The sequence below is a fragment of the Doryrhamphus excisus genome, linkage group LG8 (assembly GCF_037039965.1).
Source record: "Doryrhamphus excisus strain RoL-2023G ecotype Guam linkage group LG8, RoL_Dexc_Guam_v1.1, whole genome shotgun sequence".
NCBI lineage: Eukaryota > Metazoa > Chordata > Actinopteri > Syngnathiformes > Syngnathidae > Doryrhamphus > Doryrhamphus excisus.
Genome location: NC_136364.1, coordinates 19276318 through 19518148, shown reverse-complemented (window position 1 = coordinate 19518148; position 241831 = coordinate 19276318). Strand labels below are relative to the sequence as shown.

Sequence of the window (241831 nt, the reverse complement as noted above, 5' to 3'; positions counted from 1 at the left end):
TGATGTACAGTAGTGTGAAAAAGGGTTTTTCAATATTTCAAGCCTGAAATTGACATGGATTGATGAGAAGTTGCTATCTCTATTGTTTATTATTCAGCTATATTTGTACTGTGCATGAGTAAGTGATCCTTCAGACTTTATTATGACTTTATTTTTGATGAGTTGTGTGAATTTGGTGGTTCATGCAAACATGGCAAAAAGAGAAATATTCATTCATTCATTCATTCATTCATTCATTTTCTACCACTTATCCGAGTGTCGCAGGGGGTGCTGGAGCCTATCCCAGCTGTCTACAGGCAAGAGGCGGGGTACACCCTGAACTGGTGGCCAGCCAATCACAGGGCACATATAGACAAACAACCATTCACACTCACATTCATACCTATGGACAATTTGGAGTCGCCAATTAACCTAGCATGTTTTTGGAATGTTGGAAAAAACCCACTCATGCACAGGGAGAACATGCAAACTCCCCACAGAGATGGCCGAGGGTGGAATTGAACTCGGATCTCCTAACTGTGAGGCCTGCGTGCTAACCACTCGTATGAGAAGTTGCTATCTGTATTGTTTATTATTCAGCTATATTTGTACTGTGTATGTGTGTGTAAGTGATCCTTTAGACTTTTATTATGACATTATTTTTGATGAGCTGTGTGAATTTGTTGATTCATGTAAACATGGCAAAAAGGGAAATACGAAAAAAAACGAAAAAAACACCGTCAGTGATTGATGACTGATGCACAATCGTGTGTTTTAGTAGCACAATTAAAATGTTTAGCCTGAGAGTTCATCTTCATTTCGCTTTCATCAAAATAATGAGATTGCCAATTTTGTCTATTTTATTTGTGCATTTATTTTGCATTTTGTTAGCGTGTGTATCAGTTGTGATTAAAATACGTTTCAAAGGGGACAGCACATATCAGTCATAATAAAAGATAGGAAAACAGTGTTGTTGTCACTCGGGAAGGTAGGAAACTTACACCTTCGTGATTTTTTACCATCACACCTTTGATGGCAAAGCAATGTCCAGTGTCCACCAGAGGCATGGTGTGTATTGACATATTGGGACTTATACAGTAAAGTCTCGTTATATCGATATCGGTTAAAACGAATTACTACTTATTACGATACTATTTTCATTTCCCGGCAAATTTCTAGTCTTTTATGATATAATTAGCTCCGTTAGTACGATACCCGGTTATTATGATAATCCGGTTACTAGGATGCCCTTTTCATCTCCCGCCAGCCAATTTGGTCTGCTTATATCGATACAAAAGCAGCTTAAATCAATCTTTGCTTAAGGATTTCAATACCAAAAAAGAACACAGCGAACGGCTGCTTCCAGTCAACTTTATTTTTCACACTTCCACCACCAGAGTGCAGCACACACAGCGGAAAACACCCGTCCCTCGCGCCTACCCCTCCGGGTGGCAACACCTTCCCTATCGATAGTTCCAGGGTGAATTACGTTCCGGGGTGAATTATGTCCCGGTAACCGGTAATCACTACAGCGTAAGTTTATTTTTACTTACTGTAGTACAAAATGTATTGTAGTACAAAAGCATGCTAGATACGCAATCCATGAACTCAAGGAGAAAATTACATGCCATATCAAAGATCCGCCCACTTTTAATGCAGTTCGGCGCAGGATCGGATATATGGATAGTCCGGTTATATCGGTATTTTTTCCGACTCCAGAGAATATCAATATAACGAGACTTTACTGTATATCTATTACAAAGTAGTAATGTTGATGCTTTAATTTTATTTGAACATGCATCAAGTCACAATGGAATACATCATGTACTACTAATTGTAATGCTAAGTAATATTATGGACCAAGTGTGGACTGGACTGGCCAAAAGTTGTCCAGTCAAAGCTTTTTTTTAGCTAGAATACTTTTGTGTTTTTGCCACGTTTGCTTGTTTTATCTTCTTTTTTGTTGTGCCCCAGATGCCTGATCCCCTGCTTACCTCTTCATCCTTCCATCCTCAGGTTTGATGTCAGATGAAGAGGGATTAGCTCTGAATGATGCTGCAATGTGTACAGATGGGCAACAGTTTTAAAGGAAAGACATCAATGCACTCACCAACGACAACGATACTCACAAAAAGTCCAGAAAGAAGACTGGTGTGAAATATTATCTTCACAAAAACAGCAAAGGTTGTTTCATTGACTTTGTCATTGCATCCTATTAGTATTGCATTGCCATTGGGGCTCCCTTATATTTCTAATACCTATTCTTAGGGGGTGATTATTTTCTGCTAAACAAAGAAACATTAAAAAGATGTAAAAAAGAGTCATTGTGTGCTTTTTTAAAACTCATTAAGATTCATGACGGGCAACAGCTGCTACAGCATAATCCAAGCAGATGCAGGGTTCATATATCACTTGAAAAAAGGCTTCCAGGTAGAATACCACAGTGCTCTTCCAGAACACTCCTCGACATTTTTGAACTGCATCTACGGGATTAAAAGATACGCCAACCAGCTCCTGAGGGAATAACATTTTGAGTACCGAGCAGCATATGACGACTATGATAAGAACGAGTGGCATCTAAGCATCTACATATTGCTTAAAAATATTGTATACATATACAATGCTGCTCCATAAGCTGTTGTCCATGATTGGTGTTCGGGGAGGATGAGGGGGGGGTTGCAGGAAAATGTTCATGGTGCCGCTTGAGTAGCCACGCAGAGGAAGAAGAAGATGATCTCCTATTGTTAAGCCTTGGTGGGCTGCTGGAGGGTTGGCTCCATCTGCACTAGAAGACAAGGCGATGTTCCCCTGTAGGACACACGTATCTGTGTCTCACAGCGTGTGTAATGATGCTTGAAATTCATCCAAGGTGGGCTTCATGCGCTACATGTGAATGTGTGGTAGAAGACAGGGTAAGGTCTTAATGTCTTAATCATGTGGAATGCAGTGGACAATGGAAATCAAATAATAATAATTCCTAAGCACACACTTATATACACATTTCAATCCAAATGAAGTGTGCATGCATGTACTGTATGTTTGGGCACCAATATCCGCTATTTAATTCCTATCTGGGCGTTTTCCCCCCCAAGAACAGTAACAGTACAGAGCTTGAACGATCCCTGTGTGCGTGCACAAACCCCTGCAGTGATGCATGTCAAAACAATGTACGGTCCTGCCACAACACAATTCTCAAATTTTGTGCTGGAGAAAGACCGAATATGTCATGCTGTGTTATATTGCACAACAAAAGCATGATCATTTCCTACAGTGACTGTTATATATCAGATTAAGAACGTATTATTTTGGCAAATTCACCCAAAAAAAACCTTTGTAAAGTAATTTAGATCAGAGAAGTTGCCATGAAGACATTGACAAATATAAAGAAAAGCATTTCTCGACACACACCTCAGCATAAGTCATACGAATCCCACACAAATACAACATGCGAACACACTAATCGCTTCACGCACAAAGAAGATCCTGACAGAGCTGATAAGACTTAACTGGCTTAGCTCCTTATTGTCAAGCATACAGCAAAGTCACAGAATGTGAAATGAAATCCTTTATCGCCACTTCAACAACACAAACACACACTTGGTTCATGCCAAGGCCTTTTATGCTATCATTAACAGGCAACGTATTTTATTAAGATGAATTGTTCCAAAAATGGTAGGGATGTCTGATTCTATCGATCACCGATAATTATCAGCCTAAAAAAAAAATCAGTATTGAGATTTTCCCTTTATGAGAAGCAATATAGAGCACTTAGCATTAGCATTGCATTTGCAGAGATTGCAACAAAATGCAGTTAACATGATGTTGCTGTGTTGTTTTCATTACGCGGATTTCTACAAAGAAATTTAAGGTGGAGTTTCATCCCGCTGACACCACGTAAAGCCTTACGAAGAAAACTGGGACGCAAATTATTTTTTGTGTGCGTGCAGAAAAAAAACCTTGCAAGCGACCAGCTCATAGAGGTAAGGCAGGTTTTACATTGGCAAAAATAGTGCCTCTAACTAAAAATACATTTAATCTTTCAATAAATCATCACACAAGAAACAGAAATGTATTCTTATATAAAATATATAATACATGAATTATCTACTCAGATAAGGATGGAGGAGCCAAAACAACTGTACTCATTTAAGATTATTGTTACTTTACAATAGTGCTTCCCAAATAGTTGGACGGGACCTACCAACATGTACACATTATAGTACTCAATATTCTATTTGACTCCTGAATACGTTTGTATGAGCTCCGTTTTGTTGCTTTTCCCTGCTTTCAGTTTCAAATTCAGTCTGTAAAGTACGGATAGATTAATAAATATTATCACTTTCGCTAGTACAGGGGTCTCAAACTCACGCCCCGCGGGCCAAATGCGGCCCTTGGGACGCTAGTTTGAGGCCCCCACCTTGATATGAAAGTTTCATTTGTTTAATTTGTTTTTTGATTTGCTTATTTATTTTTCCATCTTATTTTGTGTCAAAAAATTAACATTAAACATTTATTTAATAATTTAATAATAAATAAAAATTTATTTGTTAATTTGTTTCACTTGTTTAGTTTGTTTTTTGATTTGCTTATTTATTTTTCCATCTTATTTTGTGTCGAAAAATAAAAATTAACATTAAACATTTATTTAATAATTTAATAATAAATAAAAATGTATTTATCAGAGCTTTTGCAAAGAACCAAAGCACTGAAAAAGTGGAGGGTATAGCAGAAGCATTGAAGACTATTATATTACATATATATTTATTAATAGTTAATATAATTAATATTTATTAATATTTTCATTATATATATTTTTGCTATTATATATATATATTTTTTTTTTTTACCTCATGCGGCCCAGCCTCACCCAGACCCTAGCTCCAGTGGCCCCCAGGTAAATTGAGTTTGAGACCCCTGCTCTAGTATTTAAAATCGGGGTGACGTTAAAAAATGAATGAGAAACACTGCTCAATAAAAATATATGTGATGTTATTCATATCGGTATCGGTTAATGTCGGAATTGGAAATTGTGAGTTTGACATTATTGGACATCCCTAAAAAAATGGTAGTTGCCTATTCTGTAAAAAATATGCTGCAACAAAAGTATTGTTATTGCTTTCTCCCTTATTCAAAGAATATTCATGTTTGGTTAAATACGATTGCATCAAAGTTGGTCTATACAGTATGCGTCCAGTGATTGATTGGTGACTAGACCAGGGTATCCCCCAGCAGTCAGTTTGAACTCCAGCTCAAGTAAATGAATAAATGGATGACTGATTTTGCTGTTGTAAAAAGTAGCCATCAATTGCTGAAGATTGAATTGTGATAAAATGGCCTCTTTTAATCACCACGGGACACGTCATTTAAACTCTAATGTCTGCCATTCTGCATGGAAGACAGACATGAGCATGACGGATGAAGAGATTGCACGTGTGACCTTTCAGGTTGGGTTCTAGCATTAGCTCATGCTATTATCATGATCCAAAATATGCTTAATATGCATGTTTCAAAAGGTGTAAATAACCGTCCCAGTGTCCTTCATTTAAATACATTCATTTTGTCTGCATGTCAGACAGATATTAAAGTTAATGTGGATGGATTTATGTGCTCGTTTAATATATATATGTGTGTGTGTGTGTTGTGTGCTCGTCCCTACAGAGGAAATAGGCCTCAAAAATGTCATGTGGCCTCTATTGGCCTATTAATCCTCACACTTAACTGGTTTTATTCTGCAGACATTTTTAGCATGTCACATGACATGCAAACCTGGCACATTTTCTTTTTGTATGAAAAAAAGTAATAATAAATTAATTTTGTATTTGTATGGCAGTGAGGGATGTCTGTATAGATTTTGATGACGGTTCGAATTTCACTCTGTCACAGTTTTGTGGTTTGATACCATCTACTATTAGTCAAAATTATGCGTATGGAAGCAAATTTAACTTTTTTTTTGCCTAAATTCAGTATTTTCAAGCATAAAAATTGCTCATTTATTGTTGTTAATTGCTTCCAGACTCAACTGAAGTAGGATTTCTTATTTAGAAATTGAATATTTTCGTAATTATGGCATTGAAAACATGTTTACGATCTTCTAATTATGGTTTTAACATGATTGGAGCTCTTTAGACATGACATGATACTCATATAGTCACCTTTTGGGGAAAAGTAGTTCATAAGTGATATGTTTGAATGATTCAACAAAAGGAGTGGAAATTGGTTTGGTTTTGTGATGACTCTTGATAAAAAGAGGATACAGAGGAAATCCAGGTCATTGTCCATGATGTAGAACTTACATCGAACTTAAATTCCTACTCAAAACAAAAATAACTTATTGTTTTTATTGAGACTAAAGACCTGAAAATTAATTACAGACGAAGTGGAAGACTAGGACTTTTTGAATATTAAATTGTGATGACCAGAAGTGAAGAACAATTTTAATTATTCAAAAAGAAAACACTCATTATCCATTTTTTTTTCTTTACATGGAAACAGGCCAGCGACCTAATTTGTATTCAGTTTAAAAGAAATGCAACACTGTTTTTTTGCTCCCATTTTTCACAAGCTGAACTCAAAGATCTAAAACACAAGGCCCATTTCTCTCAAATATTGTTAGTATTGCTAATATTTTATTCCGGTTATTATAGGCTTATTTTGGCAGTCCTAACAACAGACCCAAGATGGCCTAAGACTATTACCTGGACAGCTTCTGCGGCAATTGCTTTACATAACCAAAGCAATTCTGCAAAGACTGTCGGAAACTATCTCAGGGAATCTCATCTGCATGCCCATCTTCCTTATCGGGGTCGCGGCCTGACTCCAATTTTTCATCTTAACTAACCTGAATGGAGAGGCGTTCTCTTCACGGCTGAATCAGGGCAAAAGGTAGACAATGTGTAGGACAGAGGTCTCAAACATGCGGCCCGCGGGCCAAATGTGGCCCGCAGGACACTAGTTTGAGGCCCCCGCCTTGATATGAAAGTTTAATGTCAGTGCGGCCCGCGCAAGTTTGATATGGATGCTGTATGGTATCATGTACCCAGAAAAAATTATTACGTTTGATTAATGTTCATGTTAAAGGTTAAATAACTGTTAATAGTTATCCTCCCTATCCGTGTGGAAGTGGTAAGTTTTTGGCTATTTAATTTTAAAGGAAATAACTTGAAGGCTACCGTTTAGGTCGCTAGCTCTCTAGTTTGCGAGTTAGCATGTGTCTCAAGACCCCGCAGCTGCGCAATATGTTGTAAATAAAAAGAGTATAAATGTGACTATAGTCGTGTTTTGTCATGTCTACAGGGCTCTAATAATGCTTTGTTCATTTTAATCTGAAAAAATAATTTGTCTACCCACCAACTATATGTGGTTTCTTAAGTTTGTATTATTTGCCGTTTTATTATTATTATTATATTTATTTGTTACTGATTGATTTTCTTTATTCTTGATTTGTTTATTTATTTTTCATCTTATTTTGTGTAGAAAAATAAAAAGTAAGATATTTGACAACAGTGGAATGTTTTATCAGAGCTTTTATTGTAGAAAATTGAAACCAAAGCGAAGTTTTAAAAAAAAAAATCGTTTTTAATATTTTTTTTTTTTGGAAAACCTGATGCGGCCCAGTCTCACCCAGACCCTAGCTCCAGTGGCCCCCAGGTAAATTGAGTTTGAGACCCCTGGTGTGTCATGTTGATGAGTGGTTTGCTGATGTCAGCATTGTGTATCCAGTGACCCATGATGGTTTTATGATATGGGCAGGAATATGTTACAGACAACAAATACAGGGGCCTTTTATTGATGGTGTTTGAAGACAAGAGCTTGAGGCCCATTGTTGTGTCATTCACCCACGACCATCACCCCCCCTTGCCAGATCGGGGGTCCTTAGTCTTTTGTGATTCAGTTCTGTATAAATAAACTTGATTTGATTTGACTTGAGTCATGTTGCAAAGATCTGTAGACAATTCTTAGTAAGAGTACTCATTTTGGAGTGGCCTTTTATTGTGTCCACCTTTGCAATAATCATGCTGTTTAATCCGTATCTTGAGAAGTGTTCACTAACACAACAGATTTGTGACCAATATTTGAGAGAAATATGGCTTTTCTGACATAGAAAAAGTTCAAGACAAAAATTATGCATTTATATTTACATAGTTTTTACATTTATATTTATATAGTTCACTTGAAACAATTGGAGTTGCCTCTCTCGTTTTGTTTTGTCTGTGTTGCTTTTGCCAAAATAAGGGATCAAACTGGTGATACGCTTCCCAAAACCTTGCCGTTCCCACAATTGGGTCACTGCTTAAACCAACAAGGAACTACAAACTCCACTAATATAAAGTAGACGATATTCCCACGTTCTTTAATTTTGAAAGTGTAAGCGAATTCTGACTTCATCTCCAAGAGGAGATGAGCCGTGTCTGAAGCAGCAGGGTACCTCAGGAGGAATACCCTTTGGGAAAAATAGTTGGAAAATCACAAGAACAGACCTGTGACAGCTCCTTGATCTCAACAGTTTCATGCAATGTTTACACAAACAACAACGTGTTCTCTGAGGTGCTAATATAACTATACCTGCAGAAATGCAGTGTACCGCTTTATCACAATGGATTCCGTCCTTCCTTTAGGATGTTTACTATATTATACTTGCACATACAACAGAACCTATGAAGTTAAATAATTAGACATTTCATTTTATAGGGTAAAATATGGCTAATATGTCGGAAAAACTTCACAGCTCAAACGGTGAACATTTGTGATGTCACAAGTGATGTCATTTGTTTTGCTATTTTGTGACACATATCCCAAATTGAAGAGGAGAAAAGGAGGATGACAACCAAGCTGTCCTCCATGATGGACATAAACACCCCCCCCCCCCCCAGCCGCAGGAGCTCCATTAGTGACAGGATGATACATCCAAAGTGTGTGAAGGAGCGCTATTGCAGGTTTTTTTTTTCTTCCTGCAGCTGTCTCACTTCATAACTAACACTGCTTCAAATATCCTGTACAATAACCATGCAGTTTACCGTGCAATAACCGTGCAATAAACTTGATCAACACATACACAGTTGTAAATTATGTATATAATTGATATATATGAGCTGTATCCCCTTGATTTTGTGTGATTTTGCACTGTAACCCCCCCCCCCCGTGTGTGTGTGTGTGTGGGTGGGGGGGTTCTTCAGTGAATTCAGCTTCCTCCCAAATTCATTCATTCAAAGACATGCATGTTAGGTTAATTGGTCATTAAATTATCTATAGATGTGGTGACAACCTGACTATGGAATTGAGATTTTCTATTTTATTTCTATTTATTTTATATATGAATTGTTTCTAAAATCCAAATAAATTGGACTCTGACGAAAGTATTGCTGTGAACTGATGGACCAAATGTGTCATGGCATAGCCAATTAACCCATGTAATTTATATGTATACTGCATATACTGCATAGCCCCTTTGAGAATTATTAACATAGTACACTAGCATCCTAAAATTACATTAAAGCCATAAAGATTCTATTTGAAGGATAATTTACATTTATTCAGATTATTGAAATGATAATAAGATGAGCTACAGTCAAAGTGTATCTAATATCTCTGCAGAGTGGAATAAGGGTGATAACTTCTAATTACCCTCATCTTTCATAAGACAATACGTCTTATTTGTCTTTAATGGTTTTAATAAATGCTTCCATGGTACAATGTGAATTTATATTACATTGTATTTACTTTAAAGACATGCTGTGTACACCAAATGTAGATACATACAGGTATTTGTGATTAGAATGCATTTGTTCCCTAACAATGAGTCAAATGCTAATGCTTGTTTTTATTGGCTCCAGCATCCTGTTACTGCTTAATGGCTGAAAGAATGACTTTGTTCAATTTTGTCCTGAATGAAGTTCTACCATTTTTCATCAGCTAATTAAGCCGCTAAATAAAAGTGTTGACAACGAGCTTTCAAACAGTCAATACTAGTGTATTTGTTGCCGTTTGACTCACTGAACAGGACCCACACCCACTGACATTCAGGTCATGTGTGTTACATTTCACGTTATCAAAGTTCTTTTTCTTCACTGTCGAGGTCTTGAAGTATAGAATTATGGGATACCTCTCAGGAGAATTCATATCTGGATGCACTTCTATGGATTCATTGACAAAAGGCTGAAGACTGGCATGTTCCATTGAGATACAAATGTGTCTGTGAGGAATGGGGATCTAATACAAATCATGATACAAACTCCCATCATACGCATAGACATGTTTACATTTAACCAAAAGCCACTACTAAATCAGTAGGGGTGATTAAACATGAATTTGCACACATTTATGTCCTCTTCTATTGATATCCTCTTTTCATCAGTCAGAATATTCCAGGCTCATTTCTGTACAGTACGAATGGAACAGTATGAACAAACCGACCCTCTGCAAGTTGTTGCCCTAAAATACAGTATTTGTGTTCGTTAGTTACAACAAAGGCTCGTTTACAATACTTTGCTTGATGAGGGTATTTAAATTCCTATAATATTATATACGTAGTTACGGATTTTGCCAATTAAATACAGTGGAAAAGCTGCACGGTGATTGAGTGGTTAGCGTGCAGACCCGAGTTCAATTCCACCCTCGGCCATTTCTGTGTGGAGTTTGCATGTTCTCCCCGTGCATGCATAGGTTTTCTCCGGGTACTCCGGTTTCCTCCCACATTCCAAAAACATGCTAGGTTAATTAGCGACTCCAAATTGTCCATAGGTATCAATGTGAGTGTGAATGGTTGTTTGTCTATATGTGCCCTGTGATTGGCTGGCGACCAGTCCAGGGTGTACCCTGCGTCTCGTCAGAAGACAGCTGGGATAGGCTCCAGCACCCCCCACGACCCTCATGAGGTATTAGCGGTAGAAAATGAATGAACGAATGAAATGAGTTGAATTCTTATAACAGTTCCTAGAAAGTCATGCATTGTGTGTAAGTGGGACAAATGAGTCCTTATAAGAACCAAATTCCATCCATCTAACCTTCCATCCATTTTCCTCCGCTTATCCGGGTCTGGGTAGCGGGGGCACAGTCTTAGTAGGGAAGCCCAGACTTCCCGGCCCCCGGCCACCTCCTCCAGCTCCACCGGGAGGACCCCAAGGCGTTCCCAGGCCAGCTGTGAGACATAATCCCTCCAGCGTGTCCTTTTCCCGACTGGGCATGCCCGAAATACTTCACCAGGGACGCGTCCAGGAGGCATCCGGACGAGATGCCCGAGCCACCTCAACTGGCTCCTCTCGATGTATAGAACCAAATTCCTTGTCCAGAAATCCACATATTTAAGACCACCTTCATTGCTGCGAGGTCTGATATATTGCATCTACAGGAAGTAGACATGGAACAAAATGGGTTTGGTTTGGTTCCCTTTTGCAGTTCGGTGATGCAAGAGGTCTGAAGTCACTGATGTTGTACCGAGTTCATTCCAAGTGTGTTTGATCGGCTTGAAGTCAGGGTTCTGTATTTGTTTTTTTCCCCCAGTAAACTCATGCAAGTATTCCTTTATGGGCCTTTCTTGTGCACAGTTGGACATATACAATTGTATGATAATTATGGCTAATACTTTTCCATCCCTGTAGTGAATTTTTAACACGTCTACACCCCTATCAGTTCTTTTTGTCACATCCCTTTCCTTCTTCCTCCCGTACGGTTCCCATCTGTCTCCTTAGCGTCCATTGCTCATCCTCCTTGACCTCCTCCCAGTGAATCACCGTTCCACTTCATCCTCAGTGTCTTCCATCCACCGCCCCTTGACTGATCTGCCATCTCCCACTAGTACTCTCTTCTCTCATCATCTCTGGCTTTTTTAATTTCCCTGACAGAAAGCCCCAGTGTCGGCCCATTTAGTCACAGACTTTTAATTAGGAGATTAGGCAGATTAGCAAGTTCACTCTCTTTCCTGCAAATGCGTACGCAATTGTGAATGATGTCTTTGCAAATGCCATTTTCTGGTTTCAAATATGTTTGGTTTCATGTGAGCAAACATGATCATGAATATGTATAGCCGGGCATTAATTATAGCGAGACATTAAGTACTATGTGGCCGCTTGAGAAAGTTGAACAATTATGAAGGGTTCGTTTTTGAAATAGCTGTTATTGTTTTGTGAATTCAAATTTTTTTTTTTTTTTGAGATTCTGGTTCTATGACAGATTCTGCCGTAGCTCTCCATCGAATATACCCTGCGAAGAGCTACATGAAAAGTGGGATGACCATCACCCCAAAGTTAAAGGCATCCAGTCACAACCGAATAAGGAAATCAGCAGCATAGTCAATACCCGGAATGTCAGTGGGCTCCACACCCGACAAGGCCGACACCCAGTCTTCAATCACTCCCACATTTGTGTTGTGGGGGTAAACGAAAAAGGCCAAAAAGTTAAGAAATTTCTCCATTGAGCCACGAAGCGTAACTAATATTTTCCACTTTCAGGTTATTTAGCACATCCGTTACCCAGTGAGAAATTGTGGGCGGGCCAAAGTGTTGAAAAGGCGATTATTCTATGCCCTCCAACAGTGCCGCCAAAGGGTATGGGGTGATCCGAGTTCCCAAAACAGTCAAAAGGCGTCAAAAATACCCCTCCGAAAGCCTTCCAAGCTAGGGCACAGCCAACATATCAGAACATCAGCATTGCATCCGCCAGCCTACACCTATCACATTTCGGTAATGGTTTTATTTCATTTAATTTAATAATTTAGTTCTTCTTTGAGATCATATTCCCTAGTGAGGATATGAAAAAGGATGAATGTTTGGATGGATGGGAAAATGAGTACTACTTTTACAAAAATGTTGTCATACAAAAAAGAAAAAAAAACCTTGGTTATCACTAATATAGCCAGTAGTACATTTGGCAATGGCTGCTCTATAATAACTAAATGAATAAATGAATAAATACTACCAAAAATGACTTGACAATTGTATTCCTTTCAACACATCCAAAGACACTTCATATATTATTTAGTCAAGTGTTCAAATAAATCCAGTTTTATAATTTGGTCTCCACTTCTGGGCCACCCAGTGATGTTTATAAAAGCAGAACTGCAGCTCCAGCTCTTGTATTTGATCTCATTGGGTATATTAAATTGTCAATTGAACACTTGCAGTCTGTTGGGAAGTTTGTTGTCAAGCTGTGGATGTTATACACTTTACCGAGATGATGGCGGCGGAGGCACAACACTTCATATACAATCCGAATCTGATTTGATCACATATTCACAGTTGCTGCATTATCTTTTGAATCAGACTGCATGGGGCAAAGTGGGCTGTCTTTTCAGCTTTGATAACCTCCCAGGGTACAGGTTGAAATAAAAGCCCCCCTGGAAACCATTTTGCAATCACTCGTATCGGCTTTATTGAAACCTTCTTTTCATATATTCGCTGTTCTGCTTGATGCCGGCGTGACTCAACGTCTCACAGTCACATCTTCTTTTCAGTTGGAGAAATTCAATTGAATATCCGCAGCTCCGCATTCGAGACACATGGGGCTCTGACTTGGGTTTGCATTAGCACTCATTTACATTTAAATGTAGAGGTTATAACAGCTTTTACTGTCCGAAGAGTCCTCCCACACACCGGTTATACACTACATTCCATGAATCATTTCTCTCCTCACTGCACTTTTTACATAATTAAAGGATTTTGCATGAAGTCTCCACTTGAAGAAGTTACAATAACAGGAAGAAGTGGTTTCTTCTTGTGCTCGTCAATCTGTTACAGTGAAGAAAATAAGTATTTGAACACCCTGCTATTTTGCTATTTCTCCCACTTAGAAATCATGGAGGGGTCTGAAATTTTCATCGTAGGTGCATGTCCACTGTGAGAGAGATAAACTAAAAAGAAAAATCCAGAAATCACAATGCATGATTTTTTAACAATTTATTTGTGTGATACAGCTGCTAATAAGTATTTGAACACCTGAGAAAATGAATGTTAATATTTGGTACAGTAGCCTTTGTTTGCTATTACAGAGGTCAAACGTTTCCTGTAGTTTTTCACCAGGTTTGCACACACTGCAGGAGGGATCTTGGCCCACTCCTCCACACAGATCTTCTCTAGATCAGTCAGGTTTCTGGGCTGTCGCTGAGAAACACGGAGTTTGAGCTCCCTCCAAAGATTTTCGATTGGGTTCAGGTCTGGAGACTGGCTGGGCCATGCTAGAACCTTGATATGCTTCTTACGGAGCCACTCCTTGGTTTTCCTGGCTGTGTGCTTCGGGTCGTTGTCGTGTTGGAAGACCCAGCCACGACCCATCTTCAATGCTCTGACAGAGGGAAGGAGGTTGTTCCCCAAAATCTCACAATACACGGCCCCAGTCATCCTCTCTTTAATGCAGTGCACTCGTCCTGTCCCATGTGCAGAAAAACACCCCCAAAGCATGATGCTACCACCCCCATGCTTCACAGTAGGGATGGTGTTCTTCGGATTGTACTCTTCATTCTTCTTCCTCCAAACACGCTTATTGGAATTATGACCAAAAAGTTCTATTTTGGTCTCATCTGACCATAAAACTTTCTCCCATGACTCCTCTGTATCATCCAAATGGTCATATGCAAACTTAAGACGGGCCTTGACATGTGCTGGTTTAAGCAGGGGAACCTTTCGTGCCATGCATGATTTCACATCATGACGTCTTAGTGTATTACCTACAGTAACCTTGGAAACGGTGGTCCCAGCTCTTTTCAGGTCATTGACCAAGTCCTGTCGTGTAGTTCTGGGCTGATTCCTCACCTTTCTTAGAATCATTGAGACCCCACGAGGTGATATCTTGCATGGGGCTCCACTCCGATTGAGATTGACCGTCATGTTTAGCTTCTTCCATTTTGTAATGATAGCTCCAACAGTGGACCTTTTTTCACCAAGCTGCTTGGTAATTGCTCCGTAGCCCTTTCCAGCCTTGTGGAGGTGTACAATTTTGTCTCTGGTGTCTTTGGACAGCTCTTTGGTCTTCGCCATGTTACAAGTTAAAGTCTTACTGATTGTATGGGGTGGACAGGTGTCTTTATGCAGCTAACGACCTCAAACAGGTGCATCTGATTCAGGATGATACATGGAGTGCAGGTGGACTTCTAATGGGCAGACTAACAGGTCTTTCAGGGTCAGAATTCTAGATGATACACAGGTGTTCAAATACTTATTTGCAGCTGTATCACACAAATAAATTGTTAAAAAATCATCCATTGTGATTTCTGGATTTTTCTTTTTAGTTTATCTCTCTCACAGTGGACATGCACCTACGATGAAAATTTCAGACCCTTCCATGATTTCTAAGTGGGAGAAATAGCAAAATAGCAGGGTGTTCAAATACTTATTTTCTTCACTGTATATTGATGCTCAATCATTCGTATCAGCGGTTGCTCCCGATGCTGCATCATCAGCAGTTAGAAGTGCTAATAGTATCCAAGTGCTTTGTGTCGTCTTATCTCGTGAATCTCGTGAAATCATGTCAGTGTTCCATGATTAAATACAATCATTAGTCAGACTGGCAAAGATATACCCAGATTTAAAAAAATATATACTATATGCTAGGACTACGTTAAAAAGCCATAGCATTTCAGTATGTGGAATCAAACTATGGAATGGATTGAGTAAGACCCTCGAACAATGCACAACGATGAGCCAATTCAAGAAACAATACAAGCAGTTGATGTTTGCTAAATACAAGGATGAAGAGTCTTGAACCAGTCATGATGTGCTATATATATCACTATATTGACACTTACTATGGTACCCATTATGTCATTGGATGCTCATATCACCTCCTACTTTGGTACGGGACAAAAAATAAAAAAAACAAAAAAAAATGTAAACTATATTAAGAAAGCAGGAAGTGAACAAATGTAACAGTTACTGATTGTAAAAGTACCAGATGGAGGGGTAGGATTTAATAAGCTTTGCTTCTTCCTACTCCTTTTGGACATGTGGAACTGTGAATTATGGGATGCACTCAATTGTAATCTGATGCATGTTCAAATGAAATAAAACCATTACCATTACCATAGGGTCACGGATATGCTGGAGCCTATCCCAGCTGTCTTCGGGCGAGAGGCGGGGTACACCTTGGACTGGTGGCCAGCCAATCACAGGGCACATATAGACAAACAACCATTCACACTCACATTCATACCTATGGACAATTTGAAGTTGCCAGGTCTTCCCGATCTGTTGACTATGTGGCCTACATGCTAACCACTCGACCACTGTGCAACAACTGTCCTTCACTGACTGAAGAGTTGTGAAGGAGTGCTCTGCTGCAGAGACCCTACCGAAAGGGAAACAAAAAAGGAACTGTGTGACATCTACCCATCCATTTTCTGTACCGCTTATCCTCACAATGGTCGCGGACATGCTGGAGCCTATGCCAGCTGTCTTTGGGCAAGAGGCGGGGTACGCCAGCCAATCACAGGGAACTGTTTGACAAAATCAAGAAAATCCAAATGTCAGCTACAACAACAACAACCAAAACAATGAGAACCAGAACGTTTTCATCACTTTCTAAAAAAAAAAACATGTCCTGGTAAAACAGCATGGGTGGTAAGACAATGTTATTACAAATGCAGTAAATATACATACGTATATACGTTTCTGCAGGATGTGTAGAGCGAAACTCTACTATACAGTAGTATTACAGTTCCGTTTAGTAACTTGATAGCACAAATATGTCTTTTTGCCCACTATTATTGTATCTGACCCACTTCCGCGTGAAGATGAAGTTTGTCTGCTTGCTAATATGCCCCAAGAAACCAATAAAAGAGCTATTAGCAAAAGTGGATAGACCTTCTTTACACAAGCACGCAAATTAAGTCAAATTCCTCAGGGTCGTTTTTTTTTTTTTTCCTTGCATCATCTTCCAGGCTTTACTTTGACATAGTCTCTCATTTAGAGGCAGAAAGTGTGACTCAGACTAACACGTATTTAATACAGTGACAGTGATTTAGTGAAGGCTTTTCAGAGAGACCTTTCAGAGAGGAAGGCGGTGTAATTAATCTTTGGTCTAAACTTTGGTCAAAAAGTCTCCCTGTGTCTTTGCCGTCAAAATATCGTGCTTTGGGTTCGCTGTATCTTTTGTCAGTCGATGTCTTTCATCGTCTGTGGAACACGGACACTACAATGACGGACGATAGGACGCTGTGATATGACGGGAGATAAGGCAAACTCTTTAACTCTTTACTTAAGTGGCCCCACTAACGAACTGTTTTCCTCATTGCCAAAATCGAACAAATTCTAACAATCCCTTTAATGGTAATGGTAATGGTTTTATTTCATTTGAACATGCATCAGATTACAATTGAGTGCATCCCATAATCAGTTCACAGTTCCACATGTCCAAAAGGAGTAGGAAGAAGCAAAGCTTATTAAATCCTACCCCTCCATCTGGTACTTTTACAATCAGTAACTGTTACATTTGTTCACTTCCTGCTTTCCATAATACAGTTTAAGGTTTTTTTTTTGTTTTTTTTGTTTTTTTAAAATAATGTACCTCGTACTGAAGTAGGAGGTGATATGAGCATCCAATGACATAATTGGTACCATAGTAAGTGTCAATATAGTGATATATATAGCACATCATGACTGGTTCAAGACTCTTCATCCTTGTATTTAATGTTGTGTTATTTTACATGATATATCACATCTATCACATCCCAACATCATTTTGAAATGTTCAAAATTTGTGGCACAATTAATTTCCCTTAACTAGTCATGAATACAACAAACTCAACGCAACTTATGTGCAAAAACTGTAGGCAGTGAATGGATTAAACACCTATTAAAGCAATTCGGTCAAGGTAAACCTCATTATTATTTATTATTTATTGGATAAAAATCGAATAAAGGTGACAATAGGGATGCTATTTCATCTCTGGGGGGCTCTAATACTATGAGAAAACATATTTAGAATGTCATAAATAGGTTTTCAATGCGCTAAATTATTCCGTAAAGTTAAAATTATTAAAGCTAATTATAATAGTCCAAAGACCATTTACCAATGAAAGTCTATAGGTGAAGGTGTCTATAGTGAAGTAGTGTCAGGACGGTAAGAGGTTTGTCAAATGACATACTGTCATAAGAATGTGAAGACTTTCATTTCTCAAGAAGGTCAGTGTTTTGTTTTGTTTTGATTATTTTATATAGCCTTCATTTTTATCAAAGAATATGTCAGACATTTAGAACTGCATTTTTCTGCACTTGCTGAAATGCAAAGACTAACATAAACAGTTGTGTATTGGTAAGGATGATTGTATTTTGGGTGAAAAATCAAAAAAAAAATCAAATCTGGAGTTGAAGAAAAGCCATGGATAATAAAACTAAAACTAATATTGACCCTCATATTTTGACTTTTGGATCATGTTATTATCATATTTCATTTATATTGAATTATATAAATTGTGATGATTACAATTAATAACCTGCAACAATCATTATATGACTAGGCTACATTGTGGGTGTGAATGTAATCGTCTCAGGCCCTGGTCTACTTCTTCTTCTTCCAATCCTGGTTGTGTGGATCAGTGCACTGACACTCAGCAAGCGTGCTATGTTTGAAATGTGATGTAGACCCAAACGCGGTACGATTGACCGAGTATGAGTCGTTTTGGAAAAAAAAAAAAAGACTGCTGCAGTGCAGACCAAAGTGAGTGGAGCAGAGTGGAAAAGTCACAAAAATAAGAAAAGAAGAATGAAATCTGCTGGCATCTTATCACTATGTTTGAACTCTGAGCCAATAACCCAACCAACACTAATTAGCTTTCTTATTGGGAGAAAAAGATAAAAAATCTAATTTACAGGTGTATTGTTTTGATTACTTTGTTCCATATGCTTTCCAATTGCTCATATTTTTCAGTCAAATAATATAATATAACATAATGTCGGGTGTTTATGCCGCACTCACTTAATTTAGAGAAAAAAAAAGATTTGCATATGTTATTAAATGGAATGACACGGCATATTGTGGCATGCACCAGTCCATGAGGACCAGACAGATCTTACAGGAGACAATTATGAGCTATAAACAAACTCACGACAAGATTGTCAACCCATTGGAAAATGCAAGATGTCATTAATCAATATAAAAGTCTGAGTATACGTATGTTTTTTGTATGAGGCCAAGTTGAGAACAATAGCTGTTTCAGTATGTAAAAAATGACATTTACAATGCGTGAAACCTCTAACAAAGACTTGCATGACTTCAATGTAGCAGGCCAACACACAGAGTGGTGTTTATTGAAATGTAATAAAAAAAGATGAAGTGAAATAATGGATGCGACAGGTATGAGAGTCAGCTCAGAAATCTCGCGGGACCAAATCTAATCAACAATGTCACCTCTGCTGTGAGGAGCTGCTTGCACAAACTCAAGTCAGTTGAACTCAACATTGTAATGATGAGATGTGCGGAAACAATACCCAGAAGCCTAATTCTGGTGATAGTGGAATAAAATGTTTAAAAATCTCCAAATCAGTGAGGAATTATTAATGAAAGTGATTTGTTCCAGGTGGTTGATGGAGGTGTAATGATTGCAGGCTCTTAGCCTGGACAAAACCGAGTCATTACATTGGTTGAAATGAAATGAAAAACCTAATTGAAGTAGAATTTAATGGCAAGTATGGTATTCATACATGGTATTCAGAAATACCTCAAGGTTACCATGAGCCTTCATAGTAGCCTTGAGGTATGAATGTGAGTGTGAATGGTTGTTTGTCTATAAGTGCCCTGTGATTGGCTGGCGACCAGTCCAGGGTGTACCCCGCCTCTCCTCCTGGATTTTCTGGTTGTTGTAGTTGACATTTGGATTTTCTTGATTTTGTCACACAGTTCCCTGTGATTGGCTGGCATACCCCGCCTCTCGCCCAAAGACAGCTGGGATAGGCTCCAGCACCTCCCTCGACCCTTGTGAGGATAAGCGGTAGAAAATGAATGAATGTTGTTGTTGATCTGTTGTGATTGCGGATTGATAGATTGTGCTACAAAATATAAATAAAGTTTTCAGAATGCAAATCTGACTCTAATCACTGACAAGACAATCCCGATTTTATATTAAATACATAATGAGAAATAATTACGTCCGTTAGGATTTTGAACATAATGCTGTATAAGGCGGTGGTCAAGTGGTTAGCGCGCAGACCTCACAGCTAGGAGACCTGAGTTCAATTCCACCCTCGGCCATCTCTGTGTGGAGTTTGCATGTTCTCCCCGTGCATGCGTGGGTTTTCTCCGGGTACTCCGGTTTCCTCCCACATTCCAAAAACATGCTAGGTTAATTGGCGACTCCAAATTGTCCATCGGTATGAATGTGAGTGTGAATGGTTGTTTGTCTATATGTGCCCTGTGATTGGCTGGCGACCATTCCAGGGTGTACTCCGCCTCTTGCAGCTGGGAAAAGTGACAGCTGGGATAGGCTCCAGCACCCCTCGTGAGGAAAAAGCGATACAAAATGAATAAATGAATGAATGCTGTATAAGAACGGGGGTCGGGGAAGAACACATTTTCCACAGTAAAACCTTGAAATTACAGAAAATTGTTAAACTTTTCATGCTATTTTTGTGTTCCAAAACAATTCTACATTGCTGGAAAAGAAACACATTATCATCAGTAACTCTCAGTCAATCACACTTTTGGGGTATCAAACCGTCCAGTTAGGAAGCAATCACCACCGTAAATCAAATTCCCCTGCTGTTGTGCAAATGAGAGACAACAGGTGGAAGGCAGAAACAATTAGCAAAACAACCGCTATTAAATAAGGAGGTGGCAGCTACAGACCATTTCCCTCTCCTCATCCTTTTCTGGTTGACTTCTGGCTAATTTAGCATTTTCTAAGGCAATATCTGGCAGAAGTTACTCATGTTAGTGCAGCTCCTCCAGGATAGCACATGACGTTGTGACATGGGCAGAAGGTTCGTTATGTCTTCCAGAAGATACCAGGAAACAGAACACTACACTCTGACCTATAGACTATCAACCATTCACACATGGACTTTGGGTCAAAATGCATTGACCTTAATTACTGTGAGTATATGTCACTATATAGATGCATGGTAGCTTTGTGTAAGTACACTCTGGTTGAATATGCATTAGATGGGGTTAACAGTCAATAGTTGTGTAATTGTCTTTGTGTGCACTCATTGTTTTATGTTGCTTGTTAGCTTGTAAATAAACAGTAAGTAGTAAGCAGCGGTACAACACAGTAATTGCTACAGTTGCTGGACAGAAGGCAACAATGTGCAGAGTAAAATATAAGAGCGATGATAAGAATGAAAGAATGTAGTTCTTTTTTCAGTTTAAGTTCCGCACCTTCACTTATCATGGTTTTTCAAAGATACAGTGAGTTTATTAATAAATCATGTAGTTTTGTGGTTGAATGTGGTGTATTATTTGTAAAAAAAAAAATATGCCTATTTCAGCAAATTGTACATATTGCCTAAATTAACAATTTTCAAACATAAAAATTGCTAAATAAATTAAAATAAAAACAATGCATTCTACATTGGTCACTAGGTGTCAGTAATTATTTGGTCAGACAAGGACCAGACTTGATTGCTGGAAAAACAGGCACCACAAGCACAATAAAAATAATATCATAATAATAGTCATCATCATAATAACAGGGACTACTATTGCGGCCTTAACGCACGGCAAGCTAACTCAACTCGGAAACTCTTGCATAACTTCCAGCCCCCATTTGCTGCAACACACATGAGCACTTTGTATTCACGGTATGTCTTAAATGGCTTATTATAGTTACTATATTAAGTAATATAAATATAACAGTGACTAGTGTGTGTTGTTTCATATTGAGAGGACTCTTGTACGGTTAAAAACTGTGTTTGCACGTATGTAAACAGGTATTCTAAAATATTAATATCATAATAATAATAAACAACAATAATAATAATAATAATAATAATAATAATAATAATAATAATAATAATAATAATAATAATAATAATAATAATAATAATAATAATGTATTCAGAAATATTCAATTCATAAAAAGGAATCCTACTACTATTATAATTATGAATGTGAGTGTGAATGGTTGTTTGTCTATATGTGCCCTGTGATTGGCTGGCGACCAGTCCAGGGTGTACCCCGCCTCTCCACCAAAGTCTGCTGGGATAGGCTCCAGCACCCCCGCGACACTTGTGAGGAAAAGCGGTAGAAAATGAATAATAATAATAATAATAATAATAATAATAATAATAATAATAATAATAATAATAATAATAATAATAATAATAATAATAATAATAATGTATTCAAAAATATTCAATTCATAAAAAGGAATCCGACTACTATCATAATTATGAATGTGAGTGTGAATGGTTGTTTGTCTATATGTGCCCTGTGATTGGCTGGCCACCAGTCCAGGGTGTACCCCGCCTCTCCACCAAAGTCAGCTGGGATGGGCTCCAGCATAATTATAGTCAAATTCATTCATTCATTCTGCAGAGCATAAAAATATCTTTTTTGACTTCCTGCAGTGCAGCTGACTTTTCCGCTCTATGGAAGGACAGCAATGACAAGCACCTTGCAGGAGGGTATTATATTATATACATTGTATAATATAATATATTGTATTATATTGTCCGATTAGTCACACTAACATTAAAGACACAGGCTGTGGAAAGTGATCGTGTATAATAAATGTCTACTATACGGTAGGTTGAGAAGACAACAGAAGAAAAAGATAAGTAAGAAAGTCTTCCCGGACAATAAGTGACAATCTCTTTTCTTTTCCATTCTGCGAAACAAAAAGTCCCTATCACTCTCAGAAAGTTTTGACTATATCTAACACTATTTCCTGCTTCTCATCATTACTATTTTTTCCCAAGTCTCCTAAACCTTGCCTGCCCCCCCACCCCCCTCTCTACCTCTAATCTCACTCTCACAGTGTTTCTGGCAAACTCTCCATCCCATCTCTACTCTTAACCTTGCTCCTCCATGATGTTTTTAGATTTTTAATGAGCCTATATTTAGCGGGATAGGAGAAATGTTTCGAAAGCATTTTTACCTTGAGCAGCATTTCACCTGTCACCTTGGACATTTTCCCCCATCTGCTCTATGCAAGTGTTTGATGCATTAGCAGAACTACAATGAGCCGGATTTGCTAGTTTTAAAAAAAACACAATTTTTCCATTAGACACCTCCACATTTAGATGTGATTTTGTACATGCGGAGAGAATATGCTAGTATCCATAACAACAATTTTACTTATCATATTTCAAAAGGCAGACAAATACTGCATTGGGCACTGTGGTATAGCTCGCCAGTGTATGATATTTCTTTGACTTTGGACATGTAAAAGTACGATAATCACAAAAGTAAGTACATCCCTCACATTATAGCTTCCCTAGGGACTATACTGTCGAAATAAAACATTAGCATGACTTAGAGGAGGTATAGATTTACTGTTGTCACAACATACGTCAGCTAGCCCCGCATTCCAGCCTAGCCTCGAACAAGGGTCTGCAGAATGCGAGTCAAGAGCACTCTACCACTGACATGCTTGACTGTAGTAGGCAAAACACGTATTGGTACTATCTTGTGTTGCCATATACGTATTTAGACAACAATGCCTCTCTGAGTTTATCTCCAGGGCCTCTAACATGTGATGTCCCTCCTTCCTGATCCTATCTATCCTGGTCACTCCCAATGAGAACCACAGGATCTGCTAACTCCAGTTCTGCTTCCTGTCTTATCCTCAGTGGCACTGTCTCTAGAACAGGGGTGGGTAAATATTTTGACTTGTGGGCCGCTTTGAGTTAACAAAATTGTCCGGGGGGGCCAGAACATATATTTAACATGCACACACACACACACACAAACACACACACTTTTTTATGCTTATAATTTTTCTTGAATTATTTGTCTAATTTTATCTGTAAAAGTGTTATACTATCAGCTGTATGTTCTCCTGTCCCTTTTTTTCAGGAGCACTTTAAACATCAAACCACATCAAACGATTAATTTAATTTTTCAGTTTTGTTGTTTTTTTTGTTTTTTTTTTTACTAAATAAGACATCCAACTTGCAAGTTTGTATGTTAAAAGTTGAAATTCTTAGAAAGCAACTGGCGGACCGGATTCAAACGCTTGGTGGGCTGCATGTGGCCCCCGGGGCCGTACTTTGCCCACCGCTGCTCTAGCCCAAACAACATCATGACCGATTCAGGACACACTCAATTAAAATACAGTTTCCAACCACTTGGTGGCAGCAAAGTGCCAGTCAGTTGTTTAACAAGCTCTAATAAACAGAAGAAGCCAGATGAAGTTATGAAAAACACTTAAAAATCTTTCGTGTCGAATCTGCAGCTGGCAACAGAATTTTAATGCTATTTTTAAACGACTTAACCAGCTGCATCACAAACAAACGCCGCCATTTTACTCAAGGACACATGCTGCATTATCGTTGTCATGACGGCCAGGGCGAGTTGGCTGCATTCCACTCATTCTCCGATGCCACCAGTGACATTTATCATTCCTCAGCTCATGGCGGGGTGGGGGGAGTTGCGCGATCACATTAATTAAATGACTTGTTTTTCTTCATTATGTGCATGAATTTACTGTTGAGTGAGTTTTATTCATATAAAAAAATCAGCTTTCCTTCTGGGACCTCCTATGAAGAAGAATAAAAGTCTGTTGGATCATTTTCTTAAATCAAAACAATGTCAATAATAACAATATTAAAACGTAATCACATGGATCTTCCTACACATATGAAATTTTGGTGACCACTTCCTAAACATATTGTACCGCATTCCTCATTATGTGTTTTATTCACTGTGTCTGCAACGTTTGAAGCCTCTTGCTGAGAAATGTTCTCTGAAAAGTCTCTGCAGAATTGTTTTCTGCAAAATTATTCACCACTGTCTTTATACATTATATAAACGCCCTTGTTAATTGCAAGCTCCTGCCAGCTGCTTTTAATTAGCAGAGGTAAAAACACCCTGGCTTGTCATAATAGGATGAGACTGTAGGAAAAAAGTGTACATTGGTATTGAACCCTATAGCGGATGCAAAGAGAAAGAAGAAAGATAAATAGGAGAGAAGCTGGTGGAAATGAAATGTGTGTGTAATATTTATTTTTGATATAAATTAAATGTTCACTGCGAGTTGATGTTTGCTAAATACAAGTTTGAAGAGTCTTGAACCAGTCATGATGTGCTATATATATCACTATATTGACACTTACTATGGTACCCATTATGTCATTGTATGGTCATATCACCTCGTACTTCGGTACGGGAGAAAAAATTTAAAAATTTAAAAATTTAAAAATTTAAAAATTTAAAAATTTAAAAATTTAAAAATTTAAAAATTTAAAAATTTAAAAATTTAAAAATTTAAAAATTCAAAAATTTTAAAAATTACAAAATTACAAAAATTTAAATGTTAAAATTTTAAAATTTTAAAAACTATATTAGGAAAGCAGGAAGTGAACAAATATAACAGTTACTGATTGTAAAAGTACCAGATGGAGGGGTAGGATTTAATAAGCTTTGCTTCTTCCTACTCCTTTTGGACATGTGGAACTGTGAACTGATTATGGGATGCACTCAATTGTAATCTGATGCATGTTCAAATGAAATAAAACCATTACCATTACCATTACAAAGGGATTAAAATAATTAACTGATCATCATTCTGAAATGTTGTCATCTTGTCAAACTTGTCATCACAACCATCATTGTTCATATTACTGTGCTGGCTAAAGTCAGTGTTTGAGACCCGTTCCCATTTGCTGATAGGGGATGCGGTTTCAGAGGCACCAAAGAGCTTGTGCCTTCATGCAGGATGATGCCGCGCCTCATGCAATCTGTGTTTGGTGATACTGTTGATGCATTCAGCGGAGCAGGAAGAGATGGAGCAGCTTTGCCTGCCATTCCTTTGGATGCAATTGACCTTTCTTGGAATAGATAATCACTTTTGGATCAGATCTCGGTAAGTTTTGTTGCATGAAACACCCTATCTTTACAAATCGGAGGTCAAGCAAGGGAGAGTTGATCCATTTTTATATGGAATCAAACTATGGAACGGATTGAGTAAGGACATCAAACAATGCACAACGATGAGCCAATTCAAGAAACAATACAAGCAGTTGATGTTTGCTAAATACAAGGATGAAGAGTCTTGAACCAGTCATGATGTGCTATATATATCACTATATTGACACTTACTATGGTACCCGTTATGGCATTGGATGCTCATATCACCTCATAGTTCGGGATGAGGTACATTATTTAAACAAAATAAATAAAAAAAAAAATAAAAATTTAAAATTAAAAAATTAAAAAATTAAAAAATTAAAAAATTAAAAAATTAAAAAATTAAAAAATTAAAAAATTAAAAATGAAAAAAAAATACAAAACCTTAAACTGTATTATGGAAAGCAGGAAGTGAACAAATGTAACAGTTACTGATTGTAAAAGTACCAGATGGAGGGGTAGGATTTAATAAGCTTTGCTTCTTCCTACTCCTTTTGGACATGTGGAACTGTGAACTGATTATGGGATGCACTCAATTGTAATCTGATGCATGTTCAAATGAAATAAAACCATTATCATTACCATTTTTTTCTGCTCATCTTGTTCAACGTTGCAGCAAGTTGGAGCTTATTCCAGCTAACTTAAAGTAAATAGTTAACTATACTCTAGACTGGTGTCAGGGCACATATCAGGCCCCCCATCATCATATGTGTTTACAGAAAAAGGGTTGGATCTGACTGTGAAAATCATTCTAAGGTCTTCTAGTGGACACACTAATGAGACTGACTCTTTGCTAAGATGGTCAGTTTATTGGCTAATGAATCCAAAAGAGGGTAGTTCAAGTCCAGGTGGGAAGTATTAGTCTCTCTCACTGCTAGAGTCATCAAAAATGTTTCCATCCCATGAGTAAATAACTAATTGGGGTTGGGGTTAATGTTTGTTATAATAAGGTAGGACTGCTTGAGACAACTCAGACTGCTTCACCATTTAACCAAACGTATGCGTCTTTTAATACTGTTGTTATTATTGTTGTTAGTAATATTAATATTTGCTTTATATTATATGTGTACCTCGTGCTAGCAAACACTCAATTTATGTGTGATTTTTGCCTTCTATTTTCTATTTTCTTTGGGAGGCAAATTATGAGGCTGCAGCAACCTGATTGTTTTGCCTACAAGGCTTTTGGAATCAATATTTTGTTTTGCTGACACAATAACTGTTTTTATACTTTCATATTGATTTTGGAAATAAGACAGACAGACTATTATTTGAGATAATGTCCTAAAAACAAAGAAAAACATGTCCTATAATAATTTTAAACTGTTTTAAACTGAAATGAACTGTCATGAGGGCGGCACGGCGGTCGAGTGGTTAGCGCTCAGAGGACCAAGGTTCGATTCCACCCTCGGCCATCTCTGTGTGGAGTTTGCATGTTCTCACCGTGCATGCGTGGGTTTTTTCCGGGTACTCCGGTTTCCTCCCACATTCCAAAAACATGCTAGGTTAATTGGCGACTCCAAATTGTCCATAGGTATGAATGTGAGTGTGAATGGTTGTTTGTCTATATGTGCCCTGTGATTGGCTGGCCACCAGTCCAGGGTGTGACAGTCATCTGGGATAGGCTCCAGCATATCCACGACCCGAGTGAGGATAAGCGGTAGAAAATGAAAAAAGAAAGAAAGAAAGTGTCAAAATATTAAGAATCTTCATCATCTTTTTGAGACCCGAGTTCGATTCCACCCACGGCCATATCTGTGTGGAGTTTGCATGTTCTCCCCGTGCATGCGTGGGTTTTCTCCGGGTACTCCGGTTTCCTCCCACATTCCAAAAACATGCTAGGTTAATTAGCGACTCCAAATTGTCCATAGGTATGAATGTGAGTGTGAATGGTTGTTTGTCTATATGTACCCTGTGATTGGCTGGCCATCAGTCCAGGGTGGACCCCGCCTCTCACCTGGAGAAAGCTGGGATAGGTTCCAGCACCTCCGCGACCCTCGTGAGGAAAAAGCGGTACAAAATGTTGACTGGGATAGGCTCCAGCTCACCTCTGACCCCGAGCAGGATAAATGGTAGAAAATAAATGAATGAGTGTACTAGTGTAGTATTGTGTTCTATGCAGAGCTGCTATGTGTTATATTAATTTAACATGACAATGTGTTTTTATGCTAACATAAACACTGAATTCAGTTCTCGCTTTACTCGAACAACAAGATCCCGCTGAACATTTGTCAAAAACCTGCATTGACCCAGAAGAAAAAGTCTTGACCCAGTAATGGAAAGTATTTGCACCAAAGATAGGGACTGACATGCACACACAAGTGAGGTACAATGGCAGGAAACACACAGGCTGTGGAATGGAATGGTTGATGCATAACAAGCGTGAAGGGACCAAACTGCTGAGGTGGGGAACACAACAAACACGCACACAGACACACACACACTGTGTTTTTTTCCAGCTGGTAAAACAGTTACAAAGCGTTGCAAGGGGATTGGTAGATTAAATTTTTAAAGAGAGCATGCTGACAGGATACCATTCTTTTATCACCTTCACATATGAAAGTATCATCACATCCGTTGCATCTCCCAGCGTGACAGTTTTTCAATACAAATTGACTTTCTTCACACGTTTGATGACTCAGTCATTGTTTATGGGTCACGGATCCGACATGTTCATTCTTTCATTTTCTACCGCTTTTCCTTACAAGGGTCGCGGGGGGTGCTGGAGCCTATCCCAGCTGTCTTAAGGCGAGAGGCGAGGTACACCCTGGAATGGTTGCCAGCCAATCACAGAGCACATATAGACAAACAACCATTCACACTCACATTCATACCTATGGACAATTTGTAGTCGCCAATTAACCTAGCATGTTTTTGGAATGCTAACCACTAGACTACCGTGCAGCCTGTCGGATATGTTTATTATGTAAAAAAAATAAATAAACGTTTTAAAACGCTACATTATATTACCCAACTCACCCCTTTTTGCTTACTTATAGGATTGATTCCATTGTAAGAAATGAACACTGCAGGAGCAATGATCCTTGAACGTACCAAAAATGAACCATGTCAGGAAATCCGCCCCTCTGTGACATCACAAAGGGCCAGTTTTTTTTAAACCCAGCTTTTTGAGCCATCCCAAATTTCTTTCAGGGCTCACTTCCAAATGCGCAAACGTCATTATCTGAAACTTTGGTATCGTTTGAAACCAGAATACAACATTTTAACTACATTTATGTGTCAGAAAAGTGGAAAAATATCTATTTTCTATAGTAATTTAATCCCTGCCTTTTTTTATTAGCTATCTCAGTAGTATCGTCTGCAAATAGTCCTAGTTTTGGGTCTTTTGTGACTTTAATGAATTAATGATCACCATTTTGTGGTTGTTTATGGTCTATTATTAGTTTTCATGTTGTTGGTCTAAATTAAGTATTTTCAAGCATGAAAATGGAACAGAAATACAAAAAAAGACATTCATAAAATGTGATACAAAGTATAATGCAGTACCTGTGACCTGTGTGAGGCTATAAAACACAGCACTTTACAGGATTTAGGGAGCATGTTTGTAACCATGAAACAGCATGTTTTATATAATGCACACTTTCCTGATTAATTATTCACTCCTCATTGTCATCTGGGGTAAAAAAAAAAAAAAGGTTGTTGTTGCTGGTATTTAAAGCATTTAGTATAAAAAGAAATTTAGCATTATGCATTTTGTCTTATTTTATTTTGGAATTTAGGGCCAAAAAAAACTTGTTTAAATAAACAATATAAGTAAAACAAACTTATTTGAAGGCAAAGATTTCCTTAAGGGTGGTCCAAGGCCACCCAAGCCAAATATGATGAGTAAATTATTTCCCATTGAATACAAAATGTTCAATTGAATTGAAAGTTTGAGGTGATGAATACAGATAGCATTCGCCCAAATGATAAGAAAACACAAACAGATAATAAACTAATGATAAATTATTACTAATGCAAACTACACAAGCAGCCTTTTTGCACATGCTGATTTTTTTTTTTTAAGTTTTTAGCTCACTGTGCTGATATAAATCTAATCTTTCATATAATTAAATTATACTCAATAGCACTCATTACGATGCAGGCATGACCTACTTTTCTCTCCTCTGCTTAATTCTCCTAAGTCACATGTCTCATTTGCATGTTTTTCATAACCTCCTTTCCTGTTGGCTTAAAGGTGATCAAGGGTCATAAAGGACACAGCTGTGCACGTACGCACACACACACACACATGCACACACACAACCAGGAAAGGGATGGTTTCCTTTAATAATATATCACTGCACAGCTGGTTGTGTATGTGTGTGTGTGTGTGTGTGTGTGTGAGGATGTTAACAAGTGTTGAGGATACTGGAACACCCTGTAGGTTCCTCAGGTCATGGGATACAGTAGAATTGTACAAAGAGTAAGGTAATAACCCAGTGGATCATATTCCTAAACATTTTTTCCTCCTGAAATTTGCATTAATTTGAATTGTATTTTGTATTTTGTATTTTGTATTTTGTATTTTGTATTTTGTATTTTGTATTTTGTATTTTGTATTTTGTATTTTGTATTTTGTATTTTGTATTTTGCATTTTAACTTTTATGTTTCACTCTGTATTCATCACTATTGAACAAGAAGTTTCATTGTTTGAATGATGCTGAGAGAATTCTGACTGTATTATTACTGATTACTATTATTATTATTACTGATTATTATTATTATTATTATTATTAGTTGTAGTAGTAGTAGTAGTAGTAGTAGTATTATAATTTGGAATGTGATTATTATATTTTATGATTTAGATTTTTTATTTTAAAAAATATATATCCTTGGGCGGCACGGTGTCTAGTGGTTAGCACGCAGACATCACAGCTAGGAGACCGGGGTTCAATTCCACCCTCGGCTATCTCTGTGTGGAGTTTGCATGTTCTCCCCGTGCATGCGTGGGTTTTCTCCGGGTACTCCGGTTTCCTCCCACATTCCAAAAACATGCTAGGTTAATTGGCCACTCCAAATTGTCCATAGGTATGAATGTGAGTGTGAATGGTTGTTTGTCTATATGTGTCCTGTGATTGGCTGGCGACCAGTCCAGGGTGTACCCCGCCTCTCGCCCGAAGACAGCTGGGATAGGCTCCAGCACCCCCGCGACCCTTGTGAGGAAAAGCATAAAATTCATTCATTCATAAAAAAATGAATGAATGAATATCCTTATGTGCTACTTTTCTATCTATTATTACAATATAGACTATGTCCAATATGACATATCTCCTGTGGTGTAAAACACATATGTGTTGTATATAGCATTTTTTTATTTAGGTTTTTATGATCAGGAAAAATCAGATACTGATATCAACTGATATCGCATTTTTATTTTTCGGTACCGATATTTATCGGACATCCCTATTAAAAACTTTAAAAAAGTTATGCATTGCCACAAAATAAACAAAATAAATTGTAGGAATACTGATGCATGATATCATGGTCAGGACTGACCAGAAGACGGAAAGATGGGCAACTCGGAGCAGATGATACTAAGCAGGTGACGTAATGGTGCTAGTGAAAGGCTGCTAAATGCTATAAGAAAGTTAATAACAAGCATTGTGGAGAAAGCAGAGGACAGGAGAATGTTAGTGTAATACTGTAAAGATAAGAGATAAGATAAGATATGCCTTTATTAGTCCCACCACAAGAAAAGTACAGTAGCACAAATGTACTGCAATACTGTACTTGTGTGATAGACATGAGGAAATTGCTTGTGTGTTTTTTAGGTTGGCAGAAAGACAGGAAATATTTACCGGAAAGAAAAAAAATGACAATATTCCCAAAAGTCTTTTGGCTGTCACAACAGCTGATGAGAGTGAAGCCGTAAGAAGAACACAGATAGATAAGCTGAGATGCATGAGAAAATAAGTCCAAAAGGAATGCAATGTGATTTGTACAACGAGCCAAGGCACACAAAGTGTGTGTTTGTTAACTCCTTGTCAGCCTTCGCTAAGCAAGTGAGAGCGGCCAACGCTGAGGGAGGCAATTACTGGGAAGGAGTGAAAGATCGAAAGTGACACTAGGGAAGAGCAGAGGGTTTGAAAGTATAGAGCAGGGGTCCTCAATTACATTTGTCCAAGGGGCAGAATTTTACTCTGCAGACATTGTGTGGGCCAGAGAGTATCGTTAAAAATAATATTAATATGGTAATGGTAATGGTTTTATTTCATTTGAACATGCATCAGATTACAATTGAGTGCATCCCATAATCAGTTCACAGTTCCACATGTCCAAAAGGAGTAGGAAGAAGCAAAGCTTATTAAATCCTACCCCTCTATCTGGTACTTTTACAATCAGTAACTTACATTTGTTCACTTCCTGCTTTCCATAATACGGTTTAAGGTTTTTTTTTGTTTTTTTTTAAATAATGTACCTCGGAGTAGGAAGAAGCAAAGCTTATTAAATCCTACCTCTCCATCTGATACTTTTACATTTGTTCACTTCCTGCTTTCCATAATACAGTTTAAGGTTTTATTTTTTTAATCTGGGTATAGCAAAGCAAGGCAAAGCTTATTAAATCCTACCCCTCCATCTGGTACTTTTACAATCAGTAACTGTCACATTTGTTCACTTCCTGCTTTCCTAATAAATTTTTAAATTTTTAAATTTTTAAATTTTTAAATTTTTAAATTTTTAAATTTTTATTTTTAAATTTTTAAATTTTTAAATTTTTAAATTTTTAAATTTTTAAATTTTTAAATTTTTACATTTTTACATTTTTACATTTTTACATTTTTACATTTTTACATTTTTACATTTTTACAATCAGTAACTGTTACATTTGTTCACTTCCTGCTTTCCATAATACAGTTTAAGATTTTTTTTTTTTTTTTAATAATGCACCTCGTACCGAAGTACGTGGTGATATGACCATCCAATGACATAATGTGTACCATAGTAAGTATCAATATAGTGATATATATAGCACATCATGACTGGTTCAAGACTCTTCATCCTTGTATTTAGCAAACATCAACTGCTTGTATTGTTTCTTGAATTGGCTCATCGTTGTGCATTGTTTGAGGGTCTTACTCAATCCATTCCATAGTTTGATTCCACATACTGAAATGCTATGGCTTTTTAACGTAGTCCTAGCATAGAAGTGTTTCAAATGTACTTCTTCCCTGAGATCATATTTCTCCTCTCTTGTAGAGAAGTATTGGATGACATTTTTAGCTAATTGGGTGTTTTTAGCCTTATGTTTTATTTTAGCTGTTTGAAAATTAACTATATCAGCAAGTTGAAGTTTTTGTGATTTTAGAAATAATAAATTAATGTTTTTTTAAATTTTGTATTATATATATATATTTAATATTATTTGGTGTTCTGTTGAATTGCACTACTTATCTCTTCTAGGCTGCAATGAACTGGTAACAGCTTTTGAAGTGCACTGCATACGCCCATTCCATATACTCCATCCTTTCCCCTTTTGTATGTGTTTATTTTTAAGACAACCCCTTTTCCCTCTTTTTCATGGCAAGTATGTGCCTTTGTCTCATTTTGCATGTGTGCCAAGAAGCTGCTCAATGGCTGCTCCACTGCAATACTTGAGCCCTTCAGGGTTAATGTCTTAGAGAGAGGGAGCGACTGCAGGAGTTGCATAAAAGGAGATTTAAAAAGAGTAGCTGCAATAGAAAGAGCTAAAGAGGGGGACAGGACATCATGCTCTGGAGATGAATAAAGTGGTGAGTAGCTTTTCAGGAGGCTGAGGCAAGACATTTAGCAAGGTTATACGCGATGAAAAATACTTAAAACATTTGAAAAACAGTATTTCTGTTTTAGGTTGAATTAAAATTCAATGAGCGGATGTAAAATGCATATTTTATAGTTAAATAAAATCAAATACTGTCATGCAAAGTAAAAAAAAACAGTGATGACAAAACAGGAAATGGAAGGGAAAGATGAAAACGCAGCAGTAACGTGGCCAATAACTAAGACATTAAAAGAGCTGTTTATTAGTTCAGCTTCAAACTGACATGAAGCAGTGTGATGGGGTCAAAAGGGCAGCGGCAGACCTGAGAGGGAACCAAAGAAAACAGCTGGCATGGTCATGTGGATGCATGCCACAGTCGTACGATGTTATTGGACCCCTCCACTCTAACTCAAATCTCCCGTGGCTGTAGCATAATGTTCAACACAGCAGTGCTTTATCACTTGCCAGTAGAGTACAAGAACAGCATTAAGTGTTTTCCAAAGCATTGCATACTGCTATACAGCTACCTGGGTTGCTAACTGATGCTAAATGTGCACTTGCTCATCACTATGGTCATGTTTCAGAAGCCCAAACCGCACAGAGTTAATTGGTTGCATACCGACCGTAATGAGTGAATTTCTATGCATTACTTAAAAAACTAATATTTTCATAATTCAAGCATAGAAACTTGTTTATGCCAATCTAAATGCAGTTTTTAACATTATTAGAGCCCTCAAGACATCCATCCATTTTCTACCGCTTATCCTCACGAGGGTTGCGGGTGTCTTCGGGCGAGAGGCAGGGTACACCATGGACTGGTGGCCAGCCAATCACAGGGCACATATAGACAAACAACCATTCACACTCACATTCATACCTATGGACAATTTGGAATCGGCAATTAACCTAGCATGTTTTTGGAATGTGGGAGGAAACCGGAGTACCCGGAGAAAACCCACGCATGCACGGGGAGAACATGCAAACTCCACACAGACATGCCCGAACCCAGGTCTCTTAGCTGTGTGGCCCGTACGCAAACCACTCGTGCACCGTCCAATAATAAAAATAACACTCCATAGTCATCTTTACACTCATATTACTCAATATTGCAGATATAATAACAGTGTTGGACATGTGTAGAGTACACATGTTGCTATTATGATGATTATTTTGGTTGTATTATTACTGTACCTGTTGTGAGATAATTCAAATATGCAATAAAAGCTTAGAGCGAAGTTTATCTTGCGTCTCACCGCTTCTGTCAATCGAGCATCAATACTGACACCTATTGAGCAGTGCACAATACTACATAGCATCAGAATATAAATGAGTCTTAATAATGTTTTACATATTTTTTTTTATGCTTATGCTTGAAAATTATACATTTAAGAAAAATATATGTACAGTATAGAAACAGTATATAGAAAAAAAGGCAACCATTTACTTTTGCAGTATAGCATTGTCGCCTGCTATGGCTTCCAAGTTACGTACCAAAAGTAATTTTTTAATGTACGGTATTTATGGAAGCACATTTATAACCAGAAAAAGTCATAATATGAAACATCCGAAAAGCAAAAGAGCACCTGTCGTTATGATTACGACCATCGTTCAAAACACAGTTATCATCAGGAAAGAATCATTCTGTTTCAATCTGCATGCTGCAGTAGTAGCCCATCAACATGTCTGGCAGGTACGTACCTGCCCTCAGGCTCAAAACACATTAAACTGCGGCGCCAGTGAAACAGTCTTTGTATTGCAGAGTAAACTATTTGCCTCTGACAATGACAAGGTAGAGATGGAAGATATTTTATATGTCATCCATGGGACAGCAAAATTACAATGTCAGTTTCAATTTCACCAGCATGACAGGCATAATTAATCTTATCCTTGCAGACAATTTCCCCCACCAAAAAGCAGATATCTGGGCTGAGGCTAAAAAGTCAGAATCCTTCTGGCTGCTTGTATTGGACTTTGCTCTTGTGTTCCTCTGTAGAGTTTAAATGTATGCACTATATTCAATTTGGGGTGGATTATAGCAAGACTGCTTAGTAGGGGGGTAACGTTTTTTTTTTTTTTGGTATGGTACATTTGGCTAAAAACTACTTAGAGACAGGAAGTGTGCATTTGGTGTTCGGATTTTTGTGGCAGAATTGAAAATTTTGCTTCCAAGTGGGAGAAGTTGGATATCGGTCATGGCAGCATAAGAACAAAACAAATCATATCACTTCCAAATTTGGATAAACATCAAGGTACGGTGTATACAAACCAGATATCTGGCAAACTGACTGTACCGTATATGGACTGAAGCGGCCAACAAGGAAAACAATTGCCAGAGTTGCCAGCAATTATGTTAATGTAAAATACCACACCCATAGTCACCTTGACATTTGTATTACCCAATATCATAGACAAAATGATAGTAACTAAGCTATTTAAGACATAAATAAGATGTGTGTCTTGCTATAAATGTGTTCTTTAGGGGGCCTGAGTGGCAGCTGGACAGGAAGTGATGTCAGGGGTTCTGATATTAGTTATAATTTGGCATGGATGACTGCAACAAGAGTAACCAATGTTTTTGGGTGGTATTTTTATTTGTATTGTCTGTTGTGAGCCCGAAGACAGCTGGGATAGGCTCCAGCATGCCCACGACCCTCATGAGAATAAGCGGTATAGAAAATGGATGGATGGATGGACGGACAGACAGATGGATGGATGGATGGATGGACAGATGGATGGATGGATGGATGGATGAATGGATGGATGGATGGATGGATGGATGGATGGATGGGTGGATGGACAGACGGACGGACGGATGGATGGACGGATGGGTGGATGGACGGACAGGTGGATTGATGGATGGACGGATGGATGGAGGGATGGACGGACGGATGGCTGGATGGATGGACAGATGGATGCATGGATGGATGGATGGACGGATGGGTGGCTGGCTGGCTGGATGGACGGACGGACAGACGGATGGATGGATGGATGGAGGGACGGATGGACAGACAGACAGACGGGTGGATGGACAGACAGACAGACGGACGGATAGATGGATGGATGGAGGGACGGACAGACAGACGGATCGATGGGTGGATGGACAGATGGATGCATGGATGGATGTATGGATGGACGGATGGACGGACGGATGGACGGACGGACAGACGGGTGGCAGGACGGACGGACAGACAGACAGACAGACGGACAGACGGATGGATGGATGGAGGGATGAACAGACAGATGGATGAATGGATGGATGAACGGAGGTTGCACACACTTGAACATTAATAACAGACAATGCAACAATGTAATAGCACTAGTATAACATTGTCAAATGCTGTCCAATAGAGTGTGTTGCATAGTGTTTAAATGGGGTTCTTGGCCACCAACTAGACATTAAATCCCTTGGGAAATTTGACTTTCCATTCAGCTGAGATACCAAACAAGCCAAACTCCCTCAGCCACCAGTGTACTCAAATTCACTTTTTTACCCCAGGCCTAAAGCTAAAATGACAGCTTAGCTGAAAGCTTCTTCTCACGGCTCAGTGACTTGTTCACTACAAAAGACAGAAACAATGTCTGCATTGCTGCTAATACCTTACCAAAACAGATGTTGACCTTTCGCATCTGACCCTCACTTGGGAATAAAACTTCCCATGCACCATCCGCTGAAAATGGTTCCTCTTATATCCAGGGTGGGCCGCGTCTTGCCAGGAGACATCTGATCGATGTCAATAAATCAGCACTAGCAAGAGGTGTGAAGTGAAGGTGTTGAAACAGTCACTGATGGCGTCGTGGTTGACGCACCTTACTTCAGTACAGACAGTGTGGGCTTAGTTCCTTATCAGTGATGGTCGACTGTCTATACCAGGGATCTCAAACTCAATTTACCTGGGGGCCACTGGAGCTAGGGTCTGGGCAAGGCTGGGCCGCATCATGTTTTCCAAAAAAAAACCAAAAAACGCATTTATAAAAATAGAAAAATATACAAACTTTTTCAGTGCTTTGGTTCCGATTTTCTACAATAAAAGCTCTGATAAAACATTCCACTGTTCTCAAATATCTTAATTTTTATTTTTCTGCACAAAATATTTCCCCTAAACTTAAATAGCCAAAAACCTACCACTTCCACACGGATAGGGAGGATAACTATTAACAGTTATTTAACCTTTTACATGAACATTAATCAAACGTAATAATTTTTTCTGGGTACATGATACCATACAGCATCCATATCAAACTTTGCGCGGGCCGCACTAACATTAAACTTTCATATCAAGGCGGGGGTCTCAAACTAGTGTCCTGCGGGCCACATTTGGCCCGCGGGCCGCGTGTTTGAGACCCCTGGTCTATACTGTACCAGGAGTGTCCATTGTGAAAATACAATAATAACAGCAACATGGGAAAATCTGTAAGAATAAAGTTAATAATAGTTAATAATAGTTAATAAGAAATAGAATGTTTAGTTAATGTGTGACATGGATGAACAAACAGTCATTGATGCCTGAAGAAGCTTGTCTATTCTATTCTATCTATTGATTGGAGCATCAAAAATGAGGGATTTTAGGATTAATAACTCCCCACACAGCTCGCCTCTGTAAATAACATACATACCATTTACTCAGTCACTTCTGTCACATTGATAATAACTGTAATCAAGCTCCCTGCAGTTGGGTGTGTGTGTGTGCGGTCATGTAGTACTGTGTGGTATTTGCCCGCTGCTGTAGTTTGAGACATTTTTTTTCCACAGATGATGCCTAAGCAAGGGATACATACGTTATAGAAAATAAGGGTCATGGCCAGCTGGAGCCTATCCCAGTTATTTTGGGGCAAAAGGCAAACGACACTCTGGATTGGTGGATTGGATAAATATGTTCCCCATGTGTCCTTAAATTAAATCATTCAAAACTATTGCTGTTACAAAAGTGAAATATTCAATAATTCTTACATGATTAAATTGACTAAAGTAAGACAAAAAGGGCACCATTCAACTGTGTGGAAGTGGTCGGATGCTATAATGAAATATTTATAAATATTATATCACATATATTGCAATGCTCCATTCTAACTCCCACACAGTGAGTTTTAATAAAAAACAGAAGATTATTAATAATTTTTTTGTATACATGGCCACTCTCACACACTTCTATGTGCCCAGTGCGGCTTCTGAAAATGGGATTTCTGTGTTCGGGGTATTAGATGATCGAGCCTGCTTTACTGCTGACTGGATTAAATATGCAGGAATCACCTTGAAATACAAAGAACATGGTTAATGCATTAGTGTGCGTGTGTGCCAAACATATGACAAAGTCTATGTTTAGCAGGCGAGAACGCGTATAGAACACAAACTCTCAAGACTAATGTTATTATTTTCGGATCTCACTTAGCTCCGTTTTTAGTTTTCTATATAAATATTTGTCAGATCGTAATCGTGATCATCCATCATCATGGGGTGACGCTTTGAAAAGTTTTGGATTGGTCTGGCATTTGTGGGCGAGCACTTCTGTCCGGCAGCGGATATAAAGCCCCCGTCCCAACCAAGTGTGGGCAACATTTTGCGATAAGTACCGCCTCAGTACGGATTTGGGATCATGCAGACACTATGTAGCACTTTTAGTGTTCGATTAATTTTCATTGTGTGCTAGGCTACGTCGGGCTATGAATGGCGTGCCAACTCCTTGGTGAGTGCACGTCAGTCTTGGTACTTCCCCAGTTTGGTGGACCATGATGACTGATTTCAGCTGTGGTGCCAAGCTGACAGACGAGTGCCAGCATTTTGTCTCCTCTCCGGGCCCAGATGGGTTAGTTGGCTGCATTTGAGGTTCAGAAGGCAGCGGATGAGGCTGGAGGGGCCCAGCAGTTTCAGTAAATAATGTGAGAGGACTAGAAATAAATACATTAATTAATTCATTCATTTTCTTCCGCTTTTTCCTCACGAGGATCACGGGGGTGCTGGCACCTATCCCAGCTGACTTTGAGCGAGAGGCGGGGTACACCCTGGACTGGTGGCCAGCCAATCACAGGGCACATATAGCCAAACAACCATTCACACTCACATTCATATCTATGGACAATTGGAGTTGCCAATTAACCTAGCATGTTTTTGGAATGTGGGAGGAAACCGGAGTTCCCGGAGAAAACCCACGCATGCATTAGAAGAACATGCTAACCACTTGACCACCGTGCAGCCAAAATAAATGCATTGTGAAATACAAAAGAAACATAAAAGTAGCGCACACAAGAAAAAACCTTTGTGATCCCTAATATATCCAGTAGTACATTTAAACATTAGAACTGCCAACGCTTTAGTTTCTGGATGGCCTTCTATACCTTCCAGCACTACATATCACATTTGATAAGGAAAGGAACCGAAGCAGATCAAGCCTACCACACACAGCAAACAGAAAGCATCCAGTTGCGAGTACAACGACGAGATTGGCAATTTAGCAAGCCATTGCAAAGCTCTTCACCAAACTAAATTCAAGGAGAACACCCCAGCGTATGAGCAAGTCTGCAACAGGCTGACGAATGTTCTTGGCATGTGGATAGTGATGAATTGCAGGCCCATAAACGTAGTGGGGAGGTGTCCAATCACCCATCATACAAGTCGGCGTGCAGGACTAAAGTGTCTGCTTTTTCCTGATTACGGAGTCGCCACAGCAGATCTTTTAAATCACCAAAATCAGTATGACGATGAAAATAAAAATCAATTAAAGATTTTGGTGGAGGATTTTCGCAACAGGGTTGCTATAACCAAAGATCACTGGACCTCACCTGGCAAACATAGCCATCTGGGTAACAGACACTTTATTGATTGTGATAAACAATGCTATTTTTGGTGTGCTAACTCACAGAACTGTGATTGATGAGTCTGTTTTATTCATTTTACATTGTCTGAAGCAGAGGAAAAGCAAAAAGTTTACTGTTTTATTTTGCTCAGAAAAGTGTTTTTACCGTTTTTCGATGTGTTAATTTCAAAATTTTTTCATTTTTTTAATACGGTACATCAATCTTTTGCCACAATAATTGTCATCATTTTTAATAGAAGTACCTCAAAGTGAGGGGTTCTCTTAGGAATACTTAGATGAGATTCAAATAGATTAATTTGATCAAGAAATTACAGATTATAATTAATTCTTCTCTCATTTTTTTAATCTCTTGACAACACTATTCATTATGTGTGTTGGCGTTAAATTTGTTGTGGCCATAATCGTGCTGTCTAGTCAGCATCTGAAGTAGATGGAGACAACTGGGATAGGCTCTAGCATTCCCGCGACTATCGAGTATAAGCGGTATAGAAAATGGATGGATGATTTAGTATATCAGATGAAAATGAGAAACGGGGGCGTAGGGGTGGGTGTATGGTTAAGATATGACAGTCTAGATATAAACAGGTGCAGATGCAAGTTAAGGGCAATCATTTATTATTTAAGACCTATGGGGATGTTGGCAACACGGTAAAGGGCAAAGTGACAGTGGTACAGATACAGTATACCTGCCTCAAATGGCTCAAATATAAAATATATTTGAAAGATATGGATGCAGGTATGGGACAGAAAATTAAAGGCCGATTTTTTAGCTGTATAAATAAAATACCTCTCAATCACACTTTAAAAATTACAATTTTTTTGCATAGTATATTGTATTTTATCATAGTATAGCAGGCTACTTGCATAAAAACAAATTACAGTGGAACCTTCATTTGTCATTTATATGCATTAATATATTATTTTTTGGACGTCCTTATATGGGCATGCCCAGATACGAGTAGGCAATACCACACACCTATACCTTGCATGTGTACCTATCTGGTTGGCAGTGCCTGTTTGTCTTTGCTGAAATGAGTAAGTAACAATGTATCAGTGGAAGTAATCAGACAAAATGAGCTCAGTAGCTTGTCCGAAGTCCTCTGGAGCGCTTTATAAATTAAACAGACCGTTTGGGCAAGAACCTAGTGCGGACAGAGGTGTAGAATGTGGAAGATCTACAAAGCTTTCTGTGCTGGTTATTGTGGGTAGCTGCTCTATAGCAGTCCACAACTCACACAACAACACAAAGGGCCGAAAATTAGCATAAGGCCTCTTTAAGAACACAGTTGGACTCAGATGCACGCCATATTGTAAACTCACTGGAAAATGTTTGCAAACCAAGGCAGAACTATGGCAGAAAACACACTAACCAAGGTTCCGCTGTATCTCTTCTAATACAGTACACAGCCGATTAGACCTGACTTGGACTCTATAACGGTGTGTGTATTGGCAAAGTAAATAAATACTTCAGGTTGTGTAAACACGATCGGTATTGACAACCCATCGTTGTGAAGGAGCAATCCATATTGTTTTGTTCATTTCTTCTGCACAAAGTAATATAGTTGTTAATATAACAACTTGTAATTGGTTATGGATAACAAGATGGCATCGGATTACAGTTGCTACAGTAAATATTATGAGCTTTCTGCAGCTTACTTTTTTGATGTGCACAATACAGCTATTTGCTTTCATTGCAATAAACAACTATTATTATCACTAGTTGTGATACCAAGATTTACTGTTTTGTTTCTAGTTTGTGTGTCAATTTGTTAAACAGCTGGATTACCAAAAAAGTGTTGATTTTGAATAAACGTTCACTTCACTTTTTGCGATTTGAGTCGCTATGGCAGTTTGCTCACACATCATGAAAAACACGTCAACGGTCGGATGTTGTTTGGAGTAAAGTCTTTGTACTGTTGAGTCGTGGCTCTTTAAGCGTGCTTTCGGATGTTGGTATGTCCGACATGACTTCTTCTCCACCCTGTTTGAAAACCTTTCTTAAGTTTCCGATAAATACATTTGAAGCAAAATAGTTAGTGCGGGAGCATTCTATGTTTCAAGTGACAGCCGTTTCTTATGTCCCTGTAGTGATATTCACTTTACTTTTGAGGAAAATATTGTAAATAAAGAATAATACGTGTGTAAAGATGAGTATAGGGGTGTTATTTCATTTATACAGTGCTCTAATAATGGTAAAAATCATATTCTGAAAGTAATAAACAGATTTGTATGCTCTAACTATGAAACTATTTAATTCTGGGAACAATTAACCGAGATAAACAAGTGACCACTGTATTGTGGATTCTAAATATCTTATAATTACGTATTAAATAAACAATGGCAGAATTCCTCATAATTAATGAAATGTGTGTATCAGCACAGTCATTTCTGCCACTGTTCGGTCACGGTACTTATTCATTTATTCAGAAAAAGGAAATGAACTCATGATCCTTTAAAAAAAACAACTTCTGTGTTTGTGTTCTGATTTTCCTCATTAATATTTCGCAGTATCTTTTTTTTCATACTTGTTTTCAAAATCACATTTGGTTGTTTTCAACAAAGCATTAATAGATTATGCTTTAAAACCTTGAAGTGAACTTTGAATGCTATTGTATTTCCAGCTGCAGTCATCTTTGACTCGGAGGAGAACACACTCTTGTACCAGTTTAGGATGAACAACAATAGATTCTCAACTGACTCACTCAGATCTTCAGTATTAAACAAAAATGAATGACCCCAATATTACATCTGTGAGTCAGGGCCTTTATTCCATAAATGGAACAACATGTCAACATGTTTTGCCATGATTTATGGTCATTATTTGATTTGAAAAATGCAAGCTCACTAAATATATTACATGTTTGACTTCAATTCATGAATAATAGGAGCTGTGTAGTTTGTATACATGATTATTATTAGGCAATTATTCCAGTTTAATTTTGCATTGTACCAAATAATGTGCTCTCAGTCAAGAAGAAAATGCTTGATTTGAAACTTTGTGTTGGAAACACAATGAACCGACCACCAGCAAAGAGACCAGCTGAACTAAATAATAACAAATAATGAATGATAACAAGGGCGGCTTGATGGACTAGTGGTTAGTGTGCAGACCTCACAGCTAGGAGCATAATTCCACCCTCGGCAATCTCTGTGTGGAGTTTGCATGTTACCATGGAGTTACCAGTTGCCATGGTACTCCGGTTTCCTCCCACATTCCAAAAACATGCTAGGTTAATTGGCGACTCCAAATTGTCCATAGGTATGAATGTGAGTGTGAATGGTTGTTTGTCTATATGTGCCCTGTGATTGGCTGCCGACCAGGCTTCTCGCCCGAAGACAGCTGGGATAGGCTCCAGCACCCCCGCGACCCTCGTGAGGAAAAAGCGGTAGAAAATGAATGAATGAATGATAACAAAAGTATAACCTGTCATGCTTAATTTAGGCAAAAGGTCAAATCAATATGCTTATTTTTTTACCAATAAAAGCTTATACTGTCTCCCAAATCTGTGTTAGTGAGCATTCATAATTCATCCAAGTTCAGTCATTCATTCATTTTCTACCGCTTATCCTCGCGAGGGTCGCGGGGGTGCAGGAACCTATCCCAGCTGTCTTCTGGCATTCACACTCACATTCATACCTATGGACAATTTTGCAGTCGCCACTTAACCTAGCATGTTTTTGGAATGTGGGAGGAAAACCCACGCATGCATGAGGAGAACATGCAAACGCCACACAGAGATGGCCGAGGATGGAGTTGAACTCGGGTCTCCTAGCTGTGAGGTCAGCGCTCGAACCACTCGGCCGTCATGCAGCCTTATCCAAGTCACAACTGTGGCATATCATGATGCTGATTAAACAACATGTACATATATTACTCAAATGGCTTAGGTTAGCCACAAAAAGGCCACACTTGCAGTTATATCACACAGTTAGTATATAAACTGCACATTTTTACTAAATATTTTTTATGAGCCATTATTAATTAATTATTATTAAGACAAACATACTTCAATAATACTACATTTGACATTACAGAGGAGGCTTTAGAAATATATAATCTTGGACACACGCATAGTAATGTTCACAGGAAACGAGAGAAAACCATCTCAGTCTTAATTGAAAGATGTAATCTTGCAAATGGAAGCTATGAAACATTCAGTGTGTGTGTGTGTGTGTGTGTGTTGCTCTCTGTTTAATCCTCAAGAGACTCACTCACTCATACTTGTGTCTGCATGGATACAAAAAAAAAATACTCTGATGACCTCCGCTTCCATCCTTTCATCCCTCTTCCTCAAATTCCCATAAGACACTCCCCTCTTTACCGCCCATCCATGCGTCCACTTCATCAGTTTGAGTCCTGACTTTTCTGATCACAGCCCCTCATAAACATCTTCATTCTTCTCTCCAGTGGGTCAAACCTTACCCTCTTTTATCCATCTCTCCATTGACGTACTCCACACTCGTCTACTCAATCACTCGAAATTCCGCTCCTCCCACACGTGCTCCTTAATAGTTATCATGTCTCACAGACCTTCCTTGTGTTGTTTTATCATTTATCCTACCATCTTTAATTCCAGTGGGTCACACACATGCCATCTTTCATACCTAAAGCATTTTAGCAGATAGTAATATCTTATTTTTAGGTGACTATGACATCATTGTAGTGCAAGTAACTAGGATCAATCAACAATTAATGAATAGAAAAAGCATTGAGGTAAACATTTCACCAAATATTACTGGAAGTTTTTGTATGTATTTCAGTGCAAGTGAAAATTAGAGAATATTCATTCATTTTCTACCGCTTTTCCTCATGAGGGTCGTGGGGGTGCTGGAGCCTATCCCAGCTGTCTTCGGGCGATAGACAAACAACCATTCACACTCACATTCATACCGATGGATAATTTGGAGTCGCCAATTAACCTAGCATGTTGTTGGAATGTGGGAGGAAACCGGAGTACCCGGAGAAAACACGGGGAGAACATGCAAACTCCACACAGACATGGCCGAGGCTGGAATTGAACCCTGTTCTCCTAGCTGTGAGGTCTGCGCGCTAACCACTCGATTGCCGTGCCGCCCAATTAGAGAATATACAAAATAAATTAAATCCTGATCATGAAATCATGATCTTTTGAGTGGCACTGATACTAACTGTAATTGCACCCTGTAAAATAATTAGCTGTGGAAGTCATTACTGATGGGAACACCGTTTCTCCCACACAGATAATTGATGAAGAACAGGGACTCCGATAATGATGGTTACCTTTCGTGTCCTCCTCCATCACATATGTTTAGCATGGGAAGCATCTTGAACGCCTTCGGTTTTTGCTTATATAAACACTCCAGCTGCAACGCAAGAAACTAGGCTATACTACTCCTATGGGAGTAAATTACTCCACATGACTCAAACAGTGAGTCAATTATGTATTGATTTTTAAAAAATGAATGTGGTGTCCAACCATCACCATTGTTATTACTGATATGAATAAAAAATGAATGTGGCGTCCAACCATCACCATTGTTATTACTGATATGAATAAAAAATGAATGTGGCGTCCAACCATCACCATTGTTATTACTGATATGAATAAAAAATGAATGTGGCGTCCAACCATCACCATTGTTATTACTGATATGAATAAAAAATGAATGTGGCGTCCAACCATCACCATTGTTATTACTGATATGAATAAAAAAAATGAATGAGGTGTCCAACCATCACCATTGTTATTACTGATATGAATAAAAAAAATGAATGAGGTGTCCAACCATCACCATTGTTATTACTGATATGAATAAAAAATGAATGTGGCGTCCAACCATCACCATTGTTATTACTGATATGAATAAAAAATGAATGTGGCGTCCAACCATCACCATAGTTATTACTGATATGAATAAAAAAATGAATGTGGCGTCCAACCATCACCATTGTTATTACTGATATGAATAAAAAAATGAATGTGGTGTCCAACCATCACCATTGTTATTACTGATATGAATAAAAAATGAATGTGGTGTCCAACCATCACCATTGTTATTACTGATATGAATAAAAAAATGAATGTGGTGTCCAACCATCACCATCGTTATTACTGATATGAATAAAAAAATGAATGTGGTGTCCAACCATCACCATTGTTATTACTGATATGACTCTTTTCTGAGTTAAAGGTTTTCTTCGGCACTATTTTTCCTGAAATTGCACAGTTTTTATTAGGACTGTCAAATGATAAAAACATGAATTACATGAATCCTGGTTAATCACATTATCAACTATGTCTGAAATATGCAGATTTTTATGGGTTTGTATTATAATGCAATGTTATAATGCAAAATGTGATTTAGCACGAATGTACTTTACCATATGAATTATTATTATGCAATACAAACGTATCTCTGTCATGTTTCAATTTAATAGCAAAGGCCAAAAGGAGCTAGCGTGTGTGTTAAACGATTTGTATGCTATCTGCCCTTACTCATATCGCTCTTTGTGGTCAAATTGCATTATGGTTTGTTGAGGCTTATGTTGGAGATTGGTGTCATAACCTCTTCAGCAGCGTGTGTTTCACATTGACAACATTCAAGGGGATGATTGAGGCAGACTGTTCAGACATCCAATTGTTTCTTAATACACTTTCAGGTGTTATTTGAAGTAGCAACCTGAATATTCTTATATTTGAAATGACACAAGGGACTCCATCTATGAGCCCGTGCATCAAGATGGTATGGTATCTATTTTTATATATCAGCAAGGTGCCGAAATGTACACACTAGAAAATGCTAATGAAAAGTACATTATATAATGTAACGTTATAATGAGATGCCTATCCACATTCATGAGGGTTAAATTGTCAGTGAATCTTTATGGGGGATTCAGAATTACAATTGGCACTCTGACTGATATGGTTCACAATGAAAATTAATTTGACACCCCTGCCCTTGTGAGTTCTCCAATGCAGCACACAAGTGCCAAGAGACAAGTCGGCTAGAGTGAAAGAAGAATTGTGATGGTCGTGCAGGTCTGCCCAGGGCATTCACAACACAATCAGGAGTGGTGGTCTATGTCACATACACACTATTAGCAATGGGGCTGTTATTTTTTTTTGGTTTTTTGTTTTTTTTAGGTGACACCAACATTTTTCAGTCTTCTGACAGTTTGTTAGAGCTGTGGTTCCCAAAGTGGGGTACGTCAAGTGATTCAGATACTATTAAGAAGGGGGTAGTGGTTCTTTTGGAGTAAAGGCATCATGGAAAGACTCCAGTCCGATAATGGACACGTGATACTCAACAAGCAGGATGAAAATTGGACATATAAGACAATACGAGGACTTGAATTATTATTGACATAGTACTTTGGCAATCTCATAGCTGTGCCTAATGTGTTGGAGTTCCCCTGTTTTCATATACCTGTGTGGTGTCTTAACAGTTGCTCTCCATGGCCAACTGCGGTTCGAAACCCTGCTATAGCAAGTATTTGTATCATGATTTTTTTTTTGTACTGGCAAAAAAAAATTCAAGATCAAGTGAAGGTCCAGGTACCTAATGCACAACCCACCAGTGTTAAAATGTAATAAAAAAATAATAAAATAATAAAAATAATAATAAAATAATAATAAAATAATAATAAAATAATAATAAAAAATAATATATAACAATATAATATATATAATAAAATAAATAAATAATAAAAATAATAATTTAATCATGAGGCTTATGGTGATGGTTGTATTGAAAAAAATCCAGTTTTCATATAGATACAATATAAAGCATATGTAGGGAAAGTGCAGAAATATAATCTTCAAAGGCAATAACGGAGGGGGAAGATTTTCAGCAGCTAAAAAGAATATGGACTAAATATGAATGGTCCACAAAAGAAGAGGGAAAATCTTGATATTAATATTCCTTTGTGAGAAAAAGCAGAGATGGTGAACACTGTGTGACTGAAGGATGAAGAGAGCTTAAAGCTCAAAGTCGGGCGAGGAAACAATGAAGAAGAGCACTGATAGAGCAAATGGCGTGGAAGGAGCGGGGGCTGCGACAGGCTAAGACGATCTCAGAATGGGGGCTCATCTTCCGCTCAGCTGTGTGTCTTGGCCGGCTGTGAAAAGCCACTCTCTTCCTGTCAACACAGGAAGCTCACTGGGCGCAATTGTACTTGAGTAAGAGGGAGCGACATGGGCACAGAGAGCCAAGGACAGCGCTTTGAATAATTTAGTCAAATTATCGATGAATTTAAGATTCCGGTTTGTTGTTGACAGTCACATGGCTTTCTGCTGTGGTATGTCCACATCGTCAAGTCCAATAAGAGGCGCAGTCTTGTACAGCGGTGATATTTACTCAAGCTTGCTGTTTCACACTCCAGTCCATTGTCCTGTTATTGGTCACACGTGGTTCTCAGGCCAAGAAGAGATGGTCTTCGAATCGTCTACAGTGTTCTTGCTTTCAGGGAGTAGTGTCTTTCAAGCTTTGTGAGCAAAACCTTCATTTTTATGTCACTTGGCATTAACACATGAACACGCTAACTCCCTATTTCTCCCTATAACTCCCTATTTCTAAAATATTTCTACAAGAGAGGAGAAATATGATCTCAGGGAAGAACTAAATTTGAAACACTTATATGCTAGGACTAAGTTAAAATTTTTAAATTTTTAAATTTTTAAATTTTTAAATTTTTAAATTTTTAAATTTTTAAATTTTTAAATTTTTAAATTTTTAAATTTTTAAATTTTTAAATTTTTAAATTTTTGAATTTTTAAATTTTTAAATTTTTAAATTTTTAAATTTAAAATTTATAATTTTTTTAATTTTTTAATTTTTTAATTTTTTAATTTTTTAATTTTTTAATTTTTTAATTTTTTAATTTTTTGTCATTTTTCTTATTTATTATTTTTTTAAATTTTTAAAACGTAAACTATGTTAGGAAAGCAGGAAGTGAACAAATGTAACAGTTACTGATTGTAAAAGTACCAGATGGAGGGGTAGGATTTAATAAGCTTTGCTTCTTCCTACTCCTTTTGGACATGTGGAACTGTGAACTGATTATGGGATGCACTCAATTGTAATCTGATGCATGTTCAAATGAAATAAAACCATTACCATTACCATTACCATTACTTGATATTATCTAGTGTGTGTCAAGTATCTGTGAACAGCTGTGGGTGCACTGGTTCATGCGGAATCATCATCATCACCACTCCTGATTCATTTAAAAATAGATTTTATCAGTGCACATTACACATTATCATACAATAGGCTACATTTGACATTTGACGTCTGACATTTTAAAATGGTTTAAAAAGGTAAAAAATTATAAGAAAAGTAAACTTTCCATACAAAATTCAATGATGTAATTTAGCAAATTTCCAAGTCTCTCTACTTTCTTAAAGTCATTTTAAACTTCACAAAAGATCTTAAGGGTTATGTAACAAAAAAGAAACTTATAGACCCCCGAAATGTCAAAGGCACTGAGCATGAAGAGCACTGTCTGTCAAGACACGGGACGATCCTTGGCCCAAATGAAGGTTGTTACCGCTGCCGAGTGCATTCCACTAACCATCAGATGGCATTTGAGAGAGAAGGTGGAAGAAAGTTTTATTCTCTGTTGAGGAAAAAAAATGTCACCTTGACATTCCTGGTGGCTTTCAGCATTACTGGCATGACAAAGAGATTCATCGTCTATGGAGCTTCGGGTCGTGCAGGAGCGTCAAACGGCAGATGGCCAAGTCGAGATGTTGCATGGGGCATCATTGGAGACTGACCCAGCACCTCTTGTGTTTTAATGATTGGCTTTTCAACAGGACAACACTGCGGTCATCATGTCCGCCTTCACTTCTTGAGACCATCCTGACCTAAATCCAACAACATTTAGGGATGAGTGGAAAGGGGAGTTTCCAAAAGCGGATGCTGTATTTGAAGCCATCTTCCCGACATTCCCACTAGCCGCTTGGAAACACTGGCATCAAACATGCGGAGAACCAATTTTTAAGGTTAATTCATTTTCTACCACTTTTCCTCACAAGGGTCGTGGGGGGTGCTGGAGCCTATCCCAGCTGTCTTTGGGCGAGAGGCGGGGTACACCTATCAGCCAATCACAGGGCACATATAGACAATACAAATGTGGTGCCAAGGTGACGGACGAGTGCCAGCATTTTGTTTCCTCTCCGGGCCCAGATGAGGTAGTTGGCTGCATCTGAGGTTCAGAAGGCAGCGGATGAGGCTGGAGGGGCCCAGCAGTTTCAGTAAATAATGTGAGAGGACTAGAAATAAATGCATTAATTCATTCATTCATTTTCTTCCTCTTTTTCCTCACGAGGATCACGGGGGTGCTGGCGCCTATCCCAGCTGTCTTCGAGCAAGAGGCGGGGTACACCCTGGACTGGTGGCCAGCCAATCACAGGGCACATGTAGACAAACAACCATTCACACTCATATTCATACTTATGGACAATTTGGAGTCACTAATTAACCTAGCATGTTTTTGGAATGTGGGAGGAAACCGGAGTACTTGAAGACACAGGGAGAACATGCAAACTCTACACAGAGATGGCCGAGGGTGGAATTGAACCCTGGTCTCCTAGCTGTGAGGTCTGCATGCTAACCACTCATCCACCGTGCAGCCCAAATTTTTTAGGTGATTAATTAAATATTGCTTTTTGAAGTGATATTTAGAACCTCTTTAAGATTTAACAAGGCAAGATATAAGTTGTTGGAATTTTTCAAAATGCTGTTCAGTAGCGTAATAAGAACATTATTGGGGGGAAAAAGGATGAAAAGAAACAGCCTTTAAGCCCGAGAGCAACCTTGCAACCCGAATGAGATGTAAAGCAGGAAGGAGGAGGTGATGGAGTGGATTCATTAAATATAGGTGTGCAGTGAACACTCCTCACTAGTGAGGCTCAGAGATTGGAGGGGAATCTCAGTCATTTCTTTTCAGTCTTCCATTCCATCACCTTTGGCTCACTATCATTTCCTTTATGCTGTGACTAATCATATAGTCTTCGCCGTATGGAAAGTGTCCTCTCATCTGTCATACAATCATTTCTCAACATGATGTTCTCATATATGACGAAAATACATGTGAAATAGATTTTATCTGATGACTAAGCGGCTACATTTAAATAGTAACACTTGAATTGTTGCACGGACGCTATAAACATATACAGTACTGAAGCCCTTTCAAGCAATTGCTATATTTGTTTTGTCACATTAATTGCATTGCATAGGCTGCACGGCGGATGAGTGGTTAGCGTACAGGCTTCACAGCTAGGAGACCCGAGTTCAATTCCACTCTCAGCCATATCTGTGTGGAGATGCTAGGTTAATTGGCGACTCTACTCCATCACCTCCTCCTTCCTGCTTTACATCTCATTTGGGTTGCAAGGTTGCTCTCTTCCTTTTCATCCATGTTTCCCCAATAATGTTCTTATTATGCTACTGAACAACATTTTGAAAAATTCCAACAACTTATATCTTGCCTTGTTAAATCTTAAGGAGGTTCTAAATATCACTTCAAAAAGCAATATTTAATGAATCACCTAAAAAATTGGGGCTGCACGGCGGATAAGTGGTTAGCGCGCTGGGACCAGGGTTCAATTCCACCCTCGGCCATCTCTGTGTAGAGTTTGCATGCTCTCCCTGTGCATGCGTGGGTTTTCTCCGGTTACTCCGGTTTCCTCCCACATTCCAAAAACATGCTAGGTTAATTGGCTACTCCAAATTGTCCATAGGTATGAATGTGAGTGTGAATGGTTGTTTGTCTATATGTGCCCTGTGATTGGCTGGCGACCAGTCCAGGGTGTACCCTTGTGAGGATAAGCGGTAGAAAATGAATGAATGAATTGCATTGGATGTAAAAAAAAAAAACTTCAGTCGAAGAGCTAAACCCGACCAATTGCCGTTTAGAAGTTGTCCCTGCAAGGACAATGAATGAGTTTATGGATAAAATTGGTCCCATCCTTGTTCCTTTAATAAACAGCTGCTTCAGCCTGGGTATTTTGCCCACCGCCCTTAAACAAGCTGTAGTCACACCACTCCTCAAAAAGCTGAACCCATTCATTTCACATGTGTGAAAAACTGTGTTGTGGAGGTGCTTTTAGTCCTTACAGATGATTTTGATACTGTGAATCACTATGTCCTCCTCCCCAGCCCTGAACACTGCGTTGGCCTATGCAACTTGGTCCTTAAATGGTTCATGTCACATCTCATTCGTAGGACTTTTCCAGTCATGATCAATGATTTTTTTTTTCTCCTCTACAGTCACTCCCCTCTCCTCTGGCGTGCCCCAGGGTTCAATCCTTGGGCCCAACTTATTTTCACTCGACATGCTGCCATTAGGACCAATCGTCACCAGACACAATGTCATTTTTTTTATGTTGATGATGTACAAGAACCCCCCCCCATTGCTGTCTGCATGACATCAAGCAATTGTAATACGACTACCCCTCTTTTTACTCCTGTTGTGAAGAACCTTTATGTATTTTTTTTTTTCTTCATCATTGCAGTCATCAGCTCGAGACTCGAATGCCCTTTATACTGGAGTAAATCAGTCCCTCCTCTGTAGGCTCCAGTTGGTGCAGAATGCAGCTGCTCGACTCCTCACTAATGCTCCTAAAACACGCCCAGATCCCTGCAGTTCTCTTTTTTTCTCCACTGGCTCAAGATATATTCTAGATTCCATTTTAAAGTCCTCCTGTTTGTGTTCAAGACCATTAATGGTCTTGCTCTAGCATACTTGGCTGAACTTGTAACTGTCCGTCACGACTCCAGGGCCCTGGATTCTTCTGAACACACATTAGTCTCTCGTCTGGTGCCTTTGCCCCCAAGCTGACTCCCCACCCGAGTTTTTAAATCTCATTCATGTTATAACATAATAATAACATTGTGAAGTATGATATGACACTGAGCAAAAAAGGGTACAAATTTGACTTCTGACTACTGTTTCTTATGGACACAACCACCCCCATTCATTTCCATTGGTTGTATTCCCAAAAGGGAATCACCCAACTGACCTCCATTAAGCGTGACAATCTCCTCCCTTGAATGGATGGTGTGCTCATCATGTACTTTGACAGCGAGCTCGGAAAGAAAACATTTGGTGAGTGCTTCTCGTGTCCCTCGGTGTGAAACATCTTGGCCTTATAATGAACTTCAATGTTCTAATCAAATAAAGTGAAGCAGCCGGACATATAGTGATGAGTCGAACCCGGGTGTAACATCAACGGAGACCGACATCACATGCTACTTCATTACTGTAGTACACTTAAAGTGGATGGTACATTGATACTTTTGGAGGTTTTACAGTGCAAATATTTATGGCGTTGCAATGATTTGAATGTTGCAGTACTTCCCCCCTGAGTGTTCTCTGTCAGCGTATTCATTGATTGTGTTCGTGTGAAATTCTAATTGTGTGTTACAGTAACAAGGCTGCGAATGTGTTGGCGGCCATGTACCGTGCACGCATACACTCACAAGCGTGTACGTAAATGCACGCAGCATTCATCCACACGCTACTCCCTGTCACCCTCCATTATCGGCATGATCATTTATTAAATGTGGCTTCCGCCAGAACGAGTGAGACTAAGAAAGAGTGAGCTCAGGGGAAGGAGGGAATGCTTTCTTAATTAAACGGGGAAAGAAAAAAGAGAAGCAACGTCGCCACAGGCTCAGCTCCTTTGAAGAAAAAAAACATTTATCTCATTCACCGCATTCCCATGCTCCTCCTCATCTCTCTCGCTCGGAGTTTGCACAGCTCCTGATGTCTCATTTACTTGTTTCAGGAAACAGGAGAATGAACACAAGCGCATTCAGTCGTTCAGCAAGCAATGCAGGTTAGACTTTTTTTTTTGCAATGCAATGCAGCAGCAAGACTTGGCTGCATCGCTTCAATTTCCCAGCACACAAGCGATTACTTTCTCACTGAGTGCTTCCGTTTATAAAAAATATCTCAAACTAAAACAACACTTGGCAGTACAAGTCTCAAACTCAATTTACCTGGAGGCCACTGGAGCTAGGGTCTGGGTTGCATCAGGTTTTTCAAAAAAAAAAAAAATGCATTTATTAAAAACAGAAAAATGAATAAACTTTGCTTTGGTTCCGATTTTCTACAATAAAAGCTCTGATAAAACATTCCACTGTTCTCAAATATCTTACTTTTTATTTTTCTACACAAAATAAGATCAAGAATAAAGAAAATCAATCAATCAGTAATAAATAAATATAAAAAATAATAAAATCTTAAGAAACCACATATAGTTGGTGTGTAGACAAATTATTTTTTTCCGATTAAAATGAACAAAGCAATAGAATAGAACCCCGTAGGAGTGAGTAAAAGGACAAAAGCAGGGGCTCTAAAACTGAGCCTTGTGGGACCCCGCATGGCAGTGGAGCAGTGGAGGATTCAACTGCAGGGTCTTGAGACACATGCTAACTCGCAAACTAGAGAGCTAGCGACCTAAACGGTAGCCTTCAAGTTATTTCCTTTAAACTTAAATAGCCAAAAACTTACCACTTCCACACGGATAGGGAGGATAACTATTAACAGTTTAACTAATTTTTATTTTTTTGCACAAAATAAGATGAAAAATAAATAAACAAATCAAGAATAAAGAAAATCAATCAATCAGTAATAAATAAATAAATATAATAATAACAATAAAACGGCAAATAATAAAAACTTAAGAAACCACATATAGTTGGTGGGTAGACAAATTATTTTTTTCAGATTAAAATTATCAGAGCTTTATTAGAGCCCTGTAGACATGACAAAACACGACTATAGTCACATTTATATTCTTTTTATTTACAACATATTGCGCAACTGCAGGGTCTTGAGACACATGCTAACTCGCAAACTAGAGAGCTAGCGACCTAAACGGTAGCCTCCAAGTTATTTCCTTTAAACTTAAAAAGCCAAAAACTTACCACTTCCACACGGATAAGGAGGATAACTATTAACAGTTATTTAACATTTAACATGAACATTAATCAAACGTAATAATTTTTTCTGGGTACATGATACCATACAGCATCCATATCAAACTTGCACGGGCCGCACTAACATTAAACTTTCATATCAAGGCGGGGGCGTCGAACTAGTGTCCTGCGGGCCACATTTGGTGTTTGAGACCACTGCTATAAAGGATGGATTAGAGTCAAAACCCCACATGGAACAATTGGCATTGAATCGCCTCTCAAAGCACTGCAGTATTATCTTTTTCTACAAATTATTTTCAAGTTTCCGCTGTCCGCTGTCTGAGGGTGACGGTAACCTGGCCAAAGGGCACTTCACTTAAAGTTAATTAATGGCCTTTAACGAGACCACACCATGTAAAAAAAAACACAAATGCCGTCACATGATTTAATTTACACAATCACGGCCACATAAGTTTACAAGGCCTACTTTCCATTGAACTTTTGAACTTTTCCACTGAATCAAGAATGAATCATTATGAACTTGATTTTTTTTTTTTGTGGCCGCAGATTAAAATACAATTTAAAAGTGAATTGCAAAAATGTCACTTTGACTCCTCCTGATGTGCCGTAGCCTATTTCCAGAATATGCCTTCAGGCCAAATAATCTTTCTTTTCTGTTAAACATTTTCTGCTTTTATTCAAGGCCTTACCTTCTATTCAATCACTCAGTGCACAAAGTAATCATTGGTGTTGCATGCATTGATTGATATGTAGACTGACCAATGCAGAGTTCATTGGTGGAGCCACATATTTTTCATTCAGGTGGCCAAGGTGAGACTATTACTCCCATGGGGGGGGCAGTAAGTTGATAACTGAAATGTCGAGATGCCCAGTGGGGGGGCTGGAGAGAGGCCAAGGGTGGCCGACCACCACTGGCAGAGTGTGACATTGCCTACAAATAGTGATGTGTTATGATTGTTGTGTTATGGGGGAAATAATGATTATGGTTTTTTTTTTATTATATTTATTTGGGTAAATACACGATCAAAATGCAACTCTCCATTATTTACATTTGTATTCAACTATCTGATCACAAGCCCAAAAGGAGTAGGCTGAAGCAAAAGCTTATAAATGCCTACCCCTTTTTGCCACTGTCTTTTTTCCCCTGTTATTATTATCATTGTAATATTATTATTGTTATTATCATTATCATTATTATCATTATTGTTATAATCTTTATCATTACTACCATCATGATAATCATCATTAATATTATTTTAACAATTTTTGGATTTTTTTTTATTATTTAATTTTACAGACTTCTTTGCTTCTTGAAGAGTGCTGTATCATTCCATCTGTTATTTTCTGAAATACGCAGTATTTGTGCTTTTATTGTCAATTTATGAGCCCACTTTTTGAAACATTTACATATCATTTTCTGGATTGCATGTGTCTAATCTTGTGCATTAAAAAACAAGAACTTGAGACTGTGTCTGAACAGGTGACCAACCCAAACATCAGTTTCTTCTTGTTAAACCCTACCTGAGGTTTTTAGACGTCCCAGCCCCAGTCTTCACTTGCTGTGCCTAATCTGGGTTGTTTGTTTGCATTGTATTTTATTTTATTGTATTGTAATGGTTGTTGTATTTTGAGTTATGTAGATAATGTTTTTAAATGAGTATTTTAAATCACCACCTGATAAGTCAGGGAATTTAATCAGGGTTATTGATCCTATGCTGATTTTTCCAAGTAAAAATGTTATTAATTCAAAAGAAAACATTCTTTGTATTTTACATTTCCACTGGATTTCACTGGTTACACCAAGCTGATGGTTCTTAGTCAGGGAAAGACTACTAGTCAAATACTGTTAAATACAAAATCTGCTGAAATTTGCATCATCGGAAGTAACGTACGGGCATGAGCTGACAGAATCAGATCCACGCAAATAGTGTCAGACTCACAAACAATTTTTTTTCAGTGATAACTGATATTAACACAGCAGGGACCGAATTTGACGGAACTGGGCAAAGATTACTGCTTCAGAATTAAAATAATAATTAAATTAATTAAATAATATTAAAATAGTCACTACGGTTACTTTTTCAAACTGTGCAGGTCTACGAGTGTGGTAGTAGTCGTGAAAAAAGAGGATGTTTTTTGCTTCATTGACGATTAAATTAAAAAACAACTAAGGAGAAGATGTTAAAGTCATCTGGGATAACCCCAAGATGCCTCAAGAAGTCCACTGACTTCTCCAAACCCACTTAGAACCCTTAAAAAAATGTAATCTTCCAGCAAGACATCTGGCCCATTTGTCTTTTCAGAAAATGCTCCCCAGAGCCGGGCCTGGAATTTTTGCCAGGGCAAAAGTGTCATTAGAGAAGCGGCTCTTGTCACATGGTTGCCCCTCACCAACTGCTCATCACCGATCCTTGCCAACAGGGGAGACATCAGATGTGGAAGGGCCAAAGGCGCCAAGATGGATTGTCCCATTAATTCCGAGGCAAACTTCAGAGGAAGACCGAGTCCTCAGCCGTGATGCAAATGGGGGGCTGCTACCATCCAACTCTCGGGAAGCCAGGGTTTGAACAGAAAAGCATTTGTCTCGTGACAGCCCCAGCTGTGGTGTGCTGGGGTGGCAACATCAGTGCCAGCAGGATCAATAAACCAATCCACCGAGCCGGAACCACCCTCAGTCTTAATCTGGAGAATCAGTAAGAAATGGGAGCTCGCTCAACAATATTTAACATTACAAACAGTACTTATTTAAGTCCATTTAATATCTGCGCCATTTGTAGCTCATGTATGGATATTATGGTCAACACTTTGGAAAGTTCCTTCCATAAACATAATGTCAGCTTTATCCATTCTAAAATACGCGTGTTTGGGATCGTCCTGTTCCTTTATAATTCCATCCATTCTGTGGATTTGATCATTTATTTATGAGGATAAATCGCTGCATCATTCACACATATACGCCCACACACAGTGTTGTGGAAAAAGGTCAGTAAAGATTAGCGAATTCTCCCGCTGCTCGGTGTCAGCTCTAAATTTGAGGGATTGAGAAGCCGAGAGGACTCGGATGTGAGAAACGATGAAGAATGGACAACTGTGGAGATATGCAGACATTTGTAAGAAAAGAAAAAAGGTGAAAAAGTGAAAGAGTGGAGTAAAGGAATGAAATATAGAAATAAAAATAATGAGAAGAGGGTGGGGGATGGGCGGATCTGAAGATGTGAGGGAGTGGACCACTGACTGATGGTTGGCATTTAGCTCGCTGATACCTCTAATTAAGTACAGTCGAGTATGATTGCATTTGTACTTATTCGGCAGCAAGGGGAAATGCTTTACTGTATATAGAGACGGACTATAATCTTCCCCCTTTTTCAAACTTGAGCTTTGATGATAATGTGACATCAGCTTTTCTGTTTCACTCATTGAAAATTTAATTAAAAATTAAAAATTAAAAATTAAAAATTAAAAATTAAAAATTAAAAATTAAAAATTAAAAATTAAAAATTTAAATTTTAAATTTTAAATTTTAAATTTTAAATTTTAAATTTTAAATTTTAAATTTTAAATTTTATAAATTTTAAATTTTAAATTTTAAATTTTAAATTTTAAATTTTAAATTTTAAATTTTAAATTTTAAATTTTAAATTTTAAATTTTATTAATTTAAATTTTAAATTTTAAATTTTAAATTTTAAATTTTAAATTTTAAATTTTAAATTTTAAATTTTAAATTTTAAATTTTAAATTTTAAATTTTAAATTTTAAATTTTATTAATTTAAATTTTAAATTTTAAATTTTAAATTTTAAATTTTAAATTTTAAATTTTAAATTTTAAATTTTAAATTTTAAAATCATGCTAATACGAATGCAAAGCGTCTGAAAAAGTGACAGGCATGAGCAAAAACACACCATCACTTGCATTTCCAAGTGTTTACGTAAGGAGTTTCTGCTCAGTGTGTGAGCTAGGGATGTGCGATACCATTGATTTCATTTCCCAGCCGATACTGGGTAAAAATTGAGGCTGGTATCGGCGATAGATTCAAAAGCATTCAATTTTATATGTTCATTTTTCAATTTAATTAGTCATTTATAATGATTTCAAACAGGTTTCTGCATGTTAAAGTATAATTATTCTCTTTAAAATGGATTTCATGGTAATATTTTTGGGTTTCTGGATGAATTAATTTGATTTACATTATTTCCTATAGGAAAAATGTATTTGGTGTTTGTATGTTCTGTTTTTTCTGCATACCTTTGGGAAAAAAATAACAATTAATACCACTGGAAAGCAATGTGATGACATCCTGTTTTAGAACAAATAGTTGTTTGGGCTGAGAACAATCAAGATAAGATAGGATAAGATATGCATTTATTCGTCCCTCAGTGGGGAAATTTGCATTGCACAGCAGCAAGAGTACAGAATCAGTTAAGCAGTACTAAAGTACACAATATAGAAAAATAAACAATATAAACAAGCCAAGTATTAACAAAATCAACAGTTTTTCCCAGAGTTATATACAATACAGTATGTAGATAATATGAAACCAGATGAGATATCTGACTTATGGGTAAGCCCCCTTTAAAGTTTCAGTAAGCATATTATTAAGTCGGATATACGTATATGACCCGACTGTTCATACTGCAGTCACATCACATACATATCAACGCTTGTGAGGATATGAATGGATGGTAGCATGGATCACAACTTTGGTCGTCAAAAGCATTCAATTTTACACTGCAATATAAATTTCTCCAGGGTAATAAACTGCTTTATTATTCATGATGATTAAAGACACATTGCCGCTAACAAAGGAGGACAGCTACACACACTAACACTTTTCCCAATCAATAACATTTTCCAAATACTGCTCGCACAGCTAATTTAAAGCAGCTTATCTTGCAACTGGAGATGTCCTTTCTGGAAGAAATACTACAAAAATGCTAAAAGTGAGTTAGTCAACCATTGCATATCATAGTCATTTCCTGATACTATGGCAACGTGCCTATAGGGGCTGGAAGTAGTGTTGGGATAACATCAGAGAGTTATTCAGAGACTTTGACTCAATGTTTTGTAAGTATGGTCAAAACAGCCCAGTTTGTTGGTGTTCTTTCTCCCTCTTCTTTCCTTGCAGTTTTTGCCAACAAGAGTCTTCATGAATGGTAAATGTTTATTTTTCAATTTAATTAGTCATTTAGAATGATTTCAATCAGGTTTCTGTATGTTAAGGTATATTCTATTTATTCTCTTTAAAATGCATTTCATGGTAATATTTTTGGGTGTCTGGATGAATTCATTTGATTTATATTATTTCCTATAGGAAAAATGTATTTGGTGTTTGAAAGTTTTGTTTTTCCACATACCTTTGGGAAGAAAATAACACGAAAACCACTTGGAAGCAATGTGATGGCATCTTGTTTTAGAACAAATAGTTGTTTGGGCTAAGAACAATCAACCTGAGGCCTAGACTGTTTTAAAAAAGGCTTTAAAACATATCTTTTTAGATAAGCTTTTATATAATTTGCATTGTGCATAATGCATATTTAACGTCTTTGGTCCATTGTGTTGTGTTAGTTTGGCTTTGGTCATTTCCACCTCCACTGCTCTACTTATTTTGGTTGTTCTTATTGTGCTATTGTGACATTTTCTGTTAACTTTTATTCTACTATTGTAACTGCTGCACATTGAGATCATTTATTTGATGTAAAGTGCACTATAAATTATTTATTTATTATTATTTTATATTTTATTTTATTTTATTTTATTTTATTTTATTTTATTTTATTTTATTTTATTTTATTTTATTTTATTTTTTATTATGACTCCATTTTAAATGTAAGTTTCTTCTTTAATTGATTTAAAGTAAAGTAAAGTAAAGTGCATTATAAATTACAATTATTTTATTTTATTTTATTTTTTTATTATGACTCCATTTTAAATGTAAGTTTCTTCTTTAATTGATTTAAAGTAAAGTAAAGTAAAGTGCGTTATAAATTACAATTATTTAATTCAATTCAATTCAATTCAATTCAATTCAATTCAATTCTATTCTATTCTATTCTATTCTATTTTATTTTATTTTATTTTATTTTATTTTATTTTATTTTATTTTATTTTATTTTATTTTATTTTATTTTATTTTATTTTATTTTATTTTATTTTATTTTATTTTATTTTATTTTATTTTATTTTATTATGACTCAATTTTAAATGTAAGTTTCTTCTTTCATTGATTTGGCTCTATTGACCTGCGGTGCTGTAGTATAGAATGATACAACTGAGTGGAAAAATTATAACAGTGGTAAACTGAAACTGAAAATAACGTTATTTTTGCATGTGCAGAGAAAGGATGATTGTGTATTGTTAAAAAAAAACATACAAACTCCACACATTCTGTAAACCACATTTTCCTTTCTGGAGCAACAGAAACTAATTTGACTATAAATAAGTTTATGAAAGGACAATAACTCGACAGATTTAGCACCAGTATATGTTTTACACATAATATGTAAGACTTGTCAAGGTCCATGCTTGAGCAAGCACACCTTTATGTCCTTCCTTATGACAAGCGGATGCTTGCAGCTATTCATTTTCCTTTCAGCGAGTAACAATAGGTAGCACGGCAAAACGTGTACCTTTTTTTATTGTCAATCATCTGCTCAAAACATTATGCTCGTTACTCGAGGTTGTCAGCGCTTGGCTCATTAAAACAAAGTAACTATGATTAGATTTTGTCTTGACAGTCTTTCCTCTCTTCTACAACAAAGTGAATGAGAAAGGTGTGCTCCCAAGTGGAAATGTTGAAAAGAAAGCAGGGAATGGAAGTACTCATTAAAAAGGGGGTACTATTAGGTTTTCATTGACTGTTTAGCCACATACTTAACAGTACATGCAGGAGGAATATCAGTGTGTACCTACTGAACCCTGAATGCATCTCAAGTTGTCTTTAAGAAACTTCTTGTAAGTGAGTCAGTGTGGTGAACGGAATGACCCCGCAGGCGAATAATGACTGAAGTTGGCTTGTTGCCAAAATGATTCAATGCCAGTCTGGGTCCCTGTTGGATAATGATTACACGCCTATCCGACAACACCTTGACTACTCAGGCCGGGTTCTAGCCATGCACATGCGGTTCAGACTGACTTGATGAATTGTAGACAGCAGCATCTCCACAGAGAAGCAGATGGCTGTCCAACAGCGCTGATAAACTGACGCTAATGGGCGCACACCCCTTACATAAAAGACGTCACAATACAAGGTATGTTTATTCTCACTCCAAGAAATAAGAATAGGAATAGGAATAGGAATAGGAATAGGAATAGGAATAGGAATAGGAATAGGAATAGGAATAAGAATAGAATAGAAAGAATAGAATAGAATAGAAAGAATAGGAGGCGGCACGGCGGTCGTGTGGTTAGCACGCAGACCTCACAGCTAGGAGACCAGGGTTCAATTCCACCCTCGGGCATCTCTGTGTGGAGTTTGCATGTTCTCCCCCGTGCATGCGTGGGTTTTCTCCGGGTACTCCGGTTTCCTCCCACATTCCAAAAACATGCTAGGTTAATTGGCGACTCCAAATTGTCCATACGTATGAATGTGAGTGTGAATGGTTGTTTGTCTATATGTGCCCTGTGATTGGCTGGCCACCAGTCCAGTGTTCATTTCTTACAATGGAATGAATCCTATAAGTAAGCAAAAAGGGGTGAGTTGGGTAATATAATGTAGCGTTTTAAAATGTTTATTTATTTTTTTACATAATAAACATATCCGACGGGCTGCACGGTAGTCTAGTGGTTAGCATTCCAAAAACATGCTAGGTTAATTGGCGACTCCAAATTGTCCATAGGTATGAATGTGAGTGTGAATGGTTGTTTGTCTATATGTGCCCTGTGATTGGCTGGCGACCAGTCCAGAGTGTACCCCGCCTCTCGCCCAAAGACAGCTGGGATAGGCTCCAGCACCACCCGCGACCCTCATGAGGAAAAGCGGTAGAAAATGAATGAATGAATAGGAAATAGCACCGCCTGAAAATACTCCCTGTTCTGTTGTTGGTATCGTCGGTTTCTCAGTAAGCCTACCAAGTCCAACATCTGTGAGTTCAAATGTGTGTTAATGATACGCTAATGGTTCTGGAGGGAGACGAGCACGGAGGCTAATGTAGATGTCACAAACCTATGCCTGAATCCATCTTTCTGTCTATGTCAGCCCTCTTGATCAACAATCATAGACGTTGCAACAATCTGGCAACGTGTGGCTTAAGAAGGGCCTGATCGGAATTGCTCCCAGGTGCATTCATGCAGGTGGCGATGCCGGTAGGACCAGCAGTGGACTGCAACACAAAGCAGACAAGCAGCAGCAGAGCAGCTCCAGCAGAAGATGACAATTACCTCGCATTACTTTACCTTAACACTGCATGAAGTCATGAAGTCAGCCATGGCATGTACGACAAGATGAAAAGTGAAAGTGAAAAAATGTTCTCCTGCAGGCTACTGGGAAGCGACTTAACAGAGTGAAATTAATGTTTATATGCTCCACCCCTGTGGAAAGACAGCACTGAGAAACGATGGAGGATACATACAAGAATGTATTCATGTGGACTGATTTTGCGTAAGACCGCATATATATTTTCTGCTACATTTATGATATCTGATGTGGAAGAGAAGCTTTCACTGCAGTTTGATTGCCTTGTTTCCAACTCTTTCATATCTTTATATTATACAGGCACATATAGACAAACAACCATTCACACTCACATGACAAAGAGATTCATCGTCTATGGAGCTTCGGGTCGTACAGGAGCGTCAAACGGCAGGTGGCTAAGTAGAGATGTTGCATGGGGGATCATTCAAGACTGACCCTCCACTTCTTGTGTTTTAATGACTGGCGGTTCATCATGCCCGCCTTCACTTCTTGAGACCATCCTGACCTAAATCCAACTGACAACATTTAGGGATGAGTGGCAGGAGGAGTTTCCAAAATCGGATGCTCTCCTTGAAGCCATCTTTCCAACATTCCCACTAGCCGTTTGGAAACACTGGCATCAAACATGCAGAGAACCAATTTTTAAGGTTCATTCATTCATTCATTTTTACCGCTTATCCTCACAAGGGTCGCGGGCGCGCTGGAACCTATCCCAGCTGTCTTCGAGCAAGAGGCGGAGTTACACCCTGGACTGGTCGCCAGCCAATCACAGGGCACATATAGACAAACAACCATTCACACTCACATTCATACCTATGGACAGTTTGGAATCGCTAATTAACCTAGCATGTTTTTGGAATGTGGGAGGAAACCGGAGTACCCGGAGAAAACCCACGCATGCACGGGGAGAACATGCAAACTACAGACAGAGATGGCCGAGCGTGGAATTAAACTCGGGTCTCCTAGCTGTGTGGCCTGCGAGCTAACCACTTGGGCACACTCAAAACAATTGGAGCAAATATTTCAACAGCTCTCCCCGTGCATGCGTGGGTTTTCTCCGGGTACTCCGGTTTCCTCCCACATTCCAAAAACATGCTAGGTTAATTGGCGACTCCAAATTGTCCATAGGTATGAATGTGAGTGTGAATGGTTGTTTGTTTATGTGTTTATGTTCCCTGTGATTGGCTGGCGACCATTCCAGGGTGTACCCCGCTTCTCGCCCGAAGACAGCTGGGATAGGCTCCAGCACCCCTGCGACCCTCGTGAGGAAAAGCGGTAGAAAATGAATGAATGAATGAATATTTCAACAGCATGCAGCATTATTCATATTAAGTGTTTATGTAGTAGCCATCTTGAATGTTTGCAACCCAGCAATCTCTGTTGGCCACCATGTCTATCCGACAATTATCTCTGCATGGGACCACAGTGACCTTTTGATTTAATTCATAGCAGAGCGACGGCCTTTTGGATCATGAACAACGTATTTTTATACTTGTATAATGTAATTATTTTTTCAATAGCATCACTACAACTACAGCATCTCACAAATGTACACCCCTCGCATGTTATTATCTTCTGGAGGCACTAAACTATATAAATGATACATTTTGGGTAAAATTAGGTTTTACATATGTTCAAATATGACTGCAAGTCATCTCACATATGGCAGAGCGTGTGAAGATGAAGCTGGATAAGATCATGCAGTAGTTTGCCTGGTCCACATTGATACACAATGTAAAAAAGGCTGTCAAATAAATAAAATAAACAAATAAATAAATATTATGCAAATGTTGTGTTGATGTCACTGAGAATCTGTTCTCTGGGCATTATTTCCATGACATAAACCGTGACTATATTTGAATATGTGAGCCATTTTAATTATCTAGCCTTTTGTTACAGATAGCTGTGCATATTATGTTGCATCACCATGAAATTATATATTATCATTTGTTGCTAATGTGACTATTCACCTTTCACAGAAGCAAGGTTAATCATCCTTGCAGTTAGAGAAAACAAAGCGTTTTTTTCGCTGCCGCACTGTGGGACAGCATCACTTTATGTCAACATTGAAGTGCTTACCTTAGGGTATTTACATTTCATACCGCACATATGCTCTTGAAATAATGATGCAGGGGCTAACGCTTCACTCACTAATTACAGTTTCAAGGGACCATTTGTACATGTCTGTACACAACATCTGAAAATACCCTTCATTGCAGCCTCCTTATTTAAAAAAAAACAAACATCAATACTATTGTTAATATAAACTTATTTTATATATAAAATTTAATATAAATTCATATTTTCAACCAAAAATGCTCATATGATGAGTGGGTGTGCTGGAAGTTCTAGAAAGCAGAATTCTATTTTGCTACTTATACATTTTCAGAAATGTACAAAGCTATTCATACTCTTCCTCAGTGCAGTTTGTTTTGTTAATTAGAACGGTCTGTATTATGACTGTATTTACACTAATTCTTAAAGGGGACCTACAATCCCTTTATACTGAGTTGTGGACTCCTATAGAGCAGTTACGCACACTAACCAGCACAGAAAGCGTTCTAGTACTTCCAGAATCTGCACCTATTCAGCTGTATTTCTTAGTTCCTGTGAAAACGGTCTGTTATAATGTATTCCACCCATGCCCCGCCTCCAGGCACACCCACTCCGCTGTGGTTGGTCACACTGCCGAGTGTATAGAAACACTTCCGGTTTGTCCCGCTAACTGTTGCTGATAATAAATGGTGATTTCGCCCACTGCCAAGTGTATATAAAGACTTCTGATAAACGGTGGTTTATCTTTATCTTTTCCAACAGCCATATGTGTTCGATCCCAAATCCGATCCGGAGGTGGAGACTCTACAGTCTGGAGTTTCTCGAGAAAAGAGGTTAATAGCATTTTAGCGTTAAATTTTCGACAGCATCTGTAACATGTGTCCTGGGTACTAACAGTGTATGAAAAACTCTGGTAGAGCTACTAATCGTGGTGGGAAAAGGCTATTAGCAACCCTGCTTCCTCTATGCTATAATGCTACACAGACATAAGTAAGTCCAACCCTCTGTGACATCACAAAGGAACGGTTTTACCACGCCTTTTCAAACCGAGCGTTTTGAGCTATCTCAAACTTCTTTCAAGGCTTACTTAAAAATGCTCAAAATTTATTATCTGAAACTTTGGCATCGTTTAACACGAGAATAAAACATTCTAACTACATTTATTGGTCAGAAAAGTGGATAAAGCATGATAGGTCCCCTTTAAGATTTTAACTCTAAATTTGGCTAGTGAATGAATAATTCTGCACTTAATTGTATAGATTCCTGCTGTAGCGCTATGTTAGGAAGAAAGCAGGTGCTCATGAATATTCAGCTTTAGGGAGATGATCCAAGCGCCAGCTTTGCTACCCCATAAAAATTTGCACATGCGTGGATGGGAAGCAATGATAGGCAGTAAGGTTCATGGTCGGTGAGGGACTGACTCCGTTTTTTTTTTTTTATCTTAATACAGGTTAATGCAAAAAAAAAAAAACTGAATAATTCATGTTAATTAAAAAACAATTCTAATACTTACATTTGTATATTTATTTTTTTTATTAACTGAAAAATAGTTGTAATTTTAATTATTATTCTCCTTTTATTTCCTTATTTTTTACATGTTAACAAAAGGTGATATGTCCAAAACAGTTCATCCTGTTTCTCAATGCCATTTATCCTGCTAAGGGCTGCGGGTTGTTGGCGCTAATCCCAGCTGACTTTGGTCAAAAGGCGGTGTAGGCCCTGAACTGATCGCCAGTCAATCACAAACAACCATCACCCAGTGAAGGCTGAACCCAGACTGCTTATACTTCAGGTTAGTCAACCACAAAACTCCAGTGGTTCTTCAACATTCTTCAGTGATGTATCCCCTGTGGAATGATTTTCTTAGCCAGTTCTAGAAGCATCCGTGCAGTCCAGCCAGCCAATGAAGAAACCAACCCAAAATCACCAGAGCTGAGCAACCGCTGCCACGTGTAATAAATGCACTTTTCACCATCTGCCATTGACTCACATTGATTCTTACCTTACTTAGAGTAATGCAAGGAGTCCCGAGGTGCAACCTCACACGTTACACCATCAATTGATTTGTATCCACTAATGTGCTTTTTGTCTATTCCAGGTACCTGATAGCCTTTGGGTTTGCAAGGGGGTTGAGGGTGTGAAAAACAGATTTTAAAAAATACACATTAACAAAAGAAAAAAGAAAGGGGCCATACGAGGGTAAAAATAGACGTAGTGTACCAGGAATAAGAGAACTGATGTCATTTCACTTGGCGCAGTACATCAAGTCGGAGGCTTTAGGGTGACAAAAGAGATGACAAGAAGAGAGAGGGTCGCTGGACACACTCATATTACCTAAATGATGGATTAGAAGAAACACGGGAAAAGGCTATGGGGAGGGATGGGGATACAGTTAAGCGAACAAGTCACAGGGCAGATGGCTCAAGTGGAGGATGAGGCATAGATGCAACGGAGAGGGGTGTAGAAAGAGGGCGGGGAAGATGGAGGACATTTAGATTGATGAGTCATCACGCAGACGGGAAAGAGATGCTAGAATGCAAAGATGGATGAGCAACTTCAGATGAAAGTAGAGGGTATGAGGGTTATTTTTGTCACCTTTCAAGCGGGAGAGGTAACCGGGTTGGACAGTAGCGAATCTATATTCTTAGGATGTGAGTAGATTTACGCTCTTTTAGGCAGAGATGCTCAACAGAGACGCTGTAACATGTGATTTTTTTTGCTTTTTTTTGCTTAATTGTACTACAGTAAAGTCTCGTTATATCGATATCGGTTAAAACAAATTACTACTTATTACGATACTATTTTCATTTCCCGGCAAATTACTAGTCTTTTATGATATAATTAGCTCCGTTAGTACGATACCCGGTTATTATGATAATCCGGTTACTAGGATGCCCTTTTCATCTCCCGCCAGCCAATTTGGTCTGCTTATATCGATACAAAAGCAGCTTAAATCAATCTTTGCTTAAGGATTTCAATACCAAAAAAGAACACGGCGAACGGCTGCTTCCAGTCAACTTTATTTTTCACACTTCCACCACCAGAGTGCAGCACACACAGCGGAAAACACCCGTCCCTCGCGCCTACCCCTCCGGGTGGCAACACCTTCCCTATCGATAATTCCGGGGTGAATTATGTCCCGGTAACCGGTAATCACTACAGCGTAAATGTATTTTTATTTACTGTAGTACAAAATTTATTGTAGTACAAAAGCATGCTAGATACGCAATCCATGAAAATTACATGCCATATCAAAGATCCGCCCACTTTTAATGCAGTTCGGCGCAGGATCGGATATATGGATAGTCCGGTTATATCGGTATTTTTTCCGACTCCCGAGAATATCGATATAACGAGACTTTACTGTACTTTATTATTTACTGTCGGCTGCGATTGGGCCCTGAGTAACCAATTTAGTTCAAAGTGTGTACCTGTTTTTATTGCAATAACAAATACACACCTTTCAGAATTTGACATAGACTACAATATCCTTAAAAGAATGCACACTGACATGGGAGTAGCAAATAGCTACGCCAAGAAGAATCTAAATGAAAGGTAACGCTTTTGACTTGACTCTCACAATCAATTTTCACTCAATATGGTTTGAGCCGCAGCACAAAGCAAACATCGGCATGTCAATTATCGCATGCCTGTAGACTGTGCTGACGGGTCTTTAATACTGCGGTGCTATATTGACTGTGAACTAAGGAATCATCTTGGGTCAATGCGGTTCTGCGGCAAGACAGAATTCAGGGAGAAACTTGGGCAACGTGGAAACAGATATACATACCAGTGGAGTGCAGTCAGAGCCAGGGAGCCCTTCTCTTCTGGTAATGGGTCAGGCCCCATTACCAGAAGCACTGACCCACCTTTCAAACAGACATTGTTGTATTTGGTCCATGAAATTAGATTAATTTATCCCCAAAAGTCAATCAGACATCAGGCTTATATGACATCATCCATACTGATTCAATATGACAAAAAGATATACTACAATAATTTTTCATGTTTTTCCTACAATGAGATTAAATTTTTTTTCACGGGTTTAATTTTGGAAATGGTAATGGTTTTATTTCATTTGAACATGCATCAGATTACAATTGAGTGCATCCCAAAATCAGTTCACAGTTCCACATGTCCAAAAGGAGTAGGAAGAAGCAAAGCTTATTAAATCCAACCCCTCCGTCTGGTACTTTTACAATCAGTAACTGTTACATTTGTTCACTTCCTGCTTTCCGTAATACAATTTAAGGGTTTGTAATTTGTAATTTGTAATTTTTAATTTTTAATTTTTAATTTTTAATTTTTAATTTTTAATTTTTAATTTTTAATTTTTAATTTTTAATTTTTTTGTCCCGTACCGAAGTACGAGGTGATATGACCATACAATGACATAATGGGTACCATAGTAAGTGTCAATATAGTGATATATATAGCACATCATGACTGGTTCAAGACTCTTCATCCTTGTATTTAGCAAACATCAACTGCTTGTATTGTTTCTTGAATTGGCTCATCGTTGTGCATTGTTTGAGGGTCTTACTCAATCCATTCCATAGTTTGACTCCACATACTGAAATGCTATGGCTTTTTAACGTAATCCTAACATATAAGTGTTTCAAATTTGGCACCGTACTTAAAAACTTTGAAGTGATATCCCCCAATGGAAACTCCAAAAACACTTGTTCCTTAATAATGGCTGCTGGCATAAATAAAACTATTTTGCCCAAACATTTTAGAATTCAATGCATTAATAATGTGCCTCTGGGTCGTGATCCATTTGCAGCATTTGAGAAGCTATGAAAAATTGTCACCGTCCCATGAATAGAGATGCAGCTCTTGTATCCAAACAAACAGAATGAATGATAAATGCATGCTAAAAACCTGTGCTTGCTGGTTGATGGGTTCTATGTAGCTAAAGTGCTGTACGCCCATTCACCGTAACACTAACAAAACAACCATGGAGGCCGACTAAGCAGCTTATTCAGCTTCAGGAGACGTTTTTCAGTATATTTCAGTACTTGTGGACAAATGCTCTCGAAGGCGAGACATGGATCTCTATTAAATTAACTTCCTGTTTATAGCATCTGATATACACAGATCCATACACAAATAACATAAGTTGTCAGGTTGAGTTGGTATGGATTCCACATTGCAGAGCTTGAGTGCAGTCTTTTATTGAAATGATGCTCAAGCACCGGCAAAAATGAGGAACCAACGCTATAGAGGTAGGGTTATGGCAAAGGGGTAAGGTTGAGCTTGGGAAGCGGCACGGAATGAACAAGGAGATATATAACAAACTACCTCTCGGGGGCTGAGGTCAGGAGCTGTAGGAGACGGGAAACCAATACTGGAGTCAGGGGTTGACCAAGAACAATGAACCTGTCTTTCCCAGCATGCACTAGATGCGCCAAATAAAAGGGGACGCTGATGATGAGAAACGGGGGTGTCCCATGGTACCGCCCCAAATCGGAACAAACAGGATGCACAGTGACAGTCCAGTGATTTGCTGTAAATACAGCGTACTAATTTCAGTGGAACCTCGGTTAGTGTTTTCTTCAGTTAATGTCGATTTTGTGTACATTCTCCAGTGCTGCATGGCGGTCGAGTGGTTAGCGCGCAGACCTCACAGCTCGGAGACCAGGGTTCAATTCCACCCTCGGCCATCTCTGTGTGGAGTTTGCATGTTCTCCCCATGCATGCGTGGGTTTCCCACCGGGTACTCCGGTTTCCTCCCACATTCCAAAAACATGCTAGGTTAATCGGCGACTCCAAATTGTCCATAGGTATGAATGTGAGTGTGAATGGTTGTTTGTCTATATGTGTGCTGTGATTGGCTGGCGACCAGTCCAGGGTGTACCTTGCCTCTCGCCTGAAGACAGCTGGGATAGGCTCCAGCAACCCCCGCGACCCTCGTGAGGAAAAGCGGTAGCTCATCACTACATGGAAACAGGAACCATAAGTCATTTTAACACTAAACACATTATTATAGCTTTACAATTATACATAGTTTTACATGCATAAAACACTTTTAAATGACATGATAGGGATGAATTAACTTTTAAGGTTACCGTTACCTTCACTGAAGATGTGACTGCTCTTAAACTGAATCGTGTTTCTCAACTTCTTTATCAAATGTTGGCTCCATTTTGGGTTATTGAGGTGAGAAACACTATTGAATTCAAGAAATACATCATGTCAAAACAAGAAGGTGGCATCCATGTTGATCTCATTGCCACATTGTGTCTTTGGGAACAGAGAGTAAGCTATGTGTAAATTAGCGTGTGTTCAACATTCCATGCAAGTCCGTACAACACGGTGCCATCTTTGGAATCTTTATAATGAGACTCCACTAATTAGCACACAGACGTCCACTGGCTGGGAAATACCCACAGACTCTGATTCCAGTGACACAGCGAGAGCAGTGGGGTGCCAGAACTCTTCTACATCCTGTGTTCTGCCTGCAGCACAGCTGGATTTCAGCACCATGGACAGTTTCTGTAAGTCTGGAAGTTGAAGAGGGCAGGGTTGCATCAGTGCTTCCCACTGACAAGTCAATCAAATATTCCTGTGTCGGAAAGCATCAGCCTTTACTAAGATGACAATGCTCACTTTTGACTGAGAAATCTACAGATGTATTAATGTAATAATATTTTTGTATTATTATTTTTGCTGTGTTTTGCGGTGGTTCACCTTGCTGAGAACTGATTCTCACATTGGGTTGGCTACATCAAAGGGCCGACAGTTTTGACTATGGTGCACTGCAGTTCCACACCACTGAAACATATGAAATGAATACTATTATTATTTTCAAATATGTTCCTTATTATTCAGCCTGATCTGATTAGATTGTGCAGTAAATAGGTGGATTATATTGCACTGCATATTTCAGTTGTGCTATGAGTAAAAATGTCCGGAACCAGCACCAGAACCAGACACTGCAGATACACTCATATTTCTTATTTCCACGACATTTACATCACATTGCATGCTTGCACTCCCTTCCACGTATTGCCATTTCCTGTAGCCAGATGTTTGAGCTGGTCCCGTTGGAATAGCGATGCAGCTGCAGTCGGACGTGCAGCGAAACCTGCCGCGGTTCTATTGGGACACACTGAGCTTGGTTTGGATCGGGGGTGCACCAATGCGTCAGGATGAAATGAGTTTGACGCAAGAGGAATCCCCTGTTATTAAGACTCAAATGACTGATTTCAGAGCGTGGTGCTTTTTTTTTCTCGTGTTCCTTTTCACGCAATGACAATAAAGAACGAATGAAAAAAAATGAAAAGAGTGATTCGCTAAGTATGAGGTGCGTAAAGGTGACGAACGCAATCCACGCCTTTCTATATGAACACTGAATTCACAGTGAAAGTGCGTGTGTGGTGTGGATGGATGGATGGGAGGGTGTGTGGGAGACAGGAAGGGAGAGAGCGAGGAAGAGGGAGGGGGGGGGGGGGGGAGGAGGAGGAGGAGGTGGGCGCGCATGTCCAGTTCCTCCATGCAGTCTGCTCTCAAAGCTCGCCAATCTTGCAACGACTTTCCCCACTCCTTCTTCCCGCCTCTGCCCTTCCATGCGCACCGGACACGCATCTCTCTCTCCACAGCGGACGGTGCATGCAGGGGGGCAAGAACTACAAGAAGTCCACCATGGAATAGGAATACCACCTTGGACTATATACACTGTACACGGGAGGGAAACATTTATCCTCTCTTTTTTTTTCTGACGTCTTTTTCCCCTCTTCGTCCCTCTCAATGTCTCTCAACACTTTCTGAAGGGACCCAAGTAAAGAAAAATGAGGATTAATATTTTCTCTTGGCACTTTCTGGGCTTGTGTTCCGTCCTCTGGGGGTTGGCGACAGGAGCGTTCCCCAGCTCAGTACAGATCGGTGAGTTGGGGAGCTTTTTACGCACAAATGTCAATATTATACAAGCGCGCATGAACGGTTCTTTTAATTAACTCACTCCCTCCGTGTCATGTTCACATGCGTGCTAAGTGTTTAATTGTGTGGGTGTTTGTTTAATAAGGTTTCCCTTCTTCAGCCTTGATGTGTTTAGACACTGCAGCATCCTTCCTCGCTCTCCCTCCCTTTCTCTGCACCCTTCCTCCCTTACTGTGTGCCTCCCCCTTGAAAGAAAGACAAACCCTCGATTCCTTACAAAGTACAAACAAGTGATAAAGTTTGCCAAATGTGGCTGGTCCTTGCAAATAACATCCTTCCTCCTCAGTGGCGCGCACACGCACGCAGTGAAGTGTGCGATAATGAATGCACTGCATCACTCCTTGTGGGGGGCAGTTGGGAGGTCCTATAATGAGATTCAGCTCCTTGACTCTGTCTGCCTACAGATGCCATAAACTTAATGTGCTAAATATATTTTTTTTCCTGTCTGGCATCCGCGAGCACATAGACATATTTGTACTGCTTTGTGAGCAGCAGGCACATACACGGATATGGAATATGCATTATGGTATTGGATGTGCTCACACAGCCAGTAGGTTTGGGAACTGATCCTTTACAATCACTTACATTAGATGGCTTATGTTGCTTCTTATGATGTGTTTTTATGCATGTGGAATAGTCGCCCACACGAGTTCACATGTGGCGCTGCTGCTGGGAGTTAAGTGTCATGTTCACATGACCTTTTTGTTTGCTTCTCTGCTATAGTTCACGTAAGGAGACGTTTACATACATCAAACATGACTTTTATTTGAGGTCTGTAGCGGTGCCGCTAAGGTCAACATCCAATTTTGTTCATTCATTCATTTATTCATTCAGGGAGCTGGAGTCTATCCCAGCTGACTGAGAGGCAATGTACACCCAAGAGTAGTCGCCAGTCAATCACAGGGCAATTGTAGACAAACAACCATTCACACTAACATCTGTTTATACTTTTGGACTATGAAAAATAAGCGTTTTAACTATGGTAAAATATATATATAAAAAAAAAACAACATTAAACATTATCCCGGGCTACATGGTGGATGAGTGGTTAGTGCGCAGGCCTCACAGCTAGGAGACCTGAGTTCAATTCTACTCTCGGGCATCTCTGTGTGGAGTTTGCATGTTCTCCCCGTGCATGTGTGGGTTTTCTCCGGTTTCCTCCCACATTCCAAAAACATGCTAGGTTAATTAGCGACTCCAAATTGTCCTTAGTTATGAATGTGAGTGTGAATGGTTGTTTGTCTATATGTGCCCTGTGATTGGCTGGCCACCAGTCCAGGGTGTACCCTGTCTCTCGCCTGAAGACAGCTGGGATAGGCTCCAGCATGCCTTGCAACCCTCGTGAGGATAAGCAGTAAAAAATGAATAAATGAATAAACACTATTTGTTAACTTAGTGGACAAGAGGAGAAACATCCACTCTAAAGATCTCTCATCTTCTTTCCTCACATTCTTCATCTTATGATTGAAGTGAGTGTGACCCATCTTTTTTTAATAGAATTCATAAAAAACCTGCAGAAACCAAATAAAAAGGACAATATAAGTGCACCCTCACGTGTGTGTCTATTGTGTCTGTGATATTCCGAGGATTTGTGTGATATCATACATGTCCAATGTGTCACAAAAAAATCAAAAAATGATATGCCTGTGAATATTGTCATTCATCCAGGTTATTATATTCTATGTGCATTCACTCCATCACAACAGGATTGTTCAGGTTGTGTTTTGCCTCTCATCTGAGCAGGCTTCATCAGTTGGTTCACACACCAGTCAGACTAGATAGGACAGCTGTAGTCTGAGTGCCTGCTGCAAGATCCGATCTATTTATCCGCTAAAAGAGGAGGCAGGTCCAGACAGGAGTCGTTTGGGTGGTATCACAGATTGGACTTTTTTGGTTTGGTTTATTTCTGTTTCTGCCTTATGTCCTGTTCTGTGGTTTTATTTTACAACACATGTTTCCTGTCTGGTGCTGAATCCATTATCTTATTCTTGTTAGAGGGAGCTGCGGAGCGCACTTGGTTATGATTATGATTAGTAACTATTGTTGTTTTTTTCCTGTGACCAAGCCTTTATTAGCCTTTGTTTTCAAAATATATGTTGTTTTTTATTCTGCGACTTTCCTCCATTTTTGAGGGCCATGCATAAACACTTTTTTTTGCACAAATTTCACAAATTTTGCAAGATCAGATAAGTGATGGATATTAAATTTCAAAGCATTTCAGTTTGGTCCATAAGATGTGGGCGGGGCATGGCAACAAACTTTGATGTTTTGCTTCTGGAGTTGCTGTTCGAATAAAATAAATGTGAATAATTCAGCTCCACAAGGTCAGATCTTCATTATAATTGGTACGTATGATTAAGACAACATGCAATGCTTCTAACAATAATTGGTGAGTGTGATGTATATGACGCCCTGAAGAAATCCATATGTCACTTCCTCCATCAGTAGCAGTGCCTTCTTGTGGTGACAGGAAGTGACAACTAAACTACGTATTATACAAAAGCACACTCTTAAGTTAATTTAGTGAATCCCTTTCATAATTATACATCGCACATTAAACAGATTAAACAGATGATTGATGTGTCATTACACGTAGTGGGTGGAGCCTGGTGGAAAACCATTAACTATCACAGAGTCATCACTTCTCATTAAATCTTCAAAAACTTGAAGATTAACGGTTGGGATTTTTTCATGACTACATTTTGTGATTGACATTGTCCGATCCTGACATTTTGTATAACGGGTTAGGTCACTAACCCTCTAATCCATGACCTTGTGTAGCAGATTTGCCACCATGTCCTTGCATCCTGGGGTCACACTACAACCAAGCGATTAGAGAATGTGGCACCCACAGTGAAAAACATCCATGTTAGGTTACAGACTCTAAATTGTCCATAGGTGTCAATGAATTATGACTGACTAGTAACAAGTCCAAGGTGTACCTCATTTCTTTCCTGGTTCTACCTTCTGCTAACATTACACTTGTGTAAAATATGTACAATCTCAACATTATTTATCTGAGACACATCGAAAGTGAAGAAAATGAACTATTCTAGCATGACTAAGACACACACTTTACCGTATAATATGTCCTCGCTCTCAAATTCTCTCTCTCCGCTCCCATCTTTTGACCTTTACCGTTAAATCACTTTGTATCATAACAGTTAAAACCAAGAAACACAAGTGAAGTGATCTCGGGGTAAGTAATATATATACAGGGTCAGGCAAAATGACCTAACACATTTGTAGGTTAAATAAAAGGCAAATAAAGTAAAGAAACAAAATGTTTTTATTTTTTAAAAGTACATATAATGCCATTCTGCTTATGTTTTAAGCCTCTTCGGTAGGAGGTGCACTATTAAAAAACAAAACAAAAAAACAAACAAAAAAAAACTTAAACTATATTATGGAAAGCAGGAAGTGAACAAATGTAACAGTTACTGATTGTAAAAGTACCAGATGGAGGGTACCACTTACTATGGTGCCCATTATGTCATTGGATGGTCATATCACCTCGTACTTGGGTAGGTGACAAAAATTTAAAAAAATGTAAATAATGTAAAAAAAAATTAATTATATTAGGAAAGCAGGAAGTGAACAAATGTAAGTTACTAAAAAATAAAAAATAAAAACTTTAAATTATATTAGGAAAGCAGGAAGTGAACAAATGTAACAGTTACTGATTGTAAAAGTACCAGATGGAGGGGTAGGATTTAATAAGCTTTGCTTCTTCCTACTCCTTTTGGACATGTGGAACTGTGAACTGATTATGGGATGCATTCAATTGTAATCTGATGCATGTTCAAATGAAATAAAACCATTACCATAACCAAAAATTACATCAGTTCTAGCGGTGCGAGGTCGGCCGGTTGATTTTTGTTTCAATGCAAATCCAGTAGCTCTGAAGTAGGAACCCATAAAAAAATGGCGTTTGCGTTTCGAGCTGGTACGGGATCACGTCTGCCAAGATTGAAGTGCAAACGGAACGCTTGTTGTGCGATGAAAGCGCGATGCTCACCAATCCAATTCATGGCAGCAAATGAAAAACAAACAAAAACAATGGCATTATATGAAAAAAAATGCTTTTAATTTTACTTTATTTGCCTTTTATTTAACCTACAGATGTTTCAGATAAGTCTGCCTGACATAGTGTATGATAGTAATATAGTAATATGGAAGGTATTAGGACGCATATCTTTGAACAAAAAACCCTGTTTTCTCCCCAAATCTTACTTCTTCGCCCACTAAGGTCTTTCGGAACAGTTTAGTTTAAAAAAAAAAAAAAAAAAAAATTCCAGCATAACTGCGCACCAGTACACAAATAACTTGCATAGAACCACCCTGATCTCAAGCCAATCAAGCAGTTTTTGGATGGATTCTTGGTGGGAAAAAACAAAAATCCTCCACCAAGCTGTTATTGGCGAAATGATGGGGATCAATTTACAAATATTATTAATTTTCTCCTCTTTGGCTGTTATTTGAACCCTCAAAATTGAACACCCTCAAATTGAATCCTTACAACTATGAAGTCTGTTCTATAACAAGACCGGTTTAAACATGTTTTTGTGCACATGTGTTTACTTATTCTGCCACTTAATGTCATATTCTATTCATTTTCACTTCATTAGCATAGTTGTTAGCGTTATATTACAATGTCTGCGGCTTAGTTAATAAAAGAAGCCTCTCTGGGACTCCTTGTGAATTTGTAAAAGCTTTTCTTTGCATGGATCTGAGGTGATGCTCTGCTCTTCACAGTCATTGATACTTCAATTGCCTGTCTCCCAGATCAATTGTTGCTCTCTTTTTTTCTTTTTTTTTTTTAACTTTGCCGTCTTCTCGGTTTTGCCTTATCTCTTATCCTGTTTTCATTTTTCAGACGGGATATGAGAGTCTCATTTTAAAAGGCCAACTGACACTTTGTATCCACATTGTCATCTTTTCTTTGTGCGTAGCCTATGCTCTTCTCGTATGCGCTTGACATTTTTGTGATCTAGCCTTCCTCTGTTTTCTCAATCTCATTATCTTTTTGACTGCTGACCTCCGTCCGACTGGGTCTTCCCGCCCCCTTACATGGCGCTCTGTTCGTCTGATTTCATCGTGAAACAGTGCGGCGCTGGCATTCCATGGATTTTCTTTCATGATTATGTGTGTGTGTGCAGAAAGATGAATAATACGTTCCTGACAAATGGTAATAAAGATTTTAGTTTTATTCTCTGTCTTTCCCTCCCTTTTTTGTATTTCACCCCAACCTCCTCATCAATCTTTCTTTGCTCACATTCCGCTTCATGCCCCCGTGCCACCCAACCTCTTTTCCCTTCTCTCCCTCACCTTTCCCTTTGTCTCTCTTCCTATAGGCGGGCTGTTCATTAGGAATACTGATCAGGAGTACACAGCGTTTCGACTAGCTATCTTCCTTCACAACACCAGCCCTAATGCCACGGAGGCTCCCTTTAACCTGGTCCCGCATGTGGACAACATAGAGACGGCCAACAGCTTCGCAGTCACTAATGCATGTAAGTATTTCGGCGTCTTCACTTTTGGAACAACAAAAGTGGGTTATTTTAATATGCATTTTATAATTAATACAGATTAGATATTCAGTTGAGAAACATAATGTTTATACTTAACTTTTTCATGCTGTTTTTGGAGCATTTTTGTCCATGTGCAAGGCTGGATATGTGAATATTAATGTCTCATATGTGCTCTAAAATTGCTAATAATTTGATTTGAATGTACATTGGATTAAACGGCGCCAATCTTAACAGCACACAAAGGGTTTAAAGTGTAAAAGAAAGGCTCGATGCAGCAATTTTAGTATCTTAATTGCAGCAATTTAAGCAGTTTTGAAATCAGGCTCCGCAGACAATGCTGCTGCGTGTGAGTATATCACTTCCTGTGATATTCACTTCCTTCCTGTTGGCTCTGTGTGTGAAGGGCAAGACGCTATCAGACTCCGGTTTGCTATTCAATAGCGGCTACGATTGGCATGCAGAGGCTTTTTTTTCATTGATTGTGTTTGACAAATTCTGCCCGTTTAAGTACAAGTGACCAGTGTCAAGCGTGACAACAAAAAAAGATTCACCTGCTGTTTTATTTCAGTGTGGTTAGCCTTAGCCAGGTGGTTTTAAGTCTTAACTTGGCCCCCTCATTATATAGTCTGCATGTTCTCCCTATGCTTGCTTTGGTTTTTTCTGGGTATTGATATTTCCTAGCAAAGCCAGATTAATTGTACGCTATTAATTGTCCGTTGCTGTGAATGTGAGTGTGAGTGATGGTTTCTTTCCCCTGTGAAAACTAAGCACCCCAGCACTTTTATCCAACAGCAGCCGAGAGCAACAACAACATCTGCTACTGTATTAACAAAGTAATGTCAGCATTGTGGCGATATTTGTCATCAAAATATGAAAAAGATGTTGCAGCCGAGTGCAAAACGTGTCATGCACAGGTTTGCCATGATGGCACAGAACTGGGGAAGTTTCATACGAACAACCTCATCAAGTATAGTTGAAGCAACATCACATGAGAAACTCCAATGGGATTTAAAGATATACCAGTTAGTTATACCATTAGATATACCAGTAAAGAACCAGCCCTGCCGCTGGTGAGTAATATTGGGTCTAAACGTGTAAATTGAACACCTCAAAGCTCTATACCAGGGGTCCCAAACTCAATTTACTTGGGGGCCACTGGAGCTAGGGTCTGGGTGAGACTGGGTCGCATCAGGTTCCCCCCACCCAAAAAAACACATTTATTAAAAATGAAAAAAATTTAAAAACTTCGCTTTGGTTCCGATTTTCTACAAGAAAAGCTCTGATAAAACATTCCACTGTTCTCAAATATCTTACTTTTTATTTTTCTACACAAAATAAGATGAAAAATAAATAAACAAATCAAGAATAAAGAAAATCAATCAATCAGTAATAAATAAATAAATATAATAATAATAATAAAACGGCAAATAATAAAAACTAAAGAAACCACATATAGTTGGTGGGTAGACAAATTATTTTTTTCAGATTAAAATGAACAAAGCATTATTAGAGCCCTGTAGACATGACAAAACACGACTATAGTCACATTTATACTCTTTTTATTTACAACATATTGCGCAACTGCAGGGTCTTGAGACACATGCTAACTCGCAAATTTGAGAGCTAGCGACCTAAACGGTAGCCTTCAAGTTATTTCCTTTAAACTTAAATAGCCAAAAACTTACCACTTCCACACAGATAGGGAGGATAACTATTAACAGTTATTTAACCTTTAACATGAACATTAATCAAACGTAATAATTTTTTCTGGGTACATGATACCATACAGCATCCATATCAAACTTGCGCGGGCCGCACTAACATTAAACTTTCATATGAAGGCAGGGGCCTCAAACTAGTGTCCTGCGGGCCACATTTGGCCCGCGGGCCGCGTGTTTGAGACCCCTGGTCTAAACGACTGAGGTGCTGAGGTGTTTCTCATTATGTGCTTGTCTGAGAAAGTTGACTGTTCTTGTTTGCTCTTTGCTGTGGGAAGGTTGCAGTTGAAAATAATTGAAAGGAGAATGCGATATTTTGCCGAATTATAGAAAATATCATTGAATTTACATTCAGATCCAGGTACTAAGTCTCAGCGGGAGGCAGCCAATTGCATACCAGTGTGTGCTTGTAAATATCGCATATGTTGTCTTATCTGCTCAACTCTGCTGATGACACCATTTTGTCTAAGAAACCAAGATGGATTTTTTTTTTTAACTATTTGTGTAATTTTGGGGTATTAAAATAGCCCAAAGGAGAAAAAGCGGAGTTGATGAAGTACTCTTGCTAGTATAGGGTCTCACAGAAAGTCAGACTTGATTCAAAACTCATTACAAAGATGCGTATTTTCCCCATTCAGGTGTGAAAAAAAAATACCTATTATATAGCATTACAAAGGGAGCCACAACAAAGAAGCTGAAGTGCCACATGCAGCTCTGGAGCCGTGGGTTGCTGACCACTGCTCTAGGATGAAGATGTCCTTTATTATTCTTTATGATTTGTAATTATTTAATTAATTATCCTTGCCCAAAAATGTTTGCTCATTGTATAAATCGGTGAATTGGAATTGGAATTTTCTTTTTTTTTTACCAAGCCTTGTGCACCACCATTGAACTAGCCAGTACCAGTTCCTGCCCAAGCTTGCTTTCTAATTCTTCTCTTGTTCAAATCCTCTAGTGGCCATCCATTCATGTTGCACAATCAAATGTTGATCAAACCTGCAGAAATGTTCTATTCTGTTCAAAGATAGACACCAAAGCAGGAAAGCAAGCATTACTAGGTGAATTTCAGGGGAATCGCATATAATAAAATAATATGCACAAAGCTGCAGCCGTGTAAATGTGTCTTCCTGGGTTGTCTTAGACAGTGTTTTGCATCATTCAGCTCCATTGAATATGTGTGAAAGATGACAATGAATAAAAACATGTGAGGTCAGATCATTTAAATATAGTCACAGAAGAGGATGACAGTTGCAGAATATTAATAATGTGGTCTAATTTCTTTCTGGATCTATGATTCATGTGTCACATTTTAAAGAACAAGGACTTTTATACTTTTATGACAACAATGCTGCAATCAATCTTGTAATCATAGTGGGTGGGAACTGTCCCTGAAGTGGAATGACTGTCAACTGACGTGAAATACCACTTATCTTATGAATTAGTGCTTACGTCCAGGATTACAAATTAGAGGCATTCTTGTGTAGATATGTTGTGGGTAAAACCATAAAATGGTGAATGAGCTTTCACTTGTATGGCGCTTTTCTACCTTCAAGGTACTCAAGCGCCTTGACACAGTTATCACGTTTACCTACTGATGACGCAGCCTCAGGAGAAACTGGGCATTCAGTGTCTTGCTCAAGCATGCTTTGACTCGTTTAGGATGGAGGATCAAACCCGAAAAACCCTCAGGTTGGGAGACGCCCACCATGCAGCCCCATCCTGATGCTTACAACTTTACAATGCAATCAGACATAGACAACAAGATGGATCATGTAATGGTAATGGGTTAGGGTTAGGGTTAGGGTAGGGGTAGGGGTAGGGGTAGGGGTAGGGGTAGGGGTAGGGGTAGGGGTAGGGGTAGGTGGTTAGGGTTAGGGTTAGGGTTAGGGTTAAGGGTTAGGGGTTAGGGTTAGGGGGGTAGGGTTAGGGTTAGGGTTAGGGTTAGGGTTAGGGTTAGGGCTAGGGTTACGGGGTTAGGGTAGGGTTAGGGTTAGGGTAGGGTAGGGTAGGGTAGGGTAGGGTAGGGTTAGAGTTAGAGTTAGGGTTAGGGTTAGGGGGTTAGGGGGTTAGGGTTAGGGTAGGGTTAGAGTTAGGGCTAGGGCTAGGGCTAGGGCTAGGGCTAGGGCGAGGGCTAGGGCTAGGGCTAGGGCTAGGGTTAGGGTTAGGGGGTTAGGGTTAGGGTTAGGGGGTTAGGGTTAGAGTAGGGTTAGGGGGTTAGGGTTAGGGGGTTAGAGTTAGGGTTAGGGTTAGGGCTAGGGTTAGGAGGTTAGGGTTAGGGGGTTAGGGTTAGGGTTAGGGTTAGGGGGTTAGGGTTAGAGTAGGGTTAGGGGGTTAGGGTTAGGGGGTTAGAGTTAGGGTTAGGGTTAGGGCTAGGGTTAGGAGGTTAGGGTTAGGGGGTTAGGGTTAGGAGGTTAGGGTTAGGGGGTTAGGGGGTTAGGGTTAGGGTTAGGGTTAGGGTTAGTAATGGTAATGGTTTTATTTCATTAGAACATGCATCAGATTACAATTGAGTGCATCCCATAATCAGTTCACAGTTCCACATGTCCAAAAGGAGTAGGAAGAAGCAAAAATCCTACCCCTCCATCTGGTACTTTTACAATCAGTAACTGTTACATTTGTTCACTTCCTGCTTTCCTAATATAATTTAATTATTTTTTTGTCACGTATCGAAGTATGAGGTGATATGAGCATCCAATGCCATAATGGGTACCATAGTAAGTGTCAATATAGTGATACATATAGCACATCATGACTGGTTAGCAAACATCAACTGCTTGTATCGTTTCTTGAATTCTCTCATCGTTGTGCATTGTTGATGTAATTGTTTTCATTGTTTAATAAGTTTGTATCCCAAGACTTAAATGTCCTCAAAATTGGGTGTGTTCTTCCATTCTATGCTCTCTTTCTAACACACACACACATACACACACACTGTTGCTCCTGGTGGCCCATAAGGGGAGGAGCGTCTGAAAAATGAAACTCTTCTATATGAACCGCCTCGCACTGAAGCAAGCAAAATCCCTTCTCCCTCTTTCACCTACAGTATTTGTTGTCTCCTTGCTACCAACTCTCTCTCTCCATTGTCCTCCTCTTTTTCCATCTCATTGCTTTCCCTCTTTTTCTACTCTTTTAGTTTCATCACGTGGTGCCGCTCCCTCAGCACGGGTGTGGTGAATGGATCTCTAAATTAATCCATGGCTCTTGCTCCGGGTGGCGAGCAATGCTACTGAATTAGAATAGGGAATTCTTTCACTGACCTTGACCAGGCCTTCTCTTTTCTGGTATGCAGGGAGCGTGAAGGGATCATAAAAAAATATGTTCTGCTTCTATTGTCACACATTAATTCTGCATATTCCCTGCTGTTATCTTATCTCCATCTTTACTGCGCACATATTCATATACTGTATATACAGTGTAGGTTTTTGACGTGTTTTAGTTGACTGACATATTGTGTCTTAATTCTCAAAGGTGCACAAGAATCTCTTTAGCTTTTTGCTCCTTGTTAATTCCGGAAATAGTGTTGTGTGTGCATCCCATATTGAAATGTATAGGGTGTGTTCAAACCGCTCAGTAATCAAGTGAGAGCGTGACTGTGCATGAGCAGTGGAGGAAAGAATCAGTCTGGACAGAAAGCGATGAGGTGAATTAGGGATAGAGAAGCAACAGACGAAGAGGAGAGGATTTGTAACAAAGAGGTGCTTACGCATGATTTGTGCTACCAATGATGCAGTAAAGGCTGGTAAGAAGCAGTCCTTGTTATGTTTGGGTATTCCTCCATTTGAAATGATTTGTGGTCTAATACTAAAGATCATGGTTCTCTGAAGCCACAGCAGTCGTATGTTGTGGTTTGGGTGGTTAACCATTGCAGTGATCCATAGTCTCATTTGTCTTCTTTTCAGCTGCGCCATTGAGAATCATTGAAATCAATACTGTTTATGTATTATCGACCGACAGATTACATTACAAGCTTGATTGACACTCAACTGATTATGTTTACAACGTAACAGCAGTGGAAGTTTCAGGGAGGTGTCCGTCTGCTTAAAAGACACAATTAGCATTTAGATATGATTACGCTTTCAAATTGTGTAGCAATACATACAGTATAATCAGTATCACAGTCACAATAAATGTTTCCAACTTGTCAATCATTATTACTTTATTATGTTGTCTCAAGGTGAGCACCCTGCGGTGAATTTGACACATGGGGGGGGAAACTTCACACCTTGGGTGACTTCATTGTCTCTCACAAGAGCCCAGTTTAGTAAAAATATGATCACTGAATGTGTTTATGTATTTAATTAATACTATTCCAAATGACCATCTTATATTTTCCAAAAGAAAAGAAAATATTATACACTGGAAATTTCATTGGCATTGAAAGCATAGTCACTTTACATTGTGTGACTTTTCGCTTTCTCGGTCTTCTGTATTTCTTGGGATTTTGTGCTTTTCGTGAAAACGCTCTGTTTTAATGTAGTCCTGCTATGGTTGGGCGACACCCCCGAGTGCTTATAAGAACTTGCGATTTGTTTCACTAGCTGCCGAACACAACTCGATAGAAGTTGATAAACGGTATCCCGAATCCGATCCGGAAGTAGAGACTTGACAGGTGAGGTTTCTCAAGAAAAGAGGTTACTTCAAGACATCTCTCAATGGTAAGTAGCAATAGCATTTTAGCGTTTCTACAACATCAGTAATGTCCAATGTGTTTTGCAGGACTACGAGTGTTTAAAAAACCTGGGTAGAAACAGCTATTAGCAAACCCACTTCCTGTATGCACACTATATAATGCTACACAGACAAGCGCTTTTGTCACAGTCGGGTCGCTGATAAACTGTGACTTACTGCTTGCTCTTCTGACTCTTCCACATGACTAAGTAATGTTGGAAAGGCATCGGGCTTCAGCAAGTTTGTTGGCTAGTCCAGCTGCATAATGGCACAAAAACGCATTTCTTTTGCTGGTAGGGAATCAGGAACTCCACCCACTTGTAATTGTAAATAAATATGGCTTTTCCATACGAGCCATTGCTAGCAACGTAAACAAAGAAGGAAAGCTTGGGCAAGTGCAGGGGGAAGCAGAGCTTGGAGGAGGGTAGACATCTTATCTGGATTACAGCCATGCCCATATAAGGAAGTCTGCTCTTCTGTGACATCACAAAGGGGCAGTTTTACCACGCCTTCTGAAACTGACCATTTTGATCCATCCCAAACTTTTTTCAGGGCTTACTTCCAAATGCGCAAACCTCATTATCTGAAATTTTGGCATCATTTAAAACAAGAATACAACATTATAACTACATTTATAGGTCAGAAAAGTGGAAAAAGGATAATAGGTCCCTTTGACTTTATTTGACTTTTTTCTGTGACATTACACTTCTGTCATTAAAGACTGGATTTTAATGTTAGTTTATTTAATGTTAATGGACAGCTAGCATCCTAGAGTGTGTGCGACTTTAGAGGTTCCAATCAAATAGGCCTCTCCAAGCCTCACCAAAGAATAGTGGTGGCTGTTGTGTTATCATAATTAGCAAGCACACACAAACACACACACACGCATACACAAACAGATGAAGGTAATAGCTTCAACCGAACATTGTAAATTGACTTTAATTGCATCTTTATAATTTGGTGTGAGTCAGTCTGCCTGATTTAGATGCAATCTGTAAGTTCTTGGGTGGGAGCAATCACAGAGAGATAACCAACATAATGTTCCCGCACATTTATCCTCCAAACGAGTCCACACAATCTATATTTCATAACTATTGTTGGTGGTGTACACTATAATGTACAGTGCAGGTCAGGATTTTTTTAACCTCTGGGAGGGAAGTTAACATTATGTGTACAGTGTATGTGTAATGTGAAAGACAGTTGCGTGGAGCAACAAATATGAGTAATTTGCCCATGATGTACAGCATATATTCATTCTCCTCTTTTGAAAATGTGGAAAAGGACGGGGATCTTTGCTTCACGCATTTGTATCGAGCAACAAAAAGGGGGTTTTGTGAAAACAGTCAGGAGACACTACCAATAAAACAGCTGATGTAGTATTGATGTAGTGAAACACTAACAATGAGACATTGAACAATCCGCAGTTGCTCTAATAAAAGGATGCAGTGCATTGTTATTTTTACCAAAATATACACCATATACCCTTTGAAAAAATTACTTCATGGGTCATAAGTGTGTCGGCCTTAAAGATTCAAAAAGGTGGAAACTGTAATATTTGAGGAATAACACTGGTCTACAACAAAACTTCCAAAACAAAATGCATGCATGTAAAGAAATTTCATGAGCTTTTGCAAAAACTAAGTATTCTAGTATTCTTTTTGGAAGCTACAGTACAAGGCAGATAATTATAAGCAGCTGGTGACAAATCTCGTGAAGTCCTACAAAGCCCTTGGTTGCAATACTATGTCACTGAAGACACATTCCCATCTAGATTTGTTGCCATTGAACTGTGGAGAAGTAAGTGATGGGTAAACTAAATGAGTAAATGGGATTTAGTCACTTTTATCTGAGGAGCAGATCGAGTCCAAAAATTTGTAGACCAGTGTAACAGATTTGTGTTGTTACATCATTACAGGACAATCCTTATGTGAAACATGAATGCATATCTCTTTCCCTTTTCTGTGCATTATAACCCCAGAAAACAAATTAATATGAGCTAGCTAACAATGCATATCATTGGGACACACGTATTTTGACTGTGAAGCCCTATAAAAAAAACTTGTTTAATATACATGCTGTGATCATGCAAGAACACGTACATAACATCGCGTACTTACAGTATCTTCCTGTATTTTGATGATTCAAAACATTACTGAAACTGTCGGGCAAGGCATCCCAGTCGTCATTTTGAATTTCTGAATTAAAAAAAAAATATTTGCAATAAGCTGAGCCTGCAGAAAACTATTCATAGCATCCATGTCTATAAGTCAAGCCTAAACCGTTCCCATATATTGGCAATACAACATCCCGCCACGGTTCTTTTCAACTCAGCCCTCCCATTTAATGGGTCAGTCATCGTGCAGATGATTTGAGTCGCTCTGCAAAGCCTGCTGTACGATCATCTTTATTGCTGACGTTTTGTATGGTTATATGTCTTCTTAATGGCTACACAGGGGAAATAGAGTGAAATAATATCTGAAAACCTGGCAAGGCGAGGAGATTTATTTGCGGCAAGACCGCTTTTATTCATGTTACTTAAACACAGAAGTGGCAAATATCAAACTGGTCAGGTTGTGAGGTTGGCCACTACTTATTTGTTTAATTCCTCATATTTACAGTTTTTTAAAGGCTCCACTAGTTTCATTCAAACCTGCAGTTTAAGGGTTGAGTACCGGTAGTATGGTTAAAATATGATGTGCTATACATGGATTGTGTAGAAATTCTTGGCTTCGTTTCATGCAGCCAGCTCAGGATTGGTTTTTGTTTAATATCTACGTATATGTCAGTGAGAGTCGTTTTTTCTCTATATGTGCCTTTTGTGAAACAATACAGGGTCGGGTCTCACCCCTAAATCACGTGTTTCCCACAACCATTAACGATGTGTCAATATTATATACAAATGATTGATCGTAATGGTAATGGTAATGGTAATGGTAATGGTTTTATTTCATTTGAACATGCATCAGATTACAATTGAGTGCATCCCATAATCAGTTCACAGTTCCACATGTCCAAAAGGAGTAGGAAGAAGCAAAGCTTATTAAATGCTACCCCTCCATCGGGTAATTTTACAATCAGTAACTGTTACATTTGTTCACTTCCTGCTTTCAAAATATAATTTAATAAAAAAAAAAATATTTTTTTTATTTTTGTCACGTACCCAAAGTAGGAGGTGATATGAGCATCCAATGCCATAATGGGTACCATAGTAAATGTCAATATAGTGATATATATAGCACATCATGACTGGTTCAAGACTCTTCATCCTTGTATTTAGCAAACATCAACTGCTTGTATTGTTTCTTGAATTGGCTCATCGTTGTGCATTGTTTGAGGGTCTTACTCAATCCATTCCATAGTTTGATTCCACATACTGAAATGCTATGGCTTTTTAACGTAGTCCTAGCATAGAAGTGTTTCAAATGTAGTTCTTCCCTGAGATCATATTTCTCCTCTCTTGTAGAGAAGTATTGGATGACATTTTTAGATAATTGGTTATTTTTAGCCTTATGCATTATTTTAGCTGTTTGAAGATGAACTATATCAGCAAGTTGAAGTATTTGTGATTTTAGAAATAAGGAGTTATTTTAATATAAATCATAATAACAGGGCAGCACCTTGGCGAGTGGTTATTGTTTATTGTTTCTTTTAAATTAAATAATCCCTCTGCTATTTTACAACTTACATTCATGCAGACAAATTCCTCAATTTATGCCTTTTTTAAATGAAATAATTATTTCAAATGTTGCCATGATTCACTGTTTAATAACACTACTGCGGACATTACTTACATGCATCAACATTCATGAGCTGCTGTGCATGGCAATTTGGTGGATGTATTTTGTGTGTGTGTGTGTATCTAGAATGTGGGTTTTTGATCCACAAGCAAACCTTTGCGAGAATCAATGAAATGGGCATAAAATTTGTCAATTTCATATGATTTAAAAATTGACATTCTTTTGTAGTGTGTGTCTATTTTTAAAACTATAATAGAACCTATGACATGAGAAACTATGCTATAGAACATTTTCGGATTGCATGTCAGTACCTCTACCAAGCATCCGTTTCAAATGTTTCCCATCCTTTTCATTTGCGGTAACAACTACATGCTTAATGGTGTTCTTGTGTGAGTGTTCGCATACGCGAGGTGGCTCACTGGCCGAGTGTTAAGTGTTCCCCGAAGAATCACTTTGTCAAATCATGTTATTGTAGCCTCAGCACAAATGAGCACCCAGAAAGTAATATTATTAGACAGAGGCTTCTTGAAGCTGCGCGTTTGCTGTTGTTTATCTGATTTCATTTAGTGCTCCAATAAAAAAAAAAAAAAGAGACCGCTTCTTAGTTTGACTCGACGCTTTCATTAGAAGATCTGCCGGCAGACAACACAGCAATCAGTTCGCTGTCAAAAGGGTTTTAAAACCACAAAATCACCCAGGAATAAAAAAAAAAAAGACTTTTGTAGTCCAAAATGTAAGACTAGAAGTAGATTTTATTTCATTTATTTTGTTGTCAGTTATGATTTATAATGGTCTCTCGGAATTGAAATGCAGAAAAGTCTTGAAATTTGGACTCGAGCTCAAATTTGTGTGAGAAATAAGACTCAAAAATCTCAAAATCTCATTATTATCCATAGGAATGTGTAAATAAAACGATCAACAAATGGCAGCTGAAAAGACGCAGTGAGGTCAACTGATATTGTTAGCCACTAATGTTAGTTGCTAAGTGATCACCTGTCAATCACAACTCAACTCACATACAGAGACTGCCAACAGCAGGCAAGCGACTTCCTACTTTCAGCATTATCACTGTGTTTTATTGACAGTTTTATAGCAGCTACCTTATTTATACACTTAAATAATACATGTTAATATTAAATGGAGACTCTGCTGGGATAGGCTCCAGCACATATTATGCTTCTTTGACAGACTATACACTAAGTTGCTGCTAAACCGGACTGTTTTGAAATGATATCATATTATACGTATACTTTGCAGCCATCAGGACACCTCTGTCTCAGTTGATCATGTGAGTCATCTGATGACAGGTGTTTGTTTTTCCACAGGTAGGCGTTTGTTCAGGATAAGACGCTTTACTTAGACGCTCGCTCTTGACGCTGTTCTCAGTGTGAATTCGCCCACTGGTGAACTACAAGGAATAATTTCTCTGGTGGCTGGGAAATGCAAAATACTTGAACATTTCAGAAAACAAATTAACCAAAGTTGAAATAAATGAGGGCAGCACGGAGGTCTAGTGGTTAGCACGCAGACCTCACAGCTAGGAGACCAGGGTTCAATTCCACCCTCGACCATCTCTGTGTGGAGTTTGCATGTAACTGGAAACTGGAATATTGACCTTAACCGGAATATTGACAAGGAGTGTGCTGGAGCCTATCCCAGCTTATTTTGGCGGGGTACACCCTGCACTGGTCGCCAGCCAATCACAGGGCACATATAGACAAACAACCATTCACACTCACATTCATACCTATGGACAATTTGGGGTCGCCAATTAACCTAGCATGTTTTTGGAATGTGGGAGGAAACCGGAGTACCCGAGAAAACCCACGCATGCACGGGGAGAACATGCAAACTTCACACAGAGATGCACGGAATTCAAACCCAGATCTTCCCGATCTAGTGACCAACATTCTAACCACTCGGACTCGAACATACTGTATGTACATTGCTTCTGTCTGAGTTACATTCTCCAGTTAGGGTTTCATTAAAGGCATGAATAATTTATGCTGATGAAATGAATAATTTGCTTGCATAATTATCTTATTCTGGTGAAAATCGTTTGCCTCTCATCACGTCTCATGCCTACACTCAAAATGACAGATCTGTTTGTCAACATGCATGTTGTGATGCTAATGAAAGCAGCAACGGTGTTATGAGAAGACTCAGCGAGGACTCAGCCCAGAGACAGAAAGTCATGATTGATGGCGTGATGATTGATTTAACATCGATATCACATATTGTTCGGAATATTGTAAGATGAAGTTATAATGACCCAAAAGCTTTGTCGCAGATTTGAGGAAATGGTTCTGGTGCTTACAGCTGCTCTGAAACTCATATTAATAATGAAATTCTTGTTTGTCAGTCTGCATTTCCTTGAGGCAAGAAGAGAAGCAGAATGACAATGAGTCTTAATGCAGCTTTTTACAGACTCCCAAGCCTGAAGCTGCTTTAGGAAATCCTCCCACAACACTCAGTAAAGATCTGTCTGGTTCAACCCAGTCTTTCCACATGAAGAATAAGTATTACATTAGCTTGTTGCAGTCAGCTAGGGGACATCCAGCAACAACATTGGGGTCTGATAGCGGAAGTGATGACAACCAGGTCAGTAATGCTGCTGTCCTGTCACTATATGTTAGTATTTTTCTGGGCTCTAACTACAAAAATATTTCATTTATTAATATTGAATCCTGGTTAGCGCACAGGCCTCACAACTAGGGTTCAATTCCACATTCGGCCATCTCTGTGTTGAGTTTGCATGTTCTCCCCGTGCATGCGTGGGTTTTCTCCGGGTACTCCGGTTTCCTCCCACATTCCAAAAACATGCTAGGTTAATTGGCGACTCCAAATTGTCCATAGGTATGAATGTGAGTGTGAATGGTTGTTTGTCTATATGTGCCCTGTGATTGGCTGGCAACCAGTCCAGGGTGTACCCCGCCTCTTGCCCGAAGACAGCTGGGATAGGCTCCAGCACCCCCGCGACCCTCGTGAGGATACGCGGTAAAAAAGGGATGGATGGATGTCTTGAGGGCTCTAATAATGTTTAAAACTGCATTTAGATTGGCATAAACAAGTTTCTATGCTTGAATTATGAAAACCAGTCATGATGTGCTATATATATATACATATATATATATATCACTATATGGACAGTTACTATGGTACACATAATGTCATTGTATGGTCACATCACCTCGTACTTCAGCATGGGACAAAAAATTTAAAAACTAAAAATAATAAAAAACTGTATTATTAACTTAAACTGTATTATGGAAAGCAGGAAGTGAACAAATGTAACAGTTACTGTACAAGCAGTTGATGTTTGCTAACCAGTCATGATGTGCTATATATATATCACTATATTGACACTTACTATGGTACCCATTATGTCATTGGATGCTCATATCACCTCGGACTTCGATACGTGACAAAAAAAATATATATATATATTAGGAAAGCAGGAAGTGAACAAATGTAACAGTTACTGATTGTAAAAGTACCAGATGAAGGGGTAGGATTTAATAAGCTTTGCTTCTTCCTACTCCTTTTGGAAATGTGGAACTGTGAACTGATTATGTGATGCACTCAATTGTAATCTGATGCATGTTCAAATGAAATAAAACCATTACCCTGATTTCTTTCTTCGGTATTTCATACATAAAGACAAAAGGATCTCTCGGAAGGAACGGCAATTACCATAGTTTCCCAAGTAATGATGAATTCAGGTCGGCACCATACTATATCTTGGCTGTTTGTCTAAGCTCTGGTTGTAATGAACAGTGAATAATATCATTACAGCATGCACCCACTGAGTAGTTGCTCCCTCCAGGTAATCTGACTTCATTTGTATAAAAAGCAGACTGGGTAACTCTGAGTCACACACTCTGACCCACCCCCCTTTACACACACACACATACACACCGAGATGCTTTCCCTGTGTCTTTCTAGTAAGTTTCATTAAGAACTCCATTTTCCCATGAGGCGAGATGGCTGCAACATAAACAGAATAATGTCTTTTGCAAGATGCAGAAGCTTGAGACAAGATGACAGTGAATTTTTGGTGTTACACGATGCCTCAGTCTAAACACAGGTTTAGCGGAATGGAGTCATGTTCGCTGTAATTGCCTGCAACATCTTTTTGTTGTCCTTCACACTCTTGGAGCTTAGCAGTTCTTGTTTTTGTGTTCTGATCAAAGCATTTGCATTTACTGACTTTCTTCTTGTCGCTTTTATTCTTCTCACTTCGTCTTGATGCTCCGAGGCATAAAAGTTGCACGCGCATGTAATCGCAAATACACATGTTGCATATTTCAACATTTTACTGCTTCTTTAAAACTTCAATATTCTATTGTTACGACTGCAGTCTCGCTGTTTTATAAAAACATATTTCCGGTCTATAGAGAACTCTTGATGCAGTTACATTGAAAAACGCTATGGCTGCCTTTGCTGTAAAATGCCTGCTCAGAAGCATCGGTTCAGCGCTTTGTGTATTTCTCAAGGACAATGCAGCATGAGCTTTGGCCTTGAAACAAACACTGTATTTCCTCACTCGCACTTGATGTATTTATTCATTGCATTAAAATAGAGCTTTAAAAAAATCACAACGCAACAAGATTTCAGTTCATAATATACACCAGGGGTCTCAAACTCAATTTACCTGGGGGCCACTGGAGCTAGGGTCTGGGCAAAGCTGGGCCGCATCAGGTTTTCAAAAAAAAAAAAAAAAAAAAACGCATTTATTAAAAACAGAAAAATATACAAACTTTTTCAATGCTTTGGTTCCGATTTTCTACAATAAAAGCTCTGATAAAACATTCCACTGTTCTCAAATATCTTAATTTTCATTTTTCTGCACAAAATAAGATGAAAATAAATAAACAAATCAAGAATAAAGAAAATCAATCAATCGGTAATAAATAAATATAATAATAATAATAAAACGGCAAATAATAAAAACTTAAGAAACCACATATAGTTGGTGGGTAGACAAATTATTTTTTCAGATTAAAATGAACAAAGCATTATTAGAGCCCTGTAGACATGACAAAACACGACTATAGTCACATTTATACTCTTTTTATTTACAAAATATTGCGCAACTGCAGGGTCTTGAGACACATGCTAACTCGCAAACTAGAGAGCTTGCGACCTAAACGGTAGCCTTCAAGTTATTTCCTTTAAACTTAAATAGCCAAAAACGTACCACTTCCACACGGATAGGGAGGATAACTATTAACAGTTATTTAACCTTTAACATGAACATTAATCAAACGTAATAATTTTTTCTGGGTACATGATACCATACAGCATCCATATCAAACTTGTGCGGGCCGCACTAACATTAAACTTTCATATCAAGGCGCGGCCCGCGGGCCAAATGTGGCCCGCAGGACACTAGTTTGAGACCCCTGATATACACTTTGTGGCAACTGCATTAGGTACACCTGCAACAATCAAGTCAAGATGCAGATTATGTGTTAATCTCATTATGTTTCTCTGAGCGTTTCTTCATTATACTATAGCTGTGTGCTCGTGGAAGTGAATGTAGATTAGATAAAACACATTGAAATAAAAGTTATATGTAGCATTCTGGCCACTAGGCATCAGTAATGACACTAAACACATGATTTGACATGATGTTATATGACATTACCGTAACACTGCATGGAGTCAAACATGGTATGTCTGACATCATGAAGTTCTCCTCTCATTCAGTGTGAAAGTGGTATTGGTTTTGGCTGCTTTGTACTTTGTATTCCTCCCCTACTACATTTGAAACACATTGGAGAGGCTAACTAATTAGCTCGGTAGGTGGTCATCCCTGGACTGATCTTTTAGCCTGCGTAATGTGGTACAAACAAACAATAATAGGAGTGTATTTGTATTGAATTAGCGTGTTTGCAATGACATGTTGGTGACTCTCAGGAGCATTATTCTACAACAATGACAATTATTTTGACCGCAAAATGATCATAGGAAAAAAACATCATGGACTCTTCCAATAACACACACATGTATAATCTCAAAAGCAACCCCCAAAACCCCAGTGTGTGTTTGCGTCCATGGATTTATGATGTGGATGAAAGTAAGGGCATTAGTTAATATTGATGAGTGGCACACTGAGGCTCACTTAGAGATGAGAAGCGTGACCTTTACCACACACACACACACACACACACACACACTCACAACCTACATGTAGTAAATATAGCATAGATGATAAGGAAAAGACTTGACTTTAGGGTCTTGAACCAGTCATGATGTGCTATATATATCACTATATGGACACTTACTATGGTACCCATTATGTCATTGGATGCTCATATCACCTTGTACTTCGGTACTTGACAAAAAATTCAAAAAAAATTTAAAAAATATATAGAAAACTATATTAGGAAAGCAGGAAGTGAACAAATGTAACAGTTACTGATTGTAAAAGTACCAGATGGAGGGGTAGGATTTAATAAGCTTTGCTTCTTCCTACTCCTTTTGGACATGTGGAACTGAGAACTGATTATGGGATGCCCTCAATTGTAGTCTGATGCATGTTCAAATGAAATAAAACCATTACCATTACTTTATATTTTGTCGTGTCATAATTGTTTTCCATCACAATCTTAATAAAGTTTCCATTGCATTGTTAGCAGATGCACATGCACACGCAAAACTGCAACGTGTGCTCATTGACAACATGACAACACAACCCCTCACAAGCCAGAGTCAGCCTTTAAGCAATGCATCCCTAATGGCCCATTGCTATTCTGCAGCGGTAATAGATTCTTTGGTAACCACCAGGTAATTCATCATACTTACAAACAGAGAGAGACGGAGCAGGAAGCAAAAAGCTATTAAATCTATCAGAGAAGGGCCGGTGCTCTTATGAAGAGAGGAATGCTTTCATGGAAAAAGAAAGACAACTATTAATTATGCACCCTTTAGTGATTATCACACGGGGCAGACATGCCCAGAGAGGCGATGTGAGTGTGTGTTCACCTAAGCACAAATACACACAGTCTTCTGTTGTGTATGCAAGGCAGAGAGGCAGCTGCTTAGTAGATGTATAGACGTGTTTGTGTGTTTGCTCATAGGTCAGTGTCCATTAGACAGCGTTGGTATTTATCTCTTTAAACTTGCTGGTTCACCTGTCTCTGTTTATGTAATGTACGTGTTTGTATAGGTGTGTGTGTGTATGTCACTCATGCTCTAACCTCGTCTCTGTGTGGAAGTGAAGTATGGCAAAGAGCAACACACACACACACACATGCAATAATCAATTGGGCCCTTCAGACAGTGATTGATGGACAATCCTTTGCTTCTATTTTTGCCTCCTTATCATTAAGAATATCCTTGTATCATTAAACAAACCACATTGCAACCTTGCCTGGCCTTCCTGCCTGCCTGCCTGCCTGCCTGCCTGCCTTGAGGATATTTATGATTGTATGCATTCTGATACATTTTAATAATTGATGACGAGTGTGTTTTTGCCTTGGTGGAAGCCCAGTGGACTTCCCTCAGCTTCCTTGAAGCAGCGAGTCAGGAAAAGGAGCACATGTTACCAATGGCTCCAGAGCACTTTTCGCTCTCTAATCATTCTGAAACATGTCAAGTCAAAACAAGATCAAAGATGCACATTTAAGTAGTGGCACCTCCCTTGAATATGTCTCCATGGGCTTCTACTTGAGCTTGATTTGTTTTTCCAGCAGGGCCAAAAAAAAAATGTGACAAACATGAATAGAGACAAGCAGCTGGTGAGTAGAAAACTCTCCTAATTGTAGACAGTAATATTGTAGCAGTATTGCTCATTGCATCTGACCACAATCCGAGCCACGTTGCCTGCCAGAAAATCCATACTACTGCGGTAACACACACTAATTGGACGGATTATGTGAATTATTTTATTTATTTATATATTTATAGAGATAAACAAAAAAAACATGTCTGTTCAATATTATAACTTCCCATTTATACAGGGTGCTAAGTTTTATATGGCCTTGGGATTTCATTCATTCATTCATTTTTTACCGTTTATCCTCACGAGGGTCGCAAGGGGTGCTGTCTTCAGGCGAGAGGCGGGGTACACCCTGGACTGGTGGCCAGCCAATCACAGGGCACATATAGACAAACAACCATTCACACTCACATTCATAACTATGGACAATATGGAGTCGGCAATTAACCTAGCATGTTTTTGGAATGTAGGAGGAAACCGGAGTACCCGGAGAAAACCCACGCATGCACGGGGAGAACATGCAAAATCCATACAAAAATGGCAGAGGGTGGAATTGAACCTTGGTCTCCTACCTGTGAGGTCTGTGCGCTAACCACTCGTCCACCGTGCAGCACTTGTTTGAAAAGCAATGATAATGATATATGCTATCAAGGGCTATTGAATATTTTAGTATGCGGGTATTCTACTGAAAATCCCTAATTGGATTAAATGGATAAAACAGTTTTGCTTTGTTAAAGAGCAATTATAAATAAATGACCAATTGGTTCCATTTTTGTATAATCATCAGTTAAACGTCTTAAATTCACATGCATAGGAACAAAGTGCATTTATCCACCATGCTTAGTGGGTGTCCAGGGTGTACCTGGACTGGTGGCCAGCCAATCACAGGGCACATATAGACAAACAACCATTCACACTCACATTCATACCTATGGACAATTTAGAGTCGCTAATTAACCTAGCATGGTTTTGGAATGTGGGAGGAAACCGGAGTACCCGGAGAAAACCTACGCATGCACGGGGAGAACATGCAAAAAGGTCTGCGCGCTAACCACTCGAACGCCGTGCAGAGGCCTTAGGATTTCTTATCTGCTATTTGCGGATGATGTGGTCTTGATGTCCTCGTCAAGGTGTAACCTTCAAGTTTTTACTTGGATGGTTTGCAGCACCTCCAAATAGTGAGGCCATGGTTCTCAGCTGAAAAAACGTGGATTTCAACCTTCAATCTGGTAGATGAGTGCAAGTGTCTCGAGCGCAGGGTCTCCACTAATGTGGTAGCTGTACCGGGCCATCTTGGTGTATAAAGAGCTGAACCAGAAGGAAAAACTCTTGAGACCTATATATGTTGGCACCAAAAGCATTGAGTAGTGCTGCAAGATTATGGCTATAAACAGCTGAAATTAGTTTCCAAGAGTAGAGCAGCATAATTCAGTCTTTACTGTTCATAGCTGCGGCTTTTACAGTCTATTTACATCTGCTTTGAAGTTACCTATATCTGACTTTTACATTTATTGGATAGCAGTTTATTGAATATCACAGTTGTCATGTGCACAGGCCTGAAATGAAGAGTCTTGAACCAGTCATGATGTGCTATATATATCACTATATTGACACTTACTATGGTACCCATTATGTCATTGGATGGTCATATCACCTGGTATGTCGGTACGAGGTACATTATTAAAAAAAAAAAAAAAAAACTTAAACTGTATTATGGAAAGCAGGAAGTGAACAAATGTCACAGTTACTGATTGTAAAAGTACCAGATGGATGGGTAGGATTTAATAAGCTTTGCTTCTTCCTACTCCTTTTGGACATGTGGAACTGTGAACTGATTATGGGATGCACTCAATTGTAATCTGATGTATGTTCAAATGAAATAAAATCATAACCATTACCATCACCATAAGTCCAAAAAGTGAAGCGTAAATCCATTAATTTAACATAGCATACAGATATTTAGCATTTGACTTGCTGCTATCCAGTTGTCAAAAAATGCTGGCTTTGTATTTCTCGTCTGCCACCTTGTGGCAGTTTTTTCCGGTTTAAAACGGCACCAAACATGCTCTCTTCTATTGTGGAGTTGTATCATCACCTCTTTGTGTCTCAAAAATACAAAAAAAAACATATAAAAGGGTCTTTGAGAAACGCTGACTTGTGACTTGTGCTATGTATATTTTTTTGTCTCATTATATTATTGGCAACATCCTAACAAACAGAAACTGTTTGTGGAACTGTGAACTGATTATGTGATGCACTCAATTGTAATCTGATGCATGTTCAAATGAAATAAAACCATTACCATTACCATAAAATGCATGGAAACAATACGATTCAACAACAAACATAAAGCAATGTAAAAATAAAATTGTGTTCAGTTTATGTTTGTGTTGGAAAGGAGTGGTCATCTCTGAGCCGTATCTCCAACATCGCCTGTATCAGTCTCCGTTTAGAGAGGATTTAAGTTGGTAAATGAAAACTAGCTGAGCATCCACATCACCTCTTGGCAGTGTGGAAAGAGTTCAAAACAAGGTCAAATTTCATCCCATCTGGGGCCCTTTTAGTTAGAAGAGTCACCAGAGGCTGCTCACTAAATGGGATCACCAACTGCCTAGGGCAGCCCACTGCTGTTGTTTTTCATGCAGCGTCTAATTTCCTCCAACTGACACAGAGGTCACTGATTGGGGTACTGTTTGTAAAAATGTATTTTTTTTTTTTTTAATCATATTTTTATTTTTAGCTTGTCTGTTTCCGTACGTCTGGCAGCACATGCTCCTCATAATGATATTGTATTTCAAGTATCCCTCCATTAGCATTAATTATGGAATGTTGATTGGGCACCTGGGGGGGCACTCAACCCCGCCGAAACCCTTCTCTGCAAGTAGTTATAAATAAGATTGCTGTGCTTCATTAGATGCACCTGCTAATGAGATCCAGTGCGTGTTCTATATCAACTATTCTGCCTTTACAACGGTCCAATGTTTTGATCGACACTTCTGGATGTGGAGTAAATTAACACAATTTAATTATTTCAAGGCTGCATGGAGGTCAAGTGGTTAGCGCGCAGGCCTCACAGCTAGGAGACCCGGGTTCAATTCCACCCTCGGTAATCTTTGTGTGGAGTTTGCATGTTCTCCCCGTGCATGCGTGGGTTTTCTCCGGGTACTCCGGTTTCCTCCCACATTCCAAAAACATGCTAGGTTAATTGGCAACTCCAAATTGTCCATAGGTATGAATGTGAGTGTGAATGGTTGTTTGTCTATATGTGCCCTGTGATTGGCACGTAACAACAATGCTCTGTTATGTAGTTCCAAGTAAGCAGCTGAGCAAACATCATAGTCCAAGACACGCGACCACTAAGCATGGTGGATAAATGCAGTTTGTTCCTATGCATGTGAATGTAAGACGTTTAACTGATGATTATACAAAAATGGAACCAATTGGTCATTTATTTATAATTGCTCTTTAACAAAGCAAAACTGTTTCATCCAATTAATCCAATTAGGGATTTTCAGTAGAATACTTGCATACTAAAATATTCAATAGCCCTTGATGGCATATATCATTATCATTGCTTTTCAAACAAGGGCTACATGGCGGTCGAGTGGTTAGCGCACAGACCTCATAGCTAGGAAACCAGGGTTCAATTCCACCCTCGGCCATCTATGTGTGGAGTTTGCATGGTTTCTCCGGGTACTCCGGTTTCCTCCCACATTCCAAAAACATGCTAGGTTAATTGCCGACTCCATATTGTCCATAGGTATGAATGTGAGTGTGAATGGTTGTTTGTCTATATGTGCCCTGTGATTGGCTGACCACCAGTCCAGTGTGTACCCCGCCTCTCGCCCGAAGACAGCTGGGATAGGCTCCAGCAACCCCCTGCGACCCTCGTGAGTAAAAGCGGTAGAAAATGATTGAATGAATGCTTTTCAAACAATATGGGCCCTCATCTGCAAACCGGTCCCTAATGAAGGCTCAGGTACCAAATGCATCGCCGTCCACCATGAAAGGCAGTGATTAAACAATGTATGTTGTTAAAGTTGTATAGTACACAGTTAAATGAGGACAGCTGCAACAAAAAAAAATGAATGCAGTACTCTACAGACTGCAATTTGCATAAAAGTGCCACTTTTATTGAATCACATCTATCTATGCAGCTACTCGGTGAAAAGCTTCTTATTGCCGTGTGATATTGTGTTGTGTTGTCTAACAGGGCTGATTGTGTTGCTGAGAAAGTGATAACAGAGTCTCTTTGGAAGATCATTAGGCTGACTGATGAGAGGTTGGAGATTATTACAGTGCCCTGCCATAGCCGTATTACAGAGATTCGGAATTACACACACAGTTAAATTCTCCCTCGCTCAAACACTCAATCACACACCTATTGACACACACAGTCTTGTTCCCTCGCCCATTCTCCCACAGGCTCGCTCTCTCGCACACATACTCCCGCACACATGGTCAAACATGCTTGAGGGGATGATGGAATGATAGTACAGATGGCTTACTAGAGTAATATTCTCCATATGGGAAGGTAATATCATCAGAACATTCATCTGGGGGAAGAGAGAGTGGCTGATTTGATCTGGAACGATGCTACACGATTTCACCAGACTATGTTTGATCATATATGGACTGGATTGTATTGTAGTTGGGACTTGAACAAAGACAGAAAAAAATACACATGGAAACACAGTATTTGCACAACATTATGAATAATTTATAATATTACAACACATATTGTAATATTATAACAAAAACATGCTAGGTTAATTGGCGACTCCAAATTGTCCATAGGTATGAATGGGAGTGTGAATGGTTGTTTGTCTATATGTGCCCTGTGATTGGCTGGCGACCAGTCCAGAGTTTACCCCGCCATATAAGCTGGAATAGGCTCCAGCACATTTCCGCTTCCGTACCCCGACTCTCGCCTGAAGACAGCTGGGATAGGCTCCAGCACACACTGCCAACCCTTGTGAGGATAAGTGAGGATAAGTATAAATTCCAAAAACATGCTAGGTTAATTGGCGACTCCAAATTGTCCATACGTATGAATGTGAGTGTGAATGGTTGTTTGTCTATATGTGCCCTGTGATTGGCTGGCCACCAGTCCAGGGTGTACCCCGCCTCTCGCCTGAAGACAGCTGGGATAGGCTCCAGCACCCCCGCGACCCTCGTGAGGAAAAGCGGTAGAAAATGAATGAATAAATGAATAACATTGTGGCACAGTGTGATTTGAGGTGGTCCTGGGTTCAAATCTGTCTCTGACCTTTGTGTAGGTTGCATGTTCACCCCATGCTTGTGTGGATTGACTAGATTTAATGTGAGTTGTTGTTTGTTTATACGTGCCCTGTTATTAAGCTGGGATAGGCTCCAGCTCAGCCATGACCCTGAAATGACAAACGTTGGAAAATTGATGATTTTGAATGACCGAATTTGAGTACCCCACTGGTAGATTTTATGATCTGCATTTTCATGAAACAGTTCCATAATGTACTGTAACTGAGATGGCTTAAACATTGACAAAAAAAACGTTAAAACATTGGTCAGCCAATATTATATTATAATCAGATTGAACAGAAACAACATATTTGAGCACAAAGCAGGAAACAATGTGGAAACTAAGGAAAAACAAATACAGTAAAGTCTCCTTATATCGATATCGGTTAAAACGAATTACTACTTATTACGATACTATTTTCATTTCCCGGCAAATTTCTAGTCTCTTATGATATAATTAGCTCCGTTAGTACGATACACGGTTATTATGATAATCCGGTTACTAGGATGCCCTTTTCATCTCCCGCCAGCCAATTTGGTCTGCTTATATCGATACAAAAGCAGCTTAAATCAATCTTTGCTTAAGGATTTCAATACCAAAAAAGAACACGGCGAACGGCTGCTTCCAGTCAACTTTATTTTTCACACTTCCACCACCAGAGTGCAGCACACACAGCGGAAAACACCCGTCCCTCGCGCCTACCCCTCCGGGTGGCAACACCTTCCCTATCGATAGTTCCGGGGTGAATTATGTCCCGGTAACCGGTAATCACTACAACGTAAGTTTATTTTTATTTACTGTAGTACAAAATGTATTGTAGTACAAAAGCATGCTAGATACGCAATCCATGAACTGAAGGAGAAAATTACATGCCATATCAAAGATCCGCCCACTTTTAATGCAGTTCGGCGCAGGATTGGATATATGGATAGTCCGGTTATATCGGTATTTTTTCCGACTCCCGAGAATATCGATATAACGAGACTTTACTGTATATCACATTGGCTGAAAGTCAAATTAATAATGAAGTGCTGAACAATATTGGTAAGAAAGCCAATATGGAGCATATTTATTACTATACTATGTTTGTATGTATTAGATTGCATGTGCAGAATAAGATATTCAATTCAATGTATTTATATAGTGACAAATCACAACAGCAGTTATCACATGAAGGTCACAGAGGAAAACAGAGAACCAACTGAAACCGCACATGAGCAAGCGCTCACTCGGCGACGGAGGCAAAGAAAAACTCCCTATGGGGAAGAAACCCAGGCTCTGTGGGGGGCTAATACGGGTGAGATGTGATCTCTTCTTCTGGTTCCGGTTAAGACTCGTGCAGCGGTATTTTGGACAAAGTGAAGGGTTTGTAAAAATGTCCTTGGGCAACCTATTAGCAGAAAGAAATAATCCAACCTAGAGGTCACAAAAGCATGACCAACTTTTTCTGTGTCTGGTAGTGGCAGGAATTTTCAGATTTTCTTTACGTTTCAATAAAATGTGAAAAATGTTGTTCTTGTCACTTATCACATTTGGGAACTAAAGGAAAGATTTCTGACACTATTGTCCAAAATCATCTAGGGGAGTAATATCACTTGTAATAAATTGTGATTTCAGTTGTATCTGAGTTTGGTAATGGTAATGGTTTTATTTCATTTGAACATGCATCAGATTACAATTGAATGCATCCCAAAATCAGTTCACAGTTCCACATGTCCAAAAGGAGTAGGAAGAAGCAGAGCTTATTAAATCCTACCCCTCTATCTGGTACTTTTACAATCAATAACTGTTACATTTGTTCACTTCCTGCTTTCCATAATACAGTTTGTTTGTTTTTTTTAAATAATGTACCTCGTACCGAAGTACAAGGTGATATGACCTATATCAGCAAGTTTAAGTATTTGTGATTTTAGAAATAAGGAGTTAGTATGTTCTCTGAATTATCCTTACTGGCCTTTTTTGCAGTACATTTAGCGAGTTTAAAAATAAAAATAGCACGCCTGGAGTTTAGACGGCTGATTAGCTTGGTTAGGTTTCACTGACAGTACAGTTGTGTGTCATCTGCATAGCAGGTTACGTTATTGGAGTGTTTTCTAATGATATCAGCTGAGGGGGACATATAAAGGCTGAACAACACATGCCCTAGCACAGAACCCTGTGGAATGCCATGACTAATCTTCATGTGTCTGGACTCTTTACTGGACTTAATTCCAGGTGCGTGTTCTAATGTCTTTATTACAATTCGGTGATCAATTGTGTCGAATGCGACTAAGTCTAATGAAACTAATACTGAAAAGGCGGCCATGAGGAGCTTCTTTACCATTTTTAAAGTGCTCTTTGTGTACTGTGGTGCATCCAAAATCCTGACTGAAACATCTCAAATAGGTGGTCGTTTTGGAGGAAATTGTGTAACTGATTGGCAATTACTTTCTCTTGGACCTTGGAGAAAAATAGAAGGTTAAAGATTGTGGTCTGTTAGTAGTAGTTAGCTAAGACATGTGGATCAAGGTCAGGTTTTTCTATGAAGCGGTTTAATTCCTGCCACTTTGAATGATTGGGGCACAGAGCCTGTCACAAGTGACATTGATTATTTTGAGACGAGCGGTGTTGACTGGTGGAATAGTATCTTTGAAGTTGATGGAGTAAAATACTTTCCAACATCCATTTCCAATGAATGTCCAAAGGTATTTAAGCAATAGGATTTAACCTCTTAATTTTTAATTACTATTTATTGCACGTATCATTATTTCACATAACTGTGTATTTGTGGATGCTGTCCATCTGTGAGGAAATAAAAGATTAATTAACCACATATTAAGCTTGTTTTTGTTTATGTTTTTTTTTATAATTGCACTGTGATTGGCTGGCGACCAGCCCAGGGTGTACCCTGCCACTCCCCCGAAGACAGCTGGGATAGGCTCCAGCATGCCCGCAACCCTCGTGAGGATAAGCGGCATAGAAAATGAATGAATGAATATGTTTTTACGAGTATTTTCTCCTTATCCTATCCTCTTCACATATTTATTACATGCAGCAATTTGTGTGCATGATTATCTGCCCTGTTTTTGGTTGTGGCTGTATACACGCAGAAAGCTTAGCCTCAAGAACCAAATGCAATGCGTCACAATCGAGCCAAGCCTTACCAATGTGGCCTCTACCGCTCTGAATCTGCATGTGATCTGTTTATTTATAAACTATTTGATAAACGCACCGACGTTTGCATGTACCATGTATGTTATTACAGAGCTCATATAACAGAATCCGCCTTCATCATCATGTACTGTATATTTTCTGCATCAGAAAAATGATGAGCGTTTTTACATTCAAGTAGATGTAAATGTTGTTGAATGTTCTCATGTAGGTATGACTAAATGTGTTTTTTCACTATTTTACTCAAATGGTGTTAATTTCATAAGCATTTTACACCATTAGAGGGCATGTTTTCCACTGTATCTCAAATAGAAGGAAGAAAATAGAATGTGGTGCCACTCAATGGCTGTAATTATCTTTAATATAACTGATAGCCCCATGCTTGTATCTGTAAAGCTGCATCTGTAAAGCCCATGTTGATTGCCATGTTTAAAGAGAAGGTGGTGTTGTATGCAGTATGAAGCATCGGATGGATAGTTTAGCACTGAATTGAATAGTAAAAAATAAAATAATACTTAAAAAAAAATGATAACAAATATGTACCGGTGACATTTCTCCATTCAGTCGTTTTTTTCTGCACAGCCGTCTCTTTCTATATCTCTCATTTTTCCACTGGCCTGAGCACAGCAATAAAAGACTGAGTGCCTTGTTCAAGGGAATCTCAAAAGTGATTGTTGTAAAGAGAAGTTGGAGCACTACTCATCACCATCCCCAACCCACGCTCGCACTAGCTGTCCTCTGTAGTCACTGTCTGGGCTATTCTTGCTCTTATTATGCATTGTTACCCTTTCTAATCTTGCTTTGACATTTAAATGTGCTGTGCAAGTTAGTGCGCTAGTAAAATAACTAGACATGACAACTATGTAGCAGCTGGTTACGTATATGATGAGTCCTACTGGAATGTTTGGACTGAAATTCATAGTTTTAGTACATTTAAAGTATCCTTTAAAAATAGTGTAAATTCTGTGTGGATGAGGAATAATAAATGTTTTTGTTGGGATGAGGTTGGAATCTGGGTGGTTAGTGGCGTGGGACTAGATAAGTTTTGATTCTTCCCACTCCCTTTCGAACATGTGTACATTTATATATACATATGTATTTTTATTTGTATTGATTTTGGTTAGTTTGTTGTGCTTTGGATGTTTTTTATGTCCGAACTAAAGTAAACTAAAGTAAACTAAACTCCGTCTCTTGCCCGAAGACAGCTGGGATAGGCTCCAGCACCCCCCACAACCCTCGTGAGGATAAGCGGTAGAAAATGAATGAATGAATTAATGATTTTGGTTAGTTGTGCTTTGGATGTTTTTTATGTCCGAACTAAACTAAAGTAAACTAAACTCTGTCTCTTGCCCGAAGACAGCTGGGATAGGCTCCAGCACCCCCACAACCCTCATAAGTATAAGCGGTAGAAAATGAATGCATGAATAAATTAAACTAAACTAAAGTAAAGTAAAGTAAAGTAAACTAAACTAAACTAAACTAAACTAAACTAAACTAAACTAAACTAAACTCCGTCTCTTGCCCGAAGACAGCTGGGATAGGCTCCAGCACCCCCACAACCCTCATAAGTATAAGCGGTATAAAATGAATGCATGAATAAATTAAACTAAACTAAACTAAAGTAAACTAAACTAAACTAAACTAAACTAAACTAAACTAAACTAAACTAAACTAAACTAAACTCCGTCTCTTGCCCGAAGACAGCTGGGATAGGCTCCAGCACCCCCACAACCCTCGTGAGAATAAGCAGTAGAAAATGAATGCATGAATAAATTAAACTAAACTAAAGTAAAGTAAAGTAAACTAAACTCTGTCTCTTGCCCGAAGACAGCTGGGATAGGCTCCAGCACCCCCACAACCCTCGTGAGAATAAGCGGTAGAAAATGAATGCATGAATAAATTAAACTAAAGTAAAGTAAACTAAACTCCGTCTCTTGCCCGAAGACAGCTGGGATAGGCTCCAGCACCCCCGACAACCCTGGTGAGGATAATGCATGACTAAACTAAACTAAACTAAACGAAACTAAACTAAACTAAACTAAACTAAACTAAACGAAACTAAACTAAACTAAACTAAACTAAACTAAACTAAATTCTGATGAATTAAATATGACCTTGAGAGTCTGAATGACAGACATATCACTCCAATTGGATATTTAATAGAATTATTGTTAGAATTCCACATGTGATCCTGCAGTCCAGCAATTTATAAACTTGCATTCATCCATCCATCCATCTTCTAGGCCACTTTTCCTCAATCGGGTCACGGGTATGCTGGAGCCTATCCCAGATCTCTTTGCCAATTAACCTAGCATGTTTTTGGAATGTGGGAGGAAACCGGAGTACCCGGAGAAAACCCATGCATGCACGGGGAGAACCCACTAAAATGCTTAGGTCCAATGTGTCAACATGAGGTGCGTCATTTGTTCCACATTGAGATGCCAGATGAGGTAAAATTAGCTTTCTTCTCATCGGGAGCAAATCAGGGCTTATGACGAAATTGCTTTTTGCAGCAACGAGAGCTGTTTTCAGTCAGTATTTGTGCAATCAAGATCAGAAAAAGTTGTATTTTTTTCTTAATCACAGCTTACCCAGACTTATAGGTTTCTACTTTGTATGGAACTGTGCCTATAACTGCATTAGTGGGGGAAAATTAATTGGAATGTGATTAATATTCATCAGCAGTGGTTGACTCTTCGCTTGGGGACAAGTACTGACTGTTCAATGTGCTACTGCCCTGCAGTGTGTGTGTGTGTGTGTGTGTGTGTGCATGCATGTGTATGTGTGTGTCTCTTCCCATGAGAGCAGAAAATGTAACTATCCTCCCAGGAGTGGAGAAGTGTGGACAAACTTTGATGAATAAGGATGTGGGAGAGCTCTGATCCATCCCAGTAGTTTGACTGTAAAAGTCCAATATTCGTGACCGGCGTGTATATTGGCTGTGTGACTATGAAGAGATAGCCATTAACTTTTCTCCAGTCCAAAATGTACAAAATATTGGAGGTGATGATATCATAACATAACCTCAAAATGTCAGTGATGTCAGGAAAGTCAACAGAAAAAGCCTCCCTTGTTATGATGAAAAATAAAGAAAAAATAATAACATTTCCTGATCAAATGTAGGACAGAAACCTAAGATGAGGATGCCGCGAATATCTCTTCTCGGCTTAGTGTGCAACCCCTCTATGACTTGGAACATGGAACGTTCCAGTTTCTGTTTGTTAGGATGTTGCCAATAATATAATGAGACAAAAAATATATAAATAGCACAAGTCACAAGCCAGCGTTTCTCAAATACTTTTTTATACGCTTTGTTTTTTTTGCACAAGAGACACAAAGAGGTGATGATACAACTCCACGATGGAAGAGAGCATGTTTGGTGCAGTTTTAAACCGAAAAAAGTGAAATAAAAAGCCAGCATTTTTTGACAGCAGCAGCACCAGCTGGATGGCAGCAAGTCAAATGCTAAATATATATATGCTATGTTAAATGAATTAATTTACGCTTCACTTTTTGGACTTATGGTAATGGTAATGGTTTTATTTCATTTGAACATGCATCAGATTACAATTGAATGCATCACATAATCAGTTCACAGTTCCACATGTCCAAAAGAAGTAGGAAGAAGCAGAGCTTATTAAATCCTACCCCTCCATCTGGTACTTTTGCAATCAGTAACTGTTGCATTTGTTCACTTCCTGCTTTCCTAATATGGTTTAAGTTTTTTTAATTGAAATTTTTTTTTTATTTTTGTCACATACCGAAATACGAGGTGATATGAGCATCCAATGACATAATGGGTACCATAGTAAGTGTCAATATAGTGATATATATAGCACATCATGACTGGTTCAAGACTCTTCATCCTTGTATTTAGCAAACATCAACTGCTTGTATTGTTTCTTGAATTGGCTCATTGTTGTGCTTGCGTTATGGCAAGAAGATGGAATTTTGGAATATTTGGGGATAATTGAACACACGGATGTGAGTATTAGTGGTCAAACTCCTGAGTCACAGTAGCATGTCTTTATTGTCTTCTGTTGAGCTGAATAGAATTTGAGTTAAATCAAAACAAGTCAAATTGAATTGACGTGAATAGAGGGACAAGTACCGGGTCGAAAGGCCAAGGGAGAGTACACATGCTGTGCCGTGTGACAACGACATGAAGAGACTGGTGGAAGAATTAGGAATGAATGGGCGTGGGGTTGCCATCTCTTCTTTAAATTAATTAGCTGTTTAGTGTATTCAATCACTGCGGATCAAGTCAGCTGAAAAGGGTTTGCACACAAACGCCAGCGTTTGTAGAAGTCTAACACTCATGTATGTACAGTGAATATTGTTGGACGTAGTCATGATACGATTAGGAAAATCCGCTATAAAATATTCTTCCATTTCAGGGTAGTACACAGGCGGAGATTTCGGTTGCGATGTATCAGTGCATCCTCTCTTATAACTGACCATTTTTTGACAAAACATGACCGATTTCCAGAGGAATCGGAAGAACTGACCTTGAGTCTCTGATTTACGTCTTTGATTTGCAGTGAGCCACTTTGTTTTTCCCATGAAAGGGGGACCAGCTGCACCACTACCTTTGGCAACGGACACTAATCCAAGCCCTCAGTGCTGCATTCACATTTGAAATTAGCTGAAAAGCAGCCAAATTTGCAGAGCCTCTTTTTTTTGCTTGTTTGTAATATATATACACAAGAATATCACAAGAATCCACATACTGTGTAGTCTCTATGTGACACCGATACAGTGTCCACACACTGTGATGATGTAAGACTCGTAAAAACCATACTTTTCTTTTGCATTATGTTTATGTCATGCATAATTACAAAGCAGCCACTTTAAAAAAAAAAAAGGCCTGCAGACAAATGAAGATGTTAAAAAGGCTTAATAGCCCTGAGGCTATCGACTGTGTGGAGTTGACAAGATGAGAATACTTCAAAGTTTATGCAGGATGACAAAACTGCAAGCTAAATGAAAAGCATGTCACAGGAGAAGCCTGCTTTCCGAGTCTACCAAGTGAACGTGAAGGTGTGATAGTTCCCTTGGAGGAAGATCAAATCAGACTACCTGCATACTGTATGAGACCGGTGGGCGACTCGCTCTCCTCCGTCCCCATCTACCTGTCGGTGGTGATGAATGGTTTTGATATCAGCAAAGCGTGTGTATGTGTGCGCGTGTGATGAATGGCTCTTCTTATACAGGAGAGAGGCCCGTTGGACTTGAGCTACTGTTAGTGGTGCTTCAAGTTGACTAGGGTACCGGGGTAATAGCTTCTGTGTCATATAACCGTCCCTACTGAGTTGAGAGCAGAAATAATCCTTTCCGAGCTCAAACTGTCACGTAACGTAAAAACCTTTATTAGTTTACGGTCAATTATCCAATTCATTTTCTATGCCGCTTATCCTATCCGAGTTGTCTTTGAGCGAGAGGCGGGGTACACCCTGGACTGGTCGCCAGCCAATCACAGGGCACATATAGACTTGAGTAATCACACAAAAATATACAGTAATTAACTAGCGGTGTGTATTGGCAAGAATCTGGCGATACAATACGTATCACGATACAAGGCTCATGATACGATATATAACGATATATCACGATACTGTTAACAAGGTGATATTTTTTTTGTTTTTCTAAAAAACTGAATTACACCAGCAATATGCACTTAATAAACACATTTTTATTTGATTAGAACAATATGTTATGCTGTATCAAAAACTTTCCTCTGTACAAAAAACTTAAAGTGTACATTTGGATGAATAAAGCTTTAACATCCAGCTTTAAATTTACAAAAAAAAACATAAAAAACAAATAAATTAAAATATGCCTCAAGATCCTGCTCAAATGTTCACATTCTATTAGCTTGAAAAAATGCAAAGTACATTTGTTCACTTCCTGCTTTCCATCATACAGTTGTTTTTTTTTTTTTAAATAATGCACCTCGTACCAAAGTATGAGGTGATATGAGCATCCAATGCCATAATGGGTACCATAGTAAGTGTCAATATAGTGTTTTTAATATCGATACACTATTGTGGAACAAAGTGGAAGAAACTATATTTTCTTACACCCCTATAATTAACCATGTTTAATTGTAAAAACTGTCAATTTAAAATGGTTTGACTTCAGGGGCGTTTTAGTTTAGGAGTTCCACCGTGCACAGAGAGTCTCTCTCTCAAACATACACCATGTTTAAGTAAAAGTGGCTTGAGGGTACAGCAATATAGACCTAGTTCCCCCCCACGTCTGTCTTTTGTACACAGACATCCAGTAATAATAGCTGTTACGGAAGATCAGGCATTCAGCCAACTTTGATTTTTACACAGAACCCAGTGAAGGAATGATCGGAAACTTGTTTTTTTTACCGATTTGAGTTCTTATGAGTCACTCATTGAAGTAAACTGGGTAGTCTATTCAATAAAAGGCATGCATACAAAGTGCATGCATACTGTACCTTATACACAGTTGCCTTAGATTTCCTGTTTATATCTCAGAAGGCAAAATATTGTTATAGTGTCACTAACATCTGTACAGAACAGCGACGTAGAACAAGGTAGAAAAATCCTTCCTTTAGCAGGCACTTTGCAAAAGGGCTTCTGACCATACTGATGAGGTAAATTTCCTGCAGCACAATCAATAGTGCGGCTCAAAGCGAGTGTGTGCATATGTGTGTGAATATGTTATTATACTGCTATGTCATGCAGTTATCATATTGTACACAGAGGCTGTTTTATCTTCTTTTTGTCAGACATAGTATTACAAGATTTATAAGCAGGCATCTATGAGAACATATTTATAATAGCATTAACTTGAAAACATGTTTTATTCTTTATATGCATCCATCCATGCATTAATTTATTTAAACCACTTACACCATTTTGAAATGTTCTTCTTGAAATAAAAAATAGAATAAAATAAATCAAAAAAATGGATCAGTTCTTCAGTGATGCATGTATTTGTTGTCTAATCCGTCAAACATGCCCCCCAATACATCATACCGTCAACCGTTTTAAATGGCTGGTATTCAAATGTCTCAATTAGAATAACAATAAGAGAAGTGGAGAATTGCTGTCATATCCATGTTGAAAACACTCTTGCATAATTAACTTGTTGCTCAGTAACAGTTCCACTTTCAGTCAAGATCCATGCTCAGGCTTATTTGCATGCTTTGCTTGTTATTCCTATTCCATATTCATTGTCCACTAATTACGATATCTCCCACCAAGTAACTAGAAAAAAGTAAAGATTGCCTTGCTTATATGCTGTGCATCACAGCATGACACAGCGGAATATTAAAAGTTTAAAAGAATATTAAAAGTGAATGATGGATTTTTGTGAAAGGTGAAATCTATGTGTTATTTTTGAAAGCAACCGTATTTTTTATATAATATATAAGACAGAGAGCTGCACTGTGGATAAGTGGTTAGCACACAGGCCTCACAGCCTGGAGACCCAAGTTCAATTCCACTCTCGGCCATCTCTGTGTGGGATTTGCATGTTCTCCCCGTGCATGCGTGGGTTTTCTCCGGGTACTCCGGTTTCCTCCCAGATTCCAAAAACATGCTAGGTTAATTGGTGAAGAGATCTGGGATAGGCTCCAGCCTACCGGTGACCCGATTGAGGAAAAGTGGCCTAGAAGATGGATGGATGGATGAATGCAAGTTTATAAATCGCTGGACTGCAGGATCACATGTGAAATTCTAACAGTAATTCTATTAAATATCCAATTGGAGTGACATGTCTGTCATTCAGACTCTCAAGGTCATATTTAATTCATCAGAGTTTAGTTTAGTTTAGTTTACTTTACTTTTACCAAAATTAATTCATTCATTCATTTTCTACCGCTTTTTCTCACAAGGGGGGTGCTGGAGTCTATCCCAGCTGTCTTTGGGCGTAAGGCAGGGTACACCCTGGACTGGTGGCCAGCCAATCACAGGGCACATATAGACAAACAACCATTCACACTCACATTCATACCTATGGACAATTTGGAGTCGCCAATTAACCTAGCATGTTTTTGGAATGTAGGAGGAAACCGGAGTACCCGGAGAAAACCCACGCATGCACGGGGAGAACATGCAAACTCTACACAGAGATGGCAGAGGGTGGAATTGAACCCTAGTCTCCTAGCTGTGAGATCTGCGCGCTAACCACTCAACCGCCGTGCTGCCACTTTTACCAAAATCAATACAAATATAAAATAAAAATTGTCCATAGGTATGAATGTGAGTGTGAATGGTTGTTTGTCTATATGTGCCCTGTGATTGGCTGGCCACCAGTCCAGGGTGTACCCCGCCAAAATAAGCTGTGATAGGCTCCAGCACACTCCTTGTCAATATTCCGGTTTCTGAAACATTTGGAATGACCCGTTTACATGCCTGAACAAACAGGATTATTCCTATATACATGGTAATTGTAAACAATCGGGATATCCCAATCAAAACAGCGATGCACGGACAGCATCTCGAAGAACGTCATTTCTTGTGACGATAAGCGGTAGAAAATGAATGAATGAATATAAGACAGATCACTTATCGAAGCAATATACTGTTGAAATGTATGCAAATTGAACACATAAATAAAGTATTGTCTGATTACTTTACATGTTTTTGTCATGACTACACAGAACCCAATACATTGCGTCATCTACATTAAGCCGTAAAGCATTGACCAGTGTGGTCAGGTACAAGAATAATACATTTATCATACATACTGCAAAGTTCTGAATAAAGAAAAAGAGGAAAAGGTATTTAAAAAGTGATTAATTTGTCTTGCATTTGGAATAAAAGAGCTATGGTATGACTTCATTCCTGCTGCTGGTTGGAGTGCACCTGCAGCAGCGGTTTGCAATGACGGGAGCTGGCAGGAACACGTGCAGGGGGGGGCGGAAAGATGTAATCAAAGCAAACAATGAAGTAAACTGTGGCACTTCTACCCAAGAGCTCTTTTTTTTTTTTTCAGCTGTCCCTCACCTATGACCGAACACTCAGCTGTGCATTTTGGGCACTCACACCAAAATAGAGACCAATTCAGAGTAGTCTTTGAGGCAGAAATTGTGGAAGTGAGTGCTTGCTTGTGTGTTCGCCATGCTGTGAGAGCATTTAAGAATTCATCTCCCGTCATTTTACTCCCATAATTGGCTTCCTGGGCGGCATTTTGCCCTTTTTCATTAGTCTGCCGCAGTGTGTGGTAAAGACAGTCCTACTTGTGGGTTTACTGCAATAGTGGCAGGTTGAGAAAGATTAAAAGTCACCTTGAACGCATCACTGTCCAATAAAGTACAGACCACTAGGGAGTGCTGCTGCTATCTACTAGCGACTCTACTCCATCCTGTGACCGGGATAAGTTTGGCTACTTGAAAGACTGTATTCTAGATTATAATCCTTACAGACAAATTTAAGGGCTGCATATCACCAGAAGCACAGTTCCTTCTGTCTTATGTCTTATCTACCTCGTCAGTGATTGCAGTGGTGACTACCTCACAAGATCGAGCCCCTGGTGCTATGATACTGAGCCACAGTTGCCACTTTCGTCTCACCCCCAAAATACACACTGCTCAGTGTCAGAGCTCCTTTTTAACATTTTCTCTGATTTACTTCTCTTTTTTTGTCACTGAGAACCAGTGTCCATAGGAATGAATGTGAGTGTGAATGGTTGTTTGTCTATATGTGCCCTGTGATTGGCTGACCACCAGTCCAATGGTGTACCCCGCCTCTCGTATGAAGACAGCTGGGATAGGCTCCAGCACCCCCCGCGACCCTCGTGAGGAAAAAATGAATGAATAAGGAATCCTACTTCACAGGAATTCACATATCACGGTTGGGTCTGGGACCAATTAACCGTGATAAACGAGGGATTCATGTATTTAATTTGTTTTAATAAGAATTGGTTATGTACTGGCTGCACGGTGGTCGAGTGGTTAGCGTGCAGACCTCACAGCTAGGAGACCAGGGTTCAATTCCACTCTCTGCCATCTCTGTGTGGAGTTTGCATGTTCTCCTTGTGCATGCGTGGGTTTTCTCCGGATACTCCGGTTTCCTCCTACATTACTAAAACATGCTAGGTTAATTGGCGAAGAGATCTGGGATAGGCTCCAGCATACCGATGATGGATGGATGAATGCAGGTTTATAAATCGCTTGGACTGCAGGATCACATGTGAAATTCTAACAATAATTCTATTAAATATCCAATTGAAGTGATATGTCTGTCATTCAGACTCTCAAGGTCATATTTAATTCATCAGAGTTTAGTTTAGTTTAGTTTGAACATAAAAAACATCCAAAGCACAACAAACTAGTAGTTGTTAGTAGTAGTAGTCTTAGTTGTATTTATGACCACTACCCGAGGGGGAGGGGCTGCACGGCGGTTATGTGGTTGGTGCGCAGACCTCACAGCTAGGAGACCAGGGTTCAATTCCACTCTCGGCCATCTCTGTGTGGAGTTTGCATGTTCTCCCCGTGCATACGTGGGTTTTCTCCGGTTTCCTCCCACATTCCAAAAACATGCTAGGTTAATTATCGACTCCAAATTGTCCATAGGTATGAATGTGAGTGTGAATGGTTGTTTGTCTATATGTGCCCTGTGATTGGCTGGCAACCACACTGGCTAATCTGCGGTCAAAAGACAAATTGGTCATTTGACAGTTTATTTTTGAGAGAATTTTCCACAACAAACTCGTATTCACTCATTATGAAGGAAGTGCACCTCATGTATCATATAACTGTGTTCCAAAGGAGAAGATTAATTATGAAATCCATAAGGTGGCTGAACTCCCCTGCCTGATTATTGATTGCCTCCGTTCATCTTGTCTGTGCAGTGCCGCTGATGCGTATGGGCGCTCGAGTGACTGTTTCTATAAATGAACATTGCAGCAGTTGGTGATATTTACAAAATGTAAGCTCGTACAACAAAGACAATCTATGTTGAACAAAGCATTGGACTGATACAGTTTTATCATAATTATTCAACTTCCCACTTCAATTTGCTATCAAATGAATATGCAGGTTTATGTTTAGTTTTTTTAAGCATGGCTTCAGGACAAATGTATGAAGGGATACGCGACTGTAAAAACATTCTAAGTTAAATAGTAAAAGACCACCGCTAGCAAGAAAGAGGCAATGGATTAATTCCGAAAATGGCCGTGCCCAACTTTTATAGCAAGTTACTCTCACAATAATTCTGTCAGAGATAAAGTGTGTGGGTGCTGAGTGCCAGATGCTTTAGCATAATCATTTTTAAGCTTCTGTTACATCATGGCGGGACTCTAACCGAGCACAATTCAACTTCAAATGTTTTCATTTATCTAATGTTTTTACTAATAGGTACTGTACATACATACATACTGTATATATACGTATTTTTTTTGGGGGGGGGGGCTGGGATGGCATGGTGTGGAGCGGTGAATAACATGTGAGGGCGATTATGTGAGAGTTGTCAGTCCAATTGGGAATATTATTCATTCATTCATTCATTATCTGGGTCGTGGGTGGTACGCTGGAGCCTATCCCAGCTGACTATGACCGAGATGCAGGGTACATCCTGGACTGGTTGCCAACCTATCTCAGCAATTTGGGAAATTTAGTGCCGTGCCTTCTTTGGATGAGGATGATGAGGTTCTCATTGGGAGTGACCGGGATGGATAGGATCAGGAAGAGTACATCGGAGGGACATTTCATGTTAGAGGCCTTGGAGATAAAGTCAGAGAGGCCAGACTGAGATGGTTGGGACATGTCCAGAGGAGAGATAGTGAATATATTGGTAGAAGGATGCTGCCAGGTAGGAGACATAGAAGGATGTAGTGAAGAAGGACATGAGGGTAGTTGGGAGAGTGGGAGAGACAGATGCAGAAGACAGGGTTGGATGGAGGAAATTAATTTGCTGTGGCGACCCCTTTTTCATTCATAGAATGGCTAAATTAACTAAAAATACAAATATAAGACATTTGGAGGATGCATTCAAAAACATGATGCTATGTAGTATACTCCACTGGTCTCAAGGTGTCAGTAATGTTCAGGGTTTTTATTGGACCATGAAACAAACCTTCAGTTTAAGCCTCAGTTTATCTTCTCTGCCTGCAAGAGTTTTTTTAAGGCACCTCTATTTACCCAAAATCCATGTGGCAGATTTCTTTCAAATTGGAAATATAGATTTTAAAAACTAACCTAAATAATTGATGATCTGTTTTTGGATGAAAACTGTATTTTTTGGTATACCCCTGACTTGATTCATATGCTGTTTTGCAGACTACCGCTTACACACATTAAAGCTAATGTACCAACACGTTCCTTTATGATTTACAGTGTGCAGCGGTTTAGTTTTGATACTCTTGGAATTGGTTTTGCTATTGTGGCATTTCAGATGAGAATAACCGTGCACTTTTGTCCCGTGATATAATAACACTGTAGAAATACAGTACAAAAAATCATTTCGTTTATTTATGAGTTCTTGCTGGTAAAGAAAAAACAAATTATTAATTCTTTAATTATGAGTATGTTCTATACAGGACGGATTTGGCTTCCTGGATGGACAAAGACAGAAATTAATTTCACTGCAGCGAGACAGCTGCAAAGAGGGAGATACTGTAAGTTCAATTGCAAGCTCATATACTGTTAAAGTCCATGGAAATTGATTGAAATTGAAATTAATTTGACCAATTAAGAAGCAAAAAAGACATGTGCAAGTAAAAAAAAAAAGGTCCCACGGGAAGCATTGTGTTACCTGTGGTGATAATATACCTGCATGCCAACTGATCCCGTCAAGTCTTTAAAGCTTATGAAGCAGGTTTTGGTACTGGTTTTATTGCAATGACGCTACTGCCTGGCATATTGCAGCCTTGCAGTGATTTATTTACACAGATGCACTGCAACAAACCAGTGGAGATGTGTAACATGGGGAAAAAAACCAGGTACCGTCTGACACATACTGAGATGTCACTACATTCCCTGCGACTGCGCATATTAAAGTGTTATCTCTATTCCCGCACAAGCAGTATTGGGTTTTGCATCAAGGAAAACATCGTTCCATTTTGGCTGTCTTGATAGGAACCCATGAGAAATGTGAAAAATAGAATTTAAAACTGCATCTAGGCCAGTAGCTTCACCAAAGTTTCCATAAAATGTCATAAACTGGCTTGGGAGCAGTGGTGCAGTGAGAGACATGTTTTTGTTTTTTTTTGGTTCAAAATGTTTTGCCTCCAAAGTGACAAATTCATCTAAGAGCGGAGATGTTTTTTTTTTTTTTTCCTTCTGCAAAGCTGTCAAAAATTGCAGTTGTATGCGGACCCTTGTTTGCCCACAGAGAACGTGAGGATGTCATTACTTTACTCCCAGCCAACAAGCACCAGCCTTCATGAAAATAAATGACAGGCATATTCCCTGCAAGTGTCAGCCACATATGAATATGCAGTTTGGCTTTTCAAATAATATCAAATAATAAATGATTAATTGAGCCCAAAAAAATGAATATTTGAGCATATGTTACACATTCTTGGCCTAAATGGGGCATTTTAAGCATACTAATATAATAATATACTATAATACAAATACAGTTTACAGCAGTGATTCTCATATAGAGGGGCTTTAAAGGCAGGGAGGACTTTAAAAATAATACACACCTGCCAACAAGTACACATTTATTTTACTCAACATACGCTTTTATGCTTCACAGCTCTAAATTTTGTTGCATTTTCCTGGTTTCGGTTTCACGTTTAGCCTGTACAGCACAGATAAATAAATATTATCAGTTTCCCAATAGGATTTAAAATCAGGGGGCCTGAAAACATTGAGTTGATTCAAGTTTTGATATACTTCAAATGCTTTTTTTCCTACATAAAAGTGATGCTTCCCATGCACACACAAAGCAAGATGGTGCTATAACACTTTAAAGTCCCCACATCATTTTATGTAGGCCACAAATGCCATTTCACTGCTTTCCTTTTAAATATATATTTTTTTTTTGACTGAAAAATTGCACTACATGCAGTTCTTCTAAATTCATTATATTATTATGTGACAAGATATTCAAGAGCCACCCATTCATTTTCTATACCGCTTATCATCACGAGGGTCACAGGTATGCTGGAGCCTATCCCAACAACCGTTCACACCACAGTCATATTCATATTAAAAAAATAAATAGTTCAATGTTTGCTTGAATCCAATTCACAATCCCACTTCACTCCACATTTAAAAGCAATTTATCTATGAATTTGTTAATAAAATGTGATAATGAAATCTGTGGCCAATTATGTCATAATATCATGAGTTCATATTCATATTTATATTCACATATATTCACATATTTTCTTTTACCATTTCTTTTATTTCATGCTTTCACGCTCACGTTGTTTCAAAATGTATTAATGAATAAATCATTGCAGTTTCATAGTAAAATTACGGCTTTTTATTAGTCATATATAATCATATTTAAGAAATGTAACTTCAATTTGGACCAAATTAAGAATTCAATCCAAAAAAATTGTAAATATGCTAAAATACAAATATAAGGCATTCAGAAAAATTACTGAAAGACCCTTTGTGATATGCAGCATTCTACACTGGCCACTAGGGGTCAGTAATGTTACATTGATGATCTGACAAGAGCCGCCGCAGGAAGTACGACACTAAAAAGGAACAATGCAATGTGAGTCTTTGAGAACAAATCCATCCATTTTCTCTGCCACTTACCCTCACGAGGGTCGTGGGCATGCCGGAGCCTATCCCAGCTGTCTTAGGGTGAGAGGCGGGGTACACCCTGGACTGGTCATGTTTGTTCAACTTGTCATGGCTTTATATAATACAGCTTGTGAGTTAGTACCGTGAACTCTAAGACATATAAAACCTGGAAATACATGAAAAAGATATATGATATAAAAAATACTGTATATAAAATAAAGTACTGAGAGGTTTTGAGGACACCATGAGTCAGCTTGTGCTGAATGATTCATGCCAAGTGTGTTTTATACGAGTTCTCTGAATTAAAGACATTTAGCTCCTGTCATAATCAAAGACTAAATCCGAGCCTTATCGCCCGCCGGGTGCAGAGGTCTCAGCTTTGTCTAATTGCCACAAGGCGACACGTCAAAGCCGCGTGTCCCTCACTGTTTACCTCCACTGAGGCTTAGAGCTGATAATGGAATTACTCTGAGTCCCAGGAGGGAGCGAAGCAGGCGCAGAAAGAGGACTAAAAAGGAGGCACGTGTGGAGCGAAAGAGCAAGTGCACGTTAATGGCACGAGCCGAGAAAGAGGATGGATGGAACATCTGACAGAAGCGAGAGAAAAAGATAGAAGATGAAGTTTACGCAGTGATAGCCGCTCATTGCCAGAAGCAAAGTCTGCAGACTCACTGTTTACTCCAAAGTGATGTATCGTAAGGTGGCGAGTGAGTTATGATGCTGGATGCAGCTCAGGTTCAAGAAAAGTGACTTTACTCTGCGATGGTGTGTTTTATCAGAAAGTATAACACTAACTCATCTTCAGACATCAAACACTCCTCTGTTGAAGCATTTTGTGAAATCCGCACAGAGTACAAACTGAAGGAGAGGAGTACTTTGAAGTAAAATACCAGTGGACAGCAACGCTTTTTGCTATCTTCTGTGAGGTTTGAAAGGTTTCTGAAGATGTGAGTTGTACTGTTGTAGTAGTAGAAAATGGAGTACCATAATAAAGTAAGCCAGTTGCATTCATTCATTTTCACGAAGGTCACGAGCATGCTGGAGCCTATCCCAGCTGTCTTCAGGCGAGAAGCGGGGTACACCCTGGACTGGTGGCCAGCCAATCACAGGACACATATAGACAAACAACCATTCACACTCACATTCATACCTATGGACAATTTGGAGTCGCTAATTAACCTAGCATGTTTTTGGAATGTGGGAAGAATACGGATAACCCGGAGAAAACCCAGAGATGGCCAAGGGTGGAATTGAACTCGGGTCTCCTAGCTGTGAGGCATGAGTGCTAACCACTCAAACGCCGTGCAGCCTGTTTGCAAAAATTCATTAATTCATTCATTTTCTACCGTTTATCGTCACGAGGGTCGCGGGGGTGCTGGAGCCTATCCCAGCTGTCTTCAAGCGAGAGGCAGGGTACACCCTGGACTGGTGGCCAGCCAATCACAGGGCACATATAGACAAACAACCATTCACACTCACATTCATACCTATGGACAATTTGGAGTCGCCAATTAACCTAGCATGTTTTTGGATTTTTTTCTTATCCTCACAAGGGTTAGCAGGGGGTGCTGGAGCCTATCCCAGCTGTCTTCGGGCGAGAGTCGGGGTACAGAAGCGGAAATGACGTTCTTCGAGATGCTGTCCGTGCATTACTGTTTTGATGGGGATATCCCGATTGTTTACAATTACCATGTATACAGGAATAACCTTGTTTGCTCAGACATATAAACGGGTCATTCCAAATGTTTCAGAAACCGGAATATTGACAAGGAGTGTGCTGGAGCCTATCCCAGCTTATTTTGGCGGGATAAACTCTGGACTGGTCGCCAGCCAATCACAGGGCACATATAAACAAACAACCATTCACACTCACATTCATACCTATGGACAATTTGGAGTCGCTAATTAACCTAGCATGTTTTTGGAATGTGGGAGGAAACCGGAGTACCTGGAGAAAACGGAGAGTGGAAATAAATTGTCATGTTCGGCAGGACAGGACAGGAATGATGACTTCCTGTCCTGCACTCTTATTTCAGAGTGCTGCACTTCCTGCTGGGGGTAAGAGGTGGCTGTTTTTTTACCCAATGACTTGTCTCAAACCACACAGAAGATGTATGGATCATTTTTGATACAGCCTAATTTTACTTATAGAGAAAATCAATATTCTTGAAAGAATATTTCCATAATTTATGTCTTACTAATAGAAAATACGTACAAGCATCCCTTTAAGCAAGTCAGGGTTGACTACATCAAGGCATCCTTTTTTTGCAACTTCTGTTTTTAGGAAGGTTACAGTTAAATAACCCCAGCGGCTTAGAGCTTCAAATCCTTTAGATACATCCATAAATGCGCAACATCATACACACACACGGAAATACACACTAACTGCAGGGCTTACTTCAAATTTGAAAGTAATTTTCTTCTAAAATACAAATCAATATAGCGGAAATAGAACAGTTGGTGAATAAGTGTCTGTCTGACAGTGTCAATAAAAAAGTGAGCATTATTATCTTTGCAAAGATTGTTTTTTTGAACAGTTGTAGGTATGTAGTTGTTAAGATTGTCATATGCATGGTCATATTCTGCAGTGTGAATGAAATATATACCGGATAAAAGTGTGAGATGTGTTTTTTGCGTAAGTTCACAAATGCTGTGAAGTAAGTGTTGTAATCTACGCTCCCTAATGTGGTTCTTCTCGCTCTTTTTTTCTTCCATCTGGAACCTTCCATCCTTCATCTCCACTCTCCTCCCTTCATTTCTCCCTTCATCAGTCTGCTCTCAGTATTCAAGGGGAGTCTTCGCCATTTTCGGCCTTTACGACAAACGCTCAGTCAACACACTGACATCATTCTGTGGGGCCCTGCACATCAGCCTAGTGACACCCAGCTTCCCCACGGAAGGAGAGGCCCAGTTCACCTTGCAGCTGCGGCCGTCCATCAGAGGGGCTTTGCTGTCGCTGTTGGACCACTACGACTGGAGTCGATTTGTCTTTCTCTACGATACTGACAGAGGTAAAAGGATAAGTTGCGTACGCATAGCATGCATACAAACGCAGTAGTGTACACCATTAGACTGATTGTTATAGCGATGCTATAAAAGATAAAAATAGAAAGTCACTCAGTGACTGTTGACAAGAATGAAGGAGCTAATCTACACCACCTGCAAGGTAAGATGTGGACTGGACTGATACCAAAATATTAATGATCTGATATGATGGTTTCAGATTTGTAGCAGTTATCATATTACATCGGTATTCGTCTATCACAGTTTTTCAAAATAAATGAACACATTGGTGCTGTTTTGTTGTTCAATACGACCTCTTATTAAATAATATGCATATTTCAGCAAATTGTACATATTATTGGCAAAAATTAAGCATAAAAATTGTGAAATTAATGAAAATACAAGTATAAGGCATTCAGGAGATGCATTTAAAAACATGATATGTAGAATTGTACACTGGTCACTAATGTGTCAGTAATGTTACTGTAGTGACGGGTGTATAGATCTGCAGAATAAGAGAACTCGTAAGTGTTGAACTGTTCATGCTATGTTTTGAGCAGATGCCTGTAAGATATAGTACCCTGTGTACGTATTTATTGTATATGTTTTATGGGTATTTTTACAACCTGACTGCTTACTCCCAAAAACGTAAATATATGTCTTTTACGTTTTTTTTTTTTGCACAAGGGGCACAAAAAGGTGATGATGCAACTCCACAATAGAAGAGAACATGTTTGGTGACAGAAGTGCATTTTATAAGAACTCAGCCTGCATCTCTCCTATTGAATTACATTCTGCATAGCAACCAGGAAGTGATGTTTTTGATTTTACAACTAAAATCGTTGCTGTGCCAAAGCATCACTGGCCCTCGAAGGCTGGCCCTCGAAGGCTGGCCCTCTAAGGCTGGCCCTTTAAGGCTGGCCCTCGAAGGCTGGCCCTTTAAGGCTGGCCCTTTAAGGCTGGCCCTTTAAGGCTGGCCCTTTAAGGCTGGCCCTTTAAGGCTGGCCCTTTAAGGCTGGCCCTTTAAGGCTGTCCCTTTAAGGCTGTCCCTTTAAGGCTGGCCCTTTAAGGCTGTCCCTTTAAGGCTGGCCCTTTAAGGCTGGCCCTTTAAGGCTGGCCCTTTAAGGATAACAATCGGTATTGTTATCAGTGGTGTTTTACTGACTATTGCATCAGTAATAAAATAGTATTATAGTACTGCCCATCACTATTAGTTCACTATCATGATTACTTTTAAAGTCACAATTCTGTGTAGTCTAATTGTTAGACCCCAATGCAGACAAGGACAAAAAAAAGTAGTTTACCAAAATGTATTTTAAAAAGGCACGCTTACTCGGAGACAAGGTCATGAAAAACAAAATGAGACAGTGGCAAAAGGTCACTGAACAACGTAAAAAAAGGAAACAGTCCAAAGCCACACTAAGCTAAGCTGACAACAAAAGTACTTACAGCAGGGAGCACAAGGGCGAGGAACAGGAGAAGAGCATAGAACGTGGATTAGTTGGCAAGACCGAGAAAACAGTATGGTGTCTGACTGATCATGACATACCAAACAGATTTCCATGAAATTGTCTAGATAGTTGGTGCTTGTAGCAAGGAGGATTTCTTTATTCTATCATTTTGGTGAATAGCTGCATAAGAGTGAGGATAAAACCTGTCTGGTGGGATTGTTGTCCCACATAGAAGTACATGAGATGTAGTCACTCAGAACCCGAGGACACAGCATGGCGATTCAAGCCAAATAACATAATTTAAAAGTGTGCAAATTTGTACGCTGGGGTGTAGGTTGTTTCAATAATGTCAAAAAATTCTTCCTGCTGATAAATAGCTTGCATACCATTGATTTGGCCACCGTGTGCCCACAGTGGCATGTATGCCAAGTTTGCTGACCTCACTTAAAACGTAATGGATTCTTTCTTGGCACATATGCCACATATCCACATAGCTGTGCAGACACAGTGTTTGCATATTTTGCACTTTGCGATATATGTTCAATGCAATGTAATGCAAAAAAAAAAATGCAAACAAAAAAATCCAACTTTGTGTGAGATGATATACTGTGGCATGCAAAAGTCCATTAGGATCGGTCAGCTCAATGCAATCATACGCTAAAAAAAACTCACAATGAGCTTTCCAACCCACTGGAAATTGCTGGAGGTCATTACTCAATATGACAGCGTGGTCTTACACAGAACACTAAAATCATCACACAGCACCTTAACACTTTCAAAGAAAAAACTACTGTTTCCTTTCCAACTTGCTGGATAGGGTGTAGGTTGTTTCAATAATGTCGAAAAATTCTTCCTGCTGATAAATAGCTTGCATACCACGGATATGGCCACCGTGTGCCCACAGTGGCATGTATGCCAAGTTTGCTGACCTCACTTAAAACGTAATGGATTCTTTCTTGGCACATATGCCACATATCCACATAGCTGTGCAGACACAGTGTTTGTATATTTTGCACCCTGCTATATGTTCAATGCAATGCAAAAAAAAAAAAAAAAAAATCCAACTTTGTGTGAGATGATATACTGTGACATGCAAAAGTCCATTAGGATCGGTCAGCTCAATGCAATCATAAGGTCAGAAACAACTCACGATGAGCTTTCCAACCCACTGGAAATTGCTGGAGGTCATTACTCAATATGACAGTGTGATCTTACACACAACACTAAAATCATCACACAGCACCTTAACACTTGCAAAGAAAAAGCTACTGTTTCCTTTCCGCAGCATAGCGACTTATACACTGCAATTTACGGTACGCACCTCCCCTCACTTCAACTGTCCAAGTAACATGCATGCAAGTTGTAGTTTTCTGTCACAGAATACTGCAGCAACCCTCAACCACAGAGAGGGAATACAGAAATGTTTATAGCGTTATTGCATACGTGTGTGTTCCTCCCTCTGGTCGGGGCTGTCTGGGTTAGTACCCCTGGTGACAAAACATAAAACTGGAGAGAGAGGAAGAACACAAGAGTCAGTCAAGTTGGTGAAGCAGCAAGAAAGAGAAGAGAAGCAGGAAGGACAGGTGTTACACAAGGGAGGAAGGAGACAAACAAGGTGGTAGGGAAGAGACAAGATGACGGAAATGGCGGTTGGGCTGGAAATAGAAAGGGGGATTATAGGGAGGGGAAGAATGTGGGGAAACAAATAAGATCACAAGCATCTGGGGATATCCTGTGGCATGTATCAGGATCAGGAGGAGATGGAGAGAATGAGGAGAAAGCAAGGAGAAGTGCAGTGATGGATGGAAGTGTAGACTTTTGGCCGTGCTCACTTGGCCAAGGCAGGGCCCCCTCATTATAGGCTCCCATTAGGCCCTGCTGCTGGTAATGTACTGGAAAATGGGCAGTTCCACTCTGATCTGTTTTATACTCACAACCGGCCAACATGCCCGAAGTCACAAATGCTACACAACAAGTGTTATAACCAGAAATGTATGGTTGTTGGTAACCACAATGTAGAACAACCGGCATCCTTCAAACAGCTTCCATTATGACACAAAATTACACCCCAAAAGAATGAGTCCAATTCAACAGGAACGCCAACGTCTTTACTCAAATTATTGCCGTTGCACATTGGATGCATAAAGTTGCACAATAAACAACAACTTTTTTGCTCTCTATTGCTATAATATGACTAAAATATTATTCTTGTTTTTGCAATATTTTGACTTTATTCTTGTAAAATTACTGCTGATAATTTCATTCATTCATTTTCTACCACTTATCCTCACAAGGGTCGCGGGGTGCTGGAGCCTATCCCAGCTTATTTTGGCAGGGAACAGCCAGGACTGGTCGCCAGCCAATCACAGGGCACATATAGACAAACAACCATTCACACTCACATTCATACCTATGGACAATTTGGAGTCGCCAATTAACCTAGCATGTTTTTGGAATGTGGGAGGAAACCGCAAAACCCACGCATGCACAGGGAGAACATGCAAACTCCACACAGAGATAGCCGAGGGTGGAATTGAACCCTGGTCTCCTAGCTGTGAGGTCTACGTGCTAACCACTCATCCACCATGCCGCCTATGACTAAAATATTATTCTTGTAATAACCTTTTCGTGTTTTCGTAATATTTTGACTTTATTCTTGTAAAATTACTACTGATATTTTTATTCATTTATTCATTATTTACCGCTTATCCTCACGAGGGTCACAGGGGTGCTGGAGCCTATCCCAGCTGTCTTCGGGCGATATTGACAAGGAGTGTGTTGGAGCCTATCCCAGCTTATTTTGGTAGGGTACACCCAGGACTGGTGGCCAGCCAATCACAGAGCACATATAGACAAACAACCATTCACACTCACATTCATACCTATGGACAATTTGGAGTCGCCAATTAACCTAGCATGTTTTTGAAGTACCCGGAGAAAACCCGCGCATGCACGGGGAGAACATACAGAGATGGCCAAGGGTGGAATTGAACCCTGGTCTCCGAGCTGTGAGGTCTGCACGATCCCCACTCGACCGCCGTGCAGCCCGACTGATATTTTATGCTGTTTTTTTTTCATTTTTTAGTTTTCTTGCTAAATTATATTTTCAGAATGTACCTCCAGCTAATAAAAAAACAGCTGCAGGCCGCACTTTGGACACCCCTCCTCTAGTATATGCTTTAGCCTCCGCCTATAAAGACAAGCCATTAGGATATTGCTTTGGTACAGGAGTTGAGCTGATGAGTCTTCTGTAATTTAATGCACACACCCGCAAGGACTTTGCTGCATACCTGTCAACATTTGCATTAGACAATAAGGGTAATTTGATTGAAAATAAGCAAAATCTTGGAGGGCAGTGGTGCCGCACTTTGGCAACACTGTGCATCAAGCATAGATTAATCACCATTGTCACCAACAGGATGAAAGTTAAAATACTGGAAATTTACAGAAATGTTTCTAAACTGCAAAGGAAGGGCAAAATACGGGAATTACTGGCGAAAACGGGATACCCACACATACAGACATGGTGGTAATTGTTATGAAATAATAACATATTGCTACATGGCGGCTACATTATCTGTTCATTCTTCTTTTTCTCTTGTCTAGGTTATGCAATCCTGCAGGCAATCATGGAGCGAGCAGGGCAAAACGGCTGGCAAGTAAGCAAACACACACACACACACACACAATCGCCCCCATGGACACAGGTCAACATAAACACACAATATCATAACGCATGTATACAAAAAAATGGTTTGTAGAACCATACACTCACGCACACTTTTGTCGCAAAGTGAATGTAATCTGGTTTGTAATGTGCATGCACAACCTTGTCTGCTTACTCATCTGTAATAACAACAATTTCAACTCAGGTGAGTGCAATCTGCGTGGAGAGTTTCAACGAGGCTGGATACCGCCGACTCTTAGAAGACCTGGATCGACGTCAAGAGAGGAAGTTTGTCATTGACCTGGAGCTGGAGAGGCTGCAGAGCATGTTAGAACAGGTATTTGTAAAGCTTCCGTCACGCTAAGCACGGCTTAATAGAAGCACGAGCAGAACCAGTCAAAATTCGAATTTGAAATTTCGAATACTTAGATTATGTTTCAAAACCGTATTGAATCATTCTTGCACATTTGACTCAAATGTAGTTGGAACACAGTAAGAATACTTTTAGAATGCAGTCAGAATACAATATTTATTATTATATAAAATAATAAACTGTGACTAAGGTATAATGGACTGCGTTAACATAATACAGTGTAATTGTGTTATGCAGTCCAAATAATACTTTTGAATATATTTTTTCTGTTTACTTTTTATTATAATATTCAATCTGTTGAAGATTATGCTAATTTAGGACTTCAAATATTAAAGTACACTGTCCCTGTCCGAGGACAACTTTGCAAATCCACGATATGACAATTGTATAACTGTCCTGCTATCTTTTGCCTAATGTTATTTAAAATGTATACAATAATGTATAGAATAGGAATTTTGATTGCTGAACATGACAAAAATATTATATTATATTATAATAATATATATCTAATAATAGTATAATATATAATATATACAATAAAATAAATATAAATACAATAATACATATAATATAATAATAAATAATAATATAAATAAAATTATATATATATATTATAATATTTTCATTGACTGAAACATAATATGATGAATACCAGATGAATTAAAAATTAATAATTCATATTTACATTTTATAATTAGTTCTAAAAGGGAGTAAATTGCTTTCCAACTTGGTACCATAAACCACAATCAAAACAGTAGACAATTGCAATTTAACACCACAACCTGAGCAGTCTGACCAATTACTGCTGTCCGCTTTCCAGACAATTTATGGCAAAATGAATAAAACTGATTAGCATATTTTTTCCATTAAATGAATAAAAATAAAAAAAAACGAGCCACAACAGCAACTGAACATCAGAGGTTCATTTTTAAAAAAGAATAAAGCCCACCTAAATCGCTTGCTTTATTTGAACAGTTAGGTGACACTTTGATAGACACAAAAGAACAGCCAATAATATGAACAATATTTAACGTAGCATCCATTCTGAACATATGCTACATGCAAATACAACAACACCGGCTTTGAAATGCATGTACCTACTAAATGCACGCACCAGTACCCCAAATGCCAGGCAGGCAAACTGCTACTTAATTGGCCTCTGTGGTGAGCGAACAGACAGACGGAGATACACACAAACACATATTAGTGTTTACAACTGACACAAACTGGTGTCACAATGGGGCCTATAATGTCTATGTTGCCTAGCACCCCTGCTCAGAGACATACACTGCTCCATTTGTCTGGCCCTGCCAGCTGCACTTTGTGTGTGTGTGTGTGTGTGTGTGTAGACCAGCATCTCTCAAATAGAGGGGCAGGCCCACCATCCTGTTTCACGGTAAACTGTCACAGGGGGCGTGAGAGGAAGGGAGGACTCCATTGTGTCCCATTTGGCTGGTCAGTTTGTAAAGTACAGACAAATCAGTCAAACATATTTTTGTGGGAGCGTGACAGATACGTATATATGAGATAATTAGGAAACAAAGATATACATTTGCTATATGTGGGTAAAAAAAAGCCTTATTATTCATGACACATCAATAAGTTGTATAGTTTTTGAGGATTTAAGGAAATTGACAGAAATTACAGTGCACCCGAGCCACACCACTGAGACATTTATTTATGTTTATTTATGGTAATGGTAATGTTTTTTTTTCATTTTGCATTTAATTTAATTTCATTATTATTATTTATTCTAAATTATTTGAATTATTCGTACAAATTACTGTTTATGCTGTACATTGTCCATATTTGATGTCATCTATTTATTCTCCACATTAGTATTTATTATTTAATATTATACGGGAGTCGGGCAACGACATTTCGTTGGCAATTTCACTGCTGTATTATTGTGCATCATCATTTGAACATGCATCAGATTACAATTGAGTGCATCCCATAAGCATCTGGTACTTTTACAATCAGTAACTGTTACATTTGTTCACTTCCTGCTTTCCTAATATAGTTTAAGTTTTTTTTTCCTTTTTTATTTTTGTCCCGTACCGAAGTAGGAGGTGATATGAGCATCCAATGCCATAATGGGTACCATAGTAAGTGTCAATATAGTGATATATATAGCACATCATGACTGGTTCAAGACTCTTCATCCTTGTATTTAGCAAACATCAACTGCTTGTATTGTTTCTTGAATTGGCTCATCGTTGTGCATTGTTTGAGGGTCTTACTCAATCCATTACATAGTTTGATTCCACGTACTGAAATTCTATGGCTTTTTTAACGTAGTCCTAGCATATAAATGTTTCAAATTTAGTTCTTCCCTGAGATCATATTATAAGTATTGGATGACATTTTTAGGTAATTGGTTATTTTTAGCCTTATGCATTATTTTAGCATGAATTGCTGTTCAAAGTATGTATGTAATTTATTGTGTTTAAGTGGGAAATTCCACTGTCAATTACTGGCCTTGCAGGCACTGTCAGCAATCAAAGGAAAAACGTTTATGCTGGATTTACAACAAAATGGTTTAGGTGACACATTAATCCCATATGACATATTTTGAACATAGGTCAAGCATAAAGAGAAAATAACCAGCACAGAACCGATTGTCCTCAGATCCAAATTCGGCTTCACCTTTCAAATGTGAATGAAATCTGATATGAATTGAATTTTATTGTCCTAAAATGTTGTACTTTAACATGTTTTGTCTGATTTTCCTTTCAGGCAGTCAGTGTGGGAAAACATGTAAAAGGCTACCATTACATCATAGCAAACTTGGTAAGGCCTATTGTTTAAAAAATAAATTATATATATATATATATATATATATATATATATATATATATATATATATACCGTATTTTCCGGACTATAAGTCACACTTTTTTTCATAGGTTGGCTGTTCCTGCGACTTATACTCCAGAGCGACTTATAAATGAAAAAACTGTTTATGTTACATAAACATCTTTTCTGTTTATGTTTATTTTTTGTGTAGCTGAATAACCATTGTGTTAGCATATCTTACACCTATTCAGCCGGTTCTCTATTCTTTTATTGTTAGAATTTGCCTTCCAAGAGGACGTAATGTCTGTTTTGGTCAAGTAGTTTGTAAAATAAAAGACCCGCAAAAAATGCGACTTATACTCCGGTGCAACTTATGTATGGTTTTTTTCTACCTAATTATGCATTTTGGCCATGTGCGACTTATACTCCGGAGCGAAATAATATAAGAACTCTACTGACATAGCATTGCTACCTTCTTATCTTCTTATCACACTATATTATCTGATTATTCCATGAGTGCTATTCCATATTTTATTATGCGATTCACGTCAGTTCAGCATTGGGCTAAGAAGAGTCAATTCAGCAATGTTTCATCTTTAATCTCTCAGACGTTCCCACTGGGATGATGAGGAAAAGGCCTAGAAGATGAGGTCAAGTAGCAAAAGAGCTCTCGGAGCTTTTAGCAATTACTTTTCATCAGTTCAGGATCAGACTCGCGTGTTTTTACCTTGTACTCTGGCTCCTTTCCCACTGAATCACTCTGCATGACCAGTGCAGCGCCGTACAGAATTAACACTCCGCATGAAGGTGCGGCGTATTAATTAGAGATAAGTAGCATCAGTAATCTGCTAAACTCTGTGAGTATGATTAGTTCGTAAAAGATTGCATGAATACCTTTTTTTTTATTGTTCTTTTAAAGGGATTTAAGGACATTTCTCTGGAAAGGTTCATGCACGGTGGAGCCAATGTGACTGGTTTCCAGTTGGTTGACTTCAGCAAGCCTATAGTCATTAAACTGATGCAGCGTTGGAACAAACTGGATCAGAGAGAATACCCTGGATCGGAAAGCCCACCGAAGGTAAGACCTTTATTCTGTAGCATTAAAAAAAAAAACGATTGGACACCTGCATCAGAAAATATGGATTGGCAGTTATAACAATTTGTATTCATTGTCTATGAGAAGCGGCACGGCGGTCGAGTGGTTAGCTCGCAGACCTCACAGCTAGGAGACCAGGGTTCAATTCCACCCTCGGCCATCTCTGTGTGGAGTTTGCAATGTCCCGTGCATGTGTGGGTTTTCTCCGGGTACTCCGATTTTTTTTTTTTGCTGCAAACATTCATTGATCAATTCAAACAGCAGCCAGCTCTGCTTTTTATTTGCATACATTAACCGGAAATGTGTCTACTTATCCATATTATGTATGATGTAAAAATCCGACATAATGGAGCTATTTGTTCCACTGCATCCTGACAGTCTCCAAATAAACACACAAACACACACACACACACACACACAAAGCAAACTCTAATGAGATGACACTGCACATTTGACATTCAGTACATATTGATGATGATATCCTTTATTATTGGCGGGTCATTGTTCACCCAAGGACCGGTGTTAATTGGCTAATCAGCATTTTTAGATTCAGCAGATGAATCCTGATTAGCTGCATTCATTTTCCTCGACAATTTACACAACATTTAGTATCTTAATGGCGCAATCATTACACACGTTTGTGACTAATAGACAAATAGACTAATAGTCAACATTTGTAGAGATACACAAAATAAACACATTCTGTCTAGACCAGGGGTGCTCACACTTTTTCAGCCTGTGAGCTATTTTTAAAACGCTCAAACCCCAAAGAGCTAACTCCTATTATAAACGTAGTCAATATATATATGTGGGTATTTAATATATTTATGGCTATGAATAGGGCGGTATGGCGGTCGAGTGGTTAGCACACAGACCTCACAGCTAGGAGACCAGGGTTCAATTCCACCCTCGGCCATCTCTGTGTGGAGTTTGCATGTTCTCCCCGTGCATGCGTGGGTTTTCTCCGGGTACTCCGGTTTCCTCCCACATTCCAAAAACATGCTAGGTTAATTGGCGACTCCAAATTGTCCATAGGTATGAATGTGAGTGTGAATGGTTGTTTGTCTATATGTGCCCTGTGATTGGCTGGCGACCAGTCCAGTCGCCTCTCGCCCAAAAGACAGCTGGGATAGGCTCCAGCACCCCCGCGACCCTTGTGAGGAAAAAGCGGTAGAAAATGAATGAATGAATGAATGGCTATGAGTATTTATGCTCTTCCGTGAGCTACAACCTTATCGTTATCAACGGAGCAAAGTTATGGGGGTCTTTTGGGGTCTCCTTGACAAACAGGTCCTTGGTGAGGGACCAGACAAAAAGCTCCACAGAACCCAAGTCAGACCGAGTTGTTTGGGTTACCGGCCATTCAGTCATGTCATCAGACTTGCAACCATATGTTTTGGACACTCGGGTGAAAAGAGGGCCAGAGCTGTCAACCCATCACTACCTAATGGTGAGTTGGCTCCGATGGTGGGGAAGGATGCCAGTCTGGCAGAAAAAGTTTCAATTCCCACCTCCGGGAGAGCTTCGACCAATGTTCTGAGGGAGGCGTCAGACATTGAGTCCTAATTGGGTTGTGTTCCATGTCTCCATTGTCGAAGCGACTGATCTGAGCTGTGGCCAACAAATGGTCGATTCCTGTCATAGCCGTAATCCCATAACCCGTTGGTGGACACCAGTGGTAAGGGATGCGGTCCAGCTGAAGAAGGAGGCAGCGGACAGATACGTACCGGCAGGCCAAGTGGTCTGCAGCTCAAGCGTTCGTTCGCTTACTAATATCTCACATATTGAAGTTTGCCAAAAGTGTTTGAAACTTACATGCCACATACTTCTGGATTAAGGCACATAGAAGTTTTTTTAAAAAAATGCTTAAAAAAAGTTGGGCCTTGCAAGCTAATAGTGAATTTTCCTGGCTGGGGAAGTAAGCTTCATTATCAACGCAATTAAGACAGACACAATTAACAGAACAATTGGGTAACGTGTCCTTCAAATCCTCTGTGAACCACTTAAAGTTGATTTAAATGAGCCACTTGAGCACGAATGCCAGAGGAGAGAGGTGCCGCTAAGTGACAACATTATTAGCTATTGCAGTCAGTTGTGAGAAATGGAATGTGATAATGTGCTACATGATTGGTCAGTTTAGATACGTTGTTCTGTTCCCATTCAGAGAAAACTGCAAGGAAATAATAACACAATTAATTATAATTACTGCATAACATTAGTGGTATTTATAAGGGTGTTGAGATCATATTTTAGGTCTCCCATATGCTCTGTTGCTCCTATTAGTGTGGGCTAGCTTTTTTGCAGAGGTGTAAAAAATGCATAGTAATAGCTACATCCAGACTGGAATATGATGTAATACATAAACAGACACTCGGACAGAATCACCTGACACCAAAACTACAGAAGAAGAAAGACCGCATGTGCAGACTACAAGTCATTTTGGCTTACAATACAATACCATTTCAAACTTAAAACATTCCCCTGAGTCTATGGTCGACTTACACTAAGGCCAGTCCTACCCTGCCTGGACCCACTTTTTTTTTCGGAAAACCAAGTTGATAATAATTTAGAGATACCACCATATGTCGTATCAAACTAAATGTTGTTTGGTCTAGAGCAGGGGTCTCAAACACGCGGCCCGCGGGCCAAATGTGGCCCGCAGGACACTAGTTTGATATGGATGCTGTATGGTATCATGTACCATGTAATAAAAAATTATTACGTTTGATAATGTTCATGTTAAAGGTTAAATAACTGTTAATAGTTATCCTCACTATCCGTGTGGAAGTGGTAAGTTTCTGGCTATTTAATTTTAAAGGAAATAACTTGAAGGCTAACGTTTAGGTCGCTAGTTCTCTAGTTAGCATGTGTCTCAAGACCCTGCAGTTGCGCAATATGTTGTAAATAAAAAGAGTATAAATGTGACTATAGTTGTGTTTTGTCTGAAAAAAATAATTTGTCTACCCACCAACTATATGTGGTTTCTTAAGTTTTTATTATTTGCCGTTTTATTATTCTAATTATATTTATTTATTACTGATTGATTGATTTTCTTTGTTCTTGATTTTTTCATTTATTTTCATCTTATTTTGTGCAGAAAAAAAAAATTAAGATATTTGAGAACAGTGGAATGTTTTATTAGAGCTTTTATTGTAAAAAATCGGAACCAAAGCACTGAAAAAGTTTGTATATTTTTCTGCTTTTAATAAATGCGTTTTTGGGTTTTTTTTTTAAACCTGATGCGGACCAGCCTTGCCCAGACCCTAGCTCCAGTGGTCCCCAGGTAAATTGAGTTTGAGACCCCTGGTGTAGAGACATTGCCACTGAAGAAAAGACAAGAAGCAGAACTGGAGGTAGTAGAGATGGGAATGTGAGGTTCTCATTGGGAGTGACCAGGATGGATAGGATCAGGAAGGAGTACATCAGAGGGACATTACATGTTAGAGGCCTTGGAAATAAAGTCAGAGAGGCCAGACTGAGACATGTCCAGAGGAGAGATAGTGAATATATTGGTAGAAGGATGCTGCCAGGTAGGAGGCGTGGAGGAAGACCAAAGAGGAGCTTTATGGATGTAGTGACGGAGGACATGAGGGTAGTTGATGTGAGAGAGACAGATGCAGAAGACAGGGCTGGATGGAGGAGATTGATTTGCTGTGAGGACAACTGAAGGGAAAAGCCAAAAGAGAAAGAAATAAGTATGTGGTAAACTAAAACTAAAGACCTATGTGTTCATGTCACACATAAGGATTGTGGATGATGGACAAGATTCCAAAAAAAGTGCAGTTTTCCTTTAATTTTGGATTGTATAAGAAATTGCATTTAAAAAAGTGGGGAGGATTCATGTGGCTGAATCTAATCTCGTCATTGCAAAAGTCACTTTTATTGCCAATGTTGATCCAAAATTAAAGAAAAAGTCAACCTCATCTTAGAGGGGAGGGGAAACTCAGACTGTCAAAAGTAGACACTTTCATGAACGTCTCAATTACGCTGGTATTTTACTATTCGTGGGTGGTCTCTGAACGTAACCCCACAGGAGTCTACTGTAATGGAAATTGTCCTTTTTACATAGAGAGTGGCTTTTGGGCTAACTGCTTTAAGGCATCAATCAAAATGTCTTTTTCTTCTAATTCTCTGCTGGTTGCCCTGAAATGAGTTCAGATGCGCCTGGAAATTCTCCTGCAATGTAATGAAAATGATCAATGACCTGACAAAGAAATATATGGGCGTCAACTTGAATCATTTGGATCGCATATGCTTGTGCAAGTTAAGGCTTTTGGTTTTTTAGGGGTTTTATTCTCACGTAATTTCCCTCTGAAATCCTCTTTGCATGATCAAAACATAATTAGATTTAGGTCATGGTTATTGTATGAGGCAGATAATGTAATGTTATTTTTTTTTTTTACATTTTTATGATCTTATTTGAGAGGATAGATTAAAGAACACGCTCTATATGTTGCCAATGTCTAATTAAATTACGTTCCAAAGGGTAGACTCTTTTCAGAATAGAATTAGCATCACTTATTGCAAGATATCATAATAGATTTGTGCAAATTGTTTCTTACAGAATATCATATTTATTTGGCTTTATTTTTAATATATTAATGTGGCTGCTGCAACAGCCAGCTACAGTATTTTTTGCCAGTAAGCCAGTATTTTTCAAGTATTACCTTGCTATGATTTAATAAAAGTATTTGTGGGACTGGTGTGAAGCATGCGTGCAGCCACTATATGTACTACATGAGTGCACCACATATATGTTTTATAGAGATTAGGTTCCATGGGAAAAGTGGCATATACGTCCTTGGTTTTGTGCATAATTTATAAGGTTGTTCTCCATTGGTATGAATATTAAAGCAAAATGAATGTTTTGCTTTCCACAGTTCAAATCAAGTAGAACAACCATTTATCGCCATATTTGACAGTCAAGTTTAACATGATCATTTTCAGGTGCACAAGTAATAAATAAGGTAACTGGACAATATGATCTAAAGTGTACTATCGTTTGCGTCAAAAACTTTATGTGGACTTTCTCCATACATTTAACATGAGCGTGGAATATGGCGCCCTAAAAAACGAATGTCCGAACTTTTTCCACCACGGCCATAATCTTAAAAAAATTAAGGTTACAGGAGGTCACTGGGATATTTTTAGATTTTTTTTTATTTTGTAAAAAGAATAAAACATGTTATACAGTAATTCTTCGTAAATCTTGAAGGATTCCGCGAAGTTGGATTCCTTAATTTTATAAATGGAATGTTTTTTTAGTTAAAGCATAGAAAACCTGTTTGCGACTTTCTAAATACATAGATACACATCCCTCTAGACATAAAATGACATTTCTATAGTCACATTTACTCTCATATTACCAATACAGTAGACATAATCACAGCAAATACGCCATCTTAGACATAAACTAACATGTAGTCACACGTTAGCATTGAAATTTATCAATGTAACATTACTGACACCTAGTGACCAGTGTAGAATACTACTTTAGTGACACTGTTTGTGTACAAAAATAGATTTACTAATACTAATTACTTTACTAATAAGTAAATATCACATACGCCGTGAAAATTCACACAAGAGGTGCTGTCGGCGACTTTCCATACTGCTAAAACTCCGCTAAACAGGGAAGCTTAGCCAGCTGACATCACCCATGTCACTTCCGAGGCCCCGCCTCTTAAAGGCACACACACAAGTCACTGAAATCAGCAAGGGACGACTGTATATATGTATATTTCAAGACAAAGCTTTGATTCTATTATTTGGTATTAGAATAAAAACAATGCTAATGCTAATACTATTTTTCAAAAACGGTGGGCAAGAAATGGTCCCCGAGCCACACTTTGGACACTGCTGCCTTGAACGGTTAAAAAAGCATCAATACTGGACTGGTAGTATCAGGGATCACTAGACATACACATAAACATAAACTTCGATACATGCCACATAAATTGTTGTTTATTTTGCTTGTCACATATAAGTAACACACGGAAAAGCATCTTCTGTCACACGCAGGCGGAATAAAAATAAGACTTAGTTGCACTCCCCTTTACAGTGTTCGTCATTAAAGCATGTCAGCTAGAGAGAAGTCTACCTGAAAGCCGCGGAGAGCATCCGCCGACTTCCTCAGCTCACTTCCCTATTACCTCCCATCGTTGTGCCTCCAGTTGTTTCTGCTGCAAAGTGAAGGCTGCCTGCTGTGTGTTTGAGTGCCCCCGCCTGTGTTTCTGCATGCGAGCTGGCTGGGGGGTGCTGCAGCTTCATGAGTGCAATGATGTTCCCTGCTGAGGCATGTGTTACTTTTAATGAAATTGTCAAATGACCTGTCAGGACCACCGACACGTTCCCAAAATGTCCATCTCCCTTTAAAGAGAATTCAATGGCACATTGACTGAACCGGTTTGTACTGCTCATAGCAGTAGTGATATAACATTAACTTGAATTAATGGTAATGTTTATATTGTGTATATTTACTTTTTAGTAACATTTGCTATCTACAGTGCTATTACGATTACTATTTATTCTAATAGACATGTAGGGTGTAATTAATAATTTGGCCTCTTTGTTTTTCCTCCCATTTCCAGTATACCTCATCTCTAACATATGATGGTGTGTTAGTGATGGCCGAGGCCTTCCGCACTCTCCGCCGTCAGAAAATCGATATCAGCCGACGTGGAAACGCTGGAGACTGCTTGGCCAATCCCGCTGCACCCTGGAACCAAGGAATAGATATGGAGAGAGCACTTAAACAGGTGATTATTTTTTAGGCTGCTGGGATAACTTTTAATATGTTTTATTTATTCAGGTAAAAAAAAAAACTTGCTTTTTGTCATGAATTGGTTTTAAAAACCAGATGAAAACCGAAACATACAAAAACTGATGTTACCAAAATTGATGTCTGTGTCATTTTAATGTGTTTTAATGTAATGATATAACCCAAACACGACCACGGACAAACCTAAAGCTTTGTATTCGTATGACGCAACTTACTACTTTGGCCATATGTTACAGTGTGCACTTAGTTTGCTCGCACCTATGTTTACTTTAGTCTGACTTTTACCTTGTTTCTTTATTTGTTGTATCGTCTTTGCACTTTCCCAGCGACCTTTTGTTACTTTCGTGTTTTGTTCTTTCTTTCCAAGACTTTTTTTCCACTTTGTGTGCGTCTTTTCTATATTAATTACAGTGGTATATTAATTCAGTTTTTGTTATTCATCTGTATGTGTAAAACAAAATGCCTCATGGAAAACAATGTACATATATACAGTGAATCCTTTCCAGACACCCTCATTTTATATTCAAAAAAATTATTGGTGTAACTGTGTTAGTTAGCAAAGAACTACAGAGTCAACTGGTGATGACATCATAGAGAGTCAACAGTTGGACTCTATGTATTAATAGTCACCAATGTGTGAGATTCTTTGTTCGGGCACTGAATAGGCATACTCAGTATGCAGCCGGCCGTCTCTCCACCGATTTGTTGACATTTGTTTTTGTAAGTACTGTGTTTGATTTTACCAAAACACATGTATTGTCGGAATTTGCTGTTAGACGTCGGCAGCAACTCTTTATGGACTTTAAAACACGAGGACACCAGGGAACTACAGTATAGAAGAAGCGAGGCATCCTCCATCTGCCCACTACTGCACTGAAACTGCAGAGAAACGCCGCAGGCGGTGTAAGAGGAAGCAGAGGCTAACAGTCTAGTGTGACCGCTAACCCGTGGAAGCCGACATTTCAATCAATCACCCTGGCCAATGTTCGCTCCCTGGACTATAAAATGACAATGTATGCCTTTTGAGATCCACCCAGCGGATTGTGAGAGAATGTTGTGTTTATGTGCTCCTAGACTCGGCCATTGAGCTATGATAGCTAACATGCTATCTCAAGGACAGACATGCTATGGCTGAAGCAGACTATTGGTGACCGGTTCTAATATTAATGTTACAAAAGGAGTGAGCCTCTATCATTATTGAATTAGTAGTTTTGTGATGGTATATGGATTTAATCAAAATAAAAGTACAATTTGTGTATTTATAACATTTTGAATGATACTAGTGGGGATTGAAAACAGAAGCATCCGCTCCAAAGTCTAGAACACTAACCACTACACCACAGGAGTCTCTTACTCTTATGACATATATATGACTTTGTATTGTGCTATGTAAAATATATTGACATATTTTGTTATGTTTTTCTCTGAATCCAGGTGCGCATTCAGGGACTGACAGGCAATATACAGTTTGATCACTTTGGACGGAGAGTTAACTATACCATGGACGTGTTTGAACTGAAGAGCAATGGACCACGCAAGGTATGCTTTTGTTATGGTTATTTGCTATTAATATTTCACAAATATACAGTATTGTGTAGAAGCCACTAGTTGGTGACACAGTTAAAAAGTAAATACGACACAATTGTGGAAGAATTTGATGATACATTAATTATCATTAAACTACACAACAGGGCGTCTAAAACTCAATTCACCTGGGGGCTGCTGGAGGTGAATAGTCTGGATGATGGTTAGCCACAAAAGTACTTCACAAAAATGGGGGTTTGAAGTATCAACAAAAAGTGCAAATGATTCATTAATCCCAGTATTTATTAGAATGGGTTCTTGCACAGTATTGCATTATTATTAACTGGAAACCTAGTCTGATAAAGAGGAGTGCATGTGGTGGTGGGTGCAAGTGGATCGAAACATTGACAAAAGTAACACAGGAGGACTGGAAGTCAAAGAAAAGTTGATGCATCCACAAATAAAAGTCAAATGCAAAAACTGGCAAGGAAACAACACATAAGGTCAAAATAGAAAACCACCATGTCTACAAGTTGCAGGGAAAAGTTATTTTTCCTCACAGTAAGTCAGCAAAATCTCTATCTTACCAGAAGCCTGATGAAAGTCCAACAGTACTTATTTTAGTGACTTTTATAAACTAATAAAATAATAAATATTGAAGGACTGGCGCTCACTGGCGCCCCGTCCCCCTGCATTGGGTCAAAGAGACTGAATGACTGACAGGAAGCTTCACTCTCTTAGTCCATTCCACTATTGAACCAATGTACTAAGGTGTACAGATGCACAGAGTGAACTCTCACTGTCATCTAGCCTGTTTGGTATAGAGAAAGAAGGAATCAAACACGTCAATAAATCAAGGTTGGCAAAACGTGTGGTTAATTGATTTATTGATTGTAGTGACGGGCCTAATGACGACCCAGAATACTGATTGCCTCGCCGTATGACATTTTAATATGCATGACAAATATTAATATTTATTTTATGTTATCATTATATGTTTTTTTTGTTGTTTTCATCAACCATCCTTTGACTGCATTTTACTGACCTTGAAAGGCTGTGAAAAGGAACGTTCATCATGATGAGTTAAGACTCTCGCTATTAATATTTTCTGACTGGATGAAATATACACAACTCTCACAACAAGGGAAAAGCACAATGTTCCTGGCAGCTCTGTTCAGATCCTTCAAAAGCAGTGTGCTTTACTGAAAGTTCTTGGCTCATTATTCTCAGTTCCAAGGGGAAATTTTGTGGTTGGACTTTTTAACTTTCCATTCTATGCATTCTTATTAGTTTTATTACTGTTTGTGTCTTTTGTTTTTATTGTAATTGTTTTCTGGATGAGTTGCACTATAAAGCACACTAACTGAGTGTTTTCTTCTTTGTCACTCCTCTCAGATTGGTTACTGGAACGACATCGATAAACTTGTCTTGGTGCAAAATGAAAACTCCCTGTCCAATGACAGCTCAGCAATGGAGAACCGGACCGTAATTGTGACGACCATCATGGTAATGTTCCCTACTTTGTACCTAAATAATGGTATCCAAAGTACAACTTATTTTATGAAATGAATTTTAACGGAATACCTGCTACACAAGTCTTAAGAGGAATCAAATGCAGCAAAGACAAGCAGTCACGATTAGCCCGGGGCTGAATTTTATTTCTTTTATGGGTCTAATAAGGAGCCATGTGGGGAAGTGTCCCGTGGCAAAATTTGATTCATGGCTCAGAGAAAAAAAAAAATCTAAAAAAATTTAAGTGAGCCCTGAGAGCGTGCCCACAAGGGAGAGACACTTGATTATACTAATATCTCATTAGTAGGCAAATCTAAAAGTGACCTCACATCACCGTTTAGATGCGACCTCATGTGAGTCTCCTCTAATGTATTTCACATGCCAACACACTGCCAATGAAATAATCATCTAATATTTCCAAACCATCCAAGACAAGAGGAGGGCCGATTGAATATGTTTGTGCACATCATCTGCATGTAAGTGATTTCACATCACCCATCTGTGGCCCATTTATGATGGCCGTCCCGTTCCTTTAAATGCATTCTGTTCAATTTGGCAGACAAACTGACGCAAGGGAAAGCAATTCCAAAGACTCTTATCTCCGATACCCTGTTTGCGCAGTGAATCGCAATACTACAGTCCTTAATTGGAAGAAACTTTCATAAATATTTTGCACATGCAGTCAGGTGTGCAATTATACTGAAATGTACACTAAACAAAAGTACTTTTTGCTCTAATTTTTCATGAACTGAAGTCAAAGTACACAACAGGACTATGTCTCACAAATATTGTCTGTTAGTAAATATTGACAATCCATAACTCATCACAGGTACGGCATATCAAGATGCTTATGAGTGTAACTGAGCGTCCAAAGCATCCCAAACATGCTGAATGGCTGACATGTAAAGAACTGGAATGTTTCCAGGAATTGTGTACAGATCCTTGCAACATGAAGCCGTGCATTATCATACTGCAACATGAAGTCATGGTCACGGATGCATGCCACAAGAATGGATCTTCAGGATCTCGTTGCGGTATCTCATCAGTAAAATGCGCCTCAGGCTGTCTAATCACCATGTTGATATCCCACACCTGTGCGGTGGATGAATTATGAATGCTTATTAATACAGCAATATTTGTGAGAGATGTGCTTTTTGTGTACATAGAAAAAGCTTTAGAATACTCTTTACTGTGTCATGTCTACTCTGGTGTGTGTTACGATGATCCACTCAGGTACAACTAGGTTTTTTTATGAAGCCAGTGTTTACTAAAAGACCAAATATACATGCAGAACTAATTTTGCTGAGGTATGATTGGCACTTTTACACTATAATTACTATTATTGTAGTTGCTAAAAGGTGGAGTTTATACTGATGACAATACAATCCTATGTATTATTGTTACCATGTGTTGTGTTTTGCTATTCGGTTGTAAAAGAGATGCAGAAACAAAGCAAGACATACATATCAGAGCATTACTGTACACGCCTTTTTCGATGTCTTCCTTCCCATTTTCTGTCCCCTTGCTCTCCTCTCACTCCATCAACCCCACTGTTCCACTCCTCACACGCCTCCTTCATATCTCCCTGTGGATGGTGACCTCAGCAGACCTTGGCTAACATTAGCTCAGCCACCTCCTCCTCTTTGCAGCCTCTGATGAAGAAGAAGCCTCTGCTGCGACACTGAAGACACAGCAGCACAACGCACCTCACCCCCCCGAGTCCCTGGCCTTATGGAGAAAGACACACAAAGACTGATAGACCGAGTGTCTCTAAAGCTCTGCATTTAATGTGAATTCTTGCTTTGGCCATAGGAGGTCTATACTCTACTGAATGGCATTCTAGTTATACATATATGGTCATTATAGTGTCGCTAGAACATATCTCGTCTTTTTTGTGGTGTACAGTCGTCCCTCGCGACATTGCGGTTCCATCATTTCTCCCTCACTCTTTTTTTTATGTGTCGTGGTTGTATACAGATTGTTTTTTTAAGCATATTGAAGCAAATTGAAGCATAAAAATGGCTAAATGAAGTAAAGTCCAAATATAAGGCATTAAGACCCCATTCAAATTGTGAATGTTGTATTCTACATTGGTCATAAGGTGTCAGTAATTGTTAGGTGAGACAAGTACCACACTTGATCCCCGCAACAACAGGCTTTTATTGCAGGTTTAAATGATCTCACAACAGGGACAATAATAATACGGTCCACTACATAACCAGTGACTGGACACTCACTACACAATGCCATAGGTAATTTAAGTATTTAAGTATTTTCATCTATATGGGTTAAGTAAGGCTTGTCTATACAAGACTCCACTGAATTTAATAACAATTATCATTATACATGTGAAGGTCCATATCGCCCAACCCTAATAATAATCATCACAATTATAACAGGTTGTTGTATACTGTTATACTGCTGTAGTCACAGCCATCAACAAGCTAAAACTCAACTCCGAACTCTCAACTTCACTTCCTGTCCTCCACACTGAACACAGTTACTGCGACGCACACAAGCGCAGGTCATATTTATATCTTGAATTGATCATTTTCATTTATTATATCTATGGTAATGGTAATGGTTTTATTTCATTTGAACACGCATCAGATTAAAATTGAGTGCATCCCATAATCAGTTGTCCAAAAGGAGTAGGAAGAAGCAAAGCTTATTAAATCCTACCCCTCCATCTGGTACTTTTACAATCAGTAACTGTTACATTTGTTCACTTCCTGCTTTCCTAATATAGTTTTTTTTGTTTTTGTTTTTTTTTATCACATACCGCAGTACAAGGTGCTATGACCGTCCAATGACATAATGGGTACCATAGTAAGTGTCAATATAGTGAGATATATATAGCAGGATGACATTTTTAGGTAATTGGTTATTTTTAGCCTTATGTTTTATTTTAGCTGTTTAAAGATGAACTATATCAGCAAGTTGAAGTGTTTGTGATTTTAGAAATAAGGAGTTAGTATGTTCTCTGTAGGCGGCATTATGAATTATCCTTACTGACCTTTTTTGCAGTACATTTAGCGAGTGAAGATTGCTTTTGTAGTTATTGTTATCTACTATTTAATGTCATTCAATGTCTAGAAAGCTCTAGTAAAAACAAACAAAATTCTACTCGGCAAAAATTCACATTTTACAGTCGGGTCTGGAACTTATTAACCGCAATAAACGAGGGATGACTGTACTGTATATCTAAAAAAAGGGGGGTCAGTATTCTTCCCCGAATGTCCCCATAGAGGAGGTATGCATCCCAAGCGTACCAAATGCAATGGGTCCAAGAATGTATGGTTGGAGTAGTGAGGTTATACTCTTTCATAGCTGAAGAATGTGAATGAAGTACGCTAAACTTTAAACTACTGTTAACTTGATGGGAGGCCTCATGTTACCACACGACCAGTCGTCCATCATTTTTGTAAATCTACTCACCCAGCGGAGGAACTGTGAAGGTCTCACCATGAAGCCGAGGCCAAAATTTTAATATACTGTTTTGCCAGGTGAACAAATGACAGGCAGAATTTAACCTTGAATATTAGGATGGACATTTTAAAATCTCACTCCCACCTCCAATTATGTGACGTGACCTCTCGAGCTCATAGCCAGCAGCCACTGATGCGACACAGACAGCAGCATTATCACTTATACACAACTGATGGACTCAAAGTGACATATGGGCCCATTTACACACTCAGCCGGCTGCCTCCATGTAGATCATTCATGCATGCATGCCTTTACGCCTCCACACAATAAATATCACAAACACTACCTGGAAGAGTAAAGTGCACTAATGGTGATCGATTGTTAAGTCGAGTGGTGTTTCATTTTGTGCTTCGCATGCAGTTGCTGTTTGTGTTACAAACGCCAACGACATGGCAATGTCTTATTTATGTTGTTTTCTGGCTTTGGTTTTATGGCTCGTAAAAATGCTGTGTTTGGGGTTTTATGTGCTTAATATTTAAATATTTGACAACAACGTTTGATTAAACAAGGACATTCGGTTTTATTGTGCAATCCAAGTCAGATATACCAAAATGACTTTTTCTGTTGTGAACATAGCCTAAAGTCTGTCCCACTGCGCCATTGAATAATTCCGTCTGAAAAACAAAGGAATATGTTTTTGAACTTTTTCATATTTAGATGTTGACAGATGGTGCTAGCGGTTCCGAACTTTGAAATATGTTCCAAACTACCGGTGACATAGACGAGCGATGTAGCTGACTTCTGGTTCCTGTTCCTGTGTAGTGGCAAGCTAATAGGATTCTAACAAGGACGTTTTGTCATTAAAAATACATTAAGAGCACAGCTGGACTCATGCAGGGTATTTACAACGTGACAAGTTGCGCACCATATTGTACACTAACCAAAAAACATGCTAAACGGGGCGGACACTAACTGAGGTTCAACCATATTTACATGTTTCATCTGCTAAGTCGCTTGTGGGACTTAGTTGATTCCTTGCTCAGGATCTCTAAGTATGATAGTACTCCAAAATAAACAGGAGATAAAAATGATCCAAATATAAATTCAAAACATAAATTGTGAATTGTCTACAATTTATACTGTACAACTATTGTTATGAGGCGACAAATTGGGTGTAATTCAGACATGTTTCAGCCGTTTCGTTTTTTACATGGCGTTGACTATTCCGTCATCTGAGCTCAATGAAAATATTCATACTTAAGCAGATGACTTTCAGACATATTTAGGAGGTAGACTACAATTTAGGCTACACATGTGAAAGATTTAGGCTACAACTTATTTCAGGAAGCAGACAGAATTGTTCAACAGCAGCGTGGGTCAGACTCTAAAATAACATGTTAACATGTTACAAGTGTAAGAAGAAGTTAACCACATATGTTCGTTGCTCCACGGGTTTAGCGATGGAGTAACTTCAACACATGTGTACTATTCCTGAAAAGTTCGGTTTAGTGGTTAGCACGCAGGCCACACAGCTAGGAAACCAGGGTTCAATTCCACCCTCAGCCATGTCTGTGTGGAGTTTGCATGTTCTCCCCGTGCATGTGTGGGTTTTCTCCGGGTACTCCGGTTTCCTCCCACATTCCAAAAACATGCTAGGTTAATTAGCGACTCCAAATTGTCCATAGGTATGAATGTGAGTGTGAATGGTTGTTTGTCTATATGTGCCCTGGGATTGGTTGGTGACCAGTCCAGGGTGTACCCCAAATCTTGCCCGAAGTCAGCTGGGATAGGCTCCAGCACCCCTGTGGCCCTCATGAGGAAAAGCGGTACAAAATGAATGAATGAATGAATGTTCGGTTTAGGCTACATGGCGGTTGAGTGGCTAGCACGCAGGACACACAGCTAGGAAACCAGGGTTCAATTCCACCCTCAGCCATGTCTGTGTGGAGTTTGCATGTTCTCGCCGTGCATGTGTGGGTTTTCTCCGGGTACTCCGGTTTCCTCCCACATTCCAAAAACATGCTAGGTTAATTAGCGACTCCAAATTGTCCATAGGTATGAATGTGAGTGTGAATGGTTGTTTGTCTATATGTGCCCTGTGATTGGCTGGCGACTAGTCCGAGGTGTACCCCAACTCTCGCCCGAAGACAGCTGGGATAGGCTCCAGCAACCCCCGCGAATGAATGAATTTAATTGATTTAATTCTAAATTGGTTGACATTTACTGAGCTAAAATCTGGACTTAATTCTGCTACATGGTCGATTTTCTGCTAACTAGCAACTACAACTAGCTCCTCTAACAATTAAAAATAGGACAATGCTAACGAGGTCCTCTGTTGGAGAAGCTAAGTTGGGTTGACTCGACCGAACGATAAAACGACACAGTAGCTAAATTGTTGAAGTGTTTTGCTCTTTGTCTGTCTAAATAGCTCAGAGACAATCACCGACTCACTGGGCCGATACACCAGCGAGCGGACGGTTATGTGCTGTAATTTGACTAATTGAGGAATGAATAGACTTATTATCCAGCTGACAGACTGAAATAGGCTGTGACCGTTTGGCTCGACCCTCCGGCCATGGCAGTGAACGGCTCGTAGCGTGATTAATGTCTACGTCGTTGGCTAGCTCATTACGTGACAGTCTGGCTTTTTGGAATAGTGTTGACTGAATGACTGGACGCTTAGTGTGCATCTGTGCGCTTTGACAAGCTCACACACGGCGGGGTCTTGTCTGCCTCTTTGGGAACCAATTGGGAACCTTTTATGTCTTATCAGCCCAAACCATTTGCTCCTACAAAGCTCAGCACACCAACTTTTTTTTTTTTTTTTTTTTTTTACTTCATATCCGTTTGGTCCATTTGTTCTTACACATTATGTTACTCCCCCCTTCGCCGTCTCGCCTTTATCGTACTTTGTCTTTATCTCAGTTTCACACTTTCCTGTTTCAAATTCACATTCTGCCCATGTCCGTCTCTGTTTGGATTCTGATCTGCCCCTTCATCTTATAATCTCTCATTCTATACGAACTCATTCTATATGTCACTTTCTACTCAGCAGATTTCCATTTATAGAGTTTGATAATGACTCTCATTTTTGACCCCTTTTGCCTTTTACTACTTGGCCTTCCTGACTCTTGACATGATATTAGTACACCAACAAGCGTGATGCTGTTCTCTCAGCAGCAAGCGCACACACACACGCAGCATCAGCGTTACCTTCACACTGAGACAAAGGCATCTGGGGCAAACTGATAAGAAACCTTCAGGAGAATTTAAAGTGAAACTGGCAGTGTTCCCATTCGCGTGTGTGTGTGTGTGTGTGTGTGTTGCTGATTTGGCTGATCAAATTTCAAGCACTTAACCTTCCAACAGGATGAACTTGAGGGGCAATTTTGAAAGTGATTGTGTTTTCCTTGTTAGCACTAATTGATCAAATCATGATATGAATGGTGAATAAATGATTAAAAATGAAGGCAATATGAAGTTATTGCTATGAAGTAGTGGTTATTTATTACTTGTTATTTTGTATATACACTACTAATTATGTACTGTTGGATCAACACTTAAAAATATTTTGAGTGCAGGCTCTCTTGTCATGCCAGTAATGCTGGATGCCATCGGGATCGTCAAGGTTAGATTTTTTTCTAATCAGATTATAACATTTCCTCCACCTTTCAATGTCACATTTTTGGTGTGCTTCTGCAAATTCCAAATGAGCAATTTTGTGGCGTTGAAGGAAATGAGACCCAATCTCGTCAGATCTTGTGACCCAAGTTCTTTTGTATGAAATAGTTCTAGAAATAACGTTATTTTGTATTTCATTGTATATGAAACCAGTCAGTGTTTTTCCGTCTAATCACTGCATCATTATTAAGGAGTAGTCCCAAACTGATCCTGTGCCGTATTAATCCTGTTATGCTATTGGGAGTATAACACGAGTATCGTTTTTTGGCAGTTCTCTGCCAAAACACTAGGGGCAGTGTTTTTCTGACAGTGATCAAACACAGCTTCCTTTTTAGTACTAGTAAACAATGGCAAACACCACATCCAGATTGTTGTTGGAAATTGAACTTTTTCTTCTTGAAACACTTTTATTGGACATATTGAGTTTAGATATTTTTGTTTGTGTATGTCGAGCTCTGCCAGACTTTATAGAGGGGGAGGAGCCAGAAGCTGTTGCTTATGCCATGATGCTGTCTCGTTTCTTGATATTTTTAAAGAGACCAAATGAAATGTATTCACAATTAAGAATGTTAATTTGAAGCAAACAGCATATGAGTTACACATTTAAATGATGAGAATCTGATCACCACCTCCGGTTGGGAATTCTCCGGGTGACATTCCCGGTCATTGAGCATCTTATGAGGACGGCAGTGTTGATCTAGAGGACGCACGTCTGCTGTTCATTAATTTCATGATTCATGTTGAGTCAGTGAAATGAGTGCCCTGGGACCTGCTAATGTTTCTGATAATGTCGTTAGTGGTGAAACATTTCTATAACTTCTGACACAATAGGGCAATATTGTTATTTGTTGGTTAAATTAAAGCAGATCAAACTGCAAAATATATTAAAATCATAAATTTAGATGGCAAAACATACTTTGCTTGGGCTTACTTCACACCTAAAGTCCGGCATGTTTGGCAAGCGTGAATGCATACACACACACACACACACACACACACGTACACTCACACAATGTAGCCGAGTCATAGAATGACTGCATTGCAATCACGAGGAGACTTCAAATAATCCAAAAGTCAAACTGTTACTACATTTGCATGCGTAATGAAGGCACTTAATTCGAAATAAGACTTGAAATAATCCACAAAGTCAGGGAAATTGCGGTACTAGAGCAGTGTAGAATTGATGGGTCAAGCAAACGAATGGAAGCTCAGTGTGAGGCCGAGCTAGCAGGAAACGGAGGCGCAATCTTGCCCATGCCCAACACGGTACAAATGGTGATGTACTATGAGTACTACCTAAAAATATTGTCATTTTCATCACCTTTGAAGTAAATACTTCAAAGGCATAAATCTCAATTTCCTTACATTGTTTCAAAGCTGGGTTGCACGGTGGTTTGGTGGTTAGCGCGCAGACCTCACAGCTAGGAGAGTTCAATCCCACCCTCGGTCATCTCTGTGTGGAGTTTGCATGTTCTCCCTGTGCATGCGTGGGTTTTCTCCGGCATTCCAAAAAAAAAAAAAAAAACATGCTAGGTTAATTAGCGACTCCAAATTGTCCATAGGTATGAATGTGAGTGTGAATGGTTGTTTGTCTATATGTGCCCAGTTATTGGCTGGCGACCAGTCCAGGGTGTACCCCGCCTCTCGCCTGAAGACAGCTGGGATAGGCTCCAGCACCCCCCACTACCTGCTATATAAAAAACTTGTTTGCTATTTTCAATTAAATGCAAAAAAAATACATCTAATGATTATTGAAAATTATTGGTACAACTTTGGCAAGATTAAACCAATTGGTGAATAGAATTCACTCTGCTTTTACTAAATAGTTATCCTTTGCTCTGATGTGTTATCCACAGAGCTGAGGCTCGTTGGAGTTTGATATCTTGATAAATCAGAGATTTGTCTTTGATTAAAAGGGGTTCAATAGCCTTTTAATAGGCTTGCTTCGGTTGGATTACAAGGGCAGCAGCCTCAGGCATAATACAATATCTCACCACTGATGATGGATGTGCCGTCACTCACAAGTGTGTGTGTGTGTGTGTGTGTGTGGGTGTGGGTGTGTATGAGGGAGCGTGCTTGATTTCTAATGTTTAATGCGCACCTACCAAACCATTAAGCTCACTTGTTACTTTCATCTTTAGAAACCGTACACTGACAAAAGTCATTTTGCCTCTCACAACGCATCTTCAAAGCAACGGCTTTTTTTTTTCTCCCCTCCTCCTCGAGAAAATCTCTCCCTCTCAGCATCAGCATCAGTGTAGCACTGAGTCAGGTTCACATCCCAGTGGAGGCAGATCAAGACTTGAAATAAGTCTGTGACACTTCACATAGAAGCCATCCAGCAAGAAGAACTGATGTAATATTTCATTTTGCATGGATTTTCTCTTTTAAAATAATAATAAAAAATGTGTTTTTCTACTAAGAACAAATATGTGTTCATGTCATTCTATTATTTTACCTGTACTATGTATGTATTGTAGTAAGAATTGTGTATTTAATGTGTATCTAACATTTATTTGATGTTTATGAGATTAATGCTTACTTCATCACTCGGAAATAAATACAATATGAGTCCATTTGTGTCTCTTTTGTTCTATCACTCTTGTTTATCAGTTTTTTCAAAGTCATCAGTGCAATAATCCTCCTCCAAACAGTGTCTTTCTCGCCTTATGCTGCTTTTGCAGGAGGGTCCCTACGTGATGCTGAAGAAGAACTGGGAGTTATATGAAGGCAATGACCAATATGAGGGGTACTGCGTGGATCTGGCCTCGGAGATCGCCAAACACATCGGAATCAAATACAAGATCTCCATCGTGCCTGATGGGAAATACGGCGCCAGAGATCCCGAGACGAAGATATGGAACGGGATGGTGGGAGAGTTGGTTTATGGGGTAAGGATGAATGAATCGTATTTATGTAGTACAGTAGGATATGCAAGTATATTGACATGGCCATGAACATGTTTTTGACATGATGTTGATGTTCTCTGTTTTTGGACTACAGAACCTCACCATTATTTGCTTTTGTTGACCACACATCCAGCAACATACTCTGCAAGGTTAACTGAATATAATAAAATTGAATTGGATTTATATTGTGCCTTTCAAGATACCCGAATCACACCCATTATTCAGTGGTGGTAATTGGGTACTATGTATACTCATGGAAACAGCCTCTCTGAACACAACCTAACCCATGCCCAGCACGGTACAAATGGTGACGTACTGTGAGTACTACCTAAAAATATTGTCATTTTCATCACCTTTGAAGTAAATACTTTGGCATAAATCCGAATTTCCTTACATTGTTTCATAGCTTGGTTGTACGGCGGTCTAGTGGTTAGCGCGGAGACCTCACAGCTCGGAGACCGAAGTTCTGTGTGGAGTTTGCAATGTTCTCTCCGTGCATGCGTAGGTTTTCTCCGGGTACTCCGGTTTCCTCCCACATTCCAAAAACATGCTAGGTTAATTAGCGACTCCAAATTGTCCATAGGTATGAATGTGAGTGTGAATGGTTGTTTGTCTATATGTGCCCTGTGATTGGCTGGCGACCAGTCCAGGGTGTACCCCGCCTCTGGCCCGAAGACAGCTGGGATAGGCTCCAGCAACCCCCGCAACTCTTGTGAGGAAAAGCGGTAGAAAATGAATGAATGAATGAATGAATGAATAATTCTAAATTGGTTGACATTTACTAAGCTAAAATATGGACATAATTCTGCTACACGGTCGATTTTCTGCTCATAAATTTTTATATATTCATGACAACTAGCTCCTCTAACAATTAAAAATAGGACAATGCTAACGAGGTCCTCTGTTGGGTTGACTTGACCGAACGATAAAACGACACAGTAGCTAAATTGTTGAAGTGTTTTGCTCTTTGTCTGTCTAAATAGCTTACAATGTTTCAAAGCTGGGTTGCACGGTGGTCTGGTGGTTAGCGTGCAGACCTTACAGCTAGGAGACCAGGGTTCAATTCCACCCTCGACCATCTCTGGCCCTCTCTGTGTGGAGTTTGCATGTGCATGCGTGGGTTTTCTCCGGATACTCCCGGTTTCCTCCCACATTCCAAAAACATGCTAGGTTAATTGGCGACTCCAATATGAATGTGAGTGTGAATGGTTGTTTGTCTATATGTGCCCTGTGATTGGCTGGCGACCAGTCCAGGGTGTACCCCGCCTCTCTCCCGAAGACAGCTGGGATAGGCTCCAGCAACCCCGCGACCCTTGTGAGGAAAAAGCGGTAGAAAATGAATGAATAAACATCCAGTGGAGGTGGCACTGGAGATCCCAGTGACTAGGATACAGGAAACGGGATTTGAATCTCCAACCCTCCATTGTCATTTTACGACCTGCTTTGCTCTGAGCCACTGCCGCACCAATAGAGGTGATAATTTAAGAAGATAGCAACTGCACATGGGACCAGGACTGCTCCATGGTGCCAACTCAACAAAAGTATAGCAATCTCCACAAAGTCAGCCAAGTAGTTATTGCAGCTGCAGTGACATTGGCATTCCACTGGTACACTAAGTCCTCATGCCATTGTGACCCCACCTCAGGCTTACACAGTCAAACCCACTCCAGTATGCGGTACGTCGACTTATTCGAAGCTCTGTGTGCACATTTTCTCCAGCCATACGAGGGCTCGCTAATTCCTGAAGAATTCGGCAAGACAACCAATTATGCTGTTGACATCACACACGGCCTAAGATTTCGCATTGCTTGCTTTGCAACATTTAGAAGACAATGTCAGTCAGCACTTTTGAGGAGGTGTGAAATTGAAGAGATTTTTGCAGAGCAGCGTCAGACATTAATTGGCTTGCGGAATTGCTAATGGAGGAAAGGTGACACTGAGGATGCAGCGCTAATCAGGCTTGATTTGTTTCAAGTGCTCAATGTCCTCGCTGATGAGGCCACAAAGGGGAAATATATTTATTACAGCTTTTGTCTATAATTCACTTTTTATCTTTATGTTCTTGTATGTTTCTGCATGTCTGTGCCACTTCCTGTCTTGTTTCTGATATTGCCCTCTTAGGGCTCCACTTATGGTTGCACATTTCTTCTCTCACTAATATTGCATCTTCACTGCTGGTTTGATATATAATTGCTGTTTCATCATCTATTCAGCAAAAGTTACTCATCATGCTCACTTTTTCTCCTGATTTTTTTTCCACTTATCGCCCTCTTTGCCGCTTGTCTACTTGCCCCTTCAGTTGTCCTTGCACTCATTCTCCTCTTAATTTCGTCTTTAGCAGAAAATGGAGACGGCAGATAAAGACACTTGTATGCATATTAAGAACATGATCTATTTTCTTTGCAGAAAGCAGAAATTGCAGTGGCCCCGCTTACCATCACTCTCGTCAGGGAAGAGGTGATCGACTTCTCCAAGCCCTTCATGTCTCTGGGAATCTCCATCATGATTAAGAAGCCTCAAAAGTCCAAACCAGGTGTCTTCTCTTTCCTGGACCCGCTGGCATATGAGATTTGGATGTGCATCGTGTTTGCTTACATCGGAGTCAGCGTGGTGCTGTTTTTGGTGAGTGATACGGATAGGAAAGCCTTTTAGCGTTATGATTGTTTTTATCTGAACTGAATCGGAGCATTAGAAAAAACAACTGAAATTTTGTGAGAAAGCGTGCCATTTAAGTCATAATGGAAGCATTACTCCATTCCCAGTCCCATTAAAAAAAAAAAAAAAAAGAGTCCAATCCATGTATTTGTAACGTCACTCTCAATAATGGTCGCCCGCCAATCACAAGGCACATATAGACAAACAACCATTCACACTCACATTCATATTGGAGTCGCCAATTAACCTAGCATGTTTTTGGAATGTGGGAGGAAACCGGGAGTACCCGGCCGAGGGTGGAATTGAACCCAGGTCTCCTAGCTGTGAGGTCTGCGCGCTAACCACCAGACCACCGTGCAACCCAGCTTTGAAACATTGTAAGGAAATTCGTATTTATGCCAAAGTATTTACTTCAAAGGTGATGAAAATGACAATATTTTTAGGTAGTACTCATAGTACGTCACCATTTGTACCATGCTGGGCATGGGCACTAACCACTCGTCCGCCGTGCAGAAATGTGGGGTCATATATTTGTCTTTCATTTCAATTTTCTGCTTTAGTTCAGAAGTACGCGTCCCCTCCTACCTTAAATCAAATAAAAAATAACGCTATCCCATCATGTTATGTCATCCTCCATGCACCGCATGATTTCCGTGATTTCGTTCATGTGACTTAATTTCCATTTCCTGACACGTTCTTGTCAAAAATGAGGCAGACAATAACTAATGTTTAATTGAATGGTAGTTTTCCTTTATGATGCACTACTAACATTAAATACATTGATTTCCTGTGCTGTCTCAGGTCAGTCGCTTCAGTCCATATGAGTGGCATGCTGAGGAACCAGAGGAGGGCACCACAGAGCCGGGCCCCGCCGACCAACCTCCAAATGAGTTTGGCATCTTCAACTCTCTCTGGTTTTCACTGGGAGCCTTCATGCAGCAGGGCTGTGACATCTCACCACGGTGAGTGTACGACATGTGGTGTGTGAGGCAGAGCATACCGTTGTGTGTGTGTGTGTGTGTGTGTGTGTGTGTGCGCGTGTCTAAGGGAAACACCCCTGGTTGCTCCACAGCATGCTTTTCTAAAAATACAAGTCTATTCTATTTTTGACAGAAGCCGCATCTGGCTGCACATAGACGTTGCAGTTTTGCAGGGAGTTGGACAAAACAGACCTTCCTATAATCCTACCATCATCCTACCCTCAACAAAAATATAAAAAAATACATGTTGTCTTTTGCTCCTTATCTTTCATGAGCTTTCATGAGCTGAACTGAAAGATCTAAAAACAAGAGTGCTGACGAGAGTGCACTGATCATCATTGCATGACGGTAAGGGAATTGTGTACAGGTGCTTTCAACGTGGGGTCAAAGTCAACTTTATTGTCAAATATACTATACCTGCTCGACATACAGCATACATGAAATTTCAGTCCTCTCGGACCCCCGGTGCAGCAAGTAATAAATAAAATTACAATAACTGAACTAAATAAGGGCTGCATAAGACCCGAGTTCAATCCCACCCTAGGCCATCTCTGTGTGTAGTTTGCATGTATTTGAAGTAAATACTTTGGCATTGATCCAGATTTCCTTACATTGTTTCAAAGCTGGGTTGCACGGTGATCTGGTGGTTAGCGCGCAGATCTCACAGCTAGGAGACCTGAGTTCAATCCCACCCTCAGTCATCTTTGTGTGGAGTTTGCATGTTCTCCCCGTGCATGCGTGGGTTTTCTCCGGGTACTCCGGTTTCCTCCCACATTCCAAAAACATGCTAGGTTAATTGGCGACTCCAAATTGTCCAAATTGTGAAGGTTTGTGAGTGTGAATGGTTGTTTGTCTATATGTACCCTGTGATTGGCTGGCTACCAGTCCAGAGTGGACCCCGCCTCTCGCCCGAAGACAGCTGGGATAGGCTCCAGAATAAATAAATAAGGTTAATAAACTACATAAATACAATTAACAATATAAACAGCATAAACAGACATGAGGTATGAACAGTAGTGCAAATTAGCATGTGCAGTCCTGAGATAGGTGTGTGCGTGGGCATAGTCAGGGGCCCAGAGTCAATGGTGGGGGCCAGTGGGGGGAATTGGTGGCAAAGCAGGGAGGGAGTTGCCTGGTGGAAGAAACTGTCTTTGAGCCTGCTGACAACGGGCCTCGGGATCTCGTCAAATGAATTCAAAATTCCATCAATAAAATGCACCTGTGTTTCTTTGCCTGTAACACACTCCTGCCCATGCCATAAAATCACGATCACCACGGGCCACTCAACCCACGTTAACGTCAGGAAAGTGAAACCCAAGAAGACAAAACCTCAGGCACCAACGACTGTGACCTATTGCCTACTCAAGTCAAGATGACAAACTGCAGGACATCAGGTCGAGACCCAGATGAGGAAATGCAAAAATTATTTGCTTATGTTTATTGCAGCAGCTGTCCAGGTGTCTGATTGACACTCCTTAAGAGATACGTAAATTATGGTAGAGAAATAAACATTCAATTCACATGCAATAGCTCTGGTTGACATTGTAATGCTGTCTGTATGCTTATTGTATGCTCGCTAACACTTGCAACATCTTTGGAATTGTACTGTGGGATAAAAATGCACATTTTGGAGTGGCCAAAATAATAATAATTATGTTCTCTAATCTGCATCTTGATACACCACAACTGTGAGTTGGATGGATTATCTTGCTGGCATGGATTTAGACAATTTTGTGAACAATATTTAAGAAAATAGGCCTTAATTTTAGATATTTGAGTTCAACTAATGAACGATGTTTATTCAAGAACAGTGTTTTTATCATTTTGATGAGTGGATTCTGTTAATCATGTTTTATTTTACTCAAAAGGCTGAAATGAATCCATGTTCCACAAGTAACCCTTTAACAAAAGAAGACTACCTGTGGTATAAGGAAAAGAGTAAAATACGACCATATTACAGAGCTGGCAAAAATATGCCAATTTATTATGGAATCGCAGCAGAACAGCTAAAGGTTGTGTGTGGAGGTATGTGTTTCTGTCATGGTGTCGCACCGTTTACAATGTGAAGCACTTTTCTCACATTCCCATTGCTCTTTGACACAGTGTGAAACTCCAATTTTTTGCACACACACACACACACAGTAAATGTGAAAAATAGAAGTATAAAGGAAACACGGATATGCAGTTTCTCAACCTTGTCCATATGGGTGCACGAGGGTGGGAGATTTCACAGTTTTCTAGGTGTCCATAAATGTTTAACGAAGCAACGACGACGCAGAGTCCAGCTGTATTTTTAGAATATTTATATGAATATGGCATTCTATTATTGATAACCTCAGAATGCAGTTTATTCAAATATTCATGGACGTCATCCTGAAGACCTTTAGAGAGCAAAACTGAGGAGAGGAGGAGCAACAGGGAGGGCTTGACAACAGAACAAATGATAGAAAAGAGTGAGAGACAGAGGTCGCTTAACTGGTAAACGCCTTCATAAATTATGGGCTCCACTTTGATTATCGTCTGCTTTTTCAAATAACTCTTTTAGACATATTCTTACAACATGGGGCCGTGCATTATAACGCTGCAACATCATGTGATGGCCGAGGTTGAACGACAAGATCTCGTCCATGACATCAATAAAATGCACCTTTGTTTCTTTGTTTTATGACATTTTTCTGCCATAATCCCACCGAGTGCTTAGCGTGCTTAGGCCTCACAGCTAGGAGACCCAAGTTCAATTCCACCCTTGGGTATCTCTGTGTGGAGTTTGCATGTTCTCCCCGTGCACAAGGTGGGTTTTCTCCGGGTACTCCGGTTTTCTCCCACATTCCAAAAACATGCTAGGTTAACTGGTGACTCCAAATTGTCCATAGTTATGAATGTGAGTGTGAATGGTTGTTTGTCTATACGTGATTGGCTGGTGATCATCCCAGGGTGTACCCACCTCTCAGCTGGGATAGACTCCAGCATATGACCCAATATAGTAGGCATAAATGGCAAAGGGTGCTGCACGGTGTACGAGTGGTTAGCACGCAGACCTCACATCTTGGAGACCCGAGTTCAATTCCACCTTCGGCCATGTCTGTGTGGAGTTTGCATGTTCTCCCCGTGCATGCGTGGGTTTTCTCCGGGTACTCCGGTTTCCTCCCACATTCCAAAAACATGCTAGGTTAATTGGCGACTCCAAATTGTCCATAGGTATGAATGTGAGTGTGAATGGTTGTTTGTCTATATATGCCCTCTGATTGGCTGGCGTTAAGCATTAAAAAATGAATGAATGAATGAATCCCATCACCACCTTGGGTCACTTACGCCACAACATAAGTGCATTTTATTGAATGTGTGCCGAAACTGTAATGAGATCCTGAGGCCTAATGTTGCAGCAGGATAATGCACAGCCCCACGTTGCAAGGATTTGTACACAATTCCTGGAAAAAAAATATTAGACCACTTTGTTTCTTCAGTTTCTTATTCCATTTAATGCTCGGTAGTACAACTAAAAGTACATTTGTTCGGACGAATATAACAATGATAACAAAAGAGTAAATGAGAGTAAATGTTTTTAGAAATACAAGGCTAAGCGGCACAGAAAATGAATGGATGGACAATGTTATAGTTATTCATGTAAATATATATATATTCATTCATTTTCTACCGCTTTTTCCTCACAAGGGTCGCTGGAGCCTATCCCAGCTGTCTTTGGGCGAGAGGCGGGGTACACCCTGGACTGGTGGCCAGCCAATCACAGGGCACATATAGACAAACAACCATTCACACTCACATTCATACATATATATACTATATATATATGGAATATATATATTTTCCATGGTTTTCATCCATTTCCTTCAGATTTTTGGTCAGTATTTTCGCTTTCACTAATTCTGTGGCATGCTGAAATTGTCAGACATTTTTACTACGCTTATTTCGGCTAGTCTGTTTTATTTACAAACACACCCAGAACATTTAACAGATGAATAAAAGCTTTTTACTGGTGCGTGTAGTGCCTGGAGGCAGAAACCTCCCTCACTCAACATCTGCACTAAAACAAACCTTAAAAAACAAACTACTGCTGAAGGGCTGTCAGTCTGTGCACACTTGTTTACCTAAAGGACTTTCAGTTGTTCTTCGCTTTCACACCTGCTTAACAACAACATTTCACATTTGGAGAAAGAACAAAAGTTGTCTCCGTTGTGAACCCCCTGATTGTTTGGGGTTTGTTGATATTTTTGCTCTCATCTTCCATTTCATTCGTTATTCGTCCTTCACCAGAACCATCATCATCATCTCCATGTACTTCCCACTTTGTGCAAATAACACTCATACCATTTGAATGCATCTGCTCTCTCATACTCACACATAAATAAAGTGCACCTGACAACAAAGACTACACTACACATAGTTCAGCTTCATATACGCACATATGCAGACAATAGCGCTTGTGCAGTTACACAACAATATAGACACAGAAGCGCTCCATCACTTAGCCCTCGTGTGCGTGTGTGTGTGTCCTTGTGATAATGTGATAGTTAATGTCACGCTGGCGTTCATCACTAAAATTGCCCGGCCTTTTCACCTCCAATATAGCCGGACTGCAATAAAAACCAGTATTGCTGCTGTTATAAATGCCAAATTAAAATCTTACAAAGAGAAAGTGATGTCAGATTTGGGATGATTTGTTACTTTTTCCTTTTTCATCCACCATTTTTTTTTTATTCATTCATTCATTTCCTACCGCTTATCCTCACGAGGGTTGCAGGCGTGCTGGAGCCTATCCGAGCTGTCTTCAGGCGAGAGGCGGGGTACACTCTGGACTGGTCGCCAGTCAATCACAGGGCACATATAGACAAACAACCATTCACACTCACATTCATACCTATGGACAATTTGGAGTTCCCAATTAACCTAGCATGTTTTTGGAATTTATTCTTATCGTCACCTATCCTCACAAGGGTTAGCAGGGGGTGCTGGAGCCTATCCCAGCTGTCTTCGGGCGAGAGTCGGGGTACAGAAGCAGAAATGACGTTCTTCAAGATGCTCTCCGTGCATCGCTGTTTTGATTGGGATATCCCAATTGTTTACAATTATCATGTATACAGGAATAACCAGTTTGCATGTAAACGGGTCATTCCAAATGTTTCAGAAACATTAATTAATTGGAGTTCCCAATAGCATGTATTTGGAATGTGGGAGGAAAACCGGAGTACCCAGAGAAGCAAGTTGAGTTACTTTTTTAAAGGGAACCTATTATGGTAATTTTTCGGCCCTTGTGTTGCAACAGCTACACACGATAACCCGCGCAGAAAGCTTTGTAGTTCTTCCAGAATCTGCACCTATTCATCTTTATTTCTTTGGATTTTGTGCTTCCCACAAATGTATTCCACCCACGGCCCGCCTTCGGCAAGTTTGTCAGCTAGTCCAGCTGCATACTGGCCCATGTTCACGAAACAGTCTAGTGTGAAATGCCGTTGACGGAATAAAATGCATTTATTTTGCTGGTAGAGAATCAGGAACACCAACCACTTGTGCCTGATGGTGGCGTCTTTAGGAATTGTAAACAAATGTGGCTTTCCCTTACGAGGCATTGCTAGCAACATAAACAGAAAAGGAGAGCTTGGGGAAAGGTGGGGGCAGCAGAGCTTGGGGGAGCGCCGAGAGCTTATCTGGCTTACAGCCATGCCCATATAAGGAAGTCCACTCTTCTGTGACATCACAAAAGGACAGTTTTACCACACCTTTTGAAACGGAGCATATTGAGCCATCCCAAACTTATTTCAGGGCTCACTTTCAAATGCGTAAACCTCAATATCTGAAACTTGGGCATTGTTTAACACATAAATTCAACATTTTAACTGCATTTATAGGTCAGAAATGTGGAAAAGTACAATAGGTCGCCTTTAAAGTTAGGTCTGCCAATGTTCACTACAATGAGAAGATGACATTATTGTTGCATTATTGGTATTAAAGGCATTACAGTGACACTTAAAAAGTGTCAAGAAAATAATCCAACTGTATTTTTAATTCCTTGAGCGGCAATGGTAAAACCAAAACAAGACTGTATGTTATATCATAAACTGATTTGGATCGGTGTTTAGTTGGCATTCTAGATTTTTTTTTTACTCTTTTACAAAAATGAGATAAAAAGTAGGTCAAAGTGTGAAGTTCTTACGAACCTTGAAAAACATTACATAAAATGTGTCAAACAAAATATGTATCGACTGTCCACTAGCTTTCATGGTTGCTAAGCGACTGGAGCAAGGCTGCAACCAGCAAGGCTGCGCCAGAATGTCTCAATTCATCAACACTTTCATTTAGTATGACTATGTGATAAACTTTCCAAATAAAACTCAGTGTCGTGGGGCTGCATGATTCTGCAAAAAATGTAAATCACAATTTCATTGCTTGGAATTGAGATTGTGAATCTCAGAAACTTTCAACCGTCTTTCTGCCATTCTTTGTGTGAACTTTTTTTAAATGGAAATTAACAGAAATTCAAAAACATGGCAAGCTCACGCACTCCACAATACATTCATGCAGATTATGAAGTCAAGTCAAAAGATAAGTACTTTTACTTAGTGCGATCACTTCCCCCGTGAGTGATTGAATGACAGCTAGTGGAGCAAACTCGCTCTGGTTCGTGAGGCTCCTTGGGGGCCAGGGAGAGTGAGGAGGAGGTGTACCATGTGACCTTGTGTAAAATGACAGTGTTTTTGTATTCCTTGTCCATTAAGTAGTGGGAAGAGGCTTCAGATAGTTTTGCATTTACTGGAGTATTGCCAATAACAATGAATGGCACAGAATATCAAATCATTTGATGAAAGAGAAAGTGGAAATTAATCAAGCTCACTGGGTAGGCTTTCTGCCAAAAAAGCACAAGATGAATAAACCTCCAGGCAAGGTACAAAAATCTATAGAAACATTGTCTGCAGAAATAAGTGTTTTACAGATGTGAAAATGAGAAACCTTTTATGCCCACTTAGCTAGTGAATTGTATGATATGGATTTTGCTGAAACAGTATATTGCTATCAGATTTTCTTCCACCATCTCCACTCAAATGTGGGGGATAGACACCCCTTAGTCACACAAAACACACATGACGTCTGCAACAAATTTCACTGCAGAAACGGTTCCACTCTAGCCAGGCAGCTGGCTCTAATTCCAGATGCAAAATAAATGAAGGAGGAAAATATACACGCCTGATCAAAATTTTAAGACTAGTTGAAAAGTTTTTGCACTGTTGGATTGTTGGATTTTAAGGAGGTTCTAAGTAGAGCTTCAAAAAGAAGCCATGGGAGTGAGAAAAACATTCCCATTAGCCTCCTGGTAACAACAATAACAACAATAATAATAATCTCAATAATGAGCTCCTCATTACTGAGTCCTATTTTGAACATTTGACTTTTATTTTAGGGGGATTCTGGTTTCATAGACAATGGGGCAATGGGGTGTGGCCAGCGCATTTTGCAATTTTCGTGAGCAGCGCAGTCAGGCACAGCATGGCGCACCCACACAACCGTCCCTCCCACCGGTGCAAGTGGCAAAGAGGGAGGAGAGAAGGCGTTAAGAGGGTTTAACACAGCCGAGTATAATATTAACCAATCAAATGAACGCCTCTCATTGCCTTCAAATGCACAGGGCCCACTGGACTGCACATCAGAGGCCACAATGGGTGCCATGCACTTTGTGGGACACGCCATCTGTTCCTGACACATTAAACACAGCATCAGGCTAATCCAGGCATCTTGTTTGTTTTCCACCAGCATATACATCGAGAAATAGGAGAACCTTTCATGATCTATTCTCGTATCTCCTACTCATCATCCTTGAGGAAAAATGGAAGGTTTAAAAAATACATCCTAAAGACTGATTTTAACAACCAATCTTATATTAATATTTATTTTTAATTGTTGTTAATTATTAATGGATCACTTTCTGCTTCCACAAAGTACTAAAATACTAACAGTGATTGGATGTTTACTAAGGGCCACAGAGATGAGCGATGCGTGGATGCATCTTGTGCTTTTTGCCTTCTAAAATGTTGATTTTTGGGGGGCAAGTCATTAATTTAGGGGGCGATAACGACTAACAATTTTTTTTCTAATTTTTATCAGGTGTATATCTGGATCCATATCAAAACTGGATGCAATCTCCAGTGTCCTATGAACATCTCCACAGAGTTTTGTTGAGTAGTTTGTGTGCTATGTTGTGAATACACACATACAAACCGAGACCGAGCAGTATTTACGACTGTATGCAATTTAAGTATATCCCATGATGGCAGCCAATGATGCAGTATATGTACATTGCAGCCCATGCATCCATCACCCACTGGCATCCAAACGGGTCAAAGGGAGTACATAAGAAGTTTTTCCAAGTTAGGAACATCTGCCATGACCATGAGATCATCCTATTTTATCCTCTCCCTTCCCAATCTCCACCCTTATTTGGCATGTCGGGAGAGATCAACATATTAAGGATGACATTTATCGTAGTGTTTTGGGTTTATTCTCCTTATATAATTATTTCATCTTTATCTTATGTTTGCTGTGTATTTTCACCACTTGTCTTTGTTGTAACCTTCATGAATGCCTCTTGGGAAACGGCGTATGACACTTGCTGTTTGAATGTATACACAGCGTGTGTGTGTGTGAGTGCCAAAATCACCGTGTGTTGTGTATTGAGCTGCCATGATTGGTATGCCGTGTGCATCCCTTGCTCTCTGCTGCAGTCTGAGTATTACACTCACTTCTATTTAGCTCTTATGCCTCCATCTTCCCTCTCTCTTTATCTATCTTTTCAGATCAAGCTCTTCTTCTTTCCTTTTTTTTACATTCTACTGCATCCAATCTCTCCATCGGATTTTCTTATCTTCAGTCATCAGATCTTTTCAAGGCTATATACCAATGCTGAGTCTAATCCTTGGCTTAATGTATGTACTTTCCATGACAAGGAGCATGTGAGTACTTATGGGACACAAGCAACCAGGCATGTAAATCCTGCCTGGTTGTATTTACATAAAAATGAAGTGCCTGTCAGGAGACATGAAAGCAAGACTGACCCCTATTGTCGGGTTGACCTTGACAAGACATTTCCATCCACCCACTCGTCATTTTTAAATACTGACCTCTGAAATCTTAATATCCGTGATTGGCAAGGTCATCGTAGAAAAGGTGGGAGGCGGGCCTGATGGACAGTTGGATGTTCGGACAGGAATTGTTAACATACAAGGCAGAAAAGTGACGATGAGGAGGACCAAGACGCGGTGCATGAGAGGTAAACTGATCACAAGAAAGCATCTCAGAGGAATTGGACGTGTAATCTGAAATTACAGCTCTCTTCTGTGCACACTACTGGCTGGGGTTACATGTATAGCGAGTGTGTGCGCGTGTGTGTGTGTGCGTGCGTGTGTGTGTGTGAGATGTATTGAGTAAATGGCCCCGGGTGGCCTGCATACTTAATGATTGCAACAGATCCATCTAATGGAATGACTAACAAACTACAGTGGTGCATTGAAGCTTACCAACTTAGATTGGTCACAAGGTCACCAATTAAAATACACTTGTACAGACGGAATATATCACTGCAATGCACGTTTAATAGTTTTTGGAGGTGCTCACAGTAACTGCAACTCGCTTGGCTTCATCTATCTGAGGGAAAGAATGTGTGCAAGTCAATTTACATAAAACTATAATGCACTACTTTGGAACTAAGGGATAAAACACGCTGTACAGAATACATACAATAAATACCGACTCGCCATCGATTCAAGCCTGGAGTTTGTTTTCCAGACAGTAGATGACAATAGCATAGAGTGACAGGAGTGTTTTCGTGTTTTTTCCATCCAATCCAATGGGAAAAGCACATCTTCAATGCCATTGTGGAAGGTCTGCATACTTCCGTTTAACTTTAATCCAAAATAGTGCACAAAAAAAAACAAAAACTTCTTGGAAAACCAAGTTGTTTGGCACACTAGCCTGGAAGTGATGTCATTATTTTGAATAGCTGCTGTCATAATTTCGGCTCAACTTTGCTTTCTTGTCTCCTCATTTTCCTTATTGGCTTAAGAAGTTACTTGGGGACCCCTATAATATTAGCCAATGATTGTTGACTTGTTTTGGCTCACTTCCCATGCCGGAAATATATCTGGCAGTCATCTGCTGTGAACGGAATATAGTGTGATTCAAAATGGATGTACTGGTTTTGGAAGAAAATGCAGGTACCTTTTATAAATATGGAATTACAAAATATATATTTGTGATTGTATGGCTACATACTGTCAACGGGTCATTGGTAATGGTAATGGTTTTATTTCATTTGAACATGCATCAGATTACAATTGAGTGCATCCCATAATCAGTTCACAGTTCCACATGTCCAAAAGGAGTAGGACGAAGCAAAGCTTATTAAATCCTACCCCTCCATCTGGTACTTTTACAATCAGTAACTGTTACATTTGTTCACTTCCTGCTTTCCATAATACAGTTTGAGTTTGTTTTTTTTTAAATAATAATAATAAGAGGTGATATGACCATCCAATGACATAAAAAAATAAAAAACATAAAAATTTAAAAAATAGAAAAATTTAAAAACTAAAAAATTTTAAAAATTTAAAATTAAAAAAAAATAAAAATTAAAAAAAAAATAAAAATGTATTTTTTTAATTGATATGAGCATCCAATGCCATAATGGGTACCATAGTAAGTGTCAATATAGTGATATATATAGCACATCATGACGGGTTCAAGACTCTTCATTGTATTTAGCAAACATCAACTGCTTGTATTGTTTCGTGAATTGGCTCATCGTTGTGCATTGTTTGATGTCCTTACTCAATCCATTCCATAGTTTGATTCCACATACTGAAATGCTATGGCTTTTTAACGTAGTCCTAGCATATAAGTGTTTCAAATGTAGTTCTTCCCTGAGATCATATTTCTCCTCTCTTGTAGAGAAGTATTGGATGACATTTTTAGATAATTGGTTATTTTTAGCCTTATGCATTATTTTAGCTTAAGTTTAAGTATTTTATGAATAAGAAGTTAGTATGTTCTCTGTAGGCGGCTTTATGAATTATCCTTACTGACCTTTTTTGCAGTACATTTAGCGAGTGAAGATTGCTTTTATAGTTATTAGCCCATATTTCCACACAATAAGTAAGATATGGTAGAACCAGATAGTAATAAAGAGTGTGGAGTGATTTCTGATTGAGAACAAATTTTGCTTTGTTCAATCCTGGAATATTTCTGGCCACCTTATGTTGTATCTTTGTAATATGAGGTTTCCAGCTCATTGGGGAACAAAAAGATGCGTCTTATTTTGTATGTTCTCCCCATGCATGGGTGTTTTTTTTGGAAAGCCAATCTGGTCCAGACCTTTATACACCATGACCGGCACCATCATGTCCTCATACTAACATAAAAAAGTTTGTGTTTCATTTTTACATAACACTTTTCTTTTGGATGAGGTCAAGGGTCAAGTGTATAGGTCATTTTGACTGTCCCTCTGTTTGAGTGTCAGTTTTATCCTTTTTTTCTGTTTATTGGATGTTGAGCATGACAGCATGAATATGTGTCACGGCCATGGGTGATTTTAATTGCTTTCAATACGCGCATAAAGCAGTCAATCTTTAGAAATACATTAACAACCGCATAACAGAATGCACCTTTTCATACACCGGGAAAAAGACCAAGCTCTCATGTGCCACATATATTTTAATAGTTCACGTCTGCAGGGTGAGAAAAAGCTTGACGTGCTGCATGCAAACAATGTTCCTCAGAAAAGTGTGTTTGTGTGCAACAATGTGTGTGTGTGAAGGGGGGAAAAAATGAACAGTGCGCTATTAATCTTTCACACACACACAGAATTGGGGAGGCAATCTGTTGGCTATCATAGATGATACATGACCCGCCACAGAATCGAGTCGCCTGTTGCATACCAACACCCACATTCTCACCGCCAGACGAATGTGTTCAAAGTCGCATCACATGACGAATCAAGGATGTCACTCGGTATGCTTATCCAGCAACACACACACACACACACACTTATACACATGCATGCAAGTGTACTCTCCATCACTGCCTTATCTGAATGAAAGCTCACTCCATCGACCTCCAGAAGGTAAACACCATCTCCAACTTGGGCCAAGGCCAAATGCTGTTTAACAACTACCTCTTTTCTCATGTTCTCCGCCTCTGTTAGTACACACAAAATAAGTCAAGGACAACTAACCGCTTTCCTGAAGGACATTTTTATTTGATGCCTTCTATGATAGAAATGTTAAATGTCGTATCAAAGTTCTAATCCTCCATTTGAGATGTGATTCAAAAGTTTCTTCTCTTTCAAGGACTTAATGTTGACAACAAGTAACGAGCGAGGACAGGTTTAAAATGGAGGTGCAGGCTTCCTGCAGGTCGGTGGTGGCTGAGTCATCTTAGATGACTGCAAAATGACGGACAGCATCCCACATAGATTCCTGAAGGTTCATTCACAGCCTGCCAGTGACAGTATGGCTGTGTCAAGTCATCGTGGAAAAGGAAAACTCATGACGAATGCCTACCTGAGGCAAAGTAATACAGACTTTTGGGGGAAAATGTGCCGGAAGTTGCACTTAACAGAACTTAACAGACCCATGGACCGGCTCCTGTTCCCACAAATATCCCCCAGACGTAAGATTGTCACTGTTTGATGTGTGTGGAATCTATACCAGTCGGTATATAAAAAATATCGCCCAACCCTACTCATTTATTTTTTTGTGCCTGAAGGTTTCGGTACCGCCCACGGACCAGCAGAGGCCTGCAGCGCAGTCATTGGTGACCTCTAATTTCGAACATTGCCTGTACAGTTTTAAAAAAGGAACCAGTTCGACCCTAAAAACAATTATTTATCCTGCTATGCTGCTTTCTACGGGAAAAACAGTTTTTAAGTAACAACAAATTGGCGGCTGACCAACGACCAGGAACAAATTGTATTTGACCTTGAGGTTTTATTGAATGACACCCTCCACAAACTAATGAATTTAGACAATTGGGCGACTCAGCACCGAGTGCACGGCAAACATACACGGTAATATTAGCTGCACTAATTGAAATTTATAAATTTTCCAATTTTACTCCTACAATAGTTCCTCATAAAAACACAGTCTACTTTTAAACCTGAAACACAACTCCTGACATCACTTCCTGCCAGGTCTGGTAGGGAAGACATTCATTGAAACACACACAAGCATGAGCCTTATTTGTGTCTTAAAGGGCTTATTTTAGGCTGCACGGCGGTCTAGTGGTTAGCACACAGACCTCACAGCTAGGAGACTCGAGTTCAATTCCACATTCGACCATCTCTGTGTGGAGTTTGAATGTTCTCCCCGTGCATGCGTGGGTTTTCTCCGGGTACTCCGGTTTCCTCCCACATTCCAAAAACATGCTAGGTTAATTGGCGACTCCAAATTGTCCATAGGTATGAATGTGAGTGTGAATGGTTGTTTGCCTATATGTGCCCTGTGATTGGCTGGCCACCAGCCCAGGGTGTACCCCGCCTCTCGCCCGAAGACACCTGGGATAGGCTCCAGCCCCCCCCCCCCCCGCGACCTTCGTGAGGATCAGCGATAGAAAATTAATGAATTAATGAATTTTCCAATTTTTGGGTTCTTTGAACAGTCTAATATTTCCACTTGAGTCATTTAACTTGTCTACTAAATTATACACCTGTAATTAAATAAAAATGTACAAGTGGTGTTACAAATTTTGCCAACAAAAGTTATGGAAGTGTGAAATATGACTGTAATATTTCAATGACTTTCTGGCAATGTCAAACTATTTTTTCCAGGAGAGAATTACCGCTAATAGTCACATAAGTCATGTGATGAAAAGTGTTAATGGAACAGAAAGAAAAAATCTGTGCATGTTTCCTTATCATTAGCCGTTATGTCCTTGTCTTAGCTAACTATTCACGTTCCTCGAAGCTGGCAAAGGCATCCATGGCATGCATATTTTACCGAAGTGTTTTGTGCACTCGACATTTCAAAAGGGGTTTAAAAGACTGCATTTCCAGGAAGGACTTCACATTTTCCCTTGTTGTTGCCTCAGCAAAAAAACAAGTTCATGCAAACAAAGAGAACTGCCACTTAAGTTGATGTGCTTGCTCTCAGTCGTTGGATAAAGAGAGCAGACACAGAGGAAGAGAAAAAAAATGAGGCTGTGAAGGCTGGAGGAGGGCCCAAATTACAATCTGTTTCATGACGTCTTTGTTATTGTTGAACTGGTTGAAGGGATGAAAGCGTTTAACTTGGCAGTAATGCTCTGCCCACAGTCATGCAAGGTGGTGAAAATGTTTTGCAAAACTGATAATAATTAAGCTTGTTTGTCTGTTTTTTTTTCCTCTGCTAATCCCACATCTTTCTTATTCTTATGTATTTTTTTTTATCCCTTTAACCTTCACACATCCCTGGTCCTTCATTGTCGACTTGCAAATATACATCTCAAATCCACTGTTTGATCTCTTCCTTCTGTTGCACCCATCCTTCTCTCACGCTTCCCACTCACTTCCTCTTGCTCCTCGCTCCTTTTCTCTCCCTCCTCCGCCTCCATCTGTCTTCTCTCCAGGTCTCTGTCTGGACGTATAGTAGGAGGTGTATGGTGGTTCTTTACCCTTATCATCATCTCATCCTACACAGCCAACCTTGCTGCCTTCCTCACTGTGGAGAGAATGGTTTCCCCCATTGAGAGCGCAGAGGACTTGGCCAAACAGACAGAAATCGCCTACGGGACACTGGACTCGGGTTCTACAAAGGAGTTCTTCAGGGTACAGCCTTTGTGCTTTTCATTATTTACATTTGAATTGTGCTTAGAAATAGACTTGAAAAATTAAAAAAGTATACAAAACTGTGGTGAGAACACCAGCGATGTTTGGTGTAGAGACAGTGCCACTGAGGAAAAGACAGGAAGCAGAACTGGAGGTAGCACAGATTGGGAGTGACCAGGATGGATAGGATCAGGAAGGAGTACATTAGAGGGACATTACATGTTAGAAAAGGTTAGCGATCCCAGACTGAGATGGTTGGGACATGTCCAGAGGAGAGATAATGAATATATTGATAGAAGGATGCTGCGTTTATAGACCAAAGAGGAAGTTTATGGATGTAGTGAAGGAGGACATGAGGTAGTTGATGTGAGAGAGACAGATGCAGAAAACAGGTTGGACGGAAGCGATTGATTTTGGTTTTGATTTTGACAATAAATTGTTTCCCCCTCTAAATCAGACCTGCACTTGTCTGCTGCATAAATAGCATGACTTCATAGCGGCACCACAGCATATAACTTGCCAGTGAATTAAACAAAGAAGATAAGCACGACAGGGTACAGTGGTGCGTGCTGATAATTGTGTTTGTACATGAATGAGAAACAGCTTTGAATCCCCCCTTCCTGTCATGCTCCATTTTTAATTGGGGGTCTTTGTTTTCTTCACATTCAATTTCTTACATGCAATTGTAAACAAGTTATCTTCCAGCCTTTTTAACTCCACATGACATTAGCAAACCATAGTGGAACATGACAAATAGTGCCACTACAAACTGCAGCTTCGATATTTCTGGCATTTACATAAGGTGGTGAAGAATACAGGTGGTCCTCGGGTTACAAACAAGTTCCGTTCCTAGACTCTGATATGAGTTTTAGTGTATGTCCGAACTTTTCCGAACTTATCAACCAAAATTAAATTATTAAATGAATTCACAGAGCATTTGTAACCACATAAAGACTGAAACTGAAATTTTATACACATAGGTGGTCCTCACCAAAATTTTCAGTTCAGAAAAGGCTTTTTTTCCCCAAATAGCACTAAAATGTGGGTAGCTTTGACTGTAGCGCTAAAGTATTAATGGTTTGGGGGGGGGGGGATAAACCACTGTGACCTAATTTACTGCTGGTCTTATCTATAAACCCATATCCGCCCTGATTTATGGAGGGAAATGTGGAGCCAGGAAAGTAGGTAAGAAGGCAGGCAGGAAACTAAAAAGCTTTATTTTTTTTTTCAAACTGAGATTACAAAAACTGACCATACAAACTATGATAACAATGACGTTTATTGCCCCTGTTGCAATTGGCTTGCTACAGCTTTAATTGCTATTTGCGTTTTTCCATTAGCGCGAGGTACTATACACAATATGGATTATGGACGTGGATGAATATCAAGCAGATATGTCATTGCTGCTGCATTGTATTATTTGAAGCGAAATGACAAAACAAACACACGTTAGTTACTGCAGTATCGTATAGTACACCATCTAAACTTGGCTGAAGGTGTCCATTTTAAACATCGTATTTCTGGTTAAGGTTAATTATTATTGTTATACTCCATTTGTGTTGTTTGTGCGTTTGAGCTGTTGTGGTTACAACAATGACAGGAACCTTTGCCAGTGACAAGGATCTGAAAGCTAATCTAACAAGATGACTAAACACACTCAGGTTAATCACTGATGATGAGACATAAGATCGTGTGTGTCTTAAGTAACTAAAGGTGAAGCATGTTTTGATAATGATTTATCACAATGATAAATCCAAATGTATTAATATACACACAATACAAAACTGTGGTGAGACCAACAATGTTATTTTAGACTGTTACTAGAGACAGTGCCACTGAGAAAAAGACAGGAAGCAGAACTGGAGGTAGCAGAGATGAGGATTTTGAGGTTCTCATTGGGAGTGACCAGGATGGATAGGATCAGGAACGAGTACAAGAGAGGGACATTACATGTTAGAGGCCCTTTATCTCCAAGGCCTCTAACATGTAATGTTAGACCAACCATCTCAGTCTGGCCTCTCTGGGAGTGACCAGGATGGATAGGATCAGGAACGAGTGAGAGGGACATTACATGTTAGAGGCCTTGGAGATAAAGGGCCTCTAACATGTCCCAACCATCTCAGTCTGGCCTCTCTGGGAGTGACCAGGATGGATAGGATCAGGAACGAGTGAGAGGGACATTACATGTTAGAGCCTTAGAGATAATGTTCCTCTGACATTACATGTTAGAGGCCCTTTATCTCCAAGGCCTCTAACATGTAATGTCCCTCTCATGTACTTGTTCCTGATCCTATCCATCCTGGTCACTCCCAGAGAGTGTCAGAAGGACATTACATGTTAGAGGCCCTTTATCTCCAAGGCTCTAACATGTAATGTCCCTCTCACTCTTCCTGATCCTATCCATCCTGGTCACTCCCAGAGAGTGTCAGAGGGACATTACATGTTAGAGGCCCTTTATCTCCAAGGCTCTAACATGTAATGTCCCTCTCATGCACTCGTTCCTGATCCTATCCATTCTGGTCACTCCCAGAGAGGCCAGACTGAGATGGTTGGGACATGTCCAGAAGAGAGATAGTGAATATATTGGTAGAAGGATGCTGCCAGGTAGGAGGCGTAGAGGAAGACCAAAGAGGAGGTTTATGGTTGTAGTGACGGAGGACATGAGGGTAGTTGATGTGAGAGAGACAGATGCAGAAGACAGAGCTGGATGGAGGAGATTGGTTTGCTGTGGCGACCCATAGAAATGAAATTGTGGACCCCAAGATGTTTTCCTGGGCCCATATCAGGTACCATATGTAGTCAAAATCAGTTGGGTAATTTTTGACACTGCTAAAAACATACAGATGTACAACATATACGTACACTATGATGTTCTGTGCTTTATCTTAGCAGAGGTGACAAATGACAAGAGGGTGAAGTTAAATGACTGAGATGCTTGGCTTCGCACATTCACAACGTCCATCCTAAGATGGTGATAATAACATCTGTAGACATGAAGAACAACACCAAAAGTGCTGTGTCACACTCTAGAAATATTCATAAGTGCTTATATAGTCCAAATAACAGATTTAAAAGACACAAGTGTGTTGGGTGGCAGCTTGGATGAGTGGGGTAGTGGTGGTGGTGGCGGCTATCAGAGCAGACAGTTTTTGCTTCTGTGAACAGCTCTGGCATCATCAACATAACGAGCAGGCTAAAATCTGTGGAGGGTGAAAAAGCAATTTACTCCCCCACAGCTGAGGGGGATTCACCACCACCATTAATTATCTGTGTGTCTGTTTGTGTGACTGTGTGTGTGCACAAGCGTACATAAGCGTACTCAGACGCCTATGGATGCATGTGTGTGTGTGTGTGTGTGTGTCTATGTGTGTGTGTCATCTCCTCCTCTGAGCAGATTTGTGTGTCGATGTATAATTAAATGTGTTTTTCAAAGTGCGGATGCTTGAAGGTGAATTCCGGCATCCATTTACTCCCTCACTGGATCATTCATTGTTCAAGAATCTGGAAAGAGTCACTTCATATTGTCACACATCTTCCGTCCATCCGAGGTGCGGTATATTTGCACAGTCATCATTGCTGCATTTCCCTTACACACACACACACACACACACACACATATAGGTGCATTAGGCTGTCATTCAAGAACTGCATCAAAAATGTTACAATAACCTCAGATATTTAGTCATAATATGAGTGTTGACTTATTGTTAATAATTGTGTAGTCGTTCACTCATCTGACTTCTGTACCACGACTGGATCTAGAAATAAATAATTTTTAATGAAACTGTGCAAGTACAGTAATATTTATTTACTTAGGCGCACAGTTGGTTAACAAATGCAATATAAATGTGACTCAGCTTGAGGATGAGGATGGCTGAAGTAGTGTGGGCGTTAAGTAGTTGTTAGTGTGAAGGTTGTGTCTATGATGGACTTTGGAGGGCACACAAAGTCATAAAAAGGGAATGAGAGAGAGAAAGGTGAGTGGAGGCTTTTGCCGGGTGCTCTTGGATATGAGCGACATTATTATGGGATAGGTGTCCGTCACGCGTACACTGCAGACACAAACACACACCTCATTGGGTGCTGCTCTCAGTAGCGGAGCCACGTGGGGAATAACTATCGAGGGAGGAGGATGAGATGGTTGTATATCATGGCAGTTTGATTCCTCTGCTTGCTTTTATCACTCTTGAGTACAGTCGGCTCGCAAACAATCCATGACAACAATCCATACATGCAATTAATAGTAGGCACATAATGTAAACACGCACCGTCTAATGAGACCCAACACAAGAACTGCATCATTACAGATGGTACAAATCAATAGCATATTTTACTGTAAGACTGAACTGCATTAAACTGACAACTGCTTGAATTATTTTCATCCTTTCATTTAGCAAAAAGGGAGCTAAATGGAAGCACGCTATTTCAACATATGACATTGTAAACATAAGAACCCAGAAGCTGGCTGAGATATGCCAGGTTCATTCATTCATTCATTTTCTACCGCTTATCCTCACGAGGTGTCACAGAAGGTGCTGGAGCCTATCCCAGCTGTCTCAGCTGGGCGTGAGTCGCCAGCCAATCACAGGGCACATATAGACAAACAACCATTCACACTCACATTCATACCTATGGACAATTTGGAGTCGCCAATTAACCTAGCATGTTTTTGGAATGTGGGAGGAAACCGGAGTACCCGGAGAAAACCCACGCGTCCACGGGGAGAACATGCAAAATTCCAAGGGTGGAATTGAACTCCGGTTTTCTAGCTGTGAGGCCTGCGCTGATTCAATACATACATGGTCTTTATGTGTTCTTTTTATTTTTATGACATTATCAATACAATATACAGTACGGTATTTATAATGCAATATTATAATATAATTATCTATCACTATTTCCTTTGTATTTTCCCAACAATATGACTTTATATCCTTAATATATATACTTAATATATACTTTATATTGTATGAAAAAATATACACTATATTTAATTGTAAGAAACACTATATTTTGCTGTGGGGATGCTATACATCAGGGGTCTCAAACACGCCACTAGTTTGAGGCCCCCGCCTTGATATGAAAGTTTAATGTTAGGGCGGACCGCGCAAGTTTGATATGGATGCTGTATGGTACCATGTACCCAGAAAAAAATTATTACGTTTGATTAATGTTCATGTTAAAGGTTAAATAACTGTTAATAGTTGTCCTCCCTATCCGTGTGGAAGTGGTAAGTTTTTGGCTATTTAAGTTTAAAGGAAATAACTTGAAGGCTACTGTGCAAACATGCAAACTCCACACAGAGATAGCCGAAGGTGGAATTGAACTCTGTCTACTAGCTGTGAGGTTTAAGTGCTAACCACTCGTCCACCGTGCAGCCCCAGTCTATAACTTTATTTATGTTAATTATTACAGTTGCCTGTATCTTGTCATGGGTCCTTGAGTATGATATGCGCTTTATTGAAGAACCCCGATTTTAAAAGTTTGTCCAGGGTGTGGAGGGAGCAACCATCAATTTTCTGGGCGGTTGTGACAACCCTCTGGAGCGTCCTCTTCTCAGCCGCTGTACAGCTGGCATAGCGTACACACACAATGTATGTCGGCACACTCTCTATAGAGCACTGGTAAAAAATAAAAATAAAAAAAGACAGCAGCAGTTTTTGAGGGAGATAGTTCTTCCAGGGTAAGAAGTTTACTTCTCAGGAAGTAAACTGCTGCCATAGTGTTCCTGCTTGTAGGTAAGATTCTCCTTGATCTGAACTCCCAGGGAGCAGAAGTTGGAAACACTCTTCACATAATCCCCATCAATCATCTACAACTGAACGTCTGTCTAATATCCTCCTGCAAATGATGATCAGCTACTTTGTATTGACAGAATTAATGACCAGGATGTTGTCCTTACACCACCTGCTCAGTCGTACCACTTCTTCTCTGTATGCAGACTCATCTCCCCCATAGTGCAAACTTGATCACAGTGTCTGGAGTCTGGAGTGGGCGGGTGTACAGTAATGGGTGTAGAGGGTGTAAAAGTAGGGGGCTCAGCACGCAGCCAATTAATCTCTCAAAATGCTACTAAATGCCAAATACAAGCCGGTGTCACTACTTGAACTTCTACATCTGATCAGTAGATGAGATGGTTGCTCAAAAGCTTTTTTCATTCTCATGATTGTGTTGGCATGAAACAAAACCAGCATGATCACTGTTGAAACAGCAGATAACAGACATGAAAAGACAGTGTCCAATCTGAACCTATGACCAGTGTCATGTATGGTAATGGTAATGGTAATGGTTTTATTTCATTTGAACATGCATCAGATTACAATTGAGTGCATCCCATAATCAGTTCACAGTTCCACATGTCCAAAAGGAGTAGGAAGAAGCAAAGCTTATTAAATCCTACCCCTCCATCTGGTACTTTTACAATCAGTAACTTACATTTGTTCACTTCCTGCTTTCCCAATATAATTTTTTTAAAAAATATTATTTATTTAAATTAAATTATTACATTTTATTATATTAATTATATTATACATTTATAAATTTTTATTAATTATTTTTTTATTTTTTTATGTTTTTATTTTTTGTCACATACTGAAGTACAAGGTGATATGAGCATCCAATGACATAATGTGTACCATAGTAAGTGTCAATATAGTGATATATATAGCACATCATGACTGGTTCAAGACTCTTCATCCTTGTATTTAGCAAACATCAACTGCTTGTATTGTTTCTTGAATTGGCTCATCGTTGTGCATTGTTTGAGGGTCTTACTCAATCCATTCCATAGTTTGATTCCACATACTGAAATGCTATGGCTTTTTAACGTAGTCCTAGCATATAAGTGTTTCAAATGTACGTCTTCCCTGAGATCATATTTCTCCTCTCTTGTAGAGAAGTATTGGATGACATTTTTAGGTAATTGGTTATTTTTAGCCTTATGCATTATTTTAACTGTTTGGTGATGAACTATATCAGCAAGTTGAAGTATTTGTGATTTTAGAAAAAAGGAGTTAGTATGTTCTCTGTAGGCGTCTTGAAACTATGTATTGAAACTAAATTGAAGCCAAATGACACCATTAGATTTTGAGATTGGATTTGGATTTTTTTTTAATTAATAATAATACTGTGAATGAAAATGAACTAGATCATCATGTGTTTTCTCGTCTCTCGCCTCCAAACAGGCAGGAAGAGAGTTCACTCTGTGCATTGGTTTCATCACTTTGCCGTGTTTGTCACATAGAACAATGGCATGAACGGAGTGATCCTGATGACTTATAGAACAGAGGGAACCAAAGTTATTGTTTAGCCTTTAGCCTGTCCGTCAGGCTAGCATTACAGCTATACTTTATTTTGCTGCGCCACAGCCTCCATCTCTCTCTAAAGCAGCTAGTGGTAATATGCAGCTCCGCACACAGTCTACACTGCTTGCTTGTTCCAGTAACAAAAGGAAAAAAAAAAAAAATTTCACATTAATTCATTTCTGCTTATTGTTCTCTTGCCCTTCATTTTATTCAGAGGTCCAAAATAGCTGTATATGAGAAGATGTGGTCATACATGAAGTCGGCCGAGCCAACTGTCTTCACCAAAACCACAGCCGAGGGCGTAGCAAGGGTGCGCAAATCCAAGGGGAAGTACGCCTTCCTCCTGGAGTCCACCATGAACGAGTACACGGAGCAGCGCAAGCCTTGCGACACCATGAAAGTTGGCGGGAACCTGGACTCCAAAGGATATGGAATTGCCACACCCAAAGGCTCACAGTTAAGGTAGGTGGAGTAGTGTAACAATAGGAAACAGTAACAATGGTGATACTGTGCTATTGCTGCGATATTCCACCTTCCCTGCTGTGCCTTTTATATACTACTACTGCCATTGCTGTCCGGTGGAAACCTCTCATCATCATAATTTGACCTAACTCGACCCTTTTAACACACCCACTGATGCCAGGGTACGCTAGGGATGAGTTTACAACGAGTATCCGTTACAGAGAGGGCTGGCGCCGAAGCGCACCATCTCAAACCAGTGTGTGTGTGCACCACTGTGGAAGCCTGAATCCAGCCTTTGCTGATAGCGGGACTCATTTAGTGATAAACTCCTCCCTGTGAAACACGTAAACCGCGGATGCCCAAAGTGCAGCGCGGGGGCCATTTGTGGACTGCAATTTTTATGGTAATGGTAATGGTTTTATTTCATTTGAACATGCATCAGATTACAATTGAGTGTATCCCATAATCAGTTCACAGTTCCACATGTCCAAAAGGAACTTAGGAATCGTAGGAATCTGGTACTTTTACAATCAGTAACTGTTACATTTGTTCACTTCCTGCTTTCCATAGTACAGGTTTTTATGTAATAAAATGTAATAATGTAGCAATAATGACCAAAATCACAGTGTTGTCTCAAAGCTTATTAAATCCTACCCCTCCATCTGGTACTTTTACAATCAGTAACTGTTACATTTGTTCACTTCCTGCTTTCCATAATACAGTTTAAGGTTTCTTTTTTTTTTTAAATAATGTACCTCGTACCGAAGTATTATTTGCCTGAGATCGGCACATTGTAGAAACAAAATATCAAATAAAACAGGATTTCTTGTTGATATTATACTATAGTATATACTATAGTTGATATTAAAAACTAAGTACATAATAAGCAATAAATATAGCAACTTCTGATCAGTCCATGTCAATTTCAGACTTAAGATAATGTACCGATTTAAGCCGTAAAATGTTCCATAAAATCATGCGGTTCCAGTTTATACCCCGCCTATTCCGAGTACCGATACAAATACAAATGATTTAAAAGGGGCGAACAGATACGGATACGTCGTCCCTAGCGTACATCCTCATCAGTGTCTGTCACAAGTCATCACAGGCTGACTATTTTGTGCTTAAAAACATGACAAGTTTCCACCCAGCAGCAGCCTTATTAATATTTTAAAATGTGTAGACTCTCATCACCCCTCCTTTTGATCACCTTGACTCTTCCTGTCTCAGTGCTTCTTTTTTCCCATTTTTACGTTTTCCATCATCCTGTCCTGTGTCACGTTCGGTTGGTCAAACATTATTTCCTTCCACAGGGCCTCCTCTCAGGTAACACTGTCCACGTGTCTGCTGTCATGTCTCTTGTGACCCCCCCCCCTTCATGCTTAGAGATTACAATGATGACAAAGTAGATATAATATGTGAAGTAACTATGAGAAGAGGCAAAATTTCCTGCCGCTACGTCCACAACCAACAGGGGGAAATTATAGAGGAACAGATATGACTGACTAGAGGGGCACGAGTAATGGGGGACATGAGCTGATTACAAAGTTGGCTTGGTTGCCAAATCTCCAAAGCCAGACGTCTTTATGAAGTTTTTATTGAGATTGACTTAGTAAAATCAAAACCAAAAATTTTTTTTTTCCCTCAGCAGACATTTGTTTGGCAATAAAAAGGTGACATATCCTTGCAATACTCTCACAAAGTGTCTGATGAGGGAAAGAGAGGAGTCGGACAATTTGTCTTCTCTCTCTTTATCATACTTTTTGCCTCATGAAAAGACAAAGCAACATGCCTGTCCTATAATTCCCCCTTGTGTTTATGTCATATATCTGGGCTTTATCGCTTTCTGCTTTCAAAAAGTGTTTTTTTTTTATGAGGGTAAGGTGACAGCCAGTGAGTGGGAGGTCTATTCTCCCAGGACAATCTTGTTCTTGTCTCGAGCTTCTCTCAATCAGCCTAAACATGAACTGGCAACACGGCTGGGAGCTAGTAGCGTGCACGTGAGACTGCCTCTGCTCATGGTGTCATCTTAGTCACAAGAAATATACTCTGATGATTATAGTCATATGCAAGTAGAGATGATGGTGATATTGATATGTGACTGTTATTGTATGACTCATTTTTGAACTTTGTCTTTTTCATCCATTGCTCTGTCATCCGATCATAGTTTGTGGATTAGATCACCCCAGAGAACACTGTCTTGATTCATATCTCTTAACTCTATTATGAGTTAGTTTCCCTTCTAAAATAAACATTAATTCTAGTAAAATAGTTCCATCATGCATTGTTAATTTGCATACATTTTTGCTTAAATCAACCATTTTCAGCGATAAATATGGCTAAATAAACTAAAATATAAATACAGTATAAGAAATTCTGCTCATTAGGTGTCAGTCATGTTACTGTAATGTTCAAAGAGACACCCATGTGACGGACTAGATGGCCAATCGGCTTTTATTGCAGTTATCTCACAACAAGCACATTAAGCCTCAATAAAAACGGGCTACTGTTGCAGCCGAAAACCACACCAGACTAAAACTTAACTCACTTTCTGTCCGCCCGCCACTCTGCTTTCCTAGCACTGGAACACACTTGATAGCAACACACGCAAGCACAAGTCTTATTTATCTGAAATGGCTTATTTTCTGTTGCTATATTGGCTAATGAAAGTATAATGATGACAATAAGGGGGGCTCTAATACAAAACTGGTTTTCTGTGCTCTAACTATGGAAATGCTCCATTTATAAATAAATAATCATACTTAACGGAATTTCACTTCCTTACATATATTTATGGTAGGAATTCATACTTTTCAATTTTATGTTAAAACACTAAAGGGAACTGAAAATATGAACGTTTAGGGCAGAAATGCTCGATATTTAGCCTTTTGTCCCTGACTTCTGTTTGGAGGTGAATCACCTCAGGGGTGTGAGGAAACTGGAGACATACACACACACACACACACTTTTCCACTAGCAGGAAGGTAGTAAAGCAGCAGGAGGGGACAAGAGCTCCATCAGCAGGATGCAGACCTGTTCAGTACACCGTACCGCAGCAATCTGACACACGGATAGAGTACATCAAGATAAGAGCACAAAAAGTTTTTTCTGTAAAATATATTTCGATTCGATAGAGAGTCAAAGAGATAAAGTGAGAGAGTGTTGTCTGAGGCGCTTCACATCTTTGTACCCTCCAACCGCTCTTAGTTCCCGTCCCTTTGCTCCCTTGTCCCAACCCACACCTTCCTCTGCCTGGTTCTGGTCCCCATCCAGCTCGTCTGTCTGTCCTTTCATCCTTTGCTCTGACCAAATATCTTATCTGTACCCCCCATTCCCCCCTCCTCCTTTTTTTTACCTTAAGAAATGCGGTCAACCTGGCCGTGCTAAAGCTCAACGAGCAGGGCCTGTTGGACAAATTGAAAAACAAGTGGTGGTATGACAAAGGAGAATGTGGCAGCGGGGGAGGGGATTCCAAGGTTAGCCCTCTCTGTCTGCCCACCCCCACCCTGAAGGAACAGGGGCCAATCACCGGCTGGGGAGCCCGCGATGGCCCCTGTCCTGGGAGAGTAATGCAAGCATCTGCCCTGGTGAAGAGCGTAAGCAAAGGGCAAAAGTGATGCCCTGAAACCTCCTGAGACGCCTCGCGTCTTCTCACAGAGACTCAGTGTTGCAGCTGTTGTCAACGATGTGCACCTTTTTTTTTCCACTTAAAAAGGTTCAGAGCCTTTGACAAGGGTACAACGCTTAAGCATACTGAAAGATAAATATTGGAGCAAAAAATATGATGGCACCAACACATAGTTGGCAGTACTACGGTGCTACATTTCTAAAAGAGAGACGCGAGGTGCGAAGGAGGTTCTGTGCTGGAATGGATTCAAGAAGACCATTTGCAATTACTGGAAAGGCAGGAATGTTCGCCTCCTAGTGGCAAGTCCAGGGGAATATGAAAGTGGAAGGCGCATTAAGATTGGATATCACAATCTGTTAAAATGGCCTTTAACAGAGCTTTTTTAATTCTATGTGGTTCTTATTTATTTATCATTTTTCATCAGTGTAATAATGCACTTTAACTGAAAGACCATGTATAGCAGGGGTCTCAAACTCAATTTAGTTGGGGGGCCACTGGAGCTAGGGTCTGGGTGAGACTGGGCCGCATTAGGTTTTCCAAAAAAAAAAAAAAAAAAAAAATTCGCTATGGTTCCAATTTTCTACAATAAAAGCTCTGATAAAACATTCCACTGTTCTCAAATATCTTACTTTTTATTTTTCTACACAAAATAAGATGAAAAATAAATAAACAAATTAAGAATAAAGAAAATCAATAAATCAGTAATAAATAAATAAATCTAATAAAAATAATAAAAGGGCAAATAATAAAAACTTAAGAAACCACATATAGTTGGTGGGTAGACAAATTATTTTTTTCAGATAAAAATTAACAAAGCATTATTAGAGCCCTGTAGACATGACAAAACACGACTATAGTCACATTTATACTCTTTTTATTTACAACATATTGCGCAACTGCAGGGTCTTGAGACACATGCTAACTCGCAAACTAGAGAGCTAGCGACCTAAACGGTAAGCCTTCAAGTTATTTCCTTTAAACTTAAATAGCCAAAAACTTACCACTTCCACACGGATAGGGAGGATAACTATTAACAGTTATTTAACCTTTAACATGAACATTAATCAAAGGTAATAATTTTTTCTGGGTACATGATACCATACAGCATCCATATCAAACTTGCGCGGACCACACTAACATTCAACTTTCATATCAAGGCGGGGGCCTCAAACTAGTGTACTGCGGGCCACATTTGGCCCGTGGGCCGTGTGTTTGAGACCCCTGATGTATAGCAACCCAATAGCAAAATATAGTGTTTCTTACAATTAAATATAGTGTATATCTTTTCATACAATATAAAGTATATATTAAGGATATAAAGTCACATTGTTGGGAAAATACATAGGAAATAGTGATAGATAATTATATTATAATATTGCATTATAAATACCGTACTGTATATAGTATTGATAATCATGACAAAATGTCATAAAAATAAAAAGAACACATAAAGACAAAAAATATATATAAATTGAATCAGGCTTCACGGCAGTCAAGTGGTTAGCGCGCAGGCCTCACAGCTAGAAAACCGGAGTTCAATGCCACCCATCTCTATGTGGAATTTGCATGTTCTCCCCGTGCATGAGTGGGTTTTACTCCGGTTTCCTCCCACATTCCAAAAACATGCTAGGTTAATTGGCGACTCCAAATTGTCCATAGGTATGAATGTGAGTGTGAATGGTTGTTTGTCTATATGTACCCTGTGATTGGCTGGCCACCAGTCCAGGGTGTACCCCGCCTCTCGCGCAAAGACAGCTGGGATAGGCTCCAGCATGCCCGCGACCCTCGTGACAATAAGCGGTAGAAAATGAATGAATTAATGTATTGAATCATTAATATTAATATTATAAGATAAATAGTATATAGTTACAGTATAACCGTAAAGAGATATTATATTGTATTCCAATAATTAGTTTCCATTTATTTGACTAAGTGCTCTATAAAGAGTCAAAATCAACCTTCATTTTTAAAACATATTGCTACATATAGGAATGAAGTAACAATATACTACAAAAGGTGATCAGAGCCTAGGCTGAATATTTCTGCCTTGACAGTATTTGCGTGTGCTTTGCTAAAGTAACATCTAGGGTAGTATGGTTGCGTTACATAAAGTGACAAAGGTGGGTCCCACTCATATGTCTGTAGCTCGCTTAGCTCCTTCTCCCCCGCCCCAGCCCCTCTTCAACGAGCATACACACATGTACTCAGTGGGAGCCAGGCTAGGTCACTTGGTATATACGTATATGAGATGAAAGTACTTTTTTTTTTCCACTATGTGACTGAGCTGTACTATGCATATGTGAAAGAATTTACTGTAATAACATAAAATAACATGACCTATGATGTTATTTATGTTATTTTTACACGCAAAGAACCCCGGTAAACCTTGCCGTTTTGAAACTGAGCGAAGCAGGCGTCTTAGACAAACTGAAAAACAAATGGTGGTATGACAAGGGAGAATGTGGACCCAAGGACTCTGGAAGTAAGGTCAGTCTCACGCTGCTGAAGCATAGAATGCTAGCCTGAAACTCTCATTCTCAACATGCTCCAGATTAATGCAACTATACTGTCCCACCAACACCTTTTCACTTTGCTTTGCTAATGAAAAATGATTGTGCATATTCTGATGGTGGATGATATTCGGCTAAAAATTAAGTCTCTTGTTCTGTTTCTGCAGCAATCTGTGGCAAGCAAACTCATTTAATTGCAGCTAGCATCAGAAATAAATGCAATTACGCATCGCTGATTGTCATCAGAATATCGTCACATTCATGTCTCATTTTCAAACCCTCATTTGAAAAGCCAAAACTCATTTTTGCAACAATGAAAAGTGTTGTTTGCCTCTTTCCAATGTAATTAACATGGACTTTTGAATTTTAGATATGAACACAATATATTTATCATAATAAAGTAATGCAAATACAGTGGTACCTCACAATTCAAACACCAAAAAATTAGGAAAATGCCTTAAGACTCACTCAACAACTCAGAGGTGGAGGTCACATGACACACAACGTCACAGCAGTGATATTTTTCTACATAGACCGATACAAAATGGAGGGTAGTGAAGCATACAAATGTATTCAAAAGTCAAATTGCATGCTTAATACGACAAATTCATATAGAGATACTCTATATTATCTTTTTACCGATATCGCCCAGTACTTCAATCCAATATCAACAGATAAAGAGCTCCCTAAAATTAATGTCAGATCACATCTTGTGTCAAGAACACAAATTATTTCAATTAATTTCAATTTAATTGTGAGTTGAATTTACTTGAGCTAATTAGTTCAACTAAATTAAAAGTGAGTTGAGATTACTTGAGTTCTATTGTTGATACAAAAATATTTGTTTATTTGACCTAATAAAGAAAGTTCCCAAAAAAAAAGCAATAAGTCACGTGAACTTGGTCTTTTAAGTTGGAGAAACTTCGTTGTGAGTTGAAATGACTTAAAATAATTTGCTAGATTTAATCAAAATTTTAAGGCAGCAGGTTACAAATTATTTTAAATTGAGTCATTTTTTTTGGAATTGATTATGTTTGAATTTTTCTGAGGTTCCACTGTAAATGCAATCCAACAAATACATTGCATACATTATTGTAGTTTTTTTTTTTGCTTCCAATAGTTACTGTCTTGAAATTAATTATTTACAAAAAATCAATACTAGTATTCCCTAATATTTAAATTAATTAAATTACTTGTTTTTTACAATTGCTCACTTATTGTAAAAAAAAATATTTCATGGTTAATGTAATGTCATGAGCAGGATGACATTTTTAGTTTGCTAAAGCATAACACATGCAAGCTGCTTTTGGATGTTTTGATTCAGTAAAGTTGAGTGACATGCTGAAGTGAACACTGATTCACAACCATTTGAAATTAAACTTTATTGACACAATGATGCTAGACTATGTAGTAGTAGTGGTAGAAACTTCATTGTAGGTGTAGAATGTAGTTTATTTATATGTTTATATGTAGTTTAATGTGTTTATTATGGAGCAAATGACAAATGCATGCCATATCTATGACATATTTATTGACTGTTTATTGATTACAATTAAACGTGTCTAACCCGTTTACCCTTTTTTCCCTTCGTTTCCCCCCCCTTTAAACTTGCTCTCCATCTCTCTCTCTCTGATTCTTCTTTCTCTCGTCCTTTCATTTTTCTTTCCTTCTCGTTCTTTCACGCTAATACCCATGAACAACATCCTCCATCCTCGACCCCCCGACCCCCCGACCCTCTTTGCCTGCTCTCCACAGGACAAGTCGTCCCAAGCCCTGAGCCTGTCTAACGTGGCCGGGGTCTTCTACATCCTTGTGGGCGGCCTGGGCCTCGCCATGCTTGTGGCGCTGGTCGAGTTCTGTTACAAGTCGAGAGCCGAGGCCAAGCGTATGAAGGTGGACCTTAGCCCCCCCCACTGCCCCAGCCCCTCCCCCAGCACCCAGAATCTAGCCACTTATAGGGAGGGGTACAACGTGTACGGCTCCGAGGGGGTCAAGATCTAGGGGTAGGATTTAGAGGCTGCCGTCTAGGTGGGCTCATGATGGTGGTCATCGTAGTGGTGCTGTCCATGTTTTTGTTCATGCCAGAGGCTGTCATCGCAGAACCATGTTGTTCTTCATCTGCTCATGAATACATGCGGCCAAGCATTGTGGAACCAATCACCTTATTTTGGACCATTTTGGCTTATTTTGGCTTATGTGTATAATATTTAATGGCATTTTTAGTTGTTTTTTTTTGGTTCTGCTAGATTTGGTTCCATCGTCTTTGGCTGCAATTGATGATGATGTTGCTGAAAATGATGATGACGGTGATGCTCATCGCTAATAACATGACAAGGCAACTGCATTGTACTCTTAATAATGAACAAAACTATGGCATAGGGATGCACAACTTCATCAATGCATGCTGGCAATTTTATGAAAAAAATCACTCTTCTTATGTTTCACGCATATATTGTAAATGAGTACTCGATTCGGTATATTCTTTACACGAATATCCTGCCATCAATGTTTTATACATGGCTTTCCTCTCATTAAAACATGTCAGCTTCCAGCTACAAATTAATTAGCTTCTGTGAGTATGGCAGCTTCCATTAGTTCTAACTTCTCACTCCAACATTTTCAGCACTGATCCGATAGAAGCCTGTAAGATGTCTTGCTGGCTATTTTTACATTGGAGCCACTGGGTTCACTTCACAAGCATCAGCAATTACAATAGAAGCATGTCACGTAAAAAAAAACAAAAAAAAAAAAAAAAACAGGAAAGGTTTTTCTTTGAAATGTGTCATGTACAACAAACCCACTAAAACACTGCTGTATGTAAGCCAGAAATAATAATATTGTACTTTTGAGACCATTTTATAACTTGTTGTGATGTAAACCGGCTGCCAAAATAACACCGTTTTTTAAATTGCTTTTCATTTCTAAATTGTCTTGTGTAAACATGCCAGAGGGGAAATGCATTCCCACTAGAAAATCAAATGTAAGCCAAATACTCACTCACAAGGTGTGGGGAACTTGCAGTAAAACAGCATTGTATACTGAAGTCATGGCACATCAACATACCTTAATGCTGTGGTGCAGTGTGAGTGCAGGCCAGCAGGGGACAGGAGAGGGAGGCTGATATCACCGCAGCGGTATCGTTCAAATGGCCACATATATACAGAAGTGCTTTTGTAAATTCATAGCAGTGGTCGCTTAAAGCCAGCATCGTTTGTCTCATTTTATGCGTTCATAAAGTGGAGTTGTGCATCCCTCACATAATTCAGCCCTGACATCTTGAAAACAGCCCCGTTACTTAGCATCGCTGCTGGGAAAAACTGATAAACACTTCATGTAGTGCAGCTATTTAATGATGTTTCTTAAAAAAAGTAGAGTGGCGAGTGCAAGTTCTTGAATGTAAAAGTACCAAACCATTAGTCCACCAGTAGCGCTGTTGTTTTAATACACTTTGAGTATACAGTACTCACACTAGGCAAACACAAAGTCCTGTATGTGTGGCAAGTGGGAGTGCACCAATCATTCATTCATTCATGCTGGAACCTATCCCAGCTATCCCTATCCCAGTTTTCAGGCAATAGGCGAAGCACACCCTTGACTGGTCGCCAGCCAATCACAGGGCAGTGCACCAATCCACGTTGACCCTGAGATTTCGCTTCTATTATTTGTTATTATTATTTGTTATTATTATTTGTTGTTTTTTCACTGTTCCTGGCATGGCTCAGGTGGTAAAAGTTGCCGTCTGCCAAACTGAAGGTTGAGGGTTCAATCCTCAGACCTCCTGTGATCATGTCGAAGTACCCTTGGGCAAGATACTGAACCTTTTGAGTACTCTGGAGGTGGAAAAGCGCTATACAAGAAAGACCATTTTAGAGTTAGCATTGATAAAAGATATATCCCATGTTGGAATATTTCTTTTTGGTATATTTAATATTTCTACCTACTGGTTTTGGAAGGTCTAATCTATGAAGGAGTCGCACATGGAGGCTGACAATTCATACTGCTTTCACTCAGTTCGCAAACATCATAAAGTAGCATGTACATATGAAGTGTCCCCCCTACTGTGAGCAGTATAGTGACTGACTCCCTCTCTATAAATCCCAATCCCTGAAAAATAATTTTCTCCTTCCTGTTTTCTTTTGTCTTTCTCAAATCCTCACTTTGCCCAATTTTGGAATCACTTCAAGCACAATTCCTCCACAGAATTGCATGGACGCTAATGAAATGCAGATGTCTACAATGCAAATCCTTCTGTCTGCTTGCCTGTATTGCCTTGCAGTTTTGCATTTATTGAATATGTTTGCTTTGCAGTGTGACACCCCTTTTGTGAGACCCATCGTTTGGGGGGGTGCATTCACACCAGGAATTCTGCTTGATAAATCTATCATTGTTCAGTTTTGTGTTATGTTATGCATTAAATATGTAAATATGATATCATAATAATGAATGCAAAAATTAATCAAATTCTAAAATTCTAATTTAAACTTTCGTTTTTTTTGTGTAGCTTACGTGAATTCAAACTGTGATGCCCCTTTTCTATTGCACGGTACCTACTAATCTACTCTCTACTGGCACTACTGGCAAATAGACATAGACTTTCTTTATTGTCATTGCACAATAACACAGCAGTGAAATTGCCAACGAAATGTCGTTGCCTAACTCTTGTGTAATAATACATAATAAATAATAATGTGGAGAATAAATAGAGTACTACAGCCAAGTACTACAGCCAAACCAAAACCGCAGTTTTCATACGAGTCGGTTTTCGTCTAAACTTTTTGCCTAAATTGTGCCTAGATTTTTTTGGACAATATTGCATGTATGCCAAAACATACATGCCAAGCTAAAAATAACCCGCTATGGGGCCAAAAAAGTTGCGAGGGACAGCAATTTGATAAAGAAGGTTCGAAACACTATTGTATTTGATCGATTATTTTGCATTGTTTTCTGCATGTACAAAAGCAATTATTGAGTAGAAATGAGGCTGCGTGGTGGATGAGTGGTTACCGCAGAGACATAGGTTTGATTCCCTGCTCGGGCATATCTGTGTGGAGTTTGCATGTTCTCCCCGTGTTTTCTCCGGGTACTCCGGTTTCCATCCATAGGTATGAATGTGAGTGTGAATGGTTGTTTGTCTATATGTGCCCTGTGATTGGCTAGCGACCAGTCCATGGTGTACCCCGCCTCTCGCCCGAAGACAGCTGGGATAGGCTCCAGCATGCCCGCGACCCTTGTGAGGATAAGCGGTCCAGAAAATGGATTGATGACTAGAAAAGATATTAATAATAAACATATACGGTACTGTTAGCTTCGCCTGTTGTGTCTTAGCTTTGGTACTGTTTCAAAGTGGGAACCCACCCACACCAAAACGGGGCAAGCAGAGTTGAGTCGAACCGGTGTGACTGCACTTTTTCCCAACTTTATACTAGCTTATATGTGTGATATATGTCGAGACCCATGCATGCCTATTGAAATGAATGTTTACGTGTTGTTTTGTCTTTGATACAGGATTTAGTACGTACCCACTAAATTTTTAACAACCTAGTTTTATCTTTCCTCATTTAGCTGTCATTCTCTGAAGCCATGCGAAACAAGGCCCGTCTTTCCATCACAGGAAGCGTGGGGGAGAACGGCCGTGTTCTAACGCCAGACTGCCCCAAAGCCGTGCACACTGGCCACGCCTCCCTCCGCCACCCCGGCCTTGCAGTGGTCTCTTCCGGACTGCCCTAAAAACCAAAAAAACCCAGCGTGCCTTAGTGACACACAAACGTGCAGACTTTCACTGAAGGATCACTCACATATCCATGACTTTATCCTCAGATGCCATACATTTTGACATTTTTTCTTGTTGCCTCTGACTTATTTTACTTGAGAAAGTGAAATAGAACACAAACTGAAAAAAAAAACCTTAATGGCTACAGATGGCTGCACCAACCCTTTTTTTTTTTGGTTATTTTTAGAAGATTGGAACTAATAAGAAAGCCAGCATGTATTCAAAACTCTGAGCTTTATCATCTTCATGATGCTGAAGAAAAACTCCCAACCAACCCAGTCTTCATTGGACAGTCTCGGCCAGTAAAACCACACATCTCAGCAACGCCTTACAAAGACTGATCTGTTCATCTACGTTATCATCATGCCTGCAAAAGACTCTCTACCAGGTATATCCTCCCCTTAGAAGACCAGAAAACTGTAAGCTTGAACTTTTGGACTGTGCAAACTTTGCCATGGACTCAAAATGAAGGACAAAGCTTTCTTACTCTTCACGTAGAATGAACAGACAAAACCTCCAACATACTGTATGTATGTGGCCAATGTGGGCCATAGAATCCACAAGGGGTTTGTATCGGAAACACATCAGTAGTCTTTCATCAATAGCTTCATCATCTAGAAATGCTAATTAGGTGAGTATTGCTTTTTGCTGCAAGAAAACACTAAGAGTTCAGCTGTATGTACAAAGATGTTAGGGAAACGAATGGGAAATGGCAAATTAGTTCTCAAGACTCGACACTGGGACCTCATGGAGGGTTTGGAAATAACCAAAGCAAGTTCAACTTTTTCCCCAGATTGTTGACCCTGTTCTGTTGAGACCGGTACACCGTTTTGGTCTACAGTCTCTTAGGGCACAGTCACATTAGACAATTTATACTACACACACGGCTCCAGCATACATTAAATTCCCCACCAATTAATGATAAGCACCTCCTTGCACAATAGAAATAAACAGAAACACAAAAAAATCAGCCAAAAAGTCAGGAAATTGTATTATGAAGAAATACATATACTGTAAGTAGCAGCCCAGTGTGAGTGTGCCCTCAGTTCAAGTCTGAAGCTAATTGGTTTTATTACATTAGACTTTTTCTTGCCAGATGTGGATGAAAGACAGCTGATCTGTAAACTCAAAAACAGTTGCATAGGTAGGACACAAGAGCCATGCAGGTTAAAAATGAAGAAATAATCTTTGCACATTTGCAAACACTGCGTGTCCCAATGTAGTCGACCGGGTTGCAAACCATGACTCTATAATGTGAAAGCATAAGAACATGTATTCTACTGTACATCCAATTTCTCTCGGGTAATAAAGAGAGTTTAGCGTTATGAAAAACATCATATCAGATAGCTTGCTTTTTAAAAAACAGTTGTAAATAACGTGTAGTAAAAGTCACATTGTCTTTTTTAAAACATCCTAGATAATAATCCATTGCAATAACAAGTACAAACTAAAAATGCCACTACTTGTAATTATAAAACAAATCTTTTTTTTATAAAACGACATAAATATATATATATATATATACAAATGAATATATATACACATCTATAGAGATCTATAGAGAACATGGATCAGATTGTCAGAGGCCATGGCATACATTCTGTTATATGGCTGTTTTTCATAACTTGACAATATTAATATGCCACAGTCTTTATGAGTCCCACTCAACACTGAATGTCCATTTAACACCGAGCACCCCCCCTACCCCGGGCCCTCTCCATACACACACACACACATATTGTTGCAGACACAGGGTCAATAATTTCATCCAGCACAGCAAAAGGGGTGCTTATGGTTTCATCTACTTTACCGTTATTTCCTCATGGCTCCGCATTGTTTCCAGATGATTTTACACTGAAGTGAAATGCCAGTCGGTGCACACGTCCCTGAAGAATGAAAGCGTCAGTTGCTTCAACTGTGGGATCAATGAGAGCACAGAGAAAATGAGCCACAGTGTTTGGAGCGTGTCACATTTGTTGCATCTCATGTTGCCTCAAAGCGAAGTCCACTAAACATGTCAACCCTAGACAAGATCACGTTGAAGGATTTATTGGCTGTGCAGATGTATTGATCCACATATTTTCCCTGAAGCGCCAATGTTTACCTGCTGATATGTGAAATAAATGTGTATTAAAGGTGGTTCCATAGAGTCACACGATTGAACTCATTCTCACTGATAAACATTGTGTTTTCCCTATACCACAGGGGAAATAAAGTTTCATCCCAGGATGATTCAAATAGTATCACCACCCACGGTATCACAATTTTGTAGATAAAAACTAGGGTTTCCATAATTGAGGTTTGCATGGATGAACGGCTGTAACTGATGTCATGTGTTCTTCTTCAGACTGCAAAGTGACTCAACAGCGCCTCCGCTGGTTGCAGCCAATTAGTGCACTCATTTCCTTGAAGCTAAATAAATCAACACTCAATTTCATTTTTAGAAAGCAATATAATTAAGGAAAATTGTTCACATTTTTTAATTTAAATTAAAAAAATATTTTTTAATTTAAATTAAAAATGTATGAAAAAAATCCCGGAGCATTACATTAAGAATAATTAAAAATGTGTTATTTGGCACTACAAGTTCAGCATGTACATGGAGTACATGTCATCCTCCATCTCACCTTTGAACTTTTACCCCCGCCCAACCTTGTCACTGTTTCCACAGTCTTGCTGCATCATTGTGACACACAACACTTCTTTAAAAAAGACACACTACCCCATTACCACAAAAAAGGAGCGTATACGTGAATTGACATTATAAGGCAGCAAATGACAATCTGAGTTCCTTCTGCCGTTGTGCTCTTGTCCCTGCCTTTCATCAGTCAGCCATTTTTTTCCAAATGTTAACTTGTGTCACACTCAAAACTGTCAAACACGCAAATAAAATTCTAAAACATCATCGTGATGAGAGGGTTTGGAATAGAATTGTGTGTATGTGAGAAATATACTTTGACAAATAGCGACTTGATTGATGTATTGATTGATTTCATGCCTCAATCACAAAAAACGTGACTGCTGGGCTTTTACACACATTTACACGTTTTCAGTTTCTGTCTTTACATGTGGTCCCTTGTTTTCTTGTAAACATTAAAGCTGAACATCTTCTCTTTGTGCGTGTTTATTTATAATACACAGTACAGATGTTACTGAGCTCTGTGGATTGACACTTGCAACAATGCACGGCCCTTTAATCTAGATATTCTTTATAAAAAGGAACACAGGTGAGTCAAAATGCACCTCATCACCTCATCCAGCAGCATGGTGTCAACCAGAAAAATGTATAATAAATGACAATAAGCTGATAAAACTGGGTGATATTAAAAACATAAACATCTCAATAATTACTATGTTGACTACATGACTTGTGTAGGCAGGTAAAGGTAGGAAACGAGCTGATTGGCTGACATGAAAGGCAGGTTGACAAGCGGATGGAATACTAATGAGAGATTTACACCATCTGCCAATTTCTGTCATGAAGCTAAATGTATTTATACAATACACATACACTTTTTCCTTGTATTCTAATGAATTGCCATGTGTCATTTGCTGATAAAATCTCCAATCCAATGCCTCGACCTTGTTACTTGAATCAGATGACTTTGCTGATTACTTTGAAGACAATGTTCACAGAAGGCCATGGAAGACTAATGTTGCTGTCTTTGGAAAATTATTCATATAGTTAAAAATTTTTTGCTTGCCTATGAAGGCGGCATTGTTAGTTTCAATGACCCCTACCAGAAACATGATCGTTTCTGCAAATTTTATAGTAATTCCGGGTCAAATATTTGTATTTTGGTGACATTAGCATAAAGTTTGACATGAGCACTGAAATAAAATTGATAAGTTATCATCCTAAATATCTTTTATTCAACTGTTTGTTTAACTCTGACGAATGCATACAATCAACAATAAAGCCTCATTTTCAGGTGAATCGCCACTCACAGTGCCAGGTTTTCACAGCTAGGGCCACGCAGGGATTAATTGGATTACCATAACATAAATGACATATTTACACTTAATGTAACTCTTAAAGTACAAAGTAATCATTCAGACTTACTTGTTGATATGATGCACACAAAGCAAGGAACAACTTGCTGCGTTGTCTTTTTCCTCTTTCTCATTTGAGGCGTTCAGGTGCACTCGTAATTTTGAGTGCTAAACGCTAATTGTTTTTCATTTTAGATAAATCCATCTTTGCACTCTGCTTATGGTGGGTCACATTCAAATAGCACTGTTTTATGTGTTGTCTTTTGTATATATTTGTATATATTGTATATGTGTTGTATATATTTGTACTGTATATGTTTCTGTAAGGTTACGTCTGTAACAAAAGTTTTTATGTACCATTTTATGAAACATAGAAACATCGGAATGCTGGCAAATTATTAAAATATTTTAATAAGAATCACTTGGAAACCCACCAATATATTACATATATGAAGGATGGTTTTGACTATTATCATAAACAAGAAAGCAGAAAGAAAAAAAAAAAGAAAGGCAAAATTTGACGAACAACGGAAGTGACGTTGTTCTCCCGCATGTGCAGAATTTGTAGTGTTTTCGGTGATGCTCGTGTAGTGACCTCCTATTGGTCAACCACCACAACGCCTGGCCGTGACGTCATCCCAAGCTTCCTGTTCACTTCCGGACATTTGTGTTGTACTGCTTTCAAATCCAAAATGTAAACAGTGTGTTTACCGTTTTACTCAGCGACCTTATACTATAAACAGCTACACCGTGGACACAATTGTGGATTATCTCGGTTTTACTGTCAGCCAGACCAAACTATGAACCTGCTAGAGCACAATGCTAACATCAACAAGGTGTCACCTTCTGACAACAACTGACTTGTAGTCGTCCAGATGACAGACGTCGGTGACGAGATGGGTTCTGTTCGCTGGGCTTTTCGCTGCGGCTCATGGACACCGAGCAGGTCCGAATGGTTGTTTGCCGCTCGTTGTGTTCAGCAGGAGGAGAAAGACCGAGTTGGAAAGTTTGTGTTCGCAAAAGATGCTAAATCAGCCATGGTGAGGGCGTGTGATAACTACTTGTGCTAGTGTAATCAATCAATGTCCACTGTCTTTTGAAATCGAACGCATTGATGTGACAGGCTGGTCGATTGCTACTGAGGAGATTCGTGTGTGAGAGGATGCACATTCCATGGGCACAGATCCGCCTGGAACGGTCATCCAAAGGGAAGCCATACTTGGCTGCACCACACACAGTGAGTGATGATCTGCTCTTCACTCAATTTGCATCATTATTTCTGGTACATGGTGACAAATACCACAAAAATACTGCTTCATACAGAGAAAACTTGTCACTGGAAAATGCCGGACAGAACTACAAGCTACTCTCACAATTATAAACAATGCACACATCTCTGTTAATGAGTAGAATTGGCTTTAAGTTGTGGTACCAAATGGCCAGTTAGTATATCACATACTGTAACTGTATCTATAAACATGTAAGAAGTCATTTGATAAGCTAAACTTAAAAGGTTGAGCTGAAGGAATTAGGCCTACATCCTCATTTTATAGTCACGGGTAACTTCTATTATTGTTAGAAATTAGCACAAGTAAAGAATGCTATTCACATATCATTGTAACTATTTGTCCAGGTCAGCCCAGATTCGGGCGTGGACCCTCTGACCTGGAGCTTCAACATCTCCCACCAAGGGGACTATGCAGTGCTCGCCGCTGAGAAGGGGATGCAAGTTGGGGTGGATATCATGAAGACATCCATGCCTGGTAAAGAAGTCACCACTGTTAGGATAATATATAATAATATCACAGTAATGCAATGTTTTCTTTAATATGTCATGTTTCACTCTGTAAAGTTGTGGAATTGGCGTTTGTGACATGTATTTTCTCGCAGGAAATTCATACCGTCTGTTAAACGTTTGCAGCATTTCTTGAAATGCTGGCTTTTCAGCTGTATCAAAAAGCTGCATTTGCTTTGTGATTCTTTACTGTGAATGTTCATGACATGTTCAGGACAATCTGAATTTTGATGAACGATGGCCATGTACTGTATGACAACCTACCGGCCGCAGCCAGATCACTGAAGATGGGATGAGGATGGGTCTTCCAGCAAGACAGTGATCTACAACATAGTCAAAACAACAAGCTTTGCCCGTCTTTGGGTCTAAAACAAAAATAATCTAAAAAAATACCAAAAGATTATCATGAAAAAGTTCAACATTTCAGAAAGTCAAATACACATACTGAACGTCTATGTGTTCTCCAATTTGGCCACTGGGTGTCACTGTTGTCCCATCTAAGAAAAGGTACCCTTCAAGGCTGAGTGTATTTGTATGCTCTTGCAGTAATCATCCACCCATTGATATACAGCTAGAGCCTTTTACAGTAATCTTTTCTTTGTTTTTCCTTTAGCGGTTACCTGTGACACAAAACTGCCTTTGTTTCTGTTTTCATTAGTCCCTTTCCAGCTCCTACCTCCACCCAAACCAGCCTCACTCCTTTTGTTGTCTTTAGGTAGCAGCAGCGTACCAGAATTCTTCCGCATCATGACTCGTCAGTTTACGCCATATGAGTGGAGCGTCATCCTTTCGGCCGGCTCCGAGTACCAACAGCTCGCCATGTTCTACCGCCACTGGGTAACCATGGCAACTATACAACCTTGTTATCACATTGCATTGCTGCATGATCCTGCAGGGGGTGTTTGTGTGTGCGTTTGTCGGAAAGAAGCATAACATTGCCACTGTTCTCTTTCTCGATCACACACACACACACACACACACACAGATGGAGAAGGACAGCACTGTCGGGGCTAAGTAAAGCTGTGAGATTGAGAGGGTGGCTTAGAGACGTCAAGCTCTGATATCATCATCACACCTTTGACTAATGGCAGAGCTCAATGGTTGCCATAGCAATTAGTCCTGTAATACTGTTATTGTGGCTCATTGGCTATGGAACAGATTGGTTGTGGTTCAGCACGCTCTTAGACACCTACAGTGTAACATAAACATATAGTATGCATCGTAGTGTGCATCGGTCCACAACACAACATCCATTCAGCAAGCTCCTGTAAGATAGGATATTTTTAGCAAACATCTTACCTCAACGTTTGTATCTTTTCTCAAGGCCTTGAAAGAAAGTTTCATCAAAGCCATTGGCACAGGACTGGGTTTTAATCTGCAGAGAGCGGAGTTTCATCTGTCTTCTGAACTGCTCACAGAGACCTCTGTACTCCGCCAGACCAGAATGCACCTGGATGAAGAGGAAGAAGAGGACTGGGTGTTTGAAGTAAGCATGTGTGTGTTGTGGAGTAAAAATGCTTTGAGCATCTCTTTAGTGAATACCTGCCTGTTTAGAGTGTTCAGAAAAGCTGAACCTTGTATAATGTCTCAGTGAAGTGGGCCTTGGATAACAAAAGTATTATATAATTGTGAGTTGTGACCTTTTTTTTTTAAACTAATGACTATTAATGAATTATGGCAAACATTGTTTTTAAATTGCCTGTATAATTTGAACTACCAGAGCACATGCAGTATTGCCTCGAGTTGGTTATTTGCTTGGTACTTAATACTGTAATGACACAGACATTAACTACAAGGCCTGTATTATAAGCAGAAAACATCCCAAATAGACAATAGTTTGAATAGGAACTGCAACATTGTCCCATGTATGAACTGCTATGGATACAGTGAGGCCGATGTTAGTCCAGTTTGGGCTTTATTTAGCGTTTACCTGAAAACATGTTGCGGAAAAGACCGGAAGCAGAACTGGAGGCAGCAAAGATGACGCTGCTGAGGTCACATTGGGAGTGACCAGGATGGATAGGATCAGGAAGGAGTACATCAGAGGGACATTACATGTTAGAGGCCTTGGAGATAAAGTCAGAGAGGCCGGGCTGAGATGGTTCGGACATGTCCAAATGAGTGTACTGGTAGAAGGATGCTGCATTTAAGAAGACCAAAGAGGGTGTTTATGGATGTAATGAAGGAGGACGTGAGAGTAGTTGGTGCGAGAGAGACAGGTTTGGATGGAGTCGGTTGATTTGCTGTGGCAACCCCTGAAGAGTAAGACCGAAAGAGAAAGAAGAAGACCTGAGAACAAGTTGCAGTGAGGAGTTTTTTTACTTTGCATCAGCTTGTGCTTGTTAGCAACCTGAACAGTGATTTACCACTACTGAGAAGGTCATGTGTGTGTCCTGTCAGATATATTTCAAAAACAGAACGAGCAGGCCGCTTATTACAAGTACTTTCAACCTGGAGCAGAGAAAGGAATGAATAAGGGTAAAGACAGTGTCCACTGAGTGAATCCCGGGTGGTCTTACAGTGGAACACAGTCAAGAGTGAGAGCAAGGTCAAGAGCAAGCAAAGAGAACGAACAAACATTAGCGACGATTATTTATCCCCCATCTTTTTTGCTCACGTCTCTCTTTGACGTCTTCCTTCCAATATTGCCATCATTTTTATTTTCTGCCCTCGCGCTGACTTCATCCTGCTCTCGATCCTCGCCTACATGCATGCTGGCAGAAGGTTTCAGCTAAAAGGTTACAAGTGGTCTAAAAAGAGCAGCGCATCTTTTTCCTCACATCCTACCCTGGAGAGGTAACCGAGGCCTAATGCAGTTCTAGTGTCAGGGTTTTCTCACAGGGGAGTGACAGCTCACTGGTATGGATCGATAATGGTATATAGTGTCTTTTTTTTGAACCAGTGGTATAATATGCTATATATACATAAAAATATTAGCAGGTGGTCACTGCAGTGATACAAGTAGTGAATATAGGATTATTTGGACTATTCAAAGGCTGGTTTCTTAATGCACTGTGATTAGACCTCTGTGAATAGCAACCTCTGAAGATGAAATGAGCAAAATGGGATAAGACGCTTAAAGCAGCATGCACTGACAGGAGGAGAAATGAGAAGCTGTCAGATTAACTGTACAGCGGCCGTACACACAAACAGGGACGAGATAAACTCAACACGAGGAGACACAGTAAACAGCAAATTCACCAGTGTGTCATATGTTGAGGTTTAATGTCGTGATTGGTCAAGTTAGCCTATAAGGAAATGATGTAAACGTTGAATACAATAAACTTAATGTTGCGGCTTGTATCGGTACACCAAATAAATGTTCTGTGTATGCAGGAGTGTTTATTGGACTTGGAGCATCACGTTGCCGTAGCACTTGGACCAATGAAGACACCACCCTCGATGGTTAGTGACCTGAAAAATAGAATTTCTGATTATTAGTTCCAACACCAAAGTCTTCCCATACATATTTAATGACTTTTTTTTTTCCCCAACAGCATTCTACCTCATCTCTTCCCACTCCCGTTGCGTTCACACAGCTGTCGTTTACTGACCTCATCGCCTCCGCCTCACCTTTGACTGAAGAAGACCCCGCCTACTGGATGAGCTTCCAAATGAAGACCGAAGCACCTTTGAGACAGAGAGACTCACAATAATGGTAATGGTTTTATTTCATTTGAACATGCATCAGATTACAGTTGAGTGCATCCCATAATCAGTTCACAGTTCCACATGTCCAAAAGGAGTTAGGAATCATAGGAATCTGGTACTTTTACAATCAGTAACTGTTACATTTGTTCACTTCCTGCTTTCCATAATACAGTTTTTTATGTAATAAAATGTAATAATGTCGCAATAATGACCAAAATCACAGTGTTGTCTCAGATCCCGGTGTAATATATTCCCCATCGGCAGTGTACCGCATCACCGGTGACTTACCCCCACACTGAGGCGTTCCGGTTGGATTCTCGTGATGAGGAATGTAGTTCCGGTTAGTCGGTGGGCAACATGTTCCCGACAGACGTCACAATATCTCGGCGTTACTATCTCTCCCGTCGTATCACTGCATGCTAGCATTGCCTAGCCGTTGTTCCGTATGTGTTCCATAGTGTTGACATGCAGGGAAGAAGACCACTGCCTCGCAGGGGTCTTCATCGGCTGTGGAACACATACACAACTATGGAAAGGCCACAGCACAATGTTCATTTCACTTATATCAGAATCATTGTGATACAAGTGTGTTTTGTTCAAATTCCAACCTTTGCCCTTATGAACCCCTTCTCATATTGCATTTATATACTGTACTTTTTATATCAGCTTTTGGCTCATATTCCCGTTCTCATCATGGATCTATTTTTGGCAGGGACGTTCAGTTGGCCATCTCCGTCAGCTTTAGATTTTCTCAGACTTTTGGAAAAAGTGATTAGATGGTGCGTTTCTAAGGGCAACCTCCTCTGCTGAATGATGTGCATTGCAAGGCTAATGCAAATAGCAAAACAACTTGACCTCCAAACCCTGCTCTCAAGAAAGCGTAGGATCGATTCATGTACCCCTGAAGGAAAAAAAATATAGTGTTTGAACTGCACCGACCTCACACACTGGAACCCTGACTTTGACCTGTTCTGCGTACCACATCGCAACATTGTGTCGTGTTAGAAGGACATAGGATTCAAGGTGTTTGTCATTCCAGTAAAACAGGTTTTTTTGGTCGCCAGCCAATCACAGGGCACATATAGACAAACAACCATTCACACTCACATTCATACCTATGGACAATTTGGAGTCGCTAATTAACCTAGCATGTTTTTGGACAGAGATTCGAACCCAGCTCTTTTCAGATCCAAGCGTTGCCATGGTAAATGTTCAGTTTTCTGCATCACTTCACTTATAGGAAGAGCAACAAATGATCAAAGAATTAGAAATGGTTCATCATTTTTGCGGCTCAGCGCTTATGCGTGGTGAAGATTCATCAATAAGTATAAACAGCTCATAAAGTACTTCCTTAACCACAGCAAAGTTAGCCAAGTACATCTATTTCCCAGTCCCAGTCACACTCCGGCTTCAAGCCACAAAATTCAAAGAGCGACATAAACCGAAGATTTACTTGTAGATGATTTGTTTTTCAGCTCAGCAAAATAAAACTCGTGTCTGTAGATAGAAAATAAGACATGCATTTACTTATTATGTAAGTATCGGTCTATAAATATGTAAATGCACTCCTTTTTATTGCGATGAAAGAAATAGAGCTCGAAGACACATACTTGCAGTCATTGCCTCCAGCTGGCCTGAATTAGTTTGCCTCCTCACCATCTTAAATCTTACATGGAGGTCAGTCTGGAGTCACACATCTTTAGTAGACCCTGATTTAATAGCTTTTGGACACAATACCGCATGAATCAGGAACAAGAGTCCGCCATCGGGCAATGTGGTTCAGGATTACAGAAAGAGACCTGTTACAGATATGAAGCTTACTTATCAATGTTTGTGTCAAGTTTCTTATGAAGTAAATCCATAGAAACAACCAACAGACATACGTAGGTGTAAGAATTAGGGGTGCTCCGATCGGTATCACAGTTATAAAGCGACTTATCCTTCATCTTTATCCTTCATCCTTTCATCTCAGTGGGTCCGTGTGCACTAAACCAAGTGGCATACTCAACGAAACAGAACGTGGCCATTAATCGAGATATTCATTTCAGCAGTGTTTACCCCACAAAGGCACCGTCTATTGATTTACTGCGGTGTCAACAGTAGATTTTGTTACACCAGTTTAGCCTGAAAACACATTCAAATGGTTTATTTCCTCATGGAAACGTGATACAACTTGTATGCAATGTATCTTTTAAAAATACACCTTCGTGCAATAAATTCTACATGGCAATTCTATGTTGCTCACCTTATTTAGACTTTCATGTCATCCTCAATGTTCCTTTTAGATCATTTTCCATCCTCAATAATGTTCCCATCATTACATAAATAGACCGCACTCTCCTAAATCTGCACTAAAACCTACTGTATGTGTACGTGCAGCCATCACTTTTGTTTATTTTTCCCCAGCTCCTGAACATGCACGGTGAAGTGCAACTTGTGATTAGAAAGTAACAGCACATTTGGACCTTATTCTTACGTATACAACAATTCTACTTATATCATAAGTTAAATATGTTTTTAATCGATGTATCCAATAATTCCATTATCCAGTGCCAAAATAAAAAATAGCAAGTAAAAAGGCTCCGGTGGGATTAAGCATATCTTCCCAGCGCCTCATCATGACATTTTTAGTAGTTAAGTTAGAAACAAGATGTTCTCAATGAAGCCAACCTGACCTCTATAACCTCGTGTATACAAACAAAGCAGACTGTAAGATAATAGCTTGAACAGAGCAGGGTTCATAAAGTCATGACTGGAAAGGGTTTGCTGTGGAAGAGCTCATCAAACACTGGAGTGGATAGAATTATTCAGGTGTATCTGTAATATTGTAAACGTACATTGTGAATAAATGATTTGAATGGTAGACAGTGACATGTCATTAAGCGTGTAATGCATGCACGAATCATAAAAGGTGATGTTAGAGGTTACAAGACAACCTGCTTATATGCAGTGTACTGTTTGCACAAAATCCTACTAAATTCTTCTTCATTGGCTACACACACACACACACACACACAATGCTTTCCCCTCTCAGTGTCAATACGAGCTGATCCATTATTAAACAAGCACCACAGATGCACACTTAAACATAAATATTGATTTGTACAGTGTCCCGAGAGTGTGGCAAGAGTGAAGCATTCAATTAAGCAAAGAGGAGAAAACGTAACTTCAAGGATTCAGTACGCTAAAAACAATAAACATGACAACATCCTTCCACTTCAGTCAGCTGGAGCCTATTCCAACTGACTGGAAACACCACCGACTGGTCAACGGTCAAACGGGTAATCACAGGACACGTGTAGTAGTGGTGTGTCGGTCATGAACGAACGGGTCAAAAGAACTAGTTCTTTTTTGTGAATGAAATGAACGAGGTCACCGCCTTTAAAATACCCGTTCAGTCCGTTCAGTTGCAAATGCTCTTTTTTTTTGATTGGCTGGAGAGTCAGTTCACCGTTCCTTTTGCAGGGCGGGGCGTGGGTGGGGTTAGCTGACTGAAAGACCGAGACCAAGACATTGACCGACACTCATCGACTGTTCATTCAGATGAGTCGAAACGAACGTGAACATGAGTGAACGGACTGACTCAACATGGCTGATGAGGGGGGAGACTGGGAGATCACAGGCTAACAACCAATTGACCGAAATGAACGGATCTTTTTACTGAATGAACCGGCATTATCTGGTTCACTGAAATGAGCAGTTTTGCCCACCACTAACATTTAGACACTTAATCCTCACTAGGGTTGCAAGGGTATGCTGGAGCCTATCCCAGCTGACTTCGGGCGACAGGCGGGGTACACGCTGGACTGGTCACCAGCCAATCACAGGGCACATGTAGACAAACAACCATTCACACTCACATTCTTCAATGAATCAATCAATGAATCTAATGATACATGATAGTAATACAGTGGAACCCATCCAGATCCACCATGGTGTTATTAGTATTCAAAAATGGACGCTTAGGTCAACATACAACGAAATTACCACAATTGTTAGATAATATGATGTATGAACTATTGTAATATTAGCAGAATAACTATGATGAAGGACAACTGTGCATAAATCAGCCTTTTATTGGTGCCTACAAAACAGCACCACCTGGAAACAAGTCAACTCCTCAGTAAGGAAAGTAGTTATTGGCTGCCCTAAAAGTTGCCAGACGCTAAATGACACAATTGTCTAATTGTCTAAACGTAACAGTAGGGTCATAACCCGTCCTGCTGGAGCCTATCCCAGCTGACTTCACCACTTGACATCATCAAGAGGCATCAAGTACTGTAAAATGCCTGCTTTTATTTGGGTATTTAATCTATTTCACTATTGTTTTGTCTGTTGCTTCTAATCAGGAAGTTTATCCATTAGTTGGGAGCTCGTTTCTCACCGTATCAACGACAGGCAAAGGCATGTAAAAACATGGACAGGATGACACAGTGTCTCCGTGTCGACGTTATGCAGCCTGCATACACACAAAGTACATTCCTCGCTCTCTTCCGACCACCAAAGGTTGAAAAATTATCAAAACAGCGATATATTCCCATCCTTTTCTTCTCAGGCATGTGCTTGGATGCGCATAGATATGCACACACACACACACACACACACACACACTAGCAAAGAGGTCGCTGCTGGATTGTTGTTGCAGCTGAACGAAAGAAGACGAATACAGCGTGTTCGCAAAGGTCAAAAGTCAACCAGGCCAGAGGAATGTTTACTGCCAGAACATATTTTAATTTGAACTTTACAGGCTTGTGTTGTACAAAGGATTTGAATCCTCATTTTTTTTACTTCAATCTGCAAATCATTTATTCATTTTTTTTGGTTTTCTTTGTTGTTAATTGGCTTTGCAATAATAATAATAATACTGACAGTCAAGGCCAGCAAAGCCTTCTCTGATGGCCTAAGCACTAGCAGACGCACTGACATACATGTACAACTTCCATTGAAATTCATTCATTCATTTTCTATAGCTTATCCACCACACGAGGGTCGCAGGGGTGCTGGAGCCTATCCCAGCTGTCTTCAGGCGAGAGGCCGGGTACACCCTGGACTGGTGGCCAGCCAATCACAGGGCACATATAGACAAACAACCATTCACACTCACATTCATACCTATGGACAATTTGGAGTCACTAATTAACCTAGCATGTTTTTGGAATGTGCGAGGAAACCGGAGTACCCGGAGAAAACCCACGCATGCACGGGGAGAACATGCAAACACAGAGATAGCCGAGGGGGGAATTGAACTCAGGTCTCCTAGCTGTGAGGTCTGCGTGCCAACCCCAAAGCTACCGAGCTAGTCTCTGTCTCAGAACAGTGCTTACAAGTGGTACTGTATAATTCCCTGATGCTAGGAGTCCACTGGGCCGCCACCAGTTGGTGCCAGATAATGTGATTGGCGCGTAGTGGCTCGCTGTGGCGCCAAATTAATGTTCACTCGGCATGTTGCTGTTATTCGGCTCCATAGCAAGCCACTATGCGCAAAATATTATGTGATTGGCACCAACAGTGGACTCTTAGCATCATTGGCGCAACTTGCCTCGTGCCATTACATTCCAGTGGATTCCAATAGGTGGATTGTTTGTGACATTTGGTTCCACTTGGTGCACACTTCACGCCAAATGGCACGACAAAGATTTAAAATTTTTTTGAAATTTTCTTGCTGACAAACTCAATTTTATGGGCCACCACGAGCCAGTTGGGAGGCAGTTTGAGCCACTGCACGCCACTAGGCACCTTATTGGCGACACCAGGCGCCACAGCAAATTGCATTGGCGTGAACTGGCACCAACTGGCACCGTCCCAGTGGACTATTAGCATTACCCTGATGAGTTTTTACATTTTTATTAGTACAACTCTCATGTCATAATGGTATAAATCATCGTTAATATTAAAAAAAACACTCTATAATATGGTGTGGAGTTAACGAGCGAGGTTTCTGCACATTGGGGATGAATATTGTAACGATCTGTCGGGACACTGCAAGGCCTTTGTCGAAGATTTCACCGTGTTAGCATACTTTTTTCGGGTGTGAGGGAAAGCTAACTCGCCTAAAGAGGCAAGCATCAGGGAAAAGTGGTTGGAGTGGCTCGGAAGAGGAAGTACCTTTAATTGCAGAATCTATATGTGAATGCCAGGGTGTATCCAGTCAGCCGGAGTAGGCTCCAGCTCACCCGTGATCCCGACCAGAGAAGAAGATGAACTCCTGATTTTCCAGTTAATGTCAATATTATGCACCAATACAAAAGTGAAGACATCACATGCACACTGTTTGCACTAATAATGCATTCAGTCCATAATTAATGCCCAATGATTTGATTACACAGCAATGTGATTCTTAATGAGAATCTAATGGGAGTGCTGTAATGAAGTTAAAGGATGTTCCAGGAAGTGAGAAGACATACACAAACACTGCTTCTTCACTGCTATGATTACACAAAACGATGGCGGGAGCCCATGTTTACTCCAGCTAACATTTACACAGCAAAGCAGAGACCAGCAGATGCAAAGTCGGAGCTCTCACACGTACTGTAACAAATCTGTCACAAAATACGTCTGCTGTAGATCACCGAGGACAGATTATGAAGTCAAACCCAAATGTTGTTGCCTGCTGTGTCTTTCTAGTAATCCTGCACTGGAAGTATTATATGCTGATCTGAGATTAATCAGGATTTTGCCATGTGAGACTTCTCGGAAACTGAAGTGATGGTTCACTATAGGGCAGGGGTCTCAAACACGCGGCACTAGTTTGAGGCGGCCTGTGCAAGTTTGATATGGATGCTGTATGGTATCATGTACCCAGAAAAAATGATTACGTTTGATTAATGTTCATGTAAAGGTTAAATAACTGTTAATAGTTATCCTCCCTATCCGTGTGGAAGTGGTAAGTTTTTGGCTTTTTAAGTTTAAAGGAAATAACTTGGAGGCTACCGTTTAGGTCGCTAGCTCTCTAGTTTGCGAGTTAGCATGTGTCTCAAGACCCTGCAGTTGCGCAATATGTTGTAAATAAAAAAAAAGTATAAATGTGACTATAGTCGTGTTTTGTCATGTCTACAGGGCTCTAATAATGCTTTGTTCATTTTAATCTGAAAAAATAATTTGTCTACCCACCAACTATATGTGGTTTCTTAAGTTTTTATTATTTGCCGTTTTATTATTATTATTATTATATTTATTTATTACTGATTGATTTTCTTTATTCTTGATTTGTTTATTTATTTTCATCTTATTTTGTGCAGAAAAATAAAAATTAAGATATATGAGAACAGCTGGGATAGGCTCCAGCACCCCCCGCGACCCTTGTGAGGAAAAAGCGGTAGAAAATGAATGAATGAATGAATGAATATATGAGAACAGTGGAATGTTTTAGCACAGCTTTTATTGTAGAAAATCGTAACCAAGGCACTGAAAAAGTTTGTATATTTTTCTGTTTTTAATAAATGTGTTTTTTTTTGGGGGGGGGGGACCTGATGCAACCCAGCCTTGCCCAGACCCTAGCTCCAGTGGCCCCCAGGTAAATTGAGTTTGAGACCCCTGCTATAGAGAGTAAAACTTTGACTGCATGCATTTAGATTTTCAAAGGAGTTGTGTAGCCCTTGGACACGCGCAACTCTGCAAGGTTTCCCCCTTCGAGCTTTTAATATGCATGGATCAACTCTAATCCTCAATCCCGCTCATCTTTTTTTCACCCTGGTGTCCCTGATGGAAAATATCAAGGGGAGGCCATGCGGATTAGCGCTCGTCTCGTCTCCAGTAACGGTTTAGGCCTTGGCGTTTTCACACTTTCACACCACAAGATAAAGAGTGGGCCTTTTCAAGTGGGGGCAATGTTGACAGAACCCCAAGCCGATGTTTTCCCAACCTTTACTGAGACAAGGCACATATTTTACATCGGAAAAATCTCACGGCGCACCAACAAACAAAAATGTTGGATGAATGGCGACTGGACACGCAGGTTAATGATGTAGTGGAAGGAAATAGGATGTCTTTGTTCTGCCTGTCACTGTACATTGCCGTCATATATTCATGAACAAAGATACGTTATTTCTAGTAAATAAAGAATCATTTACGGACCATTTCTTGAAATAGAAATGATATTCTTAAAATTCGAACATCATTTGGCCTGACAGTCTTGCAGTTCAGCACAACACCGTAGCTCACTCTGCAAACTGGTCACTCGTGCTTCAAAGCTAACTCCGTTTCCATGAAAATAGTCAGTGCCAAAAGGTCAAACAACTTCCAAGATTTTAATAATTTTGGAGGCTGCACAGTGGTCAAGTGGTTAGCGTGTACGCCACACAGCTCGGAGACCCAGGTTCGATTCCCCACTCTGTGTGAAGTTTGCATACATATTAGGTTAATTGGCGACTCCAAATTGTACATAGGTATGAATGTGAGTGTGAATGGTTGTTTGTCTATATGTGCCCTGTGATTGGCTGTCTCTTAGCCACACAGCTAGGAGACCCAGGTTCGATTCCCCACTCTGTATGGAGTTTGCATACATGTTAGGTTAATTGACAACTCCAAATTGTCCATAGGTATGAATGTGAGTGTGAATGGTTGTTTGTCTATATGTGCCCTGTGATTGGCTGTCTCCTACCCACACAGCTAGGAGACCCAGGTTCAATTCCCCCCACTCTGTGTGAAGTTTGCATACATGTTAGGTTAATTGTCGACTCCAAATTGTCCATAGGTATGAATGTGAGTGTGAATGGTTGTTTGTCTATATGTGCCCTGTGATTGGCTGTCTCCTAGCCACACAGCTCGGAGACCCGGGTTTGATTCCCCCCACTCTGTGTGAAGTTTGCATACATGTTAGGTTAATTGACAACTCCAAATTGTCCATAGGTATGAATGTGAGTGTGAATGGTTGTTTGTCTATATGTGCCCTGTGATTGGCTGGCTTATTATCATTTATTAACATAAAGGAAAAAGTAAACATTTTCACAAGTTCTTGTACTTGACGTGAATTTATTTAAAAGTCAGACGAGTCAACCGTAAAGACTAAATGATAGCATGAAAAGGAATATTTCAGTGCGATGTCAAGCCAGCAGGTCCGTAATAACAGAATGTTGTATGAATCCTTCCAGTGTGGAGTCCAATAGAAAGACAAACACAGGCAGCATTCTTCAATGCTCACACATCACACTCGAGAGATCACAGAGTGTCTCCTTTACACATGCAGCCATGAACGAGCTCTGCATAATTCATGATCATGCAGAGTGGTTAGCCCCCCCCACCCCCCACCCCCACCCACTACACACACACACACACTAACACGGGGTCAAGATGTTTCAACTGTCGACATCACCATTACTATTATGATGGACACCATGTGTATACAACATGACCTTTGTCCGTCCATTCATACCTGTGTGTGCATGTGTGTGTGTGTTTATGTGTGTGTGTAATTAGATGTGCAATGTTATAGACATTAGTGTAATCACGACATATTAGCATAAAAATGATGGAGGGTAAAAATGAACAACGGTATCACACCGGGGGCCTGCGATACCAAACCACTTTAACTAATCCAGGGTCTCTGATTGGACAGTGGGCGGTGCTTATATCAGCTCCACAAATCCACAAACTCGGTCCTCCGTATCAGTTACCATGGTGATGTATCCTGCTACAGCATTTATAGAGAATAAAAAAACAATTTACGACCTTTTATGTACAGTTATTAGAGCCCTGTAGACATGAACTAACACCCCTATAGTCAGCTTTATACTTGTATTACCCAATATAATAGACTGTGTCATCAATGTAACGGTACTGACACTATGAGACCAGTGTAGAATACTACTGGTGGGGTAATAGTAATATAAAAACTGAATATTTCTTTGAATAAAACTTAATACATACCAATATATAATATACCAATACACCATATATATATATGGTATTGGTAATACCATACCAATATATCATTGATTTTTCTATTCATGAAATACAGTAAAAAAATAGGCATATTTCATATATGTGATTAATCATGATTAATTAGTTACAAATTTGATTAATCTGATTAAAATTGTTAATCTTTTTACTAAATGCGAGTATATAATTTCTTTCCTTCGACTAAGAAGTGTTTGTTTAAGAAAAGTCTCCAGTTTCCTGAGCAAGCAGAAGTCTCAATGTACTCACTTCTTTGTGATGAAAAGTGTCAGCTTCATCTCTAAAACTACCGCATCCTGGGTTGACAGTCACAGTAGCGGTGTAGCTGTCCTCGTTTGTTTACGTTGTGGCGACTGTGACCCAGGTTGACACCTTGGGTAGTTTTGATAAAAATCTGTTTGTTTTCCTCTCGGCTTCTTCCATCCACTGGGGGAAACTCTGTGGGGACAAGTTTGTTTTACTGTCATCTGTAAGTATTTCCTGACAGTTTATACGGCACTATTAAAGTTGCACAACACATACATAGGACTTCAACTTGCTGATATAGTTCATCTTCAAACAGCTAAAATAATGCATAAGGCTAAAAATAACCAATTACCTAAAAATGTCATCCAATACTTCTCTACAAGAGAGGAAAAATATGATCTCAGGGAAGAAGTACATTTGAAACACTTCTATGCTAGGACTACGTTAAAAAGTCATAGCATTTCAGTATGTGGAATCAAACTATGGAATGGATTGAGTAAGACCCTCAAACAATGCACAACGATGAGCCAATTCAAGAAACAATACAAGCAGTTGATGTTTGCTAAATACAAGGATGAAGGAGTCTTGAACCAGTCATGATGTGCTATATATATCACTATATTGACACTTACTATGGTACCCATTATTATCGATTGTATGCTCATATCACCTTGTACTTTGGTACGTGACAAAAAAAAAAAAAATTCAAAATTTTTAAACTTAAAAAATTTTAAATTTTTATTTAAAACTTTAAATTTTTTAAATTTAATTTTTTTTTAATTTACAAATTTAAAAACACTTCTTAATCATGATTAATCACATTAAACATTTTTAAATTTAAAACTTTAAATTTTTAAAATTTTTAAAATTGTTAAAATTTTTAAAATTTTTAAATTTACAAATTTAAAAACACTTCTTAATCATGATTAATCACATTAAACATTTTTAAGTTTTTAAATGTAAAAATGTAAAAATGTAAAAATTTAAAAATTTAAAAATTTAAAAATTTAAAAATTTAAAAATTTGAAAAACTTAAACTATATTAGGAAAGCAGGAAGTGAACAAATGTAACAGTTACTGATTGTAAAAGTACCAGATGGAGGGGTAGGATTTAATAAGCTTTGCTTCTTCCTACTCCTTTTGGACATGTGGAACTGTGAACTGATTATGGGATGCACTCAATTGTAATCTGATGCATGTTCAAATGAAATAAAACCATTACCATTACCATTTCGTACTGGGCTTCCTCTGATAGCAACTTCGCCCAAAGTAAACGTCAACGATGGCCTTCACGAGATCAAACAGGACAACCACAACCGTGCTTCTCCTCGTTAAACACACTCGGTGTTTTTATTTACATGATGTTAAGACAAATGTGCCCTTCATGTCAAGTCAAACAACGTTCATTGACCATTTTCCAGGTACACATCACCTTCTAACACTCACAGGTCATGCTCAGCCTCGGTACTAAACATTGGGAGAATTAGCATACATTGGAATACAGTACATCCACACATCCATCAAACTAACGGAACCTGGATATGCTGCGGCACCCTGGGCACAGAATGAATGAAACTCTTAAAACTAAATGGGAATTCTAAAATAAAAATAATAATAATAATAAAATGGAAATCTTTCAAAGGCATGAATTAATTAGGAATGAGATATTCATGAAATAGTGCTTCAGTGTTAGTACGGCATTCTGCTTAATTTAAATGGGAACACACTGACTCGTTCCCGGTCATTTCAAGCATTAAGTTGATTTTTCAGGATTAATCCAAGAGATCAAACACATTTTTAGCATTAATTAATCCATTAATAATATCCTTGATCAACTCCGATACAAATACAAAAGCCTGGCCTTCATTAATTGACGCTGATAACGATGATGATGTGCACAATGCAGGTTAGGTACCTAAGAATAAAACCCGCAGAGGACCGCTATCCTTTCTAGTGTGTACCACCAAACATCTAACGACAATCCAATCACGCCAAGACAACCCAGACTTGGACGTGCAGGCGTTGGACACAAGTTGTGTGGGCGCAGCAGTGTAGCGGCGTTTCTTTATTTATAGCCGTGATGCTGAAAGCAGGCGCCGCACAAGTTGAGTGGGATCGCTCCTTCTTCCAATGCACTTATTTGTTTATAAAAGACCACATTAAAGCTACCTGGCTAAGCTAAGTCCATCATTCTGTGTTAGAACCATTAGCCTATTCATTATTATTAAACCCTATGAAGACATATTCCATGTTAAATATGCATATCTATGCTATGTGTTTATTCCAAGAGTGGACGAATTCTCATCATGATGCTTTTTTTTGCCAAGAGTGTACAACATTATAGTGATTAATCAAACAGATATGACAAAATGATCATAATAATAAAAATAAAGCAATAAAATAGTCTGCAATTTTACCTTTCATCTGCATTGACTAATGTATTCAATATCTTACATTGTTATGTTAAACACAAATATAAATATGATATTACTATTTAACAATTCCACCTGTGAAGTAGTTAGAACTTTGATGATGAAAGTTGCAGACCCTTGTTTCTTCAGTTTCTTGTTCATTTGAATGCCTGGTACCGCTAAAAGGTACGCGATAACAAAAAGTGATCATAAGAGTTGAATTGTTTGGCATTATATTTGTGCAAACAAATGGACAGTAATCCATCATCCATATAAACTGCTCCAAAAATCCTGTGCAATAAACGTGCAATAAACCTGCGGCTTGATTTGTATTACTTTGATTTTGTACTTTGTGTGCTTTTGCTGCTGTGAATGTCTTATCTGATTTATCACGGTGACTGTGATAAGTGAATTTCTGTGAAGTGGGAGTCCTTCTTTATGAATTAAATATTTTCATAGTTTGACCATAGAAAACTTGTTTATGATTTTCTAAATACAGTTATTAGCATTATTAGAGCCCTGTAGACATGAAAGAACACCCTTATAAAGTCATGTTTACGATTCAATTACCCAATATTGCAGACATAATCAAAGGGAATAAGCCATGTATCGCATAACTGCTCCAAAAATCCTGTGCAATAAACGTGCAATAAACCTGCGGCTTGATTTGTATTACTTTGATTTTGTACTTTGTGTGCTTTTGCTGCTGTAAATGTCTTATTTGATTTATCACAGTGACTGTGATAAGTGAATATCTGTGAAGTAGGATTCCTTTTTTATGAATCAAATATTTTCATAGTTTGACCATAGAAAACTTGTTTATGATTTTCTAAATACAGTTATTAGCATTATTAGAGCCCTGTAGACATGAAAGAACACCCTTATAAAGTCATGTTTACGATTCAATTACCTAATATTGTAGACATAACCAGAGGGAATAAGCCATGTATCGCATAACTGCTGCAAAAATCCTGTGCAATAAACGTGCAATAAAGCTGCGGCTTGATTTGTATTACCTTGATTTTGTACTTTCTACGCTCTTGTGTGCTTTTGCTGCTGTAAATGTTTTATTTGATTTATCACAGTGACTGTGATAAGTGAATTTCTGTGAAGTGGGAGTCCTTTTTTTATGAATCAAATATTTTCATAGTTTGACCATAGAAAACTTGTTTAGGATTTTCTAAATACAGTTATTAGCATTATTAGAGTCCTGTAGCTATGAAAGAACACCCTTATAAAGTCATGTTCAATTACCCAATACTATGATTCAATTCCCCAATATTGTAGACATAATCAGAGGGAATAAGCCATGTATCACATAAATAAATTACAATAAATGTATTCCGTATGTGTGGAGAACTGGTAGTCAGCTGAGTTTTACCTGGGAGTGGATTATAATTGCAAAATTAGCGCATGTCGTTATTATAATCATTATTATTATTATTATGTTATTGTTATTATTATGTTGTGAGATCATTCAATTGACAAAATTTGAACTGCAATGTAGCGAAGGACGACCGTAAATTTATTTGTACCGGGCATTAAAATGAACAATAAACAAGGGTGGTGGAAATAATTCATATGTGCGATGGCCATACATTTAACAAATATGGCACGTTTGTGTAAATGCTGGTGTGTACAAGATAGCATCTTGCTTGAATGCTGAGTGACACACACACACACACACACACACACACAAGAATGCTGGTGCGCATACATGAACCGACTCGATAGCAAACACGTTTACGACAATGGAACCTCCAAAGTCTCCAACCATCTGAAATCAAACCAAATTTGGGGAAAAAATATCAGTGAAATAACAACAGCTAGTGCAGTAAAAAAACAAAAATGTGTGTGAGTGACAAGAAGAAAAGCTAATCTCTATCCGGTTCAATGAAACGGGAAATGGGACAGACTGGGTCAGTTTATTAGGCACAGTTAACCAATATGTACCTAGCTTTTTACTATTTTGAAGTAAAAAAAAAATGCTTCTTGTACCTGTCGGATGGAGATTTCGATGGATCAAACTGTTCTTATACACATCTGGAACCTTAGAACCTTAGAAGTCTTTTTACACAGTGAACGCTACAAAGTGACTCCAAACATAATTTGTATGGTTAATACAACTTTTATTATAGTGACCGCTTATTTCTAGTTCCATTATTTAACATAAGACATGTTTCTTCTATGTATGAACATCCTAACCATTGTGTTCAATCTTCGGAGGTTCCACCGTAAAAACTGAGTTAACTACATCGTTTTTTTGGCACATTTTATGTCCTCATCGGTAATTTGCTAAGCTTGGCATGAAGAAAGGATGGAAATAGAAAATACTCCCCGAATTAAGTCCATGGCGATTTTATCTGTCCCAAAGTCTGGTGACACTCAAAATGAAACATTTGGATGTTGGAGTTGGAACAGTCCATTTAGAGTCGAAACTCTCTGTGACCCGTTTGTGTGTGAGAGAATCGGATGGGAATGTGATTTCCGAGAACGATGCAGAAAATGGACAATTAGCTAATCAATACATTTTTTTTGTTTACTATTGTGAATTACATGGAACTTTTCTAGAGATGATGAAGAACGATGATGTTCATTAGGTTCATCTTTCCACCACAAGTCAGTTAAAAGTGAATAGATAGCGCCTCTGCTGGTTGCAGTTAAGTACTGCGGTTCATTTAGCTTCAGATTCCATCCGATCACAGTCATTTTCAATACCCGTTAATCAATTAATAATCAATTATCTATCACATCTTTATAGTCAAACTGTATTGTGAGTTTCTTATGCAAGCTTCAAACATTATAATGATGTCACCCTCACAGATTCATGGCCGTCTCCAATTATTTCAGCGTGTCTCGGTTATTGAGCTACACCAACATAATTGGAATGCCTGAGATTTCAAGTATGTAGCAGGAAAAATGAAGAGAGAAGATTAAAATCCTATCAGGAAGTAGTACTGTAATATCAGGGGGAAAAAAAAACATATCCATGTAGTACTGGTACATCTGGGTATAATCGATAAATGCAGTGTCAAATACTGGGAACCTATGAAGTGCACTTTTATTATTTTTTGAAATAACGGACATCACTACTACCTCGTACCTCCCTTGCATGGGCTACGGTGGCGACTTTCGTTGCTAATGTGGCTCATTCACTGACAGATTCACAGGGAAGAAGTAGAATATCTGAAAACAAGCGTTAAAAGACAAAATAAGATAAATGTGCTGCTTTTTTTTTATGAAATATTTGAAATAATCCTGTTTTGTGTCCTGATTTGAATGGTTAAAAAGGCACTGAGCTGAGAATCACACTTGTTATGAAATGGTTCTTAAACCTGTCCAACTGCTCCGCCGGGCAGGTGTTGTTGTAATGCACATTAATTTTGATGGAAAGCAGGACATGGGGCAGGGGGGGTACTGTCGCGGTCCTTCCTGTCCATACAGGCAGTTCAACAGAGCAACATCATCCGATTTTGTAGAAGCGTCACAGCTTTTAAGGACGGTCTTTTGACACAAAGAGCTGCTGAAGAGAGTGTTCTCATGTGTGGGCCAGGAGAACCCTGCAAGAACTTAAAGCTATGTTCAGGTTTCTCTTGCTAATTCAATGAGTCCATCTGTGGAGTCACCTGCAGGCAATCCCAAACCTGTGATCCCAAGTTGTCATTTGCATATCCGCAGATGTGTGTTATTGCTGTCCTGCTTGTTTCACGGCTTCGGTTGTTGGCTCCCGTATCCTCAGTAGCCACATTAGCTTGTTTTTGTGCGACACCTACAAACTAGTTTCTCTTAGAAACATGGTCCCGATGCTGTAGGACACTTTCCTCATAGAGGACGGGGGAGCGGAGCGAGAGCTGGTCAATGATGCATGGCTGTGGGACGTTCCTGCCTCCAGGAAATAACACGTTCCTGGAATCTCTTTGGGAAAATTCTCAGGGAGTTCCAGACGCGAACGAGGGACGAAGGAAAAGGATCGGTCATCTTTCAGCAACCTGATGGAGGAAATGATGCATCATAATTTAGCACACAACATTTCTTCATTTATGATCTCAGAGGATGTGTTTAGTGAAATTCTATTTTGGGGTTTGGATAATTGGTTTTATGAAGTTAATGAAGTTTCATTAAGCAACTTTTGGTACAAAATTTACTTTGCATGCAAATTAATTGTGACCAATTAATTATTTCCATTGTTGTCATACAGTCATGCCTTGTCAATTGGTTCCAGACCAGACAGCGATAAGTGAATTTCCGCAAAGTTAATGATAATAATAATATTTTCTTTGTTTTTCAGTCCATTTTTGGTTTAAATCTTCTTTTTAAAAAAAAAACTTACAGTTTCACTTGGACACGGTGAACATCCAGCAGCAACACAACATTTTGGCATGACTACCTACTATGTGGCAAGAACAGTATAGACCTTGCTATTGAGTGCTATGTGAGTGTTATGTGATACAGAGCAGAAAAAGTGTACATTCAATGCATACAGTCTAAAGCAGGGGTCTCAAACATGCGGCCAGCAGGAGGCCCCCGCCTTGATATGAAAGTTTAATGTTAGTGCGGCCCGCGCAAGTTTGATATGGATGCTGTATGGTATCATGTACCCAGAAAAAAATATTACGTTTGATTAATGTTCATGTTAAAGGTTAAATAACTGTTAATAGTTATCCTCCCTATCCGTGTGGAAGTGGTAAGTTTTTGGCTTTTTTAAGTTTAAAGGAAATAACTTGGAGGCTACTGTTTAGGTCGCTAGCTCTCTAGCTTGCGAGTTAGCATGTGTGTCAAGACCCCGCAGTTGCACAATATGTTTTCTTTATTCTTGATTTGTTTATTTTTCATCTTATTTTGTGCAGAAAAAAAATAAGATATTTGAGAACAGTGGAATGTTTTATCAGAGCTTTTCTTGTAGAAAATCGGAACCAAAGCACTGAAAAAGTTTGTATATTTTTCTGTTTTTAATAAATTTGTTTGTTTTTTTTTTTTTTTGGAAAACCTGATGCGGCCCAGCCTTGCCCAGACCCTAGCTCCAGTGGCCCCCAGGTAAATTGAGTTTGAGACCCCTGGCCTAAAGCATGACACTTACTGGTAAGTTGTAGGACTGACATTGATACACCTGGGATGGCTCCCCGATTCAAACTTGCTGGCCAGAGTCACGTTGTTCCCAAAGAGACAATATCGTGGCATTTTAACACCGACAACACCGGCCAGGACTGAACCTGTGTGGATGCCGATCCTCAGCTGCAGACAAAGACGGAAGACGGAAGACAACAAGTGTGTTTTATTAAGGTGAACCAGTACCATGTGTATATCTCCTGACCAATGAATATTCTCCTAAATATTCTTAATTATTGAAGAATCAATTTGCGTTAACTCATTTCTGGGGTAATAGAAATAGTACCTAGTAGTACCTGCCTTTGTCAATAGAAACATGTCAATGTCAGGTAGTCGTGTGAGTTCAATTCAGTATAAAAATGGCAAAAACAATAAAAAAAAAAAAATCACTCAAAATAGTGTGCAGCTTCCGAAAACATGTAATTTCCAGCTCACTCAAGACATATTGAATGTTTGTCATGAGGACCCACACATGCGGTGAGCAGATGTGCAGGACCGTGAAGCCCAGTAGATTCCTAATGAACTACTAGAAGAGCATCACATCACCTTGGTAACTCACGCAACTGTGTGCATGCCAACACACAGCAAGGTAGTCATGGCAACAGCAGGGGACGGGGAGGGGGGGGGGGGGGTAGTGAGGCGGAGAGAACAGAGAGAGAGAGAGAGAGAGAAACCAAGAGCCAGTATCGGTAGAGAAAACAGAAATATAGCGATCATTACATGGGTAGGACGCCAAAAGCACATTAATGAGGTTGATTTCCTGCCGTATTACACGTCGTACAGTATATGTATCTGGATTCTGGACTATTATACTCAAAATATACATAGTACACACCTAATTTCAGTTTTTCAGATGCTTTAGTGAAATAAATGCATACTAAAAAAGAGCAGGTTAGACATGATTCAAAATGGTAATGGTTTTATTTCATTTGAACATGCATCAGATTACAATTGAATGCATCCCATAATCAGTTCACAGTTCCACATGTCCAAAAGGAGTAGGAAGAAGCAAAGCTTATTAAATCCTACCCCTCCATCTGGTACTTTTACAATCAGTAACTGTTACATTTGTTCACTTCCTGCTTTCCATAATACAGTTTAAGTTTTGTTTTTGTTTTTTCTTAAGCGTTTGATGCTGATGCTCTACTGAGAACCTACTGAAGGTCCAATAGTGCAAAATGTAATTTTTTTTTTTCAACTCGTCTTTGATTTTATTGTATTCAGGCATGTAATAGGGCAGAAGGAAAGGAAATGGCAGTTACAATCAGTAACTGTTACATTTGTTCACTTCCTGCTTTCCATAATACAGTTTAAGGTTGTTTTTTTGGTTTTTTTTTAATAATGTACCTCGTACCGAAGTATGAGGTGATATGACCATACAACGACATAATGGGTACCATAGTAAGTGTCAATATAGTGATATATATAGCACATCATGACTGGTTCAAGACTCTTCATCCTTGTATTTAGCAAACATCAACTGCTTGTATTGTTTCTTGAATTGGCTCATCGTTGTGCATTGTTTGAGTTCCTTACTCAATCCATCCCATCCATTTGAATTCATCCCTGATGCCGATGCCTCAGCTATGCATCCCCTCACAGCATAAACACACACACTGGCATCTAAAGTAGTAAACCGACGTTAAAACTCAACATGTAATTCCCTGCTAGTTATATTTCTCTGCAAGTCTGGATCTCAACCTCTCCCAACACTCACCTTTTTTTTTTCTCCCTCTCAGCTCTCATGCTAGTTTGCATAACTGTGCAACACCGGCTAGCGTTGAGTGCACTCAGTGAACAGCATTTATCAAGTGTCAATTATGGCCATAACGCTCCTTTGGACCAACAGGAAGGGAATTGCACAGGCAAGGGCGTAGCAAACACGTACTATAAGCTGTGAGGCAATAAGCACGACAGGTGAAGAATGGGAAGAGAGTGACATGTACGATGAGGAAAAGACCGAGACGGAAAATGGAAGAGCAAGCGTGCCGGCCAAAAGCGCTTGGCAAGGCTCTTCTATTTTGAGACAAATGGAAAGCACAGAGAACCTCTGTGTTGTCTGTTAATCAGCAATTATGGCCGTGCTTCTCTCACACACACATATTGTTTCCGTGTAATCCTTTTCATGTATTTTGTATACATGGGTTAAAACCAGAGAGCATAACAATCACAAGTAGATATACTCCATATTGTCTTTCTTATGATATCTGCTATTGTCTAGCACTTCATTACGACGACCGACTGGCAGCGGCTCTTATCTTAAACTAATGCCGTGTAATGAACACATTGTGCTTTCTTCTGCGTTTTCGCAAATTAACAGTGAATATGACAAATATTGCAATATGTAATACAAGTTAACAACAAAGTGCCAAGTGATACTTCCTGAGGTGTGATATTAGATGAGACGTATTGAAGAAAAACACCTACACACGGGGAAAAAAAATAATTCTTTGTCACAGTAAATGTTACTTTAGTTCAGCATTTCTGAAATAGTGGGGCGAGGGGAACCGTCGGGGGGCCGCAAGAGGCTTTTTTTTACCAACAAATACAAATTTATAGTTCTCAATATGCAATACACTCAGATGTGCTCCATTTTCCTTGGTTTCAGTTTCAAGCTCAGTCTATACAGCACAGATAAATGAATAAATATTATCAGTTCCTCTATTATTTCAAATCAGAGGAGCACAAAAACAATTCGGTCCCTTTGGGGGGCATGACAGAATCTAATTGAGAAGCACTGCTTTAGTGATACATGTAAAGCATGTGAGAAAACTGTAGTTAATATCCATCAATCCATCCATTTTCTATGCCGCTTATCCCCACTAGGGTGGAGGTATGCTGGAGCCTACCCCAGTTGACTTTTTTAGACAGTTGACAATTTAGAGTGGCCAATTAACCTAGCATGGAATGTTTTGGAATGTGGTAAAAAGACGCAGCAAGTCTTCCAGATCTCCTGACTGTGTGATGCTAACCACTATTTACTTATGAATACCAATTAAAATCTACTAGAAAGTTCATGTCCATGCCTGCCAGACATGGCTGCTGGGCATTGTGGGTAAAAGTTAAAATATAGCTGTTTGTTGTCTTAAAACTGTATTTGGTACTTGTCTTATTATTTATTGCTATTATTTTGAGTGTCAATGTGCTGTTTGATGTGTTTAGCGTTCTTTGATACCGATGCCGTTCGTCAGACTGTTATATTGAGTAATTAACCTCCTGCGATTTACGATGGTTTCACAAGCTCCTCGAGAGCTAGTCATAGTTCTGAAGCGCTACTAATAAGATGGATCCACATTACACACAAAGAGCAAAACGTAACATTTGACAGTCATTGCAAATTGCAAGGCAACATACTGAGCATGTACATAGTATTGCCTTCAGAACAAACTCATTTTATGTATTCAATTTACAACACTGAGCCATAAACTTTGAGCTATGATCTAGGTAATGGTAATGGTAATGGTTTTATTTCATTTGAACATGCATCAGATTACAATTAAGTGCATCCCATAATCAGTTCACAGTTCCACATGTCCAAAAGGAGTAGGAAGAAGCAAAGCTTATTAAATCGTACCCCTCCATCTGGTACTTTTACAATCAGTAACTGTTACATTTGTTCACTTCCTGCTTTCCATAATACAGTTTGTTTTGGGGGGTTTTTTTCTTAAGCGTTTGATGCTGATGCTCTACTGAGAACCTACTGAAGCTAAATTTTTGCAATTTTTCAACTGGTCTTTGATTTTATTGTATTCAGGGATGTAATAGGGCAGAAGGAAAGGAAATGGCGGCGCATCACACCTGCATCTCATTATCCTCAGAATCATTTGAACTCATGATGCTTAAGCAACGGCGGACTTTCCATTGTTAGTATATTTTATAATAGCATTTTTTAAAGGTAATATAACAAAGAACGAGAACAGGAAATGACTCCTTTGACAATGTAGGGCAGGCCTACCTATGAGGTTACTATGTACACATTCACACACATCCATGGACATTTGGCCATCTAATCACAGATTGGAAACAAGATTAAATGAATGAAATATAATCACATTCAATCCACTCACATGTTGTGCATCGCGCTGCTGTTGGTCTCATTGTGTTTTTAAATGAAAAGTCTCAGGCGGTGAAGCTTGTATGCGTAAAAAACATGACAGCATTTAAGATGCATCGTGTCTCCTGCCTTTTCCATTAATATTCCTTGAACCATTTGCATAGAAAATGTAATCCAACAAACGTTCTCCACTCTTAATAAGAAGTACTGTATGATTCATGGGTTGCAATGCATTGACAATATTTCCTCATGTTTACACGTACAAGCACAGCAACTAAGATTACGGGGAGTTTATACAAAATAGTTTCCGCATAATAACACGATACATTTTGTCGCCATAATGCCGCCTACAGAGAACATACTAAGTCCTTATTTCTAAAATCACAAATACTTCAACTTGCTGATATAGTTAATCTTCAAACAGCTAAAATAATGCATAAGGCTAAAAATAACCAATTACCTAAAAATGTCATCCAATACTTCTCTACAAGAGAAGCAAAATATGATCTCAGGGACATTTGACAGTTACTTTGGTACCCATTATGTCAGTGTATGGTCATATCACCTTGTACTTCGGTACGAGGTACATTATTTTATAATAAAAAAAAACAGAAAAAAAATTAAACTGTATTATGGAAAGCAGGAAGTGAACAAATGTAGACCAGCTGAAAAATTGCAAAAATTTAGCTTCAGTAGGTTCTCAGTAGAGCATCAGCATCAAACGCTTAAGAAAAAAAACAAAAAAAACTTAAACTGTATTATGGAAAGCAGGAAGTGAACAAATGTAGCAGTTACTGATTGTAAAAGTACCAGATGGAGGGGTAGGATTTAATAAGCTTTGCTTCTTCCTACTCCTTTTGGACATGTGGAACTGTGAACTGATTATGGGATGCATTCAATTGTAATCTGATGCATGTTCAAATGAAATAAAACCATTACCATTACCATTACATTTTGGGGAAGGACAGGATGGTCGTTACTGTGTACTGTTTTGTAATATTGTCTTCATAACGGAAAAGACATTTTGAAAGTTGGGTGGGTAGGCCAAAAAAAATGGTACAAAAACAGCTCTTGTCAACCTACAGGAAACCGAAGTCGGACAGCTTGCCAAACTATGGTGAAATAGATTTGTCTCTTTACTTCAACTACACTCACCTTGATAGGCTTCCCATCAGGTGTCAACACTTCCTCAGAAAGTTCCATCATCTTCAGAGCCATGTGTGCAATGGGCCTTGCATGACTCTCAACCTTCTTGTGAAGACCTCCCGCCACACAGTAGGCGTCACCTATGGTCTCTATCTGTGGGAAAAATCAAGGTTGGGCTTTTGTTGTAATGAATACATTTTAAGACGGGCCTGATTAACCAATATGATCGTAAGAATTGTCTTCATTTTGTTATTAGATAGGTTCTTCTTGTCAATAAGCTGTAGGTGTCCACGTTGTCACATGGGATATTTGCATAGAAACACACACTATAAACCTTGCAATCCTACACTTGATGTTCGCAGCATCACTCTTTAGGTTTTTTCAGGAGTTGCCATGGTCCAAGAAATACGTACAGTATATGGTGTTGGAATTTGTTCATGTCACACACTGTGGAGATGCTATACTGTGACTCTGTCAGCTGTCATAAGCGACAGGCGTGGCTTGCCATATTTAGTTACCGCAGTTAACACATTATTGTTGACAGCAAGTTATAATTTATAATTGTACAGTTATAGGAAATCTACTCGAAATTATTTTTGTTCAATTTGAGAAAACAAATTCATTATTCTAGCACTCCATTTTGCCCCAATTTCTTCAAAACATGATTAATCACTACTGCCACTTGTTGCAGTATGATTTCCTTCAGTCAAACTAGTATGCGTCTTAAACAAACAGGCCCTTATAGAAGGCAAAAGAGCAGACACAAGGCTAGAGAAAAAAAATGAGGTGAAAAAGGAACACAAGGGAAAAAAAACTGCTCTCATTGAGCGTTCCAGTGGCTAAGTCATTTAGACAGTAACCATGACGATGTCATCACACGGGTGCCTCAATTTCCTCACTGTGTCCACCTGTGTTTGTGTTATATTTTACACACATACATTCTTCTTTCCCACATGCGTACTGTACATTTACTCACAGTAGATAAATCTGCTCGGAGATTGAGAAAGAATTTAGTTTTAAGGCCAAAACTCTGCCATATTGTATACACACACAGACATAAGAACACTAAAGGCTGAGTTTGCAAATGCGACACGGCCAAGTGTGCTATTTTAAGTCATCAAACTGTGTTTTTGTCATACCCATCAGTCCACGGGTGTCCAAAACTTTTCCCACTATGAAACATTTGGGGCTTTAAAGATGCTAAAACCAATCCAATGTAGATCAATCTCTGAACAAAACATCAATGCCATATTTGTGTTATAGGTGACAAAGCAAATTAATGTAATATGTGTCACTAATAATGAATTAGTTTTATTTTTTTTAAAAGTTGATGGCCAAAAATGACACCCCTTAGTGTTTTATGGGAGTGACGCATCGATCATTTTTGTCTACTGACCTTATAAACATCCAGAATGCCACACTGGTAGTCGAAACGAGTGTACAGCTCATTCAACATGGAGATGACCTGCATAGGTGTGCACTGTGCACACACAGCAGTGAAACCCACGATGTCTGAGAACAGCATGGTGACGTCATCGAACTTGCGAGCGGGCACCGGTTGACCCTGCCACAGCTTCTGGGCCACATCACCTGGAAATATGGAATAAAGGAGGTCCACGGTTCTTCTCTTTTCCTCCTCCAGCGCCTGGTGGGTGCGCTCTAATGTAGCCTAAAAGAGGAGGACGAGCAGGAAGGAGTACAGATAGAGAGATGAAGAGGTTTTATTTGGGGTGCTTTGCTTTGATGAAGGCACTGATGACAATGATACTGGGATGTGGGAGTTATTGCGCCAGATTAAAACCGCTGCTGCATGAAAATGTATCTGCGTGTTAATATGATTTTTTTTTCAGTGTGTGTGTTTGTGTCTGCATGCGATTATTTGTGTCTGTGGGCGGGCTCCTCTGAGTCTGTCTGATGTAGTCCTCTACTACCGTTCATCCAGGCAAGTTGAGAGAAATACATCTATTTATGAGAGCGGCCTGGGGGAGTAGTAACAGAGAGATGATGCACAGAGCAGGGTCATGGGATTGGGTCAGGACCTAGTGACTTGCTCACGGATGCTTTGAAAGCAAATTAAACGAGCAAGTCCCAGGAGCTTCGCTTTATGCAGTCTGTCTGGCAATGGTGAGATTTGACTCATCAGTAGAAGTGATGCAACAGATTTACCAGAGTTGCTTGACAGAAATGTACATGATGGGAACCGAACCACATACCAATAACTCCATACTTATATACACTCTCGGTATGGATTAAAAAATGAGTTAATTCAAAATTTGTCTAAATATTTGCACAAAAAACAGGCGTTTGAGCTGCCATGAGCGATAAGATTTACTGACATCTCAGGAGACTTCAGTATCGCATTTTTCAAAGAATGATACGAAGCATTGCTAACAGGAGAAATAAGATGATAGCTGCCAAACAATATGTAACATGTAGCCTCCTAAAGGGCAAGCAGTAATTCCTCTGCACATCTGTCATGGTTACGTGTCAATTTATTGTTCTGCATGGTGCGCTAACTCTTAAAAAACGGAATATTCTGCCCACTTCCTGCTCCGTCGCTGCAAATCACGCCCAATACCAGACGGCGATGAGTGAACGGCTTGCAATACATTTTTAAACTGAGATAATTACTTGTTCCATATGTTCTTTTAAACCATTATTGGTAACATCTTCAAGGTTAGAGAGAGCACCTTTAACTTCTGCAACAGTAGTGCCTGCAGTGAGGGTATACATGTAAATGTTGCAATGGATTTTCATGACCCTCTCACATATTTCTCTCACAACCGCTAGCAAGATATACTTCTACAAAGCTAATATATTAAAGCAATGCATTTTTTGGGGGGGGCAAATGTATGAAACATTACAGTGCATTTGTTACATCAATCAAAATATAACTTTCCATTATTTACATTTGTATTCAGCTTTCTGATCACAAGCCCAAAAGGAGTAGGCTGAAGCAAAAGCTTATAAATGCCTACCCCCTTTTTGCAAGATATTTGTTCATGCCACTCACTGTCTTGTTTTCCCCTGTTATTATCATTGCAATATTATTATTGTTATTATCATTATCATCATTATTGTTATAATCTTTATCATTATGACCATCATTATAATCATCATTAATATTACCATTTCCATCATTATAGTTGAGAATTTTCTGATTTATTTTTTTATTATTTAATTTTACAGACTTCATTGCTTCTCGTAGAGTGCTGCATCATTCTATCTGTTGTTTTCTGAAATCCGCAGTATTTGTGCTTTTATTGTCAATTTATTATTCCACTTTTTTTGTAACATTTACATATCATTTTCTGGATTGCATGTGTCTAATCTTGTGCATTAAAAAACAAGAACTTGAGACTGTGTCTGGACAGGTGACCAACCCAAACATCAGTTTATTCTTGTTAAGCCCTACCTGAGGTTTTTACCTGTGCATTTGTTTGTTGTATGACATCACTCACCTTCAATAAAGTGAATGGAGGACATGCTTGTTTTGAAGACAGTTACGTCTTGCAGCACTGCAGTTTGAATTTTTTCACGATTTCACAATATCCCCATTCAGAAGACGCATTCAAATTGTGGTGTAGTAAAATATAGTATTCTACACTGGGTACTTGATGTCAGTAATGTTACTTCAATGTTCGGTGAGACAAGCACCTGACTTGATTGGATTTATTGCAGGTTTGGAATATCTCACAACAAGAACAATAATAACATAATAATTGTAATAATTACTGCACCCCCGATGTTACTTCCTGTTGTCACATCACACCTGAGCACAGGTTTTATTTATGACTTAAATGGCTTGTTGGTTATATATGCTATTTTTGGTACTATGAGTGTAAAGGTGACTAATATTGGTGGTATTCATTTCTAGAGGGCTATAATAGTGTTAAAAACCATATTTAGAGATCCTCATAAGGATTATCATGAGACAGTTTTCAGAGTTCTAATTCTAAACTGTATTCTAAACCTGAACAAATTAAACATGCAGCAGCGGGTTGTGTTCAAAACTTGAGATTCCGTTCTAATCAAATTCTAATTTAAAAAAAAAGTAAAGACAGATCATGATTCTACCTTTAGTTTGTCCATTCTCTTTTTGAGGCCATCCTGAGCTTTGGCCTGCTCCCCCACCAAGATAACGTCCCGTGTGGCATCATGGATGGGAATGTCTGACAGGTGAAGGCCCCGGCCCATGAGTTCCTCCAATTTGTCAACACGCGGTGAGCCCAGAAACATCAGGGAGGAGGACTCGGGCACATGGATCATCTGACCCTTCAACTCCATGACCTGGCCATTAAATGACATGAAGACATAAATGAATGGCGTGCTCAATGACAACCAATTCTTCATTTTGATTTATGTCTAATCATTTCTTGATTTAGGTTGAGATACTTGGTAGTAACACCTATGGAAAGGCAAGTTTATTGCAGCAACATTGGTGGTTTAGATACTATGACAAATGCCTTCAAGCAAGGCTTAATGTATAATGCATGTTGGCTGTAGTGGAGGAAAAGCTTTTAAAAGCGGGTGTCCTACTTAGGTCGGACATATGTCCATCTAAATATCTAATATCTGAATCACACAAACGTCTCAGTTGAATGTTGCTATATAGTTGCTTTGCCTAAGCCTCCTGACAAAGTCAAGCACATCTCATTCCAAAGGCATTCCATCCCAAGAGATGGGGGAAAAACATTCCAACCCTATGGAATAGGAATACTCACAAAATGAAGTTGCAAACTAGATTAGATAGAATCTTAACCTCTGTCGCCACAAATTCTGTTAACCAGCCTCAGCCTCCGTTTCTTCCTTCTGTTTACTTGATCTCATTCTATCTTCACCTGCTTTCCACACACAAACTTGCTCTCTCTCTTTCTCGCTCTCTCTCTGTCTCCTCCATCCGCTCTATATCTTTCTCCGTAGTGTCAGCTAGATTATTCCGCCGGTGAGCACACTGCAGCCCTGTTTTATTTATAGCACAAGGCTCTCCTCGGTCTGCATAAAACATACAGGCTGCATTACACATACAAAGACATATTTTTGCTACACAGAAGCCCACAAACACCAGAGAGATGTAAATTTTCCAAGAAACACCAACATAAAAAAAAAACACAAACATATGCACACATGGAGTCTGGACCGCACAGCATTGATGTTCCAAGTGGACACCCTAAAAGGCATTAAATGATTAGTGTGACGTACTCTTTGAAAGACATGTCCACACGTACATACACAGATGAAGGCACACACTGTGAACTTTATCAGGAGCATGCAATTGCTGCATACATTGTCAGATAAATGCAAGCAGTCATGATTTTGTGGAATTTAACCTCACAAAATACAGTATATAATCAGTGAGAATGACAGCAATATGGGCTAATGTTTTCTGAGGTTGTGTCAGGTCAAGTGGGAGGGCTACCCTTGTACGTGATGCTGATCATCTCCATGGAAACAGTAAAATCAGGAAACTGAGATATAAGTGAAAGAGTCATGTTGCCATGTCTATCTTCCTTGTAACCTCCTCCATCTCTTCACTGTGTTTTTATTCGCAAGGATTTCACCGAGTGAAAACATGGTGGACACAGATGTTAACCTGAACTAGCTCTCCTTTCGGTGTGCCCTTCATATTCATATTTGTACAAGTAACAAAGTTAATAAAAAGGAATAGTCATCCAGATGTGCTAGGTTACTCCTTTATATTTGGCTTAGCAAATAAGGACAACATAGCAGATATTGACATTACATCACATTAAGGCTTCTTTAACATGTGCTTGACTGATGTTAATGTTTTTTATTGACTGAATGGCTCAATGGGAGTCTGAAATGTTATGTATAGATATTGCATAATCTATATATTCAAAATCTTCCTGAACTAGCTACCTAAAAGTGAATTACATTCATTATGAACATAGTTTACACAAACAAAACAAAAACAAACCAGTATAACACAACAAAAATCATCTCAAAAACATATTTAGATACAGTTTGAGTAGTCAAAGTAAATTATTATGTGAAACTGTAGAAAATTGTCAAGGTAAAATTTTGATTCAATATACCTTAAAAAGTTTGAACATAAAAATTGAACGATGTGCCCTGTGATTGGGTGGCGACCAGTCCAGGGTGTACCCCGCCTCTCGTCGCAAGACAGCTGGGATAGGCTCCAGCACCACGACCCTCGTGAGGAATGCGGTAGAAAATGAATGAATGAATAAAAATTGAACTTTCATTCTATACGAATACAAAATGAACGTAATCGAGCTAAACAAACACGGGCAGAGAACTAAAGCACAAAACGTGCATGAGTGATAACTTTGTAGTGAAAGTATATTTCATATTAAGGTGAACATGTGTGGGATAACAAAACATTGTAAGCTGAGGACAGTATGTCATCTTCTACTCCAGTATGCAACAAAGTGGATACACTAAACACTTCAAGGTCACGGTTTTGTTAACTTCAGTGCAGCTTCAGGATGTAATGAAGTGGACACTAATATCACATTATGAAATCTTATGACGCAATTGTGTTTTGATCCAATCTGACAAGTTTGATCAAGTATAGAATTACAGCTTCTGTTTGGACTGTCAATTTAAAAGCTAAGTTGATTGGTCATGTGGAAAGTGGGGAGCATTGATGATGGCTTCTGTGTAACGCTATGTCCACATGTTGTGTTGACCAGACAGAGCCAGCATGTCCACTCCAAAAGAGTGTGAGTTTTTGTCTCATGAAGGAGTGACTAGTTGTCCTACACCACACAATCACCAAAGGGTTTTGGCAATGAAGAGGACAACTCAAGCTAATGTGCCTCAAGACGAAAGTCACTCAGAACGACAACAAAAGGGATCGAGAAGAAGGAATTATGAGGCTGGTCAACTGTGAAGAAGAGGACGACTTTAGTGGTTGTAGTTACCAGGAGAAGGATGAGGACAGCGATTAATGGCTTTTTTGGTAGATTATCATTTTTATTCATTCATTCATTCATTTTCTACCACTTATCCTCACGAGGGTCACGGGAGTGCTGGAGCCTATCCCAGCTGTCTTCGGGCGGGGTACACCCTGGACTGGTTGCCAGCCAATCACAGGGCACATATAGACAAACAACCATTCACACTCACATTCATACCTATGGACAATTTGGAGTCGCCAATTAACCTAGCATGTTTTTTGGAATGTGGGAGGAAACCGGAGTACCCGGAGAAAACACGCATGCACGGTGAGAACATGCAAACTCCACACAGAGATGGCCGAGGGTGGAATTGAACCCTAGTCTCCTACCTGTGAGGTCTGCGCGCTAACGACACATCCACCGTGCAGCCCCAGATTATTATTTAACTAGGCAACTCAAAGTCAACTCTTTCTGTGTAACATAACTATCTCATGCTTTGGAAATTATTGTATATGTATAAATAATAATATAACAATAGAATTATGGGAAATTATAAAGAGTGGGGCAAAATATTTTAGAGAGAGGGGATAGTTGGGGGTTATGGATAGTATTTTGTAAGCAACAGACTCATTTGCATGAACAAGCACTGGGCAGCAAATAGTCAATGAGTCAGCCTCTCTAGCATTACGGCCGTGCACACACACACACACACACACACAAACAGCTAATACCTTGTCAGACCAGGAGTATACAGTGGATCCCCGCATATTCACGATTCAGCATTCACAAAGCCAAAAATTACATATACTTATCTGAGGAGTTGAATGACACTTCAAAATTATTGAAATATACAAATGTATATTTTTTGTTTCTGATGATTATTGATGATAATTATCATAGGATGCTCATCTCTTTGAAGCATGCGCTTCTCTAGCAGATATAAAGGTTATCTCGGAGTGTGTTGGACTAACGGCACATTCCACTTTTGAACATCACTGTACCTATGGCATTCTGGTATACTGTATATCATTGCTCCACTAGTATTGTATTATGTATATGGGAAAATTGACTGCAAAGCATGAGATAATGCAGTAGATTGAAGAGACACAACATGACTCCAGTGCCCTCCTTGTGTTTACTGGTACACAAAAAGCAGGGGCATAGCGAGGTGGGATTTGACCTTTTCTGTCAGGCTTTGGATGTCTCCTGTACAGCCAATGTCCCTGGGTGACAAAAGGAAACAAGAACACACACACACACACACACTGTAGCCTACAGCATTGGGGGAGTGTCACACTATTTACTTTGGCCTGTCACCTTCTCTTGCTGCTCTTTCTAGTGAAAATGTCAGCCCATCCCTCTTTTTCTCTCTGTGTTCTCTCTATATTTCTTGCTTCCTTGCAGAATCCATGTGGTACATGGAGGAGAGAAGACCCCTAGCTTTGGCCTGGGGAATATGTGATGAGAGCTTTGTGTACCCCACTGTACCCCACTGTGACCTTTTTAAAGTACAAAGCATATGAAAAACACCCCAATATAAAAAAAAATACATTTTATAGAAATTAATTATAGTTTGACATGCAGAAAACAATACAAAACAATTATAAATGACAAACTAAATGGATAAATGAACATTTAACGACACTTTATTTGAGTTAGCCAAAGGAATGAGCATTAAACGAATTATGCCTCCAAATGATACGCATCATTTAGATGGTACACCCAAAAAGTTGATGCAAAAGTTCGGCACTTGGAACATAATTTGTGACCGTAAATGCTGTACATTGGCACAAAATGCCATGCTCTTGCATAACTTAGTTTCACCTAAGTCAAGAATTATGGAGTGTACTATACAGTACGCACAACGCATATTATTCTCGCCTGGGTATGCATTGACACTACTGCTTCCCGCATCTGTGAAGCAGTTGTGCCATTACTTGGTGGCGTGTGACACCACTCTATAGCAGGCATCAACCCTAGTTTAATTGATCACTGTATTTGCAACTCCAGAGAAGAAGCTCTCATTGCAGAGAAGAAAAGTTATGTCGACATTAGGTCACACCTGCAGAAAGGTAATGCAGAACGAGTAGGAAGAAGGTATAAGCCTAACTAGAAAGAGGAAAGCACGGACAATGTGCGTGAGGAAATTGCTTGACTTTGAACATTGTGATCAGTTACTAACAGAAATGAGAAACATGAAATGATACCCATATTCCCACATCCAGCACAACACCGATCAATCGTCATGTTGGTTCTCGTAGCCATGTAAATATTCATTCAGACTGTTCCAATCAATAAAGAACCAGATATAGAATACAACACAAATTGATTCATTTATGGATCATTGTCCTCCAACAACAGTCTGGGGATGTAACACGTAATGGAATGACGCCTATTAATCACATTAATCTTTTTGTGATGTGAAACAAAGACTGCAAAATCAATACATTTATTTGAAGCAATCAATAATCATATAGTTATCCTACCTTCTCCTTGGTCCCGGCTTGTGTGGTGTCCGGCTTGGTACGGATGGTAAAAGGAGATGCCAGCCTCAGTAGGATACGCTGGAATGAAGGCTCCATCTTGGGTGAGACGATCTCAAAACAGTCCTTAAATAAGAGACTCCGATGAGGTTCGATGCGAGCCTGCTTCCGCAGTCCCTCTCCAAGCTGAAGAAGTTCCATACGAGGGCCCAGAACAAGGTGAAACGGAAAGGCACGGCAAAATGTAGCCAGGCTAATGCGCAGATCACTGGGGTTGGTGGAAAGCGAAAGAGGGGCCTTTTTGGAACACACTGGGGCAGCGTTTGGAAGGAAGTGTGAAGGACATGTTTCATGAATTTGGAAAGACAGACAAACCGTGGGTGCAGAGGTTGGGAAAGTTGAGGGAGGAGACGGAGAGGAGGAGGGTGAAGCAGATGGGGATGCAGATGGTGTGGGTGTGGTGGAATCACCATCACTGTGTTGTGCATCTTCACTGGGCAGTAAGGGAGTCAGCGGTGACACTTCTTCTACTTCCACTTCTGAATGAAAGATGCGTTTGGAAACAGCTCTTATCAGCCCAGGCATGACCAGTCCCACCACGGGGGCAGGATTGAAACAATGAAGAAGCAGTGACTTCCCCCTGCCGTCTTGTGCACCGTGCTCTCTTGCTTTGTCCAATTTCCTACGACCTTTCTCTTCCTCGCAGGGATCCTTACACTGAAAGGTAGGGCTCTCAGATGAGGCACGGCGACCTGTGGAGGTTCGAATGTGTTCCAAAATGGCATCAAAGCCATTAAAAAAGTCCTGAAGGTTGCTGCCTACAGCCCTGAGCACGCGTTCGTTTTCTTCAAAGCACAGGCCAAAGAACTCCTCACCAAAATGCTCACGCAGCTCAAAGAACGGTACTCCTGAGACGGGGGGACACAAAAGAAAATGATATCAGCGGCGGTTTTTGGAAAGTGAATTAGATACACTCTATAAATGAAAGTATTGCGACACTTGGTCACAAAATTGGAACATGTCTCACATGTGGATACTGCATGCAATCCGTCAAAATACACACACACACACACACACGTACATCTTACCCAATATAGTGGCCATATACTGTAGGATTTGAAGAACGCCTTCTTCTGAACCACAATTTTCTAAAAATGGGCACTTGTCCTCCTTACTTTCGCATTGCTGGTCCCCTCTACCAGAATCTGGACACCTGTGGATAACCCAAGCAGAAACCATTAAATGGCTGTAGAAAAGCAACAACATACGACATCTAGGAAATATTATTTTATCATAAAGACAGATGACAACCTCAAAAAATCCTACCTGATCTCTCGTTGTCGGTAAAACTTCATAGTTCTCTGTAGAGCCTCTTGAACAGTCTGTGTCTGTAAGAAGTTAAAACATGATGCATTTGCTGCACAGAAATCGCGTACAAAATATAACCTGCTTATCAATCAATATGTATTATCGACAACATAATCAACAACATCTCTGTGTGGAGTTTGCATGTTCTCCCCATTCATGTGTGGGTTTTCACCGGGTACTCAGGTTTCCTCCCACATTCCAAAAACATGCTAGGTTAATTGGGTTCGGTAAATTGTCCATAGGTATGAATGTGAGTGTGAATGGTGTTTTGTCTATATGTGCCCTGTTATTGGCAGGCGACCAGTCCAGATTGTATGCCCGCAACCCTCATAAGGATAAGCAGTACAGAAAATTGGCTGATGGATGGATGGATGGAAAACCCGACAGTAGCATGCTAAACGAAGCTTCCATTCACTCACCCTTCGCGGGTGTTTGTCACCATTTCAACCTTTAGTGTTTATAGTGAGAACGGTCTGCCATGTAAATACTTCCCCACACGAACCTCTACTAACTAACTACTAATCACTGCTGGCTAGTGTGTGTGTGTACTTGTGTGTCAGCACAGCTGGTGTATTTTGCACATCTGACAGAATCGTCCCAAGAAGGCGGGTCCAATGAGATTATGTGTGATGTAGCTCAAATGCGAAGCTATAGTGACAATACTAGAACACAGTGTGCCAGCTGGAGAGGTCATTCCGAGGCCTCCACCCACTACGGACATTTACAGGAGCAATTCGAGAGCGCATGTGTGAGCCTGAGTGAATGTGTGCGTTTACAGAAACAGTGGAGGCAAGACAGAAAGAGACAAGTGAGAAACGGACTAGTTGGGGAAAAATTATAGGAAGCAGAAAAGAACAACAGCGTAGATGTAAAGATGTAATTTCATTCAAATGCTGCACTGAATTTTCACAAGGCTGGATACACTGAAGATACACTTATTGCAGGGCCTGAGAGCTAAAAACACAGTATTAGACTTTCAGCTCCCCTCCCCGACTTGTGCACACGAACAAAACTGAAATGTACTTTCTCATGCCTTTGACTGTGTCCTTGACTCAGCAAGTAATTTACCACAGAGCATGCGCAGGTTTGTGTGTTTGTCACAGGAACCGACTGTTATCTGCTGCATACACGTGTGCAAACATGCACATACATCATCAATCAGTCTTACGAACCCAAGGCATATTTACTCACATACAATGTGGTAGATTGGCCTTGCTCGGTTTCACACGTGTGTGTATAGATAGTAGCAGAGCAATAAAGGCCCCCCCAACTGAGACAGTTGAGAAAGTGCACACATTTATAGAACAAGGCCAATGATGACAAGTGTGTAGAATGAAGAAGTGTGACAAGGATAAGTACAATTTAAAATTAAAAGAAGACATCTTGTCCTCCTGACACAAATATATTTATCTAGTTCTCAGCGTCTTTGGATGGTCCAGCCTATTTTTTATTTGCTCTGTTTTATTCTCTGAACTTCACAATTTGTTGGATCATAAGAAAACTGACCAAAATTTTACTGAAAATTTCCCAGACAAAGACCATTTCTGCGTTTTGTGGCTGAAGGAAGGGTAACAGCGATGGCAACAAAAGTGGTACGCATGTGTCGGTCCTGGCTACTCAGCGCAATATAGCTAAAGCAACCACAAGCTGACATCTCTAAGAAAGCATTTACGTCGCAAAGTCAGCTGTCAACGTTAATTTGATTTTTGAAAACTTTAATTCCTATGTTCGAAGATCGTCCAGGCCGCCATAAAAAATAATACATAATACCAACGAAGAAGTGGCCAGTGAACACCAACACAAATGAAGCGTGTTCAACCATTTCAACCGGACCAAACCACATTAAATAAATTTTCGTGGTACAGGATTCAATGTTAATAAATTGAATATTTTTCATAATTAGAGCATAGAAAACCTGTTTATGATGTTATAAATATGTTTTTTCACATTATTTGAGTCCTATAGACATTAAATAACACATCTATAGTCGTCTTTGAACTCTTATTATTCATTGTTTACGTCACATTGCGCAATACTTGTCCTGCAAGTATACGAGATGGCCACTAGCTAGCAGGTTAGCGAAGTAACCAGTTTTACGAACTTAAGAAGCAAAAAAATACCACTTCCACACCAAATGGGAGAATAACTTCTTTTCACTGTATCATGTCGGGCATGCCTTGGCTGACTACATGTAGTGTTAAGGTAATATAATGTAAGATAATGAGTTTTTGTCTCAACTCAGTTCGATATATATTGTATATTGATATTCAACCTAAATATATTGGGATATAAGTTTGGTACATATTGTTCAGCCCTGCCCACGACCTTAGTGAGGCTAAGCGGCATCGAAAATGGATGGGGTTACAGCTAAAGCTTCATGAGGGAGACAGTTTTATTCTGAAATTGATTATTTGGAAGAATGCTTCAAAAGTTGAACCAACCAGACCCATGTGACGGTCTTTCTTCTTCATGGTTCCAAAAACAAGTGATCTGTTTAGTCAATCGGAACAACTGTTTCGAACAATCGGGTCTAAGAACTGACGTAATTGCAGTTACAACTTGTTATTTTCCTGAATGTAAAAGGTAGGCAATCAATTGAGGTATTTATTTGTCTTAAGTGGCGATGCACCTAGTGACTCATTGGGACTCAACCCTATTATTAAACACACTTGCTTCACACTTTTTAGCTTTTGTGGAACACGCTGAAGCTTTGATCAATGTCATGGATCACTAAGCTGATGAAACAAAGAGGGGGTTACAGAAAAAAAGAATGTTTGCTCACATGTAAATATGTGTGTGTGTGGGGGGGGGTGTCATTGCTTCTAGGTCAGCATGGTCAGGGAGTGAAGACAGCCGCAGAGAGCATGCTCTGTTCTCTCTGTCACGGTCCATTGCAGTCAACAACAGGCACCGCCGCTGCACGCAGCCACTGACTATACAAGCGGCAATGGTGTGTGGGAGAACAAAACGATAATAAACAGATACAGGAGTAGGTAGGTAGGTGAGTGAGTGAGTGAGTGAGTGAGTGAGTGAGTGAGTGAGTGAGTGAGTGAGTGAGTGAGTGAGTGAGTGAGTATACACTAAAATATCAAACGATGTCTTCCTGTCCTGATAAGAACTCAAGTATTTAGTACAAAATGTGTCAACATTAACATTTTTGAGATTGCTTGAAAAAGATTTTTTATCTACTTTAAAATAGTGGTAGTAGTTTTTTACTTTGGTAGTTTTTATCTACAATTATTATCACAGAATGTGAATATGTGTATATAGTAGTTACATTGTATTAATTGGCCTTTATATAGGTTTTTTATGATGAGAAAATTGGATTTTTTAAAATAAACAACAAAAAAAGTGGAATTTTTTCAAAACATTTTGGTCTAAAAGCTAAAATGTGTTCAATTGTGTTAAATTACATGCCATAAGGGTCGCGGGGGTGCTGGAGCCTATCCCAACTGTCTTTGGGCGAGAGGCGGGGTACACCCTGGACTGGTCACCAGCCAATCACAGGGCACATATAGACAAACAACCATTCAATTTGGAGTCGCCAATTAACCTAGCATGTTTTTGGAATGTGGGAGGAAACCGGAGTACCCGGAGAAAACCCACGCATGCACGGGGAGAACATGCAAACTCCACACAGAGATGGCCGAGGGTGGAATTGAACCACGAACCACTAGACCGCTGTGCCGCCCCTTCTGGCCATGATAAGGAGACAAATTTTATTAGGGTTAAAACTGACAGCAGCAAGAAAACAGAGCGCTGTGGAAAAGTGGACACTATGGACTATTAAAAACCAGCATCCAGAGCTGATCCAGACAGGGTAGTGTTTGGTCATTTGGTCATTTTTGGCCATACATCATGAAGTCATAATACTAGACTAAGGCCACGATATCGCAAATCTGCTCAGCCAATGAACAACCTATCATGGTTAAATTGCTTGTAATCACTAGGGTATGGTGGAGCCTCAGCTGACTTTGGCCGAGACTGGTCACCCAATTGCTGGAATCCTCTTCCACTCCTCCATGACAACATAATGGAGATGGTGGATGTTGGAAAAAAATCTATTTGAGGATGTCCCACAGATTCTCTGCAGGTCTGTTTCACACTGTTTCTGTTTTATTATTCTGGAATTCTGCCCTGTGGCCCAGTTGTCAAATGCTCTGCTTCAGAATGTCACTGTATGTTGGTATGTTTGTTTCCCCTCGCTAAACCGTAGCTCCCCAGTGACAGCAGCACTCATGCAGCACCATACCATGACACTACCACCACCATGTTTGACTGTAGACAAGACACATTTGTCTTTGTCCTGACACTATCTGACCCAAAAAAAGGTTTATCTTGGTTTTATCAGACCACAGGACCTAGTATGTACTTAGTCTGCTTGTCTTCAATAAGCTGTTTGAGGGCTTTCGTGTGCATCATTTAAAAAGGCTTCCTTCTGGGAGGAGGCCATGCAGACCAATAGGATGCAGCGTACGATGTACGGACTCAGCACTGACAGGCTGACCCGCCACCCCTCCGACCTAAGCAGCAATGCTGGCAGCACTCATACGCGAGTGGCACCTGTCCTGTTACAGTGCTGTGGTTGTGTTTTACAGTGTTGGCAATCTTCGTATAGCCCATCACAACTTAATGGAGAGAAATGTTATGTTTGTTGACTTAATCAATGTATATTCCAAGCTTATCTCTTGTCAGCTGTACCTTGCATGTTTGATATACATTTGACAACGTTATATAGACTACAATTAATTTTAATGATGCCTTTAAGTGTTGTCTTGAACTTTGGAAACAGCTGATTTAAGGCTTCATAGCCTACTCGGACTATAAATAATATAGCTGACTTTAATGTCTATTCAGCGTTCATTACCTAACATGTCTATACGTTAACAACACGTGTACGCATTAAAAAAAGCACACACACAAGGCCTACCGTGGGTGAGGTCAGCCGCCTTAGGCTTTCTCCAAGCGAATCCAAGTTCACCCTCCTCCTTCTGGTCACCCTTTTGTGAGACACGCCGACTCCCGGCTTCTCCTCGCCCCCAGGACAAGGCAGCCTGTCGGCGGGGCTACGGCCGTTCCAGAGAAGCGATCTGTGGGAGGAGAAGGGGCATCCTCGGATCTCCTCGGCCGGTTCCAGCAGCCCACCGTCCCCCCCGGCGTCTCCTACGGGGCTTTCTAGCCCGCAATCGGAGCCCACCGAGCTGCTGAAAGACTCCGAGGAGATCTTGCGCGACGACGAAGACATGGTGGCCAGGAAGACGACGCTGAAGATTGTGGTGGTGATGAGGTGATGAGGAAGATGCTACAGCCAGGTCCTTGCCACGTCCACCTATATAATAAGGATTCATCAGATGGGGGGGGTGAGATGTGTGTGTGTGTGCGCGTGTTAGGTCTGTCTGTACAATTATGTATGCATAGTGTGTGCGCGCGTGTGCGCGCGCTCAGGTGAGTCTGTCTGTGTATTCAGCTGGGGAGGGAATAGGGTTGGGGGGGTTCGAACGAAAACCGGAGCACTAACGGCACGCAAACATTTATGTAAGGAGGTCGAGGGAGTCGCTCTCTTAAAAAAAATGTCCTATTTTACCTCCTTAAAATACGCCAAAGAGACGCTGGTGCTGTGTAAAAAAAATACCCTTTAGCATATTCTGCTAAGCAGTTCAAGCTAGCTTAAATATGGTGGAGTCGACACTATTAAAAAGCAAATGTCATCATATCTAGGGGATAAAATGTCGATAAATCCATCACATGTATACTCTAACGGTATAATTCCGATATATTTTTGGATTGGTCATGAAAAAAATACAAATGTGATGGTGCAAAAAAAAAAAAATCCCAAATGCGCGGGCTTTCCGCGCGACTCGTCTCTGCGTCAGCAGCGCTCCTATATGCGTCCTTTTAAATCACATGTTCCACTTATGTAGCTCCGTGCGCTGTGTCGACTCGTCACCCGGCCGTCCTTGCTCGGAATGCGGCTGTCCGAGTGGCGAAGGCGCGAGGTGGATGGAGAGAGAGAGAGAGAGAGAGAGCCAGCAGAGAGAGCGCAAGCAAGCAAGCAAGCAGGGAGGCGGCAAATGGACGCGTCAGCTCCGCGCGCAGGGCGCGCTGCACTCCAACAACCAATCAGAACGAAGACACACACGTCTTCCCATACAACACCTGCAGATGTACGCTCTAGTGCATGTTGTTTTACTAGAATAGTTTTTAATCAATGGGGTGGAATGGGGTGGGTGTGGGGTCACTGTTCCAAACCAGAGAAATGCACCTTTGGATGAAAGGCTGTCTCCATCACATGCATGTTTTAAACATGGGGGACTACAGAAAACCTGCACAAGGAAGAGGACGACATGCAAACTATAATTGTGATTCAAGCCACCCATGTCCTGTCTGTGAGTCTGATAATCGTAAATAATCATAAATGGAAGTCAGTAATGGCAATAGCTTGGTTTATCCACTGTCCACTGTCTCTGTTATCGTACGGCCAAACTAGTCTTCATCCTAACTATAGGATGACAGGTCTCGAATGCCCAAACAAAGCATACACATGTTTATGACTCAGTCTCTGTGAAGGATTGATAGTGGTTCTGGGACACCATAGACAGATTCCGGCCATGAGTAAATTTTTTGTAGTTAGAGTTTTTGTTAAAGTCTTTGTCTTTCGGCATTCTCTTCTGGTCTTCACCAAGTAGCAATAGAACGAGATCATATAGACATGTTTTCTTTGCAATGAGATCTTCTCTGGAGCTAAACATCATGTAGGTCCTACAAAAATAGTGGAATTCAAAGGAAGTTGGAGTGTACCATCCATGTACGTATTACCACAGCAAACTGCAGGACAATGCAGTTGTTGAAGGTGACATTAGTCCTAACTAGGACTTAAGTGCCCCAACAAAGCATCTACATTTTGGCAGATCGATCCCTGTCAAGAATAGATAGCAGTTGGGACACTATAGACAGATTCCGGCCAGTGAATTTTTTTTATCATCTTCAGTTATTTCTAACTCAGTGTGTGTTACTTTTCTTCCTGTTGGAGTAGGATCTATCCAGGTATGTACTCCCAGTGCAGTGCAATACCAAGAGCTAGAATTTGTTTTCTGATAAGTCTGTGTTTTTTTTTTTTACTGTGGATGGTTGCTAAATAATCATGAAGCCAAAGAAAGTTGGAAATTGTACTGCTGTGGAGCTACGGAATCCCGACAGTGTACGTGTGATTGCAGCAGCAGAAACTTGTGTGAGCAGAAAGGCATTGTCTGTGCATTTCTGGATATATATATTTTTTTTTTAGGTATTGCAAGAATTAATTAATGTTAGCCTAATTGAGGCCCAACATCAATAGACATATGTAATACTGTATGCATTTGGTATGGGACACTTTTATATTAGAAATGACAGAAAGCCTGATCTAAACTACAACATTAATTTAGGATGCAACGGGAGCCACCCCTGAGACTGTATACGAGAATCCTATAAATGTTATGGCTGAAATTATTCCAGCTCCAGAGCTCATATGTAATCAGATCCATCACCATGACAACTGGGCAGACTCCATCTGCTGATGAAGCTTAAGGAATACAGTTAAACGGGAATTGAAGTCTTGCTTTGAGATGATGTGAGATGCATTGTAGCAACACTGCTTCTCCACGCGAAGAGGAGCCAGATGACATAGTTTGGGCATTTGGTCAGCATACCTTCTGGCCACTTTGGACCTCATGCGACCAGTAAGCGGGGAAGACCCTGGACATGTTGGAGAGACTTTGCCAATCTGGGAACGCTTCCACTGGGAAAAGCCAGACAAAGAAGCAGGAAATCTGAGTTTCTCAACCTCGGATTAGCAGAAGAAGATGGGTGGATGGGGAAAAGATGGATGTGTTTCTGCTAGTGTCCCCAGTGTGACTCTTGCTTGGATATCCAATCGGAACCGTGAGGCGTTTGCGAACATACAAACCCATAAGACCCAGCATGAGTTGCCAAATTTAAACAAGAGACTTAGATCAAGTAATAATGAGTCTTTAGTTTTAAAAAAAAAACACGTCATAAATAATGACGGAATGCGGATGATTCCGGCGACTTAATCCCCGTTGATGCATTCAACATGGGTGTGCGAGGGCTAATATGGTTCTA

At 39.4% G+C, this 241831-nt stretch overlaps 3 protein-coding genes across 14 annotated transcripts; 2 read left to right on the top strand and 1 right to left on the bottom strand.

Moving 5' to 3' along the window:
* Nucleotides 1-73426: 73426 nt before the first annotated feature.
* On the top strand, nt 73427-193793 carry gria4a (glutamate receptor, ionotropic, AMPA 4a). 12 transcript variants are annotated; one of them, XM_058080676.2, is made up of 18 exons: nt 73427-73797; nt 79206-79364; nt 123120-123359; nt 128409-128461; nt 128675-128806; nt 131582-131635; nt 132561-132719; nt 139328-139495; nt 140953-141057; nt 142438-142548; nt 152349-152555; nt 154980-155195; nt 156030-156190; nt 170810-171008; nt 178527-178774; nt 184775-184889; nt 186668-186805; nt 190475-193793. In XM_058080676.2, the coding sequence occupies exons 1-18, from the start codon at nt 73704-73706 to the stop codon at nt 190637-190639; spliced, it is 2724 nt and encodes a 907-aa protein (XP_057936659.2). In that variant the 5' UTR covers nt 73427-73703; the 3' UTR covers nt 190640-193793. The 12 variants fall into 12 exon arrangements, 10 of the variants coding, with proteins under 10 accessions (XP_057936659.2, XP_057936658.2, XP_078649090.1 ...); XM_058080675.2 differs by lacking the exon at nt 184775-184889 and adding an exon at nt 182136-182250; XM_078792964.1 differs by having other exon boundaries at nt 186668-186915; nt 190475-190621.
* A 1531-nt stretch (nt 193794-195324) lies between these two features.
* On the top strand, nt 195325-213805 carry aasdhppt (aminoadipate-semialdehyde dehydrogenase-phosphopantetheinyl transferase). Its single transcript, XM_078792969.1, has 8 exons — nt 195325-195715; nt 195799-195912; nt 196309-196438; nt 197186-197307; nt 197795-197956; nt 199807-199875; nt 199968-200128; nt 211517-213805. Exons 1-7 carry the CDS (start codon nt 195551-195553, stop codon nt 200124-200126), a joined length of 921 nt encoding a protein of 306 aa, XP_078649095.1. The 5' UTR covers nt 195325-195550; the 3' UTR covers nt 200127-200128; nt 211517-213805.
* Nucleotides 213806-215013: 1208 nt separating this feature from the next.
* On the bottom strand, nt 215014-239734 carry gucy1a2 (guanylate cyclase 1, soluble, alpha 2). Its single transcript, XM_058079316.2, has 9 exons — nt 238644-239734; nt 233672-233733; nt 233434-233558; nt 232349-233253; nt 227056-227268; nt 224375-224647; nt 222988-223131; nt 217750-217904; nt 215014-216661 (listed from the first exon to the last, which is right to left on the bottom strand). Exons 1-9 carry the CDS (start codon nt 238956-238958, stop codon nt 216442-216444), a joined length of 2412 nt encoding a protein of 803 aa, XP_057935299.2. The 5' UTR covers nt 238959-239734; the 3' UTR covers nt 215014-216441.
* Nucleotides 239735-241831: the final 2097 nt, after the last annotated feature.

What these genes read in the sequence shown, in the direction of transcription:
- gria4a (XM_058080676.2), top strand. Translation starts at nt 73,704, where the DNA reads ATGAGGATTAATATTTTCTCTTGGCACTTTCTGGGCTTGTGTTCCGTC. An exon ending in CCCCAGCTCAGTACAGATCG is followed by an intron (nt 73,798 to 79,205) that starts GTGAGTTGGGGA and finishes CTCTTCCTATAG; the next exon opens with GCGGGCTGTTCATTAGGAAT. An exon ending in CCCAAAGGCTCACAGTTAAG is followed by an intron (nt 178,775 to 184,774) that starts GTAGGTGGAGTA and finishes TTACACGCAAAG; the next exon opens with AACCCCGGTAAACCTTGCCG.
- aasdhppt (XM_078792969.1), top strand. Translation starts at nt 195,551, where the DNA reads ATGACAGACGTCGGTGACGAGATGGGTTCTGTTCGCTGGGCTTTTCGC. An exon ending in AAGATGCTAAATCAGCCATG is followed by an intron (nt 195,716 to 195,798) that starts GTGAGGGCGTGT and finishes TTGATGTGACAG; the next exon opens with GCTGGTCGATTGCTACTGAG. An exon ending in CCATGTTCTACCGCCACTGG is followed by an intron (nt 197,308 to 197,794) that starts GTAACCATGGCA and finishes TCTTTTCTCAAG; the next exon opens with GCCTTGAAAGAAAGTTTCAT.
- gucy1a2 (XM_058079316.2), bottom strand. Translation starts at nt 238,958, where the DNA reads ATGTCTTCGTCGTCGCGCAAGATCTCCTCGGAGTCTTTCAGCAGCTCG. An exon ending in GTATATGGCCACTATATTGG is followed by an intron (nt 233,254 to 233,433) that starts GTAAGATGTACG and finishes CCCCCGTCTCAG; the next exon opens with GAGTACCGTTCTTTGAGCTG. An exon ending in GTCAGTCCTACAACTTACCA is followed by an intron (nt 216,662 to 217,749) that starts GTAAGTGTCATG and finishes TTCCTCCATCAG; the next exon opens with GTTGCTGAAAGATGACCGAT.